Source organism: Ruditapes philippinarum, unplaced genomic scaffold (genome assembly GCF_026571515.1).
Source record: "Ruditapes philippinarum isolate M1 unplaced genomic scaffold, ASM2657151v2 ctg1142_1_1_1_1, whole genome shotgun sequence".
NCBI lineage: Eukaryota > Metazoa > Mollusca > Bivalvia > Venerida > Veneridae > Ruditapes > Ruditapes philippinarum.
In genome coordinates, this window is record NW_026856769.1 from 93,587 (window position 1) to 359,189 (window position 265,603).

The 265,603-nt window shown below is 32.6% G+C and overlaps 3 protein-coding genes across 9 annotated transcripts; all 3 read right to left on the reverse strand.

Moving 5' to 3' along the window:
- Window positions 1-42,891: 42,891 nt before the first annotated feature.
- LOC132747655 (protein mono-ADP-ribosyltransferase PARP14-like) lies at window positions 42,892-186,849 on the reverse strand. Of its 7 annotated transcripts, none has more exons than XM_060737098.1 (16): window positions 184,974-186,849; window positions 183,881-184,136; window positions 183,073-183,293; window positions 180,182-180,265; window positions 179,297-179,397; window positions 176,561-176,797; window positions 175,838-176,059; window positions 174,826-174,931; window positions 173,452-173,529; window positions 158,011-158,228; window positions 56,997-57,121; window positions 56,286-56,468; window positions 55,370-55,473; window positions 53,016-53,158; window positions 50,048-50,225; window positions 42,892-48,066 (listed from the first exon to the last, which is right to left on the reverse strand). In XM_060737098.1, the coding sequence occupies exons 1-16, from the start codon at window positions 186,838-186,840 to the stop codon at window positions 47,774-47,776; spliced, it is 4,416 nt and encodes a 1,471-aa protein (XP_060593081.1). In that variant the 5' UTR covers window positions 186,841-186,849; the 3' UTR covers window positions 42,892-47,773. The 7 variants fall into 7 exon arrangements, with proteins under 7 accessions (XP_060593081.1, XP_060593082.1, XP_060593080.1 ...); XM_060737099.1 differs by having other exon boundaries at window positions 42,894-48,066; window positions 180,182-180,262; XM_060737097.1 differs by having other exon boundaries at window positions 42,894-48,066; window positions 174,835-174,931; window positions 180,161-180,265.
- A 6,911-nt stretch (window positions 186,850-193,760) lies between these two features.
- On the reverse strand, window positions 193,761-217,679 carry LOC132747659 (uncharacterized). Its single transcript, XM_060737103.1, has 6 exons — window positions 217,599-217,679; window positions 214,418-214,992; window positions 212,871-213,029; window positions 212,203-212,424; window positions 202,665-202,734; window positions 193,761-194,549 (listed from the first exon to the last, which is right to left on the reverse strand). The coding sequence occupies exons 2-4, from the start codon at window positions 214,982-214,984 to the stop codon at window positions 212,272-212,274; spliced, it is 879 nt and encodes a 292-aa protein (XP_060593086.1). The 5' UTR covers window positions 214,985-214,992; window positions 217,599-217,679; the 3' UTR covers window positions 193,761-194,549; window positions 202,665-202,734; window positions 212,203-212,271.
- Window positions 217,680-238,808: 21,129 nt separating this feature from the next.
- LOC132747658 (uncharacterized) lies at window positions 238,809-256,724 on the reverse strand. The gene is made up of 6 exons (XM_060737102.1): window positions 256,650-256,724; window positions 253,939-254,513; window positions 249,311-249,469; window positions 248,677-248,877; window positions 240,809-240,878; window positions 238,809-239,627 (listed from the first exon to the last, which is right to left on the reverse strand). Exons 2-6 carry the CDS (start codon window positions 254,503-254,505, stop codon window positions 238,939-238,941), a joined length of 1,686 nt encoding a protein of 561 aa, XP_060593085.1. The 5' UTR covers window positions 254,506-254,513; window positions 256,650-256,724; the 3' UTR covers window positions 238,809-238,938.
- Between the last annotated feature and the right edge of the window lie 8,879 nt (window positions 256,725-265,603).

Below are 265,603 nucleotides of genomic sequence, written 5' to 3' on the forward strand. Positions count from 1 at the left end.
TGAGTTTATTCGTACGTTCCAACATTTTGGTTTTCGTGGCTATTTTCTTTGTTATTTTCTTTTGTCTACTTAATGGCTACTAGCCCATAAACCCTTTCATCAAAGAATGAACTTATTGTTGTCAACAATACATGAATGACAATAAACGCGCATTTTTTTGTAAAATAACTTGCTTGTAAAGTCATGTATTTTATATATCAAGGTATAAACAACTCAAAACATTACTGTATCCAGTTTTCAAACAAGAGCCGCTTGAATCGGGTGATGCTCCCCGAATAGGTTTTGAACACAGAGAAGTATATTTTTTGTAGTTTCACAGTTATGTCCCGGACAAAGTTCAAAGTGCAATGATTCCGAACTTAGGCAAGGCAGCGTTACTGTTTTGTTTTTGTCCTGCACTTCTACTCAATGAGATCTATCTACCTACAAAATGTCTTGTTCATATCTGTTATAGTGTCAGAGTTATGTCCCAGAAAAAGTTCAAAGTGTAAAAATGAACAAAGGGCAGTAATAAAAATTAGGCAAGGCAGAGTTACGGTTCTTGTGCAGGAAACATCTAACTAATGAGATATATCTATCTACACAGTTTCATATTGATATCTCTTATATATTCAGAGTTATGTTCCGGACAAAATGACATTTATCTACCTTCTTAGTTTTATGTTGATACTTATTGTTGTTTCAGAGTTATGTCCCGAACAAGAAAAGCGGACGAACGGAAGGTCGGACAAAGCGGCGATTCTATGCTCACCATTCGGGAAGCATAGCAATTATATTTCTATATTTTTCATTTCAATTACAATTATTTTTTTCAAACAATTTAATCATACATTTATTTAATATCTCTCCTCGCAACCGTTTATAGTGACTGGAATTAAAACGTCTCTACCTTTATAATCCTCAAAGTACACCAGGCACGATGCTTTATCCAACCGAACGACATTTTTAACAGTGCCCCCCTTGCTTTTTCTTTTGTTTTCAAAGTAGAGTAGTATTGTATCACTGTGAATATTTTCAGGTAGGTTACTGACATGAATTACATTTGACACTTCTAACTCATATATTTGAATGTTGACACCCTCAATCATTTCATCTTTGCAGTGCTCAATTAACTGTGCAATATCTAGAAAATAAAGTAAACAAGTGTATCAAAATAGCGCTTATAAATGTAGCTCACCTGCTTATTAAGGCTCTTAATTAAATAATGAACGAAAAGCAGATTATATGCCATAAACTGATCTCCAAACATTCATATATGCACCTGAAGAAATAGTGCAAAAGTCTATGTCCATATATGCTTGTAACCTATATTTTGCCCCAAGATGACCTATACTCGAACGTAAGCTAGAAACCATTAAAACAACCTTTCTGACCACTTTCTACTAGTGCGAAACTGTGTTTCTAGTTTTTGCTCCTGTGACCTAGTTTTTTTTATCCAAGATGATCCATATTAGAACTCGTTCGTCAAACATCTTGACAAAGTTTGATGACAACTGATGTTTAAGTGTGACAACTAGAGTGTTAACTAAATGTGGACAACAAATGACGGGCATTCAACTATCACTTAAAGAATGCTATCGATGAGTTATATTGATTCATTTCCAATCATGCATCCGTATGTTATGGTATACAAATTTTGCTTGGTTCTAAGTCACATCGACACTGTAAATGTCATATTTCTGGCCTTTTAACTATACTGCTGATGAAAAATAAGATTCCCCTATTTTAGGGATGATCAGGCACTTTGGTAGAACCAGCGACACTTAAAATGCTAGATGGATAGCTTTTTATCTCCCTTCTGAAGTCCCTGACAGAATTCAAGATCACAGCGGTGAGGGGCAAGGTGTTTGAAATAGAGAAAAACAACCTAAACCTGTTTACTGACATACAATTTTGTGACAAAATGTATAACAAGACACGATAATAGCTATTATTTCTAATTAGATGATAGAAAAACAAAATTCATAAATTAATTTTGTTACAGATTATTACTTTTAAGCAAATAAATATATATACCAAGATCGTATCCCATTATGACGAGAACAACATCTTTTTCCTTTTTATTAAATGCATGAAACTTTGGTTTCATTCCTGTTACTGCTTTTATGAAGTACAGAATGAATTCGTCAGATATGTTTTCCTGCAATCCTTTGATAAGAAACCTGTCTCGATAGTATTCAGTTGCTCTATCTTTATGCAGTCGTGTTACATCAACTGATAATCCGTTAATAACGTGACGCCTTTCTACAACTGATTTTGCATCTACAATATTAAATAGTAAAATGAACAATAGCTACGGCTACAGGAGTCAAACTCGATTATCTATTATTTCTAATATCAAACTCATTAGAGCTAAAATATAATAATTACTTGTAATATTTCTCTAACAAAACATACATGTCTTGTGAAAAAATAATATTCAAAGTTCATTTTTCGCCTTGAATATTAGAGTCATTTAAAGGTTAAGGTCACATTTGAGTTAATCATCCTGTCAGTTTTTCCATAGTTTAGGTGTTCTTTTATCCACGATTAAATCAAATTAAAAAGTAAGTAATTAAATTTCAATAATTTAACACTAAATATATATGCCATTTTAAGTTAGATGTTATTTGAAAATAAGTTAACACTCCAGTTTTTCTTATGTGTTATTTTCTATCAGTTAAATATGTAAAAGAATATTCTCATAATTTGACGTCAATAACCAAATGACGTCAGGAAAATTACTTCTTTGCTCAATGTAGTTCAGCATATTTTTATCAGTTTTCTAATTTATATGCATGCTAGAATGTAAATAAATATTTTTTTCATACATTGTAGTATAATAATACACGGTTTCTGGTTCTAATGCTTTGCAATTAATCACCCAGGCCTATCGGTTTTCATGAATTTTTTCTTGCGTATTTTAACTTTAATTGCGTATTGTTGTACAACAATGCACTCAAAATTGATATCTATTTCTTAAACAAATATTGACAATTTAAGGAAATTTCAAAAAGTTCACCGTCAAGAAATAAATTAACGTGAAAGTCATATCAGAATTATTTAGCATGTCGGTGTTGTTATATGTGTATAAAGCAAATCGATAATAATAAGGATTTGATAATTTAAACAAATTTTATAGTTTAACCTAGTTATAGAACTACGACAGTCCAGGTTTATTTCAACATTTGACATTGACGTTTCTTGTCACTTGTAAGTTAATTTCATATTAGACTTACTAAACATATCAATTATGTTATTAGTGTTCTTTTGCCCAAGTGTAAATAAAACCTATGGATAAAAAGCAAAGATATGGCCAACTGTAGCAAGATTAATTTAATTGATCTTAATTGTCAATGTTAATTTAAGGTTAAGGCCAATTTAATATTCTTTCAGGTCTTGTCATACAATACTTACAAAATTATGGCCTATTTTAGCAAATAAAACTGTAAAATTTCAACGTCGTTTCAATGTGTAATTGAATTTATTCTCATTTAAAATATTGTCTGATTGCAGTATGAAAATAATCCATTTACAAAATTTTAGCCAATTATAGAAAATTAAAGCAAAAGTGAAATATTTAATATTAAGGTCACGTTCATTAATGTATTGTTGATATCATAATCAGTTGTATCAATTTGAAAGTCTTGTCCACAATCCATTCATAAATAATAAACTTTTAACCAATCATAGCACAATTCAAACATCAAACCTTCAAGTTAAGGTTATGTACGTATGAATGAAATTTAGTCAACTTGAAGGTTTGGTCCAAAATGTTGTCTTGTCAACTGGTTTTGCAATAGTCTACAAAATTAAATAGTAAACAGAACAATATTCACCGCCTACGGGTGTAAAACTCAATTTTCTCTTATTACCTATGTCAAACATATAAGAGTTAGAATATTATAGTAAAGGTTTCTCTAGCTAAACATAATTTCCTGGTGAAATAATAATATTCAAATTTCATTTTTTCTTAGAAAACGTCGAGCTAAAATGAAAAAAGGCTGCAAAAGGAAATATTGATAAAAACACCTCTAAAATATATTTAGGTAATACGAGGGAGCTTATTTTCCTAATCAACTACCGACTTAACAATTTTACTTTAACTATTATATTCATTTTATACAAGCAATAGCAGCTGTTTTGACAGTGAGTTGATGGGTGTTAATGGTATACCTTTTGTGTTTTCAAATGTTATGTCGTAAGTATCACCATCTGATTCTACAGGAACAAAAGATGTAATTGGTCCTCCACCAGACCGTCTTTTGTTTTCGAAGTAATACTCTACTATTTCCTTTGCTTGAATCCTTTTCAGTCCGCTTACACGAACCATCGAGGCTTCATGTGTGGTTTGTGCCAATCTTGCAGGAATGTTTGGGTTTTGTCGTAGTTTTACGTTAAGACTTTCTCCTTTTAAAACATGGTTCGGGCATTCAATTATTTTTTGTGCCACTGAAATGATGATAAACAGTTTTCACTCGATTGTTTTATATGTTTTATATATATATATATGATTATTATATAAAATAGTCTTATGATGTTAACAAGTTGTATTTTTTTTACCATAATATATACTTTTCTCAGTAAATATATTTTTAAACTTACTGATTATCCGACTAATACTTTCTTTTACAAGACATATAATGTTCTAATGAGCCAAGAAGTAAATCACCGGTTTGTAAAGAGGGTCAATTAATCAAGATTCAAATCTACAACTGTGCATGTAGTCCAAATCTTATTATAATTTACGAAAAATTGTATTTAATGTAAACATAATAAATATAATAGGCATTCCAATATGAGTTGTTTCCCCTTCATTGTAAACTGAAGAAAAGCCTGACATCCCTAGGCGGGGCAAATTTTGACCCAAAAGCTATCATTTCAAACAATTGTACATATGGTCCACAGGACAAAGTTTTATTCTAGATATCTAAGCTTTATCCCTTATTTATTAAGAAAAATGCTTTGTTATTTTAAACTTTACTATATGCATATAAGGAAATGCATTCCCCTGGGGCGGGACATATTTGTCCCCAGTACTATAATTTGAACAATCTGGATAGATGTCAACAAGAAAAATGCCTTGTGCAAAATATCTATGTTCTATGCCCTTTGGTTCTAACGACGAAAGTTTGTAAAATTCTTTCTATTACCCCTCTTCAGATTTTTGCTTGTATAATCCTGGCAAGATTGGTTGAAATCAGATTTATACTCAGATGTATGTCTGCTGTTTCATACTATTATGGTGGAACTTTTGTGTTCCTTGTTCTTTTCTCGTCTACGGTATCTTCCCTTTGCCCCTTTTTTGTTTTATGTTATTGTTGTGCCCCCTTCCCCTATCTGCGACCCTCTTGTCCCCTTCAAAACCGCTTTTACGTTTGTAGAATCGTTCCTTTCATTTTCTTGTCGGTTTCAATTATTTCCTGTTTCCTGTATTATTATAGTAATCACACCGTCTGTGCTTTGCCTCGTGTCCTGTCCTGTTTTTGCTTTGAGTCCTACTGGGCTCCTTACCAGTTGTCATGATTTGCTTGGTGGTCATATGGGGGTTGCGCTCATTGAACGCCGCCCTTCCTTGTTGTTTTTGTTTTTCATATTTAATAGTTCTTTAAAAGGTTTTTTTGTTTCACTATAATCATTTCAACAGACAAAAACACACACAAGAATCGCTTTATGTCAATGGATCAAATCGATATCAACTGATATCTAAATTTAAATCTGCATCTGGAATGACGGCTGTAGTTCAAAATTTAAATAAAGTAGGTGTCAATAAAAAGGTCAGTCACTGGGTCAAATTACACGCATGACACTTAACCAGGCATTTAGTTCAAATACCATAGCTTTAGTTCTATTTATAAAGAGTAGGCCATTGGGTCAAAGTCTAAGTCAACTAATGTAAAATGTAACTCTACATCTGAAAATGTGCGTGTTGGCCAAATGTCATAGCTGTAGCTCTATTTGTAGATACTTCGGTCAAAAATCTAGGTAAACTTATATTAAGATTTAATTCTTCACCTGAAACACTTTATATAGTTTAAATGTCATAACTCCTTCTAAAAAGAGTAATTCATTGGTTCAAAATCTAGGACAAGATAAAACTAAAAACTGTCATTCTTGTGCATGTAGTAAAAAATATAGCTGCATCTTTAAGGTGACAACGGAAAATACCTAAAATGAGATTGTTTGCTTAGTAGCATTATCAACCTTTTCTGAGCACACTCGTGATTTAATTTTGGAAGCAGTTAGCCTAAAAATGTGTTTTTCAACGTTTTTGTACCATTTTTATCTGCTATTCGCGTAACCTGTCAATTATCGATAACGCTCCGCCCCCTGTTGAGGCATCAGTGAGGGAAATCGGTAGTTCCGTTAATTGCCGGACAATACTACTCGTAATACATGTATCGTACAAATACTGTACATCTTTTATGAATATCTCGACATTTATCGTCTACCTTTTTATTTAGCCTTTTTATAAATTAAGAAATAGTCGGCCAAGAACTTTGGCAAAAAGTAACATACATTATTTAGAATAGCGGCAAATCGCACGACCATGGGGATGGTTAAAACAATGTAGCTGCCTATTATATCAATAATGTATGAAATAATAATTTGTTTGTCCCGTAATATGATAGACATTACATTGAGTTTATGGACAATTGTACGGATCCAATAGGTTGCTTTACATTCAACCTCGTTTTGTTAAAATATAAAAAGAAACAGACAACATTTTTTATGTAAACTCCTATAGATATGACTAGTGATGACAAATTTCTAAAATATTTTATGATAATCTGCGGATGAAATTTCTTTATGATTCAATAAAAAAATTGGACAGATATTGAGATATATTTTGAGTAAATGTTTTGAATATTATGTTCGCCAGTAAATCGAACACATTACTAATAAACCTGAGACAAAGTATGAAATTTATTGAGTGTATGTCCCAGAAGAAACGGAATTGAGATCTTTGCCGTGCATAGATGAATATTCATGATAATAAAAATCAAAGTCAGATTATATTGATCGAGTGATACCTTTTATTTCTATTAAATTAGTCAGGCATTTATATGAATTGGTCGGACAAAAATATATAATACCCCATTCTTATTTGTACATCGTACCATGGACTCAATTAAGCCCTGTTTTTTTTATTAATTTATTAATTAATATCAAACGGAATTTCATACACGAATACACAGGCAGCGGGACACTGGTATAATATAATAATGATGATGATAATAATAAACTTCGAAAGTGAAACAAATAAATTATCCCGCTGGCGGTCGCACGTTAAATGCGTTCCATTTCCCCCCACAGAGTGCCTCAAATTTTACCAATAGTCACGTGACATCTGAGACAGATACCAGACGGACAGTATATCACGTTAAGATTTGAAGAAATTTCTGCTATAAAATGATATTTATCAGCAGATTTTTAATTGGTCAGATGTCACTGGGTCATAAAAAGTTGTTAGAGTATGTTACCGCAACTTGTGACCCCCTTTGGTGCGATATTTGCGTGTTATGCAATAATTTAGCGTGAAACGCAGGGGTCTGAGAGAGAACAGCCGATTTATGACACTTCGTTTGATGCGGGTTGGACTAACTTTGAATCGGCATAACATTTTTAATAATCAAGCAATTTACATGCGGTTTAAAACCCATGAAGCGGAATTCATTTACGGAGGGAACCGTGTCAGGGATCTTTGTTAGCTCAATCAGTGACTTAACTATCTTTAATTAAGTAATATGTATGGTGAATAAAGTCGCATAAAATGTTTGACGTTACGTAATATTTTTTGAGAAAAGATAGAAATAATCTGAGACACAGTTCCCTAGATATTATAATTATGTTTATTTTGCAAAAGTTTGATGACAAAAAAGTAAAAAAAAAATGACTTTGATAGGACGATTTAAAATTTATTATTTACAAAGGCATTTGTTTCAAATATGTTATTTTTTTTGAAGATCAAAGACCGCCTCCGTGGCCGAGGGGTTATAGTCGATGACTTCTAATCCAGTTACTTCTCTGGCGTGGGTTCGATCCCCGGGAGAGGCTTTGGTAGTTTAGCGCGGAGGAAGGTAGTCTAGTACTGGTGTAACTCTCCAGGAACGGTGGTTAGTAAACCACCCGCCTGTATGACTGAAATACTGTTGGAAACAAACAAACAAACAAAAGACATTTAATGCAAGGATTTAAATAATTAACAATTAATACTAAAGTATGTTGGTTTAAATGACATTTTTTATTGTTGTACCATGGAAAGTGTCTGTTGTCACCTTAAATAAAAAATACATTGTAGTCAGAAATAAACTCTAGGTCAACTGATATCAAAGTTTGCATTCCGGAAATACAAAAAGTAGATCCCAGGGGAATAATGTCGGGTCGTTGGTCGTCATAAGGGGCTTATTTTGATCCAACTAACAACAGAGCATATGCACTGCCAGGTATCAAAGCTGTAGCCTTCAATGAAATAGTTTTGGGCGAAAAGGTTTTATCATGTACATAACAGGAAAACCCATGGGCCCTTTGTAGGTTTGTACTGGACATTGTTAATTTGTCGTAGTATTTGTAATTTCATGGAAATATTGTTTTTTTTTCGGTTGCAATGGCAATCACAGTTCTACATAGGCTTGACTTGTTCGTTGTACAATTTCGAAAGATTTTTATGCTAGGAACTATTCTGCTTAGCTTTAACAACATATAGACCGACGGTTTAGGAAATATTTGAAACAAAAGTTGACGACTCACGACGGAATGTGGACATAGCCAAATTACAATAGGTCATAAAATAGGTCATTTTGAATATGTTATGCTCAGGTCAGCTAAAATGATGTACAAGTCAACTAAATAGTTTGAATTAGCAAAAATCTAAATATTGTATAAACCTCGTAAATACTGTTGCAAAAAGTCTTTAAATACCTTGTTCGGAATCGAACTTTATTACAACAACTTCATTTGCAGCATCAAAGTTAATGTCTGTAATACTTCCATTTATGTCTCTTTGACTCTCGAAGTAAAGCTGCAAAAGGTCTAACTTATATCGGTTTATTAGAGTCTCTGGTCCCCGAACTTCAATTGTATCTTTCGGACCATCTTTTAACTCATCATCACCGGCTTCATTGCCGCTCATTTTGTGTCCGTGTTGTTTTATTACATTTTTAAGCTGAAATGATATAATGACTGGAAATATAATTATGATAAACATGTGAGTAAATGTAGGAGCGAAAATGTCCATTGAATGATTAGCACTTATTTGAACCGTCAGCAACATAGAAATTGTTTTAATTGTTTTGCGGAGCTACATTATATATTATAAATTTATAATGAAAAAAATAATTAATAGATAGTGCTCAACAATGCATAAGTATGCATTTAAATAAAGGTTTGCACAAGCACTAATTTTTGCTATGATAAATTTACTTAATCAATGTTTACTTACAATAAAGTACAAATAAATAAAAAAAGGGCTAAGACGACCCTTACTTCGCTAACCTGATTATAAAGGCCCTAAAAGACAAGTAACCATCAATATTTTATAATATAATTTAATGAAAATTAGATATAAAGTCTAAATCTAATATGAAAAACAAGATCAACAAGGAAAGGCGGCGTTCAATGGCGGCGTTTATATCTGCATCTGAAATAGCACACATGTAAAAACCTTGCTGTTTTTTTTAAATCATCAATACTACAGAATAGAAAAAAAGAATCATTAAAAACGCCAGAATGGCAAAATTAAAAATGATAAATACTCGGTTTTATTGAGTCTGTTCATGGACGCTATTGGAAAGTTAAAGCTACTGTTCACACCCCCTAACACCTATTTAAACAGAATTCAACACCCGAAAATGGTAAATTTTGAATTTGGAACTTTCGCAGATGTGTTCAAACGGCGATTATCATGAAACCTTGCGTTGTGTTATGTTATGTCATGTTATATTAATTACAAATCCCATACGTGTGTTCTAACAACCTTTGTATGTCTTCATATTTGTGAGTTTATCTAAAATTGTAATCATTTGAATTAACAAAGTTTCCCTTGAAATTAACTTAACGAATTAATTATGATTTGAAACTTTCGACACCTGGTGTCGCGTGGTAATCACTAACGGGATACATTCATTATAACCTGATATATGCATCGCTCTGCTCTTCGTGCCCTTTGTATTTCACTTGTAAACGCAGACGGCTCGAAATTTTGTCGTTAAATTGAGACCATGCATAAGTCGTAGTCCCTATGTCTCGAGATTTTTACATAAAATATGATAAACAAGATCAACAAGGAAGTGCGGCTTTCAATGAACGCAACCCTAACACGACATAGCAAGGAGCCCAGGAGGAACCCAAACAAAAACAGGACAGGGCGCAAGGCAGAGCAAGGACAGGTTAACCACCATAATAGTTCATAAGAAGAAATAATTTGTAACTGATAAGGAAATCAAAGAAAAGAAAATCAATGATTGAAGCATGTGCCCATGATTAGCACAGGGGAAGGAGATAGGAGATTCGAGGAGAGGGGTGGAGGTAAATTAAGAAATCAAACTTAGGACAAAAGGGAAGATACTGACCGTAGACGAGAAAATAACAAGGGATACAAACAAAAGTGTCACCAAAACAATTTGAAACAACAAAGACATACATCTGAGGAACACAGAGGGGCACCGCCTTGGAATGGTAAGCAGTATGAACTCCTTCCCATACAAGTGTTTTTGCAACTACTTTATTCCATAAACGATTGCTAAGCATTCTCTTTCTCCAACAGTATAGTTCCTCCCACGTTCAAGTAATTTCTGCTTGCAAATACAAGTGCCCTATCATATTTTTAACATAGTTGTCACCAAAATCGCATCCTGACATTAACCTCCGCATCATTCTGTTGAATGTGGCCCCAGAGTTAACCATGCTGAAAGGCAATTTCTTAAATGGATAACCCCCTCATTCCGTTGAAAATGCTGTAAACAGTCTTTAGCAACGGGGATTTGGCAATAACCTTTGCACAAGTTGAACTTGGTAAAATACTTAGCATCTTTCAGCTTTGCCACGATGTCATCTACGCTTGCCATTGTTTCGGTACCGGCATTCAGTCTTCTAAAATAAATACAAAATCTATTACTTCAATCTTTCTTCTTGACGAAGACTATCGGTGCATTGTATTATGACACATATTGTTTAATCACATCGGCTTCTATCATGTTTTGTATCAAGTTTATTGTTACTCAATGAAAAGGTTCCTCAATCACCGACATGTCTCGTAGGGACACTTTCTCCACTCGCCCTTTTGGGATGGTATTCTGGCACACATCACACGATCTTTGGAAAAGTGCAACATCTCCTGTTATTTCTGACCAATGGAAACTTGTCTGACTTCTGTCCTTTGTCTTCTTGGATGACAAATGTCAACAAACAAAGGATTCATGGGCAAGTTCCATCACTCTCTTCCTAAAATCTGTCGGAACGGCAATCTGCTTGAATTCATTACCATTCTGCTTTGCATGAAAGTTTCGGAACTTTTAAAGCTCTGGTTGGACAGTCTGCTCTATGACGCTGTGTTCTTGTCATGACTGCTGCAATAGCTGATGGTTCTTCTGTCTGCTTCCATTCAGGATCAGGCTTATCAAGTACTCCGACAACGTTACCGATCAGTACAATATGATAAACAAGATCAACAAGGAAAGGCGGCGTTCAATGAACGCAACCCACATGACCCAGCAACAAAAACCAGTGGAAAGAAGCCCACTAGGACCCCAAACAAAAACAGGGCAGGGCCCAAGGCAGAGCACGGACAGACTAACCTTTAAAATGATACGTAAGAAGAAATAATTTGTAAATGATAAGAAACAACAAATAAATAATTGAATAATAGGGCCATAAAGTCAAAGGGCACAGGGGAAGGCGATAGGAGATTCGGGGAAGGGTGGGGGTAAATTAAAGAAATAAAACTAGGGGAACAGGGGAAGATACTAACTGTAGACGAGAAATCAACAAGGGACACAATCAAAAGTGTAAGTCGCATATCAATGACTTAAGCATCATTGCCTCTAATTTTCAAATAGAGTACGGCGTATCTACTTATATCTTCACCAAAGGTACGACTTGAGCATCTCTATAAATTGAAATCATGACAATTTCTTAACCCGTGAGTTTTTCATCTTTTACAAACTTCTTCTGCACAGCCGCTAAACCACATCCAGTATCTTTCAAAACTCTCACTGCATCTGTACCGACAAAACCTTTCTTTAATTCAATGATTCTTTCTTCTTGAGGTTGCGTTCACTGAACGCCGCCTTTCCTTGTTGATTTTGTTTATCATATTATATTCCAATAAATCTATGGTACAAAAATCCTTCGCGATGATCGGCACATTCTCCACTCTCTAACAATTTTCCATCTTCAGTGTTCTCTAGAGAATTAAAGTCTGTTTTGGCACATACGGCTGCTACCTTGCGGTCACTTCTTACACCTTCTGATTTTTTCTGCATGCAATCTTTTGCAAAATAACTCATTGTGTTGCAAATAAAGCACACCTTCGGTACTTGGCTTCTGTTGTTCTGTCGGCAGACTCTGGCTTAATTACCTGTTTTTTTTACAAATAAACCATGTTTTTATAAGCAAATTTCTGTTCTCTGTCACTCTGCCTGATGTCTCTGGTATTGATCTCTTGCCCAGCTGCCCTTGTTTTAGAAGTGGAATACCTCTGACAAAAACAGAAGACCCCCTCCTTTATGCGCTTCTATGTGCTGCTCTGAAAGGCGTGTTAACTACTCTAGTATGACGGCACTCATTCTTTCAGAAAGACGACCAAATCTGTGGAACACTCCTCGATGAACTGTTTTTTATTAAGAGCTCGCTCATTCAATGAAAGGTCTGCTCTACTCCGGCCATATATGTCCATCTTGTAAAGAAACATCTCAACATCTCAATGAACTGAAAAAAAAGACTCATCAGGAAGTGGTCTGCTCTGTGTGAACTTTACCCTGAAACCCTCTTCAGTCAACTGGTATTGTCTTAGAATAGCCCTCTTTAAAGTGTTATACTCATTGGCTTCTTCAATAGGCAAATTTGTAAAAACTTCAAGACCTTGCCCTGATAGAAATTAGCTTAAGCTCATGGCCCAAGTGTTTTTCTCTCAGTCTAATCTGCTGGTTAACCTCTCAAATCCCTCCAGAAATTAATTAATATTATCATGTGCTTCATAGAACTTATGTATTCTGGGTATACGGGACTTGCTTCCCTCATTGGTGGTTACTTTGATGGATTTGATCCGGTCTATCTCAAGATCTGTGTCCTTCATCTGGAGCTCAAAACTTATTTCCATCTGTCTTTCTGAAGAAACAGTAATAAATCGCTTCTGATAACCCTAGCTTTTCTCCTATTCTTAACCACTCGTCGCAATGCATAATGCTCAGTTTATCAAAATCTATTAAAAGTGATCCCGAACAAGCCTCCAATTGTCAAGCTTTGATTTCATTTATGATACTTTTATTGATTTGCCGAGCAGCACTTGTGATTATTAGTTAAGAAATTATACACAAAAATGATACAACGTGTTTCACTATGCCTTAGTCTCAATAAAGAAAACGGGCAGGGCAAAATTTGTCGTGAGGGTCATGATAAATATAGCTTTTGTAAGAATCTAAAAATTGTTGCCACATGCCAAAATAAAAACTATGGTCTAAGTACTTTCCACACAATAAGACTTAAAGATCCTTTAACACATTTTTATGATTTAATTTCATATATACATTTTGACATTGTTATTAATATTCCCAGCAGTACTGATTATTAGTTGAAAAATGATGCACTCCTTTGACCTGCTGCGCTCCATAGACTTTTCTGCAGTATTGGACTTGTTGCACTATAGGACATGCTGCACTATTGGACTAGCTACGCTCCTTAGACTTGCTTCTTTTCTGGGAAGCGGACCGTCGCTAAGACTTGCTTCTTTTCTGGCAAGCGGACCGTCGCTAAGACTTGCTTCTTTTCTGGGAAGCGGACCGTTTTAAGACTTGTTTTTTTCTGGGAAGAGGGCTGTTTTGTTCTAAACAATTATTCCAGAGTTCATATTGGCCCTTCCCATTTTAAATCCCTTAATTGGTTACCAGTTTGTAAGAGAGTTGAACAAATTATGTTATGTCATGGTTTAAAGGTTAAAAACCAAGTGACCCAGAGTACTAAAGTGATTGTTTTGTTTCTCAGGAATCTATGCATTCTTATTGTACCAGACTGAGTAAGAAAGGAGGGTATTGTCTTCCTAAGGTTAAAAGTTCTGGGTCAATATCTTTAAGTTTTATTGGTGTTAAACTCTGGGACAGTCTTCCAGCTCGTATGACTGAAATTAACAAATTTCATCGTTTTAAGGTAGCCATCAAAAGTCACTTTTTAAGTAGCATGTAAGGGTTTTTTTTTTATTTCTTGCAAGAAAATTTTATATGTTTTCATTTTTTTATTGCTCAGGTTTACTGTTTCATTTTTTTGAAATTTGTTTTAATTTGTTTTTATTAAGACTTTAAAAACTTTCTTTTTTTAATAGTGTAATTTATGGCATGTTCTTTCCTTACATAGGCATAACTGTAGGATCATATTTTAGTTACACTTAATACACCATGGTCCCTGTGATAATAAATCGCAATTACCCTATAAACTGTGATAATTTTTTAATGTAATCTTTTCTTAATACGCACATGATTATTTCTTAATGTGATACTTTTTAATGAATTACATTATTTTACATTTTAAATTGTGATAATTTCAAATGATATCCTTCATTAATGTGATTTTTCTTATAATAAGTGATATATTTTTTACCTTTTATGAAATATCTCTCTTGGTCATGCCACCAAATGCTAAGGACCACAATGGAAATAAGAGCTTGCTCTTTTTTGTGTTATCCTTAGTTTTGGGAACATGTCATGGTTTACAAAATATAGTATTTAATTAATTATTTATTAATTAATTGATTTATTTATTTGTAATTGTTTTAATCAATATTGTGTTTTTTTTATAACATGTAACATGTTTTGCAACATGTTTATCTGTTCTAAGACTTGCTGCTCGGGGAAGCGGACAGTTTTAAGACTTGCTCTTTTTCTGTGAATCGGACCGTTGCTAAGGCTCAATTCTTCACTACAAAGCTGACTGTTTTCTAGACAAGCTGCTTTATTCGGTTCCTTCACTGGACCGGTTATATTGCTCACCAACAAATTTACTTGCTGAAAAAAGCTTTTTTACAATATTTGAAGCTTGTTTCGAAATCAGATTTTTTTTTCCAAATTCATTTCATATAAATACACAACTTGATTAAACTAACCCTAAACGATCCGCTGCGCGCTAGAAAATACTGACCGCGATACTGTAGAATCGTTAGAAATTATTATATTACCAATATTTTATTCACAATCCAAGTATGCTTTGTCCAAATTTCAGACAAAAAGTATGAAAGTACAAAAAGATACAGGCCAAAAAAGATTCAAGAAAGTGTACCGAGTATTGATTTTAAGTGTACAGAGTATTGCAAAATAGCCCAACTTTAGTGTACATTGTATTGCAAAATAGAATGAGCACATTAGTATGGATAATCGATATTTTTGTCTAATTTTTAGGGTTATCGATTCCATTTCATTTTGCTGATGATGTACTGTTTCTATGATATTTATTCAAATATTCAGATTCAGTAGTGCTATTACTGTTCTTTTCCTACGGGCAAATACAGAGATTTAATTTCTCATTTGATTGAAAATCACACTACGGATGAAATAAAGTGTGTGCAGGGTCGGAAGCAGGCTCGGGAGCAGGGTAGGACTATCAGAATTGACGATAAAAATCTTTAGATACATGTCTCAAGAAACTGTGATCAAGGAGACCCATCTCTGAAAAGAAGGAGAAGAAAAAAACATATTTAGATGTCATTAATAATAGGTTTTTACAGGGCAAGTTTGCTTTAAGAAACATATCGACACACTTAGTAAAATATTTGCCCCAGGGCTTATGCCGTCCAAGCATGCCGGTATCGTCTTAACCTTTAACTGGATGAGCATATTGCGAAAAAAGCCTGTTTTCATTAATTACAAGTTCAAACTGCTATGAAACTATAAAAAAATGCTTCAATACTGATCAAACTGGGCACAAATGTTGACTGGACAATAGCCTGTGGAATAGCATGCTCAATTTTAAATTTCCAGTTACCATGGCAACGGGGGACGTCTCAAAATGTCAAAAATCTCTATTTTGCGTTGTTTTTTCCATCAAAACTGATTTCAAGGTGCAGCAACTTCTCAGTTGATTGAGATAAAGTATAAGGTTTTCGGCGTTGATTACACGGAACGTTTAAATCGACCTGAGGCAAACTTAGCCCCCCACAAGTCCCAAATCTTCTCGGCGATTAGAGGGGCTACTGTCCCACTTCAAACCCCCCAAACAGAAGGGGGCACATTTCCCCTGTGGCACCCCCTTGATGTACCTTTTAAATGGGGGGGCGCCGAAAAAGTGATCACTCTTTTGAACAACATTTCTCAAACTCAAAATTTCTAAATAGCGCATGTTTTACACTATTTGAGGCCTCAAAAGGGGTGGGATGTAAAGCCTTTAAAACACGCCTTCATGAGGTAAAAGGTTATAAGGAACATAACCTTTTTATTGCATCCGCTGCCCTTGATCATAATCTGATCAAAATCCATTATTCGGTTTTTTGAGCTGTACCCGCTCGGCAGTCATACTGGTAACTCATTGCTAACAAGTACAAATGATGCTGCAATGCAGCAATTGAGAAGCTCTGTGCAAAAATATGTGGTCATTACAGATACCTTACCAAATTATTCCTACGCACAGGTCATGTTATAATCAGATTAAGTACTATTGTAGATTTTTTCCGAATGTTTTGTAAACCATTTTCTGCATAATTATACTTATCTTATGCACTGTTCATAATTAAAAAGAAGGGAAATTTAATATAAAAAATGCTTTCACTGATGCCTACCTGGTAAGGAAAGTAATTTTATTGAATACAAACAACACTTACAAGACTTGTAAATGTTATTTGACATGACTGTACTGTGTTCTGTTTGTGTCACTACTGTAGTCAGTAACATAAGATGATGAAAATATCAAAGTCTGTTTTTATTTGTTTGGGTCGTCAGACAAAACAAATAATGGTAGCGAAATTTCAGACTCAAAATAATTCCCGAATGTTCGAAGATTTCTAATATTGTTTAATTCTTTATAAATATACATGCTTATAGTAAGCGCCATAGTTATTTACACAAGTGTTAAACAACAGTTAGCGTCGTTACAAACCCTAAAAAATAATATATGGTTTTCTTCAGGCTGTTATCATATAAATTCACCGTGGCCGAGGGGTTTGCGCGCTCGTGAGAGGTCTGGAGTTCAAACCCCAATTACGGCAACTATTTTTTTTTCAATTTGTTTAAGTCAAATAAACATTGGATCGAATATCAGTGTTGCAATTAGTCTTATAGCCAATCTACTACAATTAAAAAGCTGGAAAGCATTTGTGGCACTATACAAAAACAAATCTCGCAACCTTCCCCTTTCTGACATTCTGAGACCCAAACAAATTCAGCGCCTTCTGTGCTTTGATTTATTATTATTATAATTGTAACAAATATACAAATAGTAACAAAGGGGACTAATATATTATAGTAATATTGCATGCATTTTTTCATGTCAAATTAAAAAAGAATGAAAAAATGGGATGAATTTCAAAAAGACCAAATTCAGGATTTTGTTTGTTTGTTATACACGCGTTACATGGTGATAAAGTATTTATCAATATAATAGAAGACCGTTACCTGAATTTTAGGCAGGTATGAGGAAAATCACTAACATCATGTTCTCGCGAGACAAAGATATGAAAGCTATTTGACATTGGTAATATATAAAAAAAACTATTGTTAATTAATTTATTGGGAGATCAATATATATTTTTTGTTGAATTGCTTTAAACTGATTAAAAAAAAGACATTATACTTCATGTTCAAAATGCAGATCAAAGTTTCTGTTGTTGTCATGATATCTATCTATAGCCAATGCTAAATGAGGGTCCATCCGCTCGTAAGGCCACAAAATGCAGCTTTTGCTGTCAAGTACGGACCCCCCAAACATGTCACCAGTCATTTTTTTCTTTTTCACGAAGTGAAAACTTAAAATACCTTCTTGTCTGCAGGTACAAGGCTTAGAGGTTTGTTATTTGGTATGTGTTATTATCGATAGGTACTCTATCAAAAGTGTTCAAATTTTGCCTATAGTGTCAAAATCAGCCCCGCTTCGGGGTGATAGGTTTTCCTTATGTATAAAGTAAAAACTTAAAAAATCATCTTCTCAAAATTGACAAAGGCTAAAGGTTACATATTTTGCATAAAACATTGTGAAGTGAACCTCAAGCATGATTGTACAAATTATAGCCCTTGGGTAAAAATTGGCCCCACCCCCGGGGGTCATTGATTTTCACTTTGTACATATAGTAAATTATTTAAAAAAAACTTCTTGCCTGAAGGTACAAGGCTTAGAGCTTTGGTATTTGGTTTATGAAATCATCAATGGGTCATCTATTAAAGTTGTTTTAATTATGCACCTAATGTTAAAATTGCTCAATTGAATTGGCAAAGGCTAGAGGTTAAATAATTGGCATAAGATAAGACTTTGTGAAGTGAACCTCTACCAAGATTGTTCTAATTTTAGCCCCGGGGTTAAAATTGGCTCCGCCCGGGGGTCATTGATTTTCATTTTGTACATATAGTCAAAAAAATAAAAAAGTATTTTGTCTGAAGGTACAAGGCATAGAGCTTTGATGTTTGCTATATAATATCATCTATAGGTCCTCTACAAAAGGTGTTCAAATTTTTCCCCTGGTGTCAAAATTGGCCCTGCCCGGGGGCATTGATTCTCATTATGTACACATAGTAAAAACAGAAACTAAAACAAACGTTTTCTGAATTGGAGAAAGCTACAGCTTAGATATTTGACATGAAATGTTGTTTGGTGGACTTGTATCAAGATTGTTTTGAATTTAACCCTTGGGTCAACATTTTGCCTTGCCCAAGGGGACAGTGACCTACTTTCGTGTCATTTGATGTACAGCAATTAAACTTTGACCATGTGCACAGTTTTAGTTATAAAAATGAACTGATATCAGCTGACCTAGATTTTGACAAAGTGTCTTACTGTGTTGTCCTTTGATGTAGTCATGAAATTTACGCTGTGTGAAATATGACCTTCACCACCAAATTCACTAGACTCAACTGCATTGATGTATCCCTACTATGATCATCTTTTATTTGAGTAACAATATATTTAAACACTAATCTGATAATAAGAATATGATAGGTCAGGAATCTTTGCATTATGACAATCTTCAATTGTATAGAAACAAAACAATATATCCCTACACTACTATTTAGTGTTGTATTAATGCGGTTGCAAAGCATTTTTCACAAATGCAATCTTGTTTTCTTTCTAGCGGTTTAAAAGACACAGAGCGGACCTAAATTTTGAAATCCATACAAAATGACTATATTTGACCTTAGCATTAGGAGGTTAAAACCTAGACTTTAACTATTGTCTCCTTATTTCAGCCAAGAAGTTTAAATTGTGTCTATCATATTTAAAAGATTCAGACCGGAGACAAAAACTGCTAACAGGCGGCAGACGGACGACAATGTGTATAACATTTTTCGGTCGTATAAAAAGCAGTGTACATATCCTTTAGGTGATTATGCAATATGCAAGTTGGAATACTGGTATCACACAACAGAGAAAAAGGATAAAAAAGGAGGAGCTTAAAGTATCACAAGTATGCTCAAACAACAATTATGTCGTGTTGAAAAGTCTTAAAGAATTGAAAATTAAATATATTTGGTTATTTGTGCAGCGCAACTTTAGAAGTCAATGATGGCATTGGAAGTCCTTGGTTACTATGGAATTCTTTGGTTGTTAAAGTAAGTCATTTATTCATATTGAAGTCGTTGTTTGCTATGGTATATCATTGGTTGCTACGGAATTCATTTAAATATGCCACCGCAGCATCTGTGATGGCATATAGCGATTCACCTCTGTTTGTGTGTGCGTTTGTATGTGTGTGTGTGTGTATGCGTATGCGTGCGTGCGTGCATGTGTGTGTTGTTGTATATTATAAAGTGAACTTAAAAATCTTCTTGTGAAAAACCACTTGACCATTTTCAACCTAACTTGGCAGGATACTTCCTTGGGTAAAGGGCTTTCAAAGTTGTTTAAAGAATTTGATTCCATGTAGAAATCGGATTGCAATGGCTACCAAAAGAATTGATAAGAATAAATTTAAAAAAATCTTCTTGAAAAGACCAACATGGCATATAGCTAAATATTTTGCATAAGTGATTGTCTGGTAGACCTCTACCAAGATTTTTCAAATTATAGCCGTGGGATTAAAATTGACCCCGTCCCAGGGGGTCATTGATTTTCACAATGAACATATAGTTAAAACATAAAAAACTCTTCGTGTCTCAATGTACAAGGCTTAGAGCTTTGATATTTGGTAGATGGTATTATATATTGGTCCTCTACCAAAGTTTCCAAATTTTGTCTCTAGTGTCAAAATTGGCCCGGCCCCGGGGAGTCATAGATTTTCCGTATATTTATATAGAAAAATCTTAAACAATCTTCTTCTCTGAATTGACAAAGGCTGAAGGTTAGATATTGACAAGAAACATTGTGTAGTGGACCTTTACAAAGATTGTTTAAATTATAGCCCCGGGGTCATTGATTTTCATTATGTACATATAGTATAAACTTTAATAAATCTGTTTGTGTGAAAGGAAACAACTTTCATTGGAATGTGTAATACATGTTATGCATTTTTTATGTAAAATATTCAATAGCTAGGAGTAAGTCTAAAGGTCATGATTTTAAGAGATATTTTTGAAATGATCCGAATTATGAACTCTATTAAGACAGTTGTGAGCTTTGTAGATATATTTAATGAAACAATTTGAGCGCATTATAAAAACATTATGATTCAAATCATATTTATAATAATGATGTTTTAGAAATTGGCAATGATTAATTGAAAAGATGGCATTTGAGAAAAAGTTACTGTACCTGCATTTCAAAGTTTGATACAGCTATGTTATACAGTTAATACCTATTTTTTGTCAATGAAGAAACTTTTATTTTTGAATTATTTTTTGCACTAAGGCCTTTGTATTTTAACATTTGACACATATGCAATGCGTCTAATGATTTGATATACTGAAATATGACATTGAGCCCGAAATTAAGTAGACACTACTACATTACGGCAAAGTTCAATTGTATAGTATCAAAAATAATCTACTTCTGTTATATAAATGCGATGGCATAGCATTTTTTCAAAAACGCATTTTTGTTTCTATAGAAAGTCAATTGTTGCAAAGGTGAAAATTTGCTGTTTTGGAAAATGAATGTTTGTTTTGGATGTCACATAACTTTTAGGATATTTAATGGTTGCTAAAGGATGTTGCTATGAAAAAGTCAATATTGTGATATCGAAGTCACTGGATGTTATGGTAAGGCTTTTTATGGGTCGGTGGGGGTTGCGTTCATTGAACGCCGCCTTTCCTTGTTGATCCTGCTTATCATATTTTAGTTGATATGAAAGTCTATGGTTGCTATGAAACTAACTGATTGCTTTTGGAAGTCAACGGTTGCTATCGGAGGCAAATGGTTGATATGGAAAGTCAAAAGTTATTAAAAAAAACATTGGTTGCTATGGAAGCTACTTGTTGCTAGAAAAAATCAAGTCACTGGTTGCTTTGATTGTCAATGATTACTTTTGATTTTCAATAAAGGCTACAGAAAGCCAATTGCATTGAAAAGTTAATAAATAACATGACAGTCAATTTTTGCTATTGAATTCAAGACTTGAATTCAATGCTATGGGAGTCACTGGTTGTATAATATATCAAAGATTTATATAAGATATCAGTTGTTAGTTGCTATGGACATACTGTGGTTGCTATGCTAATCAATGGTTGATATAGATGTCATTTGCTGCTATATAAAGTAAGTACTGCTAAATATTGGACAATACTGGTTGCTATGAAAAGCAAAGGGTGACTATGGATGTCACTTGTTGCTTTGGAAATCAATGGTTGCTATATAAGTTTCCCGTTGCAAAAGAATGTACTGGTTTGACCATTTGTCCGCTGGTATCTCCCTCGAGCAGATATGAGATAAAATGACAATTTATGGTCTGATTTTCGCCTCAACGTCAGCAAAGTACTAGAGTTTTCCGGACGGAAACAACTTTACCACCTGACACATAATTAGATCCCTAACCACCCCTTCATATTTGGTTCTTCAGAACTGTGGTTTGAGCTTACAGGAGCAAGCAGGAATTGACGAGATAAGAGCTGATCATGAATTGACCATTTATGGTACGATTCTCGGTTCGACGTCGACAAATACAACATATATACCCGACGATCGTATCTTTACCAGAAGACACAGGGATCAAATCTGCCGTCGGATTTTTGTCATTATAGGTAGTCGTGGTTTTCGTTAATCTGGCTAGCCGGAATGGCCGGAGATCGAGGAGAAGTAATTTCAACTAGATTATGGAATAAAATAATGGTTGTTTACACACAGGTCTCATTTATCATCTCTGGCTAGCCGGTTTAAAAGGAGATGTAGTCCAGCTGTAAGCTGTTCAGATTGCCTGGCTAACTTCATACACATTATGTATTTATGTTTTATATTTATAAAATATAAAATGTACAATGTAACTTTTTTCCTTTTTTGAAATGAAAGAAATATTATTACAACCATATACACATGATACATTTGGATTGGATTGGAAAAAGAAAAAACAACAACAACAACACCATTGCAGTTAAAATTGTTTGGAGAAGGTTGGGGTTATACAAAGGGTTGAGGACAGTGACCCATCAACGTGCCTAACACTTTTAATGTCACTATGATGATCTGATAATATCACAGGAAAGAACATGCTAGTAAAATTCGACAAATAATAAATTTAAGGAAGCAAATAGTTTCAAATTTTACCTCAATAAATAACGGTTATGTATTCCATTTAGTTCAGTACACGCCTCTCATATGATCGAATATCTACTTGTGTAAACAAAGATTGACGTTTGAGATATGAATGTTACAGATAACACACATGTTATACTTGACTGTGAATAGACAAAATCCTTAAAGATACTGTCGGTTTAGATACTGAGAAGTACTTTTATAATATCTTGCATACCGACAGCATTCCATTCGCCTCTGTAGTTGGATCAGAAAGGAGTGCTAAGCTACATTCAAAATAACGTCACTGATGCCGGTTAAAATTCTAAAATAAATAGTTTGGAATTTTACATAGACCAGAATAATGCCACTAAATCCAAGTAATCAGAAGAAAAACAAGAAAGTTTTAATCTATTTTGTTTTTGTCTGCGTAATGATTATTATCTGCGTAAGTGAGCATGCAATCAGTAATGATTATTAGTTCATTTATATCTTAAACTGCGTGTTACGACAATGTAAAATTATTTTTACTTTATATATATATGGTTATATCGCTTTAACTTAACTTTAGTGAGCGTCAAATTTTATATCAACTGCTTACACCTTCGAAAATCAAGCGTGATAGGCTTAGCAACAGACATAAAAGCTGACAAGACAAAACTGCCTTTAATACTTATCACAGGCGTTTTTCCAGGATTTTGGGAACATGACCAATACCCATGGAATTGGGAATTTCAGCGGTGTTTTGTTAAAAATTGGGAAAAAATGCATGACTGAAATTTTGCATTGGTTAAATGGATGCAAACAAATTACTGTCTATGATGGCATCTTCAAACATTAAAGCACTATTACAGTGAAGAAGCCCTTATTTGCAAATATTTAAGACTTTTTATTCAATATCTTTATTTTGTAACTTTCAATTGGGAATTTATTTCTGTGGATTGTGAAAATAATATACTATTTTCAATTGGGAACATGACCCAATAACGGCTATAAAATAAGCCAAAAAATCCCTGAATTATTCGATTGAATAATCTTAAGTAATATATAGTGAGAAACGACCTTGATCTGTTGCTTATAATATAATGGGTACATCAATTAAACTAGCAATAATAATTCCAAACTAAATCAAATATGTACAACCTAACTACATATATTTTTGTGTTACGTATCTCCAAGTGTGTTTTTGATTATAAGTCAATTAATCCGAGAAGTACCTTCAACTTTTATTTACAGTTTATCATATACATATAATTTTTCGTATGGTTACCTTAATTGATTGATTAAACTAAAAAACACATAACTGATAATATAGTGATCAACTGAACCACTGAAACAAATTACATGAATATGATAAAATCACTTGTCGAAAGGCACACAATTTACAACTAAAAGTAATTCAACATCATATTAAAGCTCGGATTCTATATCTATTTGTGATTGTCCAACTATAGGTGAAGCTAAAAATTGAATATATATAACTTATGTACATTCAATATCAGTGAAGATGAGCTTCTATGATACATAGTTCGACGTTCAGCAACTAGAGCAATTATATCCTATCTTTGTATTCCCAAAGCCTTTTAAGATATTGACAAATAGCACTACTATGCCCACGGTTTTTCTTCCTGGATATTTTGAAGTATTACCTTCGATTCGATTCCAAGTTCTAATGTGACTTCTCATGCTTATATATCATAAAGAGAAGCGCCATCTACAGGATAACTTCCCCTAACCAAGAGCTTAATAATCTTCTTCCCAACGTACAAGATAATCTCTCAACATAACAAAATACTTAAATTGAACTAACCTTTATAAATGTATCATTTGAAAAGACTCGTTCCCAACAGGCGTAACATAGTAATATACAAATAAAACGTTAAAATCATTTAATTATATCTAAATTACCAAATAAGAAATATTTGTTGTCCAGAAAAGTAGATTAAGTAAAAAAAAGACGTCACTCTTACCATAGAAGCGCATTCGCACATTAAAATTTTTAACGGTACATTTAAATTAGTCGGGAATCACTACGTTTGGAACGGAAGGAGGTGCGAGCGAACATCTAAATAGCAATACACAGAACAAAATTGATACATATTTGCAACATAATGATACTGTCACTTAACAACATATGCAAAAGTAGAAAAAAGTACAGGAAGATCTGTCTTGGAACCGACAGAAACAAAATCATGTCGCCCTAAAGAAGGGAGAAGAAAAGAAAAATGAAGAACATCAATGAGATTGAAAGGGTGTATATCTTAGAATTATACTCACTCAATGTCTCAGTTTCGGCGAAAATTTCAACTAACATTGGCTGAATTTTCATATCTTTACTTGATCCATTCGTTTGTGTCAGGTGTTGTGGTAGATGTTGGCTCTGCAAATGTTATAAATAAGGGAAGCTTATTGAGTTATGCTCCCTACTTGCAGTTCTCTCTAAGACAGTAAACTAAAATACCTTTGTCTTTTAACTGTTTCTTGCTATGTTAATTGAAAAAAATCTTCAAACAACATCTAGTAAACTGTCGATTCATCGTTTCTTTTTTCAGGATATATGTAAGAAATCAGCATTTGTTTACTTAATATTTTGTCAATCAAACTAAACTGTATACTTCAAATACTATTTCTAGTATACCTGCTTTACACAGGATGTAACATGCCTTCATTAGGACATTCTATAGAAAATCTTATACTTTCCTCATTACACGTCTTAATATGATAACAGAGAATGCGAACTGGTCCATCAACTAGACGTTATCTTTTATTTCATCGAAAGAACCTTGTGTGTGATCTTCCAATACACTGTTTTATTTGCGTTCACATGTATTTAAAAAAAGAGTATATCGTTTCGGGTCTTACATTGTTTTGCAATAAACAAGTAATATGTAGCCTAATATTTGTGATTCTGTATGTTTTCATTATAAAAGATTATATTTAGTTTAATTCTTATTGAGATTACGTACATGAGTCATGAATTACTCCGATTAGTTTGAGTGTACATAAAGTTTTGTTGAACGGTGGTTGATAGGAACGCGTTAGAGAATAATTATAACATTTAGGATTTTTTTGTCTTTTTATTGAAATGTAAAAAAAATATTATTACAATCTTATTACGTTATAAGTTTATTAATATTCTCATCAGAATTAATTTGAATTAGTTTAAATCATAAAATCAATCTTCATGTTAAACAGGAACACAGTAAACTTTTCTTCCTGGTCGGAAACTTGTCGACTATGTACTCGGCATTGATAGTACTTTAGACTGCAAATCCATTTATTATTTTGTCATGATCGAACAGATCGCTTTAAACAGCCTAATAACATCTGCTAAAGTTGAGGTGACCAGCATATTAACATGACATGTTGTCCCTCTTGACATTTGACACCATGTATCATCTAACCACAATGAGAACTGACACTTAAGTGTATAAAACTTTATCAAAGTTGATTATGGACCCTGACTACATTTCAACTTTCAACGGACTATTTGCCGATGTACGCAAGATCATTTATTAAGTTAGAGAAATGTTTACGAAAGTTTAAATCAACAGCTTTCGACTGGTTGATGTGTGGTTTCGCCTGGACATGGAGCATATTTTGCAACAAAAGCATGATAATTATATATCACAATTTTCAAGTGCATATATATATTTCTAGAGGTAGGTAGATAAGTTCGATGTTCCATCTTTTAAATCGCAAAAAAATGATATTGATGAAACATTGATTCAGTGCCGTATAAGGCATCCTTAAAACCCTCGATAACATCAGCACAATTCAAATACGCACAAAAAAGTATCTTTTCCAAAATATGTTAAATCATGTTTAAACGGTTTGTTGTTTGGACTTTTATTCCACGAAGGCCTTTGGAAGACGGCTCTATTAAAAAACACTTATAAAAAGGTCGGGAAGTCTCCTTCAAAAACATCTTATATCTAACGAAAGAATCCCGACACCAGTTATGTAACGTCAATGTTAAATGGTAAAGACCTTTTTTCTTGTTTTTTTTTCCCAGAAAGCTGAACAAGTCTTTAATATGATACATGACAGGAAAGGATAATTTGCAAGACGTTGACGTTCTCCATCTCTCTGGCGCTTGATTATTTTCAATTATAATTGATGAAATACATGTATGAAACATATGAAACTTTTCTAAAATAGAATTTTTGATATCAAACTTTAATTTGTTGGCTAAATTGCTTATTTAATGTATTTTATGGTAAACAAGATATGTTTGTAAAACATGTATGCCCCCTATGGGCAGCCAATTAGTCATGTGATCAGGTTGTTATGCAGGACTTCTGACCCAGTGAACAAAAAATTAATAAGGGTTATCTACATGTTGATGACTAGTCACAAGGTAATAATTATTGTGACCTCATAGGTTATGTGCAGCAATTTAAGTTATTACAAATCTTACCAAATAAAATATGCATAAATTTTATGAATCATGTAGGCCTCATTAATAACAGCCAAGTTGATATATTACATCAGACCTTCAAATGTGTATACCAAAAGCATTTTTAGTTTAATATAAAAATATATCAACCAAGGCAACTTGAGTTGTTGAGTTATTGGTCAGAAACCATCTTAAAGTACAGAAATCAATAGGGGTCATCTACTAACCAATCATCATATAAAGTTTGAAGTTCCTAGACCTAAGCATTCTTTAGTTATTGATCGGAAACCGTTTTTACTAACAAGGTCAATGTGACCTTGACCTTTGACCCCAAAATCAATAGAGGTCATCTACTGGTCATGACCAATCATCATACCAAGTTTGAAGTTCCTAGGTATAAGCGTCCTTTAGGTATAGAGTGGAAACCGTTTTTAACTTCAAGTAAATGTGACCTTGACCTTTGACCCCCAAATCAAAAGGGTTCATCTGCTGGTCATGACCAATTATGATACCAAGTTTGAAGTTCCTAGGCCTAAGCGTTCTTAAGTTATTGATCAGAAACCGTTTTTACCTACAAGGTCAATGTGACCTTGACCTTTGACACCTTGACCCCAAAATCAATAAGGATCATCTACTGGTCATGACCAATCACCATACCAAGTTTGAAGTTCATAGGCCTAAGCGTTCTTTAGTTATTGATCGGAAACCGTTTTTACTTAAAGGTCAATGTGACCTTTGACTCCTTGACCCCAAAATCAATAAGGGTCATCTACTGGTCATGACCAATCACCATACCAAGTTTGAAGTTCCTAGGCCTAAGCTTTCTTTAGTTGTTGATCCGAAACTGTTTTTACCTACAAAGTCAATGTGACCTTGACCTTTGACCCCTTGACCCCAAAATCAATAGGGGTCATCTACTGGTTATGACCAATCACCATACCAAGATTGAATGTCCTAGGCCTAAGCGTTCTTTAGTTATTGATCGGAAACCGTTTTTACCTACAAGGTCAATGTGACCTTGACCTTTGACCCCTTGACCCCAAAATTAATAGAGGTCATCTACTGGTCATGGCCAATCACCATACCAAGTTTGAATTTCCTAGGCCTAAGGGTTCTTTAGTTATCACTCGGAAACCATTTGGTCTACGGACCGACGGACCATCGGACCTACGGACCACGGACCGACAAATGCATAGCAATATACCCCCTTTTCTTTGAAGTGGGGCATAACAATATTTTTTGGCGTGTCGGTCTTGGTTTTAGAACGGCAACATACATTTTAAGGGCGGATTTAGAGTGATGGCACCTCTGAAACCTTATCAAATCTGGAATAAAAATTATGTTACTCTCTAACATTTAATGGTAGCTGCAACCCTGCGTTTTTTTTATCCTGATAGCATTTAAAGAAATTTCCTTCAGTCATAACTTAATTGACCCCTGTTGACTTTGAGGTCAGTAGGTGAAGGTTATTTTGGCATTAGTCACGAAGTTGTTAAAGACATATAATGCCTCAGAAATGAAAATAAAAGTTTACTTCTTGAAAAGAGCAAACATGAGTTTTATAACATTTAAATACTGGTTTTAAAGCAATTTAGATGCTTATCACGAAAAAAGTAGCGCTGAATGTTAAACTATTTGTAAAAAGTAGCAATGATGTAAATAAAGTGGTGTTTTGACTTCCAAACAAAAAACTAAAATACAATACTTTTTCCAAAAGCAACATAACAAAAATATGGTTCAAGTAATAATGCATTTTAATAACCTTTTGGAAACTAAAATAGAACATCAAAAATAAGATTTTTCGAAAAACAAAATTTAAGTTGGGCATAATGGGCCTACTGTGGCCTACAGTACTCTTATAAAGGTGATATTCCTTATAAATATAATTGTTGTTAGTTGTTCTAAAGAAATTATGAAAAAAATAGCTGAGTATAAGATATTACTTGTGCTGATACCTACTATGGACATTTATCATTGGGTGGGGTTTTAGTTTATTTGGATTAGGGTCAATAACCCTTGAAATGAAAGCAGATTTAAAATTTCCTTTTTTTCTTCATTGTAAGTTCCAGATTTTAGCTTTACTGAAGTGACATCATGATGTTCAAATCATTTCAGACAGAGGCAATTAATTTAAAGCCAACATTGTAAACAATTTAGATCAGAATATAATCTCTTTGAAATCCAATCATTTTCATAATCAATTTATTAAAAGTGTCGTGTTGCAGAAAACATTGTAAAAAATTCTGACCTGTTTTATAACTCGTCTTTGTACATATTTCAATTTTAGATTAAGCTTGGAAGCATAAATGTAAGAGTTGGAAGTACAATATTTGGTACAAGAAAAGGACCCAATCAGCCAGTTGTAGGAAATTAGTCTTAATCTGAATCAAGCCAATCACAACCTTCCGGATCTAGTCAGTCTGATCTAACAGCCAATCAGAAGACAGATGTTCTAAGCCATCAAATGAAAGTCCACCAGGTAACAATTTAAGCCAATCAGAGCAAAGTTGTGTAAATAAAATTTTACAAACATCAGAGGAAAGAAATTGTGATACAAGTTCAAGAGACCTTTTTTAAGTACATTGCACTTATACAGACAGCGTTTAATTGTTTTGATGCCGGTTTGACCTTTCATGCGTATATGTATCAACAATTTAATTTAGGTTGCTGATATCTTATCATTTGTCAAATAAGCAGAACAAAAAAGCGAAAATTAATTACATTCTGGTGTCTGAAATTCAACAATGCACTTCACTGAAACGTCTTGTCAGATTTACTTGGACCTTCTAAGTATGTTCTTTTGATACAATATCAATTAAATCATCACCATATTAAACTTTTATTAATTCTTGAATGTCACCCTCTCAAGTTTGAAATAGAGTACCTTGAAAAGGCTTCTTCTCATGAGCTAACGGCTATTCGGCTTTCTTCTATTAAGTTTGTGACAATTGGTTTGTTTTCTTTCTTTTTAACTGTCTCGAAGCACTTTAAATTGAAAATAATTTTATGATTAACCGAAACCTATGCATGAATTACTACCATATTTTATATTACATTATGTAGTGTGATCTGGACATAGTACTCATTGAACTTTGGGCAGCTATACTTAGAAGTCACACAATTTTAAAGGAACGAAAATGCCAATGTTCCATTAAATTACTTCTTTCTGTGAATCGTAGGACACAAACGTAGATCCTCACCAAACTGGTTACTGATCTTAAAGATTTGACCGCCTCATACTGCAAACCCAATTTTACATGTATTCTTGTGAGCAATGCAGGACCATAATGGTTTCTGGCTTATCATATATTATAATCAGTGCTTTTTCCTTGTTTTCGTTTTTCCCCACATTTTGGTTATATTTTATCACACTTAATGATAATTAGATATTTATAATCGATTAACCACTGTTTATTATGCGTTTCAGTGGATTACTGATTGATCCATGAACATTATATTTGATAATTTCACTGTGAAATTTATCAAAATATAATTTCACACTTTTCAATGACGAAACTACTTTCTCAAGATTTTCCTCATGTGGTACCTCAGTTTTATTTTTGCTGACAATTCTGACAATGTCAGGCTGTTCAGAGAAAAGCAAAGCTGAAACTGATAAATAACTTAAATGTCAAAAGTAATATAAAGAATAAAATATGAAAAACAAGATCAACAAGGAAAGGCGGCGTTCAATGAACGCAACCCCCATATGACCCAGCAACAAGAACTAATGGCAAGGAGCCCAGGCGGACCCCAAACATAAAAAGGACAGGGCAACGACACGTTAATCATTAAATGATAAATAATTTGTAACTGATTAGGAATTCAAAGAAAATAATAATAGGCCCACAAAGGGGAAGGGGACAGGAGACTGGGGGGAAGGGGGGAGGGTTAATCAAAGAAATAAAAACTAGAGGCAATGGGGAAGATACTTACCGTAGACGAGAAAACAACAAGGGACACAAGCAAAGGTGTCACCAAAACAGTATGAAACAACATAGACATACATCTGAGGAACACAGTGGGGCGCCGCCTTGGAACGGTCAGCAGCATAATAATGACTGCTGGGGAGTTTAAACCGGTTAATGGTGCACCAAACCTCGCTCTTAGCCCCACCATGTTCCTATAAACGAGACAGTGTAAATAAAATGAATCCCCGCCAAGTGAAATTCTAACAGTTGTCATGGTTACAAAAGGTTAAATAAGTAAAACACTAAAATGATCATGTAGAAACATATAAAAGTAAACCCAATGACCATAACAAAAGTACTCAATGTCCTAAAGGAAGACAGAGCAACAAGAAAATCACCTACAAGGGCCCGACGAAGCAAGGCAGAAGACGAATATTAAGACAATTCAGTCCCAAAGGGCTTTACGAACTATCCATCATAGAGTCTCCCACTTGGTTCCGTCAGATGCAATCAAAAGAGGAAAGCGTAGTGTCCAAACTGTAAAAGGGTTGAACACTAAACATGCAGTATGTCTTAAAATAGTAGGGTCATAACCTCTTTTAATAAAACGTTTTAATAATTTTAGTAAAAACAGCAGAAAAATTTACCATGACCCAAAATCTTACGAAGTTTTTGTAAACCACATCGCCATAAAAAACCAGGCTGGCTAATCCCTTGTCGCAGAAGAGTTTTTAAATCACTATTGAATTTAGAAATTAAATCAAAGTTACGATTGTAAAAATTTAGTAAAATATGTCCGTAATTTATGATAAGCGGTAGCCCTGTTTCAGAAGCTTGCTGGTAATAAAAATATTCCGCTCGTTGAAATCCTTTACGTTGTTACAAGCTCTAGCGAATCTAATTAACTGAGAAACATAAACCCCGTAGGATGTTGCATGGGGTACGTCTCCATCCAAATGTGGATAATTAACTATACAAAAGTCAAAGTCATCTCTTTTATCATAAATTTTTCGTGTGAATAGAATTGTTGTTGATAGTAATATGAAGATCCAAAAATGATGTACTAAAATTTTCAAGAGTTCGTTTTATTAAGTTGTAGTTCATGCGGATAAATGTCAGACACCATTTGATCAAAATAAGGATTATCTAAATTAAAAATATCATCAAGGTATCTGGAAGTATTATTAAATGCGACTATAACATCTTGTTGTTTCTCTTCAGAGAGACTCAACATAAAGTCTCTTTCATAGCAGTACAAAAACAAATCGGCGACCAGGGGTGCACAATTAGTACCCATAGGAATTCCTAATGATCTGTTTAAATAGGGTATTACCAAACCTGACATAAATGTTGTCTAAAAGAAAAGAGAGTGCTCTACAAACTTCGTCACAGGTCCACATAGTATAATGTTTAACAATACCGTTAGTAAAAAAAGCTTTGTTCGAATTACATGCTTGAAAGGTAACTTTTTCCCGTGCAAAAGTTTTCTGAATTAGGGAAATTAGTTTATCATTGATTAATTTATGTGGCAAAGTTGTATAAAGTGTAGAAAAATCGTATGTACTGACAGTTGAAGCTTGAAAGTTATTAATTTTGAATTTATCCAAGATTTCACCAGAATTTTTAATTGACCAAAAGAGATGTTTGCCTGTGTTTTCATAGACTTTATCACAATATCTAATTGCATGTGTTTTAATGGCAGTCAAATTACTTCTATTCAGTCAAATTACCAATCACCAAATATCGTCTCCTTTAATTTTTGTGCCCCCTTTTTAGTGGCGGGCATTTAGATTTACCCTTGTCCGTCCTTTCGTCCGTCCGTCCGTTCACTTTTGTGTCACACGTAACTCAAAAAGTATAGAGTCATGAAACTTTACAGGAATGTTGATCAGCATGTGTAGTTGTGCACCTGGGTATTTTCATCTGGATATTTTTAGTATTTTTAGAGTTATTGCCCTTAACTTAGTAAAATTTTGCAATTTTCAACTTGTGTCGCATGTAACTCAAAAAGTATTTAACATAGAGTCATGAAACTTCACAGGAATATAGATCAGCATGTGTAGTTGTGCAACTGGGTATTTTCGTCTGAATTTATTTAGTATTTTTAGAGTTATTGCCCTTATCTCAGAATTTTTCTGTAATTTTCAACTTGTGTCGCATGTTACTTAAAAAGGATTTGACATAGAGTCATTAAACCTTAGGGGAAGGTTGCTCAGCATATTTACATTTGCACCTGGGGTTGCGCTTGTGGATTTATCCAGTATTTGTAGAGTTTTTTCCCTTGACTAAGTAAAAACCGTTTCATTATGTTGTTATTTGTTCCTTGAGATCAGCCAACTTTACAGGAATGATGATCAACATCACTAAATTACAGGAATAATGATTCACATCACTGTGAAGCTATGCACCTGGGACTTTGTATGTGGATTTTTTTCAGTTTTGTTAGAGTTATTGCCCTTGACTTACAGTAGTTTAAATTTGCAATTTTCAACTTGTTCATGCATAGCTCAAAAGTATTTCACTTGTCATGCTTGTAGGCCTGAAAGTTTACAAGAATGTTGGTCAGCATGTGTACTTATGCACCTTGGGGTTTGCTCGTGGATAAATTCAGTATTTGTAAAGTTATTGCCCTTTACTAAGTAAAAGATTTTTAGTTTCAAAAAATATTTGACCTAGAGTCATAAGATTGACAAAACAGTGGTGCGGTGGGGGCACCCGTGTCATATGGACACATTTCTAGTTTTGTTTCATTTTACAGTCTGAAAAATACATTCCTCCCACATGCAAAACAGCTCTTGATGACTTTTGGGCATATTTAAGTATCCTACGAACAATAACTGCCGTATGCCTTTTAAAAACTTAAAAAGCAATGGTAACCATCAGCCTGAAGAATAAGTAAACAACCCAGCGTTCGTTAGGCAGCCTTTCACTTCCAATCTCCTAGCCACTTTTTGAATGTTTACACCTCTGTCAACACTTATTTATTGACTGTTACAATCATTATCCTCAAGTAAGTTATCTTTCTTTTAAAAGGTGTATGACTAACAAATCCAAATGACATCCCTCTGAATCAAACACAATCATTTTCCTCTCGTGAAATACACAACAATGGCGGCCGCTTACACTTATCAAAGCCAGGTCTAATATAAATTCGCAGTAAGTAACAGAAATATGGATGGATGGTTGGAATTTTTCTACAACTAGAATTGTTTGCTTTTTATTTTTAACACAAGCGATCATTCAAATTTTCTAATAAAATTAATTGTATCACCACCATTTAACGTTGATTGTCGACCTTATTTTTCAGTCCAAGAAATCTTGTATTTATTGAGAAATTCGACTAAAATGAGACTCTCAATGGGGTAAACAGATGTTAATATTCTCGTAAATATTGAGGAAATTTCGTTTTAATTTGCCTTGTATAAATAAAGAACAAAACTGGGGGTTACTGGTCCGTCGATTTAATTTGTAGTGGACACTATATATAGTTCCAATTCCACAGGATACACAGTACATCTCAACATCAAACATCATATATCATACATCATACAAAAAACACATCATATCACATCACACCACTGAAAGTATAAATATCAAACATTCCATACTATCATGAAATATAAAGTTTTATACACGTGTATACATTACAATTCCTTATATATCATTAATCTAATATTCTATCAGCAGATCAGTTTATAGGAATAGTCCATTCATTAGATCTCATCTAAATAAATCATGTACACATAAAATACATCTGAAAATGTGTTACATCATATTTTACCTGCATCTAGTGACCACTTAATCATTTACTTATAAAACAATATACAATATATGCTCAACTAAAAAATATACGTGTAGCTCCAAAAATATATAAACAATGACATATAAATATAATAAAACATACCAATTGTTGATCAGACTCTTTAACTATACCTCTGTCACTCACACTGTGATATTTGCTCTGTACTGCAATTACTGTAAATAACAAATATCAGTGCATAACAAATAGAAAAAGTGATTTCTAGGAATTACTATAATATAAGAACATATGCTGCCATTTTTAATTCTTACACTCAGAAACAATACAAATATCAACATAACTTTTATCAAATATACAACTGTATTTAATTACTATAAGTCTTCACTAAGTTGATTAGAACTTTTTAGAACAAATGAATAAAACATACACATACCAATTTCTCAATCCAAATCCTTATTAATACATGTAATCTTATTCTTTTATAGAAAGCAAAATCAACACATCTACATGTCACAATGACCAACAACTTCTATAACACAAAAATGGCCTCAAGTGACCCAACCTTTAGGAGGGAAACGTTATGGATGAGCAGATAGCAAATGTGGTCAAGGGGACCTAATCACACAAAGTGAGGATTAAAATGAAACAAGGCCGACATAGTTACCTTTCTTGGAAAATAGCAAAAACCTGAAAATAGCACATTTCCATGTCTTTAATGACGGCCCGTCATTGTCTCGTCAAAATATCTCCACTTCAACTTACTTACTAAAATCTATGATAGTCAAAGTTTAATACTAACTACAATAAACATGTATTGTGAATGTATCAAACACAATATGATTCTCAATATGAACAACTCCCTTTATTAAAAAAATGTTTGTACTTTAAAGACAATGTACTTAAAGAACAATCTTCTTAACAGTGTACTTTAAAAAATAACGTACTTTGAACAACTTTTAACTTCCTTAAGACAATTTTACTTTGCGGACAATGCATTTAACGGAGAATGTACTTGACGGACAACATACATAAACAATAATGTACTTGATACAATGCACTTTTATTAACATTCGACTTACTCCCCCTGCTTAAAGTGACATTATGCCCATCCAGGGGTATATAATGAGTGAATGGGTGAATATCAAAATAAGTTTTCATTTTGCCATAATTCCTTTTTATTTAATAATTAAGTTCGCATAAACAATAAATAACGCAAAGATCCCAACGAAATTTCTGTAAATGTCCATTATAATTTACATGTAACGCTTAGTTTATAAAAAAAGTGGGGCAGTCTTTTTAGGTTTTATGCAGATTTATAATTTTATTCAAAACATTAACCAATATCAACTGCTGGTCAAACAGCATTTTGTCAATTAATCTTTTGAAATATAAAGTCAAATCAGCTCAACTTGACTATGAAAATATGAATATAATGTCACTTTAAACAAAAATGTCCCCATTTAAAATGTCATTATGATATATCTCATAAGAACATTAAAATCATATTTTTAAAATAATAAAAAGGGTTTATATTAAGTTTGATATGATTTACGTTTTTATTATTATTATAATCATCAAACCTTAAAAGCAGTTTAAAATTTATAAAACTTATCACGACATTAGTGATGTAACTAGTTTTCTTGCTGTGTCTATGTCCATGGTTTGAAGTACCCATGATCCAATTAATGTCTCCAAAGCTTTGAATCTAAAACCATATGGTGTAGTGCTGATAGTGCTTGTATAAACAATTCCGTACATTTGAAAATCTTCATAGCGTTTTGGTGGTTTCCTTGTTCTATCAGATCTTCTTGGTGGATCTGGTGGTAAATGTCTTTTCCTGCCAGTATTTCTCTTAATTTGTTTTGTTTGTGTCTGTGTGTCTGTTTCTCCTAGTGTTGTGTCTGTATCAGTATCTGTTATTTCTACAGTATCTACCTGTGGCTCTATCACTCTTTCTTCTGCTTGTCTTTTACTTTCATCTCTTAAGTTTATGTCATCTGTTTCTTCTGTATGTTTAACAGTTCCATCTCATCTTCTTTTTCTCTTTCTATATGATCAATGTCTCTATCTCTTTCTTCCAATCTACCCCTTCTATGTATATTAACATCTTGTCTAGTCATATTTCCTACCATATCAGCCGGTTCTTCTATATGCCCAAAGTTTATTGTTTCTTCAAGTGTATTCTCTCCTACCTCTTGTATATGCTGTTCTGTATTTTCTTCTCCTACATATGTAGTTTTACGAGATGTCACATCTGACTCTCTGTTCAATTTCCCCTATGTTCCTTCATTATCCTGTCTATCTCCCTCATCAGAAACATCTATAATAGTTTCTGTATCTTTACCATTATGAATTGTTGTAACAAACACTTTTTTTCCTGTCAGATTTACGACTTACAGGAGTATGTCCTGATACTTAAATAGATCTCTATTTATAGTTAATGTTTTGTGTTAGCAAGATATTGTTTTAGAATAAACTGTGTTAGACAACAATAATTTCAATGTAACACAGGAAAAAGATGTCTGTGACATCATTTTAAAGCTAGTATGTTATAAAGAGAAAAAGATGCATGCTAGGTGTTTGTTTATTTGGACTGAGTTGTGATAAAAATACTTTTCATTTTGTGATTTACTGTGGTCAGAGTACTTTTTTTTTACAATTTTACAATAGTTTCATCTATTCAATTATCTTCTTGTAAGTGCAGATTTAGGTATAGAGTCTGTTCATTGCTGGGAACCAGAAACGCTTGCATTTTGACTGAGTCTTGTCTCTCTGTAGGGAAGCTGTTTTATCACATTTTAGGTTGTCTGTTGTTGTCTGTTACAAAGATAAGTCAGGCTATTATGACTGCTGTTACATTGGTGTCTTCATGCAAAAACTTTAATGTAGCCCATTATCTAAACATTTATAAAGTTATCCACATGCAACTTGGAATAGTTGCTTATAATAACAAGGTGCAGTTGTTAGACAAGGGGCATACATTTGAAAGCAATATTTTTGGATGTATGCCCCTATTTAAAAGATTAGCATTAACACTGAAACAACAAGTCATTGAACTATCTCCATAATAAATCTAATACTTCAGGACATTTTTACTTTGTATATTACTCTTCCCAATTGAGATTTTCCTGCAGATTTCCTAAAAATCCTTATCATACACCATATTTTTACTTTCCCAACTCAGCAAATTTAGCAATAATATTGCCCAAAATCAAAGAGACCATTAACTAAGGAGAGAAAAAACCCTGTAATCCAGATAGGTGCAATCATATACTAAGATAAAGTATGCAATGTTTTACTTGTAAAACTCAGTGCCAGTTTTTCAATGTTAATGAGTTCACCAGAACCGAAGGTTCAGGGTGAGCTATAAGTATCAAAGGGGGATGCTACGCCGTCCGTCATCATGCGTCAACTGATGTCAACAATCGTCTTCTTCTCTGAAACTGCTGGGCAGATTTATTTCAAATTTGGTCTGTAGCATCCTTGTGACAATCACATTGCAATTAGCTCATGTGGACATCAATTGACCCCTTTAAGGGGTCGACAGAGCTAAAAATAGAAAAAAAAACTTTAATTATCTTCTACTACAGAACTAATTTATGGATGATCACTAACCTTTGTCTATGGATGATCACCAAACTTTGTCTGTAGCATTCTTGGGTAGTTTTTTTATCAAGTTTGTTCATATTACTTTGATTGGCCCCTTTTAGGGGTCTCAAGGGCTAAAAATGGAAAAACCTTTGAACTTTTTCTTCTACAGAACTAATGGATGAATGATCACCAAATTTTGTCTGTAGTATTCTTGTGTATTGTTTTATCAAGTTTGTTGATATTACTTTGATTGGCCCCTTTTAGGGGCCACTAAAGCTAAAAATAGAACATCCTTTGAACATTTTCTCCTACTGAAATAATTGATGGATGATCACCAAACTTTGTCTGTAGCATTCTTGGGTTGTCTTTTATCAAGTTTGCTCATATTAATTTGATAAGCTCAGTTTAAGCTAAAGCTTAAATGCCCCAGGTCATGGCATTTTTTCAAATTATAGTTAAAAGATACCGATATTCTTTGCTCAAATTTTAAATTAGAAAATATTGACAATGGATAATTTCCAACACTGAAAAGCAGTTGTTTCTGGTGAGCGCTTCAGGGCTATCATGGCCCGCTTGTCTAATGTGTTTAAAGGTTCATTATACCTCGGAAAAGAATATTTTTCCTTCTCTTATGAGCTTTATAGCGTTTAATTGATAGTATTAGAGGATGCCAAATGCTTATCATATGATGGCTATGTGTTCACTAAAATTAAAGGGTCAAGATAAGGATCAACTTTTAAAACTCAATTATTCTAAATTGTTTATCCTCAGAGGTTTACATACTTAAAGGAGCTCCAAAATCTGCAAAGGATAATGATCAAATATGCAATGCTTTTTGCTATTTAGCACACTTAAAATGATGATTCTGGAAAAAGCGGAACGATTTGATCATTTGCCGCATAATTATTGGTCTAGACATACATAAAATGGTACACAATTGTTGGAAAAATATTTCCAGTCCTTTTATGTTAAGTGCTTTTAATATTAATTTGATTAAATTGGACTTGAAAGAAAACATTTCTGAGGCATAATAGACCTTTTATGAATTTTTAAGAACGTTATTGTGTATAATGGTTTAATTGATGCTTTTGAGTAGATTATTAACATATGAATGAATATCAGATAATTTCACAGGGAAATGTATCAAATATATATGTCTCACTTACCTTCTTTCTTGAAAATTTCACCTTGTTTTTTCTCGTATTAACTTTCCAATTATGAAAAATATGTGTATTCATACTTTATAGGACATGTTTGCAACATGACCATTGTGTTATTGATAACTTTTAAAACTCAATCATAATCAAATGCATAAAACTATATAATGCACAGCTGTGATGGGCTAAGTGCATGAGCCAATATCAGGAAACTTCATCACTTGTCCACTGTGAACCCTTGTAAGATTACTTATCTCAGAAATTGTGATGATATCTCAATACATAATGAATATTCTTGTAGTCCTAGATGTTTAATTATTGAGTAAGTTCTGCAATGTTTTCAATTTATTACCTCTTTTTGAATGTTTTTTTTTTTGCAAGTGTTTTTTTGTTATTTATAGCACAGTTACTGTTAGTGACAGACAATAAATCAAACAGTATAATGTTATACAATGTATTTCCTTTTTATTTTATTTTCAGACAATTTGAGCTCTTAGTTAAGCTTTGATGAGCTTCAAATAATCTTTGTGTGCTTTGAGACTTCTACATTCAGTTGTATTTCATCATTCATAATAACATCTTATGTACATTCAGATTACCATTGACCAAATGTAAAATGAATATATGGCTGCATGGTTAAGGTCGTTGACTTCAAAACATTTGCCCCTGACCGCTGTGTGTTGGCGCTATGTGTTTGAATCACACTAGGAACTCTGGATTATTTCATGTGAAGAAGCTATCAAGTTACCATACGGAACACTTGGTTCTTCTCTGGTGCCGTTCTGTGTTCTGAAACAATGCACAATGGGTCTTCTAAGATATTTCTCCAACAAGAGAACTGGGAAGTCGTCATTTGTACTTTACAGTGTTGTTGCAACATAAAACCCAACAAAAAGTACCAATATGAACATTTTATGAACATTGTAAGTTCACTCCAATGAATTCAGATGCAATACATATTAAGTGTACAGGCAGCAACAATATTTTAGTAAATATCATCTATTAACATTAATTGTAGATGACTGACATAAGTATTAAACATTTGTCATGATGTTCTCATCTATATTCTATAATGTGAAGTCAATCTCAATTTAGTTGATGACAATATACATTTATAATTGATGATTAAACAAATGATAAAAACATAATGGTAGAAATACATCTGATCATATTTTGATCTTCCTGGATAACTCAGTAGCAGTAATTAATTTAATCCTTTCCATAATTGTCATTATTGTTATGATGATACCACCATAGTGATAATATAAACTCATGTTTTTAGTTCCTTTTGCATAATTATTTTTTTTTATTGCATATTCCCTCTAATGTTGTGTTGCTAAATATATCATTTAAAAATATCTCAGACATCTGGATGTGGCAACTATTGTCTGTTATTCATTATGATGATGTTAACACTATTTGGCATTATAAAAAAGAAATATCAATAGGTTTTGTATAATGTTTATATTCCATCAGAATGAAAGTATGTACGCAGATTGATCCAAACAAACTTTTGACAGAGTGGGAGAAAAAGATGCCATTGGCTTGTAAAATATATTTGTATTTGCTGTTATTAGGATTTAACATTTTCAACTGAATTTATTACTCTTAGAGCATTCTGAATATTATTCAAAATATTTTTTTACACTTAATTATAATAGCCTTAGTTTTATGATATTTACCAATGATGGCTTTATGACATAATGATAAACCACTGTTTGTATTAACATGTAGTTAAAACATGAATTTATCATCTTTAACTGCCCAACAGTCATCACAATAAGGTTATGTATAATGATATAAATAATAATGTTCATACACAGAAATTAAAGGTAATCAAACATATATCAACAACTATACAAAGTAACAAGTAGAACTAAATGTCAGCTATGTCCCCTCTGAAATTGTTTACATGCTCTATTACACGATATATGCACACCATAAAAAAGGAATGTTTCACTCATATTACGTAGATACCAAGGGGACTTTTCTTTTTCAAGAAAAATAGTATTCATTCTTTATTATGAACAATTAAAACAGTCACACCAAACATCTCCAAGCCCTATTTTATAAAATATTGAAGTACCCAAAGAAAACCCTTTTCCCGGGAATACTTCCCTTCTGTACATGTCATAATTATACACTTGAAAATGAAAACGTTTCTCTCTATATATAATCCCGGTATAGTCCCCGGGCATTATTTTTTAATGGCAATTCCCATTGAAAGAATAGTCCCCGGGGACTTTTCTTTTTTTTGTGTATAATAGTATTCATTTACAACTAAAACTTAAAATGATATTTTATTTGACAACTAATTTCTTATGTCTTAAAGTTCTGAAGTGCCTTCACTCAAAAAGCCAACCCTAAAACATCATTGTTGTAGGGATATTAGACCGCTCTCTAATATCATGGCTTTAAATGGGTATTAACTGCTAATATCATGGCTTTAATAACAAGCCATAAAGGGCCATAACTGCTAATATCACGGCTTTAATTACAAGCCATAGAAGTATTATTGCTCATATCACGGCTTAAATTAAAAGCCATAAAGGGCCATAACTGCATATATCATGACTTTAATAACAAGCCATAGAGGGTCATTATTGCTAATATCGCAGTTATAATAACAATCCATAAAGGGCCATAACTGCTTATATCATGGCTTTAATTACAAGCCATAAAGGGCCATAACTGCTAATATCATGACTTTAATAACAAGCCATAGCGGGTCATTATTGCTAATATCACGGCTTTAATTACATGCCATATAGAGGGCCCTACAGACCTTGGTTACGTTTCATAGAGTCCCAAATAAAGCCCTTATTTTTTACACATCTGAATCAGTTGATCATTAGACTCTTTGATCAATCTTGATGATAATAATTATCAAGAAAGATCTTTTCAAGTGTGCTAGTGAACTGATTTAAAGTGCTATGGTCTTTAATAAATAAACTAACTAATGACATTTAATATTTCTTCAATACAAATCATCGCCACTGACACACAATATTAATGTACCTGTTCTGCTAAATGCTGTCGAAAAAGCCTTAGCTGATAATCAGTCATTTCAGATTCACATACTCTAATCTAAACATATAACCACGAACAAGAATGTCATATCATCATGTTCAGATTCACATGCTGTTAACACATAACACAAACAATCAAATCAAATCACAACGTTTATTCTTATTATATTATATCATGCATCACATATATGACAATTTTTATCTACACGTGCATACAATGCTCTCTGTAGAACACCATAAACTACAGTATTTAGTGCCAGCTTTATTTGCCAAACTATGGTTTACAAAAATCATAGAGATATTTTTTATACTTAATACTTAAGAGCACTGATATAAAATAGATTAAATATTAAATCAAATAGTTAAAAAACTTTCAAGCATCACTTACAGAACAAAGTTACATGATCAATTTTAGCTTATATGAAATAACAACAAAATAAATTTATCATAATTCTGTATATAAAATAAATACACTATCTTTATTTGTAACAACTAACATACAAAGACGTATCTATAAATATATTGGCTTTCAACATTTGATTTTGTTTAAGAAGCCTTGTAGTCTTTTTCGCAGTCTGTATTTAAACAAAATAATTTTAAAGCTACCGGACCGGACGGTGTGTCGGCAGAAATTATTAAATCTTCATACAGTGAAATTTCTCCTTTTCTTTTATCAATCTTTAACCAAATATTTAAAAATGGACAATACCCGGAAATCTGGGGAGAAGGATATATTTTTCCGATATTTAAAGGGGGTGACCCAAAACTAGCAAATAATTACCGTGGTATAACACTTAACAATATTTTATCTAAGATTTATTCTCAGGTTCTACTTAATTGGCTAACAATATGGACTGAAAAACACGAAAAACTTGTAAATAGTCAATTTGGCTTCCAAAAGGATAAGAGCACAGTTGATTGTATATTCCTTTTACACTCAATTATTTCAAAAGTCATTTATTCGGGTAAAAAGCTGTACTCCATATTTATTGATTATGAAAAATGTTTCGACAAAATTAATCGTTCTTTTCTTTGGCAAAAACTTATAACAGAAAATGTGAGTACAAAAATGGTAAAAGCTATAAAAGCAATGTACACTGTAGTACGAGCATCTATTAAATATAATGGGGTAGTACATTATGATGTTATAAACTCTCATCAAGGCGTTAAGCAGGGAGACCCCAGTTCTTCTCTATTGTTCATGATGTTCGTAAATGATCTAATGAGTAATATAAATGCAGACCTTGGTGGGATTTTCACCTTAAATGAGCTTAGTCTATTTTTGATTTTATATGCTGATGATCAAGTATTATTTACTACAAATCCCGACACCTTACAAAGCATGCTTAAGGACATCGAAATATACTGTAATACCTTTGGACTTAAAATAAACATAGATAAAACCAAAGTTATGATTTTCGAAAGAGGCAGACCTACACATTTTGATTTTCATCTTTATGGCAAAAAACTTAGTAAAATAGTAACGTCTTTTAAATATTTGGGAATATACCTTTTTAAAAATGGAAATTGGTCACGAACACAAAAAAGCATAGCAGAACATGCATCGAAAGCACTTTATAGACTGTTTGCTATTCTTCATCAATATGAATTCAAAACTAGTGAAAAATGTAAATTATTTGACTCATTAGTAGCATCAATTCTTAATTACTGTTCGGAGGTATGGGGAAATATTGAAGGTAGTGATAATGAAAAGATTCACACTAAATTTTGCAGAAAAATCCTAGTTGTTAATATATCAACAAATCTGACAGGATTATATGGAGAACTTGGTAGAGAACCAATAATTATTGTAAGACAAATAAACATGATTAGGTATTGGTTAAAAATTCAAAAATTTGAAGACAACAAACTAATAAAACAAATGTATAATATGCTAAAACTAGATGCAGAAAACAATATAACTTATAATGGCCAAAACTGGGCATATCAAATTAAAACAATATTAAACAAACTGGGTCTTTCAGATATGTGGAACGATTTACATAAATATCAACATATTCCTGTTTTTGAATTTATAAAACAAAGAATATTAGACTAATATCATCAAACCTGGTTTTCAGAAATAAATAACTCTCAAAGACTTTTAACATATTGTAGGACAAAATATTCATTTTCGATCGAACCTTATCTTGATTATTACAGTTTAGAAAGACGTTTCAAAATTGCTCATAGTAGATTTCGTCTATCATCACACAATCTTGAAATTAAGAGGGGTAGATACTATAATATTCCAAGATTAGAAAGAACTTGCAAATTTTGTCGTTCTTTACTCATTGAAAATGAGTACCATTTTCTACTTACTTGCCCGATATATATAGATTTAAGACACACATTTTTGAAGCCTTATTATTTTACATGGCCAACATTGCAAAAATTTGATAAGTTAATGATGTCTCAAAATAAGAAAGAAATTATCAATTTATCTAAATATCTATATTTTGCTAACAAACGGAGAACAGAATTAGAACAGTAGTAATCATCTATTTAAAATGAACTAAGAATCTCGTGTAACTAACCAAAAGCTCCTTTGCTTAAATAATAACACTTATGTAATCTTTATATGAACTATCACTATACACATTATTATATTATTGTAGGCTAGAAGTAAATGTATATTACTTAATGCTGAAATAAATTGTTGTTGTTGTTGTTGTTGTTGTCTTTTTCGCAGTCACACATAAACAAGTATTAAGTAAAGTCAATTATAATTCAATTATAATTAAGTCACACCATAATTTTTAAGGATATAAAATGCTTATCAACGTTTAATGGCAGAGGCAGACCAAAAGAGTAATTTAATTATAAGTATAAAAAATATTATTCATATTATATCATGCATCACATCTATGAATGCCCAGAAATCCCTCACCTGAATATAAAACTCTCCATGACAAGGCACAAGTAATATTGTAATCTATAAAAAGCAATATAACATCTAAAACTGATATCACAAAGTTCATATTTGTATCTGAAAAAGTGCATGTGTAAAAATTATTGATTGCTATTGTTAAGGTAAAACAACAGTTCATAAAGATGTGTACATATAAGAAAAAACAATGACCCCCTGGGGCAGGGCCAATTGGAGACCCAGGGCTTTTATTTGAACAATTTTGGTAGACACCTATAAGAAAAATTTTTCATGCTTAATATCTAAGCCTCAAGCTATTTGGGTTTTTTAAAAGATTTTTGAAGTTATTACTATATACATTTACAATAGTTCCCTGGGGCAGGACAATATTTGACCCCAGGGCTTTTATTTGAACAATCTTGGTCGACACTCATTAGAAAATGTTTCATCCTAAATATAAAAGCTCTAGCTCTTTGGCTTATTCAAGTTTGTTTTATTTTTACTATACCTATACTGTATTTGGAAAATCAATAACCCACTTAGGCGGCACAACCTTTGACCCCAGGTATTTCATTGTCACAAACTAGGTAGACACACATTATAAGATGTTTCATGCTTAATTTTTAAGCTCTAGCTCTTTGGTTTTTTTTAAAGAAAATTTTGGGGTGGGGCAATTTTTGACCCCAGGCTTTTATTTGAACAATATTGGTAGACACCCATTTGAAGATGTTTCATACAAAATATAATTATAAGCTCTAGCTCTTTAGGATTTCTAAAAGAAGATTTTTCTTTGTTTTTTACTATATACATATAGGGAAAATCAATGACCCCCGGGACATGGCTAAATTTGACCCCAGGGCTTTTATTTGAATAAACTTGGTAGACACTTACTAGAAGATGTGTCATGCCAAATATCTAAGCTCTAATTCTTTGTGTTTTTTAAAAGATTTTTTTTTCTTCTTTTGGTTGCCATGGTCTCCAGAGTTCTGCATAGGGACATTTTTTAAAGGTGACCGACCACCAAAGGAACATTCCTGTGAAGTTTGGATGCAATTGGCTAAGCGGTTTATGAGGAGATGTCGTTTAAACTTTAAGTTTAGTGATGGACAACAGACGGACGGACGACGAACGAAAAGTGACCACAAAACAAGTTAGCTAAAAATGCACTTATTAGCTAAAATTACACTGTAACAATTCATATTGGGGAAGTAAATAGCATTAATTTCACATATAGCAAATGAGACTGCAATTTACATTGTTTCTTTGGTTTTAAAGTTAATGAAACACTGAACACTTTAAATGTCCTAAAGGGGGAGATATTTTTGTTCTTATGGAGAAGATGCCCCTCATTTACCCCTTCCTTAATTATAACAGACATTAATATTATAAAGGGAGTCAAATAAAACCATCACACAACAATATCCTGGCTGGTTTTCTTCCTCACAAAAAAGAATCCCGTCTGGAATTTTAAACCACCGCAGTGAGGGCAAATGATTGCAAATCAGAGACCTTTACCACTGAAACAAGTAGGGAACCAAATATGCAATTAAGAAGAAAATACATGTTTTTTTATACAGTATTTACGAAGGAAATCGTGAAAAATATATATTCAACATTATAATATTACATGTAACAATTAGTATTTATCGCAGAATTTAAGCTGATGTGACATATAGCAGAAATTAAATTTGTATGTTATGTATTAATGAAGGTCTTTTAATGTCATAATTATAGAACTGCATATCAATTTGTTAAAAAAAGCAATAACAATTATTTACAAGGAGCACTGATATAACCTAAATTAATAATTAACTTAATAATAAAATGTCACATACATCAATATACACATCAACTTGTAATGATAAAGAAACTCACACAAAAATGTAACATTCAAAAGTATCAACATTTGTATTCAAGAAACATACAGAACAGTAAAATATTTAACTAATCAATTTAACTTATCAATTTAATGAATAAACTTTTCACTAGTATGAAACATATAACTAGTATGACACATATAACTAATTGTTCAATATTGATTAAAATAAATCACTGTAATGTCACATATAACAGTTTTTTACTGTGGCTTAAAAGATATAAGATATTCCGGATAGGCTTGTGTGTCATGGAAAATGATAAACATGATCGGGGTATCTTGTCTGTCTACAACAGAGTCGAATATAGCAGTGCTACCAGCACCACCCTTTATAGGTGGTACACGCATTCCTCTGGTACCCTGGGTATATTCTCCAGTTAGTACACGGCAATAATACATCCTCTTTACACCACTTGGATCAGGCCGGGAATAAGTATTACTGCATGGATAACTTGCATTGACTGCAAAGTATACACCATCCCCAAAGACCGTTGCTGAAAATAGAAGAGAGACAGAATGTTACATAGAAGACCTCAGTTAAACCACCGACATTCTATAAGCTAGTTGGATAGCTTCCTCACATGCCCTGGCAGGATTCCAATTCACAAAGGAGTAAGTTGTTTGAAGCCAATGACCTAAACTACTCGGCCACAGACTTTTGAGTTCATATCAATTAAACTAACAAATTGAAATTAAAACTGTTTGAAATTTATCATTAAAATGGTATACAATTCTTATGCTTCATTAACATTATGAAATTTATTAATTGCAAATTTTCCATTTCTCCTGAAATAAATATTTTATTTTAAAGCCAAACAAAATTCTAGATGTGCAAAAAGTACAAAGTTTAACATACATATGTATTGTATGGGGGAACATCAAAAACGGTTTAAGCATTTTTTATTGGACCTTATAATATTAACAATAAGATATTCAGACTATATATATGCAGGCAATGCTGCATGTCCAATATTCAATCATTGGACATTGTAGTGTAACACACAATTTTTTTTTAAATAAACGGGTTTTCCTATATAAACCCTGGGGCTGTGCCAATTTTGACCATAAGGACAACAATTATAATCAATTTGAAAGAGATTACAAGGTGATACTATATGCAAAATATCTATGCTCTTGGCATTGTAGTTCATGTTAGGATTTATTAAGACATGGTTTCTTTACAAGTCTGTATTAACTGACCAACTGCAAATGATTTAAATAACTTTTGTACAGGTCAATCACGCAACTCTACATGCCAAATTCCTAAACTCTGCGCACTGAATATTTTCATTATTTACTATACTAGTCTAAGGCCCTGTTTGCGGCCCCCATCCCACAAATTTGACCACAGGAGCATAATTGATATCACTTTTGAGACGCTTACATGGCAAAGCTACAAACATATAAATATGAGCTCTGAACAGGAGACAAAAAAGGCAATGTAAATAAAATTAATCCCAAGGCTTTGCCAATCTGGACCCTTAAAGTTACATTTAATAAATTTAATAAAAACAGAAATAGCGACATTTCATTAATAAATTGGGTTTCATATCGACATCATATCTTATTTTGGTGTCCAGACAAACAAAATGAGTTTTATAAGCATAAAAATGGGCCACCTCATTATGGCGAAATAGTAAGTACGATTTCTATTTGCATGAGAAACTCCGCCTTCGAATCATCCGTACATCAATATTAAATCAACAAACATGACTATAAGTAGCAGTTCTAATTTAACGGTATATTTCCGCATTGTAACGGATGTTTTCATACAAATTTAATCTTTTTATTGAGACGATATCTTTTTTCTGAACCCTAGGCTTAGTGCACCGTGAAGCTAAAACGGTTAAAGTGTGTTTGCACAAGAAAATATCATATTTGCTGTTCCGGATAGCAACTATAAAACTGTTGACGTAGCGCCTACACCAGCAGATTATAGTCTTCATTTGTATGTTAAAATTCGTATACGAACTTAAGTGTTACCGTGGGGTTTTCAGTTTAAAATCCTAATTAATGAACAATATTTGATGAGATTTACACCATTACTTTTAAAAACTTTAAGGCAAGTGCAGAATGCTTGGTTTTTAGGCCGACGGCAAAATATTTTTACATATTTATTTAATGTAGCTTTAAGGGACATGCGTTTTTTGTAGAATACTGCAAGGTGACGCTATATTTCCTGGTGAGGTGATTTTAAGTATTCATTTCCTAAATGTATTTTTAAAACCTCCACAACTTACTTGTGCATCAGACCGGAACCATTTATATAACTTCTGTTGAGGGCCACCAAAGGTAGGACTGGATACTGCTTAGTGTTAGAAACCATATACCAGGGTATTGTGCTAATTACCACATATATCAACACTTTTACTAAATGTTGTAGAGAGATCATGCAATCACACTGTATGCTCACATTAGTTGAAGAGGGAATAAAACACGATTGAAAAATGACAAAATTATTGATAAGGTACACACCATTTTTGCCACAATAACTCCTGTTAAATCCAAAAGCGTTGATATTGTCAACAGTTTCAGCTGCTGTACCATGCCATAACAATCTCTCATTTGTTGTATTAGGTGGATTCTTATCCTCCAGTTGTTTTTTCTTTGCCTGGTACTGTGACCATAAAGTCTTGTTCTGAATACGCTCAATCTGTAAAGAAAGACTCAATAAATGAATAAATCAACCAATTCAATTTTACAGTGACTTAACATAAGCAAGAGGGGTGTCGTTGCCCTGGATTGCACACCTGCAATCCATTGCTAGAAAATGCCAAATACTTAAGCTGTAGGCATTCTAGTATCTGAGTAAAATAATTTAAATATTATTTTCCTAAAAAAGTAATGTGTAATAAGTGACACAGATTTAGGCCATTTCTACACTGTCAACTTTTTGTTAAGGTCCACTACACAATGATTCATGTACACGCCAAATATCTAAGGTTCTAACAATTAACTTTTATCAGTAATATACCTCACATGATTATTTGCTTATATATAGCCGTACGTGATGTCCGAGGGAAAACAGTTTTAAATGCCGCACTGAAATATCACATTTTGGCCTGCTGACCATTTCCAAATGACCCCCAAGCGTGCATCAGATACCATGGTTTAGATATCAGCTATCATGTTTGAATATATTGAATATTGATTTGTTTGGTATATTAAAATAAATGCAACATCCCACTGCAAGTGATAGGACAATAAGTTCACCATTGACAAAACATTGTCAACCTAGGCTAACCGCTCAGGCTTTCTATAACACTCAGTTGGATGTAATATTTATACAATGACACCTAAACCGTACCAGAAGATATGTTGTATATAACATATTAAAGGCCAATGTTTTTTACACTCAATTTCAGTTTAACATCAGATTAGAGTACGGAAAATTTCCCTTTTTTAATACAGTCTGGGAATACTAACTAAAGCATGTATTGGTCACCTGCATCACTTGATCTTCAATGGAAAATAAAATCGCTTTTACGCACTAAGCATGAGTTAAATCCCTTAGACTTTTAAAAGTTAAGAGATGATGACCATGCTAATGATATGACACACAAGAAGAACACACTAAAGCCGACATGCTAACCAGCTCCTCAAAGCAACACAAGTATTGAAATTTGGTCTTATATTCCTTTCTTTCACATAAAAGAAAATAACCACAAACGATTCCGCATGTAAACGTAAAAACATCAAAATTGTGTAATTAACATAAAGTAGTAGAAGAGATGCATAACAGGCTAAACCTTTTTTTATTTTCATTTTACAAAGTCCAAAAACTAACAATTGGCAACCGAAATGCTGAGGATATATATATTAGATGACACTTCATGGTCAGGTGAGCAAAAATGATAACCTACCATATATTATTTGATGTTTTTTCATGTAAAGAAAGTTTCCAAAAACCAAATTTCAGAAGTATTTAGACATTTTGTGTGTTTGAAATTTAAGCAAATACCTAATCCTTCTTTGCATAAAATCTACTTGCAACAAATGTCACAAACCTAATATTATACATAATTTCACTTCAATCAGACCTGATAGGCGCCACGTAATAGCTCAGTTAGGTCTAAGTAAACACGATTTAGTTTTTATTATAAAGTTTTTATTATATATATATATGCTCTTATCACGAAATTACTGCATTACTCACACTCACTGCCAATAAATATAACAACAAAGATTTTAATTTACTGTTTAATGAATATCGACATTACTATTTTTCTAAAACAATTTAATTATTTAAACATAATATATTGTCAAATAATACTTATTATATTTAAAAGCAACAGAAAATTTTCAAAAGAAAAACATAAATCAAGAATGCAAAGCCATTACAGTTTTAGTAAAAGCGTTATAGAAGTTATGACATGAAATAAATCTACATGAAAAAAGTATAATCAGCCAAAAACAAGGGGGGGGGGGGGGGGGGGGGGAGTCAAGGCTTTTGAGTGTTTTACTGAGTTAAGCATTACAACAGGGCACGTTATAACGGGGTTGCAGTGTAATAATGATGCATTCAAAATTATCAAACTTAATTATTCTTACATTTAAACTAGCATATCCTACGTTTTTACTCTGTAAATGAGACATATAAGATTTTCCCTTTAATTCATTCAGTCATAGAAAGAAGTTTAAAAGAAAATAACACAAGTATAAGTTTCATCTCTAAAGTATTCAGACTACTTTTGATAGCAAGTTTACCAGGTCATTATGTACATTACGTCACCTATAACTTTTAATCAGCAATTTAACAGACTTTGTATCATGTTTACCTGTAATAATAGTTGGTAATAGAAACTCCTTGTAGAATATACTATATTAAAAGGATACCTGTTAATATTATGACATTAGTAATTGGGGCGACAGGGTGAGTTCTAGACAATAATTAGAGTGAATTATTACACCAAGGTTTTACTTGCTTTGGTTTTTTTCCGGATAAACAAACAAATGAATATGTTGAAAACAGACAAAGCAGTACATGAGGACAGACATCTAGGATAGCTTGTGAAATATCTCTTTTTTCATTTAAATAAGAAATGCCTAACTAACAAATGTTGAGCCACTCCGGTCAGGTTACTGCTTGTTGAGTTGGCCACTGCTGCCTTGGTGTGAAAGGGAGTACATGTACCGGTATTTTAAGTTAAGTCCATTTATAAAGGAAATATGTTTGGCAGACTGAAATAAGGTCAGGTAAGACAGGAAGTGGTTTAATTTAGGGTTTTGGGGGAATTGCTCCGATAGTTTTGATGGAAACGTTTGAGAATAGTCTTTTGCACTTTTTGTGCATACAAAACAGCAGAAATCAATGCACTGTGGTACACTGTATAGACAATGCTTCTAGAGCTACAAAGAAATAGGCGACCTGTTCAGATGTTAAATGCATGAAAAAAGATGTTAAAGCAATTGTAAACATATTTATGTTACTGCATATACAAACCTTGACAACTGTAAAAGTGCCACCAGAAGAAGTAGTGAACTTTTGTGCAATATCTGTATACTCTTGACTTGTCGGCTGTAAAACAACAACTCTTAGATTTCCAGTCATATCTGCCCAAAGTGCTGGTGCTTCAAATGCGCCCTCTGGAACAATTTAACAACATCATAATACACTTGTTTGATCACAAAAATGTATGTCATTCCAAAAAAAGTGCTGTCTTTTAACTATTCTAGGAGTTCATCAGCAAACATTATGATAACAAAATAAAGCGTTTGATAAAAGTTTCTCATCATCTCAAAATGTTTATTTAGCAATATGAATATCTCAAGTAAACATGTCATATGTCATATATGAAGGCCATGGCACACCAATGGATGGGTGAATTGACCTACATCCATAAAAATTGAAGGTTGTTGATGCAAAGTCTTCTACTTTATAACTGCAATAATTATGTGATTCTTTGAGGCTAATGTGACCTTGACCTTTGATTCTGTAATCACCGAGTCTGGTTGGTAAAATTCATGAAGTTGCATTTACATAAGAAGTTATCATGCTTCAGATGGAAGTACATTTGTCTTATGATTAAGGTTAGTAATGGCCATTTAATTTCATGATTATTTTGAACCCCATGACCTTTTAATTGTAAGTCCACATGCTGAGAACTATTCTTAGAAATCTTCATTGCTTTTTATGAATTACAGGCAAGACACATACTGCAGTCTATGAACAAACAGCATGAAGAACGGACAAAGGCAAATCCATATTTTTTACCTTTGACCTCTGCATGCTACCATGACATATGACACAAAGACCCGAATTTTGCAAAGATTTGTAATATCTTTAAATTAAAGACTACAAAATTGTCTGTACACACATTTTTAAATTTTGATCTGACAATATTTTGACCTCAGCTTGTGACCTTAACCTTAGCAACAGGAACTTGAATTTTGTGTGCCACATTTCACCTGAAAATGGTGAACATTGTGCCAAGTTTTATTAAAATCTCTCAATGCATGCTCAAGTTTTACTGCAGACAAGTGATTTCCTCTGACCTCGAAGTGTGACTTTGACCTTTGACAAACGTGCTTGACATTATGTCTCAAGGAAATAAATATCTGTATAATATATGTTTGCATGTAGAAGATATACTCCTGACAACGTATGGACCTCTCATCATATTTGGTGACCTTGACCTTGCACATATTGACCTGAATTATGCTGGTTACACTCTGATTGTGAACATTTGTGGTAATTAACCCCTAAATCAAATTCAAATTCATAAACACATTTTCATATTATGATCTAACCTTCGAGCTGAACATGTGACAGACCTTGGCAACAGGGAACTTAATTTTGGGTGTTGCAATCAACCTTACAATGATTAACATCTGAACAAAGTTACATGTATATTAAAATTGTTCAATACAAATTTAAATTTTGCTCCAAACAAATGTTTTTCTCTGACATCTAAGTGTGACCTCGTCTAGGTTTGTCAGACCTTTGACATATAGAGACCTAGTTCATGTGCCCCGACACTACATCTCAAGGGGGTGATTATTTATATAAAGTAATAATTAAATCCCCTTGTGCATAATCTCCTTTCAAAACTTGACACCACATCCCCTACAGGATACTTTTTTCTTTTTCTTTTCAAATGGTATATGAAACTTGAAAAAACTATCAATGATAAAAAAATACCTGAAAATTTGCCAATTAATATAACACATGCATATGAAAATTAGTTTTTACTTTAAGTATGTAATAAATTGATTTAAACATTTAGTACTATTTTTTACTATCACCAACGATTATAATTAAGAGTATTAATGTTTATCTGAACTGAAAATATATATTTTGTCATTCAGTATTCCAACACCAAATTTGCTTGTTTTCAAAGAACAGCTATCTTAACTGTTGTTTCTATTTTCATTGCCAGTGGTCAACTATACAGGCCTGGTTGCATAAAATACTAACATCAAATTTTGTTGAAATATTACTAAAATATATTTCATATCATAAGATAAAAATGAACCCTGCATTTAAAGAATCTATTATATACTTTTTCTCTTTTTTTACATAATAATTCTTAAGAATTCTCTTTAATTCTGTGTATTGGCAGTATTAAGAAAAAAGTAGTCTGGCAGGACACCATACAGAAAATATGTTTCACTGCAGAGAAAAATAAAATTTTTACAGTGAAAAATATGGTAAATGAAAATATACATTATTTCTCAAAATTTCATTTATAAGTAAATAATACAATTTGTTTATATACCTTCAAATGTTTGACTATATGTCTGTGATAAATAAATTTCAAATAATGATGCATAAAGTCTGAAGCAGTATTTACTCACGTTTCACAAGATCCCCGCGTATCACAGTCACACTATCGTTTGGATCATCTTCTGGAAACTCCTCCATTTTTGAAAAGTCGAGAATGTAATTAGTTTTATCTGCCCTACAATCCAAAATAGTAAAATATTCTGAAAACTTCCAAAATCCACATCTTTTGACAGGGTTGGTAACAATTACCCATTTCAACATTACAGTCATTCTTCTGATCCATGTTACATGGAAGATATCTTTGGATTTTCAAAAACTTATGTTTAACTTTGTTAAACGTATGCAATCCATCTATCTCCTATTTCTGATAAATCCCTCATGAGGAGAAAGACGGTTACTTTTTGAAAAAAAAAATGAAATTGTTATCGATCCATTCTTTGTTTTCTATTTTGATACACATAATTGACTGGAAATGCAAGGAAATTAAGACAAAAAGATGTTTGATTCAAGGGGCTTAATTTTTAATTAAACCTGATGCTACTGAAAACTATAAGCCCTTAAAAGCAGTTTTCAAGAACATCAAAACAAATTTTGCTACTGTACTAGTGATTAAATGTAATAAGAATACGCGTGTTACTTGCATAAAAAAACTGTTTGCCTCATTAAAAACATTTACCATATTGCGATAACATTTTCCACACCTCTGCACAATTGATTAAATTTGAAAATTCTAAATATTTCTAAAGTGAACATTATATTTAAGAAATTCTAAATTCTTATATATCACTATAATAATATTTACGACAGAAAAATTACGTGTTACTTTTTTATATTGAGTACTTGGAAATCGACATTGAGTACTTGATTCTCCGGTTACTCATTGATTGTCAGGATTTAAACATAGACAAACGGACATACCCCCCTAAAGCCTTAAAGCTTAATCACACATAGAAATGAACCAACTAAAACGATCTAGAAAATATCTACCTGAATTTAACGCAATCAGCTTTTGAAAGGTAAGCACACTCTATCTTGTAGTTCAGCTCTTTATCATATGGTTTTAAAGTCTGTCCCGTGTCCTCATTTTCAATGTAACTCCACTGGACTAGGTTACTCTTCAACTCCGCTGATTTTCTTTCTTGTTCGACAGATACAGCGTGTCGCAAAATCCTGTCAAATAATTATCAAAGATGTCTGTTGAAGAATTACGATTAATGTTTTAATTCTTGTCAGTGAACTATAAAAACTACCATTGTTTTAATAACAGTGACCTTTATCACAGAGCGTTCAAAAACCATCCTTATCTGGTTTTTCACATATGGTTGCTATATACCAAGTTTGAATAATATAACTCATTTCAAACTCTAGATATTGGCTAGAAACCATAAAATGGACCAACCGACTAACTGACTGATCAACAAGATGACTGCTATATACTCCCCTAAACTTTTATGGGAGTATAATTAGTATAATAAGAGAAATTAAGAATAATCTAGTTTCTTGGCTCCTGCCTCCAGAATGAGGACTTCAAAATGGCTAAAACTACATGCTTTTAGCATTATATGCTGTGATGGTTGAAGTTTACAAACTTAACATTTATGTTGACAACAACATGTCTTGTGATGATAACACAAATAAATATCTCTGATGATTACATGCAATAAAGTATATTAATGTCTTATTATAAAATTCATATACCTATGCATATTATCCGCAGCTTTACTGACATTTGCAGAAATTCCTGTTATTTGTATGATACCTTTAGAAGATTCCACCTTTACGTCCAGATGATGTTTCGTTGCCACATTTTTTATTTCCATAATCTGAAGTTAAAAATAACATAATAATCAAAGGTGAAATTATTTAAGTCTACAATTCAATAACGTACTTAGCAGGACTTTAACCAGAACTATCACTAAATGTGATTAATACCCCCAACAAGACTGCTTCGGAAATGAGGATGTTACTAGTAACAAAATACCTTGTAAAAGAATTGAAATATAGAGTTATGGTTGTGGGCGATTAAAGATTGTTGTGGTTCTTGTATGTTGCATTTCCTTTCGATGTGGTTGGTCATTGATGAAGTTTTATTGAATTACTCTGTAATAAGTCCAGAAAGACAAGGAAAAGGAACAAAGGGCAATTACTCTATAAATACTGAAGATGGAGTTATAGTTCTTGTGCACTGCACTTCCTCTTATTGTGCTTGACCATTGTATGAAGTTGTTTTGAATTCCAACCAGTACCTTTTAAGTTATGCTCCGGACAAGAAAAGTATCAAAGGGCAGTAACTCTGTATTTTGTCAAAATGGAGTTATGGCTCTTGTGCACTGCACTTCCTTTTAATGTCCTTGACAACTGTATGAAGTTGTATTGAATTCCAAACAGTAGTTTTCAAGTTATGCTCTGGACAAGGAAAAGTAACAAAGGGCAATAACCTTAAGTTAGTCATGATGGAGTTATGGTTCTTGTGCACTGCACTTCCTCTCAATGTGCTTGACCATTGTATGAAGTTATATTGATTTCCAACAATTAGTCTTCAAGTTATGCTCCGGACAAAAAAAGCAATGGAAAAGTAACAAAGGGCAATAACTCTGTAATTAGTCAAGATGGAGTTATGGTTCTTGTGCACTGCACTTCCCATTATTGTGCTTGACCATTGTATAAAGTTGTTTTGAATTCAAACCAGTAGTTTTCATGTCATGCTCTGGACAAGGAAAAGTAACAAAGGGCCATAACTCTGTAATTAGTCAAGATAGAGTTATGGTTCTTGTGCACTGCACTTCCTCTCAATGTGCTTGACCATTGTATGAAGTTATAATGAATTCCAACCATTAGTCTTCAAGTTATGGTTCGGACAAAGGAAAGCAATGGAAAAAGTAACAAAGGGCAATAACTCTGTAATTACTTTAGATAGAGTTATGGTTCTTGTGCACTGCACTTCCCCTTATTGTGTTTGACAATTGTATGAAATTGTTTTTAATTCCAACCAGTAGTTTTCAAGTTATGCCCCGGACAAGGAAAAGTAACAAAGGGCAATAACTCTGTAATTAGTCAAGACAGAGTTATGGTTCTTGTGCATTGCACTTCCTCTCAATGTGCTTGACCATTGTATGAAGTTATATTGAATTCCAACCATTAGTCTTCAAGTTTTGCTCCGGACAAGGAAAATGCAACGGACGTCTGGACCGACCGACCGACCGACCGACCAACCAACCGACCACCGGGTGACTCCTATATACCCCCCCAAACTTCGTTTTTGGGGGTATAAAAATGAGATGGCATCAATTAAATGATGCATAATTTTCAGACTTTATTTTAACATATTTACAAGCTTAGTTTCTCTGTGAAAATATATGTACATACATACGTCTTTTGATCAGGTTATTTCAAGACAATCTTGAATTTTAAAGCATTTATTAAAATGACTTCATTAAGGTATTTTTACATGAGTGGAGTAGAAAATTATTTTCCGAGATCTGTGTAGCCTTTAATGTAGGTATGGATCAATAAATTGTGTGCAAATTTTAAGATCATTCCCCTTCATACTTTTTTCCAAGATAATCATCCCTGTCAGACATGACCCAAAAATTAAAAAGCATTGCAATCAGGCTAAAAATGCACATAAAATTAAATTAAGTGTAATTCTGGGCTATTTCCGACATAACTCTTAGCAGATTTATCTTTTGAAATGCATCTTATGAAGTGTACAAGAATTTGAAATTTTATATTTTAGGACTTTTTGACCTTAGTGGTGTTTTAAATAATAACGCCAATATACACAAATTATTGTTTAAAAATTTATTAGTAGAGTTTGTTGATATTAATTACCAAAAACGGCATTCTAAGTCAATGTCTTTTTGGTGTATTTTTGGTTTCTATGTTATTTACTAGGTGAAAAAGCTGAATAAAAGCAAAACAGGACTAATTTGTTTTTCTATATTAGCCAATATAAACTAATCGACACCTGGAAAGAATGATCTGAGAAGAGGCTAATTTTGATATTAGGAAACCCAAACCTGTAATCTGCATATTTTTTCATTATATTTGATATTTCTACTGAATAATTTTCATTTCGTTTAAGCTGTTCGTAAATTATTCTAAAATTTATACATACTGACTATTACCTAAACTAACACTGAACTTGTACTCTGCATATTTTCTCATTATGATTAACACTTCTTCCAAGGAGTTTTAATTTTTTTCCAGAGCAGACGGACAAATGACTATGTGCATAACATACTAGGCCAAAATAGTTTTTTGTTGGGTGTTACATAACACCAACGCAGTATAGGTTATATGGCAACTTTCCAGCTTTACGGGTGAAGGAGACCTAAGGTGACCATCTGTGAATTATTTTAGGTATACAGAAGAACCTAGGAAGTTCCCTCTACTAACTGGGTAGCTTCCATACATGAAAGTATCCAAAGTCCCTGTCAAGATTTGTAGGAACATAAAGTGGCAATTAGTGGTTTGAAATTTGAACGGCCTTAACCACTTCGCTATTGACGCCCCTTCAAAACCTTTCCATGCATAATAATAGTATTAGAATATGCAGGTAAATTACAAGTTTCCTTACCTGTTGATCATTCAAATTCATTATGATACTATCATCAAAACTGTTAGATGTTATTTCCTTATCGAGACAACTTTCCAACTTTGATATAGCTTGATCAATGATATGCTCAGACATCGCAAGAATGATGAATGTAACTTTATTCAGATCTTGGTTCTTGGCATGCTTCTCTATGATCTGTCTTCTGCTTGACTGATCTTGCTCCCCATCACCTAGCATGTCTTTTAAAATAAGATTATAGCTAGTGAAAATAGGCAAGATTTAACATTATAGTTTTAATATATATATTGGACCTCAACAACTCCTTATAATTTATCTACGAGAGTTTTTTTAGACAAATTATTTCGGTACATTTGTTTGATAAAAATGTTATTTGATTTTTTAAAAATGTTTTCTCGGAAAATGACCAAGCGTCTCCTTTACTTCTTGCAATGCCTAAAACTGCCATAACATATCTTAGACTATATACGTCAAAACTTGCAAAATAATTTAAGTGGGTGTGTGCAATGGGGTGAGAGGTGAGGTGTTTGAAATAGTTATATGCCTGAATTCACAGAAAAAATGGGTTAAAAGCTGTATTCCTGTTGTGATTAATATTTCATATTATCTACATTAAGTTAGGAGGCATTGCTATTGTGTCTTAACATTTTGAGTGACTGTTAAGAATGTTTTTATCCCTTACGCATGATTTGTTGATTTATTCTTATTTCAAATTTAAACGCAATTTGTCCAAGATGTCTCTAATTATATAAAAAATGCGTGACGTGTTACCTCTGGAATTAAGTGTATTTGTGTTACCTCCCTAAATTTTAAACCTGTCAAAATTGTCAGAAGTTAAATAAAGCAATTAGAACATTTTTCAAGCACTTATACTTATCAAATGATTTTTTCTATAATCTATTTTCTTTCAAAAATAATGATTTCATGTGTAATTAAGGTATTTGTAATTCTGTTGGCAGCTCCAGTTTGTATAAAGCTCTTTTACATACATGGACTTTATACAGGGATATAGGGTCATAATTGCCTTCTTGTTTAGTATAAGTGTTTAAATCACATTTCAGTGATTATAATAGAAGAAACAAGAACGCGTTTGTTAAAGACAAATGCCCCAGGCTCAGATTCTTGTCAGTAACAATATTTAAAAAATATTTACCCATTCACTCAGTAAAGGACGGAAAATAGTAAAAACTTGTAAACACAGTTATGTTACTTGACAGAGTCATGGCGTTTTGTTCTTGTGAAAAATGTAAGTAAATAAATAATTTATCAAGGATGTTTTAGCAAATGTGACTCCTAACTCAATCTTAAGAATAAAAACACGCAAGTTATCTTCCAACTAAATATGAAATAAATATGTCCACAAATAAAGGCTCTATGGCCAAAAGTGAAACAATCTAATTTAAGCACTTGTGACCTTGATCCTACTGATCCCTTACTCAATCCAAAGGAAAAATATCAGTTGTCACCCTAGCAAATATAGAATTCATCTGTCAATAAATAAAGGCTGTATGGGCAAAAGTGTAAAAATCTATTTTTAGCACTGGCGACCTTGACCCAACTGACCCATAACTCCATCAAAAGGGAAGAATGCCAAGCAAGTTATCACCCTTTCAAACATGAAACAGATTTATCAATAAATAAAGGCTCTATAGGCAAAAGTGTAAAAATCTATTTTAAGCACTGGCGACCTTGACCCACTGACCCCTACCTCAATCAGCAGGAAGAATGCCATGCAAGTTATTTTCCTTCCAAATATGAAATACATCTGTCAATAAATAAAGAATGTATGAGCTAAGTGTAAAAATCTATTTTTAGCACTAGTGACCTTTATCCAACTGAACCATAACTCCAAACGAAGAAACAAAAAACAACAAATGTTCATATTTTTACCAAATATAAGAGACATCTCTCAATAGAATAAGATTAGTACACCTGTTAAAGTATAAAAATACATTTTTGACATTGGTGACCTTGACCTTGACCAAATGAACCCTAATTAAACCCAATGGAAGATGACCTTCCTTAGCAGTTTGTATTAAACATGAATGACATCAACTTAAAAAGTAAAAGTTGTATGAGCAAAAATGTTTAAATTTGTTTTTTTAAACCAGTGAACTTGGCCTTGACGCTAGGGACCCCTTACTCCATAAAAAATAGAGGACCATTTGAGGTACCCACCTTCCAAATATGAAAAAAAATCATAAAATAAATGAAGTAATTAGAAGAAATTTAAGATAAATCCAACTTGCCGGAATAGGTTAACTATGCAAGGCCCTATTTTCAAAGTTATAAAAAGGGAAATAACTGGGGAAAATGGATGGCCCACTTATATAACTTGGCAATATCATGTACTTTGTATTGATAAGTAAGTGTGGTAACAATGAAGCTATTATTATACATAGAACTTAAGATATATCCAACTTGCCGTTTTAGTTTAACCAATTATTCATTTTCTAAGTTGGGGAAAAAAGGGGAATAACTTGGTTTAAAAAAGGAACCAAAGTTATGTAAATTGCCCAGATCATGAATTTGGGGGTTTAGGAGTAAGTTTTTGAAAAATTTGAAGCCATTGGTAAAGGGAAATTCTTTAAAAAAAATTCAACTTTCCCTTTTAAGGGTTTAAAAAGACGAAAAGAAAAATGGACCCGGAAAAGATGGACGGACGGTTCAATTACTATATGCCCGGGTGCATAACTATAGGGGCTAGATAATTGTTGCAATTAATTGTACCTAAAACTTTTGGTTCGATAGGTATACTGACCAGGGGCTTCATTACTTGATACAAATAATCATTTTCGGTGTATTTTAAGTATTTTAAACTATTGTCTTTTTAACAAACACTATAAATTGTTGCCTTTTTCTTGTTTATTTTGATGAGGGTTGTTTAAGTGTAAGTTCCAATGCAGTAATGTTACTCAGTATTTGATTAAATGCAAAGGTCATTATTTTATCAAAATGCTTGATTGTGATCATTTCAATAATAATCACCTTTTATGCTTTAATAGAAAGCAAGTACATCTTTAAGCAAACACTTTAAGTGTAATATGTCAATATGTTTTAGACTTCCCTCTTTTTCTATGTAAATTTAGAGATATACTTATAAAAATTTGTTGATTAAGATAATTTGTATTTTTTCATAAATTCAATTACATAACAAATTCGTCAGTCAATGTTCTAAGCTGACATATTACGGCTGCACAGAATGAGCTTTCAAAAGTGTGATTTTACTAATATCCCTCTGTTGTATAGTTTGTTATATATACAGCTATGAAGTTTGAATAATGTGCCAGTTTTTAGATACAGAAATTATTTTTAAGTAATGGCTGCTTTACAATATTGCTCATTTACTGTAAAAAGAATCTTGACATAATCCCATTTCAGAGAGCATGACTGTTATTAGAGGTCTGAATAAAGATGTAGTGAAAATGTTCGTTTTTTCAGTCTTGATAATTTAAAAAAAATATTTTGTTTATCCTGCACAACAACAGAGTATGGGGTGTTTCATGTTAGAATCTCTTTGTCCTGTACACCCTCAATATCCCTAAAACTTAGCAGATATGACTTAAAACTTAAAATTTATTTTTAAGTGTCATAAGAGATATTGTAGGTTTATTATTATCTTTTCATAGAAATTTTGAAATTTGTGTTTATTGGAACATGTGGGAAGCCATTAAAGGCTACAGAGAGTGACCTTAAAGAGTAAAATAAAATTACTTACAGGGACTGATAACTCAGAATTTGATTATTAGGAAGATAACCCCTATTATTTGTTTCAATCATTATACCGTTTAATTACTGTGGAATCATTTTTGTTCACGTAGGATGAATTTTCACGTATTTCGTGCTAGGACACATGCGCGAAATTAAGTCTACGTTAATATAAAACCAAACAAATTTATGTAAGTTGGCAAAATATCAAATTTGTCCGAAAGATATGCATTGAACACTACATCTCCCGAACAATGCCGCTTGTTAGTGTCGTTTATTGATTCAAGATATTACTAGTAGTAACTTTATAAGTTGATCATGATTAAAGATGTGACTTATTTACCGTCAATTGTTTCGTGTATTTGTACATTACAATTTGCCTTCTATTGTATAATGGGTGACAACTTGCGAGAGAGAAATTGTTCACTTCTTTGTTCTTTTCGGTTTCATTAATTTAGACTATTACTATGAAGTGATTTCTTTTTAAATCAGAAATATGTGAATTTAAAATAGAGAAAATAAGAATCCATTAAGAGAGCCCAAAATGGTAAAATCGAAAATGTTGCAGGTTTGGTTTGATTGAGCCTGTTCATGAATTCTACTGAAGCAGTATTTAACATTTAAACGCGAAAATTGTGAAATTTTGAATTTAGAAACATCCGCAGTTGTGTTCATACGGCGGTTTTCGTGGAATTTTCAATGTGACACTTCCGTGCCATTCCATTAAAAGCAGCGTATGGTCCCCAAGTAATAGAAAACGTGAAAACAATGGGCGGAACTAAACAAAATGAAATTTTAAAGGGGATCAGAAGTTATGAAGCCTGCATATCACAGATTAGACGTCAAAAGACAACGTTAAAAAGCAGGCAACATATCCTAAGGCTAATTCGAAAAATTATTCAAGTAGGAATATTGGAACAACCCATATAATGCCAAATACTTTAAACTAAAAATACCACAAACACAACAATAATGCCGTGCTGAACGACCTTTAAGGATCGAAAATATAACGACTTTTTAAGACCGCACAAACCTACTTTAAAAAAGATAAAAGTTTAATCTTTTAGACTTGAAAATTTGAGGGAAAACTGAAAATGAATATAAGCAATTGATATAACTTTTTCAAATATATTTTATTTTGAAAATAATCTTTGTGTTAAAAAAAGTAATTTAAGTATCATTAGATGGATCTTGCCGACCAGCGAGACTTAATACAGCTGCTATGCGAAAAAGGCCACTATTAGCTCTGAAAGTAAACTAATTCAAGAATTATTTCTTCCTTTTAACCCGATGGTGACTTTTAAATGAATTGTTTTAAACAATGTCTGTCAAAGTCACAATACATTGCCATAAATTTTAATTACATTAGTGATACATTCGATTGTAGTTGCAGTTATCCAATGATGCCCATGAGAATGTACGATCTGTAGATACTCTCCAGAACACTTCTTTGTCTGTCCCATATAAATAACACAATCTTGCTCCAACCCACTTATATCTGAATAAGTGGTTTTAATAATTTTAATTACCATCATTAATTTAAATAAATCGTTATTCCTGCCTTCCAGGCCGGTATTTTGGGTCACAAATGTGTCGTAATTTTACCAATATATTAAGTTGGAACAGAATGGGTGACGTGTGGTAAATGTACTTAGTAATTCAGATTTTCTAAAAATAAATTTATACAATAGGATACGTTCTGCAAATGCAACTGTATTAAGGATTGAAACATAATTAATAATGCTATAAACTAGAAGTTATTTGTTTTCATACAACAAATGTAAACACACTGTTTTAGTTTATCTTTAATGGTGAGCTAGATATTTTCAAATACAGCCGATAAAACCCTGTGTATAAAACATTTCCCACAAGACATTTTCCTTTTGCTTGGTTTATTTCCTGTACAATATATCATTTATTTATTCTCGATAAAAATAAGTAAATATCTTATTGCAAAATAGGTAAAAATCCGACAGGAAACAAGGTAAAGTCTTAAATGTACATTATTTATACCATAATCTTAATATCTGTAAGTTTATGTTCAATATGAAATGAAATGTTTAAAATCTAACATGTTTTGTTTTTTCTCTGGCAATCTGTATATCAGTAAAACAAAAAGGGTCACAGAGGCTGTGATTGAAACTGCTAAGGTTGCAAAATCTGTTGTGTTTATTTCATAAGTTTTATTATTTTTTTCAAAAATTGTTGCCATGATTTCTGAATGGAATTTACTTTTAAAGCAACTGTAGAAAATATTTTAATTCCAAGTTTGATTGTAACTCAACCACTGATATAGAAAAATGATGTTAAAAGAAATATTTTGTAACACTTGCAAGCTGGATACAGGATAATAGCATAAGGTCACCTTGAGAAAATGGTGTTTAGGAAAGTGAGCTTAAACGAGACTGCTTATGAACAGATAATTGTCAAATTTGAAAAAAGAAAAGAATGATAGTAAGTTATGAATATTGATGTAGCTATGTGAATTTTAGCAGCAAGTATGGCTGGGTGAGCATGCACCATTACCCAGGGCATTAGGACAGGAACGTCACTATTGATGGGTACTCGAATTTAACACTTTTAGATAAAAAAGTCTTTTAAATCCACATTAATCTGTTTGAAAACTGAAGCAGATTAAGTGATAAAATCGTTTTTTCAAACGAATTACTTAGCACTATTTTATCAAAGGAATGACTAGTCATTACAACTTCCTCATGGCTTTAAACTCGGTTATATCTATATCCATTTTTCATAGAAAATGGAAGAAATTACTGTAAAAGTGGACATTTCCGTCGAAAAGTCAGTGAATTAAAATTTCCAGGAAATATTATCAAAACGACGTGTCGGTTGGCTAATATTATCGCTACAGGGTATTTTAGCAATTTTCATCAGTTCACGAAATTCGCCAATATTTCCGCATCGCTAACCTAAATCTCTTCTAAGTAAACGTTGAAATCTCACTCACTTGAAAATCTCATTGAATCCAGACTGTCAATGAACTTCTTCACATTCGTTGCACCAAATTCATTGCTCATAGCTTCGTTGAATTCTTCAACTGTATTTGTCTTCATGTCACACAGGTAAATATCCGTCACAGTGCTTTCTTGAACTTCATGGAAGAAGTTCTTCACAGCTGCCACTATTACAGTGGTAGCTCTTCTTACAGGGTATCTAGAATATAATTCAACTTTTACAGAAATGTAACAAAATTTCTTGCATATCAGACAGGATAATCTACTGTTTAACCTGTGCTAGAAAACACCTGTCTTACAGAAGGCATGTGCTTTAAATAATGATGTCATTCCACATCTTTTGCCGATATGAGTGAAGATGTAAATTCATACGCTGTCGTAAGAAAAAATTGCTTCTTGAAAATATAAATTTTCATAACTTCTGTCCAAAACATAATATATATGTTAAATGCAAGAAAAAGACTGACTGTTGTCACAGATGAGAGTATTAACTCTTCGGTAACTGTTTAGCGGAAACTAAGCAGAGCCAGTTAACTAAGCAGTTACCCACGAACTAGATATACCTGTCTGTACTGGCAGCCAGTGTTTTTATAAAGATAATTTTAAAGCATTTAGATCTTATCATTGCAAACAGCAAATCATCCCACATCATCCAAAAAAATATGAATAAATGGATAATCATAAAATACTGTGACAACATGGAAGAGGAGGAACTTGATCAGAAAGCTTGACCTGATTTTATTCAGGAGACAAGGTGGAGATGCTCGACCAATCAGCCTCGAGTTTACATAAGAGTGGCATGGCTTTTGTCCAACAACGGGTTTAATATTTTAACCATGTTCAAAGAAATCCCTGCAGGAGTAAAGGAATAAAAGATGGGAAAATTGGCTGTCTGGCATTTTACTTCAAACGTGACCTTGACCTTGAGTCAGCACACCTGTCGAATAGATCATTCACATATCTTGTTGAGGTAAATGTTTGAGCCAAGATAAGAAAATCCTTTAAAAGGTATAGAATTTATTGACCTAACACAACGTATCTGGCATTTGACCATCATGTGTGACCTTGACATTGAGTAGTGACATGGGTTCTGTACATCTCCATGTTAGGCTTAATATATCAGCCTACAAGTTTGTAGAAAATCCTTAAAGTATAAAAATTATAAAGCTGACACTAAATATTTCTGACATTTAATTTTCAAGTGTGGCCTTGACTTTGAGCATGCTAAGCTGTATCATGATTGTGTTCTGTGTTGACTAGTTGAGGTGAACATTTTAGTAAAGTATCAACAAATCTGTTAAGTGGTGTAAGATTTATAGAGCGGAAATATTGGAGATGGACCAAGAGATGGAACGACACAATAAAGTAATTCCTGTATAGCCCATTCCTAATAATGTGGTTGGGATTATAAATAAGAAAATACATAATCTAAGAGCAAGTCTGACCTCTTAGTTTAAAGAAGCTACATGATAGAATTTTGAACTAAATAAAATAATACAATATTAAGTATCTTCCACAAAGCCATATAATCTATGTTCTTCTGATCAACTAACTATGTTAAAAGGTCTGTCTTTTAAAACAGAACCAGTGGATTTTCAGTACTAAATCATTTTTCTAGATTCTGGTGAAATAAATAGATAAAGTTAAACAGATTCTCACCCGTATGTGCCACAACTTAAGGCGGGTATGGCAACTGATGTCAGATTTCTAGTAGAAGCCTGCTGCAGGCATTTAAATATAGCATCTGTCAGCATCTCATCTTCCTGCTTCATGCCACCTCGCCAAACCGGCCCTCTTACATGTATAATAGCATCTGCCTTAAGCGATCCAGCAGTACTAACAAATGCATCACCGTCATCTAGCCTATCATTATCTCTAATATAGTCAGCACATTCATTTTGGATTTCCTTACCACCTGTGATTAATGAAAAAAAAAACCGCAATCATGTAGACGTTTTATAAAGCATTTTACAAATACCATGATCTGACTCAACTTTGTTTCTATATTTTCAACTAATTCATATACATAATTCGTTTGGTTTTTGTTCTTATCTAAGATACTAAATACTATCTGTAGTATCATTAAATATTTCAGTATTATAGATTTTCCATTATGGACCTATTTCACTTTTAAGTGTATTCCATACCTGACAATAAAGGTTAAAGGTTTGGTATAGCAGACCTTACATTATGGTTCTATTCACCTTCAAGTGTAAGTCATACGTGACAACACTAATAACTATAAAAACTAAGAATATGTATTGAAATATAAAACCAACCTTTCTTGACAATAGCATTTCCTAGCCCTCCAGTCAACGTAAGTTTGTCATCCGCTGAATTGACTATCATATCTACAGTTAGTTCAGTCATATCACCCTGCATCGTATATACATTTCTACAATCATACACTTTACTGTAGGCCAAAATTTTCACTCCTTTCACTCCAATGTTAACCCTGACATCACTAACTATAGGAACGCTCTCATATGGATTGTCATTTATTTCATCCTCATCATAATCACCTTTCACTGCCACTACACATTGGTGCATACTCTCGATGGTATTAAGGTTGGCTTTTCCTTTTGGTGTTTGCATGTGCTTACTTAAACCAGGTTTAGTCATAATATGTTCTTTCTGTTTTACTTTCAGTAGTAATTGATGCAGTTGTTGCAAAGCTTGCTGCAAGCCATCTTCTGTCCCATGAACTTCGAAACCCCCATATTCTGGAACTGAAGATATCTGTACATTATAATTTGTCAAATCTTTAGCTATGTTGGAAATTTCATTTTTGTGATGCCTCTCAATCAGGCGATGAACATTTCTTGTGCACGGGACTTTGGCTTCAACGACTGTGTTTTGACGTAGGAAAATTTTAACATTATCTAAAATCTCCTTTGCTATGTCGTCTGTTGCACAAATCTGAACTTTACCACAATCATCAGAAACTTTTATAAAACATTTTCCTGCATGGTATCCATGCAATTCATTAACTTTAGTTTGCCACATTTCAGAATTAACCACAGTTTTGGCAGCTTTTTTTAAGGGTACGGTATGTTCAATAACAGATGATCGAATGACATCAACACAAAGCTGGATCTGATCTTGGGACGTGCAGTATACTTCTAAATATCCCTCAACAGTGTCCCAAACTGCTGTGACACGAGAAGCTTTCAGCTTTTTTACAACATGTTCTTTGGTCTGCTTAAGTACTAACAATCCTGCAGCAAGTTCTGATATTTTCTCAGAGCGATCTATAGCGAAACCGGTCCTCAGCTCATACATCTTCAATTTAGCATCTCGAACCTGCCCTAGTGGCCCTTCAAAGACAATTTCATTTTTGTTCTGATTCATCTTAACTTTCAGGTCCGGGAAAAGTTTTTCCATTTCTGTAGGAAATTTATCAGCTAAAAGCATTCTTGTTTCAATATTTTTCAAGGTTGTGATGGTTTCTTTTATTTCTTTACACTCTTTTTCTACTTCCGCCATAACTTCATTTGTCATATGTTCAATTTTTGTTGAAAGATCTTCAGCTACTTTCTTATTTCCGGCCACTGTTATAACACCTTCATTCTTATTTACAAATATAGCAACTGCTTCAGGATTTTCTATATTGAACTTCTGCAGTTCCTCCATCACCTTCCCCCATATATCCTGCAATATCTGCACCTTTTTCACTATGATAAGTTTCATAATGTTTTCAAAATTTTTCTCTGCTGTGTTTTTTCCATGTTTTTATTAATTTGAAGCAGTCTTTGACCTCATGTGTCAATGTGCATTTTAAAATAACTTCTCCACCTTCTTCTGGCCAAACAATTGTAGCATGACAAGAGTCAAGTTGTGTTTGTATTGCCATACGATTAGCATTGGAATGTTTAAAAAACTTTAATTTTTGGGCATCAACATTTTTAACAACAAGGTCTCCAGGAAGGCGTAATACTCTCTCTGCTACTTCTCCATCGGGACGACCAAGGCATTCCTGATATCTCTTTACATCAAGTAGCTGTTTACTGAGTGTTTGTTCTTTTCCTAACACGTCATCAATCACTGGATAACAATTGACGAACAAGCAATTATCAAAATATTGCAAGCAATACAAAAGTCCCCTACCGGTTACAACACCAGCAACCATCTGAAGGGACATGGTCATTCAATAATCACATTGCAGAAGACTTGAATGAACTTAAACTTATGTTCTAAGTTTGTCTGTATGATAACAATGTGTTAAGTTTCCTTGGCTAATAAGGAAATTATGTTTATACAACAGATTATCAAAAGTTCTAATTTTCTCAGGATGAATATGTTTAAGTAATGTTTAAACTTGTCTCTATCATAAGTAAATTTGTTTGAAAAGTTCAAAGTTTTTTAATAGAGATCTAACAAACAGTTTTAGGTATGGAAAGACAGGACAGACAAAGGGTTAATCTTTAAACATCGCCAGTTGTCACAGAATATAACATTTTTAGAAGCAAAATTCTTAACAAATATTTGTTTATTGTCAACACCTGCATTATATGTGATTAGATTTATCAGTCTAGCACCTTGGTTTTCATGATTACATTCATTTTGAGCTTTGAATTATTTAAAAATTGTTATATATTTTACTTCTTTGTTACTATAAATGGTGATGTTTTTTCACGTTTTTTCCTTTGCTACTATTAATTGTTTCTACTAAAAACCTACTTAAGACTTTTTATAATTGTTCATTTTCATCAATCACATCATGTATGACAATGCATATAAGTTTATAATCTTTATTTCAAAAGTAAATACCATGAGAAATAAAGTTATAGTGAAAAAGACTTTACTATAAACATAAAAACTTCAATCAGAAATCTGGACGCGGCTTGCCTCTTTGGGCGAGTAGGACAACTCTCAATATACTACTAGAATCAAGCTTTAAATGATGTGCATAATTTCTATACTGTCATTTATCAATATTTTAGGTTTTATAAAAATATTTTCAGTATGTTTTAAGTTATCTCAAATATTGTTTTAGTTGCTATATTTTAAGCTTATTTTTCCCATAGCAACCCGTTTTTTTAAAAAAAGAATATAAAAAAGTGATTATTTCCAGAGTGTCATCTACCCATTTATTTCTTTTCAGTACTTTTTCCGATATCACGAGATCCAGTTTCTGTGTTATATTTGCCATATTTTAAGTTTATTTGTTGACATAACAACAATTTTTTCCACATAGGAAGGCATGCATATTCTCCAGGCATCTATCCATACATATTTTAAGGTTCATAACAATATTTTTGTACATTTTGTGTTATCACTGGATCCAGTTTTGTGGACGGACTGACTGACAGACAGACGGATGGACAGACAGGGTACACCTCAAGCCCCCCCCCCCCAGTTAAACCGGTTGAATATTTTTACGCTTTATGCCATGGAAAAAGATACAGTACAACCGATCGTAAAGAAATCTGTTTGGAAGAAAAAGGCTGGTTGTTACCGAGAGGTGTTGATCTACAGAGAGATTTATATTGGTGTGAAGTTTTACTTTCATTGACAAGAAATAATACTGTTGTTGATAAGATATCATTACTCTAAAGAGAGTCATTCAACGGAGATAACAATATACACTTTTAGAAAATAGCAGAGTTTGCAAAGTACACCATATAGTGGTCATGACTAATAATCAGACTAACTTGGACATTTGTAAGACTTGTCGTCCAATAGTTATTAATCGGAAACCATTTTTATATTTGAGGTAACTGTTATCTTTAGCTTGACTTTGACCTACTGACTATAAAAACAATAAAGGTCATCTCCTAGTTATGACCAATCAATATGTAAAATGTGAAGAATTGGTAACTAATTTGTGTCAAGAGTATAAGCAGTAATTATTTTAACATTCATGGTTATTGGGACCTTGACGTTTGAAGAAGTGATCTCAAAAATGGATCATCTACTAATGTTGATCAATTAAAATGGGAAACACAAACACTTGCTAACAAGTAGTTTTGAAGATAATGAGTGGAACACATTCTGACATTTAATGTCCTTGTGACCCTGACCTTTGAGCTTAAGAACCAAAAATCGATAGGGGCCATCTACTAGTTATAACCAATCAATATGTGAAAAATAAAGACTTAGTGATTAATATTTTACAACATAATAAGCGGAAACCATTGACATTTAAGGCCCCTGTGACCTTTAACTTTGAACAAGTGAGCCAAAAATCAACAGGGGTTATCTACTACATATGACAAATCAATGTGTGAAATACGAAAATTTTGTGATAAATAGCTTTAAGGACAATGAGCGGAACCCTGTCAGACATTCCAGGCCTCTGTGACCTTTACCTTTGACCACGGGACTCGAAATCAATAGGAGTCATTTTTCTAGTTATGACCAAACAGTATGTAAAATATGAAAACTTAGTGATAAAAGCTTTAAACATAATCAGCGGAAACCATGCTATCTACTACCAATGGACAGACAGATTGATTTAAAGACTCTGTGACCTTGACCTTTAACATAAAGACCTAAAATCAAGAGGGATCATTTTCTAGTTATCAATATGTGAAATCTAAAAAATTGGTTACTAATTTGTGTCAAGAGTATAAGCAGAAATATAAAGACTTAGTGATAAATAGTTTTCAAGATAATGAGCGGAAACCATTCTGACATGAAAGGCCCCCTGTAACCCAGACCTTCAAACTAGTCACCCCAAAATCAATAGGGGTCATCTAGTACATATGACTTATCAACATATATAATACTGTAATTATGAATTCTTTGAGATGAATAATTTTCTTGATAATGAGTGGAAACCATTCTTACATTTAAGGCCACTGAAATTTATCTTTGACCTAGTGACCCCAAAATCAATAGTTATGACCAATCAGTATATGAAATATGAAGCCTTTGTGATAATAAGTTTTTAAGATAATCAGCGGAAACCATGTGGTCTCCCGGCGAACAGATAGACAGACCAACAATTAAATAAAATATATGCCCCCTCTTTTTTAAAGGGGGCATAATATTTAATTCTCAGATCATCAAAAATGTTTAGAATATCCTTCAGGCTCTATTCTCCGAGGTATTAATATGACCTAAGCTGGATATGTACATTATTTATAATGCACCTATCAAATCAATTATGAAGTTATATTGAGCCGAAATTAAAAAATCACCCTGCAAAGTGTTGGATAGTATATGTAGTAAAGACAAATGAACATTTTCACTGTGACATGGTGACTTAAAGGTTTTACTTTTGGAAGGTAAAGCAAACAAAAGACCCACATGAAAATTTAAGGAGCCCTTAATAAAGTTAGGAAGCTCCTTGGTAACATAAAAAGCTCCTCTTAACCTCTAGAGACATAAAATGACCCCCATTATCCTATACAAGAGCCACCACCGGGCGGGGAAAATGATATATTTTTTATTACTTTTTCTTTAAGCAAAGACATAATAGGTTTAAATTAAAAATCTTTAAATTATTAGTTTTCGTCTTATATAATTTTAATAGGTATGTCTAGTCACACTTGTTGTTTTGTCCAAGTATGAATCATTTCAACGATATTCAATGTTCAGTTTTTCATCTGAAACTGTGCACATTGTTCAAATATCAAAGGACAAGAGAGTAGTTTACTGCATCAAAATTTAGGTCAGTTGATATCTAAGTTTATATCTATAAAATGTGCACATGGTCCAAGTGTCATTGCTGTTCAGCTAAGGACATGAATGTAGGTCACTTTGTCAAATTATCTAGGTCAGCATATATTAAAGTTAAATTGCACATACAATGTACACAAATCTTATTGCAATAGAAAAACATAAGATATTTTTATGAACTTGAGCTTGACGGTGAATTAGAGGTCGAGGTCTTGTTTTAAGTATCATAAAAATTAAAATTAATTAATTTAACCAAAATTCAATAAATTGATCTTGACGGTCAAGATCATTTAATTCTTAAAGTCAAGGGTTGTTCAGCCTTTTACAAGGTCTTATTCAAAAGGTTGTTTTGTTCTAGTATGAAGATAATGCCTAATAATTTCCAAGTTACAGTCAATTAAAGAAATTGAAAAAAAAAGCAAAAAAACAATTCTAGCTATAAACTTATTGTTCAATATATTGCCCCGCATAAATGTAAAGAGCCTATTACTTTGCACACCTAAGAAGCCCTTTGTAAACCTTCATAGCGTCCTTTAAACTATAAAGCGCTTATATGCCTATGAAGCTCTTTGTTATAGCCACTTATACATTTTAAGAGTCCCTCCTCAAGTCAAGGACACAGTTTATAAACATGTCTACTTCCTGATATGGCAAGAAAGGTACACTTTATGATAAATCGTCTCCCAATTTAAGTACAGTGATCGAAAGTAACATTTGCTTGTAAAAACAAAAAGAGTGTACACATTCCGTTTTATAGGGTCGTAAAAAAGGGAAAGTGATTTCTTTCACCTACTCTGAAAGATCTCAAAAAATCCAATATGTCCCTTAACTGTATCAAATTAATGTTTGTTTATGCCTTCGTCTTAAATTGCTGGGAAATATAGTGTTACCCTGTTCCGTCATTCCGTCATTCCGTCCTTCAGTCATTCCGTCATCATCAGTTTCCATTCATTATCTCCCCAACAGTTATACACATTCAACTCAAATTTAAGATATGGATACGCCAAAGGAATGCGCAGGTCAAATTCGAATTTGGTCATGGTTCGATGATTTTTGGCAGAGTAATGCCCCTTCAACTTTGAAAAAACAAGAGCTGTCAAAGAACGTGACAAATGCCGCCGAAGGACTCTAGTTATAAACCAATTATTACATGTTAAGTGTGGTGGTAAAAATTGACAAAGTTCGAACCCCAGCAGTGACCTTTAAGTTAAACAAAAATCCTGGGGCTTGTTCACCAAACATTATCCATCTATGGTGACTTTTAAAATAAAAATGAATTGGAACTTTCATGTATATGGAAGTTACAGAGGGGACACAACAACCAACATTTATATGTATAAAACATAAATAATGAAAAAAGTTTAAACCCCAGCAGTGACGTTGAACTAAGGCGTAGGTACACGGGTCTTAAGGGCAACACATCATACATTTATGATGATTTAATATGTAAATTAAAAATATAACCCTCTTGCATATCAGTTTCAGAGCAGACACGACCATTTCTGCCTATATGTATATTAACATCAAAATTGACAAAGTTTGAACCCCACAGTAACCTTTACCTTAGTCTTAGAACCCCGAGTCTTGTTCGCGATACACCATACATCTATGGCTTATTCATATGTGATAGAAAAATTAAAATCCCTTCATGCATATCCAAGTTTCAGAGCGGACATTACCACCACGTTTTATATTTATATAAAATAGAAATTTAAAATGAAAAAAATTGAACCCCAAGAGTGACATTAACCTTAGTCAAAGAAACCCAGGGTCTTTTTCGCAACACTATACATCTATGGTTATTTCATATATGAAAGAAAAATTAATATCCTTTCATTTATACTAAAGTTTCAAAGCGGACACGACCACCACTGTCTTTGTGAATAAAACGGGACGGACGGACTGACAGATAGGCGGACGGTTAGATTTTTTAATATGCCACAATTCGGGGGCATGAAAATTAAAATCCTTTCATGCATACTGAAGTTTCAGAGCCGATTTAACCATCACCTTCTATATTTATATAACATAAAAAATGACAAAGTTTTGACCTCCACAGTGACCTTCACCTTAGTCGTAGAAACCCCAGTCTTGTTCGCAACACACAATACATCTATGGTTAATTCATGTGAGAAAGAAACATTACTACCCTTTCATGAATACCGAAGTTTAAGAGTGGACACAACCACCACCTTCTATATTTTTATAACATAAAAAAAGTTTAAACCCCCACAGTGACCTTGACCTAACTCGAACAAACCCAAGCCTTGTTCGCAACTCACCATATCTATGGTTATTCCATATATAAAAGAAAATTAAGATCCTTTCATGCATACTGACGTTTCAGAACGGAGACTACCACCACCATCTATATCTATATAATATAAATATGACAACGTTTGAACCCCCGCAGTGACCTTGACCTTAGTGGTAGAAACCTGAGTCTTGTTTGCTACAAACCATACATCTATGGTTATTTCATAGGTGAAAGAAAAATTACAATCCTTCCATGCATACTGAAGTTTCAGAGCGGACACGCCCACCACCTTCTATATTTATATAACATAAAAAATGACAAAATTGAACCCCCATAGTGACCTTGACCTTAGTGGTAGAAACCCAAGTCTTGTTCGCGAAACACCATACATCTATGGTTATTTCATATGTGAAAGAAAAATTACAATCATTCCATGCATACTGAAGTTTTAAAGCGGACACGACCACTATATTCTATATTTATATAACATAAAGATGACAAAGTTTAAACCCCCACAGTGACATTGACCTTAGTCTTAGGAACCCGAGTCTTGTTTGCGACACACCATACATCTATGGTTATTTCATATATGAAAAAGAAAATAAAATCCTTTCATGCATACTGAAGTGTCAGAGCGTACACGACCACCACTGTCTATATGTATAAAGCCGGACGGACTGACAGACTGACAGACAGACAGACAGACGGACAGTTCGATTTTAATATGCCACCCTTCGTGGCATAAAAGGGAAATTTTCAGTTAATGTTTATTATATCACCAACAGTTGTACATATTCAGCTCAAATTAAACATATATGTCATAAGAATACACTGGTCTAGTTTGAATTTGGTCATGGTTTGATGATAGCTGACAGAGTAATCCCTCTTGAACTTTGAAAAAAATCTGAAATTTCTAGTTTCCGTTCATTATCTCCCCAATGGTTGTACACATTCAACTCGAATTTGACATATAGATACATCTTAGGAATAAGCAGTTAAAGTTTGAATTTGGTCATGGTTCAATGATTTTGGACAAAGTTATTTCTCTTGAATGTTGGAAAAATTTTCAGTTTCAGCACTCATACTTTTCATGGAAGTGTATAAAGTCATTATTTTACCTAAAATATGCAATATGCAATTAACAAAAGGCTGGCACTGAATAGTTTTAGTAACTTGAACATCGTATACAATGGTTTGTGTTATCATTGAATAGTATTAAGGGCTTTGAACTTAAAATGAAAAAAATAGTTTGTGAAAACAAATTCGGAACTAAATATTATAACATCTGAAATTTTGGCTGCATGTGGGGTCATCCATGGCGTGACGACATATTTCTAGTTCAATGTAAAATTAAGACTGAAATGTAGTTACTTTTAAAGAAACGCTACATTGAAGTAAAATGTAAATAATCGATTCCACAGGCTGAATCTGAATAAAAATAAAGAAAATTGTGGCATTGAAATCATAACTATAGAAATACTTACCTGTGAAATCAGCAAAGTAAACAAGACACGTGTCATCCTCATTCATCACAACTTTATCAACTTGTCCACCACCACTCTTTCTTTTGTTTTCAAAGTAAAACTCAATGGTGTCTTTGGTGACATCAGAGGCCAAATTTGCCACAATAATACAGTTTGATATCGGTACAGGACATATCTTCAGTGACGATCCTTCCAGTTTATATTTATCAAATGCACTCTCCAATTTCTTAAAATCTACAAGAAAGATAAATAAGTAACATAAACATAAATAATTAAACGTGATGTGTACAAATTACCCGGTCGGTACTTTTCATTTATATACAGCAGGTCAGAACTGTATTGTCTTACAAATTGTTATTCTTGTTTAAGCTTCCACACATTCAAAAATTTACACAGTGTATATTTCAGAATATAAATGAGGACAAATTTTAATAGGCTTTAAACTCTTGCCCTGCTGGAACTGAAAAATGATCAGCCTTTCCCACCAGTATAGAGCCAGGACAGTCTGCACATCCATTCAGTCTCACATCCGTGTAATATCATATCCATACAGTCTGAGCAGGCTCAATACCATGGCCGGCTTACCTTAAAATTTCATCTTGATATCCCTAAAAATTTATAAAGGAAAGTTCCTACTTTGCAAGTTAGACAATTCTATTTAGGAAAATAAGCAGGCTAAGAGTAATTTGAAGAAATAAATATTTTCTCAAATATCTGAAACTCATAGTTTTCATACCTGGTGTTTCACTAAAGGTAATCATAACAACATCCTCTTGTTCAGAATGATAGTCCATTGTTTCTGGCAAGCATCCAGATTTAGCCTCGATAAAGTTGAACAAACAATCTTGAGTTGTACTGGCTTGCAATCCTTTAAGCAGAATTTTGTTGTCGTACGATGGAGGTGCTACAGGGGGCACATACAGGGAAACATTTATTGATTTTCCTTCCAGTTTGTGAGTTCTCTTTGATACACTTTCAGCCACTAAACAGTATATACAAACAATATCTAACCATTTTGAATAAAGTCAAAGTTCAGTATTATAATAATGATTACATTTGAATCATTTAATCTACCAATTCTAGTTTGAACATGATGCTTATAAACTGTTTCATCACAGAATACAATTAGGACGCTTCAGCAATACAGGGTAATTGCTTGAAGTGCTAAATACTGTGAGAGATAAAATAATATATTAATTTTGACAAACTCCTTGCAATAATATTAATGACGTTTTAATAACTTCAAATCAACATCTGATAAGGATGGAATATATCAGCTTTTTGAATTAAAAAATTGTCACTTTCATAACATGTCTGAAATCTGATATATTCACTAATTAAAATGATATCATCAATTTATTTGGAAATTGATATCTTCACCCATGAAAACTGTCATCGTCACTTGTGAAAATAGATATCGTTATTGGTGACAAAAAAGATGCCTTTACTCATAAAAACTGATATCTCTCTTTTTTTAAAAATGGTATCTTCATTTGTGAAAACTAATACCTTCACTTATGAAAACAGAAATCTTTTATTCATGGGAAAAATTTATATTTTTACTCCTTGGAAAACAGAAAATTTTTAAATTGGGAAAGGGAAAAAGCAATTTTCTACATAGGGTGCCGTGCAACCCCTATTTAATAAATTCAGACCTCAGGGGACAAAATCTCAAATTTGGGATTCAAAAACCTGGTGAGGATGATGCTTAAAAAAATCTTTTAAAAAGTAAATTACCCTCCCGGGTTTATTTAAAAAGTGAAAATAAAGGAAAATCTTCATCCTTTGTCATTTAAATTTTAATGGTCTCTAAATTTTACCTCCCTCCTGATTTGGGGCCCTGAATTCTCCCAAAAAAACTCGATTAATGTTCCCCCGATGGGAGACCTTTTTAATGCCTTTTACTTTGATTGTATTAGGTGGCTTAGTCTCTTCCTCCTCTTGCTTTTCCTCTTCCATGTCATCTGTTTTTTTAGACTTTTTGGACGGAATGTGCACTTTAACATTGAGTTTCTCATTCTTTATAACATGCCTTCCTTTATCTGCAACCCTCTGTGCAACTAAATGGGTGAAACAGATTACAAGTCATAATATCATCATCATCATCATTATCATCATTTTTTAACCTTTTGCATGGTGGACAAAATGTCAGCTTGAAATATTGCCTGCTTAATGTCTAAATTCTATCTAAATTTCTTAAAATTAATCTGAGTATTGACTGAATGTTCAACAGATTTGGACTAAAACAAGGTTTTGTATAAAGATAGTAAACATATGTCTATAACAACATTCGAAGAATTGCTGTTTGCTCAACATTTTTCCAAACCAATAAATAATTTATAAATATCAATACTGTTACACACAAAAAGAGCTTTTTTAACTCAAATACTTCACATTCCCTCAAAAACAGATTTTAATTGTTTATTAATACAGATGGAATTTAAACTTTGTATTACTATTGTAAATATTGTATATAGTTACCGTCTTCACTGTCAAATGTGACAAGGACCATATTATTTACTGTATCAAACTCAATATTAACAACGTCACCACCTCCGGATCGTTTTGAATTCTCAAAGTACATTTCGAGCATCTCAAGATGATCTTCGCTTACCACACTACACGGTCCGGTCACTTCAACGGTGCATAACAAAACTGGTGGAGGTGGCTCGTACTTTGATATTTCAACTTCTCGTCCCATCATCTTTAGTGGACATTTGCTCAGGACATCATCTACAGCTAGAAATGAAGGGAAACAATTCTTATAAGATCACTGTGGAAATATCTTAAATTGTCATCCATTTTTTGGTTTTACTTAACAGAGTTATTTATCTTTTTATATGTTCTTAAAAATTTACTTATATTGCAAAAATATGGCACAAAACTAGAAAGTATTTCAAAATTAAATTATGCCTATGTGCACATCACTTAAATCAAAGAATTATTTTCAATTGCTTTTTCAGATTCATGCTTTTAGAAAGATTTCAAATAATGTCAAGTGTACTCATAAAGTAATTCAGTTTATCAATCTACTAAAATTATCTATAATGCATCAAAATATGATAGGTGATGATAGCCCTTAATTCATTAGTTATGAGAAGTAAGGGGGAGGGGGTGGGGACTGACGAGTAGAGGGAAATATGGTGAGAGATATTATAAATATTTATACATTTATCAATACATCAATAAAATGCTCAAGATATTTTTCTGACCTCAATCTTTTAAAATTTGCTTAATCCAACACCTGGATATATTCAGCATTACGTAACACTTAAGTTAAATTTTCAAAGGAATAAATACTAGAAATTATTTACCCTCTGGTGTCTCAAAGTCAATAATGGCGGATGTCCCATCTTCATCCATTTCAACACTATAAACATCACATCCTTTGAATTTCCGTTTATTCTCAAAAAACATCTGTAAGTATTCATCATGGGCTGTTGATGGTAGATTGCTTACAACTATTTTTGTTTGGGACTCCTCAGGCGTTTCTGGTTCAGATGGTTCCCTGTTTTCAGGCTCGGGGTCTGCTGGTTTCTCTTCTGAAATACATGAAATAAATCTAATATGGTGATGGTGGGTGCAGCCAATGGTGGGTGAAGCCAAACTTAATTTTCTGGTAAACTGTTAATATAGACAGTTATGTATTTATAGGAGTATGGAACAGAATTAGTGCATTTATCAGTGTTTATTCCATCTTGCTTTATGATATCAGGACTTACATTATGCTTGCTTCTATACTTCTTTATGACAATGAAAACCTGCGTTTTGCTGAATTCAATCATGCCCTGTGATTACTGAATGCACTTTCATGTAATTGCAACCTTATGTGTTCCCTACTAAACCATCAAACTCACATATTTTAATCATGCTATATGTTAAATTGCATCTTTTATTAAGGACAACGTATTATGTTTGGTGTTTAAGATAACATTCTTTGCTTGTTCTTGATATAACTATATGTAACATGTTAAGTTTCTGTCAGTACCTTTAATTTGCTTTAAATCTGCCACTTATATTGTCGACATTATGTCGCAATAAATTATTAATTTTGATCAATAATTGGCGAATTTGATGTGTCTTAGCACTGATATGCTTCAATATATTCACTGATTACAAATATAATGCAATACATGATCACTGCGCATCGACAACGAAGATGACAACGATAGCGATGTTATAGTCGCATGTGACAGTACGCACTAGGCAGTTGGCAGTAAGCATAATGCGAGTTGCAATAATTTGTGTTCATATTATGACAGCAGGTGTCGCTTTGTCGGTATATCTCGTTATTTTCCGGATGATACATGGAGTAAAAACAAAGTTACGTCCCCTTTATACAGGGGCGTATACAGAACAGTGTTATTTGGGGACTGACATGTAAAGGGAAAATTTACTGAAAAACAAGAGAACACGATGCGACAGACGAAAAGTGCGTTTTTTGAAGATTCCTCCAGCATGTGGAAAAAAATGTTATAGATGTCTCTAATAACTCATCCTACAAGTGGCAACTCACCTCTTATACAATTGTTTACATGTGTGATAGTCGTATGAGCAATAGTGAAATTGAATTTAAGATATACTATGCTCAATCTTACGGTGGCACAAAGGTGACATGTGTGTGTTTTTATTTATCTCGTGCGCACGAGATACTGTGTCGTGGCCACGGGTTACTAAGTCGTGGCCACGAGATAGTGAAGTCATGGGAACGGGATACTATATTGTGGCCACGAGTTACTAAGTCGTGGCCACGAGATAATTAAGTCGTGGGAACGAGATGACTTAGTCGTGGCCACGAGTTACTTAGTCGTGGCCACGAGATAAATAAGTCGTTAGAACAAGTTACTATGTCGTGGCCACGAGAAAGTTTAGTCGTGGCCACGAGAAAGTTTAGTCGTGGCCACGAGAAAGTTAAGTCGTGCGAACGAGATAAATAACCAATCAAATTACACTATTTATATGAATTTTCCTAACAAGGATGCCCCTACTTCTCCTGTCCGTAAAAGTGCCATTTATAAAAGTAATTGATTGGTCTAAGATTTAGCGTCATTGTGACCGCTGATTTCTGACCAAATTGCCTAAAAATTATTAGTTGTCATCAACTGATCTTTTTGAGGTTATATAAACTACGGCTTATTCTTTCTAAATCATTCATCAGACAAGGAATTTACATGAAGTGTCATGTTTATCTGACCCGTGACCTCAAACTTCGTTCTAGGATATCTACTGTCCGTGGGCAATGTCCCTACCCAATAAAATAAACCAGGACTAAGTCCCTCTCAAGTTATGGTATAAACAATGTTGACAGGCCGTTGTACGTACAAAATTACCAATTCTGTCATAGAATTGTCCCAACAAAGGGCTATAACTTAGTCAAAATTAATGTCTGATTTATGGGCCTTATGATCCTAAAGACATGTATCAAGTTCAAAAAGAAAAAAACCGTATTTTCAAAGATTAATGTTGCACGTAAATCTTTTAACAGTAATTTTCTAAGTTTAAAAAAGCATGGTTTAATCTGATTTAATTATCTAGTCTGCACGACTTAGTTATCTCGTTCCCACGACTTAAACGGTTTAGTAGCTCGTGGCCGTGACATAGTATCTCGTGGCTACGATATAGTATCTCGTTCCCACGACTTAACTATCTCGTGACCACGAATAAGTAACTCGTGGCCACGACTTAGTACAGTACAAACTTGATTTTTTTTTTCTGTAAAATAAAATAAATATAATTTGGCTTCACACAAATATGTGTGCTTTAAATCCTTTAAACTGTAGGTGGGCAGTATGAATATACATGTATATTGTTATTACAAAAAAAAAATATGGAAGTTTCTTTTAAAGACAGGCACAACTTTACTTGACCCGTAATAAGAAAAGCAGATTCCTATGTGTATGTGTTTTCATTTAAATAAAACATATTTAGTAAGAATTTTATAGATTTCAATAAATTTCTGTGATAAAAATATCTTACTGAAAGATGTGCATAATATATCATTAAGACCAAATATATGTGAATGTGGTGGTGTGTGCGGGATGTCTGATCTATAATCAGACACACATATGCCCAACATTTGAGCCGCGTCACGACAAAACCAACATAATGGGTTTGCGACCAGCATGGATCCAGACCAGCCTGCGCGTCCGCGCAGTCTGATCAGGATCCATGCTGTTCGCTTTCCAACTCTTTTACAAGTTGAGAAACTGATAGCGAACAGCATGGATCCTGATCAGACCGCGCGGACGCGCAGGCTGGTCTGAATCCATGCTGGTCGCAAACCCATTATGTTGGTTTTGTCGTGACGCGGCTCATTTGTAATTGACTATGCACATGTTACAAAAATAAACAACTTCCTTCTTTGCTTATTATACATGTATATTTTAATATGTTACATACCTATTCGCTACTATTAGTGACTCTGAGACATTTATTAAGTTAAAAGGCCAAAAATTTTTGCTTTTTAATGTCCAAGTCATTAGATAAAGACCTTAGCAGTACCTAGGCCGGTGCTCTTAACAACTGGATGACAGCATAATACGTTTTGGTAAGGGAGTACACTAAGAAGACTATTGCATGAAACTGACACGTATATATTCCATCCCAGCTCATGAACGTATATTTGGGGGGAAGGTGCAGCCCTTAAGCCAGGGCCTGAATCCGCCACTGTACGTATAACTGCCCCATTGAATAACTGTTTACGAGCATATTTTTTCTATTAGACTGTATACATATATAAAATTATATTGCATAATCCTTTACTACTTGTATTTATATTCTTTCAACTGCAATTTATGTATTAAGCGCTTACTACGTATTTTATTTATATATACATGTACGCAGTATCTATACGGAAAATTCCGATGATAGGCGAATCGCGGAAAAATTCCGTTGATATCGATAACAGAGTTCACGCCCCTTAACAGTGCACAAATCGCGACATAGTTTAAATTGTTTATCATAATGTAAGATGATCAAACATAATCCACAAAGCCTTGGACACCGAGCTTTATTAAGCATAAACACTGAATAATGGATATAAGCGAATTCATCAGGGAACAAAAAATTGTCAATTTTAAATGACTTCAACATAAAAGTAATACAAAAGAACTAAACCGTAAATGGTTTGTATAGAGCATGAAGAAAGGTAACTTATACATAAAGGTATATGACGTTAACATTTTAGTATTCCAAATGGCTTGTTCCAGTTTCATAGTTATCACTCAATGAAAGAATTGGTCACTACGAAATGTTTGAATGAAATAATGAAAAATGGAATCCAGCATAATGCAAAGTTGAAATATCATAAAGCAAGATGGAATTAAGCATAATGCAAGTTCTAATGTCATGTAGCAAGATAGAATTAAGCATAACGCAAGTTCCAATGTCATCAAGCAAGATGGGATCAAGCATAATGCAAGTTCCAATGTCATCAAGCAAGATGGAATTAAGCATAATGCAAGTTCCAATGTCATCAAGCAAGATAGAATAAATGCATTAATTCTGTTCCATATAGGAGGTTCATTTATTTATTTTGTTATCTTTAATTTTGCATTTTTATAATCAATCTGCACACAGCTATCAAAATTTTGTCAATGATGTAGATCAAAATAGGTCAATTAAACATGTTTATAAGCGACACTCCTAAACCAAAAAGACATTTGTCCAAATTATCATGATTTAAGTGAGCAAAAAACCTAGGGAAACAAATTAATTCAGTTAAATATTGCAGGCATATTCAAATTCTTATAACAATTAGTATCCTTTCCAAAAGTTCAGACTAAATCATTAATTAAATCAATATATTATAATAAAGTATCATTATTTTCAATGAATGGCATTAAAGCAGCACGCCTCCATATTCATGTTAATTTTCATGGAATTGTATTTAAAAGTAAAATATTGTGAGGTCACACTGAGGTGAAGCAATTTACATATTGCATTCGGTACTTACAATCCAAGGAAATTACCAAAAAGTGCAAAACAACCTTATCACGTTACTAACACAGTAGAAATATGATGATAAAATACTGCAAAAGCAGTTTTAAACAGCATATAGCATGTAAATATCATTTGGATTTTGAATGATTTCACCTTTCTTTAAATATTAGTATATTTTTCTAAATATTGATTTTCTTGAAATATTTTGGCTCATCTATAGGCGTGCGGCTTTTAAGGGCATTGAGGTTTAAAATAATCAAATTTGAATTTCTTACATAAATCAGCTGCGGCACTTAAAACAGAAAGATAAGCCACGATAGTTATGAAGTTTAATAAGATATAAATAAAAAAATCATATTTTTGTGCCATCTTGGAAGCCATCTTGGATTTCTCAAAACATACCATGATTCCACATATCTAGCATATTTTTTTAAAAACTTCAAACATATACATGTAGTTTTATATTGATATAACATTTATCTATGGACCGACCTTTCTTGCACACAAACAGTCCCCAGGGACTGCACTAGCTCTTCTTAGATCTGAAATTTTGCACAACTGTTTTTGGTTTAAACCTACATCAAATGCATTATTTATTTAACGAAAAGTCAAATAACCTCAGTGGATTCCCCTTAACATAAAATTTACATTATACAGGTCAACCAAAAATAATCAGAGCAAACCTGATCATGTTTTTATCCAAAAGCCCAGTTGGTACTTGAAAGGCCAGAATTGAAAATACAGTCTACATTGTATTAAGAGACCACTCAAGGGACTGCCAAAAAGTGGTCTCTTAAAAAAGCGGTCTCTCAATAGAATTCTGGAAAATTCGATACTTTTTTATATTACAAGTCATAGATATAATAACATCTTTTTAATAACAACAAAAACTGTACAATATTTGGTATGTCTTACAGTTTCATAATAACATTTATGCCTTTTTTTTTAAAGTCATCAATATGTGTTTGTATTTGTTTGTTAGTAGAAATTTGTGTACAAATGTGATCTACGCTCATAATTCTATCAACAGGTCATTTGACAATGAAACAGAGCATATTGTCTTGTATTGTTAGTATGTTCATACACATCTCCTGCTGAACATACTTCCGAATCATCCAGAGTTCCAGATAAATATTTCATGCAGTGAGTTTTAAACTTCTTGATTTTTTCAGCAATTAGCCGATTTCAAATTCAATAAGGTTTTTCTGAGATCTGGGATTCTTTTTTGTCGAAGGGTCATATTTAATGGGATACTACATAAAGCATCAGATGAGCACCTTCACCATCAGCAATGACAGACTTGGTTCTGTAATGTTTAGTCCACTACGTTTCACGATTTTATTTCGACTTAAATGTTGACATTTGCTATTTATTCAGACTCAATTCCATGCACGATTTCCTTTAATAGAATTAACTTATATAGTAAAAATCATCAAGAGGGATTTTATGCGGTCGCTAAATAAAGGTGGATGCAAGTACGATGCCGACTGTACATTGGCAACCTGTCATCATACTTAAGTTGCCATATTTTAGTTATATTTACCCAAAATTGTCAACTTAAAGCAAAATGTTACTTTCTTTAAATGATTTTAAGATGAAAGTCAAATAGCATTAAACAAGATGTAAGGGCTGAAAATAGTATATGTCATTTTGGTTTTGGAGTGATATATGTGGATATATTACCTGTCAAGATTTTTTATCACCCGAGTAATTATGCGAGGGTGATATTTTATCTTGGCAGGTAATATATCCACATATATCACTCCAAAACCAAAATAATAATTTTATTACCCTTCCCCTGCCGAGTTAAGACGATTTTAATATAAATCATTGCTACTTCAAATGAAACGTCGAAATAAGATTCCCTTTAGGGTACCCCTTCACCACAACATGACGTCACATAAATACATGACGTATTTTCTTTCGAACCTAACGAATGTAAACAAGAGAAAAGGAGTAGTCTGTTGAACGCACTTTTTTGGAATTAATATCAAGCTTTCACAAGGTCATATTTGTTTTCAATACTGATGAGAATATGTATCATTACTCTATTTTGGTAAATATTTATCATTTGACAGTTAAAAAGTGCTTGTAAATCGGAATTTACATCGCGTTAAATCAAACCGTACGCGCATCGCCACAGCGCATGTTGTTTACAACGTGGGGTACCCAACGAGGAAATTTAGTGTGTATATGACCCGTATGGCTCGGTAATATCAATTTCTTTCGGGTGACCAATATCCAATCAAAAAGGAGGAAACAATCTGGAAGGGAAATAATAATATATATTACCATCATTATGGTCACCTCTGGGTGCCTTGACCTCTGTTGACTGTTGTCCATTGTATGGTGGAGGAGGTCCGCGCTGATTCCCTGTTGAATGTCTATGTGATTCTGGAGGCTGTTGCATTCCTGGAAATCCTGGAGCTGGGAAATACTGTCCTGACTGAGGGTCAAACATCATAGGAAATCCTGGCATAAAAGGCATATTATGTCCACCTTGGGGATTATTTTGATCCGGAGTTGGCATGCGAAACATTGGAGACCCAGGAGGAAAACCAGGAGGCATCTGTCCAGGTCCACCAGGTCCAAATGGAAATCTCATCCCTTGACCTTGCCCTCTCTGTGGATCATGACCTTGACCAGGATGTGGTGCATGACCTTGTTTAGGAGCTTGTGGTGCATGACTTTGTTGCGGACCATGTGGTGCATGACCTTGTTGCGGACCATGACCTTGCTGTTGCTCATTACCAGGCATAGGTTGTTGACCTTGAAATTGACCCTGCAAACCACCTTGATTCATATTTGGATCCCCACTACCAGGAATATTATGATGGGCTATTGATGGTAGATTGCTTACAACTATTATTGTTTGGTTCTCCTCGGGCGTTTCTTGTTCAGATGGTTCCCTGTTTTCAGGCTCGGGGTCTACTGGTTCCTCTTCTGAAATACATGTCATGAATTCAATTGTGAATATGGTAATGTAGGGTACAGCAGAACTTAATTTTCTGGCAAACTGTTTAACAGTCATTCATTTTTAGGAGTTAATTCATTCATTTATTTTATCTTTAATTTTGAATTGTTTCATTAAAGTGCACTCAGTCATCAAAATTTTGTCAATGATGTAGATCAAATTAGGTCAATCTGACATTTTTATAAGCGTCTCTCCTAACGCAAAATGGCAATTGTCCAGATAACATTGGTTTTAGTGATAATATGTCTAATATATTTGATTGCAAATTATTGACATGTTACTTTTTGCTAAAATTGTCTTGATGTAAGATTCAAATTCTTAACAGTAAAATTGTAATTATAGGGGTTTCAAATTGTTAACATTCAGTTTGCCTTCAATTACCTTCAATCTGTAAATAGCAGGTATCATATGATTTCATTTAATCTGTAAACAATAGATATGGAACTCTTACATTGAAATGTGTGTAAGCATAGGTAAAAGTTATGCATACTTCATCTGAGTATTTCATAATGACATAATGAAAATCTAAGTGGTTGAAGCTACATGTATAAATATTCATGGATTTGTCACAGACAATTTTTTCGCGGATACAAACATTCGCAGAAATGCATCAAAAGCGAAAAGTGCTCAATTAAATAGCGCGAAATATTTACTAGGAATTCATTAAATTCCATAAATATAAAAAAATACGTTATATAGGTCAACCAAAATGATCAGAGCAAACCATGTACATAAATAAAAGATAGACCTAAGTCCTAGTCTTGTGATTTTAAGTTCCTTCAGTATCACTGAATTCAATGCAATGCGTGTCAGTTAGATAATAGATCAGCATTATGAAACAAATTTTTGAATAAATATCTTGCAGTCACCTTCAAAATTCATGGACTGTTGTTCTCTGTTACGTTTAGCCTGAACTTTTTCATACTCTAAATCCTGGTCTGCTACAGCCTGGCTTCCTTCACCTGTAAGAAATTTAGATAAATTCAACAAAAAATCATTTTTTTTCTAAATAGAAATATTCAATGTAATACATGTGATCATGTTTTCACTAAAAAATAAATTAAGACTACTTGTTGATACTTGAACAGCCAGAATTGAAAATACACTTGCAACCCCTTATTACAATCAAGTTTGAATCTAAGGTCTAACACCGTGATATAAACGGGGTTCCAATATATAATGCTCAGCTCAAGATTGGATCAGGGATTTACAATACTGTATCCGTATACCAATAAAATGAATACTTGGTTCCACATATCTTTACCTTGTGCATCTGTTCACTCTGGATGCAGAAATATATAATACATGCACTGGCTTTTTTGTGGGTATGCTGTAGAAGCAGAAAACAAAAATAGCTTATTTTAGGTATTTGAGGTAAATGAAAATCATCAAATTTTATGTTTAAAACTATTTCTTATTTCACCTACAAGAAAATTCTGGCTTTCTATAAGTCAACATCAGGTTTCTTAGTATAAAGAACATTTAGTAATACATTTTCTTTTTTCATACAATAATGTTTCCCTTGCATGAAAATGTTCTCATTTTTTCCAAGCCATTTCTTAACCTACAAAGAAATAATCACATTTTTCAACTCAACAACTTGTTTTCATTTACAAAAAAGATATCTCAATTTACACCCGCATTAATGTTTCCTTCTGCAAGAAAATTTGTCCAATTACCCCTGACATCCTTCACATAGCAATGTTTATTGTTACATTTTATGCACACAGTAAGATTTTCTCCCACAGGAAAATTATCAAATTTTATGTACCATTTTTCCCCTCCAATTAGACAATCATTAAATTTCAAGAAAGCAATAATGATTTCACCTTATTATCATACCATTCATACATATTTTTCTCACTCAAAATTGTCCACTTGCAAAATGGACAAAACGTGATTGTCTTTAAATGATTTAAATGAAACTCAAATAAAAGATCGAGATGGAAGGGCTGTAAATATTTAATGAATCACTATCATGACCCATGGGTGTTTTTTGTTCACCACTGTCCTGACTGAGGGCCAAAAATCGTTGTAGGAATTCTTGGAATAAACGGCATATTATTTCCACCTTGGGTATTATTTTGAATCGGAGGTGGCATGCAAAACATTGGATACCAAGGAGAAAAAACATGAATCATCTGTTGAGGTCTAAATGGAAAATTCATCCCTAGGCAATGGCCTTGACCTCTTTGTGGATCATGACCTTGATCTTTTGAAAATCACATTTACATACATGGTGTGCATCATTATGTCCCTATAATGTGCTCAAATCATTTTATGAATATCCCTGCAAAACAGGCATCTCTCTTGCTGGAGGTCATGTCCTTCAAACTTTCTCCTAGCTACTAATCTTTAGAAGAATTGCATTAAATGTATACATGTATAAAATGCATTCCATTATGAGTTGTTTCCCCTTCATTATTTATTGAAGAAAAGCGATGACTTCATGTTGCCAATTTTGACCCCGAAGCTACAATTTCAAAAATCTTACTAGAAATTCACAGGACAATATTTCATTCTAGATATCTAAGCTATATCCCTTGTATTCATTAAGAAAAGGATTTTTATATTTTTATTATATTCATATAAGAAACACACATTACCCTTCATCTGAAAATGTGCATGTAGTAAAGCAATTATAGCTGCAGCTATAAATAAAAAAATACTTTGTAGTCACTGGATCAAAATCTAGGTCAAATGATTTGCACCATTGAAATACGAAAAGTAGATCACAGAGCTTTAATTTCGAGTCGTTGGCTGTCGTTCCAAGGACTATGCTTTCAAAACATTTGACAGAGGTCAACAAGACAAGTATTACTTCTAAGTATCAAAGCTATAGCCTACAATGTACAATCAAAACATTCATATGAATCACGTAAATTCTTTTGCAAAATATCTTTAAATGCCTTGTTCGGAGTTAAACTTTATTACAATATCTGCATTAGCAGCATCAAACGAAATGTATGTAATACTTCCATTCATATCCTTTTGACTATCAAAATAAAGCTGCAAAAGGTTTAACTTACGTCGGTGTATTAGATTCTCAGGTCCCCGAACTTCAATTGTATCTTTGGGGCCATCTTTGTACACTCCATCACCTTCTTCATTGGCGCTCATTCTGTGAATGTGTTTTTTTTATATTACAAAAGCTGAAAAAGATAATGACTGGATATAGTTATGATATACATGAGCAAAAATGTTCAAGATATGATGAGAAAATATTTGAACCGCTCGCACCATAGACTCGTTCTATCTGTTTCACGAAGATACAGCATACATTATATTAGAATTAGAATTGAGAAAAAGAGCTTCACCATGCATTAGCACGCATTCAAATTTTAATGAAACCATGGCTACAGCAATGACTTGTTAATTATAAGAAAATACTAAATCTATGTAAACTTACAACGAGCACAATACAAAAACAAGAGGGCAATGATAACCCTTATTTCGCTCACCTAAATGTAAAGGCTCTTAAAGACAAGGAACCATCAATATTGTAAACAATAAATGGAAAGAAGATATCAAGCCTTAATCTTTTAACCAATATCACAATTTTTCTATCATTTTAAATATTTCACATGTAAAAACCTTACTGTCTATTTTTCTCATGGAAATCAATACACTTAAGTATGAAATATGTTTTATCTTAATTATCCTTATATATGACCTCAATGGTGTTAAAGGTGTGATTCATATAGCTTAAATGGAGGTCTGCTTGGCAATGCTTTAAGCAAAATATAGTGACATAGTTATTATAGTATCGATCCACAAGAAGGTCATATGTGTTTTCCAATAACTTGGTTTTTATAAAGCAAGTGGCACCCGGTTAAGGGCCAATTTTGACCTGATGGTCAAAAATTGAGAACTGCTCATTCCAACACTTGAAAGTGTAAGAAAATTAAGTATCACTCAATGCATAAAGGTGATATTTGCAGAACATTTCTTATCTGGCTGCCACAACTTATTATCTCGAGGCATCATATTATCCTATCTGCCTCTAAACTAACCAAAAGGAATGTATTGTATGCGTCTACATAGGCCCGTGTATATACTCGAACACAATTTCTACAGCACATAGCGTTGTGTTTGCACGACTGACAGAAATTGATATTTCAAACAAAAGCACCGCTAAGCGGGGCATTATATGCTCGAAAGTGATTTTTTAGAAAGGATGAAGCATTTGTAAGACATGGGAATTAAATAATTTTACTACGACGGATGGACAAAATGACGCCAGGGATATAACATAATACAAGCACATTTTTAGGGCATATAATTAATGTACTCAATATAAGTGATCATCGTATGAAGTTTGACAGTTGTAAAACTTTTAACAATATTAAGGTCATTTGAAATTTACCTTTGATCTTGTGACCCCAATATAGATATGGATCTTTTATTCAACATAAGCAATCATCCTATGAAATTTGAACACTGTAAGCCAAATGGAACTTGTGTTATGCTCCGGAAAGCACAATTTTCAGTGTTAAGGTCATTGCGACCCTGACCTTTAATCTAATGAGCCTAAAATCAATAGAGGTCATGTATTGGACATGACTGTTCATCCTATACAATTTTACAGCTGTAGGTTGATTACTGCTTAATTTATTGAGTGAAAACCGTTTTTAGTTTTAAGTTTATAATGACCTTGTGACCCAAAAATTAACAGAAGTCTTCTACTCAATATTTACAATCATCCTATCAAGTTTGAACACTGTGGGCTACATGAAACTTAAGGTCCAGAAACCACAATTTTCAGTGTAAAGATCATTGTGACCCTGACCTTTGACCCCAAAATCAGAAGGGGTATCCTACCCAATATGGGCAATAAGGTTTTAAGGTAATATTGACATTGACCTTTGACCTTGTGACCCCAAAATCAATATGGGTCTTTAAGCCAATATGAACAATCATCCTATGAAGTTTGAATATTGTGGGCCAAATGGAACCTAAGTTATGCTCTGGAAACTGTTTTCAGTTTTAAGGTGATAGTGACCTTGACCTTTGACCTAGTAATCCCAAATTAAAGGGGGGTATTTTACCCAATATGAACAATCATCCTATGAAGTTTGAATATTGTGGGCTGAATGGAACTTAAGTAATGCTCTGGAATTTTTTTTTTAGATTTGAGGTAATAGTTACCTTGACCTTTGACCTTGTGACCCCAAAATCTATAGGAGTTTTCTACCCAATATGGACAATCATCCTATAAAGTTTGAATATTGTGGGCCAAATTAAACTTAAGTTATGCTCTGGAAACTGTTTTCAGTTTTAAAGTAATAGTGACCTTGACCTTTGACCTTGTGACCCCAAAATCAATAGGGTCTACTACTCAATATGGACACTCATCTTATGAAATTTGAATATTGTGGGCCAAATGGAACTAAAGTTATGTTCCGGAAACTGTTTCCAGTTTTAAGGATAAAGTAACCTTGACCTTTGACCTTGTAACCCCAAATTTAATAGGGGTCTACTACCTGATATGGACAATCAGCCTATGAAGTTTGAATACTGTGGGCCAAATGAAACTTAAGTTATGCTCCGGAATCTGTTATCAGTTTTGAGGTAATAGTGACCTTGACATTTGACCTTGTGACCCCAAAATCAATAGGGATCTACTACCCGATATGAACATGCTATAAAGTTTGAACACTGTGGGCCAAAAGAAACTTAAGTTATGCTCCGGAAACTGTTTCAGTTTTGAAGTAATAGTGACCTTTACGTTTCACCTTGTGACCCCAAAATCAATAGGGGTCTTCTACCTGATATGGACAATCATCCTATGAATATTGTGGGTTATGCTCCAAAACCAAATTGCTAACGGACGGACGGACGCCAGGGGGTATATTATAATATGCTCGAATTTTTTTCGAGCATATAAAAATGGGAAAACATTTACAGATTTATTTTAATTTGTAATTCAACAGCAACATTGTGACGAGAAAAAGACAGACTGGCAAACATTTCTTACGAATCAGACATACTGATCTGCTAAAAAAATAGTTAAAGTTTTTCTCACAGGGTATTGGCAGACGTACAGTATTAGAATGTAAACAATAATGGAGATCTCTAGCCACTGTTCAAGGGCGAAGTGAATATTGTAAGCAATTATCATAGTATTGCAAGCAATACATAAGTCCCCTACCCCAGCAACATTCTCAAGGTCAATGGTCATTCAATTATGTCATTGAATATAAAAAATCAATAATTAAATGATACGAAAGAACATCAATCTTTTTAGCCCTCAGCTTACCTTTAATATAGTAATGTGTTAAATTATCCTGCCTAGTAAGGAAATTATGTTTATACAACAGATAATCAAAAGATTCAGTTTCACAGTAAACTAATGTTTTAACTTGCCTTTATTTTAAGTAAATTTGTTGGAAAGTTCCAAGTTCTTGATGTAAAGTGATCTCAGGAAAGGCAACAGCAATTTTCAAATAAATTTCAAGTTCAGAATGAACATATTCATGGATACTCAGGCGCTAGAATTATAAATGTAATCACATATGATATTTTAATCTTGAGGTAAATGAAGAAATATGGAAGTTAAAAAATGAATATGTTAAGGAGGAGATAAATCTTATAATATGGATGCAAGGTTTATTAACCTTGTCATATTTTTAAGATGTGGGACCTATAAGAAATGAAGAAGTATAAAATGGTTATTTGTAGAACAAAACTCTTAGTTATAGGGGGTAATAATTCTGGAAATAGTCAAGTTAGAGTCACACATGATTTGAGTGATGATAAGAAAACAATATATATATAAAGTTTGAAATAGGTACATTAAGAATTAAAAGGTTATAACAGGACTCCATTTTTTAAGGGAATTCTAAGTTTAATAGGGGTAATTGTAATAATATTTGTGCTAGAGTTGTAAACCTTGTCACATATCATGTGGATGATGATCAGAAACATATATTTGAAGTTTAAAGTATATACCTTAAGAAATAAAGAACATTTAGTTAAAAAGAGTAAAATCTTAAACGAGGTCGCCCACGCTTTATGAGTGGGACTCTTATACACTGTATCGACGAAAGGAGTCACGTGACATGTAGCAGGTAACCAGAGTTTATGAACATATATGGTGGACAAATAAAGATATACATGAATACACTGATAAACACTTTCCAAATTAGCAGACGACAGGCTATTCTTACAAGTCTGCTTCTTTAAAAAGAAGCATTCGAGAGGTCTTTTTGCTGCTGTGGAAGATTTGTTTAATGCAAAAAATGGAGTTTTTTTTTGCATAAAAGACACAATGAATAGTTTTTATTGGTTATAAATTACAAATATTTAACAAAAAAGAATTTATTATATATATTGAATATAGTATCATAATGAAAGTTTGTTTTATACATGTTTTGAAAGATTATATGCCGGAGAAATGGACTTTTTCTTGGCGCATTAGGGATACTTTTCTACAAAGGGAATTAAATTTAAAATAAATGATATATATATATATTAAAAGTACTATCAAAATAAAAGTTTCTTACAAAATTCAATAAGCAAATTTTCGGTTAATGTCTAAGTATATGGAAACATTTCCCTACATTTTCCAAAACGGGCATAAAGTATGTTAATCAAACAATTTTAAGTCCAGGATTAACATAAAAAATGTTTATAGCATTTGCTTGGAATTAACAGTTTATAAAGCTGCATGCTCCAACACCAGTATTTGAAAAAAATCAAACTTGAGTAAAATTTGTACCATTTGCGCCAAATTGTCTCCGTTGTGATATTTAGTCATACCGGTTCAAAAGATTAAGGCGTTTAATTTCGGTACACGGTTCACTCGGTCATATAATAGTGCATGGTGATTGTGTAGCTATAATGTTCACTGTTACTATTTATCGGAACATGAAACAGTAAAACGCTATTCAAAAAACAATATGGTTATCGATTTATACAGTTTAAAAGATTAAAACGGAATGAAACATCCACGTAGCACTAAGTAACGTAAATGATATTTTCCGATTTTTCTATGTACCGATTTGTTCACACTGACGTATTTTGAAACGGAGCTTGCGCAAAACAATATTTGTAGACTGCTCCTAATGATTTTACGCTTTAAAAGAGATTCATTCACTACAATCAGATACACAAAAATGGATGCCGCCAGCAATTAGTCTCATCACTATGGAGAGGCCTGATGACCTCTCCAATCAGTAGTTTTTCGAGTAAAGATAACCCGGTGCGTATTTTACTTAAATGTGCTAGTGGTATTGATTTGACCTAAAATGTGTTTAATCTTGTTATTTATGCAATAAAATATCCATATATTAAAAAAAGAATATAACAGTAAAAAAAAATAATTTTTATATAGATCTATATGTAGGGATATTTTATTGCATAAATATCAAGGTTAAACACATTTCAGGTCAAATCAATGTCACTAGCTTCTTTGATTTCACTGTAAGAATCGTATGTAAAATGGTCTGATATATGACAGGTTTATCAGTTAATTTAAATACTTTGGTGTTAAAAGACGTAATGGACGAAGCTAAGATCCAAAGCTTTCCATTGGTGCAATGAATTTTACAATCAGACAGTAAATCACAACAAACAACTAGCGGTTTAAAAACGGTTAAATTTGTATTGTTTTAGCATAAGAGATATTGATTTTACTCGAAGACAATGGAAACAACTTGTATTTTTTCACACGATACACCTCGTTTATTTACGAAGGTTATATATCAGGCAGGACGTGAAGTGGTTGCACACTTGGTTCAAGCGAGCGAATTGGTTGCAAACTTGACAATATGGCGAACACGGCGTGATTTTCTGAAACGGGTGAACGAATTTTTGCCAGGCAAGTGGGTTTCTTTGTTATTTTGAAGTTCATTAGTATGTCTATTCCATAATGCAATATAAATGCCAAACTCGGTTTAAGGTTTCAGAATCCTAGATTCTGTTTTGAGAAAGTTATTGAATATATAAACTGATCATGTAGATATTTTGAAATTTGACATGTGACTGTTTTGGTCGGTTTTTCTCCTAATTTATTCGAAGTTGTAAGTTTTGAACTGCATTTAACAATAACAAAATATGTTTCTGTCAATGCTGTACAAATGGTTTAGTTCGCAAGTCAGAAGATAACGTTCAATACACAAAAATATCTTGTTCAAGCACATTTTGGTTGCAGACTTAAACTTCAAGCATTTTTGGTTGCAAACTTTTTTGTCAATAATGTGGCATGCATATTTTTAGCGAGGAATAACTAATCATTTTTTTTTAAATAATTAGCAATGTTAAGACAATTATACCAGTTCATCTAGTAAGAAATATATATACAAATTGTGCATGCATGCAGATATATCCTAACACAGGGTCTTTCAAATAGATCTTAAAAACAATATGCTAAATTGAGGTTCAATTGTGTTTATCTTCATGATTTTTTCTCCTCGATATACTTCTTTTCTTTTTACAAAGTCTTTTGACTTTTTTATATCTTGGCATGACTAACTGTAAAGGAAAAGTAGAAAAAATAGCAACAAACAGCTTTCATTATTGTATTTTTTTGAGATTTAAAATAAATTTGATTATATAGTAGATAAAAACTATATTAACATTGACACAAGGGCATTATTCACATGTTTCTTTAAAATGTTCCTTATTATTGACCAATCAAAACATCTTCCAAATTCCCTAACTCGAACAAAGTGTCACGTATCAGTCAATGTAAATAACCAATCGTATATCATTTATACTATGATCTAATAATCAAAATCATCTTTAGAATACCAATTGACATATGATGTACACATCAAATCCGAAATATTTTAAACAAGCATGTCATTTTAAATTTTGGTTTGTAGTGGTGGGGTTTTCAACAAGAAACACTTGGAAACGTTTATAGATTTATTCTATAAAGAATAAAACCTGTAACAAATAAAATAAGTATGAGACATCACAATACAAACAAATATTTTACAATACAAATACATTTCACAAAATACATATTACAGAATATTACACAACAATTCAAATTACAATAAAAACAATTTCACAAATAAATATATACAAATATACATACCAGGCTTTAAATAGATGAGATTCTTCAAAATAAATAAATTGAATACAAGATACAATCAAGCAAGTATTTCTGTAAAGAAATAACTGATAGTTAACTAGTCTAATTTAGATCTTTTCACTTCGAAAGCGAGACAAGGAGTGGTCTGAGTTACTAAGAAATGTTATATTCCAGAACCAAATCATCTAAAAATAACTTGCATACCAAAACCAATCATCCATCACTCAACTTGCAAAACCAGTTCAATCACCCATACAAAATGAACAAAGACAAACATGAACACATAACACCACAATAGATTTGGTTGGCCTTAAAGGTAAATTATTACCGTAAACATTCTAAAAAGATAACTTGGCTTAATTTAACCTTATCTACACACTCCCCCCTCTAGTTAAAAATGACACCGGCATTTTCCTAAGAAACAATTATTAATGACACCTGGATTTATGAAAAAAATAACATTATGATCAATTCGAAAAACAAAAATGCAATTCACTGTATATTCATATGACGACATAAATATATCATATTATTTAAGATATACTGCCCTCCTATAACTATTTTGCAATAGTTAAACAGTAAAATGTAAAGAAATAATGCAATACAGTAGAGTTGTCAATTCTACTTGAAAATAATAAATACATAGTATACACCTCCATACATAGGACCTATATGAAATTTAAAAGGACTGCATAAAAAAATGATACAACATTATACAACACTTAAACCCATTCTCCATACCTATCTGGTGGATGTATCACACGTCTAGGGCGTGGAATAGGGCGTGAAGATGAAACGGGCGTATGTACTGGAATGACTGGAATAGTCACTGGAGTACTTGGTCTACTCACTGGAGTAACTGGTCTACTCACTGGAGTAACTGGTACACTTACTGGAGTAACTGGAACACTTACTGGAGTAACTGGAACACTTACTGGAGTAACTGGGATAGTTACTGGAGTAACTGGAACACTTACTGGAGTAACTGGAACACTTACTGGAGTAACTGGGACATTGTCTGGGGAATACGTCGCAGGATTGGGGTGAATCCTGGGAACAAATGAAGGGATAGAAATAGAGGGAGCATCAGAAGAATGTCCATAATCAACACGAGTATTGCGACTGCGAGTAACTGGAAATCTCCTCTGTGGTATGATGTATACACCAGATGATGATTCAGAAGAGCTAGAATCAGCATCATACTCTTTCTGTATAGGAACACGTCTAGGTTTTGGTTTAGGCTTATTTTCAACAGGTAAATCTGTATCTTCTTCAGGGATAGAAATAAATGGAAGAAGCATATTTCTGTGAAGGGTTCTGACAGGACCTTTTCGAGACTCAAGTTGTACTTTATATACAGGTTGGTCAGGAAATGGTATGTCAATGATAACAAAAGGGTCCTTCTCCCACTTATCTGCCAGCTTCTGTCGCCCTTGAAGATTGACTTTTCGGACCAAAACAATATCGCCTACAACCAATTTGTTCTCGCGAACTCTACGGTCATATTGCTTCTTGTTTTGATCAGCCCGCTTCTTGGCAACATCACCAGCTAACCGATAAGCATATTGAAGGCGTTCCTTCAAACGAGAAACATAAGTAGTAGGAGAAAGATGTTCAGAGTTAGAAGGAAAAGTACCAAGATAGGCATCAACAGAAAGACGGGGATGCCATCCAAACATAAGAAAGTGAGGAGAAAAACCTGTAGAAGAGTTCTTGGTGGCGTTATAAGCCTGAACAAGAGAAGGAACAAAATCTGCCCACTTAGATTTATGATCTTCTGCCAGAGTACCTAACATTCTGAGAAGGGTCCGATTAAATCGTTCCGCTGATGGATTTCCCATAGGGTGGAAAGGAGTGGTTCTTGCAAAGTTCCTTGATGACTCGACTTTCAAAATTCCGCCCCTGGTCAGAATGCAGCTGCTCTGGAAAAGAATAGTGGACAATAAAATGTTCATATAAGGCACGAGCAGTGGTAGTCGCCTTTTGATTACGGCAAGGAATAGCCTTGGCGTATCTGGTAAAATGGTCGGTAATGACCAAGACGTCCTCATACCCTCCTTTGGACTTCTCCAGCTTCAAGAAATCCATACACACAAGTTGCATGGGTCTTGAAGTCTGGATTGGAACCAATTCTGCAGCAGGTACTACCGGTGTCTTTCTGCAAATACAACTTTTGCAACCTGAAATGCGACTATTAAAATCTGCCTCCATGCCGGGCCAATAAAAACGTTGACGAGCTAACCATAGAGATTTATCACGTCCGGGATGGCCTACATTGTCATGAACACCAGTAAAAGCAATATTCCTATGAGAATAAGGAATAACAAGTTGTTGTACTTCTTCTCCATCCAGAGTGGCGGTACGATAAAGAACACCATCTTTAATAGAAAGACGAGAGAAGTCACGAAGAAGAGATTTGACGTCTTTCGACATCTCCTCCCCCCTCGGACGAGAACCAGAACGTAGGATGGAAAGAACAGAAGATATATCAGTGTCTTTAGACTGTTCTACCGCCCAATCCACTGGTCTGACTGCAGCTTCAGAAGGAAAAGATTCCTCATTGGCCATATGAGGGACCTCATCTCCTGAGCAACATTCAGCAGAAGAAAGAGAGACAGAAGCAGCAAAGCACACTGCCTTGACAGCATCGCTGAAAAGTTGTGGTCGGCGAGATAGCCCATCACAATCTTGATTCTGTTTACCTGACTTATATATGATTTCAAAATCATAGGCAGACAAAGCAGCAATCCAACGATGACCTGTCGCGTCCAACTTAGCAGAGGACAGGACATAAGTTAAAGGGTTGTTGTCAGTAGAAACAAGAAATTGGTTGCCATAAAGATAGTCGTGAAACTTATCACAGACAGCCCATTTCAAAGCTAAAAATTCAAGTTTATGAGCAGGGTAATTACGTTCACTACGTCTTAAACCTCTGCTGGCATAAGCTATGACATGCTCTGAGCCATCCTGCTCTTGAAGTAACACGGCCCCTAATCCAGACCCACTCGCGTCGATATGGACTTTAAAGGGTTTACTGAAGTCAGCAAAAGCAAGAACAGGAGGAGAAGTAAGTTTTTCCTTAAGAATATCAAAAGAAGATTGCTGGGCATCACCCCATACCCATGTAGCAGTCTTTCTAGAACGCTTGGACTTAGATTTGGGAGAATTACCATGACCCTCAAGTAAGTCATTAAGGGGTTTGGCCAACTTGGAATAATCCTTAATAAATCTCCTGTAAAAACCTGCAGTTCCAAGAAATGTCCTTAATTCAGCAATGTTCTTAGGGACTGGCCAAGAAGAAATAGCAGAAGTTTTCTCAGGATCAGTAGAAATACCATTCTCAGAGATAACATGCCCTAGATAAGAAACGGACGTTTTGAAAAATTCACACTTAGAGCCTTTAAGTTTAAGACCATGAGAAGATAAACGTTGAAAAACATTTTCAAGCCTAACAATATGCTCCTCAAAAGTTTCAGAAAAGACCAAAATGTCATCAACAAAAACAAGACATTCACGCAAAAGAAGGTCACCCATGGCACGTTCCATAACTCTCTGAAAAGTAGCACCTGAATTAACTAATCCAAAGGCAAGCCTATTGAATTCGTAAAATCCAAGATTACCAACAGAAAAAGCAGTATAGGGCTTTGAATCTTCCTCCATCTCAACTTGTCAAGTTTAGAGAAAAATTTAGAACTCACTAAAATGCCTACAGTGTCTACAAAGCGAGGAAGCATATAGGCATCTTTTCTTGTTCTTGAGTTAAGCAATCTAAAATCAATACAGAACCTAAGTGAACCATCCTTTTTCCGAACAAGAACTACATTAGAAGAGAAAGGAGAGTCACTAGGCCTGATGGCACCGCAATCAAGCATATCCTTAAGGTGCTGCCTCACCTCTTCATACATTCCAGGGGGAATTTTCCTGTAAGGCTGCTTGAAAGGGGTGTCATCATTTAAAACAATTCTATGGCGTGTGAGATCAGTACAACCAATATCAGTTGATCCCTTGGAAAATACATGATTCCAATTGCCTAAAACTTGGCGAACACGCAGAAGTTGCTGAGGGGACAGATTCTCAGTATCAATATTCAAACCAAGAGAAGATAAATCTGGCTGTGAAGAGGTAGAGTTCACACCATTAGAAACAGAATGAGAAGAAGCAAGGTTGTCTAGCACTGTAACTTCATTAACCACACAAATGTTAGATTTCGGCTTAATAGTCAATGTCCTCGCAGTCAGATTACAGATGCGTACAGGCACCTTTGCATAACCGCTTTCATTGGACACTGAAACTATTTGTGGCCGAACAATATATAAAACATCTGCATCAGGGTTTTCAGTCACAAGCTTAGTATCACTAGAGACACCTCTAACAAGACCATTAACAGAAATAGACTCATACGGTGCAACTGTGATAGGATGGTCATTGGTAGATTTGACTGTGTGAGGCTTACAAACTAAACTGTCAAATGCTGATTGCCAAACTTGAGACAAATTTGAATCAGTAGATGAAAGTTTACAGAGCCTGATAACATTGGTACCCAATATCACAGGACAAGATATGTTGTTATGTGTATCAGGGACAACTAATACAGGCACAGGCAACTGAAGGTTTAATTCCGGTATAGCAATCGGAACTTCAATGTACCCTAAAATATCTAAAGATTGCCCATTTGCAACTGAAATGTCTAAGTTGATATTGAAATCTGTCAAATTCAACAGTGGCGGTCTATTTGACAATGACAAATAAAATGAGTTTGATACTGTTGAAACCATTGAGCCAGTATCAACTAGAGCTATGGCTGAAATACCATTAAATACAATATTGGCCTTATTGGAACATCCAATAATTCTATTAACAAGTGATTGCTTCTCAATAACCGCCTCTGATTGGCCAACAACAGAGGCGGACCCTAGTTTGGGTGAGCCGCAGAAGATCCCTGTTGCGCAGCAACATGACCCTGTTGATTCATACCCTTACCATGGCCACGCCAACTTCGATTGGTATTGTTAGATATGCGATGAAATGCTTGAGGTGGTGTTTGATGTTTGAATGTATCAACTGGTGGGGGTGGTGGTGGAGTATAAAAACACTGAGAAAGAGGATCAGGTTGTGGAGAAAATGATAGAGAATTCACCTTTTGTAAAATAATATTTAATCTCCTATCAATACCAGACTGTAAACCTCGTAGCTGTTCAGAGAAACGCTGTTCAATACCCTTAAGTGAACTTTGAACGTAAGAGATAGATGCTATCTTTTTAAGAGAAATGTCATATTTAGACTCCATGGTTGAAAAAAAAATGAGAAAAAAATGAACGGATAGAAAAATATAGACCCTGGGATTGAGTGGATAGATGAAAACAAAGTCAATAAATAAAATAAACAGAAAATAAAAAAATAAAATAAATAAGTGTTCAAAGAATAAGACACTGAAGCGGAAATATGGGGTAAAATAGACCAGGGAAATACACCTAACTTATGGTGAAAAACCAATAAGTTTATTTTAAATGAAACTCAATAATCAAATTTATTGATGTATTCACAAACAATATTAAAAGCAAGTACAAATGCTTCTATTTACCTGATAAACAGAATTGTTTTTAATTCAATACACCATTAAAAAAATAATAAAAGGTAACTCTGTATTTTACCAAGTACTAACTGTACCAATATTAGTACCTTCAATTCACAAATTCCTGGTTTGAACCAGTACTGTTCAACAAAAATGATACCAAATAATTCGGTTCAGTACTGAGTTGTCAGTACACCAAGTGTTACTAGGACATTACAAGTTCCTGGGGATAACCAGTACTAAAATATTTCAATACTTAAACTGGATAATAATTACACATATCACATATATAATATACAAGTTATATTTGGGCAGATACCTCTTAAATATTTACTGGTAAATACCAGTACTTATATATTAAATATTTCCTGGTTGTCACCAGTACTTACCCATCAATTCACAAAAAAATGTAAAATAATTATTACAGTGTAATTCCTGGATGTAACCAGTACTTGAATGACCAGTAATATACTTTAAAAAAAAATGGGCAGTTCAAATTAAATGTCTAGTGAAAAAAATCTAAGGAATTTATTTAGCCAAAACAAAAAAAAATGTCAACAATTAATACCCTTAATCAATTACCAATTACCAGATGACTTGATACTGCTATGCCGTCCAACCAAATGACTTACCAACCAAACAAACGCCAAAAACAAATAAACCGAATAAATCACACGACCGCACTCACTTTCAAACAAAAAAAATACTTAAACGCGAATTGGTTCTGGGTGTTAATTTGTTAGTTTGTAGAGAAGTAAAGATAGAAAGATTAGAAATAGAATGCAATATATATATTCAATACACAAAGTAAACAAACACAGTTATCAAGATCCTTAAATTTTTCTAAATATCTTTTTCAAAGTAAACAAATAATTGAAAGACCCTAAAGATTTCTTAAATATCTATTTAAGTGTATTTATACTATTAATTTTTACTATGATTACCCAGATAACTAAATGTAAACCAATGTATATCAATTCAGTTAAACAAATTTATAATTGTAATTACACACACTAGAATAATATATACACAAAGATATAAAAACACATAACAAATAAACAGTAGCGGTTTTTTTTAAAAGATCTACAAAAATATGAAAGAAATGTAAATTTATTGTACTATACGAAATTTATGGCTTATCCGAAAATACCTAAAGAAATTTAAAAGATCGCAAAATTGTGTGACAAAATTACATTATCGGTGTTTACTAAAAATATAACAAATGACAAGTCCTAGTTAATGAAAGAATCAAAAATTTACCTTGATAGCAACTGAATTAAACCAAAAATTTACTTAATATATGTATAAATATAAAGAAATTTACCTTGTTATTGAATTTTCCAAAAACAGGTCACACAAAATTTAGAATATGGGCCGAAAGTAGTACCTAAGTTAACAAAGAAAAATAGTCCTTACAAAAAAATGAAAAACACCGCCAAAAACAATATAAAATACACAAGAATAAAATATCTACTTACATGGTTATAAAAATTCCATAAACACAAAAATAAAAATCACAAAATATCACAGTTCAGAGTTCCAAATTCCTCCGCGTCCTATATTACACTGTCTATATTTACAAATATCAGCTGATCACTATATGTACATGTGTCTTCGTCTAGTTGTTGTGGCGCGAAGAGCTCTATTTACAAAAATGGGTGGGGTGGGATGGGGATGGGGGTGGGAGGTATACCTATGTAAGTTGATGAAACGTATGAATGATGATCTACTTCTACTGCTGCTCTGACAGCCGCGGATAGGGAAGGATCCAGCTGCTTGGCCTGGTCTGCTTTGCCACGGTCAGCGCTGCTCTCCCCCTCTGCCAGAAACAGCTCGCCTGGTTTGCTTCCTGTCCTTTGTCGGGGAGCCAATTTGTAGTGGTGGGGTTTTCAACAAGAAACACTTGGAAACGTTTATAGATTTATTCTATAAAGAATAAAACCTGTAACAAATAAAATAAGTATGAGACATCACAATACAAACAAATATTTTACAATACAAATACATTTCACAAAATACATAATACACAATTATTACACAACAATTCAAATTACAATAAAAACAATTTCACAAATAAATATATACAAATATACATACCAGGCTTGATAGAAAAGATTCTTCAAAATAAATAAATTGAATACAAGATACAATCAAGCAAGTATTTCTGTAAAGAAATAACTGATAGTTAACTAGTCTAATTTAGATCTTTTCACTTCGAAAGCGAGACAAGGAGTGGTCAGTTACCAAGAAATGTTATATTCCAGAACCAAATCATCTAAAAATAACTTGCATACCAAAACCAATCATCCATCACTCAACTTGCAAAACCAGTTCAATCACCCATACAAAATGAACAAAGACAAACATGAACACATAACACCACAATAGATTTGGTTGGCCTTAAAGGTAAATTATTACCGTAAACATTCTAAAAAGATAACTTGGCTTAATTTAACCTTATCTACATATGTTAAGCAAATTTACTTACTTTATGTCTAAAGCTACTGTTGATCTTTACATACGAAACAAACAACTTAACATTTCTTGTGGTTTTGGAAATTTTACCGAGTAACATCGTATGTGTGCACATGTCCTTATGTTTATGATGAAAATAATTCACTTACATACAACAGTACTCTCACATACGTTTGTTTTTATGCATTTTATATATGACATATTTTAGAATTGAAGTATCAATAAATAGTGTTTTTGCGTTCATTGAACGCCGCCATTCCTTGTTGATCTTGTTTATCATATTCTATATGCTATTATTTTGTTTGCAGGCTTTTACTGATGATTATAGTATTGAACTGAGAACCATGTAATTTGAAACATAAAGAGCATAAATGTTGTAAAAGAAGAAAGTATAAATAACATTTATAACAAAAACAAGTAACGGAACATATATTCTAATAATTGCCATTGAAAAAAGATTAATAAATATAACCTTCTACACTTCTTTTGCATAGTTTTACTATGGATTTCAATAGAGTAAGAATAAGTTTGCAACCAAAAATGCTTGAAGTATAAGTATGCAACCAAAATGTCCTTGAACAAGATATTTTTGTGTATTGAACGTTATCTTCTGACTTGCGAACTAAACCATTTGTACACAATTGACAAAAACATATTTTGTTATTGTTAAATACAGTTCAAAACTTCAAATTCAAATAAATTAGGAGAAAAACCGACCACAACAGTCACATGTCAAATTTCAAAATATCTACATGATCAGTTTATATCTTCAATAACTTTCTCAAAACAGAATTTAGGATGCTGAAACCTTTAACCAAGTGTGGCATATATATTTCATTATGGAAAAGACATACTAATGAACTTCAAAATAACAAAGAAACCCACTTACCTGGCAAAAAATTCGTTCACCCGTTTCAAAATTCACGCCGTGTTCGACATATTGTCAATTTGCAACCAATTTGCTCGCTTGAACCAAGTGTGCAACCACTAAACGTCCTGCCCCTTGTATGTATAAAGTGTTTATGGGTGTATTGTGGCGACTTTCATATAGTTAATTTTTATTGAACAGTAAGAACAAATATATGAAAATAATTATACCTTTAACATCTATCAATATTCATTTATAAACTATACTGGTTGGGGACCACCAAAACTGGACAACCACCAAACCCGGACGGCCCACAAAATGACTGATTTATTTGTTTTCTTTGTTCAGTTGTTGTCAATCTATGATGTCACTTTTTATCAACTATAAATACAGGTTTCTTCTTTAGCTTAGTAATTAAATTTATTTCAGCTTTGGTAAAGGGTAATATTTTAATGTCTATTTCAAGAACGTTGTTGTGGGAAATTTGGACACCAAGCGTCGCAATGCCTGACCTCTTATACTAGCTATAATCATTAATTTTGCAGAATAGACAATAGAATATCAAAAAATTCAGCATTTGCTGCTGATATATTGAACTTGTTAAAACTTTAAAATTAGAATACCTAAGCTTTTATCTTAATCAAATCAATGTCATTACATATCTGTCCGCACATATGGTACTGTACTATGTACAATTTAGGTAATTTAGATACCCTCCTTGACAGGCCTTAGACAAAAATGTCAACATAATGAGAACTAAACAAACTAATGTGTTAGTTAGGAGAAGAACCTAGCTGTACTGTGTCAAATTTTCAGATCTGTAGCTTTGACATTATGAAATCTGTATGGAAAAATGTTCAAAAAGGTCCGGTTGATGGTCCTTGACCAGTAAATCTATTTTTCACATTTCTATTATTCTATTCTCAATAAATATCTCTGTTAAATTATCTTGCTATTTTATGCTCTAATATTCATTTATCAATGTTCTAAACTTTCAGTATCTTATCTGATTTTCAACCACAAAAATCAACTTATTCATCTCTGAATTCACAGAACTAACTTAACTTTACATTCAAAAACAGCTCTATTTATACTGGAAAAATTCTGCCAGAATTGGCAGAATTTGGCAGAAAGTGTGATGTCATAAATTACAGTGGCAGAATTCAGCAGAATTCTGCAAAAATACATACAAACATATTCAAAGATTATCTTTTATTAATAAGTAGATCTATGCAAATTTCAATTAAACTAGATATACAAAAACTTATATAAGACTAAAAGCAATTACCTAAGATATAACATACTCTTAAACACACCATCTGTCAGCTGTCAAAACCCAATGTTTACAAACAAGAGAAACGCCCACGAGAAATCAATGACGTAGAACGCATAATTCAATGACGTAATATACATAAACGTAATAGGTACACATAAATGTTGTAAACATGCCGGTAACTCACATTCAGACAAATTATCCAATATCTTTAGAAATTGAAGTTAACAGTTGATAACATTTATGAACAGACATACAAAAATGTGGATAAAGTCTACCACTAGAAGGCTATTCAATCGTGAACTTTATATTTAACGGTAAATTACCAGGCCTCGACATAAGCGGTGGTCCATTGGTCCGAGACCACCTGGTTTTGGCAAGGACCACCTAATTTTACAGGCAACTGGTCCGTTAGACCACTTGGATTTTCCAAATGGTGCAGGGCTCATCTGGGATAATGGTTATTTGGTCGAAAAACGTGTTCTATAATCGTTGTTTAAAACCATTTTTTTCGATGTACAGGTATATGTTCATTCATCTCATTAGTTCAAAAGATCATAAAACATCCATAACTTTTTATTAACTCGCGTACAGTGTAGTTTAAAATGTAGAAAATTATTTTTATAATTAAAGTATAAAATTCATTCAAATGTCTCTAGTACTGCATTGAATATCACTATGGGATATCGGATAAACACATGAATAATGGTGCAAACAAAGGCAAAGGAAAAATTAATTATCTAGTAAGCTTTGGCTACTTTTTTTAAACGATCAGTGATCCATTTTTTCTCATTTAGAGTACTTTAAAAGGTTATAAATACTTTGTCAAAAATAAAAAAATTTTAACTAACAAGCATCTATAATAAATCTGTGAGGAAAATAAGCTCAATTATAATATAGGAATTTTTCTGTTTATCATTAATATTTCATTGTTTCAAAGACAAGAATATAATAACTTAATAGTTTAATTAAAATGGTAATCTATAAAAAGCAATTATTATTCTTATAAGATGTACCAGGAAACAGCAATGAGTATTTGAATAACAGTAAGGAAATAAGTCATTCACAATTGGTTTCACTATTCCCTAACTTGAGTTGCGGACGAAGTCACTTAACCGAAGTATGAGTACTGTCATGTATTTTTCAATGAGATAATAAATACTAAAAAGTTTTTCATTATAAATATGAAGTTGTGAATATTAAATTTTGTAAATTTTAATATAACGTAAATTGTTTGAACAATAATTCATCAATTTTAATAATTTGTTACTTTAATACTTAATTGTTATAATAAGTAAATATAATTATAACTTTCATGTTGACAAGTGCATAAATAAATAAAATTAATTGATATTTTATAAGATTCCATTGTATAATGATCTGGTGATGAAGTATGTAACTGAGAATGCTAATTTGACAAAATTCAGTCATTTTTGGGCGCAAATTATACTAATTAGTTATTTTTTATCTTAACTTATGGTTGTTTTAGTTAAAGGTAATGATTTAAGCGTGATTTAATACATTCAAGAATTACTATGTTTATAACAAAATTTATTGCACTAACATCCAGGGAAAATAGTAGGGAATTTACATTACCTACTTTTAACCTACCTTATTTTCCTTACCCATGGTGCTCTCTTATCAGCAGGGTACTATAAAAAAACACCACTACAAAGCATCATGTAGCTAAATATATTGTATATATCTATATCTATAAAAGCATGAATGACTCTTGACACCTTTATCTTCTGTAAATGTTTGACATTTCCCAGTTTAGAAATCAGATGATTCTGAAATTTTAATGCAGAATGACAATAAATGTGGATTAATATTGATATGAAGTCTTTCTAGATATGGATTTTAAACCAGTTTTTGATGATAAGATAAGAAAATTCCACTTCAGAGACAATTGTATCTAAATAATAATATGCATTTATGCCAGCCCTTATGATTATCTTTTATATTTGATTATATAAAAATTATGGTCATCATCTATTTTGAAAAAACTAAGGAATTTCAAATAAATATTGCATACTTATAATCTGCATTCTATTATTTACACTGAGGCCCTCTTATCAGCAGTAGATCGGTATAATGAAAACAGTCGCTCTCAGAAAAATACAAATACACTGCATGACTTGAGACTTTCCTCCTCTATAAAAGTATTATGTTTTTAATATGTAATACATTTTTAATATTAAATATGCAAGCATTTCACGTTTGAAAACTAAATTATAACAGAAAATGGATTGTTTTAGAATCAATGCATTAATATTCTCTTTCAAAATTGAATAAGAGAAATTGCCTCTAAGTTATATAGTAAAATGTAGAATGGCAAGAAATGTGGATAAATGAAGATATGTATCTTTCTAAAATAGTTAACACTAAAATGGATTTTAAACAAGGTTTTAACACCCCCCCCCCCCCCCCAAAAAAAAAAAAAACAAAAAAAAAACAAAAAAACATTTAGCTTAAGAGGCAAAAATATATGATATGCATTTATGCCATTATGATTTTTTATATATGATTCTACAAAAATAATGGTTATTTATCTATTATATATCTAACTTGTATTTTGAAAAAAACAGGGAATTTCAAATAAACATTGCATACTTATTATCTGATTTTGTTATAGTCTGATTTTATTGTCCTGTCAATTATGAATACATTATAGCACTCATTTAAATATTCGATCCCACTTCGGTTGTGTCCGTTTATTTTACGAGAATTAATATGGAGTATATAAATAACGCTTGGAAAACTCCCACTAGCTTAATGTACATTCTCGTAACATCCGCAATAGCGCAGCCGGTTAAGTGATTACCTACTGCATGAGAAGTTCGAGGTTCGATACCTTCTTTCGGCATTCTTTTTAGACTTATTCTTTCTTTATTTTTAAGAATTTTTTTAATAAAATGGTCAAGCGCCTGCAAAATTGTCTACAGGGATATGAAACGCCTAAGAAACACTGAATTGTCACATTTCGTATTGTATTTTACGGTACTGAAATAACATTTTATTGATTTTAATCCTAATGAGTTTTCAGAATTAATTCTATTATAACAAACAGTTATAATATAACAATGTTATATACAAAAATATAGTATTTACAAAAAAAGTGCACAAACATATTAAAAACGGAACAACCATAACTTCAAAAATGTTGGAAATAGTTATGAATAAGAAAAAACCTGGACATACTCTGTCTCGATCTACAACACGTTGGACATTCAGATAAATTTAATACCCCCGTAGTTCACCCTATTGCGCTATAACGGTCAGTGACTTATTCATCGAAACTAGATAAGTTTAATCACATCTTACTGCGTACCTCTCTCGGAATTTACCGAGCATTTATCGAATGTTAATATATGCTGTGCATTGACCGTATAATTAGTATGGAATTGACAGGTTAATAAAATCAAACAATATCAGCAGGACACTGGTATAATGAAAACAGTCGCTCTCAGAAAAATACACAGCATGACCTGAGACCTTCCTCTCCCTTTATACATTTTTTTTTCGTATTGAAATCGTGAATAAAGTTATCAAATTCATTTATTTTATGGATAATATTTTTAATTCTTTATATCTTGAAAACCGTGAGTACGAGGATTTACATACATGTACGTTATTATGATTGACACTTCTAAAAATGTTGTATGTTGGATAAATCAAAGGAAGCGGTTATTGTTAAATTGTAAAATTTATATTCATGTTGGAGTAAAGTGATATTTTTATGTCGGATTTTTATGTTGGATATAAACATATAAGTAGTATTTGTTTTTTGTTTTTTTTTGTTAAATAACCTCACTTCATCAGTTAAACATAATACAAGAGCTAGGATCGCCGAGTTCATCGTCGTTTTTTTGGGGTAAATGTGATTTTGTCGGTGGTTGTTGTTCAAACATATAATGGTGAGCAATCAACAATTCTTTATACACCTCATATACAATATGTACTTAAATTCATATCATATAAAGAGAAACACCGCTAAATATAGTTAACATGAACTATCTACAATTTACATAGGGATATATGTACGTCACTTCCGGTTTGTGATCGCACCTGCGTAACGGTTAGCAAATCTTACATCTGTGTGATATCGGACTATTTAAGGGTAATACTAAGGCAATTACCAATATTTCAATGCTTAAATTATGAAAAAATAAATTAACTTAAGTTTGTTCTACACGATCAAATATAGAAGTAGTACCGTTATGCAAACGCAATTGTTAATTAATGTATAGTCAAATGTAAGGTTAAACAATAAAATACAAAAATATGTGCCGGCGAAAATTACCAATCGCGTTACGGAATAAAAACGACTTTCTAGATCTTGTTTCTTTCATTAAAGAACTTATCAAAACAGCTTTATTTTGTTTATTGTAATCTATGTATCGAAATCTATTTTAAAAAAGAAAAACATGCCAATTATTGGCCACAGACCTTTAAGCATATTTCTCGATTCAATGACAAATACTTCACTAATATTTTTTTCAACCGCAATAATGACGTTATTCCGCAGTTAAATTGTATCTTAAATCTATAAGAAAGAGTATTTCAAGGAAAATAATGAGCTGACAAACCTAATTTCATTTGTTCTAACGACACTTAATATATTGTCCTAGCAACAGGGAACACTTTCAGGTCTTACTTACTTTAAGAGATTAATCAATAATCATATTTATTTTTTCGATTGTTATTTTATTTCAAGCGTCAAGATGTTTTCCAAGTATTTCTCATTACCCATATATGGGCTGATATACATTATATTAATCGGAATAAACACTTTAATGTCAATAGAATAAGGAAGATATTACATCACGTGGGTATCATTGTTTAATTTAACGGACACTAAATAAGAAGAGTAAATAATTAAGAGACAATTGTTCTGTTAAGTGGATGTGTGTATAGTTAAATTAAACGTCGTCACTAATAATTTTCAAAAGCGTTGTATAAAATCAAGTTTTCAGAGTCCAAAAATATTTAAAAAAATTGTCTTAAATGAATCAGAAAATATTGCATTTTGAGAATCTTTGAAAAAAAGAAAATGTAAAATTTGACCACTATGTTGGAAATGTCATGTGATGGCTCAAAAATGTGCTAAAATGTAAAGCGGGTATAATAAGTAACTGTACTGCGCATAAAATATATAAAATGAGCAGTGAAAATGATTTAATGGATTATGCCTTCATCATCTTCATTGTAGTATAAAAATAGAACGAGTTCAATAGAATATTATTATACGAGGCTTGCATTACCCTTTTTACACGTGCCTTTGGTGCTGTGATTACACAATGATCACGATTGTGTTTTCTCATAATAATGATGTCCTGAATGTTATAATAAGCTGTCAAAAGACACCACCTATTGCCAAATACCCATTTTACATCCCTTGGTGTTCTTTAAAAACAGGGTTTTGTTGTGAAATGTATATGTAAAAGTAAGTTACTTTATATTATTTGAAAAATTGCGTTTTCTGTAAGATAAGTATGAGAAAAACAATTAGATTCCATTCTAACTGAAAATTATTTGGTTCGATTTCTTCTATTCGTTTTTACTATGCAAATTGTTGAGCTATGGTGATCCAAAATCATATTGATTTCACGCTTTATAAGATTGAAACAATGAACTTCCAGCGTTTGTCCAATGTGATGTCCCAATATAATAATTATGGGATCCAATATGAGCAGTTCGGCTAAGTAAAATTTAGAAATTAGATTTTATCAAGCCACTTCAAAATTGTTATATCTGAGTCTTTAATTTTTATATATAACAATGATTTAAATGATATTTAGTCAAAAAATACCAAAAACTGATATTGATTTATGCCTTGAGTTTGAATTTATAATACCTAACACAGTATATTCATGGTATTTGCTACACCCAGTAAACGAAAATACTATACCCGCAGTACACTTGGCGTGTGGATTGTTGATCCACGTATAGATATTTTAACAAAAATTTGTGTGTAAGTACATGAGGAGAGGGTAGGAATACTGCCTTTTCAGAATTTTTATATTTGGACGAGATTGATAAAGAAACTAGAATTTTTTGTACATTGGAAATAATTTCTTCCGTAAACAAAAAAGAACGTCAAATCATGATTTTTGTTTTGTTCATATTTGTACATATATCAAATCAGGCATGCATTAAAGGAAATGTTCAGTCAAACTCAGATTAAATTAGTGCCATATGAGCTCAAGAATAGAAATTTTTCTTACCTCCAGTAATTCCCTCCGACTTAGGTTTGACTCAAAACACGGTTATATCCGGTGTACCTTCTTTTCCGTGAAAAAGGAAGAATAGTCGTCTAGTTGTTCCGATTGTAAGGTACTCAATGGAGCCTGATTTGTATGATATATATTTCCAGTAATATATCTTCTTCACCTGCTTTATAATACACACACGCTGGATTATTTTAACAAAATTACTTCTATGAAACAGATTTAACTATTTGGATAGTGAACAATAGTGTGTCTGTAATAAAAGTGGTATTGAACTGAATATTTCATAAGATTAAGAGTTTAATAATTTTATTTCTAAGTATACTCACTCTTAAATTCCTTCCCGTTGCACTACTTTGAAGAATGTGAATTGATTGAATGTATGACGCGGATCGTTTACATTTTAAAGGGAAAGTCACTTTAAAGACGGAACTTAATTTAAACTTCCTCCTACACAATCGAACAAAAATGAATTATGGATAAACAAAATCCGTTGGAATCCTATTCTCTCTTGATGAACACTTTATAGTGTTAAAGAAATACGTACATTATATTTGTATTCTCTTGGTAGATCCCTGATATGATTTCTATCTAGATACTCATTCACTGCCCTATCACCTTTAAAGATTTTCGCGGTGTAAGGGCTTCACAGAATAACACTCTCCCGTCTGACTTAGTTAAGCACAAAAAATAAGATACGTACTAGAGGTAATGAAAACAAAATTAATATAATGTCAGCGGTAAGCGATTTCGAAATCTGTCCATTTAAGGTTTCGAACCAAAGCTGAAATATTTTAACAGAAGCAAGATAATGATCAATTATTTCATACAAGTTTCCGGAATCAAGGCAGTTCTTAGAACGACTCTTTCTAACGAACTGTATGCCAAAATATCCTTGAATCATCATATTTGGAAATAATATTGGTCAACTATGAGCACATTGTCCATACGTTTCTTTTTTCTTTTCTTCGAAATATTAATAAAGAACAATAACAAAAGTATCATTTAGATATATTTAATACATGCCATGAGAAAACGTTTAAGTTTTTTAAGTGATTTAGTATGATCTTTTACATTATAAATTATAATATTTTAATCTAGATCACTTTAATATATGCAATATAAATAAATCTAATATAGGATTACGTATCTCACACTTGTTAAAACATCCGTATAAAATTCTTTAGTGATATGTTGATATGTTTGATACTTAAAGCTAGCATCATAATTATTTGTTGTATCAAAGATCTTCCGCTGTAGATTTATTCACTGTAAGCTCACCACTGCTTCTTTATATATCCGAGATATTCCAAATTTTTATTCTCCAACACTAAATGTTTTGATTAATTATTTTTATAAATATTCTTAGATTAAAAGAAACACAACTCCCAAAAATATTGTTAACAGATGAATCTTATTGTCTGATAACTTTGCATTGTCATGATATTATCAAGTATTCCAAGTTTCATGTTAATAGCTATCATAGTTTTAAAATCATTCTACTAAATAAACTTTTTTTTGGGCAAAATTCTTACATAAAAAGGAGAGATAACTGCGAAAATATAACATTCAGATAATCTGCCTTTGTCTCAAAATTTTGCCCCGTCATGATAATCAAGTACTCTAAGTTTTATGTTTACGTTTCATAGTTTTAAAATCTTTCTATTTTATGGGCCATTTCTAAAAACAATATAGTAAACAAGGAATATAGATAGTAAATATAGCTTTCATGAGTTATGGCCCTTGCCTTGTAACTGCATCGTGTCATGATGTGCAAGCATATGAACCTTTTAAAAAGTGTTGAAAAATGGTATTCAATAAAGTGGTTGCACGAGGACGACAATAACAATGACACAGGGATCATGAGAGCTCGGCATTTCCTGCGAAATACACGAGCTAAAATGCCATTTACTAACCCGCAATGATACTATATGCATTTAATGCGTTCCAAACGATAAAGATTTTTCTTAAATTGGAAATTATACACAACATAATATTATAATATCGATTTCTTTTCTTTCCTTTGTATTTATAATTTAATTTATATAGATTAACCATTTCATTGAAACACTGAAAGATAAAGCTGATCTTAGCATTCCATATTGTAGAAAAAACATTACAAATATAAAATATCAAGCCTAAGGCCAATCATGGACGCCGTACAAAAAGTACGGTGTGACATTTTTATCTACTGCACTCTTGTTTTATAATAACATATTCATTTCTTCCAAAATTAGAACTTCTTAATATACTTAAGCAACACCTCACGGTACCAACCAAAATATTTGTCTCCTAATGACGGTTGTTCTGCAGAGGTTGTTTCTGACTGAAAACAAGATGAGTGCTGTCACTGTTTAGTTTTTTTCTTTTAGTTTTTGTTTTGTTTTTGGTGTTGTTGTTGTTATTTTACTTTATTTAAGTCCAGTGATTGTTTCTCGGTTTTTACAGCCTTATACAGGCGGGGTTTCCCCTAGCTCCTAGCCAACATAGGCTGTTTTGCCAAGCCAAAAAAAAGCTATAGTTTCCATACAATGGATGCGTTTCCCCTTGAACAGAAAAGACAAGTATCTTTAACTTCAGTAAAAAAGTTGAATTACCGAACAAATAAGCTCTAAATAAAACCAATCAGCATTTGACACTTAAAATTTGATTAAAAAAATAACGTCAAAGGGCGACAATCTGTAAATGTTTAACCTTAAGTCGTGTAAGTAGCTATCGATATTTGAAGAGACAAACAAGTGTTTAGTATTGACAATATTCTAAAACTCTATTCACAGGTATTATAGTCATAACTAATGATGAATAAATAATATTTTATTATGAAATGCTAATGGATAGGAATGCAATAACTATATTTATAGTTCTATCGTTTCACTTCACCATATGCACTAATACATAATGATGAAAAAGAAGTCATTATTTGTCCTATTGTTTGAGAGAAGGGCACTCTAAATCACATAATGAGTGAGAGAGGTGTCATTTAAAGGCTGAAAAAGAAGACTTCTTGTCATAAGGGTTATGAGGGATGTCATTACTTGTCCGAATTGCTGAGAGAAATGCACTATAAAACACATAATGAGTGTGAGAAGTATCATATAAGGGCTGAAACAGAAGTCATTATTTGTCCTAATTGGTAAAAGAATTGCACTACAAAACACATAATGTGTGAGAGAAGTATCATATACATGTATTATCATAAGGGTTGAGAGAGAAGTCATTATTTGTCCTAATGGGTGAGAAAAGGGCACTATAAAACACATAATGAGTGAGAAAAGTTTACTATCTTATTATAAGGGTTGATAAATTATTTGAGATTTGAGAATTTTTTGTCCTAATGGGTGAGAGAAGGGCACTGTAAATAACATAATGAGTAATAGAAGTGTCATAATAGAACTAAAACAGAACACATTATGTGTCCTAATGGGTGAGAGAAGGGCACTCTTAATAATATAATGAGTGAGAGAAGTGTCATATATTATCATAAGGGTTGAGAGAGAAGTCATTATTACTCCTAATGGGTGAGAGAAGGGCACAATAAAACACATAATGCGTCTCAGCCCTTATGATAATATATTACACTTCTCTCACTCATTATGAGTTTTATAGTGCCATTCTCTCACGCATTCGGATAATGATAATCATCCGAATGATAATAATGATTTATCTTTCAGCCCTTATGATAATGCCCTGATGATAATATATGACACTTCTCTCACTCATTTTGTGTTTTATTGTGCCCTTCTCTTATTGTGAAAATGATGAAAAAACATCCCATCCCAGTATTAGTAAAATAACACTTTTTATATTGTTTGAAACTTTTTGTAGGTCTTGAATTATATTACAAAGTTTAACGCATGTTTTAGCTGGGTTTTTTTTCGTGGTCAAGTTAATTAATGCAAATATATATATATAAAAAATAAAAAGATATCTCTACCTGAAATGTCATCTGAATGATTTCGGGCATAAAAGTATGTATGTTTTCAAGAAATCGATTATTTTATTTGAAATGTTTGTTAAAACGAAAAATTGCCATGTAGAAAACTGCGTATTGATTCATACATTATTGTGGTGTCATGATACTATATTAAGTGTATACATATACAAGTCTGGAAACAACGTGATCCCTCGGAAGCATTAATCACAACAAAATTACAAGAGAACTTCAGACTCGGTTTGATTGAGGGATAATGAATATGTGCAACAACCCTTACGCCCCCTGGCACCGGCTTGAGCGGTACTCAAATCTCAACACTAAATAGTGCTGGCATCAATGATCGCGAAGGGCCAGAAAAATATAACAACACTGAAGTGAAGTACGGGGCAACTTTTTACAGCTGCCACACAGCACTTGACACCTGCTGTTGTGAAGTATAAAAATCTGGAAACAACGTGATCCCTCGGAAGCACTAATCACAACAAAATTAAGTCGAACACGATAACGTTAACATTAATTGGTCGTACCATTATGACATGATGGGTTATGCAAGTTATTCAGTTATTACATTTTGCATTTTTATTTCAATATAGTAAATAAAAGTGGATATGGACATGAAAATTCGAGTAGCGTAGTGGTTAGAGAGTTCAGTTTATGGTTAGAGAGTTCAGTTTATGAAGAGTTCATGTGAAAGAAAAATATTTTTCGAGTTCAAATCTGCAATTATGCAACATTTTTTGTGATTGTATGGTTTTTACTTTCAGAAAACAGTTTCATATTCTCTTAAATAAACCTGTGATTTATTAAACCCTTTCCCCCATGAGCATATTGTGAAAAATGGCCATTTTCACTGAAAAGCCTCCTCTTACAAGTTCAAACTGCTATGAAACTATTAAAAAAGTTTCAATACTAATCAAACTTGGCACAAATGTTGACTGGACCATTGCCGTTGTAACGACATGCTCAGTCTTAAATTTTCTGTTACCATGGCAACGAGAGGACATCTCAAAATTGCCAAAAATCACTATTTTGCCTCGATTTTTTCCATCAAAATTTATTTCAAAGTGCTGCAACTTCTCTAGGGAAAGAGATAGAGTCAAAGGCTTTTCAGCGTTGGTAACACGTTACCTTACGATCGACCTGGGGTCATTTTAAGCCTCTTACAAGTCCAAAATTTTCTTGGCGACATTTTTTCACTATTTCAGGCCTAAACAAGGGGGGTCGAAAGTGCGTTGTTTCGCGTATATATGAGGTAAAGGGTTAACATAAAATGATGAAAACTTTGGAAACACCCAAAATCTAGTTTTTTTCGTGGTCTTTTACCTAATTATGGTGAAAAATTGTTGTTTTGGAACAATTATAATTTTTTTAGTTAATATTATGTACAATTTAAAGTTAAACTTATAATGGTTTAGAAAAAATGAATGTATTTGATTTCAACAGTCATTTAACAGATTGAATAGTATTGTCAATTAAATTATATTTAAAACTCTGTTGTTTCTAACTTAATATAAGTTCTCTAATAGTATTGTGTGAAAGAAATTCACGAAAAATATCTAAAAAAAAAAAATAATAATAAGTAAAGAAAAAATGCCTTTTCCAGGAATTGAACCAGGGTCAAAACACTGACGAAGCCAACACTCAACCACTGCGCTATTACGCTGAAGATATAAAATATGAGTAGTTGTTTAGGTGATTAAAGATTGAGGCGATAAATAGCATCATTTTATAAAAGAATTATCGACACCCCTTTTTGTCAATAATGATGTCAACAGATAATGAAAAGAATAACGAATTCTAGCTGTACATGTACATCCCTCGAGTATAAAATAAACAGTTGTAGCGGTAAATTCGACAAAGCATGACTCTTATTAAACATAGAACATGAATGTTATCAAATTATACACAAATGTGGCAAATAATTCCAAATGTAAGAGGAAGTTTTAACCCAACTTTAAAATATTTAAAGTTTGAAAAAAAATTGTGTCTCAACAATTAATTATTTGATTGAACGGTCTTTCATGCAAATATCAATTTTATCAGATAGTTGATGACCAACCTTTTAGCACTTACTTTTTAAAAATGACAATATCATAGTTATGCGCTTTGATTGGCTACTTCATCCTTCTTTACTTGTTTTTTTTCTTTAAATGTTTTCAAAAATAGCTCACTTGCAATGGTGTATTAGAAATAAACAAATGAATATTATTGAGTGTCTATAAAAAACATTGTGCCTGTATAAATTAAGCATTGACGTTTTTGTATCGCAAAACAAAGTCGGTTAAGTAATAGAAAGGGCATCGAAACACGAGGCTATCTGATTTGAACGAGGGGGCGTAGCCCCCGAGTATTAATCAGATTGCCGTGTGTTCTGATGTTCTTTTCTCTTTTGTATCATAGTCAAACATAAAAAACACTTCCCTGTTGTCACAATATGAAAGCCCAGAAAAAAGTAACCAATGAACGAGCATCTGAATACGATATTTCTATCACTTTCCCCTTCTTTGTCGTCACAATAAGTAAACCCCAGCAAAAATGAGCCAATCAATAAGCATGCTCTGCGTTTAACTTATAGTCCAGCACTCCAGTTAACGCACTGTGCATGTATATGTATACGATTTAACTCTGGCACATTTTCAACACAAAGACGCAAACTATGATACAATAAAACTGTTCTGTATATTAACTTTGGAACGCCATAGCTGCCTCATGTTGTTACATTTCTTTTTATTTTGCCTAGAATGCGACTTATTATGTCAAATATTAGTGTTGTGTTGTCATGGTATTTTGTCGACTTGTCTGAACATTGCCTTATTATGCGTAACAGTAGTTTTATCTCTTCAAACTGTGATGTTGACTTGTCTTAACATTGTTTAATTATTTCAAACAGTAGTGTTATCATGTCAAAATGTCGTTTTGGCTTGTCCGAAATGTATCATATTGTGTTAACTAGTCGCGCTATTTGGTCAAACTGTGGAGCTGTTTTGTCAAAAGACTGTCTGATCATTTGAAACAGTAGTATTATGTTGTAGAAATTTGGTGTTGATTTGTCAAAGCACTGCTTTATTTTATCAAACTGCTATGTTATTTTGTCAAAAAACAGTGTTTAAATGCCTTAACATTGTCTTACTGTGTGAAACATTAGTGTTAATTTGCCAACGTACACTACTGAATTGTTATATTATAGCAAATATTCGCATTATGTTGCCGAAATGGGGTGTTGACTGGACTAAATCATGCCTTAGTGTGATAAACTGTATGCTATTTTGTCGAAAAGCGGTTCTGACTTGTTAAAACTCAGTTTTATAAAGTCAAAAAATTACGGTATCTTGTCGAAATGTGGTATTGACTTGTCGAAACCCTTTCCTATAATGTGAAACAGAAGTGCTATGTTGTCAAAAATTTAATGTTTTCCTTTAAAAAACAAAAATAGTCTTATTATGTCTAGTAATTGTGTTATTTTGTTCAAATTTAATTCTGTCTTAAGAAAGCGCTGTCTGATTTTGTTACACTGTCCCGTTATCTTTTTTGCTCTGCGCGGGCTCTGGTCACGTGATACTTAATTTGGACAACATCGCATCTGGACAGGATAACACAATTATCTGACATAAGGGGACGGTAATAAGACAAGTTAACATAATAAATTGGCAAGTCAACGCAACTGTATTACATAATGATACTGTGTTTTAACAAGTAAACACCACATTTTAAAAGGAAAAAATAATACATCGCCATAAGAGGACGATGTTTAGTCTAATTAACACCGAACCAGGACAAAATAAAATGACACTTTGACAAAAAGATAATAATTTTAGACAAGTCATCACCACGTTTCGACAAGATAATATTACTATTTGACATAATAAGACGAATCTAGACAAGTTAAATCTGCATTTAAACATAAAAGCATAACAGTTTGACATACTAAAATAGCGTTTCAACAGTTCATAACCATAATTTGTAAAGATACCACCATTACTTCACATAATAAGACGGCGTTTAGACAGGTTAACATAAAGTTTGGACAAAATAGCATGGCAATCTGTGAAAATAAGGTAGTGTTTAGACATGTCAAAACCATTTTTCGACAAGTCAACAGTACTGTTTGACTTAAAAATATAACGTTTTTACAAACTAACATAATTAATTGGCAAGTCAACATTAGTATTTCACATAATAAGTATATTTTTAGACAGGATAACAACAGTTTTAGACACGAAAGCATGATTTATGGCACAATAAGACAGAATAACACCGCCTCATACAAAGCAACATAACAGTTTGACAAAACAGGACAATACTCAGACAAGTCAATATAACAGTTGAACAAGATATCACTACTAGCCGACATGATAAGACAAAAGTTTGACAAGTTGGCACCAAGTTCCAACAAGATAACACTACTGGTTCACATAATTAGACAATTTCTAGACAATTTACCACCGCAGTTGGACAAAACAGCATGCTATTTTGACATGAAAGACATTCTTTAGGCAATATAACGCCGAATTTGAATACAATAACATTGCAGTCTGACAAAATGTGACAGTGTTTAGACAAGTCAATACCACATTTAGACAAGATAAAACGACAGTATAACATAATACAACAGTGTCATTACAAACCAAGATCACATTTGGACAAGATAACACCAAGTTCCGACAAGATAAAACTACTGATTCACATTAAAAGACAATTTCCAGACAATTCATCACCACATTTAAACAAGGCTGTTTTTAGACATGTTGAAATCTTAATTCGAAAAGATGGTGTGCATGTTAGACATATTAAATTCTGGAAACAAAGTGATCCCTCGGAAGCATTAATCACAACAAAATAACATAAGAATTGCAGACTCGGTTTGATTGAGTCTGTACATGAAGGATAATGAATAAGTGCAACATCCCTCACGCCCCCTAGCACCGGCTTGAGCGGTTCTCAATTCTCGACACTTTAATTATAGTGTTCGCATCAATGATCCCAAAGGACCAGAAAATATAACAACACTGAAGCCTAAGACTTCCATTAGGCATGTTAACACCGGATTTGGACATGATAACATGACGTTTTGAAATAATAAGACAGTGTTTGGACATGTCAGCACTACGTTTTGAGAAGATAACATGAATATTTGACCTAATAAGACTTTGTTAAGACAGGTTCTCATAACACGTTGGCAAGCCAACACTACTATAATACAAAATAAGACGCTTTTACGGAAAAATAAAACAAAATGTAACACCATGAGACAGCTATGGCGTTCCATAATTAACACACACTGTAGAGAGTTTAACTGGAATGATCGTTTGATCGATATTGTATTGCTACTCATGCGACTCTAAACGATGTCCATATCGTTGAATGTCTGTGGATTGATATGTACCAGCTTGAAATGTCGTCGTGTGTCACTTCATGTCATTCATAACATACTGTGGCGAAAATCTACTGCACTTGACGGCATATCCCCATTTATGACTGAAAGACAATGTTAATATAATAATTATGTTTGGGTTATTTAATCAGCACATTTTATTCCCTTCTACTTAGATTTGCAGTCCATTTCGGTTCAAAAAGACAAATAGAAAGTTCCGATTCAAAGTTCTTTCATAAGCTGCCGTAGTTGAAATAGTTTAAGAAGTACCTTAGTTGTTCCATTGTTTTATGGAGTAAATTGGGTATCTTCAGATGTTTGAAGCCGATACTGCTTGCAAATTGTTATTGAACAGGGCTGTGTTGTCAGATTTCTGAATTGAAAACATTCCAAACAAAATGTATCAAGGTGTGATATAATATTTGAATACATAATCATTCCAATGGCTTATTTACTGGAATGATAATGATAGATTTGCAAAAGGCATTCGATACTGTTGATCATAATATTATCTGTGGAAAACTTCATCTAATGGGAATTACCAATACAGACTGGTTTAGATCTTATCTAAATAACAGAAAACAATAAGTACATATTGGAGAGTCTTCTTCTTCTCCATCAATAGTAAATTGTGGTGTTCCTCAGGGAAGTATTTTAGGTCAATTGCTCTTTTTATGTAAATGATATGATCACCAGTATCGATTCTGAGTGTAAGCTTATTTTGTATGCTTATGACAGCACTATACTTTTTTCTCATCATGATCCTGATTTTATTTCACAGAAATTAGGTAAAGCTCTAGAATCTTGTTCAGATTGGCTAGTTGATAATAAACTGTCTCTCCACTTAGGAAAAACTGAATGTATGATTTTTGGTCAAAAGAAAAAACTTAAAAGATTGATAAGTTTAATATTATTTGTAATGGTCACACTATTGAATCAACTAAGACAGTCAAATATCTTGGTTTGAAAATTGAAAATCTTCTGTCTGAAGAAGAAATTGTTAATACAGTCATATATAAAGTAAACACTAAACTTAAATTTTTTGTACAGAAACAGTAAAAATGTCTATCATTTAACTGTAGAAAATTGCTTTGTTCTGCTTTAATCCAATGTCATTTTGACTATTCTTGTTCGTCCTGGTACGAAAGTTTTAAATAAAAGTCTGAAAAAGAAACTGCAAGTAGCTCAAAACAAAGTCATAAGGTTTATAAAAGGTTACCATCCAAGAAGTAGTTTAACTCCTTCTGATTTTACAGATGTTAACATGTTAAATATATTTGAAAACAGAGTAAAACAACTAAGACTTAATCATATGCATAAGATTTTTTATAATAAGTGTCCAACTTATATGAAAAAAAACTTTGTTCGGATGTCTGATATACACAACTACAACACTAGATCAAATAAGTTTAATTTTTTAATTCCTCATTGTGATAATACATGTAATAGCACTTTTTTTATTAATGGTATTAAAGATTGGAATAGTTTGCCAGATGATGTAAAATGTATATCAAATCCAACTTTATATAAAACTTCTGTTAAAAGTCATCTTGCTTCAATTTGGGCTGTGCAACATCAAAGTGATATTTTATATTACTAAGTGGCGACATAAAATAGATAAAAACAGAATCCCTAAAGAAAGCCCAACACGGCAAAATTGAAAATGTTGCAGGCTCGGTTTGATTGAGCCTGTTCATGGACGGTACTGGAAAGTGCAAGTTACCGTCCACGCCCCCTAGCACCGGCTTAAGCAGAATTCAACATTTAAACATGAAGTTCGCCAAACTTTATTATTTTTTTTAGTTATCTTATTTTTTCCTGTGCCTTTCTTTCTGTGAAATTGCAAAACTACTGTGATTGAATAATTTGAAGATTATCTCATTGTCTTTTTTTATTTGAGGAATGATTGTCTCTCTGGTTTCATCTTGTTTCCATCTATTTGGTTAACAGGCCCCCATTGGAAATAAGCACACCAGCTTAATTGGCTATCCTTGTAACCAAAGATCACTTTTAAACAAAATCTTTGTATTGAAATTTTATTGACATTCTTTTATTTCTTTTATATCATGTTTATCAGTAACTTTAAACAATATTCTGTGATAATTATAATTCTGACTGTTGTAGTCTTAATCTGAAATGTGATTTCATTAATTAATTTTTTTTTATGCTCCCCGAAAAAATTTCGGGGGAGCATATAGTCGCCGCCTTGTCCGTCCGTCCGTCTGTCCGGCTTTCCGTCCGTCCGTCCCCTTTTCTTGTCCGGGACATAACTTTGAAACAACAAGAGGTATCAACATGAAACTTTGTGGTAGATAGATCTCATTTAGTAGGTGTGCAGTGCACAAGAACCGAAACTCTACCTTGCCTATTTTTTTAATTATTCTCCTTTGTTTATTTTTACACTTTGAACTTTGTCCGGGACATAACTCTAAAAGTATAAGAGGTATCAACATGAAACTTTGTAGGTAGATAGATCTCATTGAGTAGGTGTGCAGTGCACAAGAACCGTAACTCTGCCTTGCCTAATTTTTTAATTATCCCCCTTTGTTTATTTGACACTTTGAACTTTGTCCGGGACATAACTCTAAAAGTATAAGAGGTATCAACATGAAACTTTGTAGGTAGATAGATCTCATTGAGTAGGTGTGCAGTGCATAAGAACCGTAACTCTGCCTTGCCTAAGTTTTGAATTATCCCCCTTTGATTATTTTACACTTTGAACTTTGTCCGGGACATAACTCTAAAACTATAATAGGTATCAACATGAAACTTTGTAGGTAGATAGATCTCATTGAGTGGGTGTGCAGTGAACAAGAACCGTAACTCTGCCTTGCCTAAGTTTTGAATTATCCCCCTTTGTTTATTTTTACACTTTGAACTTTGTCCGGGACATAACTCTAAATGTATAAGAGGTATCAACATGAAACTTTGTAGGTAGATAGATCTCATTGAGTAGGTGTGCAGTGCACAAAAACCGTAACTCTGCCTTGCCTAATTTTTGAATTATCCCCCTTTGTTTATTTTACACTTTGAACTTTGTCTGGGACATAACTCTAAAACTACAAGTGGTATCAACATGAAATTTTGTAGGTAGAAAGATGTCATTGAGTAGGTGTGCAGTGCACAAGAACCGTAACTCTGCCTTGCCTAATTTTTGAATTATTCCCCTTTGTTTATTTTTACACTTTGAACTTTGTCCAGGACATAACTGTAAAACTATAAGAGGTATCAACATGAAACTTTGTATGTAGATAGATCTCATTGAGTAGGTGTGCAGTGCACAAGAACCATAACTCTGCCTTGCCTAATTTTTTAATTATCCCCCTTTGTTTATTTTTAAACTTTGAACTTTGTCCAGGACATAACTCTAAAACTATAAGTGGTATCAACGTGAAACTTTGTAGGTAGATAGATCTCATTAAGTAGGTTTGCAGTGCACAAGAACTGTAACACTGTCTTGCCTACTTTTGGAGTTTTTGCCCTTTGTTCATTTTTGACACTTTGAACTTTGTCCGGGACATAACTCTAAAATTATAAGAGATATCTGAACATGAAACTTTGTAGATAGATAGGTCTTATTGGATGGAAGTGCAGTGCTTAAGAATCATTACTCTGCCTTGCCTTATTTTGAAGTAATTGCCCTTTGTTTATTTTTACTTTTTGACTTTTGTCCGGGACATAACTTTAAAACTATTAGAGATATCAACATGAAACTTTGTAGGTAGCTAGATATAATTGGATAGAACTGCAATGCTTAAAGAACCTAAACAAAGCCTGGTCTTATTTTGGAGTTATTGCCCTTTGTTCATTTTTACACTTTGAATTTTACCAGGGACATAACTCTGATATCATCAGGAAACTTTATAGATAGATAGATCTCATTGAATAGAAGTGCAGTGCAAAAAAAACATAACTCCTCCTTGCCTAATTTTGGAGTTTTTGCCCTTTGTTCATTTTTTTATACTTTCCTGTGTCCAGAACCTTCTCGGGGAGCATCACCCGGTTCAACCGGTTCTTGTTTAAATACATTTATCCAATGCCTCTTCTGATCTCAGTCATTAACTAAACTTGTTTTATTTATTATTAATGTGAAATGATATTTTAATTTGGATAAACTGTTATTTTATATATATTTATCTTATTATGTAACCGTGATCTATGTTGTTGCTAAAATAAAATAATAATAATAGGCAAAACGGGTTGTTAGTCTTTCAACTAACGACTGTTACTGTAACCCAAGATAGTTATCATAAAGTATTCTCTTGTGGGGAAAACGACAAAAGTGAAAGACAACACCGTCGTTCGTGGTGATACAGAAATGCATGGCATGCAATTATTACATTGCTCATTGACTAATTTGTCGAGATAGGAGAACCAAGTCTTCTGTACTGTTTCTCCCTAAGTGACCCTCGTGTGATATGTTGATCACTTTTGACTGCAGGTAACTTTGAATGTATACCCTAATTTCTCACAGGGAAAGATTTCCATATAATCTATTGAGAATGAAGAATTCTCTCTATATATATGGCAATTAAACACAAAGCAACAAGTTGAAAATTGCAAACTCGATTTAACTGTGTGTGTTCATTTGAAATAACGTAATGTGCAGCATTTCTCGCGCCAATCGCACTGAGCCTAAGCGGTAGTCAATCGGTTTTAAACGTTTATCCCGAAAGCCAAAAAATAATAAAAATCCTTAAATGGTACTTGGCAACTTTTTATGGTTAACAATGCGTCTGCGAGCTGCCGATAAAAGCTATAGCTGCCATCACCAACGCAAGTTACTTTGTTCACGTATTGATTCGAAGCACGGAAATTATGCATATCCACACACAGTCTTGAGCTGTGGCACTTGCCAGGTCCTGAAGATTTATTGACCTTAGCACTGCAGAATTGGCAATAAAAGTCGTATGAGTAACTCTTCATTGAATGACGGGAACAGAAACCAGATACCATTATATCACCAGGTATGTGTCTGACTGTAAATGTGTAAGTGATGAGTCTTACTTGCAATCTATTAAGTATTTTACACAATGAGAATCATGGGCGACAGTTTGTAACTAGATAAAATGGAATGCCTCTCTTTACTAGTAATTATGTCTCCGAAAATTTTTGGGAGACATATTGTTTTTGCCTTCGGCGTCTGTCCAACCGTCTGTTCGTCCACTCTAACGGGACAGTAATAATGTGACTAGAGGGACAATATGTAACTGTTCTTTCTCTTTGATGTCATTCATTCCGTAACGCTTTTATGTGGCTATTTTCTTTTGTGTGGCTAAAAAGAACAATTTAGAGAGAACAATAGAGAGAACAATGAGGACAATTATTACTGTCCCGTTAGAACGCTCGTTCATTAAGCTTGTCCAATTTTCACAGGTCAAACTGCTGGTGGGATTTCAACCAAACTTTACAGGAGTGATCATAACCATCCCTAGTTGTGCATTTCACCGCACTTTCCGCTTCGCATCACAAAATGGCTAAAAAAATAAAAATCTTGTCCGGCCTTCACAGGTCAAACAACTGGTGGGATTTCAACCAATCTTTACATAAGTGATCATTACCATCCCTAGTTGTGCACATCACCGGCACGTTCTGCTTCGCTGCACAAATTGGCCGCAAGAGCTAAAAGTAGAAAAATCCTGTCCAGCATTCACAGGTCAAACTACTTGTTTATAACTAATACTATTAAAATATTTTCATGTTAGTTATATTTTGAGATAAGAAATGCAGAAATATTTCTAATGAATGTATCACTTTTCATATGACTTCACATAAACATTCACTTTAAAATGGGAATAATATACTTCAGAATCAGTTTCATACAATACTAACATTAAGAAATTAAGTGAATACACTGTATATAAATATAAATAGATGTCTTGCGATCCCAGTTATTGGTGGGTATTGTTTCTGACATGCTTTTGATTTAATCAATTGATAATGTTGTTTATAGGTACAGATAACCTATTGTAAGTACAAAAATGTAACATTATTTTACTTCTTTAAGGACGCACAAAGATTAAAGGTTTATCTTGTTATTTCTTCGAGCCTAGAATTAAAGTTAATGGTTTCATTTGAGTTTTCTCAAAAGGTTTTTGGATAGATCAAACCATAAATTATGTATCCATCGAAATTTCATTTTGTCAGCTGTAAGATTATTTGCATCACATTTATTTTTACACTTTACCTTAAGGAATTTAAGAAGCTATGAAAATGTTCTTTGTGGCAAAATCACGAAATTTTATGCCCACGAAATACAACGAAGTCACAGTATATGTTTTAAGACAAGTTTTCTAGAATATGTTTTGCATATAGGTATTTAAAGGTCAGCTTTTAATGCTTTATAAAACACTGAATAAGCTTAAGCACTGATAGTAGGCTGCTCCATTTGCAGTTTCTATACTAAATAGTATAATAAAAGTCTTTGATATAATTTTTCTAGAGAATGTGACTTTTGAACACTTGCATGTGAAGAATACACTATCATTTGATAATAGATATTGGTTGTATGACATTACATTATTGAAATCATAGAACTGACTGATTATTTCTTAAATTTTTTCTCATGTTGTAGATACATTAGGAATGTAAAGATATAAAGTGGCACTTTATTGGACATTTACAGAGAAAGTCACATATGATTCATTCTTTTCTATCTCTCTTCTGTCACATTTTTATTGGATCTAAGTTTTTTTATTTACACTGTTTTATATATAAAATGATTTTGGAAACTACATGTATATGATTGTGACAATATTGAAATAGGTCTCGGACTAATAAATTTTGCAAGCAGTGAGGATGTATTTATTTTTGAAGTTATGGAACTAAATTCCCTTTTATTCAGCATAAATGATTATCGTGACAGACCAATGAAACATTAATATAAATAGCCTATTTTTAAATTTCAGGCAGATTATGAAAAAGTGCATCATTTTAGTACACGTATGTTGAAGGTAAAGTTTTTTCCTATTGACAAAAATATATATAGGATCTGTAATAATATCTTTCAGTGCAATCAGCAGTTATATATACAGTTGCATGAGATTGTAACTCATATTAAAGCAGCAAGACTCCAAATTTATGCTAATTTTGAAAATGTATATTGTGATGTGAACAATGAAAATAATTTACACATTGCAAATAGTAGTAGGGATCCACATAAATTAGCAAAAATAGGTCAAAATAATCAAAAATATCCTGTATTGTGTTAGTAACACAGTAGAAATATGCTGATAAATACAGTGTAAAACCAGTCCTTAATTGCATATAACATGCAAATCACTTCTTGATTTTTCAGTTGGTTTACTTTTCTTAAAATCTTAGTATATTTTTCTCAAGTTCAATTTTCTTGAAATATTTTGGCTCATCTGGAGTCGTGCAGCTTTAAACCGCACACATCTATTTGATATAGCTGATTGTGAAACAGGCAATTGAATGTTTTTATAATATTAAGTCTTACCAAACTTGCACATGGTGGAAAGAGTTGACTCTCAGAAGCTTGCTCAAACACTAAATAATAATTGGAAAAAGTAAACGACAAGGAAAGCTGAAAATGATGGTGCAAGTTAACACTAGCGGTGAGCAAAGTAAGTTTAAACTTAAAACTAAAAGGTTTCCCTTGTCGTGTAAGGCACTTTATTTGTCATATATTTCAAGTTCCTTGACTCAAAATCGAATCCGTAACGTCTGATCTCTTGTAATCATAGTACATGTAGAAAGTTAAAATTTGGTTGACATACTGATATGAAATCTTGAAAGCAGAAATCCCTCAAGAGGAAATTGACACTCACAAAAATAAGTTGATAATCTCAGATTCTACTACATTTAATGAGAAGTCAAATTAGAAAATTATAAGCTTTTCAGTTTAGTAATAGTTTTGTAATGCATAGTGTTTTATTGCAGATAAATTAGGGCGTGATAAAGAAACTCTGGTACAATTAACAACATTTATTCAAGATAAATGCCTATGTTTATAATTTAGCGGCATAATGACAATTGGAGCTTATGGTTACAATACTGCAGAAGATCCAAATCTAGATTTCTTGGTAAGAGAGTATATTGGTTTCTGATAATTTTGTTAACATGCCTTTTTATGACATCAAATTATCCTGTAACTTTTTGTTTAAATCCTGATAGCATTTGAAAAATATTCCTTCAATCGGAACTTGTAAATCTACCCCTTTTGATATTGAGGTAAGTAGGTCAGAGGTCCAAGTTAATTTGACCTTTATTACAAAGTTGCTAAATTAATAATTAGAGATCATTCTTCATGATTTTTAAAGTATTGCCTTTTGTTAATTGTCATACTTAATAGGTTTGTCCAGAGCATAACTCTGTCACTATAAGTTTAATTGACTCTCAATTTCGTATGCAAATTGTTTTCATTGACCTGGAGTGAGTGTAGCGCACAAAAATCCATCACAGAGTCCTCATGTAAAACTTTTCCATCATATTTTTATTTTTGATAATATAACAGTTTTTTATGCTCCCGATGGTTCAACACGTGGGCCCATACCGTGGAATTCGATTTTAGGTCTGTCGCTTATCCACTTTCTGTTTACCTACTTAATGGCCAATGGTAGGATATTTTCATAACAGTTTTCTCAGCAAATTCTTATCGCAGCCTCTTTATTTTTGGCATACAGCATAAACATAGTCCCATACTTTGGGATTCGATTTCAGGTCTGTCGCTCATCCACAACCTGTTTAGTGACTTAATTGAATTTTCGACATTAATGATAGAAAAAATTGTAACAGCCTCATGATATTTGGTATACAAATGCAACCCGGCCTGTCTTTGATCCATTTTTATTATTTTTCGCACTTAGAATGATGATTCTGGATAAAGAGGAATGATTTGATCATTTGCCACACAGTTATTCGTCTAGACATAATCAAATGGTACACAATTGTTGGAAAAATATTTCCAGTCCTGTCATGTCAAAAAACCCTCAGTGGAGAACTTTTAATAATAATTTGATTAAATTCCACTTGAAAGAAAGCATTTCTGGGGCATAATAGTCATTTTATGAACTTGTTATTTTTTTATTTGGAACAGTCCACTATTTCAAGTTTTGTTATTATGTATAATGGTTTAATTGATGTTTTTAAGTAGATTACTAATATTTAAATGAAAATATCAGATAATTTAACAGGGAAATGTATCAAATATGATATCATACATACTATAAATGAACTATTTTCTTGAAAAATTCGCCTTGTTGTTCCTCATATTAATTTTACAATTATGAACAATCTGTTTATTCATACTTTCTAAGACATGTTTGCAAAACGGCCATGGTGGTATTGATAAGTATTAAAATACAATCATAACCTGAAGTATAAAACTATAATTTGTAGCTTAGATGGGTTTAACTTCATCACTTGTCTACTTAGGTCCTTTGTAAGTCGTTACCATATATCTAAATACATGATGAATATGATTGTAGTCTATGTCTTGTAATTTTCTGCAAAAATTGTCCATTTAATACTTTATTTTGTTATGTTTATTTTCCAAGTGATTTTGTTGTTTATAGAACAATAACCGTTACTGATAATAAATCAAATTGTAAAACGTAATTTTTCCTTTTTATTTTTTTTTTCAGTCAGCTTGATCGATAAGTTAAGCTTTGATTAGCTTGACAATATTTTAATGAGCTTTTAGAATATATATTAAGTTGTATATTTCACCTGTTTTATTCATATGAATATCTTATGTACATTAAGTTAACCATTGACCAATTGCAAAATAAATATGTGGCTGAGTGGTTAATGTCGGTGACTTCAAACTCTTCTGTGGCCCCGTTCCGTGTCTGAAACAATGCACACTGGGCCATCTAAGGTATTTCTTCACCAGTAAAGCTGAGACGTCCACATTTGAACTTTAAAGTGTTGGCGCAACATAAAACAAAAAGTACCGATATGAACATACCAATGATATAAACAAAATGTTGGAAATAGATCTTGATCATATTTTTCCACCTTTTTAGCCTTCCTGGATAACTTACCAGTAACTTAATCCGTTACATAATTATCATTATTGTTATAAACATTTGTATGATCGTCATTATTTAGATTAACATCATACAAATTTATTATCATTATTCTATATTATATAATTTTATAAGACTGTTTACATGTACAATTATTTTTTGTATTCAGTTTTTCAAGTCACTATATTTTCCTATCATTTCTGCGTCCTAGCTCAATTTATTTTACGTTTACGATCATAAGTTCTATAATCATATATATTATCACCATTCCAGTCATCATTATCAGTTCTATACCATAATTTCTGGAAATTGCATGAGTCTAATGGCCATTTATCTCTTAAATCACGTGGAACTTAGTGGTCGGTCACTTGTGAAAAAAAATTAAACTATTTGAAAATACATTGTACCAGTAATGATTCTTTAATATCTAAAAAATATAAGGTATATATGGTTAAAAAATCAGAGTACGTGTAGCTCTTTGACTAGTTTATTAATATGTTAAGCGTTCAAATGAAGTAAGCTAAACTAGTGTACGCCAGTTAGTATTTACAGAAATCCCTCATGGTGGTTGAAATATGTTGTTTGTTGAATAGCAAATGCAATGCAAAGTGTTAGTTGTATTTTAAATATCTAATGCTTTTCTAAGACTATTTTTTAAGTTTGATATTCATTTGATTAAGACAGGTCAGGAGTTTATGATAATACGACCTTAGTGATAAAATATAAACTCATATTTTGAGTTCCTTTGCATTATTAGTGTTTATTTTGTATATTTCTCTGATGTTGTGTTGCTAATTATCTCAATTAAAAATATCTCAGACATCTAAATGTATAAGAATGAAATTGGCAAAGAAATTTCTATAGTTTGAAATGTCCTGTTATACATTATAATGGTGTTAAATTTATTTGGCATTATAAAAAAATAACAATAGGTTTTGTATAATGTTTTTATTACATCAGAATGTACGCAAATTAATTGGGAAAAAAGTATTTCAACACCAAATTTTGATACATAGGGCGAAAAAGATGCCATTGGGTTATTTAATATATTTGTATTTGTTTTGTATTATACGTTTTTAACATTTTCAACTGAATTTCCTACTCTTAAATTATTCTAAACATTATTCAAACTATTTTTACAATAATCACTGAACTGTTTTTAACAGCCTTAATATGACATTGAGAAATGATGGTTTCGTGACAAAATCAATGTTTGTATATACATGCAATCAAAACGTGAATTTGGCATCTACATCCGCCCAATATATCATAATGCATGTTTATGTATAATTAAGTGCTAATAATGTTTATACACAGTAATTAAATGTAATCATGCATATATTGCATCTATGTCCCCTCTGAACATGTATACATGTACATGTACAGGTATATTAACACAAGTCTGAAATCATAAAAGCATCATCAATTCTAACATGCTTCATTATCATTCCAATCAAACAGGTTGGGCAATCATGTGTATCATTACAAGATATATGTACGTACAGCATTAAACAGGAATGCTTACACGTAATAAATACGTGAAATAACATGTGACGTCAGAAAAATTACTTCATATTTTATATCAATTCTCTTTTATAAGCATGTTTGAATGGAAATAAATATTAATGTTTCTATCATTATGTACAGGTTAAAGTTTATTAGTACATATTTACCAAATTTACCAATTTAATTTTGTAAATACAAACTAATAAATCTTAAACAGCTTAGTTTTTTTTAAATTATTTTAATAAACAGTCGATTTACTGAACTGATAAACAGTTAGCCGATTTACCAAAGTTAAGAGTGTCTCACGATTCATTTGAAATACTGCAATCCTATTAGACTAAAAATTATCTCAAATATTAACATACTATAATGCTAGAAAAATTGATATTTATTTCATTATTTTATAATGCACTGTTTATCATTTAAATGCTTTTTCATTAAACACTTTAAATAGCCTTTACAGGTCTTTGTGATCACATTTATATACATTTGAACTCAAAACGTGCTTTATTCTTCAACATTTGATATCGTTTCCTCATGAAACACTTAAGCAACTTTTAAAGAACAATATATATAGTACATCTAAGTAAATAAAAAGAGCAACAAAAATATTGGTTGATGAGAGATATTAAATATAAGATAATATAAGATAATTTATGTACTAAGCACAATAACAAAAACAACATACAAGTGATCAGAATATGATGTCAGAATAACATATATGCATTACCTCTTGTGCAGTGACAAGTTACCGTCATGAACAGAAATAATTAAAGAACACTATCGAGTTTAAAGAAAATGCAATTAGAGTTCATAAAAATTAGTTTCAAGACTACATGTTAAAAAGATATATTTTCAAGTTATATGTTATTTGCCAGAAATGAGTTCAAAATTCAAGTACAAAGTTCCTAAAAAAGAGTCCAAAATACTATCCTCGTCAATTTTTAAGGTTTTGTGTCTAACGACTTTCCATTTACTATGAAAAACTTGTCAAATGCACGGTCACTGACATCGATCTTTGACTAAAATCAATTAAGAACACAAGAAATTCTTCTATAATGTATAGTACTAGAGTCTGTGTCAAATGGTACACAGGGATTTAACAGGACGGTGAAACAGTAACATTTACCTTTGACTTAAATAGCTACCCGTTTCTCTTTGCCATGCAAGGTTTTGGCAAATTTAACCCATAATCGTTAAGTGCTTTTTTAAATTGTTATATTATTGAATGTCTTTCTTTTTTGGGAAAAAATAAATGAAATGTAAGAATTGCCATGGTAAATAAGACCTTTCCATGCATTTTCTGTATTTTGCTATGGCAAATTGCTTTGGTTATCTATCTATTGAGCGGTCGAAAACAAATTGTATACACAATTTCCCTTTAAGAGGGGCATAATAAAAAAATAAAATAGTAATTATTATGATGATGATGATAAGATTAATGATAAAACATTTTTGTTTAAATAATGGTATTATGATAAACACGTACGTCAAGTTAATAAAATTGACAGCTTTAAAAGGAACAAAACAAAATAAGACTGTCCTGTTGCTATTGATAGATGATAATTAACAATTTTATATCACGAACAAAAGAAAAAAACACATACAAAAAAAAACTATATATATGTAATAGTATACTAATATATGGTTATATATCAAAGTTTCGGGTCAAAGTACAACATAATGTGGTTCTTTTCAACACTAGAGGATATAAATCTCTTACATTACATAAACAAGATATAATATGTGAATGAAAAAATAAGACCAGAAAAAAATAATCTAGATTATACACATTATCTGACCATACTATTGAACCTAATAAAGGTCATATAGGGCTATCAATGTTTCGGGTCAAAGTACAACATAATCTGATTCTTTCCAACACAAGAGGATAAAGATATCTTACATTACATAAACAAAATGTAATATGTGAATGAACAAAATATGCAAACAATAATAATCACGAATGTGCACATTATCTGATCATACCATTGATATACCTAATACAAGAAAATATCTCATGATAATTTGTTATTGCTTAACATATTTGTAAACATGTCAAAAGTTATTATTTTATTACTAAGGAAATGATTCATAAACCAGTTTAAAACAGCAAAATAATGCTAATAATAATCTTAAAGTTACATTAAATAATTTGTGTGCCTGACAAAAAAGTACTGGTATTTCATTACAAAATCAACCAGTCGTTATGTAATTAATTCATCATCTTTATTCTTTAATTAAAATGTTGTCCACATATTCGCATTTTACAAATATATATGTATAGCTTGTGCCAATGAAAACAACCCAGACGACCACGCAAAATATCAGTACTGAATATTCCAAAATTAATGTTTAATACAATAACCTTATATAGGAGATATAAGGAATAATCAAGGTTCCCCTAGGCAGGTCTATTTTGACTCATGAACAATTGATTCAACAACTTTTGCAGAAGTTTGCATGATTACATATATTTTTCTTGTAAAATAAATTTCTCAACATAATTGCATAATAGAAAACCTTTCAATTTTGACCCTAGGGCAACAATTTGAAAAACAAAGAGTAGAGATAAGAGCTCTAGCCCTTTGATTTTAATTTAAGTTCCTTTTGAAGATGTTTTATGGGTTTACTTTTACATACAATAGAAAATTCCCGAAAAGGCAAATTTTGACGTAAGGGCCATGTTTTGACCAATCTTGGAAGACATTTACCAGATGACGTTTCCTGTTAAATTTCAAAGATCTAGCACTTTAGTAAAAATTAAAAAAATATTTGGAGGCTTTATTACATATACATAACAATGTAGGAAAAAAATGGGGTTACAATGCAAAAAATGTGTGCTGACTCAATCGTGATGAGCCTTGTACATTCTTTATTTGTACATGTATTAAAAATAGAAAGAAAGACATCATTTGGCGACTCAAATACATGGTGTGTATACTACATAGAGGTACCACCGTTTAAACGGTATCGTTTCGGTTCTTAGCAGTCGTGTAAACGTTTACAAAAAATTGTAAACGTGGGAGCCTTAGTAGGAAATAAACAGCCCACAAACGCTTGGTGCAGGGCCAATTATAAACATTGAGACATTAAATTGAGGACATCTTGATGTGTTGTTTGATGAGAAGACTCCAGTGTAAATAGGTTTATGTTCCATTTTTGGAATGACAGGTTTACCTATCCTGATGTAACAATTTATACCTATCCTGATGTAACAATTTATTAAATAAGCAAATGATAACATGCTTTACAAAATACAAACCAAACGCTTACCATCTAAGTTACACAGTTTACATATTTAGATTGTACATTAAAAACTCTGAAAACCGGACCCTGTCCGGACTTCACCTGGGATCCAGTTTTTAGAGGATTCCGGTTTTTAGAAATTTTATAATGTATTGATAATTATGAGGAGTTAAAATTACATCTATGACAATTTGAATCTAAACAATTTGCATTTATAATTTAGCGCCAGCTACATTTAATGACTTTTTAAAAATATTCTTGAGTACAATACTAAATTATATTGGCTAAGAACACAGGATTGAAACCCTTTTTTTTGGACGAGGCGCTAGCCGAGTTTACTCTAAGTTTTGCACCTTGGTACTTGTTCAAAAAGTACAAACTGGTAGAACGTTATACTTTGGATCGGGCGACCCGGGTTCGATTCCAAGACGGTGCACAGTCTTGACCTCTTCTCTGATATGTAAAAAGGTAATAGCAGTTTCTTGCGAAAAGGAAGGCATCTAACTTACTTGTCAACTGCCTGACAGCCCGTCCAGAAACGTTGCAGTGGCTGAAATGTGCTCTGGTCAATTCAAAATGGCTTACTGCCATGATTTAGAGGGTAAACAACAAAAGCCTCAACCACTTGTTCGATAGAATCAAAAGTGGTGCTAGCCGTGCCTTATTAAGGTTTTGCAACAGTAGTATCTAAATTCTTCTTAACAATGTACGTAAAAAGACTTTATTTTATTCTTTTAACAATTAAATAAAACTTTGTTACTTCAAGGACAATATAAATTGATATGATCTGTTAACCCCGAAAATGAAATTGAGGATAGATGCAGTACTATATGCATTTGATTACTAAAACCGAGGCTAAGTTGATAAGATTGATTCTTTTTATGATTTCTATAATCTATTGGAACCTAACATGGTTCAAACGTTGAAAGTACATTCGTTTTATTTCCGAACGATACGTTATATATGTAATAACTAAATTTCGTCGCTTGAAAAACATTTTGTTCTAAGTGCCAATTTGCTGTTTTTAGAAAAAAGCATGTAAAGGTTTAGTATTGTATAACTTTTTTATTTATTGTCGGATTTTGAAAATTTAAAAACTACTAAATGTGGTGTCGAGAGAACATCTCCATATCGTTAAAGAATTGTGAATTTTAATATTTCCTTGCTTAAAAACTTTAAAAAAACGTTTGGAGATAGAACAGTCCTTGTAACTTTTTTTTCAAAAATTATTAAAATCAGAGTATTCAATGTGACTTAGAACATTATACCTTTTAAGTTGAATTGATTTATATCATATAAAACAGTATGTTTTATCTTTAAAAGGCTGTCAAAAATGCTCTCGGCTAATTATCCCTTGATTAGTTGACTTTGACACTACACTATTTCTTAGACCATATGTATCTAACTACATAAACTATGACCTTCGAAATCTTATTAAAATCCTTAAATCAATTACATTATTAAATGACATTTAACAAATAATTTAAATAAATAAAGATAAATACCCACATAAATTTTGTATACATTTAATCTATTTTTATAACTTTGGCCACATTCAAAATGATTCAATGTCTGAAAAAAGAAAGTTATAGCCACAAACGGGAATAGAAAACTTTCAAATTTTCTAGAATGCAGGAAAAATCTTTCAAGATTTTTTTTTATGAAAATTCAAAAGATGGTCAAATTCAAATTCCTTCCAAAAGTATGAAATAGTAGTAATTGTTTTGTTATGCGCTTTACACGTTCTGTTTGTGTTGGTAAGAAGTTCTTCTAATTGAAGGTATGTAAAAAATGTTTCTATAACTAAAGTAGGCAATGAAAACATATCTGCTAGAAAAGACCTTAAAGGTGGAGCAGGCATGACTTATATTTGAATAATGTCATATTGAAAGATTGTTCGTGTACAAAAACATTACAAACATAATGCTATATAAATATTCATATAGAAATTCAAAGACAAATTACAAAACAAACACAAAATTCGTATCAGAATATTTTTCTTCCTTCTGTCTTTGGTATAAAATGTGTTTACTTCATAGCAATCTATTAGTTATATAACATTAACGCATTCGAAAACATATATTATAATTTATGTAAATGTATAATATCTATAAATTTTCTTAAAGGCCTTTTTTGCCCCAGAAATGCTTTTATATTAATCTCTCAAAAGCCTGAAATTTGGAGTTCTGTTATAGTTTTCAAAATATTCCACCTAAACCATCTTAATATGCTTTTATTTCATATTGGCAATGACTACGGCGTACAGTCAATTTTTTTAACTCAAATGTGTCTGTCATAAAGATAAATAATTGGTTTTTGAGTCAGAGTGTGCCTTTAGTTAAAGAAACTTTAGAACATATAACAAATTTCTTTTTTTATGAATTTGTTTGATGAAATTGTATGATCACAGTTGTTTCTAACCGAAAATACACATCCGAAATTACTTTCAAAGCATGATCAGTTTTGCTTGTTGTTTAATCACATGCAGTAAATTTACAGGACTTAATAATAAAATGCCAATGATTGAAGGGAATAAATGAATACATAATATTATTCAATACTTATATTTAATATTAATATATTAAATAAACAACAAACCATCTAACTCAAAATGTTTCGTACAACATGGCGACTGTCCTGCTATCACGTGATTTGATGCTATGTTTTGATACGATAATTTTGGATTAAGAACAGTATGTTGCATATATCCCACAGGTCACGTGACATTTATCGATCATATGATTAGTCCAGTAAGTTAGAACAGTCTATTTATCAAGACATACTAAATTTGTGGAGATAGAACAGGATGGTTTCGTTGTAATTTATTTATGAAGCTCTGAAGCACTAATATAACATGCCTAGGTGATAGAACAGTCCGTTACGGACAAATTTGTGTATTTAACTTGTTTTTGGAAAATTTGGAGATAGAACATTACAGTTTTCAAGCGACGATTTGTTTTCTTTCTTATTGTAGACACACATTCAAAAATATTCAATTTGTATAAAACAAGACTCGTAGTGTACTTAATACCAATTCAATTTTTTTCCCAAAATTGTCCTGTAAAATACTGCAAACAGTAAATAAAGCTCACCATTAAACAGTAGAGTGTTCTTCCTTTTTATATTTCAAACACATTCTAGTAAAAACATACATGTAATTCATAATATTAAATCAAATTCATCTCTTCGATGTTTAGATATGACATTTGTGACATTGTTCGATCGAAACCTATTTTAATTTCACACTTAAATTGTTTACTTGAGATTTAAAAGTATTATTTAAATGAAATAAGATACTCTGGATAAGCCTGTGTATCGTGGAAGACAATAAACATTGCTGGTGAATTTATATTATTAGAAACTGAATCATACAAAGCAGTGCTTCCTAGTCCACCTTTGCTTGGTGGTAGACGCATTCCCGACCTGCCTTGAGTAAATTCCCCTGTTAGAACTCGACAGTAATACAATCTTTTTATGCCTGTAGAGTCTGGACGAGAATACTGGGCATGGCAAGAATAATTTGCATTCACTGCAAAATATACACCATCTCCATATGCAGTCGCTGCAATTACAATTAAAATGAAACAGGGTTTCCCTATTGAAATTTTAAACAGAACAATCACTCAGCTCTATTGAAAGTTTAAAACAAAAGATTTAAACAAAACAATCTCTAAGGTAACAGTCTCTGTCATCTAGAAAATGGCAGGAAATTATACTTTGTATAGAATTCAATAGTAGTTTATCTAGCAAAAAAGTTTAACTTGTAGTATAAAAGTTCTGTTTATTTTTATTAGATATCTTATGTACTCTAAATAGTTTCAGATCATATGATTATATATGAATGTATACTTATGAGTGGTTATAGTTTCTTACTTCAAATCACTTGTCTCACAGAAGGACAATGTCAAGGACTTTGGATTCTTTCATGTGATGCAGCTATCCCTCTAGCTCAAGGAATGCCAGTAGTTCTACTCAGGTGCCACAATTAAGCTTAAAATGCACAAAGTGGCACCTGAGGTCTCCCCCCAACAATAAAGCTGGTAATATTCTGACCAACCTTTACTAAATATTTAACAAAACAATCGTGTTTACTTAAACATACCATTTTTGCCACAATAACTCCTATTAAATCCATGAGCATTGATATTGTCAACTGTTTCGGCTGCTGTACCATGCCATAACAATCTCTCATTTGTTGTATTAGGTGGATTCTGATCCTCTAGTTGTTTTTTCTTTGCCTCGTACTGTGACCATAAAGTCTTGTTCTGAATACGCTCAATCTGTAAGTTCAAAATGTCATCACAAATTATAGAAACATTATACAATGCCTTAAATTATTTTTAATGAAATCTTGTAAGCTGTGCAGATGTTCTTTTTTCATGTCAAACAAATGAATGAATGAAAATGTCATACATCAGTAATGCCCAAGTCAAATATTCACGGATAACGCCATGGAAGCGCTACGGTCTAATCGTTCACGGATTACTACGAAAATGTGAAATTCCGTTGTCCGCTACGGTTCCAGTATGGAAACACAACGGTATGAGTACGGAGTTCGACGGACTTACCGCCAAAATGTAGGTGACACACGGATTGTTATGGACCGACACGGTTGGATACGGAGCGACACGAATCAGGACGAACGAACTACGGATACCCTACGGTCTGCTACGATATAAGCACGGATAAGTACGAATAAGCACAGTCTGATACAAAGAGTAACGAATCGCCACGGATCCATACGGACCTATTTAATCCGTCCTCAACCTCTTGGATGCTCATTTTTAAAATGCCTCACAAGAAAATAACATCTAGAAAACAAATTGCAGAGTTCAATGATTCTGGCGAAGAGGATTCGGCGTCATCGCGTCCGACCCCCGAGACATAACAGGTCCGATTCTTGTGAATTTCTTGTAGGACGCCGGATATCCGCCTCGACAAGAAGTTCGGCCACGAGAGTTTTATATTGGCCATGAAAGTGTCAGGAGACACTACGTTTCATGTACATATATACTCCAATTTCACGATCCAATGTTTTGAAACCTTAAATGTTATTTTTTTTACTAATGCATTGTAGTACAATATTAATATATTATACACCTCTATGCATGTCATCAAGCAGCTCGATCACTGCGTCCGCATTCTGTGCCATATCATTATACAGTTGCAGCCAGTTAATGGCAAATATCTTTTATTGAATGTTCATGATTATGTTCTCAACATGAAAATGCAAAAATGTTGTTTTTTTAACAAGAAGATAATATTTATACCCTTGAAAAAGTACATGATACTTAATTTATCCGTGCTAAACAGTGGTGGACCGTACCATTCCGTACCGTTTCGTGTTGCAACGCAATAAACCGTATAAGACCGGGCTAATCTCTGCCTCCCCGTAGTATAACGTATTTCAATCGTGGCATTCCGTGACAATGCCATATTTATCCGTATTAAAACCGTAGCTTATGCGTAGGGTAACCGTACACATACTTAGTTCTCCGTATTAAACCGGAAAAATCCTTCACAAGCTGGGGCCAACGAATCAGTACAGACTAGTACGTATCAGTACGGTTTAAAACAGACTAGTAGGGATACGCTATGATTGATTTTTCCGTAGCAAATTTTTGTGCATGTTCAAAAATTGTCAAGTATGGCTACGGATATACAAGAACTACTACGATTGATTAGGACTACACTACGGAGAGCTGCTGACCTGTACATGTAGCTATGGACGATGCCTGAATTTATCCATGGCTTTTCCATGGTCGTATTCCGTGAATATGTGACCGGGGTATTAAATTATAAGGCAATGCATGTACAATTTCATTGACTAACAAAATTGCTTCAGAATAACTTTGAAGTAATGTCAACATTTGATTTCTTACAAGCTAATTTGAGAATAAGACAATTAATTGAAACATTCCTTCCAACCTGGCCCCATTACCCATAGAGAGCATTCATTTTGAGAACACAAACTCAGTTTTTTTGTATTAACTTTTTTCAGATCTGTGAGGTAGTATTGGCAATTTTTACAGACTTCTTTCATACAAGTAGATGGAAGTTCTTTCTAAGAAGGAATAAGCTAAAAATAATGACAATTCAACTATCAGTTTTGTCTGTTATAAATAGATCTGATTACGAAGTCCTACAAATATTTTTGCCAATAAATTTGTATGCAGATACTTCAAAATATTACTCAAATTATTTGTTCTTACGAAACTAAAAATGTATGAAAATGGTTTAAGCAAACAGAAGAATGATGCTTCTTCAACGACTGTTTATTCTTAATATATACTCTTGGGTTTATGATAGGAAATAATTAAAATGTTTTTTCATTGCAGGTCAGCAAGCAGATCTAAATATAGTTTCTCACTTTCACATTAATGAAAATAACCGCAAACTATTTCGCATTTAACGTACAAACATCGTAATTATAAAATTGACATAAAGTAGTAGAGGAGATGCATAATAGGCAAAACCATTTTTTTTATTTTACAGAAGTTAGAAAAACTAACAACTGGCAACCGAAATGCAGAGGAAATATATAATAGATCACCCATAACACTTCATAGTCAGGTGAGCAAAAATGATAACCTACTGTATATTATTTGACATTTTTTATGAAACAAGAGAGCCGAAAGGGCCATGGCTCGCTCACCCAAGAAATATGTCAAAAGATCAAAATGGAACCTTTTTTTTCACCCCAGAAACACAATTTGGAAATAAGAGACAGCTAAATCTGACAATTTTTGTAGTCACCAAGGAAAGTTTTGTGTAAAACTATTTCCAAATTGAAAACGTGGTTTATATGTTGTTAAGATAGTGTTGATTTCGAATTCAAGTGAGAAGTGAGCTAATAAAAAGATGCAGAAAAAGAGAAGGAACTGTCGACCTCTATCCCCTGGGGCGTGGCCAATTTTTGTTCCTAGGGGTTTTATTTCCAGAATATTGATAGACATATACTAGCTTATGTTCCATGCCAAATATCTAAGCTCTACCTCTTTTGGATTTTCACAAGAAGGTTTCTCTAAATTTTTACTATATACATATGAGGAAAATCAATGACCCCTGGGGCCAGGCCAACTTTGATCCTAGGGCTTTAATTTGGAGAAACTTGGTAGAACATGTTTTATTCCAAATATCTAAGCTCTTGCTCTTTTTGATATTCACAAAAAATGTTTTTAATATATGCATGTATATATAAAGAAAATGATCCCCTGTGATGGGGCTAATTTTGACTATAGGGCTTTTATTTGAGCAAAATTTGTAAACATGCACTAGGAGATGTTTCATGCCAAATAACTAAACTCTAGCTTTCTTGGATTTTTACAAGAAGCTTTTTTTAGTTTTTACTTAATACATAATAGAGGAATTTAAGACTCCTGGGGCCGGGCAAATTTTGACCCTAGGGAATTGATTCGAACAATTTTGGTAGACATTTATTAGAACATGCTTCATGGCAAATATCTTAGCTGTACCTCTTTTTGATTTTCATAATAAGATTCTTTTGGGTTTTACTATATACATATAAGGAATATCACTGACCCATTGGGCCGGAAAAATTTTTGATCCTAGGGCATTTATTTGAACTGTCTTGGTAGACATTCACTAGAAGTTGTTTCATGACAATACCTAAGCTCTACCTCTTTTTGATTTTCACAAGAAGATTTGTTTAAGTTTTTACTATATACAAATAAAGAAAATCAATGACCCCTGGGGCGGGGCCAGTTTTGACCCTAGGGCTTTTGTTTGAACAAACTTGGTAGACATCTACTAGAAAATATTGCATGCCAAATACCTAAGCTGTACCACTTTAGATTTTTTTACAATAGATATTTTAGATTTTTGTAAAATAGTCTTTCGGTTGTCATGGCAACTATAGTTCTTTATGGAATTTAATAAACAACAAGCTTCATGCAAGATACATGCAAGATGCAAATGGCCATGAAATTGTTGACGGACGGACGATGGACGCGGACAATGGGCCATCACAAAAGCTCACCTTGAGGACATTGTCCTCAGATGAGCTGAAAATAATTGTAAATTAAATTTCAGAAGTTTTTAGACATTTTGTGCGTTTAGATGTAAGAAAATACCTTATCCTTCTTTGCATAGAATCTACTCACCACAAACATCACAAATCCCAGAAATATTTATCACTTCAACTCAATATATGTTATGCATGCAATATAGGCCAGATAGTTTTTTTTATATATTTAACATATATATTTAGTATTCGATGCATATCATAGAAAGAAAATTAAAAGAAAAAAATAATCTCTAAAGTATTCAGACTCCTTTCAATAGCAAGTTTACCAGTACATTTCACCTGTCACCTGCCACTTTTAATCAGCAAGTTTACAGACATTGCAACTTACTTATACTTTGGTAATAGGTAGAAAATTCTATATCAAATGTATACCTGTTTATACGTAAACATTGTTATTGAGGCAACAGGTGTAGTTCTAGACAACAATTGGATTTAATTATTTTGCACCAAGGTTTGTGTTTTTTTCCGATTTTTCTCTTCTGATAAACAGACAATTAAAATAAAAACATACACAGCAGAACATAAGGTCGGATATCTAGGGTAGCTTATCAAATTTCTTTTAAACAAGAGATGCCTTACTAACAAAATTTTAATATTGAGCCACTCCGGTCAGTTGTCTGGTAGTTGAGTTGGTCAATGCTGCCTTGGTGTTTAGTTATGTGAGTGAAATATGTTTGGCAAACTGAAATAAGATCAGAAAAGACAGAAAATGGTTGAATTTGGGGAGTTGTTCAGATAGTTATGAAGGAATATTTTGAGTTAATATTCCTTCAGCACATTCTTTGCATACATACCTACAGAAATCCATGCACTGTGGTATAGTAATGTTTATAGAGCTTCAAGGGCTTGTCGGCCTCTGAAGATGTTAAATGCATAAAAAGAGGTGAAGTTATTGAAAACGTATTTATGTTACTACAGATTCAAACCTTGACAACTGTAACAGTGCCAACGGCAGAAGTAATGAACTTTTGTGCAATATCAGCATACTCTGGACTTGTACTTTGTAATGTTACAACTCTCAGATTTCCCCCAAACATATCTGTCCAAAATGCTGGTGCTTCAAATGCGCCCTCTGTAACAAATTAACAGCATCAAAATAGTCTCATTTGATCAGAAAAAGAGCCACCGTCGGTCGGGGCAACACTCGACTTTTTTTACTTTTTCTTAAAGCATACAATTAAACTGTTTAAACATATTGTCAAAAGGAAAATTAAAGAAAATAATTTCCGTTTATTAATTATTGTAGGTCTATTTAGTCACACTTGTTACGGAAGCCTAGTATTGTCAAATAAAAGCGAATAAAGGCGTAGTAATGCGAAACAAAATGCGTAATAACGCAAATCAAAAGGCGTAGTAACGCAAATAAAGGCAAAGTAACGCGAACCAAAAGGCGTAATAACGCAAATTAAAACGCATTATTATGCAAATTTTATACCATATTTATACTTATCAAATGGCCTAGTAACGTGAGAAAGGAAGAACAATATTGATCTGAATTTATTGCTCAAGATATAAACTCGTACAGAATAATATAATATACATTTACAACAACTATCATTCCATTTGCGCTGTAATATTGCAAACTTTTTGTCAAAAACTAATGAAGACTCTTTGATATTTGTCAATATAAAGTGACTTGGAGACTTAAAGGTCCATTGGATTATATGCCAATACAGTTACTCCGAATTCACATGCATAACATCATTGATTTTACACATGTCACTATAGTAAATGGATTTCTTTTCTTTTCTTTTCTTTTGTTATATTGTCTTATCTTATTTTATATGTGCGTCATATGTTCAATTATCTACGGATATGTCCTGTGTAATTACTTAATAACCTGTAGTATCTTTTAATTATGTGAATTTCGTTCCTAATTAGGCTATAGGTAATAGGCTATAGGTAACAAGATTTGGAAAAACGTAAGGTATACGTAAGTCACATTAGGATGAAATTATCTCTAATTATTGGTAGGTATGCTTAGAGGGGTAAAAATGTGTTAAGTTACAATTAAAGGAGACATTGTCTTCTTTGTCTTTATCTAAAAGTATCTATAGTTGGGTGTAAGTAACCTCTAATCTCACGAAAGCATTTCCTAATAAAAGTTTAAAAAACAGGACTGTGGCCTTAGAACGTATCCGTACAGAATTGAAAATAAAACGTACATCTTGATCAATTCATTTAAATCATCATTGTTCTTCCTATCTTGCATAACAAGGCCACGGTTTTGAATTTGTATGATATTAAATTAGCATTATAAAACCTTTCGTTTACGTTATTATGCCTTTTGGTTCGCGTTACAACGCCTTTATGTTCGCGTTATAGACCTTTAGTCGCGTTATAACACCTTTTTAATAGTTGTATAAATCATTTTCATGAATAAATGAAAAAGTTAAGAAAATATAATAAAAATTCAATAAAATAAATCAAACAAACAAGAGCCAACGCTGGGCGAGGGCAACACTTGACAATTTTCTGTTTTCTAAAAGCAAACAAATAAACAATTTAAACAAAATCTTTCAAAAAAAAATTCTTTTGCTTTTTTACTTTTAGTACGTCTGTTTTATGAGCATTTTGTGAAAAATGGCTATTTCATTGAAAAGTCTCCCGTCACAAGTTCAAATTGCTATAAAACTAAAAAACTGCTTCAATACTAATCAAACTTGGCACAATGTTGACTGGACCATTGCCTTTGTAACAACATGCCTAGGCTTAAATTTCCTGTTACCATGGCAACGAGGTGACATCTCAAAATTGTCAAAAATCTTTATTTTGTGTTGATTTTTTTTAAATCAAAACTGATTTCAAAGTGCTGTAACTCCTCAATGGATTGAGATAGAGTCAAATGTTTTTCAGCGTTGGTTATACGTCACCTTATGATCGAACTGGGGTCCTTTTTAACTTCTCACAAGTCCAAAATTTTCTTGGCACATCCCCCTTCTGGCAACCCCCTGATGTGTTTTTTGGTTTGGGCCGCGCCGAAAAAGTGGTCACTTTTTTAAAACAACATTTCTCAACAAAAACAAGTGTTGGGGGCGTAAATTAGGCATTTGTTTACCATTGGAGACAATAATAAGGGGGGGGGTAAAAAGGCGTTAAAAGGCGTGTATTTCGGGTAATGGGTTAAAGTCACACTTGTTGTTTTGTCCTTTCCATATATAAATGACAAAGTTAAGAACATATAAGCAAAGAGAATATAAGTAAGAGAATTTTAAAAATTAGACCATGACAGGCAAGGTCAATTTAAGGTCAAGGTAACAAATTAATCATTCAATATGTTTGTTTCGTAGCTAGTCTTGTTTTGTTCAAGTTTTTATTAAATCCATACATAAATAACAAGATTATAACACTTAAACAAAAAATCAAGAATTTGACCTTGATGATCAAAGTCATTCAAAGCTCAAGGTCCAAGCCAGTTCAACCTTTTTGAAGATCTTGTCGAAATTGTTGTTTTTGTCAAAATAAAAGGATAATCACTTTATTAATTACCAAGTTACATTCATTTACAACAAAAATCAGTGTAAATTCAATAATTTAACCTTCAAGGTCAAGGTCATCAAATAGCCAGGGACAATTTGAGTTTTATACATGAATGTTTTTTCTTAAGAATGTTTTGATATAAATATTAAGTCAATTAATTCATTAATAACAAAGTTAAAGCAGCAAAATCTGAAAATTTCAATAATTTGACCTTCAAGACAAGGTATTTTATGAGTGAAGGCCCAGGTCTGTCTGACTATCTTGAAGGTCTATCTAAACGATTATTATAATCCATAAAAACAAAAGTAAAGGACACAAATAGCAAAATCAGCACAAAAAACAAGACATGTCACAGAACGTGACAAATACCCTGAAGGATTCTAGTTATAAACCACCTATTACATATTAAGTGTGGTTGTAAAAATTGACACAGTTATAACCCCAGTAGTGACCTTTAAGTTAGACAAAGAAACATGGGTCTTGTACACAACACATTATCTATATATGGTGATTTTACTAGTATTATTAAAAAAAAAATTTCATGTATATGGAAGTTACAGAGGGGACACAAGAACCACCATTTATATGTACATAAGATAACATAAATATTGAAAAAGTTTAAACCCCAGCAGTGACCTTGAAAAAAGGCGTTGGCACGGGTCGTAAGGGCAACATTTCATACATTTATAATAATTTCATATCTGAAATAAAAATATAATCATTTCATGCATATTAGTTTCAGAGAAGATACGACCATCTCTGCCCATATGTTTATTAACATCAAAATTGACAAAGTTAGAAGCCCACAGTGACCTTGACCTTAGTCGTAGAAACTCCGAGTCTTGTTCACGACACACCATACATCTATGGTGAATTCATATGTGAGAGAAAAATTAGAATCCTTTCATGCATACTGAAGTTTCTGAGCGGACACTACCACCACGATCATCTATATTTATATAACATAAAAAATGGCAAAGTTTGAATGCCCAGAGTGACCTTGACCTTAGTAGTAGAAACTCGAGTCTTGTTCGCCACACACCATACATATATGATTATTTCATACATGAAAGAAAAAAAAATGAAAATCCTTTCATGCATACTCAAGTTTCAGAGGGGACACGACCACCACTGTCTAAATGTATAAAGCCGGACGGAATGACAGACTGACAGACGGACGGTTCGAATTTAAAATGCCACTCTTCGGGGGCATAAAAACATTCAAAATTTAAACATTTTACTTTTAAGGTCAGGCCATTTATGATTGAAGATCTAGGTTAGTCTGATCTATTGGAATATCTTGTCACAAGGGTTATTGTGGCCAAGTATAAAGACAATGCACCCAGAACTTAAAAAGTTATGATTAAGGTACAAGTTTGCGGAAGTCAATGGTAACACCAACATGACTGTAACAATAGCTCTATTTTTTTTTCAAAAAAATGTCAAGCTAAAACACCCGAAAGTTGAAAGTTCATAAAACATGTTTATGATGAAAATTCATATTTTGTCATTAAGTATTCCAACAGCAAATTTGTTTGTTTTCAAAGGACAGCTGTTTCAACTGCAGCAGCATTTCAATTTTCGTTAGTAGTGTTCTTTAATGCAGTTACATGTAATAACAATATCAAATATTGTTCCAATATGACATAATTACATTGAGGATATTCAAGTGGTATGAAAATAAGTATTTAACACACAAGTAAAATATGATAACCTTTATATCACTAGATGAAACTGATTCCTGACCTTGAAGAAAAAACCTGAATTTTCTATTTGTTATATACTTTTCTCTTTTTTGATGTAACAATTCTTAATCTTCTCTTTAATTCTGTATATTTGCTGAAGTAAGAAATAAGTAGCCCTGCAAGATACCAGTGAAAATACGGAAAATATGTTTCACTGAAGAGAAAAAAATCAATGAAAATACGGTAAATGAAAAAATGCATTATTTCTAAATATTTTATTTATTACATATAATTTATTAATATACCTTTAAATGTTTGATTATATGTCTGTATGATAAAGAAATTTCAAATAATAATGCCTTAAGTATAAAGCATTAATAACTCACGTTTCACGAGATCCCTCCGTATCACAATTATAGTATCAGTTTGGTCATCTTCAGGATATTCCTCCATTTTTGCAAAGTCGAGAACGTAGTTAACTTTATCTGCCCTACAATTAAAAATGGTAAAACTATTCTGAAAACTTCCAAAATCAAAACCTTTTGACAGGGATGGCAACAAGTACCAATTTCAGCACTTCAATCATTCTTCTGATCGAGTACCACCTTACACAGATATCTTTGGATGTTCGAAAATTTTATGTGTAACTATAATCAATCTATTTCTGATAAATTCCTTATGAGGAGAAAGATGGTTGTTTTTTTAAAGGAATGAAACTGTCAGCGATCATACTTTCGTTTTCTTTTTTGATACACATAATTGACAAGTACTTGAAATGCAAGGAATGTACCTTGGAAATTAAAACAAACTTTTTATGATTCAAGGTGCTAAATTATTAATTAAAGCTGATGCTACTGAAAAATATTAGTACTTAAAAGCAGTTTTCAAGTATCTCAGAACGAATTTGTTTTTATTATATTGAGTTTATGTAATAAAAATTCAAAAATGATACACGTCAAAAAAGTTGTTAATTGCATATACATTGTACCTATCAAACTCTTTGCCTCATTAAAAACATTAACCATTATGAAGTGGAGATAACATTATCCACACATCTGCACAATTTATTAAATTTAGATCTATAATCTAAATGTGTCAGTAGTGGACATAATATTTTAGAAATTCTAAATTCTTATATTTCACTTTAATCCAATTTACAACAGAAAAATTAAGTGTTTGTTGCAACCACTATTGAAATAAAACCACTATTGAAATAAATTATTTCAATAGTGGTTGGGAATGCATTTCATTAGAAAAATCACTTTGCAACCACTATTGAAATAAAACCACTATTGAAATAAATTATTTCAATAGTGGTTGGGGATTATTTCATTTGAAGAATCACTTTGCAATCACTATTGAAATACAACTACTATCGAAGTAATTATATCAATAGTAGTTGGGGATGCATTTCATTTTAAGAGTCACTTTACAGACACTTTTAAAGACTAATGTTTCATTATTTTTTTTTATTGTAGACGAGAATGAACTTTTTAGAAATATTACTTTGTTATTACTATTGTAACGCAAGAAACACTTTATCTAACGAACAATATCAGATATAAAAAGTGGGTATTATACTTGCATATTTTACGGTATTAATAATCAAGACTAAAAGGAAATATGGTATAATGTTACATTTTCACAGGTGTGCAAAAATATATAACCAATTCACGCAAATTAAAATGCAATTAAAGGTATTAAAGACTTATATTTTACAGTAATTATAACCGAGACTATGAATTTAACGTACCTCTTTTCGGATTTTTTACTGTTGTGCAGAAATAAAAAAATCTCGTAGAATGATGTATAGAATTGTTTTCATATTCTTTTCTTTACCTTTTTCTTTCTATTGATATATAATGTGAAAATCGTAATTATTTGTACAAGAATTAACACAATGGAAATTACCGGAACTTCAACTCAAACCCCCTGTATATTAAAATAAATCAATTAAGGATACATGTAATTATAAACATCACTATTAAGATAAATTATTTCAATAGTGGTTAGTGATGAATTTTATTACGACCACTATTGAAATAAATTATTTCAATAGTGGTTGATGATGAAGTTTATTACGACCACTATTGAAATAAATTACTTCAATAGTGGTTGGTTATGAAGCTTATTATGAGAAATAATTTGCAACCACTATTGAAATAATTTATTTTCAATAGTGGTTTTATTTCAATAGTGGTTGCAACAAGTGTTACATTTTTATACTGAGTACTTGAAGATCGACAATTGGTCATTCCCTTGAGCACTTGATTATCCCGTTACTCATTGCCGATTATCCAGTTCCTCATTGTCAACTCTTCTCACAAGTATTTGAATTTTAGAAGTTGCACATTATTTTGATAATGAGCAATCCTTTGTTTCATTTGGAGAAGTCTTTTTAAGCTTTTTTATATTTAGATCTTAGGCAATTCTTATCTTTATCCTTAGCATAATTATGACGGCATACACTGCTTATTCGACATCACTTCATATCACTAATTTGAGAAGATTCTTAATAAACAGTTCCTTCTTATATAGAAGTCTAAGGTCAATGCAGTAACTTTTCGAATACTCTAAAATCAACCCATATGCCTAATATTGAATAAATTCTTGGCCCGAAGTTTCAACAGAGTATATGTAAGGCGGGCCATTTGTTATCAAAAGGCACAATTGAACATTTGTTAAGTGCCACTAGGCAACTTCTCAAGCCAAACAACAACATCTTACCTAAAAACTTTTTACGGTCAGTTGATATTTTATTTTAAATATCCTTGAAAGAAGTGATCTGAAAGACGAGGGCCAAATGTGATGCTACATAATGCTGCATAATTTACTCTGAGCTTTAGTTTTAAGTAAGTTTAAAAGGAGAATATTATTTTCTTTCTAAAATTATTGATCTGTTTCAAATTATGATTCAGTGATCACATTTTCAAACGGTTTTAAGTATCTTATGATAAAATATTAAAAAAGTGTACGATATAATTTCTAATAACGTCTTTTTAGCGACCTATAAGTACTTAATGTTTCTGAAAAATATCCAAGACTGATGTTGCCATAGTATATTATTTTAGACACACTCTTCATCTTCAACCTTTCCATATAGCTTGATATTTTCCTCAAATGAAAGACATAAAACTAACCCCTACAGTCTTAAAGCTTAATCACACAGGGAAAATGAACCAGCTTAAACGATCTAGAAAATATCTACCTGAATTTAACGCAACCAGCTTTTGAAAGGTAAGCAGACTCTATCTTGTAATTCAGCTCTTTATCATATGGTTTTAAAGTTTGTCCAATGTCTTCATTTTCTATGTAACTCCACTGGACTAGGTTAATCATCAACTCCGCTGTTTTCCTTTCTTGTTCGACAGTTACAGCGTGTCGCAAAATCCTGTCAAATAATTATGATTATGAAGGATGTCTGCTGAAGAATTACGATTACTTTTTTTTTAAATTCTTTTCGGTGACTTATAAAAATATCATTATTTTAGTAACAGTGACATTTACCCCAGAGGGTTCACAAACCATCCTAATCTGGTTTTTAACAAATGGTTGCTATACACAAAGTTTGAATACAATAACTCATTTCAAACTCTAGATATTGGCTAGAAACCATAAAATGGACCAACCGACCGACATACTGATCAACAAGGTGACTGCTATAAACTCCCCTTAACTTTGTTTTGGGAGTATAATTAGCATAAAAAGAGCAATTAAGAATAATCTAGTTTCTTTGCCCCTGCCTCCAGAATGAGGACTTCAAAATGGCTAAAACTACATTCTATTAGCATTATATGCTGTGATGGTTGAAGTTTACAAACTTAACATTTATGTTGACAACAACATGTCTTGTGATGATAACACAAATAAATATCTCTGATGATGTCATGCAATAAAGTATATTAATGTCTTAATATAAAATTCATATACCTATGTATATTATCCGCAGCTTTACTGACATTTGCAGAAATTCCTGCTATTTGTATGATACCTTTAGAAGATTTCACCTTAACGTCCAGATGATGTTTCGTTGCCACATTTTTTATTTCCAAAATCTGAAGGTAAAAATAACATAATAATCAAAGGTGAAATTATTTAAGTCTACAATTCAATAACTTACTTAACAGGACTTTAAAAATGAGATGGCATCAATTAAATGATGCATAATTTTCAGACTTTATTTTAACATATTTACAAGCTTAGTTTCTCTTAAATATATGTACATGCATGCGTCTTTTAATCAGGTAATTTCAAGACAATCTTTAATTTTAAAGCATTTATTAAAGGGACTTCATTGAGGTAATTTTACATGAGTGGAGTAGAAAATAATTTTCCGAGATCTGTGTAGCCTTTGGTGTAGGTATGGGTGCAAATCTCAAGATCATTTCCCTTAATACTTTTTTCCAGGATAATCATCCCTGTCAGACATGACCCAAAAATTAAAAGGCATTGCAATCAGGCTAAACAATGCACATAAAATTATATTAAGTGTAATTCTGGGCAATTTCCCACATAACTCTTAGCAGATTTATCTTTTGAAATGCATCACGTGAATTTGAAATTTTATATTTTAGGGCACTTTGACCTTAGTGGTGTTTTAAATAATAACGTCAATATACACAAATTATTGTTTAAAAATATATTAGTAGAGTTTGTTGATATTAATTGCCAAAAACGGCATTCTAAGTCAATGTCTTTTTGGTGTATTTTTGGTGTATTTACGTTATTTCCTATGTTATTTACCAGGTGAAAAAGCTGAATAAAAGCAAAACAGGACTAATTTGTTTTTCTATATTAGCCAATATAAACTAATTGACACCTGGAAAGAATGATCTGAGAAGAGGCTAATTTTGATATTAAGAAACCCAAACCTGTGATCTGCATATTTTTCATTATATTTGATATTTCTACTGAATAATTTTCATTTCGTTTAAGCTGTTCGTAAATTATTCTAAAATTTATACATACTGACTATTACCTAAACTAACACTGAACTTGTACTCTGCATATTTTCTCATTATGATTAACACTTCTTCCAAGGAGTTTTAATTTTTTTCCAGACACAAAATTGCAAGCAGACGGACAAATGACTATGTGCATAACATACTAGGCCCAAATAGTTTTTTTTTTGTTGGGTGTTACATAACACCAACGCAGTATAGGTTATATGGCAACTTTCCAGCTTTACGGGTGAAGGAGACCTAAGGTGCCCATCTGTTTATTATTTTAAGTATACAGAAGAACCACGGAAGTTCCCTTTACTTACTGGGTAGCTTCCATACCTGAAAGTATCCAAAGTCCCTGTCAAGATTTGTAGGAACAGAAGTGAGTGGCAATTAGTGGTTTGAAATTTGAACGGCCTTAACCACTTCGCTATTGACGCCCCTTCAAAACCTTTTCATGCATAATAATAGTATTAGAATATGTAGGTAAATTACAAGTTTCCTTACCTGTTGATCATTCATATTCTTTATAATACTGTCATTAAAATTGCTAGATGTTATTTCCTTATCAAGACAACTTTCCAACTTTGATATAGCTTGATCAATGATATGCTCAGACATCGCAAGAATGATGAATGTAACTTTATTCAGATCTTGGTTCTTGGCATGTTTCTCTATGATCTGTCTTCTGCTTGACTGATCTTGCTCCCCATCACCTAGCATGTCTTTTAAAATAAGATTATAGCTAGTGAAAATAAGCAAGATTTAACATTATAGTTTTAATATATATATTGGACCTGAACAACTCTTTTTAATTTATCTACGGAAGTATTTTTTTTTCGACAGATTATTTCGGTACATTTGTTTGATAAAAATGTTATTTGATTTTAAATGTTTTTATAAAATACAATTTTTTGTTTGTTAAAATCATCTCCATGTATATTGTCAACATTACCAAAAAAACCGACATAGGCAGATATTTCGTAATTCTAAGTTTACGAAAAATATTAAGTATGTTTTGTATTTGAATTAATTTATTGTTTATATATCAACAAAAATGTGTATTATGTTGGTAATTTTCAAAAGATATAGCATAATAAAAAATCGATTTTTATTCATGTCCATCTTTGTCACAATTTTACGTTTTAAAATATAATTATGTCTGTCTTAGGCTGGTTGTAGTAATAGTTTTCGTATCCAACATATTGCTTATACTTTTGTTGTCATAAGTGAATATTCACAATTGCTACATGTGTTTTTGAACTGTTTTGTGTATAAAACAAAAAAGGACAGCAACTCTCATGCCCCTGAAACTTACGCAAAAACGTAGCTTCCTACATACCTTTTTCTCGGAAAATGACCAAGCGTCTTGTTTACTACTTCCAATGCCTTAAACTTGCATAACATATCTTAGACTATATACGTCAAAACTTGCAAAATAATTTAAGTTGGTGTATGCAATGGGGTGAGAGGTGAGGGGTTTGAAGAAGTTATATGCCTGAATTCACAGAAAAAATGGGTTAAAACCTGTATTCCTGTTGTGATTAATATTTCAAGCATTATCTACATTAAAGTTAGGAGGCACTGATATTGTGTCTAAACATTTTAAGTGACTGTTAAGAATGTTTTTATCCCTTACGCATGATTTGTTGATTTATTCTTATTTCAAATTTAAACGCACTTTGTCCAAGATGTCTCTAATTATATTTAAACAAGGGTGCCATAGTCACAAAATACGCCCGTTTACGAAAGCTTTAGATGGAGATGGGGGCATTATGGATAAGTGTTATCTAGCAAGCAAGTTTTTATTCTTGGCACTGTGTTGTTAAATGAACCTTAAGGTGACAACGGAGTCAATTATCACTGAAAATACCTAAAAAGAGATTTTTTGCTTACTAAATTTATTAACCTTTTTTGAAAACATTCGTGATTTAATTTTTGAAGCAGTTAGTCCAAAAAATGTGTTTTTAAACGTTTTAAAACGGTACCTATCCCATTTGTATCTGCTATTCGCGTAACCTGTCAATTATCGATAACGCTCCGCCCCCTGTTGGGGCATCAATGAGGGAAATCGGTAGTTCCATATATCCGTGAATTACCGCTCCATACTACTCGTAATACATGTATCGTACAAATACCGTACATCTTTATGAATATCTCAACATTTTATCGTCTACATTTTATTTAGCCTTTTTTTATATAAATTAAGAAATGTACTTAACATAATGTATGTAACATAAGTAATTAAGCATAGCTGTAAATCGCACGACCACGGGGTTGATTAAAAAATGTAGTTGCTAAAATATCCATAATGTGTGAAAAAATAATTTGTTTATCCTGTTAATCTGATAGATATTACATTGACTTTATGGACTTTTGTACTGATTCAAGGGATTGCTTTACATTCAAACTAGTTTTCTAACAATGTCTAGTAAAACAACAACAAAATAACAGACATAATTTATGTGAACGCCTATTTGACTTGTGGTAAGGGGTCCATGACCAATTTCTAAACCATTTTTACCATTGTCTAAGGATGATTATTTCTCTATGAATCAATAAAAAAAGATATTAAAATATATTACCAGTGAATGCTTTGAATAAATTGTCCGCCACTAAATCGAACACAGTACTAATAAACCTGGGACAAAGTATAAAATTTATTGTCTATCCCGGTAGAAACTGGATCTCTATGCCGTGCATAGATGATATTCATGATAATAGAAGTCAAGAAGGCCAGATCATAATGATCGAGTAATACCTTTTATTTCTATTAAAATATGTGAAGCATTATCAATTTGGTGGAAAAAAAATATATAATATCCCGTTCTTATTTGTATACATCTACAATGGACTTTAAAAGACTGTCAGAAGCTCAGTTTTTTGTTATTTTATCTTATATTTTAACGGAATTTCATACACAGGCAGAGTGACACTGGTATAATACAATAATAATGCTGATGATAATAATAATAAACTTCAAAAAGGAAACAATAAAATACCCCGCTAGCGGTGCGCAAATGCGTTCCATTTCCCCCACATAGTGCCTCAAATTTTACCGATAGTCACGTGACATGTGCGACAGATACCAGACGAACAGTAAATCACGTTAAGAATTGAAGAAATTTCGGCTATAAACTGATATTAATCAGCAGCTTTTTAATTGGTCAGATGTCACTGGGTCATAAAATGTTGTTAGAGTATGTTGCCGCAACTTGTGACCCTCTCTGGTGCGATATTTGTGTATTATGCAATTATTTAGCGTGAAACGTAGGGGTCCGAGAGAGAACAGCCGATTTATGACACTTCGTTTGATGCGGGTCGGACTAACTTTGAATCGGCATAACTTTTTTAATAATCAAGCAATTAACATGCGGTTTGAAGCACATGAAAGGAAATTCATTTACGGAGGGAACCGTGTCAGGGATTTTTGTTTGCTCAATCAGCGACTTAATTATCTTTAATTACGTAATATGTATGGTGAAAAAAGTCGCATAAAATGTTTGACGTTACGTAATATTTTTTTGAGAAAAGATAGAAAAAATTTGAGACACGGTTCCCCAGATAATATAAGTATGGTTATTTTCCAAAAGTTTGATGACAAAAAAATAAAAAATGACTTTGATATGACGATTTAAAATTTTAGGATTTTTATTCAAAATCAATCATTTACAAAGGCATTTTTTTCAAATATGTTATTTTTTATGATGATCAACGATATTTAATGCACAAAGATTAAATAAATAACAATTATTACTAAAAAACTTGGTTTAAATGACATTTATGTGAGTACCATGGAAAGTGTCTGTTGTCACCTTAAAACAAATCAGTAGGGAAGATATGCACAGGATGTGTGACCTTGACCTTGGTCGCAGGGACCTGAATTTTATGCACGGCACTCAGCCTCACAATGATGAACATTTGTGCCAAATTATATTGAAATCCCTCTATGCATGTAGAAGTTTTGCTCCAGACAAGCGTTTTTCTATGAGCTCTAACTGTGACCTTCACCTTTGACCTAGAGACTTGGTTCATGTGCAGGGCACTACGTCTCATGGTGGTAAACAATTCTATAAAGTAACATTAAAATTCCTCCATGCATGTAGAAAATATGCTCCGGACAACATCTGGATATTTAATCATCTCCAGTGACCTTGACCTTGCAAATATTAACCTAAATTAAATGTGTCACACCTGTAGTCATGATAGTTACCATTTGTGCTACAATCCATCAATAAATGATGACTAAATGGTCCCTATACACATCTTCAAATTTTTATCTGAACTTTGACCTCTATGTGTAACCTTGACTTTGGTCGCAGGGATCTAAATTTTGCGTGCGACACTCAGCCTCACAATGGTGAACATTTGTGCCAAGTTATATTGAAATCCCCCTATGAATGTAAAAGTTTTGCTCCGGACAAGCGTTTTTCAATGAGCTCTAAGTGTGACCTTGACCTTTGACCTGGAGACCTGGATCATGCATGGAGCAATACATATCATGGTGGTGAACATTTCCATAAAGTATTATAAAAATTCTTCAATACATGTAGGAGATATGCTCCAGACAAATTCTGGATATTTCACCATCTTTAGTGACCTTGACCTTGCATATATTGACCTAAAGTACATGTGTCACAGCCGTAGTCATGATAATGACCATTTGTGTTACAATCCCTCAATAAATGATGATTAAATCGTCCCTATACACATCTTCATATTTTTATCTAAACTTTGACCTCTATGTGTGACCTTGACCTTGGCTGCAGGGACCTGAATTTTGTGCGCGACACTCCGCCTCACAATGGTGAACATTTGTGCCAAGTTATATTGAAATCCCGCTATGCATGTGGAAGTTTTGCTCCGGACAAGCGTTTTTCAATGAGCTCTTAGTGTGACCTTGACCTTTGATCTAAAGACCTAGTTCATGTTCGTGACATGGCTTTTCATAATGGTGAACATTTCTATGAAATTTCATTAAAATCCCTACATGCGTGTAGGAGATATGCTCCGGACAAAATCTGGATATTTCATCATCTTTAGTGACCTTGACCTTGTATATATTGACCTAAATTATATGTATCACAGCCATTGTCTTGATAATGACCATTTGTGTTACAATCCCTCAATAAATGATGACTAAATGGTCCATATACACATTTTCATATTTTTATCTGAACTTTGACCTCTATGTGTGACCTTGACCTTGGCCGCAAGGACCTGAATCTTGCGCGCGACACTCCGCCTCACAATGGTGAACATTTGTGCCAAGTAATATTGAAATCCCTCTATACATGTGGACGTTTTGCTCCGGACAAGCATTTTTCAATGAGCTCTAAGTGTGACCTTGACCTTTGACCTAGAGACCTGGCTTATGTGCGCGACACTGCCCCTTATAGTGGTGAACATTTCGATGAAGTTTCATTAAAATCCCTCCATACATGTAGGAGATATGCTCCGGACAAAATTGGACGCCGCCCGCCCGCCCGCCCGCCCAACCGACCGCCTGCCAGGGGCGTTCCCATAATACGTCCCGTTTTTCAAACGGGCGTATAAAAAAGCAGTTAGTGATGTGTTAGCTCTGGAATTGAGTGTATTTTTGTTACCTCTCTATATTCTAAACCCGTCAAAATTGTCAGATGTTAAATAAAGCAATTAGAACATTTTGTCAAGCACTTATACTTATCAAATGAATTTTTCCATAATCTATTTTCTTTCAAAAATAATGATATCATGTGTCATTAAGGTATTTGTAATTATGTTGGCAGCTTCAGTTTAAAGCTCTTTTACATACTTATACAGGGATATAGGGTCATAATTGCCTTCTTGATTAGTATTAAGTGTTAAGATCACATTTCAGTGTTTATAATAGAAGAAACAAGAACGTGTTTGTTAAACACAAATGCCAAGATTCTTGTCAGTAACAATATTTCAAAAAATATTAACCCATGCACTCAGTTAAGGACGGAAAATAGTAAAAAAGAATGTAAACACAGTTATGTTACTTAACAGAGTCATGGCGTTTTGTTCTTGTGAAAAATGTAAGTTAATAAATAATTTATCAAGGATGTTTTAGCAAATGTGTAGAAATCTATTATTGGCCTTCCTGACTTTGACCCACTGACCCATAACTCAATCTTAAGAAAAAAACACGCAAGTTATCTTCCAACCAAATATAAAATAAATATGTCCATAAATAAAGGCTCTATGAGCAAAAGTGAAACAATCTTATTTAAGCACTTGTGACCTTGACCCTACTGACCCCTAACTCAATCCAAAGGAAAAATATCATGTAAGTTATCAACCTACCAAATATAAAATACATCTGTCAATAAATAAAGGCTGTATGGGCAAAATGTAAAAATCTATTTTTAGCACTGGCGACCTTGACCCAACTGACCCCTAACTCCATCAAAAGGGAAGAATACCATGCAAGTTATCATCCTGCCAAATATGAAATAGATTTATCAATAAATAAAGGCTCTATAGGCAAAAGTGTAAGAATCTATTTTAAGCACTGGCGACCTTGACCAACTGACCCCTACCTCAATCAGCAGGAAGAATGCCAATGCAAGTTATCTTCCTTCCAAATATGAAAAACATCTGTCAATAAACAAGCAATTATCATAGTATTGCAAGCAATCCATAAGTCCCCTACCGGTTAGAACCCCATCAACATTCTGAAGGGCCATGGACCTTTCCGGTTTTTCGTAGCGGAACATTTAGCCACACCTTTACCATTCATTGCTAGGTCAACTGCTCACAAACAGTATCACAAACAAAAATATTTTCAGTACTTTTCAAGTTATCGCGGAATCCAGTTTTGTGGACGGACGGACTGACGGAGTGACAGACAGACGGACGGACAGACAGACGGACAGACGGACGGACAGACGGACGGAGGGTAAACCTAAAGTCCCCTCCGGTAAACCGGTAGGGGACTAATAAAGACTGTATGAGCAAAGTGTCAAAATCTATTTTTAGCACCGGTGACCTTAATCCAACTGAACCCTAACTCCACCCGAAGAAAAAAAAAATGTTCATATTCTTACCAAATATAAGAGACATCTGTCAATAGAATAAGGTTAGTACACCTGTTAAAGTATAAAAATACATTTTTGACATTGGTGACCTTGACCTTGACCAAATGAACCCTAATTAAACACAATGGAAGATGACCATCCTTATCAGTTTGTATTAAACATGAATGACATCAACTTAAAAAGTAAAAGTTGTATGAGCAAAAATGTTAAAATCTGGTATTAAACCAGTGAACTTGACCTTGACGCTAGGGACCCATTTACTCCATAAAAATTAGAGGACCATTTGAGGTACCCACTTTCCAAATATGAAAGAAATCATAAAATAAATGAAGTAATTAGAAGAAATTTAAGATAAATCCAACATGTCGGAATAGGTTAACCATGCAAGGCTCTATTTTCAAAGTGATAAAAAGGAAATAACTGGGGAAAATGGTTAGCACAGTTATATAACTTGGCAATATCATGTATTTTGTATTGATAAGTAAGTGTGGTAACTATGAAGCTATTATTATAGAAAGAACTTAAGATATATCCAACTTGCCGTTTTAGGTTAACCAATTATTCATTTTCTAAGTGCTGAAAAGGGCAATAACTTGGTAAACATAGAATCCATAGTTATGTAACTTGCCCCGATCATGTACATTGTGTTGATAAGTAAGTGTGTAAAGTTTGAAGTCATTGGTAAATGTAGTACTTAAAAAATCCAACTTGCCGTTTTAGGTTAACTTTGTACGGACAGACAGATGGACGGACGGTTCAATTACTATATGCCCGGGTACATAACTATAGGGGCAAGATAATTGTTGCAATTAATTGTACCAAAAACTGTTGGTTCTATAGGTATACTCGTACTTACCAGTGGCTTCATTACTTGATACAAACAATCATTTTCGATGTATTAACAAAAACAAATTCATGATCATTATAAATTGTTGCCTTTTTCTTGTTTATTTTGATGAGCGTTGTTTAAGTGTAAGTTTCAATGCATTAATGTTACTCAGTATAAGGTCATTATTTTATCAAAATGCTTGATTGTGCTCATTTCAATAATAATCACCTGTTTATGCTTTTAAGTTTTTTAACCTTCTACAAATAGAAAGCAAGTACATCTTAAAGCAAACACTTTAAGTGTAATATGTCATTATTTTTAGACGTCCCTCTTTTTCTATGTAAATTTAGAGATATACTGATTTAGATAATAATGTGTTTGTAATCTTTCATTAATTCGATTACATATCAATTTCGTCAGTCAATGATCTAAGCTGACATATTACTGCTTCACAGGGTGAGCTTTCAAAAGTGTGGTTTTACTAACATCCCTCTGTTGTATAGTTTGTTATATACACAGCTATGGAGTTTGAATAATGTGCCAGTTTTAGATGCAGAATATTATTTTAAGTAATGACTGCTTTACAATATAGCTCATTTACTGTATAAAGATCTAAACTATTTTCAGAGAGCATGGTATGGTCTGAAGAAAGATGTAGTGAAAATGTTTATTTTTACAGTCTTGAAAATTCAAATAAGATATTTTGTATATCCTGCACAACAACAGAGTATGGGGTGTTTCATGTAAGAATCTCTTTGTCCTGTACACCCTCGATATCCTTTGAAACTTGGCAGATATGACTTGAAACTTAAAATTTATTTTTAAGTGTCATAAGGGATTTTGTAGGTTTATTATTATCTTTTCATAGTAATTTTTAAATTTGTGTTTATTGGTCAATGTGGGAAGCCCTTTAACGCAACAGAGAGTGACCTAAAAGAGTAAAATAAAATTACTTACATGGACTGATAACTCAGAATTTGATTATTAGGAAGATAACCCATATTATTTGTTTCAATCATTACACCGTTTAATTACTGTGGCATCATTTTTGATCACGTAGGATGCATTTTCACGTATTTCGTGCTAGGACACATGCACGAATTTAAGTCTACGCTAACATAAAACCGAGCAAATGTATTTAAAGTGGCAAAATATCAAATTTGTCCGCAAGATATGAATTGAACACTACATCTCTCGAAAAATGCCGCTTGTTAGTGTCGTTTATTGATTCAAGATATTACTAGTAGTAACTTAATAAGTTGAACATGATTAAAGATGTGACTTATTAACCGTCAACTGTTTCGTGTATTTGTACATAACAATTTGCCTTCTATTGCATAATGGGTGACAACGTGCAAGAGAGAAATTGTTCACTTGTTCTCTTTGGTTTCATTCATTTAGATTTTATTCAAGTAAATAGAAATTACTACGAAGTGATTTTTTTTTAATCGAAAATATGTGAATTTAAAATAGAGAAAATAAGAATCCCTAAAGAGAGTCCAAAATGGCAAAAATTGAAATTGGTACAGGTTCGGTTTGATTGAGCCTGTTCATGGACGGTACTGTCAAGTGCAAACTACCGTCCTCACCCCCTAGTACCAGCTTAAGCAGTATTTAACATTTAAACACGAACATTGTGATATTTTGAATTTAGAAACATCCGCGGTGGTTTGCATGGAAACTTCAATGTGACACTTCCGTGCCATTCCATTAAAAGCAGCGTATGGTCCCAAAGTAATAGAAAACGTAAAAACAATGAGCGGAACTAAACAAAATGGAATTTTGAAAGGGGATCAGAAGATATGAAGCCTGCATATCACAGATAAGACACCAAAAGAAAACGTTAAAAAGCAGGCAACATATCCTAAGGCTAATTCAAAAAATTAAAGTTGGAATATTGGAACAACCTAACTATAATGCCAAATAGTTTTAACTAAAAATACCACAAACACAACAATAATGCCGTGCTGAACGACCTTTAAGGATCGAAAATATAACATCTCTGGTTGCATGTACGGGGCAACTTTTTAAGACCGCACAAACTTACTTTAAGAAAGATAAAAGTTTAATCTTTTAGACTTGAATATTTGAGGGAAAACTGAAAATGTATATAAGCAATTGATATAATTCTTTCAAATATATTTTATTTGGAAAATAATCTTAATGTTACAAAAATGTAATTCAAGTATGTTTAGATATTTTGAAACTTAGAATATGTAGGAAAAGGTCACAAGCACGTAAACTGGTTAAGTTTTATAACTTGATTTTGCATATAACAATGTTATGCCCTTTTTAAGCATTTAAAGGATCATTTTGATCATTTATTTGTTGTCAAGTTGAGCTGACTAAGCTTAGTATTTCAAGAAATTGACATTTTATGGTGACTTATCAATAATTGATATTGACAAACGTTTAGGACAAAATATATTAAGATTCATCCAGATTCATTCTGACTTCATTAAATTTTCTAAGTAAGATATTGCCAAGTAAACATAGAGAGTAATTTACATATTGCAAACCACACAAATAACCCAAGTAAATTTCCAGAAAAAAGGTCACATAATGAAAAAAGATCCATACTTATGTTAGATACGTTAGTCACACAGTAAAGATACGATGATAATATTGCGAAAAAAATACATCTACAGTAATATGCAAATGAATGCTTGCATTGACAAAATTTCGTAAGAACTATTTTCTTGGTTGTTTTTATAATTTTGCAAGCAGACGGATATTATTATTATCATTTTTGCTCATCTGAAGGCTTGCAGCTTTAACAAAAGACTAAAAACTTAAAAGATTTATCACGTTTTTAATGAACAATATGAATATATATCCAATATATTTTTAGAAATTTTTATTATATATTTGGGTTTTTGATTCCTGCAAAAGTAATATAAAACTGAAAACAATCACGACGGAATCATAGTTGTTTTGACTTGTAACACCACTAGTACTTTGATTGTTATTAGAATCAGAACAGGTATTTTTACTTGAAATTTAAAATGTTCTATAAACGATATGAAAGAACGTTGCCATCATGTTCATATTTTAATGAAACGCGCCAAAGTAAGGACAATTTTTAAGTATTGTAAAATGGTAAATATATCTCTTTTTAAGCTGCGGCGTTCGTCAGACATGGGGCGATTACTTGAAAATTGTAATCGATTAAATTATGATTATTTGTCAAAATGCTTGACTAAATTAAATTACTGATTACTCCATTTAGACATTGTAATTGATTAAATTACTGATTACTGACAGGAGAAATCAGATATTACATTTATGATTACTGATTACATGTACATAAGTTAAGATATGCAATGGTTCAACACTGTCGTTTTATTGAACATTTCAATACAACAAATGTACAAAAAAAAAATAATCCAGCTAAACAATCATTTATGTATTGGGTCAATCTGTCAGTGATTCATCACCTTATTAAAACACAGGTGTCATCAAATCTGACCTGGGTGACTGCATTTAATCCACCTACACTACCTAAGACAATTAGTAGGCATTGACACTGGTACTTTTTTAACCTTTAAATGTATGTTTGTTCAGCAATTTTTTTTAGCTTAACATGTATTGTAATCATACATGTAATCATGGTGATTACTAATTAATTGGTCATGTAATTGATTAAATTATGATTAAATTACAGAAAAAAAATTATGATTACTGATTACTGTGATTACTCAAAAAATTGTAATCGATTAAATTAAATTAAATTACCGATTACGATTACCCCATGTCTGGCGTTCGTACGGCATAGGGTTGCTTTGGCGATACATAAACTCAACAAAATGAGATTTTTTTTGAAAAGCACAAAATATTTGTAATAGCATTAAATTCTTCTCCTGAATAGCGAAAATTCGTTATAATATCTTGATAAATTATTAAGTTATTAGTAGCGTCCATGAATATATTGATCAACCCTCGTATATGGATTCTAACAAGCAAGCACAGGAGGCAAAGTTCTACAACTCTTCTATGACATTTAGTCAGAAGTTATGCCCATTTTTATTAAAAAAATGTTTTGAAGTCTACTTTTATTTACATTAACACTGGTCTATCTGTGATATCATTTGAAAATTTACAAGCAAGCTTATCTCTATTTAATGCACTGAGTACATTTATTTACTAAAAAATCAAAACAACTTTGACATCACTGAAACCATTACAGATACACGATTGTTTACAGGCAAGCTCAGCTTTCCGAGTTTCACAATTCTTAATGTTATTTCTAATTTTTGTTCTTTTTTAAAAGTAAGTCTTGATTGTTTTTGTTTCATAAGAAAGCACAATCAAATGTTATATTACTTTATTCAAACCTGATTAAACAATTGAAATATCTTTAATATGAACTTGTTACATAGGTAATAATCGGAAAATATTTTTTTTTTGTTAAAATTTTTTTCTTTGAAAGAAAAAGTTGAGGTAAAAAATGGCAGTTTTTAAATGAAAATTATACTTGCAGCTTCCCATACATAGTTTGTACATTCTTTTTAAATACATGTATTTCAATAAATTTCTGCCATAAAAGTATTTTAATCAAAGATAAGCATAGTATTTCTTAAGCCAAAATTTTGGTTAACTTTATTATTAAACTATAAATGATGTTGCAGATAATGTGTGTGATATATTAATTTCCATCATAAACATATTGTAAATAAAAATCATGACGAGGAAAAATACAGAAATTAATGTTCTAATTAAAAGCTTATATACTGTGAGAAACTATCAAAAGAACAGTCTTCACTACAAATATATATCTTGTAATTTAACCCATTACCTCATGAGCATTTTGTGAAAAATGGCTGTTTTCATTGAAAAGTCTCCCGTTACAAGTTCAAGTTGATATAAAGCTATAAAAACTGTTTAATACCAATCAAATTTGGCACAAATATTGACTGGACCGTTGTTTTGGTGAAAACATGATCAGTCTTAAATTTCCTGTTATCATGGCAACGAGGGGACATCTCAAAAGTGCCAAAAAATCACTATTTTGCGTTGATTTTTTCCATCAAAATTGATTTCAAAGTGCTGCAACTTCTTAATGAATTGGGATAGAGTCAAAGGCTTTTCAGCGTTTGTTACAAGTTACCTTATAATTGACCAAGGGTCATTTTTAGCCGCTCACAATTCAAACATTTTCTTGGCGATGAGAGGGAAACCCCCAATCAGAAGGGGACACATCCCCTTCTGGAAACCCCTTTATGTATCTTTTAAATATGGGGCGGCGCCGAAAAAGTGGTCACTTTTTAAACAAAATTTCTCAAACAAAAACAAGTGTTGGGGGAATCACAACTTTTCCAAATTATAGTGATCATTAGATGGATAAATTGAATAAATTTATTCAATAGGATACGTTCTACAAATGCAACTGTATTAATGTTTGAAATATAATTAATAATGCTGTAAACTAGAAGTTATTTGTATACAAACATTTCCCACAAGACATTTCCCTTTTGCTTGGTTTATTTCCTGTACAATATATCATGTAATAAGTAAATATCTGATTGTAAAATAGGTAAAAATCCGACAGAAAACAAGGTAAATGTCTTTAATGTACATTAATTATACCATAATCTTAATATCTGTAAGTTTATGTTCAATATAGTATTCATATGGATCCCTGGGACAAACTTCACTTACTGAAAACTAACTATTTTGTCTACTGACAAATTACTGATAATGAAAACTGCTTAGCAATTACTGATATTATAAAACAATCGTCTCACTCATTTAAAACAATTGAACATTTCCCATTATTCCGACCGATATTTATAGAAATCTTCATGGATTATAAATTATATTTGCGCAGAATAACATAAAATTAAACACAATTTTGGCAAATGTAAAGTTATTTTACTTTACCTGTGAACTCATCAATTACACTTGGGTGGGCATAATTTCACATTAGTATGAAACAATCGGGACCTGATATGTTGATTTGCTGCGAATATTTTCATGATCATGTGTTGGTAAGAAAATGTTATACTGTATGTGATATCTTACAGGAAACACATTAACAGTCTTTTTAGAAAATAATTTATCAAAACAATTAAGCATGCATTTTGTTTTCCACTTATAAAACATACTCTATCATTGAAATTGAAAATGAGAAAAGATACAAGCCTTTGCTACCAGTACGGAGCCAGGTTAGCCTTCATTGATCGACAAGGCTCCATGCTGCACTGACCAGACTATATACTTACTAACCAGGCTTTATACGTCAATGACCAGGCTATATACCGTACTGGCCAGGGTGTATACTTCACAGACCAAGGGCTATATTGTAGTGACCATCATCTTCACTTCACATGTCAATGCTCTATTAACTTCACTACACAAGCTCTATAATGCACTGACCAAGATCTTTACTGCACTGACAAGGCTATATACTAACTCTGACTGATTAGGATGTATATTTCACTGATAAGGCTCTATACTTTATTGTCCATACTCTATATTTCACAGGCTTTATACTCAACCAGGATCTTTCAAATAGAATGGTATGGAGTCAGACCAATTTTACGAAAAAGGATGTCTCAGCTGAGTCACATGATTAGGTTATGTACCGAGCTTGATCTAGCATAGTACATCGCGGTTCTAAAATCAAATTAAAAGATAATGTTTTGTTAAATTGATAAAAAATATACTGAAAACTAATGTTGGCTACATTAAATTACCAGTTTTTACTTTAAAAAGTATAAATTTTATAGATTTGCAGTGAAATTAGTATTTTTTGTTTCCAGTTCAAGATAAAAGTCTATTGCTAATCTTTGAAAATAGGTCCGAGTTTCAGAAGTTTTTTTGAACTGATGCATTGTTCAATGAAAAAATAGAAATTGATTTTACAAGGAAAAAATGTTATCAAATATTATCATGTTAAGATGTTATAATATTTCACGATGTTATTTACAAATATTTTATGTTTAATTTGGTGCATTTTCAAATTGGCGCCGTTTGTCAGCAAAAAAATCTGAAAAAGCAATCTACGTTTTTCAACAGATCATGGCTTAAAAAACATTTTTTTCTGAAATATGAATCTTTTTTCACAAGTTTAAAGGTTTTAAAAAACATGACGTTGTTAGAATTTTTAATTTTGCTACTGTTTTTAATTTTCGACCTTTTTGAACACTTACATAATTTGCGTATAGCAACTGTACCGAGTTATATGGACACATGTTTAATTGTTGCGAGAAGGATTTACATAGCGCGTTTTAAGACCATTCTATTTGAAAGACCCCGACCAGTCTCTATACATACTACTATGACCAGGCTATATATACTACACTGACCAGGCTGTATACTACACTGACCAGGCTCTATACTTCACTAACCAGGTTCTATACTAAACTGTCCAGGCTTCTATACTACAATGACCAGGCTCAATACTTCACTAACCAGGTTCTATACTACACTGACCAGGTTCTATACTACACTGACCAGGCTCTATACTACACTGACCAGGGTCTATACTTAAATTACCAGACTCTGTACTTCACTGAGCATGCTCTATACTGCACTGAACATGCTCTATATTTTCTTAACTATTGAAAGCTCAAAGTTTCATACTTTGATTTTCAAATTCCTTAATATTCCAATGGAGAGCTTAAAATTCAAAACAGAGTTAATCTTTTACAGAAAGTTAAGAAATTAAGGTTTGTTCCAAATTCAAAACAGAGCAAACTCATTACACAAATTCATTACACAAATTGATTAAATTAAGGTTTTTTATCATATACAAAAAATATTAAGTAAAACTTAAAAGTGTTGGAGCACAACACCAAATACTTTATTCCGGTATATACCAGACATCATGGGCAAGGCGCTTGAATTATTACATTTTAAACTCTAGCCTTTTCATCCGCCAAAATGCACATTACAACGTCTTGTTAATCACTTTACAGCTATTTATATAATTATGAGCATAAAAGAAAAAAATAAAAATCAGCAAATAAAACAATATATTTCTACTTTGTGATAATGATTTCTGCAAGCGTCTAGAGGTTCTGCTCCAACACTTTAGTGAGTTAAATCCAATATTATTAGGTGGCGCTTAATTACTTGAGCTTTGGTAGAAGTCATCATCCTCTTCATCTGTGTCCATTGGTTTTATATAGGGATTTTTATCATCTGAATCACCTAGTCACAAAACAAACATTCAAGTTGTAATGCAGCAACAATAGTTTTAACCCTCAATACCACACTAAATATCCAAAACAGATACGCCAATCTTTCAATCCGGGCAAAACCATTCATTATTCTTAAGGGAAAAATACAAAAATAAATATCGACTGTATAGTGGACATTGCAGACCATGATCTGGCGGCACAAATGCAAGCTTAAGAGTTAATGCATTAATTTAAGTTTTTTCTAAATAAAAGTTCATTGATCTTTGAAATAATACTTTTAAAGTGTGCTACATGGACTTTCAGGTACTGGTTAAACATAAGTTAAAATAAAACACAAAATGTCTACGTTGAGAGATACACTTTCTTTTGCAGAAACATACAAGACACGAAATAGACATACAAAGAAATGTGGACAATGAAAGTCTTTTTCTTAATTTTAAAGAATATTGCAAAATAACATCTAAAACAAGCATATAGATAAATGAAAGCATGAGGACAATGATGTTCTTCTACCCATGAAAGAATATTGCAAGTAATTTCATTTTGTGAAAGAGCTGCATATATTAATAAATTATATGTGATGAAATGTTTAAAATCTAACATGTTTTGTTTTTACTCTGTATATCCATCTGTATATCAGCAAAACAAAATGGGCCACAGAGGCCGTGGTTGAAAAATCTGTTATATTTATTTCATAAGTTTTATTTCTTTTTTCAAAAATTGTTGCTTTGATTTCTGAATGGAATTTACTTTTAAAGCAACTGTAGAAAATATTTTAATTCCAAGTTTGATTGTAACTCAACCACTGATATAGATAAATGATTTTAAAAGAAATATTTGGTTACACTTGCAAGCTGGATACAGGATAATAGCAGAAGGTCACCTTGAGAAAATGGTGTCTAGGAAAGTGAGCTAAAGACGAGACTGCTTATGAACAGACAATTGTCAAATTTGAAAAAAAGAAAAGAATGATAGTCATTTATGAATGTTGATGCAGCCATTTCAATTTTAGCAGCAAGCATGGCTCAGTGAGCATGCACAATTACCCAGCGCATTAGGACAAGATTGCAACATATTTTTATAATAACATGTTTAATAGGAACAGACTGATACAGCTCTTGTCAGGACCATATTCTGATTAGCACTGATTTGCGTAAAAAATATATATATAAAAAGAAATTCACAATCCTAGATGAACAACCCATACCATGCAAATTGGGAAGTTTTTACTTAAAGTAAAACATATAAAAGGGAGGTGAGACATTAAACAAACATTAAAGCAATAAAATTTTCAAAAATAACCTACGGAATCTACCTTGTAAATCTTCGTACAGATCATATTGCCTGCCTTCTCTACCTCCAGTTGCGCCCCTTTTCCCTGTTGACCATATTCTCGCCGCATTTTCAAAAGCCTAAAAACCATTGAAACACAACTGATTTGATCCTAACTAGTGAAATGTTTTGTGAAATAAAACCCATATCACTCATAGTTCATGTGTATCGCTTACACTGTGACTGATATACTCACTGACAATTTTTTATTTTTTTTGGTATATGGTTTTCTATTTTTTTTTGGTATATGGTTTTCTATATACATTTGTAAAGTTACTTAGATAGTAACTGGTACATGTTGATTTTTAAAGCTCATTTCCCAATTCATATTTCATTATTTTTCTTAAAAACTGCAAAGTATAAGTAGGTGGTGTTGAACATCTGGCTGTGTGTTCACAAAAAAAGATACATGTATCTGAATCAAATGATCCTGATTTTTTTATTGCTTTATGAATATGATCATATCAGGCTAAATTAATACTGTGCAAACAGTCACAAGATTACTGATTTGCAAGGAAACAAACCTTTTTTTGAATAAAATTGATATTTCTATTTATTTATTTTGTTGGGTTTCATGCCACACCAACACAGTATAGGTCATATGGCAACTTTCCTGCTTTACTGTAGGAGGAAGACCTAGTGCCCTTCCATGCATTATTTCAGGTATGAATGGGCACCTAAGTAGAACCACCAACATTCTGTTAGCTAGCTGGATAGCTTCCTCACATGAAATATTTCAAAGTTCCTGTGGGAAAGTGATTTGACGTCACTCAACCACCAATGTCCCACTATAAAAAATTTGATAAATAACTATACAAAATACAAGAATAACTGGATCAAAATAACTATATAATAATTCCTAAATATACTTCACAACTTAAATTGTTTGTTTTCCTATAACAAATAAAGAACAAAATTGGAATCTCTTCCTTCTTGAGCAAAAATATAATAAATCAAGATTGAAAGTAGATTTCTAATATAACTACCTGAATAGTTTGAAAATCTTTTTGATAAACTATGAAACTGACTTCACGCAGACTAGATGAAGGGTTACTATTGGAAAACTTTGACACAGCTGAAAACATCTCAGTTGCTACGATGTCACGCGGAAATCCGAGGTTACCTGTACCAATGGCTGGAAAAGCTATACTGGTCTTGCCTTGATTCTCGGCCTCGTCCATGCAGTCTTTCATAAGTTTATGTAATGCCTGCACAACAAAATAGGATTTTTATTATCTCAAAATAAACAAGTCATAAAATGGTTTGGATACTCACGATACCTGCCAACATCTAATTATTTTCACTAGTAACCCTCTAAGATGTTAAAGATCAGATTTGACCTACTTTCCCATTGGTAAACCTAGTGTTACCAAATATAGTTCGTCAATTATTCTTAGCATGAATTTGTACACCATTCCTTTTTATTGATGTTTTGAAAGTTTTAAATTTTTTTTTCTAAAAATTTTCATAGCCGTGCTATTTTGACTTTCAAATAGAACTTAATTTAGAACCTCTTGTATTTCAAGTGCGCCAATGTGTTGTTAACTTGAAATTATTTTCCAAGATGAAAGACTTCCGGACGTCCTTCTGAAGGGAATAATTTTGTTTTTGAACATCTGATAAAAAAAAACAACAAAAAACAAAACACAAAACAAAACAGTTCACAAGTTCTTTCGAGCAAAAAGAAACAAACCCTTTAACGGGCATACCTGTTTACATTGAGTATCTTTTTTCCCGTCCCAGTTTGCCAAAGAACTATGTACAACAATATCACACTTAAGACTCTGACCAGAAGTTACAGCTATTTCACCATCCTTTATACCATTCGGATACTTCTTGGACACTTCTTGCTGCAGTTCCATACCACCAGTTTTCAATAAGGAGGCAGAAACAGCGCCATTCTTCAAATCCAGATTTTTAGCTGTAGTGTTCACTATTACATCAACCTTTAAGGATAGAGGTGCTTTTAAAACAACATCAATTTTCAACTAGATTTTACTTTTGAAACAAAAACATGTTTTCTTCCTGCCAAAAAGTTCTTAAATTAACTCTAGAAACTTGAAAAAGAACCAATGGTCGCAAGTTCTTGAAAAATACCTGATTCTCGAAAACAGTTGTAACATATTAGGTCACACATGAATATTGTATGTAAACAGAATATGTTCCAGAACAAATCATAATGTTGCTATTTTAAGTAGTTTTTACCATCCAGCAACAATTTCATGCCTTTACAAACTTATTTCTATCAATAACAAGTTTTTGAGCATTTTTCTTCGTTAAAAGTAAAATTAAATATTTTTTTACATACAGAAAGCAGATATAAATCTTTATACACTTTATGACAAGAATTTTGTTTTTTTGTTTTGTTCTTTTTTAATTCAGGTTATTGCTTGCAAGAAGAAATTCCTTCTACTGATTAAGTCTTGTGAAGGTTTTATTCAAGTAAAATGAAAAAATAAAATCTACAAACTATCTTTAGAAAGCAAATAATAATACTGCACGTTTGTAACGTCGCTTTTCATTGTTAATCGTGGCCTTTATATAGTTTTAAATACACGGCTGCTGTCGATTTATAAAGAAATCTCGCTTTATTCCTCTAAAAATGGTGCTTGCTGTATTATAAATTCGTTATAAATATTTCTGACAGGTTATATGGCTCTATATAACGTTTTTTTTTATAAAACCCTTGCCTAGCAGCTCGGGTTATATTTATAAACAACCATTTATAAAGGGCAATATAACCTGTCAAAAATCTTTATAACTAATAATATATGCACTCTGGTTTGTGGGCAAAGCTCTTTGTGAAAAACCTACAGAATGTTTAGGCTCAGTTCAAGTTTGCTCTACATCAAATCATAATGAAATTATGCAGATATGAGAAAATGTTGAATCACGCCCATAGAGTAGACTTACTTCTATCAAACAGTCACAAAAACTTCATAACAACAAGATATGTTTGTATAACATGTATGCCCCCTATCGGCAGCCAATTTGTCATGTGATCAGGTTATTATGCATGACTTCTGACCCAGTGAACAAGCAATTAATAAGGGTTATCTAGTATCTACTGGTCATGTCTAGTCACAAGGAAATAATTATTGTGACCCCATAGGTTGTGTGCAGCAATAAAAGTTATTAAAAATCTTACCAAATAATATATACATAAATTTTATGAATCACATAGGCCTCATTAATGACAGCCAAGTTAAATTATTACAGTCATAAGACCTTCAAATGTGTATACACAAAGCACATAAAAATATCAACCAAGGCAACTTGAGTTGTCGAGTTATTGGTCAGAAACGGTCATTAAGTACAAGGTCGCTATGACATTGACCCCTTGACCCCGAAATCAATAGGGGTCATCTACTGGTCATGACCAATCATCATACCAAGTTTGAAGTTTCTAGGTCTAAGGGTTCTTTAGTTATTGATTGGAAACCGTTTTTACCTACAAGGTCAATGTGACCTTGACCTTTGACCCCTTGACCCCAAAATCAATAGGGGTCATCTGCTGGTCATGACCAATCATCATACCAAGTTTGAAGTTCCTAGGACTAAGGGTTCTTTAGTTATTGATCGAAAACCGTTTTAACCTACAAGGTCAATGTGACCTTAACCTTTGACCCCAAAATCAATAGGGGTCATCTGCTGGTCATGACCAATCATCATACCAAGTTTGAAATTCCTAGGCCTAAGTGTTCTTTAGTTATTGATCAGAAACCGTTTTTATCTACAAGGTCAATGTGACCTTGACCTTCCCCCTTGACCCCAATATCAATAGGGGTCATCTGCTGGTCATGACCAATCATCATACCAAGTTTGAAGTCTCTAGGCCTAAGAGTTCTTTAGTTATTGATCGGAAACCGTTTTTACCTACAAGATCAATGTGACCTTGAACTTTGACCCCTAAATCAATAGGGGTCATCTGCTGGTCATGACCAATCATCATACCAAGTTTGAAGTTCCTAGGCCTAAGCGTTCTTAAGTTATTGATCGGAAACAGTTTTTACCTACAAGGTCAATGTGACCTTGACCTTTGACCCCTTGACCCCAAAATCAATAGGGGTCATCTGCTGGTCATGACTAATCATCATACCAAGTTTGAAGTACCTAGGCCTAAGCGTTCTTTATTTATTGAACGGAAACCGTTTTCTTCTACAAGGTCAATGTGACCTTGACCTTTGATCCCTTGACCCCAAAATCGATAGGGGTCATCTACTGGTCATGACCAATCACCATACCAAGTTTGAAGTTCCTAGGCCTAAGGTTTCTTTAGTTATCACTCGGAAACCATTTGGTCTACGGACCGACGGACCGACAAGTGCAAAGCAAAATACCCCCTCTTCTTCGAAGTGGGGGCATAATAAGGTACTCAGGCTAGCCACAAATGTGGTTATTACACATGTACATGCATTAAACGAAATAAACAAAAGTTTAATTACTTTTTGTTTCGCAATTTCTCCCTTTACCACACATACGGAAATATTTCCTATTGTAGTTGTTTTTTGTGGTGGTCTACCCTTTGGCAAAGGTGGTGCTTTTCCTGAAAGTAAGCAAAGTATCTGTAAGTACACAGGGTAAATAAATAATACATGCATGTATATTTTTTAAACCCATCTATTTGACTTATTAATAAGCATGTTGTATAGTGACCACAAAAATTAAAAATCTTGAAGGTTATAATTTGAAATATTTTCCGGTCGTCAATTTCTTCCTGAACTATTGAAAGTGTACTGATCAGGCTCTATACTGTAGGTAGCTCAACTTTTGCATCCCTTACGATCCATATTCAAAAGATCCATAAAATAAATTCAAGAAATAAAGGTAAGTACCAAATTTAAGACACAGCAAATCTATTACACAAATTCAAGACATTTAGGTTAGTTCCAAATTAAAAACAGTAAATGTATTACACAAAAAGTCAAGTAATTAAGGTTAGTTCCAAATTCAAAACAGAGTAAATCTATTACATTAAGTCAACAAATTAAGGTTTTATAAGCATATACAAAATTATTGAGTGAGGACTAAAAAGTGTTGGAGCACAACACTAAATACCATATTCCGGTATATACCAAAAAAGTCGCTTGAACTACTAAATGCTAAAATCTTGCATTTTAAATGGCCCATATACACTTCACAACATCTTATTAATTATCTATCTCTTCACACTGATTGATATATGATAATTAAAGAAAAATTCAAGAATCAGCTAAAAAGTAATATTTTTCTAAGTTGTGATTATTATTTCTGCAAGCGTTGAGAGGGTCTGCTCCAACACTATAGTGAGTTAAATTCAATATAATTACCACTAGGTGGCGCTAAATTACTTGAGCTTTGGTAGTAGTCATCATCCTCTTCGTCTGTGTCCATTGGTTTTATATAGGGATTTTCATCATCCGAGTCAGCTCCTGCTAGTCACAAAACAAACATTCAAGACAATAGTTTTAAAGCAGCACGCCTCCAGATTCGTGCTAATTTTCATGAAAATTTAGAACAAGAGGGCCATGATGGCCCTGTGGTCGCTCACCTGTATATAGGCCCCGCCAACCCCCACCCCCTCCCCCCCAACGTTGCAAGGCCAATTTAACCCAAGGGCTTTTATTTGCACAAACTTGGTAGACATCCATAAGAAGATGTTTCATGCTAAACATCTAAGCTCTAGCTCATTTGGCTTTTAAAAAGAAGATTTTTTTAAAGTTTTTACTATACACATATAGTTAAAAACAATGACACCCCTGGGGCTGGGCCAGTTTTGACCACAGGGCTTTTATTTGAACAAACTTTGTAGACACTTACTAGAAGATGTTTCATGCTTAATATCTAAACTCTAGCTATTCCGGTTTTTTCAAAGAAGATTTTAAGTTTTTACTATACACATATAAAGAAAATCAATGACCCCCGGGGCGGGGCCAATTTTGACCCCAGGTCTTTTATTTGAACAAACTTTGTAGACACTCACTAAAACATGTTTCATGCTTAATATCTTAACTCTAGCTATTTGGGTTTTTTTCAAAGAAGATTTTTTAAGTTTTTGCTATACACATATAAGGAAAATCAATGACCCCCGGGGCGGTGCCAATTTTGACCCCAGGGCTTTTATTTGAACAAACTTTGTAGACACCTATTAGAACATGTTTGATGCTAAATATCTTAGCCATAGCTCTTTGAGTTCTTTAAAAGAAGAATTTTTTAAGTTTTTACTATATGCATATAGGGAAAATCAATGACCCCCCGGAGCGGGGCCAATTTTTACCCCAGGGCTTTTATTTGAACAAACTTGGTAGACACTTATTAGAACATGTTTTATGCTAAATATCTTAGCTCTTACTCTTTTGGTTCTTTAAAAGAAGATTTTTTAAGTTTTTACTATATGCATATAGGGAAAATCAATGACCCCCCGGGGCGGGGCCAATTTTGACCCAAGGGCTTTTATTTGAACAAACTTGGTAGAGACCCATTAGAACATGTTTCATGCTAAATATCTTAGCTCTAGCTCTTTGAGTTCTTTAAAAGAAGATTTTTTAAGTTTTTACTATATGCATATAGGGAAAATCAATGACCCCCCGGGGCGGGGACAATTTTGACCCCAGGGCTTTTATTTGAACAAACTTGGTAGACACTCACTAGAAGATGTTTCATGCCAAATATCTAAGCTCTAGCTCTTATGGTTTTTTAAAAGAAGATATTTAAAGTTTTTTCTTTCGGTTGCCATGGCAACCAGAGTTCTGCATGGAATTAAATTCTTTGAACAATTTTTAAAGGTGACCACCAAAGGAACATTCCTGTGAAGTTCGGATGAAATTGGCTCAGTGGTTTATGAGGAGATGTCATTTAAAGTAAAAGTTTACGGACGGACGCCGGACGAAAAGCGATCACAAAAGCTCACCCTGTCACTTTGTGACAGGTGAGCTAAAAATGCATTAAAAGTAAAATATTGTGGAATGAACAAAAGAATATATTTTTCACACTTCAAACAGCACCTACAACCATGTCAACAAACAATTATCATAGTATTGCAAGCAATCCATAAGTCCCATACCGGTTAAAACCCCAGCAACATTCTGAAGGGTCATTGGCCATTCACTAGTGTTTCAATTTTTGTCTATCTTAAGTAAATTTGTTGGAAAAGTTCTTTATAAGTGATCACAAAAAACAGTTTTTATGAACAGACAGACGGACTGAAGGACACTCTAAAATAAATTTTTGAAACATCCCCGTTACCAAAGTATAACATTTTTAGAAGCGAAATTCTTATAAAGAGGAGATAACTCTTGAAATAAAGATGCAAGACATCACACATGATGTGAATGTAACAAAGAACAATTAGTATTGAAGCTGTTGATAATGAATGTTTATTTTGAATTTGAAGTAAAAGAAAGTTGAAAGAATGAATAGGAAAAATTTAAAGTTTAAGGAGGAGATAATTCTGGAATAATGGATGCTAGATTTATAAACCTTGTCATATTATTATGATGTGGGATTTTAAAGTAAATCCTATAAGGAATGAAGAAGTTGGAGTAAAAAATACCAATTTCTCGAAAAAAAAATCTAAGTTCAAGGGGGACATAATTCTGGAAATGGTCTTGCAAGAGTATTGAACCTTCTCAACATTCTCAAAAATGTTGAGTGATAATAAGAAACATATATATGCAGTTTGAAGTAGATACATTAGGAAATAAAGAAGTTATTTAATAAAGACAACATTTTTTTTCCATAAAAATTCTAAGTTCAAGGAAGGTAATACTGAGAAACATTCTGATGGGCCATTCGCCATTCAATTTTACCAGTGAATGAATGACATGAATGAACTTAAATCTTTTGAGTTCTAAGTTTGTCTATATCACAGTAATGTGTTAAGTTTCCCTGCCTAGTAAGGAAATTATGTTTATACAACATTGTCATATTATTACGATGTGGGATTTTAAAGTAAATCCTATAAGGAATGAAGAAGTTGGAGTAAAAAATACCAATTTCTCGAAAAAAAATCTAAGTTCAAGGGGGACATAATTCTGGAAATAGTCTTGCAAGAGTATTGAACCTTCTCACAAATGATTTGAGTGATAATATGAAACATATATATGGGTCGAATTTATTGACAGGTTGATTGATAAAAATGCTTGGGGATATTTCAGTAATTTTCATCAATTTTCGAAATTTTCCAATATTTCTACGTCGCTAACTTAATCACTTATACAGTAAACTTTGAAATCTCACTCACTTGAAAATCTCTTAGATGGTTGCCTTATTGAATCCAGATTGTCAACATATTTCTTCACATTCGTTGCACCAAATTCATTGCTCATAGCTTCATTGAATGCTTCAACTGTATTTGACTTCATGTCACACAAGTATATATCCGTCACAGTGCTTTCTTGAACTTCACGGAAGAAGTTCTTCACAGCTGCCACTATTACAGCGGTAGCCTTTCTTACAGGGTATCTAGAATATAATTCAACTTCTTCTGAATCAGTAATGTAACAAAATTTCTTGCATATCAAACAGGATTATCTACTGTTTACATTGGTGCTAGAAAAAACCTGTCCTACAAAAGTCATGTGCTTTAAATGATGCCATGACTTTTATGAATGAATTGCTATCTTTTTGAATGACATTTTTGCCAATATGAAGGAAGATGTAAATTCATACGCTGCTATAAGAAAATAGTGTTTAATGAAAATATTTATTTTTGTAACTTCTTTCCAAAATATAATTAGTATGTAACAGTAAAATGATAGAAAAAAATAAAAAATAACATGCACAGTCAAGTAATTCCAGTAATTCCAGTAAAGCCCATTGGGCATTATAATTGAGAAAAAAAATAATCTAAGAAAAAGTCAGATCTTTTAGTTTAAAGAAGCTCTATGACAGATTTTTGACTGTAAATAAAATTATACAAATATTAAGTATCTTCTACAAAACCATAGAATCTATGTTAAATAAGTTAAAAGGTCTGTAACCAGTATATTTTCAGTATGGATGTTGATGTAATAAATTGTTAATTAATAAAAAGTTAAACAGATTCTCACCCGTATGTGCCACAACTTAAGGCGGGTATGGCAACTGATGTCAGATCTCTAGTAGAAGCCTGCTGTAGGCATTTAAATACAGCTTCTTTTAGCATCTCATCTTCCTGCTTCATGCCGCCACGCCAAACCGGTCCTCTTACATGTACAATAGCATTTGCCTTAAGCGATCCAGCAGTACTAACAAATGCATCGCCGTCATCTAACCTATCATTCTCTCTTATATAGGCAGCACATTCTTTTTGGATATTCTTACCACCTGTGATTTAGAGAAAAAAAGCAATCATGTAGGCCTTTTATAAAGCATTTTACAAATACTGTCTGACTCAACTTTGTTTCTATATTTCTTTAATAAAACAGCTGTGGTTAGTAGGATATATATATAATATAGTAGTACATTTTCTATGTTTGGAGACCTAAATCAAAGTTGTACATCTTAGGCAGGCCCTACAGTTTCTTTAAATTCGCATATTGGCATATTTAATTAAAATGAACTAGGAAAATGTAATTCTTAAGCAACTTATTCACTCTTTCACCATTGAAACTTGTTTAATATCTTATGACACTGGGCTGAAAAATTTCACATGAAATTTATTCACAAGGGAGCAAATCTCCTACAATTACTTTTTGATTAAACTCCTTGCTATTCCTATCTATTAAATGAACTCTCTAGGAAAATATCTTACATATGTTTCATTTCTCTACAGTAACTACCTTTTAAAGTTGATTGGTCTACAAAAGGCAAATTTCCATAGGTGTATCAAATACATGTATTGATTAAACCACAAGAATTGATCATTTCAATATTTCAAATTGGATCATTTACCACTCAAAATTCATATATATAATTTGTTTGCTTTTTGTTTTTGTCTAAGATACTAAATACTATATGTAGACGTAGTATCATTAACATTTTCAGCATCACAGATTTTCAATTATGAACCTTTTTCACTTTAAAGTGAAATCCATACCTGACAACAAAATTAAAGTTTTGGTATAACAGACCTTCCATTCACCTTTAAGTGTAAGTCATATGTGACAACACTTTCTGAATATCTATAAAAATCTAAAATATATATTGAAATATAAAACCAACCTTTCTTGACAATAGCATTTCCTAACTCTCCAGTCAAGCTAAGTTTATCATCTGCTGAATTCACTATCATATCCACAGTTAGTTCTGTCATATCCCCCTGCATCGTATATACATTTCTACAATCATACACTTTACTGTAGGCCACAATCTTCACTCCTTTTACTCCAATGTTAACCCTGACATCACTAACTATAGGAACGCTCTCATATGGATTGTCATTTATTTCGTCCTCATCATAATCACCTTTCACTGCCACTACACAGTGATGCATACTCTCGATGGTATTAAGGTTGTCTTTTCCTTTTGGTGTTTGCATGTGCTTACTTAAACCAGGTTTAGTCATAATATGTTCTTTCTGTTTTACTTTCTGTAGTAGTTGTTGAAGTTGTTGCAAAGCTTGATGAAGGCCATCTTCAGTCCCACAAACTTCAAACCCCCCATATTCTGCAACTGAAGATATCTGTACATTGTAATTTGTCAAACCCTTAGCTATGTTTGAAATTTCGTTTTTGTGATGCCTCTCAATCAGACGATGGACATTTTTTGTGCACGGAACTTTGGCTTCAACGACTGTGTTTTGACATAGGAAAATTTTAACATTATCTAAAATCTCCTTTGCTATGTCGTCTGTTGCACAAATCTGAACTTTACAAGAATCCTCAGAAACTTTTATCATACATTTTCCTGGATGGTATCCATGCAATTCATCAACTTTAGTTTGCCACTTTTCAGAGTTAACCACAGTTTTTGCAGCTTTTCTTAAGGGTACGGTATGTTCAATAACAGATGTTCGAATGACATCAACACAAAGCTGGATCTGATCTTGGGACGTGCAGTATACTTCTAAATATCCCTCAACAGTGTCCCAAACTGCTGTGACACGAGATGCTTTAAGTTTTTTTACCACATGTTCTTTGGTCTGCTTAAGTACTAACAATCCTGCGGCAAGTTCTGATATTTTCTCAGAGCGATCTATAGCGAAACCGGTCCTCAATTCATACATCTTCAATTTAGCATCTCGTACCTGCCCTAGTGGCCCTTCAAAGAGAATTTCATTTTTGTTCTGATTCATCTTAACTTTCAGGTCCGGGAAAAGTTTTTCCATTTCTGTAGGAAATTTATCAGCTAAAAGCATTCTTGTTTCAATATTTTTCAAGGTTGTGATGGTTTCTTTTATTTCTTTACACTCTTTTTCTACTTCCGCCATAACTTCATTTGTCATATGTTCAATTTTTGTTGAAAGATCTTCAGCTACTTTCTTATTTCCGGCCACTGTTATAACACCTTCATTCTTATTTACAAATATAGCAACTGCTTCAGGATTTTCTATATTGAACTTCTGCAGTTCCTCCATCACCTTCCCCCATATATCCTGCAATATCTGCACCTTTTTCACTATGATAAGTTTCATAATGTCTTCAAAATTTTTCTCTGCTGTGTTTTTCCATGTTTTTATTAATTTGAAGCAGTCTTTGACCTCATGTGTCAATGTGCATTTTAAAATAACTTCTCCACCTTCTTCTGGCCAAACAATTGTAGCATGACAAGAGTCAAGTTGTGTTTGTATTGCCATACGATTAGCATTGGAATGTTTAAAAAACTTTAATTTTTGGGCATCAACATTTTTAAGAACAAGGTCTTCAGGAAGGCGTAATACTCTCTCTGCTACTTCTCCCTCGGGACGACCAAGGCATTCCTGATATCTCTTTACATCAAGTAGCTGTTTACTGAGTGTTTGTTCTTTTCCTAACACGTCATCAATCACTGGATAACAATTGACGAACAAGCAATTATCAAAATATTGCAAGCAATACAAAAGTCCCCTACCGGTTACAACACCAGCAACACTCTGAAGGGACATGGTCATTCAATAATCACATTGCAGAAGACATGAATGAACTTAAACTTATGTTCTAAGTTTGTCTGTATGATAACAATGTGTTAAGTTTCCCTGGCTAATAAGGAAATTATGTTTATACAACAGATTATCAAAAGTTCTAATTTTCTCAGGATGAATATGTTTAAGTAATGTTTAAACTTGTCTCTATCATAAGTAAATTTGTTGGAAAAGTTCAAAGTTTTTTAGTAGAGATCTAACAAACAGTTTTAGGTATGGAAAGACAGGACAGACAAAGGGTTAATCTTTAAACATCGCCAGTTGTCACAGAATATAACATTTTTGGAAGCAAAATTCTTAAACTCACAAGGAGATTACTTTTGAAATAAAGATTATAAACTTATATGCATTGTCATACATGATGTGATTGATGAAAATGAACAATTATATAAAGTTTTAAGTAGGTTTTTAGTAGATACAATTAATAGTAGCAAAGGAAAAAACGTGAAAAAACATCACCATTTATAGTAACAAAGAAGTAAAATATATAACAATTTTTAAATAATTCAAAGCTCAAAATGAATGTAATCATGAAAACCAAGGTGCTAGACTGATAAATCTAATCACATATAATCATATAATGCAGGTGTTGACAATAAACAAATATTTTAAATTTGAATTAATCCATGAAAAACTATGAAAGTTATAAATTAAATAAGGAAAAGTCAAAGTTTAAGGGGGAGAGAATTCTCGAAATATTGACGCAAGATTAATAATCCTTGTCATTTTTTAATAATGTGGGAGGTGGAAGTTTGAAGTAAACCCTTAAAGAATTGAAAAACTATGAGTGAAAATTATAATTTCTAGAAAAAATTCAAGGGTTACATAATTCTAGAAAAAAATCAAGCCAATGTACTTAATCTTCTAACAAATGATTTAAGTGATAATAAGGAACATATACTTGGAATTTGAAGTAGATATCATTAGAAAGAAAAAAATTATAATAAATTATGAAAAACATTTCCATGAAAAGTCTTAAGTTCAAGGATGACAATTCTAATAATATAGATGCTAGAATTGTGAACCTTACCACCTTATGTGTGAGTGATGATAAAAAAACATATATGTGAAGTTCGAAGTAGCTATATTAAATATAAAGAAGTTATGATAATAAAAATATTTCTTCATGAAAAGCCTAAGTTCAAGGGTGGTAATTCTGATAATTTTGGTGCAAGAGTTGTGAACCTTGTCACATATAATGTGGTTGATAATCAGAAACATATATATAATTAAAATTTGAAGTAAATACCATGAGAAATAAAGTTATAGTGAAAAAGACTTTACTATAAACATAAAAACTTCAATCAGAAATCTCGACGCGGCTTGCCTCTTTAGGCGAGTAGGACAACTCTCAATATACTACTAGAATCAAACTTTAAATGATGTGCATAATTTCTATACTGTCATTTATCAATATTTTAGGTTTTATAAAAATATTTTCAGTATGTTTTAAGTTATCACAAATATTGTTTTAGTTGCTATATTTTAAGCTTATTTTTCCCATAGCAACCCGTTTTTTAAAAAAAGAATATAAAAAAGTGATTATTTCCAGAGTGTCATCTACCCATTTATTTCTTTTCAGTACTTTTTCCGATATCACGAGATCCAGTTTCTGTGTTATATTTGCCATATTTTAAGTTTATTTGTTGACATAACAACAATTTTTTCCACATAGGAAGGCATGCATATTCTCCAGGCATCTATCCATACATATTTTAAGGTTCATAACAATATTTTTGTACATTTTGTGTTATCACTGGATCTAGTTTTGTGCACGGACTGACTGACAGACAGACGGATGAACAGACAGGGTAAACCTCAAGTCCCCCCTCCAGTTAAACCGGTTGAAGATTTTGAAGCTTTATGCCATGGAAAAAGGTACAGTACAATTGATGGTAAAGAAATCTGTTTGGAAGAAAAAGACTGGTTGTTACCGAGAGCTGTTGATCTACAGAGAGGTTTACATTGATGTGGCTCTTACTTTGACAAGAAATAATACTGTTGTTGATAAGATATCATTACTCTAAAGAGAGTCATTCAACGGAGATAACAATATACACTTTTAGAAAATAGCAGAGTTTGCAAAGTACACCTTAAGAATATCTTTATTTTGAAGTATATAAGAACAAAAAATCACGAACGACACATCTCCCCCCCCCCCTACGAGCCCCTTACTCATACTGTTGGTAATCTTGTTATAGAGACATGCCATAAATTGGTATCTGGAAGTGTTTAGTCATGGAAAAAGAAAAATAATGACCAAAATATAACCTTGACCCATGACCAAGTCGCCTCTTAATCTATTAAAGCCATATACTGGTCATGACTAATAATCAGACTAACTTGGACATTTGTAAGACTTGTCGTCCAATAGTTATTAATCGGAAACCATTTTTATATTTGAGGTAACTGTTATCTTTAGCTTGACTTTGACCTACTGACTATAAAAACAATAAAGGTCATCTCCTAGTTATGACCAATCAATATGTAAAATGTGAAGAATTGGTAACTAATTTGTGTCAAGAGTATAAGCAGTAATTATTTTAACATTCATGGTTATTGGGACCTTGACGTTTGAAGAAGTGATCTCAAAAATGGATCATGTACTAATGTTGATCAATTACAAGAGCGATCAGTAATCACATGTGTCGCCTCATGATGGCCAATTTCATGTTGGGACAAATTTTGTGACAGACGGACAGACAGACAGACGGACAGTGCACAACTAGACTTGGTACTGATCATTCCTGTAAAGTTTGGATAAAATTGCACCAGTAGTTTATGAGGAGTAGTCCGGACAAGCTTTTGCGTATCTGGCAACACACAGAAAAAAAACACCTTTTTATCAAAGGGCCATAACTCAGCCAAAAATCATTCAACCGGAAAACCCGTGCAATATTCGCAAGGACTTGAGCTACAGATCAATCCTTTTAAGTTTCATTGAAATTGCATTAGTGGTATAAGAGAAGTAGTCCGGACAAACTTTAAAAATAAAATTTATTAAAGGGCCATAACTCAAACAAAAATCATTGAACCGGAAAATGCTGACAATATGCACAACTATACTTGGTACTGATCATTCCTGTAAAGTTTGGATGAAATTGCACCTGTAGTTTATGAGGAGTAGTCCGGACAAGCTTTTGTGTATCTGGCAACACACAGAAAAAGAAACCTTTTTATCAAAGGGCCATAACTCGGCCAATAATCATTCAACCGGAAAACCCTTGTAATATGCACAAGGACTTGAGCTACAGATCAATCCTGTAAAGTTTCATTGAAATTGCATTAGTGGTATAAGAGAAGTAGTCCGGACAAACTTTTAAATGAAAAATTATTAAAGGGCCATAACTCTGACAAAAATCATTGAACCGGAAAATGCTGACAATATGCACAACTAGACTTGGTACTGATCATTCCTGTAAAGTTTGGATGAAATTGCACCAGTAGTTTATGAGGAGTAGTCGGGACAAGTTTTGTGACGGACGGATGGACAGACAGACAGACAGACAGACGGACAGACGGACAAGTGATCCCTATATGTCGCCACTACTCCGTAGAGGCGACACAAAAATGGGAAACACAAACACTTGCTAACAAGTAGTTTTGAAGATAATGAGTGGAACACATTCTGACATTTAATGCCCTATGACCCTGACCTTTGAGCTTAAGAACCAAAAATCAATAGGGGCCATCTACTAGTTATAACCAATCAATATGTGAAAAATAAAGACTTAGTGATTAATATTTTACAACATAATAAGCGGAAACCATTGACATTTAAGGCCCCTGTGACCTTTAACTTTGAACAAGTGAGCCAAAAATCAACAGGGGTTATCTACTACATATGACAAATCAATATGTGAAATACGAAAATTTTGTGATAAATAGCTTTAAGGACAATGAGCGGAACCCTGTTAGACATTCCAGGCCTCTGTGACCTTTACCTTTGACCACGGGACTCGAAATCAATAGGAGTCATTTTTCTAGTTATGACCAAACAGTATGTAAAATATGAAAACTTAGTGATAAAAGCTTTAAACATAATCAGCGAAAACCATGCTATCTACTACCAATGGACAGACAGATTGATTTAAAGACTCTGTGACCTTGACCTTTAACCTAAAGACCTAAAATCAAGAGGGATCATTTTCTAGTTATCAATATGTGAAATCTAAAAAATTGGTTACTAATTTGTGTCAAGAGTATAAGCAGAAATATAAAGACTTAGTGATAAATAGTTTTCAAGATAATGAGCGGAAACCATTCTGACATGAAAGGCCCCCTGTAACCCAGACCCTCAAACTAGTCACCCCAAAATCAATAGGGGTCATCTAGTACATATGACTTATCAACATATATAATACTGTAATTATGAATTCTTTGAGATGAATAATTTTCTTGATAATGAGTGGAAACCATTCTTACATTTAAGGCCACTGAAATTTATCTTTGACCTAGTGACCCCAAAATCAATAGTTATGACCAATCAGTATATGAAATATGAAGCCTTTGTGATAATAAGTTTTTAAGATAATCAGCGGAAACCATGTGGTCTCCCGGCGAAAAGATAGACAGACCAACAATCAAATAAAATATATGCCCCCTCTTTTTTAAAGGGGGCATAATATTTAATTCTCAGATCATCAAAAATGTTTAGAATATCCTTCAGGCTCTATTCTCCGAGGTATTAATATGACCTAAGCTGGATATGTACATTATTTATAATGCACCTATCAAATCAATTATGAAGTTATATTGAGCCGAAATTAAAAAATCACCCTGCAAAGTGTTGGATAGTATATGTAGTAAAGACAAATGAACATTTTCACTGTGACATGGTGACTTAAAGGTTTTACTTTTGGAAGGTAAAGCAAACAAAAGACCCACATGAAAATTTAAGGAGCCCTTAATAAAGTTAGGAAGCTCCTTGGTAACATAAAAAGCTCCTCTTAACCTCTAGAGACATAAAATGACCCCCATTATCCTATACAAGAGCCACCACCGGGCGGGAAAATGATATATTTTTTATTACTTTTTCTTTAAGCAAAGACATAATAGATTTAAATTAAAAATCTTTAAATTATTAGTTTTCGTCTTATATAATTTTAATAGGTATGTCTAGTCACACTTGTTGTTTTGTCCAAGTATGAATCATTTCAACGATATTCAATGTTCAGTTTTTCATCTGAAACTGTGCACATTGTTCAAATATCAAAGGACAAGAGAGTAGTTTACTGCATCAAAATTTAGGTCAGTTGATATCTAAGTTTATATCTATAAAATGTGCACATGGTCCAAGTGTCATTGCTGTTCAGCTAAGGACATGAATGTAGGTCACTTTGTCAAATTATCTAGGTCAGCATATATTAAAGTTAAATTGCACATACAATGTACACAAATCTTATTGCAATAGAAAAACATAAGATATTTTTATGAACTTGAGCTTGACGGTGAATTAGAGGTCGAGGTCTTGTTTTAAGTATCATAAAAATTAAAATTAATTAATTTAACCAAAATTCAATAAATTGATCTTGACGGTCAAGATCATTTAATTCTTAAAGTCAAGGGTTGTTCAGCCTTTTACAAGGTCTTATTCAAAAGGTTGTTTTGTTCTAGTATGAAGATAATGCCTAATAATTTCCAAGTTACAGTCAATTAAAGAAATTGAAAAAAAAAGCAAAAAACAATTCTAGCTATAAACTTATTGTTCAATATATTGCCCCGCATAAATGTAAAGAGCCTATTACTTTGCACACCTAAGAAGCCCTTTGTAAACCTTCATAGCGTCCTTTAAACTATAAAGCGCTTATATGCCTATGAAGCTCTTTGTTATAGCCACTTATACATTTTAAGAGTCCCTCCTCAATTCATTGCCAAATTTTTCACGGTTCTCTCCTCAAGATGATGGAACATTGGTAAATATTTTGTAAATTTAACATTTTTTGTGTTGTTTATGTCAACTACATAAATAGACAGCAACAGAGTCAGGAAAAATTTGATGCTGATCAATACTTGAACAAACAATATCACAATACTGACCCCGACTATCAATGACCAAATCTCCTATATAAAATACAGTATTATTTCCTATACTACATGATGCATTTAATTCTTCCATTGACTCCAACATAAGCTTTTGAATATCAGTAATACAATCATGATCGCTACTAATGTTATTACAAATGTCACGACGTATTGTTCTCCTGTATTCCTGAACACGAGAGTCTTCTGACACAGTATCATATATGTATTTTGAAACATGTGTTGCTGATCTAGGTTCAAGACCACATAGCATAATGATAACATTTGACTGCTCTAATAAGTCATTTACTGTTGAACATTTCTGAAAAACCTCATTAATAAATTTCTTGGCTAATTCAACATTTCCTGTACTATCTGATGAACACATTTTTGCATTGAAATTTATACCAATATTCACTGCAGCCAGAAATTCTTGCATTGATTTGTGAATGAAAGAGAACAATGAGCTTTTAGGTTTGGATACAGAAAAAGAAGGACATTTATCTTCTGTCAAAATCCCCAGTTTCAGACATGTTTGTCGCACATCTTGTGATATTTTCAAATCATCAAACACAGATTTGTCAAATGTTAAGGACTTATCCTTAGGATAATTGAACAATGTCTCATAAGCCAAGCGTGACACACCATATATAAGATGACTATTTAATCTACATATCTCTACATCTGTTAAATACTGAGGGAGTTCAACATTCTGAGAACTTTCCATACATTCTGTATTATTTCCTAAAGTTTTTTTGATATTCCAGGTGAAATAAAGTTCTAACATACCAGTATCAATAGCACACCTTGAGGTTTTATCGAGTTTACCATCAACCATAGACAAACCAATTGTTGCAGCATAATTTGGTACCTGTTTCAGGCCAACCACAGACGGTATCCTAAGCTTTTGTTCACACACATTAGGATCTAATGATTCCTTCAATGCTGTTTATTGTTTTCTTAATCATTTCTTTTTCATGTGTTTTATCAAACCTTTTAATTTCAATAATTGATGAATCTCTCTATTACTTACTCTCAAACTGTGAATTTTCCATGGCCGTGATGTAGTAACAATTGTGTATTTTTTTTGTAAAGTCACGTTCAGGAAGGCCTGCCTGGAACTCATTTCTAGTCTCACTGTCAAAAGAACCATTCATCTAAACCATCAAGCAAAATAATTATCTTTTCAGAATCATTTTCCAGAAGTTTGCTTAAATTTTTTTATCTTATCATATCGCATTTCAAGCATTTCTTGGATACTTCGGATCTTTATGCTATGTCTAAGAGAAATATAAAACATGAAATCAAATTTCTTCTCATTTCCTTGACTCCTTCAAACTCATCATCTTCATTGTGTCCATCACTGTGTGCCATACACCAACAGTTGATCAAATATTTACAGAAACTACTCTTACCAGACCCTGCATCTCCAACAACATAAATAAATTTCTGTGGTTCCCCGTTCGTTGTGAAAATCTCTGACATGGACCCTATTTCTTTTTCCTCAGACTCCCCTCTATTCTTTTCTATCTTGCTTGTTATAGTGGGTCTTATATAAACGTCACTGAAATTATAATTTTCCTCATCTGGTTGTAAAGGTATTGCTGATACCTTAAGTACATCACTGCGATAATGTTCCATCAATTGAGTACTACAATCTGAAATTTATTAAACAGCCCATACAATCAGACATGCTTACAAATAATCAAAAATATATCAAGATTCCCTCACAAGAAATTTGTGAAATACAGACAATCTAGAGAAAGCTCAAGACATTGAAATGATGATTTTGTATTAAGTGTTGTTTTGTTAAAGTATAAATTAAATACAAAAATATATGTTATTGTTATTGTGAGCAAAACAAAATAAAAGCTTAGATATTTTTTGATTCTATATATATCTAGAATTACGAAAATGCATAATTACTATAAAGGTAACAAGAGGGCCATGATGGCCCTGAGGTCGCTCACCTGTATATAGGCCCCCCAACCCCCACCCCCAACGTTGCAGGGCCAATTTAACCCAAGGGCTTTTATTTGCACAAACTTGGTAGACACCCATAAGAAGATGTTTCAGCTCTAGCTCATTGGGCTTTTTAAAAGAAGATTTTTTTTAAAGTTTTTGCAATACACATATAAAGAAAATCAATGACCCCCGGGGCGGGGCCAATTTTTTGACCCCAGGGCTTTTATTTGAACAAACTTTGTAGACACTCACTAAAAGATGTTTCATGCTTAATATGTTAACTCTAGCTATTTGGGTTTTTTCAAAGAAGATTTTTAAGTTTTTACTATACACATATAAGGAAAATCAATGACCCCCTGGGGCGATGTCAATTTTGACCCCAGGGCTTTTATTTGAACAAAACATGGTAGACACCTATTAGAACATGTTTGATGCTAAAGATATTAGCCATAGCTCTTTGAGTTCTTTAAAGGAAGATTTTTAAAGTTTTTACTATATGCATATAGGGAAAATCAATGACCCCCGGGGCGGGGCAATTTTGACCCCAGGGCTTTTATTTGAACAAACTTGGTAGACACTTATTAGAAAATGTTTCATGCTAAATATCTTAGCCATAGCTCTTCGAGTTCTTTAAAAGAAGATTTTCTAAGTTTTTACTATATGCATATAGGGAAAATCAATGACTCCCCGGGGCGGGGCCAATTTTGACCCCAGGGCTTTTATTTGAACAAACTTGGTAGACACTTATTAGAACATATTTCATGCTCAATATATTAGTCATACCTCTGTGAGTTCTTTAATAGAAGATTTTTTTAAGTTCTTACTATATGCATATAGGGAAAATCAATGACCCCCCGGGGCGGGGCCAATTTTGACCCAGGGCTTTTATTTGAACAGACTTGGTAGACAACCCATTAGAACATGTTTCATGCTAAATATCTTAGCTCTAGCTCTTTGGGTTCTTTAAAAGAAGATTTTTTTTAAATTTTTACTATATGCATATAGGGAAAATAAATGACCCCCCGGGGCGGGGCCAATTTTGACCCCAGGGCTTTTATTTGAACAAACTTGGTAGACTATTATTAGAACATGTTTCATGCTAAATATCTTAGCTCTAACTCTTTTGGTTCTTTAAAAGAAGATTTTTTAAGTTTTTACTATATGCATATAGGGAAAATCAATGACCCCCTGGGGCGGGGCCACTTTTGACCCAAGGACTTTTATTTGAACAAACTTGGTAGATACTTATTAGAACATGTTTCATGCTCAATATCTTAGCCATACCTCTGTGAGTTCTTTAACCCTTTACCAGATATATACGCGAAACAACGCATTTTCGACCCCCCCTTTTTTTAGGCCTCTAATAGTGAAAAAATGTCCTATTTGGGCCCCAAACACATGTTTTCGTTTGAGAAATGTTGGTCAAAAAATTGAGCACTTTTTCGGCGCCGCCCCCCATCCAAAAGATACATCAGGGGGTTGCCAGAAGGGGGATGTGCCCCCTTCTGTTAGGGGGGTTTGAAGGAGGGCGGAGTCCCCCTCATCGCCAAGAACATTTTGGACTTGTGAGAGGCTAAAAATGACCCCAGGTCGATCATAATATAACGTGTAACCAACGCTGAAATGCCTTTGACTCTATATCAATCCCTTTGAGAAGTTGCAGCACTTTGAAATAAATTTTTGATGGAAAAAAACGAGGCAAAATAGTGATTTTTTGGCAATTTTGAGATGTCCCCTCGTTGCCATGGTAACAGGAAATTTAAGACCGAGCATGTCGTCACAAAGGCAATGGTCCAGTCAACATTTGTGCCAAGTTTGATTAGTATTGAAGCATTTTTCATAGTTTCATAGCAGTTTGAACTTGTAAGAGGAGGCTTTTCAGTAAAAATGGCCATTTTTCACAATATGCTCATGGGGGAAAGGGTTAAAAGAAGATTTTTTAAGTTTTTACTATATGCATATAGGGAAAATAAATGACCCCCCGGGGCGGGGCCAATTTTGACCCCGGGGCTTTTATTTGAACAAACTTGGTATACACCCATTAGAACATGTTTCATGCTAAATATCTTAGCTCTAACTCTTTTGGTTCTTTAAAAGAAGATTTTTTAAGTTTTTACTATATGCATATAGGGAAAATCAATGACCCCCGGGGGCGGAGCCAATTTTGACCCCGGGGCTTTTATTTGAACAAACTTGGTATACACCCATTAGAACATGTTTCATGCTAAATATCTTAGCTCTAACTCTTTTGGTTCTTTAAAAGAAGATTTTTTAAGTTTTTACTTTATGCATATAGGGAAAATCAATGACCCCCTGGGGCAGGGCCAATTTTGACCCCAGGGCTTTTATTTGAACAAACTTGGTAGACACTTATTAGAACATGTTTCATGCTCAATATCTTAGCCATACCTCTGTGAGTTCTTTAAAAGAAGATTCTTTAAGTTTTTACTATATGCATATAGGGAAAATCAATGACCCCCCGGGGCGGGGCCAATTTTGACCCAAGCTCTTTTATTTGAACAAACTTGGTATACACCCATTAGAACATGTTTCATGCTAAATATCTTAGCTCTAGCTCTTTGGGTTCTTTAAAAGAAGATATTTTAAGTTTTGACTATATGCATATAGGGAAAATAAATGACCCCCCGGGGCGGGGCCAATTTTGACCCAAGGGCTTTTATTTGAACAAACTTGGTAGACACTCACTAGAAGATGTTTCATGCCAAATATCTAAGCTCTAGCTCTTATGGTTTTTTAAAAGAAGATATTTAAAGTGTTTTCTTTCGGTTGCCATGGCAACCAGAGTTCTGCATGGAATTAAATTCTTTGAACAATTTTTTAAGGTGACCAACCAAAGGAACATTCCTGTGAAGTTTGGATGAAATTGGCTTAGTGGTTTATGAGGAGATGTCATTTAAAGTAAAAGTTTACGGACGGACTGACGGACGGACAGACGCCGGACGAAAAGCGATCACAAAAGCTCACCCTGTCACTTTGTGACAGGTGAGCTAATAAAAACATAACAGGTTTTGATAAAAGTAATTCTTACATAATTATGTAAGCCTACTAGGTCATAAATGTTTTTGTCCCTTTACTATTATTTGTAAACAATCGATTTAATACACTGCAAGTATAAAATAAATGGTGAAATCGTAATATATGTTCAAACAAATGACTTTCATATAAAATATATTACTATTAACTCAATTATCACAAAATCAAAGCTAAATAATGAGCATGATAACCGAAGGCTTAATTTCCGTAATTGTACGGTGCGGTACAAAAAACATCCAAGAAACAAGAGGGCCATGATGGCCTTGAGGTCGCTCACCTGTATATAGGCCCCCCCCCAACCCCAGGGCCAATTTTTACCCTAGGGCTTTTATTTGTTTATTTAAACAGACTTGGTAGACAACCATAAGAAGATGTTTCATGCTAAACATCTAAGTTCTAGCTCATTGGGTATTTTAAAAGAAGATTTTTTAAGGTATTTACTATACACATATAGTTAAAAACAATGACACCCCTGGGGCAGGGCCAGTTTTGACCCCCGGGCTTTTATTTGAACAAACTTTGTAGATATTTACTTAAAGATGTTTTCATGCTTAATATCTAAACTCTAGCTATTTGGGTTTTTTCAAAGAAGATTTTTAAGTTTTTACTATACACATATAAGGAAAATCAATGACCCCCCCGGGCGGGGCGAGTTTTGATCCCAGGGCTTTATTTGAACATACTTGGTAGACACCCATTAGAACATGTTTCATGCTAAATATCTTAGCTCTAGCTCTTTGAGTTCTTTAAAAGAAGATTTTTTAAGTTTTTACTATATGCATATAGGGAAAATCAATGACCCCCTGGGGCGGGGCCAATTTTGACCCCAGGGCTTTTATTTGAACAAACTTAGTAAACACTCACTAGAAGATGTTTCATGCTAAATATCTTAGCTCTAGCTCTTTGGGTTCTTTAAAAGAAGATTTTTTAAGTTTTTACTATATGCATATAGGGAAAATCTATGACCCCCTGGGGCGGGGTCAATTATGACCCCAGGGCTTTTATTTGAACAAACTTGGTAGGCATTCACTAGAAGATGTTTCATGCCAAATATCTAAGCTCTAGCTCTTATGGTTCTTTAAAAGAAGATTTTTTAAGTTTTTACTATATGCATATAGGGAAAATCAATGACCCCCCTGGGGCGGGGCCAATTTTGACCCCAGGGCTTTAATTTGAACAAACTTGGTAGACACTCACTAGAAAATGTTTCATGCTTAATATCTTAGCTCTAGCTCTTTGGGTTTTTTAAAAGAAGATTTTTAAGTTTTGACAATATGCATATAGGGAAAATCAATGACCCCCAGGGGCGGGGCCAATTTTGACCCCAGGGCTTTTATTTGAACAAACTTGGTAGACACTCACTAGAAGATGTTTCATGCCAAATATCTAAGCTTTAGCTCTTATGTTTTTTTAAAAGAAGATATTTAAAGTGTTTTCTTTCGGTTGCCATGGCAACCAGAGTTCTGCATCGAATTAAACTCTTTGAACAATTTCTAAAGGTGACCACCAAAGGAACATTCCTGTGAAGTTTGGATGAAATTGGCTTTGTGGTTTATGAGGAAATGTCATTTAAAGTAAAAGTTTACGGACGGACTGACGGACGGACAGACGCCGGACGAAAAGCGATCACAAAATCTCACCCTGTCACTTTGTGACAGGTGAGCTAATAAAAACATAACATGTTTTGGTAAAAGTAATTCTTACATAATTATGTAAGCCTACTAGGTCATAAATGTTTTTGTCCCTTTACTATTATTTGTAAACAATCGATTTAATACACTGCAAGTATAAAATAAATGGTGAAATCGTAATATATGTTCAAACAAATGACTTTCATATAAAATATATTACTTTTAACTCAATTATCACAAAGTCAAAGCTAAATAATGAGCATGATAACCGAAAGCTTAATTTCCGTAATTGTACGGTGCGGTACAAAAAACATCCAAGAAACAAGAGGGCCATGATGGCCCTGAGGTCGCTCACATGTATAAAGGACCCCCCACCCCCGGGCTAATTTTTACCCAAGGGCTTTTATTTGTTTATTTGAACAGACTTGGTAGACAACCATAAGAAGATGTTTAATGCTAAACATCTAAGTTCTAGCTCATTGGGTTTTTTAAAAGAAGATTTTTTAAGGTTTTTACTATACACATATAGTAAAAAACAATGACACCCCTGGGGCAGGGCCAGTTTTGACCCCCGGGCTTTTATTTGAACAAACTTTGTAGATATTTACTTAAAGATGTTTCATGCTTAATATCTAAACTCTAGCTATTTGGGTTTTTTCAAAGAAGATTTTTAAGTTTTTGCTATACACATATAAGGAAAATCAATGACCCCCCCGGGCGGGGCGACTTTTGACCCCAGGGCTTTAATTTGAACATACTTGGTAGACACCCATTAGAACATGTTTCATGCTAAATATCTTAGCTCTCGCTTTTAGAGTTCTTTAAAAGAAGATTTTTTAAGTTTTTACTATATGCATATAGGGAAAATCAATGACCCCCTGGGCGGGGCCAATTTTGACCCCAGGGCTTTTATTTGAACAAACTTAGTAAACACTCATTAGAAGATGTTTCATGCTAAGTATCTTAGCTCTAGCTCTTTGGGTTCTTTAAAAGAAGATTTTTTAAGTTTTTACTATATGCATATAGAGAAAATCAATGACCCCCTGGGGCGGGGTCAATTATGACCCCAGGGCTTTTATTTGAACAAACTTGGTAGGCATTCACTATAAGATGTTTCATGCCAAATATCTAAGCTCTAGCTCTTATGGTTCTTTAAAAGAAGATTTTTTAAGTTTTTACTATATGCATATAGGGAAAATCATTGACCCCCCGGGGCGGGGCCAATTTTGACCCCAGGGCTTTAATTTGAACAAACTTGGTAGACACTCACTAGAAGATGTTTCATGCTTAATATCTTAGCTCCAGCTCTTTGTGTTCTTTAAAAGAAGATTTTTTAAGTTTTTACTATATGCATAAAGGGAAAATCTATGACCCCCTGGGGCGGGGCCAATTTTGACCCCAGGGCTTTTATTTGAAAAAACTTGGTAGACATTCACTAGAAGATGTTTCATGCTAAATATCTAAGCTCTAGCTCTTATGGTTCTTTAAAAGAAGATTTTTTAAGTTTTTACTATATGCATATAGGGAAAATCAATGAGCCCCGGGCGGGGCCAATTTTGACGCCAGGGCTTTAATTTGAACAAACTTGGTAGACACTAACTAGAAGATGTTTCATGCTTAGTATCTTAGCTCTAGCTCTTTGGGTTCTTTAAAAGAAGATTTTTTAAGTTTTTACTATATGCATATAGGGAAAATCAATGACCCCCTGGGGCGGGGCCAATTTTGACCCCAGGGCTTTTATTTGAACAAACTTGGTAGACATTCACTAGAAGATGTTTCATGCTAAATATCTAAGCTCTAGCTCTTACGGTTCTTTAAAAGAAGTTTTTTAAATTTTTACTATATGCATATAGGGAAAATCAATGACCCCCCGGGGCGGGGCCAATTTTGACCCCAGGGCTTTTATTTGAACAAACTTGGTAGACACTCACTAGAAGATGTTTCATGCCAAATATCTAAGCTCTAGCTCTTAAGGTTGTTTAATAGAAGATATTTAAATATTTTTCTTTCGGTTGCCATGGCAACCAGAGTTCTGCATGGAATTAAATTCTTTGAACAATTTTTAAAGGTGACTACCAATGGAACATTCCTGTGAAGTTTGGATGAAATTGGCTCAGTGGTTTATGTTGAGATTTAAAGCAAAAGTTTACGGACGGACGGACGGATGGACGCCGGACAAAAAGCGATCACAAAAGCTCACCCTGTCACTTTGTGACAGGTGAGCTAAAAAAATGGGGGCCTCCATTACTAAACACAATTTAGACTTCTTTCGCTGTGTTTTGTACATTAAGGACTGAAATTGGTGGGTTTTATTTGCAAAACGGCTAAAAATTGATCTTTTTGAGAACCCTGCCACATTATTTTGATGAATTTTTTTTCTTATGGTAATTTTTCGTGGCCAAAAATCTACTGGCCCATCGGACAACCAACTTTGCAATAATCACCGGACCGATGCTAAATTTAGTGGCCTCGAGCCTCGGACTGGCACTTATTTCAAAGACTAGCGTTTTTAACAAAATGCCTTTTCATTATCTACAATGTATATGACATGTCTGTTTTAGCCTTTTCATATTATATATAACATACCTGATTAAGCCTTTTTCATATTCTATATAACATACCTGTTTTAGCCTTTTCATATTGTATATAACATACCTAATTAAGCCTTTTTCATATTCTATATAACATACCTGTTTTAGCCTTTTCATATTGTATATAACATACCTGATTTAGCCTTTTCATATTCTATATAACATACCTAAATTAGCCTTTTCATATTCTATATAACATACCTGATATAGCCTTTTCATATTGTATATAACATACCTGATTTAACATTTTCATATTCTATATGACATACCTGATATAGCCTTTTCATTTTCTATATAACATATCTGATTTAGCCTTTTTATATCCTATATAACATACCTGATTTAGCCTTCACCTATTCTATATACCATACATGATTCAGCCTTTTCTTACTCTATACAACATACCTGATTTAGCCTTTTTCATATTTTATATATTAACATTCCTTCTAACCTATTCATATGCTATATAACATGCCCTGATTTAGCGTTTTTCTTATTATTTATAGCATACCTGATATTCTATATAACATACCTGATTTCGCCTTTTCATATTGAAACTGTTTTTGTTGAGGAGAATCTTCTACCTTGCGTCTTTTTATCTCCTACAACATAAATAATAATACAAATAATTGTGTTTTGTTTAATAATTTTCAAAAGTATCTATTGTATACAATAATATTGTCATTTTAATATTGAAATTGAAGAAAAATAGTATTCACTTTCATTAGCAAACAGTGTCCAAAATATATCTAAACAAGAGGGCCATAATGGCCCTGAAATCGCTCACCTTCATAAAGGCCTCCGGGGCGGGCAAATTTTAACCGACGGGCTTTTTTTTTGGACAAACTTGGTAGACACCCATTTGAAGATTTTTCATGATAAATATCTAAGCTCTAGCTGTAAGAAGATTTTTTAACCTTTTACCCCATGAGCATATTGCGAAAAATGGCCGTTTTCATTGAAAAGCCTCCTGTAACAAGTTCAAACTGCTATGAAACTATGAAAAATGCTTCAATGAAACTTGGCACAAATGTTGACTACATGTACACCATAGCCTCTGTAACAGCATGCTCAATGGTAAATTTCCTGTTACCATGGCAAAGGGGGGACATCTCAAATTTGCCTAAAATCACTATTTTGCATTGTTTTTTTTTTCCATCAAAAGTGATTTCAAAGTGCTGCAACTTCTCAATGAATTGAGATAGAGTAAAAGGCTTTTCAGCGTCTGTTACTAGTTACCCTAAGATCGACCTGTGGCCATTCAGCCTGTCACATGTCCAAAATTTTCTTGGCGAGGACAGGGACTCCGCCCCCTTCAAACCCCCAAACAGAAGGGGGCACATCCCCCTTCTGGCAACCCCCTGATGTAATATTTGGATGGGGGACGGCGCCGAAAAAGTGGTCACTTTTTTATCAACATTTCTCAAACGAAAAACAGTGTTTTGGGGCCTAAATAGGGCATTTTTTCACTGTTTGAGGCCTCAAAAAAAGGGGGGGGCAAAAAGCCGTCGAAACACGCTTATATAAGGGAAAAGTTAAGTTTATACTATCAACATATAAGGAAGAACAAATTTTACCCCATCCCCCCTCTGGGCGGGGCCAACTTTGTCCCCAGGGCTTTTATTTAAACAAACTTGGTAGTCACTCACTAGAAGATAGTTCATACTTGATATCTAGCTCTAGCTCTTTGAGTTTTTTTAAAAGATTTTTTTTAAAGTTTGTACTATATACATATAAGGAAAAATCAATAATCCCTATGGCGGGCCAATTTTAACCCCAGGGCCTTAATTTGAACAAAAATGGTAGACACCCATTAGAAGATGTTTCATGATAAATATCTTAGCTCTAGCTCTAAGGGTGTTTTTAAAGATTTTTTTTAAAGTTTTTACTATAAAAATATAAGGAAAACCAATGATCCCCGGGGAGGGGCCAATTTTGACCCCAGGACCCTTATTTGAACAAACTCTGTAGACACCCACTGGAAGATGTTTCATGCTTGATATCTAAGCTCTAGCTATTTGGGCTTTTTAAAAGTAGATTTTTTAAGTTTTTACTATAAACAAGTAAGGATAAGCAATGACCCCGCAAGGGACCAATTTTGACACCAGGGCATTTATTTGAAGAAACTTGGTAGACACTGCCTGGATGATGTTTCATGCCAAATATTTGAGCTCTACCCTTTCGATTTTCTAAAAGAAGATATTTTTAGTTTTTTTTTTCTTTTGGTTGCCATGGCAACCAGAGTTCTGCTTAGAATGTAATTCTTTTAACAATTTTTAAAGTTGACTACCAAAGGAACATTCCTGTGAAGTTTGAATGAAATTGGCTTAGCGATTTATGAGGAGACTTCTTTTAAAGTAAAAGTCGACGACGGACAGACGAAAAGCGATCACAAAAGCTCACCATGTCACTTTGCGACAGGTGAGCTAAAATTATCTATTCAATGAAAATCAATTTCATTGAAATGGGACAATTCTCTACAGAGAATGCCTAATTTCGACATTTTTGGGTGCAATCATACATAATTTTACAAATGAGTATTGAAAGGTTCTCCAAAGATATTGGAATTGAAGGACTATAAAAAAAATTGGCTTAGCAGTTTATGAGATGTTGTTTAAAGTAAAAGTTTACGGCGGATGCCGGACAAAAGGCAAAAACAAAAGCTCACCATGTCACATTGTGATAGGTGTACCAAAACAAAACAGTCTATAGTCCATACTTATTTATGCTACCTTTACCCCATTGATACACCCCTTTTTTATTTTTTATTTATTTGCAGTCAGGTCTTTAGTTGCTGCATTTGAACCATTAAAGTTATGAAAACTTGCAATTGAGCTTGATCAGCCAAAATGAAGTCTTTAAACTTGCCCATGCTACCACGTGTATTAAGAAGCAAAATTTGTTATATGCGCTCACTGTAAATCCCCCAAACCCTACCCCCCGATCATTTCCTATATATCTTTAATGTATTTTAAAGCGACTTTTGCTCAATGCGATCGGCAACAGCTAATTAGTCAGCTAATTGATATTAAACGACCTTTTAAATTGTAAAACACGGATTTTACTGCAGACATATTCTAAAAGTGCTCCTACCTGTCAAGTGAAAGACTCCTCGTGACTTCACAAGTGTCAACAATCATAACAAAATATATAAATGTGTGAAGAACTGTATCTCCCAAACTGTTTTTAGCGTATGCAATTGAAGTTAATTATAGGTGTTACATGTATTATCTAATATAAATGATAGAACAATGCAACACCCTGTCCTTACCGAGATTGTGTATACGCTTCACTGTTGATTTTTTGACTGCATTGAAATGACCTTGAACTTTTATAATCAGCAATCAAATTAATAGCTACAGTTACATGTAGTTTGTTTCTTTGAATTGAAAATCACCACAGAAAACATTTACACAAATTAGATTTTACGTGTCGAGAACAAGGAAAAGCAATGTAGTACAGTTGCTTGAAAATTTGAGAACATGAAAAACATGTAGGTAACGGATCAAAGCTGTTTTGTCAATAAATATCAGAAAGTTATTTTTTTTATTTGAACATCTAATGAGATGATCACAGTGTTATAATTATTAAACATTTATATAAATTAAGTTGAAAAAACTTCCCCACCGGGGAGGAAAGATGACGTATAAAATTTTCCTTTTTTAACATGCCTTGTCTTAAGAGACTGTTTTGTTAAATGACACTTTCTAGAAGGTTTAACATTATAGAGGCATAATTTATAGGTCCTCAGTCAAGTCACTTTCCTATTTAAAGAAAAAGTTATAAACATGATACTAAGGTATGGCTCTATTTGACCCATGTTTCATAACTTAGGCAATGCTTCATACTAAATATTAGGGATGGCAACGAGTAGCCGGTTAACTGAGTACTCGATCGAACGTCCAAATATCGGTTAACAAAATAGACATCCGATTCCTCGAAAAAAAATTTAATTTCTACTTTTTTGCGATTTAGAAAGATTGGTGTATCCAATTTGTTCAGAAATTCGGAGATGTACACGTATCTGTATAAATACTTGTTAAATGCAATCAAAACATCCTTGCAGAGGTGTGAAAATGATATTGTATATATTTAACAAGGCGATCAGCAGTTTGACACGCGTATGGGATTGAACACAGTGCTATGTCGTTTATGTCATTCGGCCTCTTATGATATTTAATCACCTTTTTATTATGTGACAGTTTGTAGCCAAAACTTGTTAATTATATAAGCATATATAGACACGGAATATTATGTTGTAGTAACTTTCTGAGGCTTTGTATTTTGCTACGAGCAGCAGTGGAAAATTAATATCTCACGAGACAGAAGGTCAAGCGAGATATCAATTTTCCATTGTTGCGAGTAGAAAAATGCATAGCCTCAGAAAGCTACAACAACATAATTTTCCTTTTTTTAAAATCTTTTCATTTGAAGTGTAAATGATTTCCCTTATACTACACTTCTATAGGAAATTAAAAAAAAATGAAATGTAGCTGTCAAGAAATAAATTTATGACAGACGGATGAATACGTAATTTTTGCAAAACAGGCCACGCCTTTTATAATTTTGGTTCCCGTTTCATAATGCTACGTAGTACACAGCTTAGATCAGAACCAACGTCAAAAATAGTCCGACACTTCCATATATGGTACCGTATTTGTCACTAACATAATACAGACTTTTCTATTCGTTGAAGTGTATTTGCGCTTCAAGATTATCCTGTATTTTAGGAAGAAAATTATAGGTATTCATTGACATTTCTTATGTTTATATTTATTATATGTATTTCTTGCAGTCCTATTTATAGTTATGAATTCTATGAATTTTAAATAGAAAACAAAAGTAGCATGCAGACGGTGTTGATATTGTGTGATAAAACTTTAAAGATCATTAGAAATCATCCGAGTAACCGAGTATTCGATCGGGAAAATGACAGAGTACTCAAATATTGATTTTGGTATTCGTTGCCATCCCTACTAAATTTGTATCACTTTAGCCATGTAGCCCAAGGATAGGCCATTGATTTCAAAGGGGCATGATTAATTTTACTTTTAGAGAGGACTATAAGAGGATCACTTCTGTAAAGGTTGTTCAAAATCTATATTGTTGTTTTGGCCCATATGTTGTTAAAAGGAATTGTAGGTAGTCAAGCTCAGTTACAGATCAAAGTTATCTTTAAAGACGCTTTAGGTGTTTTATACATATATAGGCAAAATTATAACTGTTCAATAGAATTTCTTAAAACTTGGCATATTCTTAGGCTATGATAAAGCTAAACTGGAACCATCACTGAAGATGAGTAAAACCCCCATCAGCAACTTTGACTTTTTGAAAATTAAGTGGTCTTAAAAAAATATTTGAACTCAACCAATAGTAAAGGATTTAGTATCAACTGTGTACAAAGAATTATTTCAATTAATTGAAATCACAACCGGTGTCTTCAAATAAGCTTGATATACATCAAGTTTGATTACAATCTCATTCCTAAGTATATGTTAGTGTTCATCTGTGCTGTTCTACAGAAATTAGGATATTCGACGGGAGCGATAGCAACAGGAGAATGTTTCTAATTTCTGTAGAACAGCTCGGATGAATACTTACATATTTAGTGTCAAACTTTATTTGGCCTCAATAATATTCATTTATTACGTCACTTCCAGTCTGCTTTACAAAACAATTACCTGAATGGTGGTTATAAATATGCATGATTTACGTCATTTTGCGCGAAGACAATGTACCCCTTGTGTTTCAGTTGCGGCATATGGCTACTGCGAGTTTCCATTTGCTCGATATTGAAAAATAAATTAATTTTCAAAAAAAGTTTTGATGAGTTGGATAATTATTACCTGAAATGATTAATACACTTTGATGAATTGGACAAGTGATACACAGTAGCTAATATCTTATATGATTTATACATGTATACACTAATTGTCATGTGTTAACACGAGGTCGTGTAATATATTTTCCAAAAAAATAATGTCTACCTTCACTTTCTGTCTACCGAAAAAAGGTGAATAGACACACGTGACTTTCCTCTTAGTTACAAATTAATTAAGACCGTTTTCTACATTCGTAATAGAAAATATGAATTGACTTTTTGTATTGGTTTTTACCAAAGGGACCCGGCACAGTGTTGGGTTAGGATAAAAAAAGTAATTCTAGAAAAAAAAACTTAATATATAATATATAGACTATATATTATATAAACAGTATATATATATATTTTTTAGAATTCCTTTTTTACACTATCCCAACACTGTGCTGGGTCCCTGTGGTTTTTACTTTACACATGCAGTATCTTTTTTCGCAAAGATGTCGATTAAAATCTAAACTGCATGTATATCCTTTATCATAAATGTAGGTCATTTTTACTTAATTTATATTCAAAAGCGGCCCACGGAAGCGCATGTGCAAATTTATGCAAATGACTATTTTTACAAACGCGATACTATGAAGCACTATGAAAAATAGAAGGCGACTTTGAACAGTATTTGATATAGTATCGACTTTTGTTCTTCTATGAAAATTAACACTCATTATTTTGAAGAAATACAGCGTTTCCATTGGATGACAAATAAAGTTGGACACTAACTCTAGTTATTGTCCGGAAACCATTTTTCTATATTTAGTAACGATGACCTTGACCTCGACCCCAGGGGGTCGAAATGCAATACCAACCGGGACCTTCATATAAGATGCTATACACCAAAGTTGATTAAAATATTCCATTCACAACTCTAGTTTATGTCCGGAAACCATTTTTCTATTTTTAGTCATGGTGATCTTTTGTTGTGATTAATGCTTCCGAGGGATCACTTTGTTTCCAGAATTTTGACCCAATGGATCCATATGCAATATCAGCCTCGGTCTGCATATAAGCTTGCTATACACTAAGTTTGATTACAATACCTTATTCCAAACTCTAGTTATCGTCCAGAAACCATGATGAGGACAGACAGACAGGGCGGACAGACAGGCCGACAAGCTGACTGCTATATACCCCCTTCTTTTGTGGGGGTTATAAAAATATGGGCCACCATCCTTGTTATTGAGTTATCTGCTACAAAATTAGACTTGTTTGCCTATATAAAGGGCACAATACCTACTTTTTGCTTAATTTATATAGTTTACTTCTGTTTAAGTTAATGTACAAAATTTCAATAAAGAGTAGCTTGACTTTTTTCCAATCTTTGTGAGATTTTTCTTAAAACAATAACCTATTTTTTTCCATTAAAATTGAACAAGAGGGCCATGATGGCCATGAGGTCGCTCACCTGTATTTAGGCCCCCAGAGCGGGACTAGTTTAAACCTCAGGGCTTTTATTTGAACAAACTTGGAAGACACTCATTAGAAGATGTTTCATGATGTTCAGTTTTTACTACACACATATAATGAAAAAAAAATGACCTCCCCACCCCCCTTTAAAAGACCCAATTTTAACCAAAGGGCTTTTATTTGAACAAACTTGGTAGACACCCACAAAAAGATGTTTCCTGCAATCTAACCTCTAGCTCATTGGGGTTTTTAAAAGAAGATTTTTTAAGTTTTTACTATACACATATAGTTAAAAACAATGACACCTCTGGGACGGGGCCAGTTTTAGCCCCAGGGCCGTTTATTTGAACAAACTTTGTAGACACTTACTAGAAGATGTTTCATGCTTAATATCTTATCTCTAGCTATTTGGGTTTTTTCAAAGAAGATTTTTAAGTTTTTGCCATACACATATAAGGAAAATCAATGACCCCCGGGGTGGGGCCAATTTTGACCCCAGGGCTTTTATTTGAACAAACTTTGTGGACACTCACTAGAAGATGTTTCATGCCAAATATCTAAGCTCCAGCTCTTATTTTTTTTTAAAGAAGATATTTAAAGTTTTTTCTTTCGGTTGCCATGGAAACCAGAGTTCTACACGGAATTTAATTCTTTGAACAATTTTTAAAGGTGACCACCAAAGGAACATTCCTGTGAAGTTTGGATGAAATTTGCTTAGTGGTTTATGAGGATATGTCATTTAAAGTAAAAGTTTACGGCCGGACGCCGGACGGACGGAAGCCGGACGAAAAGCGATAACAAAAGCACACCCATAAGAAGATGTTTCATGTTTAACATCTAAGTTCTAGCTCATTGGGTTTTTTAAAAGAAGTTTTTTTTAAGTTTTTACTATGCACATATAGTTAAAAACAATGACACCCCTTGGGCAGGGCCAGTTTTGACCCCCGGGCTTTTATTTGAACAAACTTTGTAGATATTTACTAAAAGATGTTTCATGCTTAATATCTAAACTCTAACTATTTGGGTTTTTTCAAAGAAGATTTTTAAGTTTTTGCTATACACATAAAGGAAAATCAATGACCCCCTGAGGCAGGGCCAATTTTGACCCCAGGGCTTTTATTTGAACAAACTTTGTAGACACTGATAAGAAGATGTTTCATGCTTAATATTATCTAAACTCTAGCTATATGGGTTTTTTCAAAGAAGATTTTTAAGTTTTTGCCTTACACATATAAGGAAAATCAATGACCGCCGGGGCAGGGCCAATTTTGACCCCAGGGCTTTTATTTGAACAAATTTGGTAGACACCCATTAGAACATGTTTCATGCTAAATATCTTATCTCTAGCTCTTTGGGTTCTTCAAAAGAAGATTTTGTAAGTTGTTACTATATGCATATAGGGAAAATCAATGACCCCCTGGGGCGGGGCCCATTTTGACCCCAGGGCTTTTATTTGAACAAACTTGGTAGACACTCACTAGAAGATGTTTCATGCCAAATATCTTAGCTCTAGCTCTTTGGGTTCTTTAAAAGAAGTTTTTTTTAAGTTTTTACTATATGCATATAGTGAAAATCAATGACCCCCTGGGGCGGGGCCAATTTTGACCCCAGGGCTTTTATTTGAACAAACTTGGTAGACACTCACTAGAAGATGTTTCATGCCAAATATCTAAGCTCTAGCTCTTAGGGTTGTTTAACAGAAGATATTTAAAAAAAATTCTTTCGGTTGCCATGGCAACCAGAGTTCTGCATGAAATTAAATTCTTTGAACAATTTTTAAAGATGACCACCAAAGGAACATTCCTGTGAAGTTTGGATGCAATTGGCTCAGTGGTTTATGAGGAGATGTCATTTACAGCAAAAGTTTACGGACGGACGGACGTCGGACGAAAAGCGATCACAAAAGCCCACCATGTCACTTTGTGACAGGTGAGCTAAAAAATTATGACAGAAACAAGAGCTGTCACCAAAGTGACGAATGCCCCAAAAAGGTTTCTTAAGCATGCAGGTAATATAAAAAGAAAAGTGAATGAAAGTAACTAATTGCTGAATATTGTTCTCTGTATTATTGTACCTGTAATCTCTAATTCAGTAATTGTGATACCATGATGCTTCAAAATAGTGTGCCCTTGACTTTTGAAGAAGGGACCAAGTTCCTGGACACAACAAAATGTTGTTTTGAGATAAATATCTGTGCCAAATTATTTCAAAATTCCTCAATGCATGATAAAGTTACAGTCTGGACATGATTGTTGTGTAAGTGGGGACACACAGACAGACGGACATGAGCCTTAGCTGCGACCATTGTCTTGATGTGGTAGACATTTGTGCCAAGTTATTTTAAAATCCTTTTATGCATGACAAAGTTACAGTCCGGACATAAATGTGTATCTTCAAACACTTCTCAAAAAACGAGTACCTTCAAACTATAAGTGTGACCTGACCTTGAAGGTAGGGGCATGGGTCTTTGTTGCCACATATCCTCCAATGCATGACAAAGTTACAGCCCGGATATGAATGTGTGTACCTATAAACTCTAATTGTGATAAAGTGTACTTCAAAATGGTAGTGTGACCTTGACCTTTATGGTAGGGACGTGGTTCTTAGACACAACACATCGTCTTGATGTGGTAGACATTTTGCCAAGTAATTTTAAAATCCCTCAATGTATGACAAAGTTACAGTCCGGACACGAATGAAGTGGGGACACACAGACGGACGGACGTGGTTGTATTGGAATACATGTACTGGTATATCAACTTGAAACACAAAAAAGGAAAACATTTTTTACCTGTTTTTGCTCTGTTATAACTACCTCAAGTTCAGTAAACTTTCTTTTCTGTTCTTTCCCAGCCTCAAGTTATTCCTCTCTTTCTTTATTTTTAAGCTCCTCATATTCATCTTTAGTTGCAGCATTTTTGGTAAATTCCCGCATTTTTGTCATTTCATCTTTGATTTGTTTCAAAATTTCTTCAGAGCATTCAGTAGTGATAACAAAGTCTTTTTGCTTTAGCTGATGAAAAAAAAAAATGTTCAATTTTCTTTCAGAGATAAAATGTAGCTATATCACATAGCAACATTTTTATTTCAAAATTACCACAATTGTTTTTTATTTTAACTCTCATACTTTTTCTGAGGGCTTCAAAAATCTGCTTTTAAGGCAGGATGTGTGGTATAGTCAATTGATTGCAAGAATTCTCTATTTTCTTAACATTTGTTTTTCTTACCTGTTACTAACAAGCTTAGAACTGTATTTTTGTATTTGTAGGTATTTCATTTGATTTCATCAATATAAGTTGACTTAAGGCAGTTGTTACTTAAATTTGACTTAAATGAAGTAACCACTTCGAGCACTTTTTTCTATTTAACTCTGTCAATTTAGTAAAATGTGCTTAATTCAAGTTATGATAATTTAACTCTTTAAAGATTTCAAACTTATAATATATTATGTACACTTACATCTTGGAGTTTCCCGACAGCTTGCTGTGCATCTTGTTGATGTAAAAATTCTTTACCATCTTGTAGAACAGCTATCATGTCATCAATATAACAATTAGCTTTGCTCTCCTCTAACTCCATATTGCTCGAGTGAAAAATTTCGTTTCGGTACTGCCGTACCTAATATACAGAAAACAAATAATACAACATTCACATAGATACAGTGTTCAGCAATGAGACTAAACCCAATTCCTAAGTTGAGAATTAAAACTGTAATAAAGGAGTTACTTTAAAGTACTTACCATAGTAATCATTATTATTATTGTGTTTAAACTGCAGATTATATAAAAGCAAAGGGAATGGAAATGTGTTTTGATAAATCTTATAATTACTTTACTGAAGTAACAGTATTTACTTGTCGCATTTGCTTATAAAGCACAAATAATTACTTCTGTTCATTTTACAGTAAAGCTTAAAATACAAAATATTTTTTGTTTCCCACCCATAAAAATTACAGCTAGCCAAAAAATTGTATTGCAAACAAAAAATATTTGTGAATACAATTTATGCATAACAATTTTGAATCATTATTCATAATGTGGCAAACTGTTTCTCTGACAAAATAACTGCATTAACCTCATAGTCACCTTAGTGCAGTAATGGGTAAACTCCTATAAAAAATTCAATAAGAGTTTATAACCAACAAGATATGTTTGTAAAACATGTATGCCCCCTATCGGCAGCCAATTAGTCATGTGATCAGGTTATTATGCATGACTTCTGACCCAGAGTGAACAAACAATTAATAAGGGTTATCTAGTATCTACTGTTTATGACTAGTCACAAGGTAACAAGGTAATAATAATCATTGTGACCCCATAGGTTGTGTGCAGCAATTTAAGTTATTACAAATCTTACCAAATAATATATGCATAAATTTTGTGAATCATGCAGGCCTCATTAATGACAGCCAAGTTGTTACATAAGACCTTCAAATGTGTATACCAAAAACATTTTTAGTTTAATATAAAAATATCAACCAAGTCAACTTGAGTTGTTGAGTTATTGGTCAGAAACCGTCATTAAGTACAAGGTCAAAATAACATTGACCCATTGACTCCAAAATCAATAGGGGTCACCTACTGGTCATGACCAATCACCATACCAAGTTTGAAGTTCCTAGGCCTAAGCGTGCTTTAGTTATTGATCGGGAACTGTTTTTACCTACAAGGTCAATGTGACCTTAACCTTTGACCCCTTGACCCCAAAATCAACAGGGGTCATCTACTGGTCATGACCAATCACCATACCAAGTTTGAAGTTCCTAGGCCTAAGGGTTCTTTAGTTATCACTCGAAAACCATTTGGTCTACGGACTGACGGACCGACAAATGCAAAGCAATATACCCCCTCTTCTTTGAAGTGGGGGCATAATAACTACACTAAGCCTAAGGTAACAATTATCTCTTTTACTTTTATACGCAATTAACAGACAACATTTTAATCTCACATTAAAGCCTAATATTCTACAAAATTTAAAATAAACATATAGTATACAAATGGAGTTACCTTTGAAAAAAGATTGTTTGGTCCGGTAACATTGCCTCCAATATGGCTATGAAAGTACTTGTTATTTATGATAACATGAAGCAACCCAGTACAATCGGTGTCGACTGCTGATGTCTTGTCCTTGTACCCAGGAGCATTTATAAAACATTTGCAAACCTCCCATGGTTCTGTTGACCACTGTTGGGCATCACTGTTTTTCCAAAAAGGTGCCGGTGGCATTGATGCATGATACTGTATAATGCTGTCATAGATAGCACCACATACGTTGTTTGGACATGGTCTCTTATTATTAGGGAAACAACAGTTACATTTATCTTGTTTGAGGGGACATATCCCTTTTGAGTCTCGGACATGATCTGGCTGGAGAGTTGTTATCTGACAGGCGCCACATGGTACGTTTGGTTGAGGAGTCTTTGTTTGTTGTATTTTGTTAATAATATCTTTGTGCTGCTGCCTTCCAATGTCATCACAAAATGGCACAAGTCCCTCTTTAAGATAACCCAAGCCTAGGCCAGCCTTAACCCACTGCCGGTATTTGTTATTCTTTAAATGTATCTCATGTGCCATCTTGATTTCTAAAACAAACAAAAATATTTTTAGCTACAATTTGTTTTGTTTGTTTGTTTGTTTGTTTGATTGTACTTTTTCCAACAGTATTTCAGTCATATAGGCGGGTAGTTTCCTAACCATCGTTCCTGGAGAGTTACACCAGTACAAGACTACCTTCCTCCGCGCTAAACTACCAAAGCATCTCCCGGGGATCGAACCCACGCCAGAGAGGTAACTGGATTAGAAGTCATCGACTCTAACCCCTCGACCACGGAGGCGGTTAGCTACAATTTGTAAGAATCCAAGGAAAACCATTATTAACTATGACTGATCACAAACACTTACAAGTATGCCCTGAAAGCTGGCCCCAGTTAAGGGACCATGAACTTTGACTTACAATGAAGGCATTGCTACTATCACTAGAGGGCCATATTAGCCCCAGATTGCTCATCTATGATTCGCTGTTAGAAACGGTCATCACATATTATACAGAACTTGAGAAGTAGATATTAATTGTTCCTCATTGAGCAGCCAAAATCAATTCAACCATTTCTACGTCTCAAGTAGAACTTGGAAGACATGTACGTAAGACGTCATCTCGAGACATTTGTGTGTCTTTTTTCTTTGGAATTATAAGCAAGGAAACTTTACAAACCATAAAAGAAACAAGTAAAATGGTTTCCTGCGGGGAACGTTTTTAATGGTATAAATATATTTCATTTAACTATTCTCAATGGGGGGGGGGGGGCGAGGATAAATAAACGTTTGTATCAGGAATATAGTTGACAGTTATCGATAAATATAGAAAACTGGTGACCGTTGATGACCGGAGAAGGTCGAACATAAACAATTATTTCTTTTTTAAGAAAATAATTAAATAGGCCTACCATTTTATGAATAATTCCGAGCAAAAAAAAATAATAAGTACACACACAAGTTTTCGCAGAAAATATCTCTATTTATTATGGCAGATGCCACTACGAATATTTCAATTTTGTAGATTTTCAGTATAAAAAATTTATTGTTTGTAACATTTTGAGATACATATTAAAGAAACATTGAATCAATGATTGATAATTTTCAAACACATCATTCAAGTTTTTCCACCTTAAACGGTAACATAATTATAGAAAATTAAAAATATCACGTAATAGGTTTTTGTTCTTAAATAGGTGTCTTATTCCCTAGAGGATTATCCGTAAGGTACCGGCAAACGGTATTTATCCAGGTTTCTAAAAAGGTCAATTAACCAATCATGTACGGTTTACAGATCACATGCTCCTCCATGTACCGAAAACAGGTCACGTGCTCCTCCATGCCTCAAAAGTTAAACGCGTACCAATACCCTGCGGTCTCCAGACCGCAGGGAATAACAAAAACATCTCGATATCGATTATAAATCTACTTTCCATAAATGTACAGTACAGCTTAAACAATTTACTAAAGTCCGTCAATCCCGATGACCCAATGACCAATGATCAATTTATAATTTTATTACATGCGGTAATTTACTAAAATACATGTACATATATGTACGTCTGCAAAAAAAACAAAACATCCAGCATTTGACTTCTTAAATTTCTAAAGGGCAGATAATTGCTCCCTGTTTTAAAAATTTTAAACTTTAACAAAAATTCATCGCAGACTCACTGTCTGACTGTCAATATTCAATTGTGCGAAAATACACGAAAACACTTGCCAACAAAGTAGCATCAATAAATAAATGAGATATTATGTTTCCAACTTAAATAACATGCGCAAAATTTACACACATGATGACCTCTGACAATTGACTAGTCTGCTCTTCAAAAGAATCTGCCAATCTTTGATGTTGACACATGTGTATTCCCTACCAAAGAAGTGCCGACACTCAAATGACTTCCACCCATCCGTTTTGGATCACAAAAAAAATTATCATCAATAACTTTGATGGAATAAAGGATATTTATACAGTTTACACGTGTGTTAATGGGAGGCCACAACTTGTATTCCTTGTTTATATAATATACATGTATATAGATTTCAAAAAATAAGGGCAGATTTACCTAAGGGCGTCAGTGGCACTTTTTAGTTACATTATTGTTATATATTGGTTAAATTGAGGTCAGAAACTGGTTAGATTCAGGTCTGAAATAATTAAGGTTTATAATTCCTTCTTTAAGAATGACTGCAATTTTGACTTATACTGGACTAGGGGCATTCGGCCGATTTGGCGAGTTCAACCCTTTGTCTATATATTATATCTACAATATATAATTTTTTTTTAAATTACTTTTTTACACTATACCAACACTGTGCCGGGTCCCTTTGGTTTTCACCAAACACCTTTTGGTAAATTATCAAATTCTAATAAAATTAGTTTAATAAAGTATTCATCAAAATTATGATTTCAGATAACAAACATGATTTACAAATGCTTAATATTTACCTTTCCGTTTGAAAACATCTATTAGTATTACTATTAGCCTAATGTGGGAATTCCCCCAGTTTTTCATAAATCTACTTTCGTTTTTAATTGTTAACTTTTTGTAATTTGTGTTGGCACATTAGTTATTTCTGTTTCATGAAGTAATCATTTCGTTTCAGTATAAAATATGTAACATAACGACTACAAGATTTAAAAGATACTTACATCAATTTCTTCAAATTTTAAGAAAATCTTATCCTGGACTAACCTCCGTCATTACTGATATTTTCTTCAATTTTACAGCGCATGCGCGATTCCTAAAGGCCTCACAACACTAAATATTGTCCTTCACTTACCAGTAAAATGTATTTTCCCTCTATGGCTATATAGATTTCTAATTTTCTAAATATTGCGGCAAAAATAGCATGAAAACTTTGGACTTTAAAGAAATAATAGATTTTGTTTTGATTGTTTATCTATATTAACTAAAACACAATGGTAAAATGTATTATATAATGATTTACATAAAATTATATAGCGTTTCCGTAAATGTGTTCTTAACGCAATAAAATTAAGTATGATAATGGCCTCAGCATTTTGTTTTTGTTAAAAAAATACAATATATTACTTTGTTATAAAATAAATCTAATAAAAATGTGATACATTTGTTTGACCGGTTCCGGTGCAGTTTTTCAACGTTTGGTGTCTGCTTACAAATTAACAAAAAGTTGGTTTAAAAAATGTACCTGCTAGCTAGTTGATATTTGATTCGACTTCAATCCTAACAAGTATTAGGAAATATATTATCTTTTTTTCTAGTAAGAATACTGCTTGATTGAATCTGGTTGGTTTCACCATTTCCGAAGCAAGGTCCGGTGCACATAACGTTACAAATGCCATTTGTAATATTATCTACGAAGAATTGGACTTTTTTTGCGAGCTAATACTAAAACTAAGTAAGTACACTACAAACTTTCAGTCTTATTTATTATTTTAATATTCATTCGGGGTATACATATATATGGTATTGTAAACTTTAATGCACCACCATGCTTGGCGTGAGATGAAGCAGAACTGCAATTGCCTTGCATGCATTTGATTTTTGTCATTATTTCTGGTAAGTTCTGTTTAAAACAGGGATCGTATACAATGTCCAAGATGAAAATAAGTTTTTGTTTTGCAATAATGCTTGAACAACATTCATTCTAGTCCCATTACTGGTAAATACTTTTCATAGATAATCTACAATGTATGTTTTAAATTTTATCCACATTGACAAACATCTTTAGTTTAAATAATATCTGTCAACACTGACACAGACAATCCATGTCCATGTTTTTGTTTTGCTCTATATTCTGCATTTTTATTTATTAATTCAGTTTTTCAGAGATAAATTTGTAATTAATATTACAGTACACGTACAGTGCTTGTTATAAAAAAAAATTGTAGGTTTATTTGAGTGGCCTAAAGTAAGCGCATTTTAACTAATGATTATAATTTAAATACCTATACCTCAATAAAATGTTGGCACACTTTCTTAACATATACTCATTCATATATTTCAACATTAAAGAAACATTTTATTTCTGTTTTTCAATTTGGGTACAGTCCTGATAATAATCCGTCATCAAAAAATACATGTACGGTTCGGAAGCAGGTCAAAATGGTCTCCTAGTTTAAACCAGGTATGAATATCTTTATGTTTTACTTTTTTTGGCAAAATATTTTTTGGATGAAGTTGTATGGCAAAATAAAACTTTCCATAACGATATATAAAATGTTGTCCCTTTCTTTCAGTTTACATTAATAGCATGTACCAGATAAAAAAAATGCCGATATGGATTTTTCACATTTTTTGCCTCATGTAGAGTCAATTATCGGACAAAAATTATTAGAAGCCAAAATAGAATAATGACAAAAATATTTTATTTGTTAATGTCAATAAACAACAAACAAACTATTATTGTCGTTTACATGAATGGCCCTCGTTTGAATTGTTCGGAAACTGGTAAAAATGCGCCATGAAACCGGTCTTGAAAAACAATGTTTTTCAACTTAAACCCATTATACACCGCATTTCATGGGCATTATTTTTGTAAAACATTGCTGTTTTAATTGGAAAGCCCTCCTGATACAAACTAGAAATTGCCTATGAAACTATACAAAATGCTTCAATACTTCATTGAAACTTGATCAAACTTGCAGAAATGTTGACATTGATCATAGCCTTTTGTAACGGCATGCTTAACTCTTAAATTTCCTGTTCCCCATGGCAACGATGGGACATCTCAAAAATTGCCTACTGATTTCGAAGTGCTGCAACTTCTCAATAATAATAAACATTCTCAAACGGAAACAAGTGTTTAAGGCAGATATAGAGTAATTTTTTAACTGAAATGGGGTAAAAAAGGGATGAAAAAACAACGCGTGTATATGAGTAAATCGTTAACTAGATAAATCTCCATGATTTTGCTAGTATCAATTGTTTGTGTTTCAGCCTCAAATAGTATAAGCTTGTTATTGGTAGGTTTCAGAAATAACCAGTAATTATTTGTTGTATATTGCACATTTTTTTATTCTTATACTGTAATGCGCATGTCCATTATTCTTCTCCCCCACTCATATATACATTGAACAATCAGTGGTCATAAAACGATAGAACTATATATAGAATCACGTGTATGTGATAATTATATATTACAAGTGCACGCTCTGTGAACATATTCATAAATAAACCCATAATACATTATTAAAAAATAGCGAAAAGCAGAATCCGTAAAAATTCCCTAAACGACAAAATTAAAAGTTGCAGGCTCAGTTTGATTGAGTCTGTTCATGGTAAGTATTGGGTAAGTGCAAGCTACCGCCCACGCCCTCTAGCATCGCTAAAGCAAAACTCAACATTAAAACAAGCAAAATTTTAATTTAGAAATATCCGCAGATGCGTTTAATACGGCGGGTATCATGGAACCTTCATTGTGGCATGTTCTTGTTTTCCATGAAAAGCGTCGTATCGTTCCAAAGTAAAACAATGCGTGTACACTTAACAGAAAAAACGATGGGCGGAACTGAAATTAGATGAAATTTTTGAGGGATAAGAGGCTATGCATTAATTCTTTTACACTTCCGGTACCACATATGGATCTCAGAATTTCAGCTTTGGTATTAAATTAAGTAAAGTCTGGAGTGAAAGAGGCAAAATCTACTAAGTATGGATGGACAAACAGTTATTTATTGGTATTAATTAAGTTAAGGTCCTGGAGCTTATAGGTGTAAAAGGCAAAATCTACATAGTATGGATGGACCAAAACAGTTATTTATTGGTATTAATTAAGTAAGGTCTGGAGCTTATAGGTGTGTAAGAGGCAAAATCTACTAGTATGGATGGAACAAACAGTTTATTTATTGTATTAATTAAGTAAGGTCTAGAGCTTATAGGTGTAAAAGGCAAAATCTACTAGTATGGGTGGAAAAACAGTTATATTTATGGTATTTAATTAAGTGAGGTCTGGAAATTATAGGTGTAAAGAGGCAAAAAATCTACTAGTATGGATGTATAATCAGTTATTTAAATTGGTATCAATTAAGTAAGGTCAGAAGCTTATAGGTGTAAGAGACAAAATCTACTAGTATGGATGGACAAAACGTTATTTATTGGTGTTAATTAATTAAGGTCTGGAGTGTTTATTGTGAAAGGCAAAATCTTAAATAAATAAGGGGGGGGAATAAACCCGTTTTTTAAATTTGGTATTAAGTAAAGGGCTGGAAATTAAAAGGTGTAAAAAGGCAAAATCTAATAGTTTGGGTTTGGGTAACAGTTATTTTTTAAAATCGAAAAGCAAAGAGGGACGAAAAAACGGAATTTTCCCAAAGTGGGGGGGCTCCCCAAAGAAAATAAAATATGAAATGTTTCCCTTTTTATTAATTTTTTTTATAAAAAAGAAATTTTTTGGGCGAAAAATTTTATAACTAATAAACTTTTACATAAGACACTAAAAATAATTATTTCATAAAAGAAAACAATGAAAAGAAATGAAACTTTAAAAATAAAAATTTTTACGCTACCCCAGTAAAAAAAGAAAAACCTTTTTTCCCAATTTTTAAAAAGGGGGAAAAAAGAAAAAAAATTTGGAATTTAAAAGGGTAAAAGTAAACCCAGAAATTATTTTTATGAAAAATAAAATACCAAATAATTTAAAAATTTGATAAAAAAATAAGGGGGAATAGGAAAACCCTTGGGTTTTTTGGTTTTAATTTTTTTTAAAACCCATATAAATAAAGAAAAAGTTTTCCCAAATTTTTAAAACAATTAGATCCCCAATTGAATTAAAATCTGCAATTGCAACTGGAAAAAAAATGTAACAAATCCCTTGAAAATTTATCTTTTTATCTTTTTAAGAAACCCAATGGGAATTTTGGGTGGGGGGGGTTCCCTTTTTTTTGGGGAAAAAAAACTATAAAAAATGTTGAAAAAAAGGTCTGTTTTTAATATTTGGAAACAAATTTCCCCGGTTTTAGTTTCAACATTAAACCTTGTAATGAACTTTCGTCTTCCCGTTTGGGGGTTTCAAATAACAAAATTTGGATCAAAAGAAAAAAAAATTTTTTCTACCCATTTATCCAAATTTTGTGGGTCCTAGGGTTAAAGTATTAAAAATTTTTATTAAAATTCCTAATATCACCAAATTTAAAACTGATATCTTTTATTAAAAATTGATTTTTTCCTTTTCATTTTGATATCTTTAATTCCCTTCTTTATTTTTTTAAATTTACATTTCCCGATGTACTTCATTGTCATTTGTATATGTTAAAACATTTTAAAATCAAACAAAAACTTGAAGTGAATGAAAATTTTTTTTATAGGTCAAATGGGAGAAAAAAGCAGTAAGATTTTTTGATTGTTTTTCCCCAAAATCTTTATTGGGCATTCGATTTCTTTTTTTAATTTTCCCGATAAACCTTTTTAAAATTTTAATGATATCTTCAAATTTTTATTCTGATACTTCAAATTTAAATTCTGAATTTTCTTTTTATTATTTAAAATGATATCTTCATTATTATTCCCTTGATATCTTCAAATTATTATACTGATTTTTTCATTATTATTCTGATAATCCCTCATCATTATTCTGATATCCTCATCATTATTCCTGAATATCTTCTTATTTTACTGATATCTTCATTATTATCTGAAATATCTTCATTATTATTCCCTGATATCTTCATTGTAATATTCCCTGATATCCTCATTATTATACATAAAATTATCCTCCTTATTATACTGGAACATCTTCATTATTTTTTGTATCCTCATTAATTACATGTACTGATATCTCCCGCATAAAATTTTCTGATTAATTCATTATTAAATCCTGATATCTTCATAATTATTCTGACATCCCTCATTATGATACTGAATATCCTCATTTTTATACTGCATATCTTCAATATGGCCCTATTCTGGATTAACTTAAATAATTATTCCTGCAATATATCCTCCAAATTGCTTTTCTTGATATCTTCTTTATTACACTAAATATCCTCATTATTATACTGATATCCTCATTATTAACTGATATCTTCCCTTATTATTCTGTATATCCTCATTAATTATTTCTGAATATCCATCAGTATCATTCTGATTATCCTTCATTATTAAAACTGATATCTTACATTATTAATTCTGATATCTTTCATTATTATATGATATCTTCTTCATTATTTTACTGAATATCCTCAATTATTTATACTGATATCTTCATTTTATTCTGATACATTCATTAACTATTCTGACATCCTCATTATTATTCTTGATAACTTCATTATTATTCTGAATATCCTCATTGTTTTTTCTGATATCTTCATTATTATAACAATATCCTCCATTGGGTTTTTCTGATATCTTATTATTATACTATATCCTTATTATTATCATTATTATTATACTGATATATCTCATTATTAATACTGAATATCTTCATTATTATAACTGATATCCTCATTATTATACTGATACCTCATTATTTACTGATATCCTCATTTAAATTATACTGAATCCTCCTTATTATACTGATATCCTCATTATTATTCTGATATCAACAGTATTCATTCTTGAATCCTCATTATTAAAACTGATTATCTTCATTATTATACTGAAATCCTCAATTCATTATACTGATATCCTCATTATTATACCTATGATATCGCTCCATAATTATACTGAATATCTTCCATTATTATTCTGAAATAATCAACAGTATCATTCTATATCCTCATAATTAAAACTTGATATCTTCATTTATTATACTGATATCCTCATTAATTATACTGATATCCTATTTTATTCTGATATCTAACCAGTAAACATTCCTGAATATCCTCATTATTAACTGATGATATCTTTTATTATTAACTTGGAAACCCCAAATTTTTATCCCGATAAATTCTCATTATTTTAAAATGATATCCTCAATTTTTAAAAACCTTTTTAAAAAATCTTTTATTTAATTATAACTGAAAATCCTTTTTTTTTTAAACTGATATCTTTTATTATTATAACTGATTTTCTTTTATTATTAAAAACTGATACTTCCCTTATTTAAAAATGATATCCTCATTATTATACTGATAAAATTCATTATTATTCTGATACATTTATTACTATTTGACATCCCATTATTATTCTGATACTTCCCCTTAAATTTTACTGATATCCTCCCTTTTTTTATACCTTTAAAAATTTCATTATTTTTCTGAAAATCCTCAAATTTTCCCTTTCTGATATCTTTTTATTATTATATGAAAATCCCCCATTATTATAAATGAAAATCCCTCATATTAACTGGAAAATCTTTTTATTATTTCTGAAAATCTTATTTTATAACCCGATATCTTTTAAATTTTTATAAATGATATCTTTCCAAATTATTATAATGATAATCTTTTATTATTTTCTGATATCCTCATTATTATACTGATATCCTTTTAATTAAATTTTTCCCGGAAAAACATTCAAAAACTATTCTGACTTTCCTTTTTTATCAATTTCTGAAAATCTTCATTATTATAAATGATATCCTCAATTTAAAAATTAAACTGAATTTTTTTTTTTTATTATTAAATTTTTTAAAAAATCAAAAAAACCAAAATAAAAAATTTTGTTTTTTTTTAAAATTTTTTTTTTTTTTTTTTTTTTATTTTTATTTTAACCCGAATATCCTCATTAAATTTAAACCCGATATCTTATTATTAAACTTGGGGTAAACCCAATGGGGGAATTTAAACCCCGAAATTTTTCATTAAACGGGGGAAACCTCATTAAAAACCGATAAACCCTTTTAATTTTTTTTTTAACCCGGGTATCCCCCCATTATTAAACTTTAAAATTTCCCCAAATTTTTAAACCGGGGGGGTTTCCATTATTAAAACTGGGGTATTTCCCCATTATTATAAAGAAATCTTTATTATTATTAAATGATATCTTTTATTTTTTAAAACTGATATCTTCAAATTTTTATACGATATTATTATTTTTCGAATTCCTCCCTTTTTATACTGGGTAATTCATTTTTTATTCTGATACATTTCAAATTTCTAAATTTTGACATCCTCATTAATTTTGAAAATCCCTTTATTATTAACTGATATCCTCCCTTAAATTTTACTGATATTTTCCTTAATTTTTCTGATTTTTCCCCATTATCATAAATTTATATTTTATTTTTATAATGGGGTATTTCCCCATTTATTATATGTATCCTCATTATTTATAACTGAAAATGTTCATTTTTATTCTGATTTTCCCTTTTTTTTTTTATCTGATATCCCTTTATTATTATATGATATTTCAATTTTTAACTGATTTTCTTCATTATTAAATTTTGATACATTCATTCTATTCCTGAAAATCCTCATTATTATTTTGAAAAACTTTTAATTATTATATGAATCCTCATTATTAAAATAGAAAAAATAAAATTTTTAATTTTTCCCTAAAAAATTAACCCTTTTATTTATTTTCAACAGTGGTTTTGAAAAAAAAATTTATGATGGCGGGAGCCCAAAAATGAAATATTGTAAATTTTTATGCCACAAAAAGAAAATAAATATGTATTTTGAAAAAATTGAAATTTTTTTGTTTTAAAATTTTAAAAACAAATTTTCCTTTTTTCTGGGGCATTAAAAATTTTCAAGACCCTTTCCCTTAAATTTTGGGGTATGGGGGAAAATTTAAAAAAAAAGTAGTCCGGCAAAAACACCAGTGAAAATACGGAAAATGTTTTCACTGCAAATGAAAAATAAATTTTTTTTAAAAGAGGGAAAAAACGGGGAAAAAGAAAATCGCATTTTTTTTAAGAATATTTTCTTTAAAATTTTTTTAAATGTATATAAAAAAACTGATATCCTCAAATTTTATTGTTACCCCCCATTATTTTCTGAAAATCTTTATTATTTTACTGAAAATGTACTTATCATTTTTATCCCTAAAATTTTCAATATCATTCTGGGAAATCGTTTTTATCAACATTTTTTTCTTACATAAAAAATTTTATCAGCAGATCCCTTTTTAAAAAAATAACTTAAAAAATTTTTACCCGCTATTACCCCTTTGGTAGTTTTTCCAAGGAAGAAAGGGTTCCCAGTAAATGGTGTAACTCTCCCAAAAAGATGGTTGGAAAAATAACCCCCCTATATGACGAAATATGTTGGGGGAAAAAACGTAAAAAAGAAAAACAAACATAAAATTTCTATTTTCCCCGTTTATTCCGGGGGAAACATTTTTTTTTTAAAAAAGAAAAACGAAAAGTTTTCAAATTAAAATAAAGGAAAAGGAAAAAAATTTCAGCCGGGAAATTTTTTAAAAATATTTGCCATACCATTTAATGTTAAAAAGACCCAGGGCGGTTTCAGAAAAAATTTAAAAATATAATAGACTCGATCCCTTTTTTTGGGGAAAATTTCTTTTAATTCTACCAAAAGGTTTTTTGTTTGGAAATTTTTTAAATTTTTTAAAAAACACAGGTGTCAAGTGCTGTGTGGCAGCTTAAAAAGTTGCCCCCTACTTAATTCCCTTTTTGTTATTTTTTTTGGGGCCTTTGGGGTCAAATTTAAAAACCACATATTAAAATATGAAAATTGTGTAGCAAAAGGGGGCAGGGGCGTGAGGGATGTTTTCAAATTTTTTAGTATCCCCTTTTACGATTTAAACAAAGAGTTGTAATTCTTTTGGGAAAATTTTTTGTGATTAAGCCCTTTCCCAGGGGGTCACTTTCTTTCCGGGGTTTTTGAAAATGAGAATGCCAAAAATTTTGTTTCGGGAAACTGCATTTCTTAAATTAAAAGGTTAAAAATCGATGTAGGGCCCTTTCCTTTAAAAAAAACGCCCTTTTTAAAAGTCAAATTTTACGATTTTCCAGCTTATTTAATGAGGAAAAATTCAGGTTTCCCTTTTTTACAAAGGGATAGGGAATTAGAGAAAGATGGGATCCCCCGGATGGTAAGAACTAAAACCTTTTTAAAAAGTTATTCCCCTTCCTGTGAAACAAAATTTTTAGAAACAGAAAACTTTTTTTTAAAGGGCCGGGCCGGGATTTTCAAAAAAAATAAAATTTTTTGTATGACTAAACTGGTATATATAAAAGGGAAATTTTTCCTTGTAAAAAGATTAATATAAATGCTGATTTTGTCCCCCCTCAAATTGCTTTTTCCGAATTTCAAAATTTAAAGTATTTTATCATAAAAGTTACGAACAGTAATTTTTTCTCCTGGATTTTTTGTATCGCCTTTTAAAACCCCAATCCAAAAATGTAATTTATTTCAGTGTTTTTTCCCAAAAGATATTATAAAATTAAAATATTACACGGTATTTTTCTGTCGTATTTATAAAAAAAAACAAGTTTTCATATTTAATTTTACTGGGGCCTTCAACTCAATTTTTTAGTGGCTAAAGAGGTTTAAATTTAATTTATGTTCCCCCAAATTAATAGTGATGATAATATAACTTGATTTCAACTTGGTATAACTTGGTTCCAAGTGATTCCAACAATGTTGCCAATTGGGTACCACTCAAGCCTAGGAAATATCTAAGCTCTAGCTCTAAGAAGATTATTTAAGTTTTATCTATACACATATAGGGATTAACAATGACCCGCCCCCTACAGGACGAAGAAAATTTTGTCCCCATGGCTTTTATTGAACAAACTTGGTAGACACTCACTAGAAACAATTATGCTTAATATCAAGCTCTTTGGGTTCTTTAACAGAAGATTTTTTAAATTTTTACCCTATATAACATATAAGGAAAATTCAAGATACCCTGGTGCGGGGCCAATTTTAACCCCAGGGCCCCTATTTCAACAAATGGTAGACACACATAAGAAAGGATGTTTCCAATGCTAAAATATCCTTAGCTCTAGCTCTTTAGGGTTTTTTAAAAAGAAGCGTTTTATAAGTTTTTTACTTATACATCAAGGGAAAAACAATCAATGCACCTGGGCGGGGCCAATTTTGACCCCATGGCTTTTAATTTTGAAACAGACTTTGGTAGACCCCACTAGAAGATGTTTCATGCTTAATTTGCTAAAGCTGGCTAGCTATTTTGGGTTCCCTTTAAAAAAAAGACCCCCCGGGCGGGGCCAATTTTTTGACCCCAGGGCATTTATTTTGAAACAAACTTGGTAGACACTGTTTAGATAATGTTTCATGCCAAAATATTTAATCTTAAGCTCTTTCGGATTAGTAAAAAGAAGACATTTTAAGTTTTTTCTTTCGGTTGCTGAATGGCAACACAGAGTTTCTGCTGGAATTAAATTCTTTGAACAAATTTTAAAGTTGACTACCAAAGGAACATTCCTGTGAAGTTTGAATGAAATTTTGCTTAGCAGGTTTATGAGGAGATGTTCGTTTAAGTAGAAGTTTAACGGCCGGACGGACGCAGGACGGAAAGCATCACTAAAGCTCACCATGCCACTTTACAACGTTACCGGTATGTACTGGCAGCTAAAGTCTTTGCTATATAGGGGAAATAGTGGGAAAGTAAATATTTTTAAAAAGTTTATACGCTCAACTTGTTCCCTGTAAGAGAGGTTACAAAAATAAATGATTACAAATCAATTTTGTACAATTTTATTATTTAAGAAAAGTCCACACAATTCATGCTATCAAAACCATTACAAAAACATGTTATTAATTTTTTTTAAGTACTAAATTTTAATAAAAAAACAGCATTATAAACAATTTCTGTCTAGAAGCTTCCATGATAAATAGAGGATATTGAATGAGTTGTAAGTTTAATATCCTAAATTTAATTGAACAAGTTGAATAAAATCATATTTATGCGAGCCTCTGGCGAGCATAATATTGTTTTTAATTCAACGAGTTCAAGTAAATTTTTTAGTATTGAATCTACACGAAGATATAATATTCTTTTTTATCACATACATAAAATAAGAACAGTAAAGCTGTCCAAAATGAGTAATTTTTCAACGACAGCGTTTATAGTGTAACGTTTAAACTATAAGCGCGCTTTATTAACGCTAATGTTTATATATTAGCGCAAATGACGTCAAATGTTTATACACTAGTGGTAATATTATTTTTATCTTAAACATGGCTTTATTACACTCCTGCGCCCGCGGTTTATGTGATAAGCCAGTTTCATAATAGCTTGAATGACTGGTTTTCCATAAAACATTTTTCAAGTTTAAAAACAGTCATGTTTTTATATATATGTATATGTACAATTGACATATTCAAGGGCATGAATCTTATCTTAACTTCATATTAGAATTGGTTTTTTAAGCATAAACATGGCCAAAATATATGTGTTAAAATCAAGTACATGCAATTTAAGGTTTAAAATGTACTAGATGGAAATTTAATCATATTGATGCATATTCATTAAAAACAGACATAGTTAATATTAAAATGTACAATTGACCAGAACATATTACAGCATGAACTTATACTTTTAACTTCATATAAAATTGTTTAAAATCGCATAAATATGGCCAATATAGATTTTTGTTATTAGTACATGTAAATTGTGTGTTTACAAATATACTAGAAATTATAAAAATCTTACATTCCAAGCCAAAAAACAAAACATGTTTGATGCATGTTTCAATAAGACATAACATTATAAGCATGAAATAAACATAACATTCATATACCCATTTTAAACATTAATAATCTTCAATGTAATTTTATATTGTTTACTTAATATACCCAGATGAAGTTTACTCAAATTCATATAATTTTAAAAAGTTTAAAGCACATTTCGCCTTCAGAAATGAATAGAAATTTTTTTTTTTGTAAATGGGCCAAATTGTGTTTTAAAAATTTGGTTTAAATTTTTGGGAAAAGTGCATTCTTTCCCCTCCCAAAAAAATTTGGAGTTTTTTTAATAGGGGAAGCAAAATGAAAACAAGGGGGCCAGGGTGGCCCTGGGGGTCGCTCCCCTTTTGGTAAAAATTTGGGGAGACATTCACTAAAAGGGATTTTTTCATCCAAATATCTTAGCTTAGTTTTTTGGGTTTTTCTTTAAAAGAAAATTTTTTAAAGTTTTAACTTTATCCCATTTAGGGAAAATCTTTTGCCCCCGGGGGGAAAAGGGCCCAAATTTTGCCCCCCAGGACTTTTATTTGAAAAAACCCTTGGAAAACACTACTGGGGAAGTTTGTTTATCCCAAATTTTTAAAGCCCCTAGCTTTTTGGGGTTTTTTTAAAATTTAGTTTTTTTTTAAATTTTTTTATTTAAAATGCATATGGGAAAATAAAATGCCCCCCTTGGGCGGGGCCAATTTTTGACCCAAAGGTTTTTTTTTTGGAACAAACTTGGTAAAACTCATTAAAAAAATTTTTCCCATGCCAAATATTAACCTACTCTTTGGGTTGTTTAAAAAAAAAGGGAAATTTAAATTTTTTTTTCTTTCGGTTCCCCAGGGGAAACCCGAGTTCTGCAGGGAAATTAAAAATTCTTTTGAAAAAATTTTTTTAAAAAGGTTACCCCCAAAAGGGAACATTCCCTTTTAGTTTTGAAAAATTTGGCTCCAGGGGTTTTGGGGAAAGAGGGTCATTTAAAGAAAAAATTTTTTAGGGAGGGGAAAACGGCCGAAGGGACGGGACGGAGGGACGGAACGAAAAGGGGGATAACAAAATCAAAAAAACCCAAATTTTAATTTGGACTTAAATATATAAAAACTTATTAAACCATCCCTTTGAAACTGGTTGCTAAAAGGGAAAAAAGAAACAAAATTTGGCAAAAGATATTTTGGCCATGTTTAAACTTTTAAAAAGGACATCAAAAATAAAACTTTTTAAAAAAACATACTGTTTTTCTAAGTTTAAGGGGCCCTTTTTAATAAAACATGAAAATCAAAAAAAACTGGGTATGGACAATGAAAAACCTTTGGATAAAAAAAAAGTAAGTTTTGGAAAAAAAAAGGGGTTTTGCTTTTTTTAAAGGTTTTAAGGGGCCTTTAAAACCCCAACAGATATAACTTTTTTAAGATTTACGTAGGATTTAAAAGGGTCCCAAAATCTTTCTTTAATATAAAAAAAATGTTTATCTTATTTTCAAAAAAGGGAAATTGCAATTTAGCAGGGTCACTTAAAACAAAAAATGATATATATAAAAGGGGGGATAATTTATTTTACATTTTGCACGTGTTCCCTTTTCTTTTCATTTTTTCCAATCTTCAGAAAAAAGTCACAGAAAATTTTTAAATATTTTTTTATATAAAACCCATATTTTAAATTCCGGGTACAGTTTTAACTAACACCCAAGCAACAAAAAAATAATTTAATCTTTAATAAAATGTAGTTATTTTTTAAATTTTTCTGAAAAATTTTAATTTTCGGGTTTTTAGCACCCAATATGAACCCACAAAACCCAGGCTAAACTAATTTCATCACAAATGAAAAAGAAATTTGTTTTAATTGATGGGTTTAAACCCAAAAACATTTATACTGATTTAAAATTTAAAAAATGTACATTTTCTCGTGCCCCAATTTATTTAAAAAAGCTAGGCAACCCTTTAAAATGGAAATTTTTTTTTAAAATTTAACGGTACTTAAAATGTGCGAAAATAAAGAAATAAAGAAGAAAAATTTTAACATTTTTACTGAAAATTAAAAATAAGCTGAGTAATTATAAAAACTGACAGATATTTCTGTCATAATTAATTTAAAAAACCCCTTTAAAAATTTTTTTGTAAACATTCTTTAATCTTGAAATAAAAAAATTTAAAACCTATGGCTGTCGGGGTGAAAATGAAAATTTGGATTCCAGAAAAATGGTTTTCCCCAAGGGGCAGTAAAATGAACTGGTAAATTTTTCCTAAGGAAACCCAAAAAAGGGAAATATATCCCCGGGGTTTGCTACTGAAAACTGGCAATATTTTTTTTAAAAAGGGACCCGAGTATTTGGTATATTTCTGAAAGGGACGGGAAAAAGTACGGGTTAAACATTTTGATAACAAGGGGTTTGGGTTTTTTGGGCCCAAATGGGGCAGACGGAACTGGTTTTTCCCCCCAAAGGGGGCGAGTGGAAACAAACTGAGTGGTAATTCCTCAAAGGGCGATACATACCCCCAAAGGCCAATAGCCTAAAATTTTGCTATTTACCCGGGCTCCCTTCCCCTTAATTATAGCTGGAAAAAACCTTAAAAAACTTATCTATCCCCAGCCCATTTTGATGACGTCAAAAGGGTTTACAGCAAAAAAAAACCCTACTTTAGATTTTATTTTATGGGGGGAAAAAAGAAAAAATGAAACCTTTTTAATATTCTAAAAACATGTTTTAAAAGCAGGAAAAATAAAAATAAAATGGTTGATGTCGGATGGAGAAGGTTTATCAGGTGAGCGAAAAAGCTGTAAAACCCAAAATTTTTAAATTTGCTAATACAAATGTTCGCGGGGTTTTGGGGAGGTCGGGGCATATTCGGAAAAATTAATTTTTCCGCGTTTTCTTGATTTTTAGAAAAAAAAAAATTCGCGGTTTTTGGAAAAATCCGATGGGGGGCCCTAAAAAAACATTAAACCACTATTAAAATTTTAATAAATTTAGGGTTTTTTATTGGTGGCTTAAAAAGGGGTTAACAATACGCCCTAGCCTTATATTGTATTGGTTTAAGGGGAATTGTAAATCACAATTTAGCCAAAACATTTTTTCTTAATATATGTACATGTACGCATCGTTCGTCTGTTCGCCTCTTCCAGCTCGCTGGAAAAAACACATGCTCTGTATTAGTACCCTATTACGGAACGTTGATTGACAAAAGGCGCCTACTAGTATTTTTTTATAAACTGGGTATTTAAAATGTGGATGTTTATTTTGATTTATATATTTTGACATAGAGTTTCTTTGATATTTTTAAAATGTTAGTCGTTTATTTTTATTTGTGTTTTTTTTTTAAATTGCCCCTTTTTTTATGGGCAAAAAATTATTCGTAAAATTCATACTTCCTAACAGGTTTCCCGTAAAATTTTTGGGGAATATTATCCGGTCAAGTAGCTTTGGCATGAACAACGTCTAAAAATAAAAATTTCTCTCCCAAATTTATTCGCGAAATTGTGCGGACTTATTCGCGAAACAAATATTCGCGGTTCGTGGCCATCCGCGAATAAAGCGAATATTAATTGGTTGCGAAATATTCGTTGGGTTTCTGTTATAATTGGGCGAGCCCCTTTTAACGAGCCCAAGATTCACTTTCGCAGCAAACTGAGTAAAACTTCTCCATCCCGACATCAACCATTTTATTTTCTATATATCCTCAACGTGCAGCATATAGCTGGTATATATCCTATCCCCACGGTCCACTGCTGCAAACGTGTATGTATACCAAAGGGACTGCAGAGATCTGGTAAATATATCCACTATGGGACAGCAGAGAGGCAAAAAACAAAGTTTGAAGGGTTTGCAATATGAACTTGCACCTGACAGCCATGTGTTAAACATTGTAAATATATATTTTATATTTAAGGATATATAATGGGTAAAGTTATAAAAGGATACATAATATGTATAACAGTATACACTAGTACATCCAAATTAACAGTTTATTCTTTCCTCTGGGGGTTATCTTTACAATTTACAAATAATACACATTTAAAGTTCTGTTAAAGGAGCTCCACTGAGGTCTAAAAGAATAAACATAGAACATCCAAAACAGATCAAATTGGGTACTTAATACTAAAACAAAACGGCCATGGTGGTCCTGAAAACGCTCCCCTGTATATGGGCCCCAGGCGGGGCCAATTTTAACCCAGGGGGCTATTATTTGAACAAACTTGGTAGACACCCATTTGAAGATGTTTCTTGATAAATATGTAAGCTCTAGCTCTAAGAAGATTTTTAAGTTTTTACTATACACATATAGGGAAAATCAATGCCCCCTCCCCCTCTGGGGGCAGGGCCAAGTTTTTGCCAAGGGCTTTTATTTGAACAAACTTGGTAGACACTCACTAGAAGATATTTTTTAAGTTTTTACTATACACATATAAGGAAAATCAATGACCCCCGGGGCGGGGCCAATTTTAACCCCAGGACCTTTATTTGAACAAAAATGGTAGACACCCATTAGAAAATGTTTCATGCTAAATATCTTAACTCTAGCTATTTGGTTTTTTAAAGAGGATTATTTAAGTTTTTACTATATACAAGTAAGGAAAATCAATGACCCCGGGCGGGGCCAATATTGACAGCAGGGCTTTCATTTGTACAAACTCGGTAGACACTGACTAGACAATGTTTCATGCAAAATATTGAAGCTCCAGCTCTTTCGTTTTTTTTAAAGAAGATCTTTTAAGTTTTTTATTTTTGTTGTCATGGCAACCAGAGTTCTGCATGGAATTAAATTCTTTGAACAGTTTTTAAAATTGACTACCAAAGGAACATTCCTGTGAAGTTTGGATGAAATTGGCTAAGCAGTTTATGAGGATATGTCGTTTAAAGTAAAATTTTACTGATGGACAGACCCCAGACGTAAAGCGATCACCAAAGCTCACCATGTCACTATAAGACAGGCGAGCTAAAAATATAAAAATAATACTAAAGAAAAATACTCAGAATTTAATTGAAAATCGATATTCATTAAGCATAATTTTCAAACAAAGTTAACCTACAAAGATTTAAACAAAATTTTGAACAACAAGAGCTGTTGACAGCAAAGTGCCCTCAACTATCCACATTGATGGACATTGCAGAATTTTTTAGCTTTAAAAAGGGAAAATAATTCTGTCAAATATCTATGTGCTCGGACAGTGACTTCCTATTACTCTCATATATGTGTGTGAAGTTCTAATCCACTCTTATACGTAAAAACTTAACCAAGATTTTTTAAGTGGTAAAAGGTGCATAAATATGAGGAAAAAAATATCAGAGGTATGGGATTTGTGTTAGTCATGTTAAATAATTTAAGAGAGCAAGCATGTCAATTGTCATTTTTGCCTTCAGTAGTTCTTTAGATACCAACTTGCACACATAAAAGTAACCCAAGTTTGTCGCCAATGCTAAACTTGGGTAAGTACTATATAGCATTCACTGAATAGTTGAGCTAAAATGATTACTAGTATTTTGGAAAAATAAAGTGAGCAAAAAATCTGAGGTTTCTCACACAAGTTATTAAAATAGACTTTCATCAAAAGTAATAGATCCTCGTCAAATAGTATGAAACCTCAAAAACATAACTCCCATCCTATCATGTCAAAAAAATCCCCAAGAAAATATAATCCTTAGTGGAGTCCCTTTAACTTTACACTTTGAGTACATGTATATACTTACTGACAATATTAACTTGTATTAATCGTTTTGCATAATAATAATTCTTATTACTTTTTTACAATCTCTACAATATAAAACAATCAATTAAGAAGGAATCTCTAAAATATAACAAGTAAACGGTGCTCACCTCAATGAAAAAGAAATATTACCATTCCATTGTCCTATATATCATCTAACAGGTATTTATATATAAAACTTACCATTCCTCTATAGCATATAATCCTATATACTATTATATCATATCAATATATATACCATTCCATTGTCCATTATATCATATAACTTGTATTAATATAAATAATTCCACTGTCTAAATGTTGTATAACAGGTATTTACATATAACATTCCTTTGTCTTATATAACATATAACTGGTATTCATTTATACCATTCCATTTTCCTTTACATCTTATAACTGGTATTGATATATACCATTTCCTTTGCATATTTGATATATTACATATATGCTATTTTTATATACCAAATACTTGTCCTATATATCATATAACTGGTATTAATATAAATAATTCCATTCTCTAAATATTGTATAACAGGTATATACATATAATATTCTTTTGTCTTACAGTATGTAACATATAACTGGTAATCATATATACCATTTCCGTGTCCTATATATCATATAACTGGCATTTATATAGACCATTCACTTGTCTTATAACTGGTATTCATTTATACTATTCCCTTGTCCTATATACCATATAACTGGTATTCAAATAACTCATTCCCTTGTCCTATATATCATATAACTGGTATTTATAAATACCATTCACTTTTCCTATATATCATATAACTGGTATGTATAAATACCATTCACTTTTCCTATATATCTCCTTTTCCTATCATATCATATAGCTGGTATTTGAATGTTAAATTAATCTTTTACTTTTTCTGACCTTGTACATTAAACATCTGTGGTATGATATGCCATTATATTTACTTATTCATTAATTTATTTAATTGTTTATTTTGTTTGTTTGTTTGTTTCATTTTACGCTTTTTCCCAACAGTATTTCAGTCATATAGGCGGGTAGTTTCCTAACCATCGTTCCTGGAGAGTTACACCAGTACTAGACTACCTTCCTCTGCGCTAAACTACCAAAGCATCTCCCGGGGATCGAACCCACGTCAGAGAGGTAACTGAATTAGAAGTCATCGACTCTTACCCATAGACCACGGAGGCTTATAATTGTTTATTTACATATCTATTTATGTATTCATAATTAGAAAATTACTTTCTTCAAATCACTTATTTTTTTCAAAAACCATCCCTGATCTTTAAAAAAATAACTTTACCTTTATTTTCTTTATATTTCACTACATTACTTTCATTTATTTATTTAAATACACATTTGAATATTACTTTCATCAATTTCAATATTACTACAATGATCAGAAATTGATATTTAATTAACCGTTTTGATGATTGTTATTTATCATATTGTATTATATTCATTATTTATTATATCAATATGTAACTTTGTTTTTTTGTTGTTGTTTTTTTTTAGCTGATAATGTTTATTTTAATAATTATGTCTTTTATCATGAAATAATTTAGACTAAGCACTATGTTAACTGCATGTATTCTCTCTCACTATGTTAAAAATTCATATCATTTTTTTTTTGTTGAAAATGAAAAACTAAATTCATCATCTCTTTTAACATGCAATAATTTAGTTTAAATAACACCTGTATACTTTATCACTTTTTTGTTGAAAATTCAAAGTTATAACCATCATGTTTAACATGAAATAATTGATCCTTATCTTTTACATACTGTATAGCATCTTTTCCCTTCTCTCCTCCTAGTCCTTGTAATATCAATGTAAACCTATCATCATTAAACTCCTCACCATCTCCTGTTATATAACAGCTTTTTACATACACATCTACAGTATGAGGAATATGAGGAAGACTATCAACAAACTTCTGCCATGTTGTCAAACTCATTATGACCATATGAAGCTCAATGTTCTTTAAACTCTTCATCTCTAAAGGTAACTGTATAATTTTGTCAGTTAACCTACACCACCCTAACACAAGCTTACTGAGATTGTGTAACAATGGTAATACTGTGACTAGTCTCTTTGTTATGTTGGTATGATATAATTGAGATTTATTGATATATTCTCCATACAAAACAAGTTCTTTTAATTTGTAAGATTTTCTAATAATATCAAATATTTTCTCATAATTACTATTTTTCAAAGTTGCAGAATTAAATATTTCAAGGTTTGTAGTATCAGCATCTATCACACTAACAGTATTATACAAATGAAGATACTGAAGTTGTTGATGTTTTGATAAATTTACATCATGCTGCTTCATACACTTACATGCAACATAACTAAGATGTATTTGTTCAAGATGACTGGTTCTCTCAAGAAAATTACAAAATGTAGTAGTATCATCATGACTCATTGTTATAGAACATATACTACTCATTCTCATCATACTCCTCATACCACTCATTCGTATTGCTACAAGATTGATCATACTAGGTAGGTAACTAACAACTGTTCTACACACTGGATAATGCTTGACAGTGTAAAAGACAAGAAGAGACAGAGATTTTAATTTTGAAGTGTTTACTTTAATTGTCTCAGAAACACAATTATTCACCTCATCAATCATCTGTCCATTACTATGTGTACTATCACTTAGTGTACTTGATAACCTTTGTGATTCATCACCATATGATATTGCAATGTTTTCAAGTTGATGAAACATTGGTAAATATTTTGTAAATTTAACATTTTTTGTGTTGATGTCATCTACATAAATAGATAGAACAGTGTCAGGAACAATTTGATTCTGGTCAATACTTGAACAAACAATATCACAATACTGACCCTGTTCATCAAGGACTAAATCTCCTATATAAAATACAGGATTATTTCCTATACAACATGTTGCATTGAATTCTTCCATTGAATCAAACATAAGATTTTGAATATCAGTAATACAACTATGATTACTACTTATTGTTCTCCTGTATTCCTGAACACGAGAGTCTTTCGACACAGTATCATATATGTATTTTGAAACATGTGTTGCTAATCTAGGTTCAAGACCAGATAGCATAATGATAACATTTGACTGCTCTAATATGTCATTTACTGTTGAACATTTCTGAAAAACCTCATCAATACACTTTTTGGCTAATTCAACATTTCCTGTACTATGTGACAAACCAATTTTTGCATTGATACCAATATTCACTGCAGCCAGAAATTCTTGCATTGATTTGTGAATGAAAGAGAACAATGAGCTTTTAGGTTTGGATACAGAAAAAGAAGGACATTTATCTTCTGTCAAAATTCCCAGTTTCAGACATGTTTCTCGCACTTCTTGTGATATTTTCAGACCATCAAACACAGATTTGTCAAATGTTAAGGACTTATCCTTCGGATAATTGAACAATGTCTCATAAGCCAAGCGTGACACAAAATATATAAGATGACTATTTAATCTACATATCTCTACATCTGTTAAATACTGAGGGAGTTCAACATTCTGAGAACTTTCCATACATTCTGTATTACTTCCTAAAGTTTTATTGATATTCCAGGTGAAATAAAGTTCTAACATACCAGTATAAATAGCACACCTTGACGTTTTATCGAGTTTACCATCACACCATAGACAAATCAATTGCTGCAGCATAATTGGTACCTGTTTCAGGCCAACCACAGACGGTATCTCAAGTTCTTGTTCACACACTTTAGGATCTAATGATTCGTTCAATGCTGTTATTGTTTTCCTAATCATTTTTTTTCATGTGTTTCATCAAACCCTTTTAATTTTAATAATTGACGAATCTCTCTATTACTTACTCTCAAACTGTGAATTTTCCATGGCCGTGATGTAGTGACAATGGTGTATTTCTTTGTAAAGTCACGTTCCGGAAGGCCTGCCTGGAACTCATTCCTAGTCTCACTGTCAAAAGACCATTCATCTAAACCATCAAGCAAAATAATTATCTTTCTAGAATCATTTTCCAGAAGTTTAGTTAAATTTTTTATCTTATCATATCGCATTTCAAGCATTTCTTGGATACTTCGGATCTTTATGTTATGTCTAAGAGAAATATAAAACATAAAATCAAATTTCTTCATTTCCTTGACTCCTTCAAACTCATCATCTTCATTGTGTCCATCACTGTGTGCCATACACCAACAGTTGATCAAATATTTACAGAAACTACTCTTACCAGACCCTGCATCTCCAACAACATAAATAAATTTCTGTGGTTCCCTGTTCTTTGTGAAAATCTCTGACATGGACTCTATTTCTTTTTCCTCAGACTCCCCTCTGTTCTTTTCTATCTTGCTTGTTATAGTGGGTCTTATATAAATGTCACTGAAGTTATAATTTTCCTCATCTGGTTGTAAAGGTATTGCTGATACCTTAAGTACATCACTGCAATAATGTTCCATCAATTGAGTACGACAATCTGAAATTTATTAAACAGCCCATACAATCAGACATGCTTACAAATAATCTAAATATATCAAGATTCCCTCACAAGAAATTTGTGAAATACAGACAATCTAGAGAAATCTCAAGATATTGAAATGATGATTTTGTAGTAAGTGTTGTTTTGTTAAAGTATAAATTAAATACAAAAATATAAGTTATTGTTATTGTGAGCAAAACAAAATAAAAGCTTAGATATTTTTTGATTCTATGAATGATATCTAGAATAACGAAAATGCATAATTACTATAAAGGTGATAAAAACATAACAGGTTTTGATAAAAGTAATTCTTACATAATTATGTAAGCCTACTAGGTCATAAATGTTTTTGTCCCTTTACTATTATTTGTAAACAATTTATTTAATACACTGCATGTATAATGGTGAAATCGTAATTTATGACACAATTTGCTTCAAACAAATGACTTTCATATAAAATATATTACTAATAACTCAATTATCACAAAATCATAGCTAAATAATGATCATGATAACCAATGGCTTAATTTCCGTAACTGTACGGTGCTGTACAAAAAACATCCAAGAAAAAAATGGGGGCCTCCATTACTAAATACAATTTAGACTTCCCTCGCTGTGTTTTGTAAATTAAGGACTGAAATTGGTGGGTTTTGTTTGCAAAAAGGCTAAAAATTGATCTTTTTGAGAACCCTGCCACATTATTTTGATGAAATTTTTCTTTTTCAGACTACCAACCTGGCAATAATCTTAAATCACCGGACCGGTGCTAAATTTAGTGGCCTCTGGCCTTGGACTGGCACTTATTTTCGAAGACTGTATTGTTTTTAACAAAATGCCTTTTCATTATCTATATGACATTACTGTTTTAGCCTTTTCATATTATATATAACATACCTGATTTTACCCCTTCATATTATATATAACATACCTAATTTAACCTTTTCATATTCTATATAACAAACCTGAATTTACCCCTTCATATTATATATAACATACCTGATTTAGCCTTTTCATATTCTATATAACAAACCTGAATTTACCCCTTCATATTATATATAACATACATGTACCTAATTTAACCTTTTCATATTCAATTGTGCCTTTTCATATTCTATATAACATACCTAATTTAACCTTTTCATATTCAATTGTGCCTTTTCATATTCTATATAACATACCTGATTTAGCCTTTTCATATTGTAATTGTTTTAGTTGAGGAGAATCTTCTACCTTGAGTTTTTTTATCTCCTACAACATAAAATATAATACAAATAATTGTGTTTTGTTTATTAAATTTTCAAACATGTTTATTGTATAAAGTAATACATGTACTTGTATATTCAGTCCGTTTGTATAACATACAGCTTCCAAATATACAGTATAATTTCTACGAGACAAACTTCGATAAGTTGATTACAGTAATACAAAAATACATGTACAGGTTTAAACAGTCACACATGTACCGGTATATCAACCAGAAACAAACATTAACATATGTACCGGTATATCAACCAGAAACAAAACAGTTACACATGTACCAGTATATCAACCAGAAACAAACAGTTATACATGTACCAGTATATCAACCAAAAACAAACAGTAATACATGAACCGGTATATCAACCAGAAACAAAACAGTTACACATGTACATGTATATCAACCAGAAACAAACAGTAAAACATGTGCCGGTATATCAACTTAAAACAAACAGTAATACATGAACCAGTATATCAACTAGAAACAAACAGTAATACATGTACCGGTATATCAACCAGAAACAAACATTAACATATGTCCCGGTTTATCAACCAGAAACAAACAGTAATTCATGTGCTGGTATATCAGTCAGAAACAAACAGTCATTCATGTACCGGTATATCAACCAGAAACAAACAGTAATACATGTACAAGTATATCAAACAGAAACAAACAGTAGTACATGTACCAGTATATCAAACAGAAACAAACAGTAATACATGTACAGGTACAGTACAGCTCGCGCGGAATGTACATTTTTTGTGCTTCCTCCGCGATCGACGTATAAGAAAAATCTCTGCTTCTCCGCGAATCAACTCCCTAAATCGCGGAGATACAACTGCAACGGGTATCGCGGAGTTTTAGAGAGTGTAAAAGCGCTAACTCGGAGGTTCTCCGAGAAAATCCATAATTTAATCGGTCAATAAGTAATGTACTTACATATTTATTTTTTACTGTTTTTCCTTTTTTACTAAATTTATGTCGTACGTTATTTGTTACATTTTTGTTATTTTTCATATTTAGTTCGTCAAAAAATTGTCGTAAATACATAATCGATATCATGGCACTTGTACTTTATCTTAACAAGTTATTATCCAAAACATGTTATCAAGTATTTTAAGATGTCCCATTACATTGTATTATATTATTATTTCTATTTTCAGGTGTGTATGCAAAGGATAGGTGAAAAGGATAGCGATTTTGTGTTCTATTTAACATAAACCATACTATACTTTACATATTTGTGATAAATATATTTCTCTTTTTGTCTAGTTCAAATGCAATAAAAATCTGTACTTAATTCGTATTCAATACAATTATCAAGCGAGGTGCTACATTTTCAAAGAATATTTAAAAACAAAGAAAGGTGTTAATTACATGTAATTTGAGAACTGGTTGTCATCGTTGCCTTTTTTCTCGCCGATTTTACGTCCACAGATATGTTAATTAAAGCAAGGTGTTAAAATTTCAAAGGTAAGATTTCATAGTTAGAACCAAGAAAGCTTTGAGTAAGAGTAATTTGAGAACTGCGTGTCACAGGCAGATCACTTATATACGACAACATTCATATCTTCCTTTATTCTGCTTTAAACTCTGACAGTGTATTTTTATAATTGTGCATTTCTAAAGTAAATATTCGTGTTTGTTATTATTTGTTCCAAAGGACTTGGACATACTAGTGTTGAAAAAGTGTTTGTCATTTTGTTTCAAATCGATAAACTTGGATTTAAAAGTGTTTTAATAATAAGTGCTTTGTGCCGATAAGTATGGCTGTGCGCCAGGTGACAAAGAGACACTCTCACTATCTAGTAAGGTATGATTGTGACAAGAAATTGCAAGTGAGAACAGCAGGTTTTTTTGACACTGGCGAAAAGGTAAGCTAAAGAGAACATTATTTAATGTATTGTTTTATGTATTTCTTAAAATTGATATTGTGATCATATATCATTGGCAAATTAAGCTTAACAAATATTTCGAACTACGTCCATGAAGCATTAATCATGATCATTAATCTGATGCCATTAGGTTTAACAGTTTAGGATATTTTGAAGGTTTGCCATAAAATTTTTCAACGAGAAACTATTATATAACATGATGGCATTTATTTTGGTAATGATCGATATTGTATTTCCTCGGTAACTTAGATTTCAGATCTTATGTAATATAATCGCTGCATATGAATAACAAATGTCTGTAAAAATGTCTCTAACTATAGGAAAATTCAAGGACAGGAAGTTAAGTACCTGTCATTATCAGTTTCTCCAAAGAAACGACCAACTTGACTTGTAATATGGAACACAGCTTCCTATACGAAACTTATTATTCGTTCATTGATTATAATTTGACATATTCAGATTTCAATGAAAGTTGAGCATAACATATCTTTTATTCAAAGGATATATATTATTATATGAAAGATGTCGAATGCATACACATGTAAATGCAACTTTTTTTTCAAACTATTCAACATTCTATTTTCATGTTTCTTTTTAAAATGCCGTTGAAAATGAATTAAACACAATTAAACACAAAATGAAAATTTCCGAAAACGATATTCAAGGGGTTGTCAGCTTAATTTTGCTTCTAATTATACATATGCCGTCAATTTAAGCTTGCATCGTTTCAATTTAATTTGAGCCGCATAACGACAAAACCAATATAATGGGTTTGCGACCAGCATGGACACAGACCAGCCAACAGTAATACATTCATCTGTATATAATAACCAGAAACAAGCAGTAAAACATGTACCAGTATATCAACCGAAAATAAACAGTAATACATGTACCAGTATATCAAGCAGAAACAAACAGTAATACATGTACCGGTATATCAACCAGAAACAAACAGTAATACAATGCACTGGTATATCAACCAGAAACAAGCAGTAAAACATGTACCAGTATATCAACCGAAAATAAACAGTAATACATGTACCAGTATATCAAGCAGAAACAAACAGTAATACATGTACCGGTATATCAACCAGAAACAAACAGTTATACAATGCACGGGTATATCAACCAGAAACAAGCAGTAAAACATGTACCAGTATATCAACCGAAAATAAACAGTAATACATGTACCAGTATATCAAGCAGAAACAAACAGTAATACAATGCACTGGTATATCAACCAGAAACAAGCAGTAAAACATGTACCAGTATATCAACCGAAAATAAACAGTAATACATGTACCAGTATATCAACCAGAAACAAACAGTAATACATGTACCAGTATATCAACCAGAAACAAACAGTAATACAATGCACTGGTATATCAACCAGAAACAAGCAGTAAAACATGTACCAGTATATCAACCGAAAATAAACAGTAATACATGTACCAGTATATCAACCAGAAACAAACAGTAATACATGTACCAGTATATCAAGCAGAAACAAACAGTAATACATGTATCTGTATATCAACCAGAAACAAGCAGTAAAACATGTACCAGTATATCAACCGAAAATAAACAGTAATACATGTACCAGTATATCAAGCAGAAACAAACAGTAATACAATGCACTGGTATATCAACCAGAAACAAGCAGTAAAAACATGTACCAGTATATCAACCGAAAATAAACAGTAATACATGTACCAGTATATCAACCAGAAACAAAACAGTAATACATGTACAGTATATCAAGCAGAAACAAACAGTAATACATGTATCTGTATATCAACCAGAAACAAGCAGTAAAACATGTACCAGTATATCAACCGAAAATAAACAGTAATACATGTACCAGTATATCAAGCAGAAACAAACAGTAATACATGAACCGGTATATCAACCAGAAACAAACAGTAATACATGTACTGGTATATCAACCAGAAACAAACATAAAACATGTACCTGTATATCAACCAGAAACAAACAGTTATTCATGTACCGGTATATCAACCAGAAACAAACAGTAATACATGTACAAGTATATCAAACAGAAACAAACAGCAATACATGTACCAGTATATCAAACAGAAACAAACAGTAACACATGTACCGGTATATCAACCAGAAACAAACAGTAATTCATGTACCGGTATATCAACCAGAAACAAACAGTAACACATGTACTGGTTTATCAACCGAAAACAAACAGTAATACATGTACCGGTATATCAACCGGAAACAAACATAAAACATGTACCTGTATATCAACCAGAAACAAACAGTTATTCATGTACCCGTATATCAACCAGAAACAAACAGTTATACATGTACCAGTATATCAAACAGAAACAAACAGTAACACATGTACCGGTATATCAACCAGAAACAAACAGTAATTCATGTACCGGTATATCAACCAGAAACAAACAGTAACACATGTACTGGTTTATCAACCGAAAACAAACAGTAATACATGTACCGGTATATCAACCGGAAACAAACATAAAACATGTACCTGTATATCAACCAGAAACAAACAGTTATTCATGTACCGGTATATCAACCAGAAACAAACAGTAATACATGTACCAGTATTTCAACCAGAAACAAACAGTAAAACATGCACTGGTATATCAACCAGAAACAAACAGTAATACATGTACCGGTATATCAACCAGAAAAAAACAGTAATACAATGCACTGGTATATCAACCAGAAACAAACAGTAATACATGTACAAGTATATCAAACAGAAACAAACAGTAATACATGTACCAGTATATCAAACAGAAACAAACAGTAACACATGTACCGGTATATCAACCAGAAACAAACAGTAATTCATGTACCGGTATATCAACCAGAAACAAACAGTAACACATGTACTGGTTTATCAACCAGAAACAAACAGTAATACATGTACCAGTATTTCAACCAGAAACAAACAGTAACACATGCACTGGTATATCAACCAGAAACAAACAGTAATACAATGCACTGGTATATCAACCAGAAAAAAACAGTAATACATGTACCGATATATCAACCAGAAAAAAACAGTAATACATGTACCGGTATATCAACCAGAAACAAACAGTAATACATGTACAAGTATATCAACCAGAAACAAACAGTAATACATGTACCAGTATATCAAACAGAAACAAACAGTAACACATGTACCGGTATATCAACCGGAAACAAACAGTAATACATGTACCGGTATATCAACCGGAAACAAACAGTTATACTTGTACATGCACCAGTATATTAACCGGAAACAAACAGTAAAACATGCACCGGTATATCAATCGGAAACAAACAGTAATACATTTGCGGTATATCAACCAGAAACAAACAGTATTATACATGCACCGGTATATCAACCAGAAACACACAATAATACATGTAACAGTATATCAACCGGAAACAAACAGTAATACATGCACCGGTATATAAACCAGAAACAAACAGTAATACATGTACCAGTATATTAACCAGAAACAAACAGTAATACAATGCACTGGTATATCAACCGGAAACAAACGGTAATACAATGCACTGGTTTATCAACCGGAAACAAACAGTAATACATTGTTCTGGTATATATCAAATGAAAACAAACAGTAATACAATGCACTGGTATATATCAACTGGAAACAAACAGTAATACAATGCACTGGTATTTCAACCAGAAACAAACAGGAATACAATGCACTGGTATATCAACCGGAAACAAACAGTAATACAATGCACTTGTATATCAACCTGAAACCAAACAGGAATACAATGCACTGGTATATCAACCAGAAACAAACAGTAATACAATGCACTGCCGGCATATCAACCTGAAACAAACAGTAATACAATGCGCTGTTGGCATATCAATCGGAAACAAGCAAAGTCGTTGAATTTATATCCCCCGCCGAGTACTGGTTATTACTAACACAACAACTGAAGACATAAGGCTTTATTTATATATTTATCATGGCATAAACAGTAATATTCTTTGAACTTGATAAATATTCAGGGCAATAACAGGGCCATAATTCTGTGTTAAATAGTAATATCTGGAAATGCCAATGAGATGTTTACATACTGCATAACTAATCAAGGGCCATAAATCTGAGTTATAAGTGTCTGACCGAAACAAGGCTACTATATGCACATCTCCTCTTCGTATCCCATAAAGTTTCATTGAATTCCAGCCAGTAGTTACAAAGAAGTAGCACGGAAAGGATTATTGCTCTGGTTGTATACTGCATACGTTATCAAGGGCCATAACTCAAAGTAAAAATGTCTGATCCGAACAAGGCGACGATATGCGCATCTTCTCTTGGTTTTGAAGGTTCAAATAAAGTTTCATTGAATTCCAGCCAGAAGTTGCAGAAAAGTAGTGCAGAAACAAATATTTTTCTATATGCATACTGCATAACTAATCAAAGGCCATAGCTCTGAGTTAAAATGTCTGACCCCAACAAGGCAATGATATGCGCATCTTCTCTTGGTATTGAAGGTTCCCAAAAAGTTTTTTTGAATTCCAACAAGTAGTTGCAGAGAAGTAGCGCGGAAACGATTTTTGCTCTATATGCATACTGCATAACTAATCAAGAGCCATAACTCTGAGTTAAAGTGCCTGACCCAAACAAGGTGACGATATGCGCCTATCCTTTTGGTATTATAGGCTATCATAAAGTTTTGTTGAATTCCAACCAGTAGTTGCAGAGAAGTAGCGCGGAAATAATTTTTGCTCTATATGCATACTGCATAACTATTCAAGGGCCATAACTCTGAGTTAAAGTGTCGGATCGGAACAAGACGAAGATATGCTTATCCCCTCTTGATATTGAAGGTTCCCATAAAGTTTTGTTGAATTCCAGCCAGTAGTAGCAGAGAAATAGCGCGGAAACGATTTTTACTCTATATGCATAATGCATAAATAATCAAGGGCCATAACTCTGAGTTAAAGTGTCGGACCGGAACAAGCCGAAGATATGCTCATCTCCTAATGATATTGATGATTCCCATAAAGTCTCATTGAATTCCAGTCAGTAGTTGCAGAGAACTACTCCGGAAACGAAATTTGGATGGACGGATGGACGGAAGGACGGACGTTCTCACAGGACAGTAATTATGTGGCTACTCTATTGTTCTCTCTATTGTTCTTTTTAGCCACACAAAAGAAAATAGCCACATAAAAGCATTACGGAATGAATGACATCAAAGAGAAAGAACAGTTACCTATTGTCCCTATAGCCACATAATTACTCTCCTGCGAGTGCGGACGGACAGAAGAACGGACAGAAGAACGGACCGACAACGCCAAAACTATATCCCCCTCCCGATTCCATCGGCGGGGGATAACAGACACTAATACAATGCACTGGTATATCAACCGAAAACAAACAGTAAAACATTGTTCTGGTATATCAACCAGAAACAAACAGTAATACAATGCACTGGTATATCAACCAGAAACAAACAGTAATACAATGCACTGGTATATCAACCAGAAACAAACAGTAATACAATGCACTGGTATATCAACCAGAAACAAACAGTAATTCAATGCACTGGTATATCAACCAGAAACAAACAGTAATACATGTACTGGTATATCAACCAGAAACAAACAGTAATACAATGCACTGGTATATCAACCAGAAACAAACAGTAATACAATGCACTGGTATATCAACCAGAAACAAACAGTAATACAATGCACTGGTATATATCAACTGGAAACAAACAGTAATACAATGCACTGGTATATCAACTGGAAACAAACAGTAATACAATGCACTGCCGGCATATCAACTGGAAACAAACAGTAATACATTGTTCTGGTATATCAAATGGAAACAAACAATTGAACACATTCTACCTCTTTCTGCTTTGTCTCAAGAACAGTAAATTTTCTTTTCAACTCTGTACGTTCTTTCTCAGCTTCCGACATCTGTGCTTTTAGTTCAGAAAATTTATGTTTGAGCTCCTCATATTCCTCTTTTGTTGCAGCATTTTCTTTGATTTGAGTCAGAATTTCTTTAAAGTTTTCAGTGGTAATAATAAATTCCTTCCTCTTCAGCTTATAACAAGAAACAATTTTCAAATGTAGCTGCTATGTGATTTATTATATTTATAACATATCATATATAAGGTCAAACTCTATTTTTCAAAATCATCTCAATTTTTCTTTAATCTTTACTCTCTTACTTTATGTTATGACTTCTCAAATCAAGGCAGGATTTACGGACTATTTTTCTATTTTTATTTTTTCCTTCTTTAACCTAAAACTTAAAAACTAAGATATGCATTTATATATTTACATTTTGTAGGTATTTTTACTTGATTTCATTGATAAAAGTTAATTTAAGGCAGTTGTTATTTAAATTTGATTATAATGAAACAAATTAAAGCATTTTATTCTATTATCATAAATTTACCTGAATTTAGAGCTGAGCTTATTTTAAATTATTACAACTTAAAGATTTCAAATATAATTCTTTATGTACACTTACATCTTGAAGTTTTCCGACAGCTTGTTGTGCATCTTGTCGATGTACAAGTTCTTTAGCATCTTGTAGAACAGCTATCATGTCATCGATATAACAATTAGCCTTGCTCTCCTCTAACTCCATAGAGCTAGAGTGAAAAATTTCGTTTCGATACTGCCGTACCTAATATACAGAAAACAAATAATACAACATTCACATAAATACAGTGTTCAGCAATGAGACTAAACACAATTCCTAAGTTGAGAATTAAAACTTTAATAAAATAGTTACTTTAAAATACTTACCATAATAATCATTATTATTATTGTGTTTAAACTGAAGATTATATAAAAGCAAATGGAATAGAAATGTTTTTTTTGATAAATTTTATAATTATTTTACTGAAGTTATGGTATAATTAACGTGTTGCATTTACATAATGTACTTATATAGCACAAATAACCTACTTCTGTACAATTTACAGTGATGCTTAAAAAAGAAATTGTTTTTGTTTCCTTCCCACAAAAATTAGAGCTAGCGAAAAGATTGTATTGCTGAAATATATTTAAGAATACAACTTTATGCGTAACAATTTTGAATCATTATTCACTTGTTGCAAATCATTTCTCTTGCAAAATTAAACTGCATTAACCTCATAGTTATATGGATATAATTTCATCTTAGTGCGGTAATGGGTAAACTCTTATAAAAATTCAACGAGAACTATCACTAAATGTGATTAATACCCCTGCAAGACTGCTTCGGAAATGAGGATGTTACTAGTAAAAGAATACCTTGTAAAACAATTGAAATACATTTATGGTTGTGGGCAATTAAAGATAGTTGTGGTTCTTGTATATTGCATTTCCTTTCAATGTGGTTGGCTATTGATAAAGTTTTATTGAATTACTCTGCAATAAGTCCAGAAAGATAAGGAAAAGGAACAAAGGGCAATAACTCCTGGAGTTATGGTTATTGAACACTTCACTTCCTCTCATTGCACTTGACCATTGTATGAAGTTGTATTGAATTCCAACAACAAGTTTTCAAGTTATGCACAGGACAAAAAAGTAACAAAGGGCAATAACTGTAATTATTCCAAATAGAGTTATGGTTCTTGTGTACTGCACTTCATCTCACTGCCTTGACCATTGTATGAAGTTTCATTGATTTCCAACCATTAATCTTCAAGTTATGCACAGGACAATAAAAAGTAACAAAAGGCAAAAACTTTAAATAAGTCTAGAAAGACATAAAGAGTTATGATTTCTGTACACTGTGCTTCCTCTCAATATACTTGACCATTGTATGAAATAGTATTGAATTCCAACTAGTAAATTTCAAGTTATGCTCTGGACAAGAAACAAGAGGGCCATGATGGCCCTGAAGTCGCTCACCTGTATATAGCCCCCGGAACGGGGCCAGTTTAAACCCAAGGGCTTTTATTTGAACAAACTTGGTAGACACCCATTAGAAGATATTTCATGCTTAACATCTAAGGTCTAGCTGGTCCAGTTTTTTTCTTTACACATATAGTTAAAAACAATGACACACCTGGGGCAGGGCCAGTTTTGACCCAAGGGCTTTTATTTGAACAATCTTTGTAGATACTTACTAGAAAATGTTTCATGCTTAATATCTAAACTCTAGCTATACGGGTTTTTTTCAAAGAAGACTTTTAAAATTTTGCTATACACATATATAAGGAAAATCAATGTCAGCCCGGGCGAGCCAATTTTGACCCCAGGGCTCTTATTTGAACAAACTTGGTAGACATTTATTAGAACATGTTTTATGCTCAATATCTTAGCTTTAGCTCTTTGGGTTCTTTAAAAGAAGATTTTTTACATGTTATAAGTTTTTACTATATGCATATAGGGAAAATCAATGACCCCCTGGGGCAGGGCCAATTTTGACCCCAGAGCTTTTTTTTTTAACAAAATTGGTAGACAACCATTAGAAGATGTTTCATGCTAAATATCTTAGCTCTAGCTCTTTGGGTTCTTTTAAAGATTTTTTTTAAAGTTTTTACTATATGCATATAGGGAAAATCAATGACCCCCTGGGGCGGGGCTAATTTCCCCCAGGGCTTTTATTTGAACAAACTTGGTAGACATCATTTATAACATGTTTCATGTTAAATATCTAAGCTCTAGCTTTTTGGGTTTTTTTAGAAAAAGATTTTCAAGTTTTTACTATCTATGCATATAGACATCTATTAGAACATGTTTTATGCTAAATATCTTAGCTTTAGCTCTTTGGGTTCTTTAAAAGAAGATTTTTTACATGTTAAAAGTTTTTACTATATGCATATAGGGAAAATCAATGACCCCCTGGGGCGGGGCCAATTTTGACCCCAGGGCTTTTATTTGAACAAACTTGGTATACATCAATTATAACACGTTTCCTGCCAAATATCTAAGCTCTAGCTCTTTAGGTTTTTTACAAGAAGAAGTTTTTACTATACACATATAGGGTAAATCAATGACCCCCTGGGGCGGGGCCAGTTTTGACCCCAGGGCTTTTATTAGAACAATCTTGGTAGACACTCATTAGAAGATGTTTCATGCTTAATATCTTACCTCTAGCTCTTTGGGTTCTTTAAAAGAAGATTTTTTTAAGTTTTTACTATATGCATGTTGGGAAAATCAATGACCCCCTGGGGCAGGGCCAATTTTGACCCCCGGGCTTTTATTTGAACACACTTGGTAGACACCCATGAGAAGATGTTTCATGCTAAATATCTTAGCTCTAGCTCTTTGGGTTCTTTAAAAGATTTTTTTTTAAGTTTTTACTATATGCATATAGGGAAAATATATGACCCACTGGGGCGGAGTAAATTTCCCCCCCAGGGCTTTTCTTTGAAAAAACTTGGTAGACATCAATTATAACATGTTTCATGCCAAATATCTAAGCTCTAGCTCTTTGGGTTTTTTTAGAAGAAGATTTTCAAGTTTTTACTATATGCATATAGGGAAACTCAATGACCCCCTGGGGCGGGATCAATTTTGACCCCAGGGCTTTAATTGAACAAACTTGGTAGACACTCATTAGAAAATGTTTCATGCTTAATATCTTAGCTCTAGCTTTTTGGGTTCTTTAAAAGAAGATTTTTTTAAGTTTTTACTTAATAATATGCATATAGGGAAAATCAATGACCCCCTGGGGCAGGGCCAATTTTGACCCCAGGGCTTTTATTTGAACAAACTTGGTAGACACCCATTAGAAGATGTTTCATGCTTAATATCTTACCTCTAGCTCTTTGGGTTCTTTAAAAGAAGATTTTTTTTAAGTTTTTACTATATGCATATAGGGAAAATCAATGACCCCCTGGGGCGGGGCCAATTTTGACCCCGGGGATTTTATTTGAACAATCTTTATAGACACTCACTAAAATGTTTCATGCCAAATATCTAAACTCTAGCTCTTTGGGTTTTAAAGAAGAAGATGTTTAAAGTTTTTTTTGTTTTGGTTGCCATGGCAAACAGAGTTGTGCATGGAATGGAATTCTTTGAACAACTTTGTTCAGGCTTCATACAAGGAACATCCCTGTATTATTTCATTGTGTTCTGCCTTATGGTTTCAGAGGAGATGTTGTTTGAATGTATTTTGCTGTATAATTTTAACAGCATAATTTTTCAATAAACATTTTAAACTTTATATGGAGTGTCTCCGGTCCAGTGTTGGCCTAGTTTTATTTTAAATTCATGAACACTTTTTGAGTCTACTACATTTTTTGGCAAATTATTCCATGTTTTAATTACACATCTTGAAAACTGATGTAGGCAATGAGTTGTTCTATTACGAGGCATTTCTAGTTTTAAATTATGTCCCCTTCTGCATTGTTGATGCCGAATAACTGAATTTTTTTTTCAAAAACACAGTCATCTAAGCCTTTTACTATTTTGAAAGTCTGAATCATGTCCCCTCTTAATCTGCGATGTATAAGACTTGGCATGCTCTGGACATGGAAAAGTAACAAAGGGCAGTAACTCTGTAATCAGTCAAGATAGAATTATGGTTCTTGTGCACTGCACTTCCTCTCAATGTGCTTGACCATTGTATGAAATTATATTGAATTCCAACCATTAGTCTTCAGTTATGGCCCGGACAAAAAAAGCAATGGAAAAGTAACAAAGGGCAAACAACTCTGTAATTACTTTAGATACAGTTATGGTTCTTGTGCACTGCACTTCCCCTTTTTGTGCCTGACAATTGTATGGAGTTGTTTTGAATTCCAACCATTAGTTTTCAAGTTATGCTCCAGACAAGGAAAAGTAACAAAGGGCAATAACTCTGTAATTAGTCAAGATGGAATTATGGTTCTTGTGCACTGCACTTCCTCTCAATGAGTTTAGCCATTGTATGAAGTTATATTGACTTCCAACTATTAGTTTTCAAGTTATGCTCCGGACAAGGAAAATGCAACAGACCGCTGGACCTACCAACCAACCGACCACCGGGTGACTCCTATATACCCCCCAAACTTCATTTTTGGGGGTATAATAAAGAGTTAACCAATAACTGCACCAAGGTAAAAATAATCTCCTTTGCTTTTATACTTAATTAACAGACTTAATATTACAGTAAAGCTTAATATTCTACAAAATTTAAAATAAACATTAATAATTATAGTATACAAATCTAGTTACCTTTGAAAAAAGATTGTTTGGTCCTGTAACATTGCATCCAATGTGACTATGAAAGTACTTGTTATTTATGATAACATGAAGCAACCCAGTGCAATCAGTGTCGACTGCTGATGTCTTGTCCTTGTACCCAGGAGCATTTATAAAACATTTGCAAACCTCCCACGGTTTTGTTGACCACTGTTGGACATCACTGTTTTTCCAAAAAGGTGCCGGTGGTATTGATGCATGATACTGTATAATGCTGTCATAGATGGCACCACATACATTGTTTGGACAGGGTCTCTTATTATTAGGAAAACAACAGTTACATTTATCTTGTTTGAGGGGACATATCCCTTTGGAGACTCGGATATGATCTGGCTGGAGAGTTGTTATCTGACAGGTGCCACATGGTACATTTGGTTGAGGAGTCTTTGTTTGTTGTATTTGGTTAATAATATCGTGGTGCTGCTGTTTTCCTATGTCATCACAAAATGGTGCAAGACCCTCTTTAAGATAACCCAAGCCTAGGCCAGCCTTAACCCACTGCCGGTATTTGTTGTTCTTTAAATGTATCTCATGTGCCATCTTGATTTCTAGAAAAAAAGAAATATTTTTAGCTACAATTTGTAAGAATCCAAGGAAAACCATTATTAATTTGTCTATGACCATGATGACTGATCACAAACACTTGTACATGCATGCCCTGAAAGCTGGCCCCAGTTAAGGGACCATGAACTTTGACATACAATGAAGGCATTGCTTCTATCACTAGAGGGCCATATTGGCCCCAGTTTGCTCATCTATAGAAACAGTCATCCCATAATACAGAAGTAGATATTAATTGTTCCTCATTGAGCGGCCAAAATCAATTCAACCATTTCTACGTCTAAAGTAGAACTTGGAAGACATGTTAGATGTCTGATCTCGAGACATTTTTTGTGTCTTTTTTTCTTTGGAATTATAAGCAAGGAAACTTTATAAACCAATAAGGAATAAGAAACATATCTCAATATCAATTATAAATCTACTTTCCATAAATGCACAGTACAGCTTAAACAATTAACTAAAGTCTGTCAATCCCTGCGATTATTTTACAGTTGGATTGTCACGGCAACGTCCCCGCTACAGTTTTGACTTTCCATTATCACCCGATCATCGGGTGCAATTTGTTCTGCGGAATATCGTCACTGTTGATCACTGTGAAATATTGCAGGTTCATTCTGCTCTCTTGGGTGACCAATGATCAATTTATTACCCGCGGTAATTTACTAAAATACATAATGTACGTCTGAAAACAAATAACACACCGAGCATTTGTCTCCCTAAATTTCTGAAGGGCAGATAATTGCCACCTGTTTTAAAATTTTAAACTTTAAAGAAATTCATTGCAGACTGTCAATATTCAATTGTGCGAAAATACAAGAAAACACTCGCCAACAAAGTAGCATGATGCCATCAATAAATAAATGAGATATAATGTTTCCAACTTAAATAACATACTCAAAATTTACACACATGATGACCTCTGACAATTGACTAGTCTGCTCTTCAAAAGAATCTGCCAATCTTTGATGTTTACACATTTGTATTCCCTACCAAAGAAGTCCGACACTCAAATGACTTCCTGTTTCACCACTCCGTTACATGTAAATGCTTTTTACGAACCCGTGCTGGTAATGGGAGGCCACAACTTGTATGCCTTGTTTATATTATAAACATGTATATAGATTTAATAAAATAAGGACAGATATACCTATGCACGTATGTGGCACTTTTCAGAATGTCTGAATTTTGTCAGATTATGGACAAATTTTAGTTACATTAATGTTAATTATTGGTTAAATTGAGGCCAGAAACTGGTTAGATTAAGGTCTGAAATAATTAAGGAACGGAATTCACGAATTCTAAAACCTAGCTAAACGCCGTTTTCCGGTACTTTCTGTACATAGCTCTGGGGAATTCGCCTAATAGCGTGTTATAGCGAACTCGATGTTTTCGGCCTTTTTAAAATTAAATTGAAATAAAACAGTTATTTCTTTATATAAAAATAATTAAATATCATTGTTTAATAATACCATACAAAAAAAAGTAAATACACAAGTTTACGCAGAAAATAACCTTATTTATTATGGAAGATTCCACCACGTCTGTTTGAATTTTATTGATTTTCATTATAAACAATTTATTTTTTTAAATAATTTGCAAAAGATATTAAAGGAATATTAATAATTTTCAAAAACATCAATTTTCTTCAGCTTAAACGGTTAAATAATGATAGAAAAATAGAAATATCACGTAACTGTGTTAAGTACTTTATTTAGAGCTAAAACGGTAACATACCGGAAAACGGTGTTTAGCTATGTTTTCGAAAAGGTCAATAATTGGTTTTTAAAAATTTCTACTTTCGTTTTCACCAAACACCTTTTGGTAAATTATCAAATCCTAATAAAATTAGTTTAATAAAGTATTCATCAAAATTATAATTTCAGATAAAAAACATGATTTACAAATGCTTAATAAATGGGTGTTACCTTTCCATTTGAAAACATCTATAATTATTAGCCTAATGTTGAAATTCCCCCAGTTTTTCATAAATCTACTTTCGTTTTTAATTGTTAGATTTTTATAATTTGTGTTGGCACATTAGTTATATCTGTTTCATGAAGTAATCATTTCGTTTCAGTATAAAATATGTAACATAACGGCTACAAGATTTAAAAGGTACTTACACCAATTTCTTCAAATTTTAAGAAAATCTTATCCCGGACTAACCTCCGCCATATTGATATTTTCCTCAAATTTACAGCGCATGCGCGATTTTTAAATGCCTCACAACACTAAATATTGTCCTCAGTAAAAAGGTCTCACAACACTAAATATTGTCCTTCACTTACCAGTAAAATTTATTTTCCCTCTATGGCTATATAGATTTCTAATTTTCTAAATAATTAGACAAAAATAGCATGAAAACTTTGGACTTTTAGAAAAATAATAGATTTTGTTTTGATTTATTTTCAATATTAACTAAAAAGCTCAATGGTAAAATGTATTATATAATGATTTACATAAAATTATATAGCGTTTCCGTAAATGTGTTCTTAATGCAATAAAATTAAGTATGATAATGGCCTCGGCATTTTGTTTTGGTTAAAAAAATTACAATATATATGTTACTTTGTTATAAAATAAATCTAATAAAAATGTGATACATTTGTTTGACCAGTTCCAGTGCAGTTTTTTCAACTTTTGGTATCTGCATATGTAAATTAACAAAATGTTGGTTTAAAAAATGTACCTGCTAGCTAGTTGATATTTGATTCGACTTCAAGCCTAACAAGTATTAGGAAATATATTATCTTTTTTCTAGTAAGAATACTGCTTGACTGAATCTGGTTGGTTTCACCATTTCCGAAGCAAGTTCCGGTGCACATACATATAATTATATAACGTTACAAATGCTATTTGTAATATTACCTACGAAGAATTTGACTACTTTTGCGAGCTAATACTAAAACTAAATCTGTAAACTACAAACTTTCAGTCTTATTTATTATTTTAATATTCATTCGGAGTATACATGTATATGGTATTGTAAACTTTAATATAAATAATATATGTCAACATTGACACAGATATCCATGTCCATGTTTTGTTTTGCTCTATATTCTGCATTTTATTTCATTATTCAGTTTTCAGAGATAAATGTATATTAATATTACACTACACGTCCAGTACTTGTTATAAAATTATAACATGGTAGGATATTTTTAGTAACGACTTTCCTTGCATGCATTTTAAATACATGATTTTAATTTAATACCTATACCTCAAATAAAATATTGGCACACTTTCTTACATATACTCATTCATATATTTCAACATTAAAGAACATTTTATTTCTGATAAGACAACGCGGAAACGTTTTCATTTGGGTACAGTCTGATAATAATCCCGTCATAAAAATACATGTACGTGTACGGAACTGGTCAAAATAGGTCTCTTGGTTTAAACAGGTATGAATATCTTTATGTTTACTTTTTTGCAAATATTTTTGGATGATGTTGTATGGCAAATAACAACTTTTCCATCGATATATAAAAAGTGTCCACATTATAGCATGTACCGATAAAAAAATGCCGATATTGATTTCAGCATTTTTGCCTCATATGTAGAGTCAATTATCTGACAAAAATATTAGAAGCCGAAATAGAATAATGACACAAATATTTATTTGTTAATGTTAATAAACAACAAAACTATTTATTGTCGTTTACATGAATGGCTCGCTTGATTGTTCGGAACTGGTGCGCCAGAACCGGTCTTGAAAACAACTGTGTTTCAACTTAACCCATTATACACCGCATTCATGGGCATTTTGTTAAACATTGTTGTTTTGATTAAAAAGCCTCCTGCTACAAATTAAAATTGCTATGAAACTAAACAAAATGCTTCAATACTCATTACTGATCAAACTTGGCACAAATGTTGACTTGACCATAGCCTTTGTAACGGCATGCTATAACTCTTAAATTTCCTGTTACCATGGCAACGATGGACATCTCAAAATTGCCAACTGATTTCGAAGTGCTGCAATTTCTGGTATGTTCATTATTATACTGATATCTTTATTATCATTATTATTATACATAATTATCATTATTATTCTGAAATCATTAGCAGATCCTTTACAAAACTATAACTTTAGAAATTAGTACCTGCTAATACCCGTTTTGATTCCGCGGAGCATTTGTTTTAATGAACACGAACAGTTTACATCTTAAAATATAGAATAGGAAAATAATTATATCTGCAATTATATAATATCATTTGCCATACCATACAGGGTTAAATGATCCGAGGTCGGTTTCAGAAAACTTAAAGATATAATAGACTCATCTTTGGGCAAAATACTTTTAATTCTAGCCAAGGTTTATGTCGGATTTTTATACTTCACAACAGCAGGTGTCAAGTACTGTGTGGCAGCTGTAAAAAGTTGCCCCGTACTTCACTTCAGTGTTGTTATATTTTTCTGGTCCTTCGGGATCATTGATACCAGCACTATTAAGTGTTGAGACTTGAGTACCGCTAAAGCCGGGACTAGGGGGCTTGAAGGATGTTGCACTTATTCAGTGTCCCTCATGTACAGACTCAATTAAACCGAGTCTGCAATTCTTATGTAATTTAATTGTGATAAATGCTTCCGAGGGATCACTTTCTTTCCGGATTTTTGAACAAGAGAATTCTCAAATTGTGTTTCAGGAGCTGCATTTCTTATTACAGGTTAAGTCGATGTAGGCATTTCCTTAAAAATAACGCCATTTTTAATAGATCACAAGACGACTTTCCAGCTCTATTGATTGAGGAAGACCTCAGGTGTCCCTTTATCCTTTAATACAGGTATAGTAATTAGAGCAAAGATGTATCCATGGATGGTAATGAACGTAACCTTGTAAAATGTTACACCCATTCATGTGATCAATTTATAAGAAAACATAAAACTTGTTTTAAAGCCGCGCATTTTCAAAATTCTGATTTATATGCATGTCTATCTGATTTATGATCAAATGGAATTTATCCTTGTAAAAAGATTAATATAAATGCATGATTAGTCTGACTTAAATTGTATTACCAAATGTACAAATTAAAGAGAAATCATTCTTGATAAGTATTTTGATATATAGACGAACGGTATTTATAAGTCTCCTTGGATTTTTTATCGCCCTTACAAACTCAAATGCACAATCTATAATGTAATTTATTTTAGTGTTTCTCCTAATGATATTATAATTATACACGCGACAAGGTATTTTTCTGTCGTATCATAAAATAAACACATTTATATATTCAATTTAATTCGAATGGCCATAACCCAATCCCTTGAGTGGGCTAAAGATGTACATGTATCTTCACTTATATAGTAATGATGATATCAACTTAATACCAACTTGGTATAGCTTGATTCCAAATGATTCAAACAATGTTGCCAATTTGGTACCACTCCAGCCGGTGCCAAGAGGCGTGAGGGACGTAAAAGTATTTTTTTTTCTATTTCAAATGTGCTGTGATTTAATCCTACCAAAAGATCACACTTTTTGCTGATTTTTTATACTTCAAACCAGCAGGTGTCAAGTTCTGTGTAGCAGATGTAATACGTTGCCCCGTACTATTTCAATGTTGTTTTGTTTTTGTCCTTCGAGATTATTGATTCCAACACCTTTATGTGTTGAAAATTAAGTACGACTCAAGCCGGTGCTATGGGGCGTGAGGGATGTTGTACTTTATCATCATTCCTCTTGTACACACTCAATAACAAGAAAAGGAGAACAAAGATCAAGGCAAGGCGATATCCACAGAACGCAATCCCCGACACAATCGAGTCATACCAGCAAACCGAGTAAATTTTCATGTAATTTTGTTATTATTTATGCAAGATATCTCAGACTTACTTATAATGCACACGGGTCATAGAATAACATTCAGCTTTATTGTATATACTATAAGGAGAAAACTCGGACCATATCACATGCAGTAACAACGTATTTACAAAATTGAAATAATTTGTATAAAGTCATATGTGACATCTTATAACTGTAACACCTTGTATATATCATGTGTTAATGCATTTTGTAGACTTGTTGATTGTGTTTTATCTTATACGTAATTTCACCAGTCAAAGCCTCATTCCTAGTACAGTGCATATATTTTACAAACGTTATTTCACCAGTCAATGTCTTATTCCTTGTACAGTGCATATATTTTACAAACGTTATATCACCAGTCAATGTCTCATTCCTAGTACAGTGTATATATTTTACAAACGTAATTTCACCAGTCAATGTCTCATTCCTAGTACAGTGCATATATTTTACAAACGTTATATCACCAGTCAATGTCTCATTCCTAGTACAGTGCATATATTTTACAAACGTAATTTCACCAGTCAATGTCTCATTCCTAGTACAGTGCATACATTTTACAAACGTTATATCACCAGTCAAAGTCTCATTCCTAGTACAGTTCATATATTTTACAAACGTTATTTCACCAGTCAAAGTCTCATTCCTAGAACAATGCATATATTTTACAAACATTATTGATGTACTGGCAGCTTAGTTATTGCTATATATGGAAATAGTCGGAAATGATTTTTAACAAGATTTATACCCCAACTTGTTCTGTTAGAGAGGAAAAACAAATGATACACAAATCAATTTTGTACAATCTTTTATTAAGAAAAGTCACACATTCATGCTATCAAAACCATTCAAACAAACATGTTATAGTTTTTGTTAAAGTACTACATTAATAACAAAAACAGTTTAATAGCAATGCTCTCTATGAAGCTTCCATGATAAGATCATATACTGAATACTGTTTTCAATAAACATTTCAAGTTTTAAACAGTCATGTTTTATATATATGTATATGCACAATTGACATATTACAGCATGATCTTATCTTAACTTCATGTATAATTGTTTAAGCATAAACCTTGCCAAAATATATGTGTTATCAAGTGCATGTAATTTAATGTTTACAAATGTACTAGATCAGTCTAGATGGATTTAATCATACAATATCAATTAAATAGACATAGTTAATATATAAAATGTACAATTTACATAAAATATTACATCATGAACTTATCTTAACTTTATATAGAATTGTTTAAGCATAAACATGGCCAATATACATTTGTTATTAGTACATGTAAATTGTATGTTTAAAAATATACCAGAATTATAAAATCTATATTCCAAGTCATAAACAAACATGTTTGATGCATATGTTCATAAGACATAAAATATCTAAGCAAGTAATAAACATTCATATATCTAGTTAACAATTATCTTCATGTAATTATATGTTTACTTATATACCAGATGAATTTACTCTACATATACATTAAAAGTTTAAAGGCACATTACACCTCAGAAATGAATAGATTTTTTTTTGTAAAAGGGCCAATATGTGTTTTATAATGTTGTAATAATATATTTAGAAAAAGTGCTATTCTTATCACCTGCCAAAAATAATTGAGTTTGTTAATAGAGATGCAAAATGTAAAAAAAAATGTAATTTGACTTCCATATATAATACTTATTCACCATAATTGTACTAGTTGCTAAAATGCAAAAGAAACAAAAGTTGGCTTAGATATATGGCCAATGAAAAACGTTTTGGACACCAAAAATATAAACTTTTGAAAAATAACTATGCATTTTCTAAGCTTAATGGGCCTGTAAATCAAACATGAATAAATGCAAAAGAAACAAATTATGGCTGTGCTATATGGACAATGAAAAACTCTTTGGACACAAAAAAATAAGCTTTTGAAAAATAAAAGGGAGTGCATTTTTAAGGCTTAATGGGCCTTTAAAGCAAACAAGTATAACATTTTAAAATGTACGTATAGTCACATGTCACAAAACCTTTCTTTATATAAAATAATATTATCTTATTTTCATCAAAGGATTGCAATAGCATGTAACTATACAACAAACATTTATTAACATGAAATAATATGTTTACATTATGTACTAGATACATTCAATCAGAATTTCATGTTTCAAACTTTCATGTAACAAACAGACATAGACAAGTGTAAACTATATTTATATATAACATATCTTAATCTTGGGATATACTAACACCAGCAAGCATAAACAAGAGGGCCATGATGGCCCTGAGGTCGCTCACCTGTATATAGCCCCCCCCCCCCCCCGACCCCACACACCCATAAGAAGATGTTTCATGCTAAACATCTAAGCTCTAGCTCTTTGGGCTTTTTAAAAGAAATTTTTTTTTAAATTTTTACTATACACATATAGTTAAAAACAATGACACCCCTGGAGCGGGGCCAGTTTTGACCCCAGGGCTTTTATTTGAACAAACTTTGTAGACACTTACTAGAAGATGTTTCATGCTTAATATCTAAACTCTAGCTATTTGGATTTTTACAAAGAAGATTTTAAGTTTTTGCTATACACATATAAGGAAAATCAATGACCCCCGGGGCGGGGCCAATTTTGACCCTAGGTCTTTTATTTGAACAAACTTTGTAGACACTCACTAGAAGATGTTTCATGCTTAATATCTAAACACTAGCTATTAGGGTTTTTTCAAAGAAGATTTTTTAAGTTTTTGCTATACACATATAAAGAAAATCAATGACCCCCGGGGCGGGGCCAATTTTGACCCCAGGGCTTTTATTTGAACAAACTTGGTAGACACCCATTACAACATGTTTCATGCTAAATATCTTAGCTCTAGCTCTTTGAGTTCTTTAAAAGAAGATTTTTTAAATTTTTACTATAATGCATTCAGTGAAAATCAATGACCCCCTGGGGTGGGGCCAATTTTGACCCAAGGGCTTTTATTTGAACAAACTTGGTAGACACCCATAAGAAGATGTTTCATGCTAAACATCTAAGCTCTAGCTCATTGGGCTTTTTAAAAGAAGATTTTTTTAAGTTTTTACTATACAATTATAGTTAAAAACAATGACACCCCTGGGGCGGGGCCAGTTTTGACCGCAGGGCTTTTATTTGAACAAACTTTGTAGACACTTACTAGAAGATGTTTCATGCTTTATATCTAAACTCTAGCTATTTGGGTTTTTTCAAAGAAGTTTTTTTAAGTTTTTGCTATACACATATAAGGAAAATCAATGACCCCCGGGGCGGGGCCAATTTTATTTGAACAAACTTGGTAGACACCCATTACAACATGTTTCATGCCAAATATCTTAGCTCTAGCTCTTTGAGTTCTTTAAAAGAAGATTTTTAGGTTTTTACTATATGCATATAGGGAAAATCAATGACCCCCTTGGGCGGGGCCAATTTTGACCCCAGTGCTTTTATTTGAACAAACTTGGTAGACACTCATTAGAACATGTTTCATGCTAAATATCTTAGCTCTAGCTCTTTGAGTTTTTTAAAAGAAGATTTTTAGGTTTTTACTATATGCATATAGGGAAAATCAATGACCACCTGGGGCGGGACCAATTTTGACCCGAGGGCTTTTATTTGAACAAACTTGGTAGACACTCACTAGAAGATGTTTCATGCCAAATATCTAAGCTCTAGCTCTTAAGTTTCTTTAAAAGAAGATATTTAAAGTTTTTTCTTTCGGTTGCCATGGCAACCAGAGTTCTGCATGGAATTAAATTCTTTGAACAATTTTTAAAGGTGACCACCAAAGGAACATTCCTGTGAAGTTTGGATGAAATTGGCCTAGTGGTTTATGAGGAGATGTCATTTAAAGTAAAAGTTTACGGACGCCGGACGAAAAGCGATCACAAAAGCTCACCCTGTCACTTTGTGTCAGGTGAGCTAAAAACTAACACACCTATAATAAAATGTAGTAATATCTTGACTGTCTGAAAACATTTAATATATATATTTTTTAGCATTGTCGGAACCCATAAGTACAGATTTGGCTGAACTACATTCATCACGAATGAAGTGTATTCATAACCAGTATGCTTAAATTACCCAGGATGCATCTTTTAGACAGTATATTACAACATATCTTTTTAGTTATTTCATGTAACATATGTTTTACAATACATGTAAACTAACATATCATTATTATGTTAACATCAGCAGAAATATAACTTATGTATACCTATAATGTTATAATGTCTTGGTACTAAAATATGACAAATTTGTTTAATTAACAAATTCTTATTCAACTGTCACATAAATTATCTATGAACATAAACATCCGATAGTATATAAACTTATAAAATATGGCTGTCTGTGTGAAGGAGCATATTGGCATCCGAGAGCTGGTATATATCCCTCAGGTATAGCTGAGACTTGTATATATCCCTCAGGTATAGCTGAGACTTGTATATATCCCTCAGGTAAAGCTGAGACTTGTATATATCCCTCAGGTATAGCTGAGACTTGTATATATCCCTCAGGTATAGCTGAGACTTGTATATATCCCTCAGGTATAGCTGAGACTTGTATATATCCCTCAGGTATAGCTGAGACTTGTATATATCCCTGATGGTAACTGAGAACTGACTTATGCCGAGAAATGGAATACATCCCCCATTGGGTGTATTCAAGAATGAACATATATCCCAAAGGGACAGCCAAAAGCAGGTATATGTCCCTGTGGTGTAGCTGAGAACAGGTATATATTCTAAGGGCGACCTGTGAACTGGTAATATTATATCTCTGAGGTGTAGCCGACAACTGGTATATATCCCTAAGAGGGAAGCCAATAACTGGTACATATCAACCAAGGGGCAGATAACTGGTATATATATATCCAACGGGCAGCTAAGAACTGGTGTATATTACCAAAGGGGAGCTAGAAACTGGTATTATTACCAAAGGGGAGGTGGAAACTGGTATATATCTCGAAGTGACCCCGACAACTTGTATATACCCAGGGGCAGCTGAGAGCTGGTACATATCCCCCGAGGTGTAAACGAGAGGCAATAAAGCCAGTTGAAGAGTCAATAAGCGCTAACACCTGACAGCCGTGTATATTTTTACCTCAATTGTACATTTCTATTGAGGATTTGTATGAAGGCATCATGAAATCATATTTTCATCTAGGGTGTATAAATTGTATGTTATACTGTCTATGTAGTTAGAGTATATACAAGTACATCTAAATTTACAGCAAGGTATATCTATACTTGCCTAGTGTTTAAGATAAC

Excerpts from the sequence above, each read along its gene's own strand:
- LOC132747655 (XM_060737094.1), bottom strand. The coding sequence starts at position 186,840 with ATGACCATGTCCCTTCAGAGTGTTGCTGGTGTTGTAACCGGTAGGGGA. Across the intron at positions 180,266-183,072 it reads ACCATCTAAGAGATTTTCAA|CAGGAGCTGACTCGGATGAT; the intron begins GTGAGTGAGATT and ends TTTTGTGACTAG. Across the intron at positions 56,469-56,996 it reads GCTGCGGATAATATGCATAG|GATTTTGCGACACGCTGTAT; the intron begins GTATATGAATTT and ends ATTATTTGACAG.
- LOC132747659 (XM_060737103.1), bottom strand. The coding sequence starts at position 214,984 with ATGGCACATGAGATACATTTAAAGAATAACAAATACCGGCAGTGGGTT. Across the intron at positions 213,030-214,417 it reads CAAACAATCTTTTTTCAAAG|GTACGGCAGTACCGAAACGA; the intron begins GTAACTCCATTT and ends TCTGTATATTAG. Across the intron at positions 212,425-212,870 it reads CTGTCGGGAAACTCCAAGAT|CTAAAGCAAAAAGACTTTGT; the intron begins GTAAGTGTACAT and ends TTTTTTCATCAG.
- LOC132747658 (XM_060737102.1), bottom strand. The coding sequence starts at position 254,505 with ATGGCACATGAGATACATTTAAAGAACAACAAATACCGGCAGTGGGTT. Across the intron at positions 248,878-249,310 it reads CTGTCGGAAAACTTCAAGAT|CTGAAGAGGAAGGAATTTAT; the intron begins GTAAGTGTACAT and ends TCTTGTTATAAG. Across the intron at positions 239,628-240,808 it reads ATATGAAAAGGCTAAATCAG|ATTGTCGTACTCAATTGATG; the intron begins GTATGTTATATA and ends AATAAATTTCAG.